This window comes from Ambystoma mexicanum, chromosome 2q, assembly GCF_040938575.1.
Source record: "Ambystoma mexicanum isolate Mex_15411 chromosome 2q, UKY_AmexF1_1, whole genome shotgun sequence".
Taxonomy (NCBI): Eukaryota; Metazoa; Chordata; class Amphibia; order Caudata; family Ambystomatidae; genus Ambystoma; species Ambystoma mexicanum.
The window spans coordinates 392,856,056-393,144,413 of NC_090924.1; the positions used below are offsets into that span (position 1 = coordinate 392,856,056).

General features: G+C 45.6%; 1 long non-coding RNA gene across 1 annotated transcript; it reads left to right on the forward strand.

The window, feature by feature from the left end:
* Window positions 1-25,709: 25,709 nt before the first annotated feature.
* Window positions 25,710-220,230, forward strand: LOC138568952 (uncharacterized). Its single transcript, XR_011303022.1, has 2 exons — window positions 25,710-25,893; window positions 217,272-220,230. It is a non-coding gene; the product is annotated as an uncharacterized lncRNA (long non-coding RNA).
* Window positions 220,231-288,358: the final 68,128 nt, after the last annotated feature.

Below are 288,358 nucleotides of genomic sequence, written 5' to 3' on the forward strand. Positions count from 1 at the left end.
TGGTGTGATTGGCCCAAGTGGTGAGCCTCCCCGCTCACCACTTAGCGTGTGTTGATTGACAGCTAGGCTGAATGAATGGGGGTTTTCTGCATAAAAGCAGGGCTTTTGGGACTGGATCTTCAGAAGTCGCCACAGGACCTAAGAATCCGACGGGGGTAAAGCTGAGCCGACCTGCAACGACGACACCTCCGGTGGAGCCCTGCTGAACCGACTCACCACTTCCCGACGACAGAGGAGATCTCCCTGCCGGAGAGTCTCTTCCCCTGACTGGTGGGAACAACCAGTCCCCTTTGCTTTTTCTTTGCCTCAGGACGCAGTGGTCGAATTGCCCGTGCAGAGCACCTCGGCAACCGGATAGCCACTACCCCTGTACCGTGACCAAAAGGTGGTGCCTTGTGACGGAGCACTCCGCGGCTGGTCTCTCCCTGGTGCAACGATCTTCAACTTTCCTTCGACGACGAGATCCTCTCTTTCCTTGGCAAAGACCGGACGTGCACCCACCACCAGGAACAACTGCCCCCGCCGGAGCTGCCTCTCCACAATCAAGGTACTGTGTCCGCCTGGCTTCCCTTGTTGCCGGATAGAGTGAGGTGTCTTAATCCTCGCCTCTCCATAGGGTCGCCTCCAAGCTTTCTCTAGCGTGTTGTTCTGAACTGGTCCAATCTGCCGATAACAATTTGCTACAAAGACTCGAACACATTTCCACTAAGATACTTTTTGGGACATATTGCCTCGCCTCTCTCCGAGTGGGCCTAGCCTCTGAACTTTATGATCTACCGTGGTTTTTTGTCTTCTCGCCTTGCATTTGTCCGTTAAGTATTTGAACCGTGTTGATTTCGTAACCTGCTTATTTTTCTCCCCCTTCCTAACGAATACTAGAGTGCCATCTAGGTTGAAGCATACACCTCTGTCTGCAAATAAGTGATGCTGGTAAAACCTAGACTTGTCGAACTATTGTTAGGGGGATTGATCTTTTTCTTCGTAGAGTAATTGTAATTGAAGCGTTTGCCGTAATAGTGCCAGAGTGTTTTCTATAGATGTGTCGTTATAAATAAATACCTTTATATCTTTACACTGAAGCCTTGTTGCGTGTTTGCTTGTCTTACTGTGAAGAATTGCCCTATGTTGTATAATCCACATACTGTCTAACTCTTCTTGAGGGAAGTCTGACTGCTCAGCCACAGCTATCAAGTGAATCTGTGTGGTACAGACTGCTACCAAGTGGGTTTACTGCCAAACATCTGTAGTCCTAATTCTTTTGCAGTGGTCCCAGAGGGAACTGCACAGGTTTCCGCCTAACACTGGTGTACAGCGGTGGGATTTGTATCGACTATTCTGTTTAGAGTGCTTTTCGACACTTTAGGATAACTAACCACAAAGCTTAGCACTAAAAAGCAACTTTCAAAAACATGTCTACTATGGAAACTTACAGTCAAGAGTCCTTGTCAGGTGAAAATACTGAGAGTTTGCGAGCTCTCTGTAGGCAAGAGAATCTTTCTGTAAGAGGCAAGAAGTTAGAACTAATAGAGAGATTGCTGGCGAACCAAAGTCTGGGTACTGGTTCAGAGGAACCAATTTCTCCAGCAAATGTAGATAACAGTGATGGTGTTGATCTAAGTCGTAATTCTGATGATAGCGATGAAGAGGCTGAAGAGGAAGGAGAGGCTAACGAAAATGTCTCCCCTGCTCCTCTACCTGCCTTACCAGCTGTACCTACGGGGCCCATACCTGGTCCCACATGTAACCCCGCTTATTTTGAACTCGGAAAAATGAAGCTCGAATTAGAATACAAACGGTTCTTGGCTCAATCTGAACGAAACCAAGAGCTCAAGTTCAGACGGATGAATGCCCAGGCTGAGCAGAAGCAAGCTGAGTTAAGACTCAGGGAAATAGAACTTAATCACGAGTTAGAGATGAAAAAGTTGTCTATGGAAAATGCTTCTCTCTCCTCTGGTTCCTCTAGGAGCTCCAGTCCCAAAAGACCCCGGATGCCGAAGGAATTAGTGGGTATGTATGAACCGAGATTGGATGTGTTGGATTGGTGAAAACTGTTTAAATACAATCATGGGCTCCAGGACATCACCGGGAACGATTTACTTCCCTGGTTGTTCTCTAGGCTCCCTCCTGTTGCGACTGATGTGGTAATGGAATTGGGGGAGGCGGATAAAACGGATTACGAAAGTGTGAAACTAGCTTTAATAGCTAGATTTGGGAAGACCCCTTCCCAGTATCTTAAGAGGTTTAGAACCCTCAAAAAGCATGATGGTACCCCTTGGGCTACCTGGGTGAGTGAAGGGTTGAAAAACCTAGAGGGATGGATTAAGGGTTACAAAGTGAACACTTATGAGGGTATGAAGAATCTTTTTATTTTGGAGTCTATTTATGATGCCTGTTCTCCTGAGCTCAGAAAGCACTTGGCGATTCGAAGGAATTAGATTCCCGGAAGCTGGCGAAGGCTGCTGACTTGTGGGTTGCCAACAGGGCTACTCACAAGGATTCTGGGGCAACTCAGAAAAAGGATGAGGGAAAACAGCCTAAAAAGACTCAAAAGAGAATTCGAATAACTCAAATTCCAAAGAGGGCCCCAAACAAAACCAGAAGGGTAAGCCACAAGGAAAACCACGGCAGAATAGTGTGTCTTCTGGTGCCAAACCGGAAGGAGGCCAGAACAAGCCACCATTCCAGAAAGCATTCGGCAAATGCTTTGTTTGTGGCTCGACTGACCACGTTAAAGGAGATCCCAGGTGTAAGCTAAGGGTAAACCTTCAGGGGTCCAGCTTGTCTCCTTAGCCTTCGCTCCAGAGGAGGAAGTCCAAATGGCAAGTGGAAACATTCTACTGCTAGCTGACAAACCCATGGGAGTCTCAGCCAGCGTTTCTTTAGTATCTCTAGGGTTGTGGGAACAGCAGAATTTAGATGTCTATAATTCTATCCCCGATAATACTAAAGAGTATTATAAGGACAGTGTCCAAGTGAATGGTCAGGAGACCCCTGCCATCAGGGACACTGTGGCCAGCATAACTGTGGTGGATAAATCGTTTTTTCAGGCTGAGGATGTTGCTTAGGCACCCAAACGCCTCACCAAGTTAGCTGGAGGGCCTGTGCAGATGCTTCCCCAATTACCAGTTCTCTTCCAGTGTAACGACATGACTGTGAAGATACCTGTCAGCATACAGAGTGAGGTACCAGGACGGGTACTGTTGGGTAACGATTTGAAAACTCTCGGAGTTGTATTGCATACTCTCAGACCTCCTAGTAGACGGTTACAGGAGCTAACCAGACCCGCAAGAGAGAGGACCATGCGCGGTACTCTCCAGGAGATGATGAAGAAAGAAATCACTCCTGCTCCACTGGAATTATCGGCCGCTGTCTCGAAGAAAACAGAAGCGAAAGGGAAACCTAAGACTTCTGCCCCGAAACCAGCATCCGGCATTACAGTGCAGCCAACACGGACTCCCCCGCGGTTGTCCAAAGTTACACCCGTAACTCCACCTCCGGCTGAGGCTGAGAGGGAGGTACAACCCTGTGTGGTAGAATTAGACTCTGAGGAAGAGCTAATGGAAGGCCAGGAACTCATTGGAGATCTGGATCCTGTTGACCATCCTGAGCTGCAGTCTTTACTGGCAGAAGGTGGACCCAGCAGGGCAGACTTCAGTAAGGGACAGAGAGAATGTCCAACTCTGGAAGGTCTTCGCCACCAGGCAGAAGCTCAGGCTGAAGGGCAAGAGCCTGGGAAATACAGGTTGCACTGGGAAGATGGCCTCTTCTACAGTGAACCGACCGAGTCTGCACCTGGAGACTACAAACGACTTGTAGTACCCCAAGAGAACAGACCACAGTTCTTGCAGTTAGCCCACGAGATTCCTTTGGCTGGTCACTTGAGTTTCAAGAAGACTAAGGAAAGGCTCTCTCTCTACTTCTATTGGCCGAAGATGGGGGCCGAAGTAGAAAAACACTGCAGGAGCTGCCACACCTGCCAGACCTCTGGTAAGGTTGGCTCCAAGAATGTGGCACCTTTAGTGCCTCTCCCAGTTGTGGGAGTCCCATTTGAGAGAGTAGGGATTGACATTGTTGGTCCCCTTGATCCTCCAACCTCCTCAGGCAACAGGTTTATACTTGTTGTAGTAGACCATGCTACTAGGTATCCTGAGGCAATTCCTATGAGGACTGTTACAGCTCCGGCTGTGGCTAAGTCCCTCCTTGGTATTTTTACTAGGGTCGGGTTTCCTAAGGAAGTAATCTCTGACAGGGGGTCAAACTTTATGTCCCACTACATGAAAGCCATGTGGAAAACCTGCGGAGTTACTTACAAGTTCTCAACAGCTTACCATCCACAAACCAATGGGTTGGTAGAACGGTTCAACCGAACCATGAAGAGCATGATAGGTGCTTTAGAAGAACCCCTTAAGCGTAAGTGGGACCTTCTACTGCCATGCCTCCTCTTTGCTTATAGAGAAGTCCCTCAGGAGGGAGTAGGTTACTCTCCCTTTGAGCTTCTCTATGGTCATCCCGTCAGAGGTCCATTGGCCCTGATTAAGGAGGGGTTGGAGAGTGCTCCTTCCCCCAAGCCAGTCAGAGTGACTGACTACGTGATAGGTCTCCGGAGGAGAATGTCACACATGATGACGGAAGCAAGCGATAACTTGAAAGCTGGACAAGCATTGGTCAAGCACTGGCACGATCAAAAGGCTAACATGGTTGAGTTTGCTCAAGACCACCTCGTTCTCGTTATGATCCCAACAAGGCAGAGGGCCTTGCAAAACAAGTGGATGGGACCCTTCAGAGTTGTGGGTAAACTTAGAGAGGTCAACTATCTGGTGGACTTGGGCAATCCCAAGGAGGCTCCGACAGTCTTTCACACCAACCGACTTAAAGCCTATGTCTCAAGACCCAATGTAGGAGCGTTGCTTCTAGCATCATCTGAGGAAGAAGAAGAGAGTGAAGCTCTTCCGGATCTCCTCAGAGGCTTACCTTTAGACGAACAAATTGAAGGAGTAAATCTCTCCTCCAATCTGACACCCGAGCAACAAGAAGAGTGCAAATCTATGTTGAATCAGTTTGCCTCTCTGTTCTCGCTTTCACCAGGCTTGACCCCTTGGGGCCAGCACAACCTACTCACTGGTGACTGTCTGCCGGTCAAAAGCGGAGGATACAGAATGTCAGAAAACGTACGAACCCACATCAAAGGGGAGGTCAGCAAGATGCTCGATCTCGGGGTAATAGAGCCCTCTACTAGTCCATGGTCTAGCCCAGTTGTGTTAGTACCAAAGGCTGGATCTAAAGTGCTTAGATTCTGCGTGGATTATAGAGCTCTTAATGCAGTCACCAAGACTGTAGCCCACCCTTTGCCAAGAACAGATGAGTTGGTGGATAAACTTGGCGCCGCCAAGTTCCTCAGCACATTTGACTTGACATCAGGCTATTGGCAAATAGCCCTGACAGACCATGCCAAGGCGAAAACTGCATTTTCTACCCCCGTCGGCTTATACCAGTTTAAGGTAATGCCTTTCGGATTGAAGAATGCACCTGCTACGTTTCAACGGATGGTAAACCAGGTTCTGAATGGGATGGAGGACTTCTGCATGGCATACTTGGATGACATCGCAGTGTTCAGCAATTCCTGGGAAGAACATGTAACCCACCTGAGAGATGTTTTGCAGGCTCTTGGACGAGCCAATCTGACCATAAAGGCGAGTAAATGCCAAATTGGACAGAGTAAGGTAGTCTATCTTGGACATGAGGTAGGAGGTGGAGAAATAAGGCCTTTGCTCAGTAAGATTGAAGCTGTGCAAAATTGGACAACACCTACTACTCAAACCCAAGTGAGAGCCTTCCTAGGCCTCACTGGGTACTACAGGAATTTCATAGAGAACTATGGGACCATAGCTTCTCCACTGAATGTCATCTCCTCGCCCAAATTCCCTAAAAAGGTTAGATGGAACGAGGAGTGCAATCAGGCTTTTGAAAACCTGAAAAAGGCTCTTTGCCAAGCCCCAGTACTCAGAGCTCCTGATTACCGCCAACACTTCATTGTGCAGACAGATGCTTCAAATGTAGGAATAGGTACCGTACTCAGTCAACTGGATGGGAAAGGTAATGAGCACCGCGTTTGCTTCATCAGCCGCAAGCTGAAGGATCCTGAAACAAGGTGGGCAACAATCGAAAGAGAGTGCTTTGCTATCGTGTGGGCTCTGAAGAAGTTTGGGCCATACTTGTATGGTTCTACTTTTGTCATTCAGACTGACCACCAACCCTTGAGATGGTTAATGCAAATGAAAGGGGAAAACCCAAAACTATTGAGATGGTCGATCTGCCTGCAAGGGTTTGATTTCACCATTGAGCACAGGTCAGGGTGTCACCACCAAAATGCTGATGGTCTCTCTAGGATGTATGTCATCGACTAGAGGTATGAGATTCATCCAAGAGTGGATTAAATCCTCCTGTCCCTTAGTCTGGGGGGGGCGAGTGTTAGGGAAAATTCTCTGTTTAGGCTGAATTTCCTAACCTAATGAGTCCCCCAGCAGCTTTGCTGGATTTCTGGAGTTTGTTTTTTTCCATCCTGCCAAGAGTGAGACTCTTTTTCTCCCACTCTTGGACATGTATGTGTGTAATTCCTTTTAATGTCAATGTGTTCTATGGGCTATGGGGTCTTTTACTCCATAGGGTCTCATATGTTTTTCCATGTGTGTTACACCGCACCCTACGTGCCGTAACACTGGGGCGTCCTAGCGGACCTCCATCATAGACTCCATACCCGGGGACTGACTACTGTCTCCCCGGGCATGTAAAGTCACCATTGGCTTTACTAGACCTAAATTTACTAACAGAACTAGTACAAACCATCCTATTGTGGACGTACTAGCAGGGGTAATTCGATTACTCCTGGGTCTGTTATTCGAGGGGGCACTGTCCCGTCCCCCCTCGTCGAGTTTTGGCTGGTGGCAGTGGAAACTACTTGTTATGTTCGACCCCGAATATAACCCTATGGGATTCTTCCGATTGTTAGAGATTGATACTTTTTCTCGTTAGTCTCTAACATACCACCGGTCTACTTATCTTAAATAATTCTATCGGATGGTATTTTCTGCCAGAACTCGGTTTTTAAAATGGCGTCTGTGTTCGTCTCTGTGACTCCTAAACCAAAGGTCGAGCCCTTTGTTCCACTTTTGGCGGGCTTCTGTACAGAGACCCTCCAAAGTGGTGCCATTCTGTCTGGGTTACCACAGGGGTGTGGGAGGGGGTTTAGGCACCCTGGACCGAGTTGCCTTGCCAACTCCGGTCGCACTCTGGTCTGATTGGCCCAAGTGGTGAGCCTCCCCGCTCACCACTTAGCGTGTGTTGATTGACAGCTAGGCTGAATGAATGGGGGTTTTCTGCATAAAAGCAGGGCTTTTGGGACTGGATCTTCAGAAGTCGCCACAGGACCTAAGAATCCGACGAGGGTAAAGCTGAGCCGACCTGCAACGACGACACCTCCGGTGGAGCACTGCTGAACCGACTCACCACTTCCCGACGACAGAGGAGATCTCCCTGCCGGAGAGTCTCTTCCCCTGACTGGTGGGAACAACCAGTCCCCTTTGCTTTTTCTTTGCCTCAGGACGCAGTGGTCGAATTGCCCGTGCAGAGCACCTCGGCAACCGGATAGCCACTACCCCTGTACCGCGACCAAAAGGTGGTGCCTTGTGACGGAGCACTCCGCGGCTAGTCTCTTCCCTGGTGGTGCAACGATCTTCAACTTTCCTTCGACGACGAGATCCTCTCTTCCCTTGGCAAAGACCGGACGTGCACCCACCACCAGGAACAACTGCCCCCGCCGGAGCTGCCTCTCCACAATCAAGGTACTGTGTCCGCCTGGCTTCCCTTGTTGCCGGATAGAGTGAGGTGTCTTAATCCTTGCCTCTCCATAGGGTCGCCTCCAAGCTTTCTCTAGCGTGTTGTTCTGAACTGGTCCAATCTGCCGATAACAATTTGCTACAAAGACTCGAACGCATTTCCACTAAGATACTTTTTGGGACATATCGCCTCGCCTCTCTCCGAGTGGGCCTGGCCTCTGAACTTTATGATCTACCGTGGTTTTTTGTCTTCTCGCCTTGCATTTGTCCGTTAAGTATTGGAACCGTGTTGATTTCGTAACCTGCTTATTTTTCTCCCCCGTCCTAACGAATACTAGAGTGCCATCTAGGTTGAAGCATACACCTCTGTCTGCAAATAAGTGATGCTGGTAAAACCTAGACTTGTCGAACTATTGTTAGGGGGATTGATCTTTTTCTTCGTAGAGTAATTGTAATTGAAGCGTTTGCCGTAATAGTGCCAGAGTGTTTTCTATAGATGTGTCGTTATAAATAAATACCTTTATATCTTTACACTGAAGCCTTGTTGCGTGTTTGCTTGTCTTACTGTGAAGAATTGCCCTATGTTGTATACTCCACATACTGTCTAACTCTTCTTGAGGGAAGTCTGACTGCTCAGCCACAGCTATCAAGTGAATCTGTGTGGTACAGACTGCTACCAAGTGGGTTTACTGCCAAACATCTGTAGTCCTAATTCTTTTGCAGTGGTCCCAGAGGGAACTGCACAGGTTTCCGCCTAACACTGGTGTACAGCGGTGGGATTTGTATCGACTATTCAGTTTAGAGTGCTTTTCGACACTTTAGGATAACTAACCACAAAGCTTAGCACTAAAAAGCAACTTTCAAAAACATGTCTACTATGGAAACTTACAGTCAAGAGTCCTTGTCAGGTGAAAATACTGAGAGTTTGCGAGCTCTCTGTAGGCAAGAGAATCTTTCTGTAAGAGGCAAGAAGTTAGAACTAATAGAGAGATTGCTGGCGAACCAAAGTCTGGGTACTGGTTCAGAGGAACCAATTTCTCCAGCAAATGTAGATAACAGTGATGGTGTTGATCTAAGTCGTAATTCTGATGATAGCGATGAAGAGGCTGAAGAGGAAGGAGAGGCTAACGAAAATGTCTCCCCTGCTCCTCTACCTGCCTTACCAGCTGTACCTACGGGGCCCATACCTGGTCCCACATGTAACCCCGCTTATTTTGAACTCGGAAAAATGAAGCTCGAATTAGAATACAAACGGTTCTTGGCTCAATCTGAACGAAACCAAGAGCTCAAGTTCAGACGGATGAATGCCCAGGCTGAGCAGAAGCAAGCTGAGTTAAGACTCAGGGAAATAGAACTTAATCACGAGTTAGAGATGAAAAAGTTGTCTATGGAAAATGCTTCTCTCTCCTCTGGTTCCTCTAGGAGCTCCAGTCCCAAAAGACCCCGGATGCCGAAGGAATTAGTGGGTATGTATGAACCGAGATTGGATGTGTTGGATTGGTGAAAACTGTTTAAATACAATCATGGGCTCCAGGACATCACCGGGAACGATTTACTTCCCTGGTTGTTCTCTAGGCTCCCTCCTGTTGCGACTGATGTGGTAATGGAATTGGGGGAGGCGGATAAAACGGATTACGAAAGTGTGAAACTAGCTTTAATAGCTAGATTTAGGAAGACCCCTTCCCAGTATCTTAAGAGGTTTAGAACCCTCAAAAAGCATGATGGTGCCCCTTGGGCTACCTGGGTGAGTGAAGGGTTGAAAAACCTAGAGGGATGGATTAAGGGTTACAAAGTGAACACTTATGAGGGTATGAAGAATCTTTTTATTTTGGGGTCTATTTATGATGCCTGTTCTCCTGAGCTCAGACAGCACTTGGCTGATTCGAAGGAATTAGATTCCCGGAAGCTGGCGAAGGCTGCTGACTTGTGGGTTGCCAACAGGGCTACTCACAAGGATTCTGGGGCAACTCAGAAAAAGGATGAGGGAAAACAGCCTAAAAAAGACTCAAAAGAGAATTCGAATAACTCAAATTCCAAAGAGGGCCCCAAACAAAACCAGAAGGGTAAACCACAAGGAAAACCACAGCAGAATAGTGTGTCTTCTGGTGCCAAACCGGAAGGAGGCCAGAACAAGCCACCATTCCAGAAAGCATTCGGCAAATGCTTTGTTTGTGGCTCGACTGACCACGTTAAAGGAGATCCCAGGTGTAAGCTAAGGGTAAACCTTCAGGGGTCCAGCTTGTCTCCTTAGCCTTCGCTCCAGAGGAGGAAGTCCAAATGGCAAGTGGAAACATTCTACTGCTAGCTGACAAACCCATTGGAGTCTCAGCCAGCGTTTCTTTAGTATCTCTAGGGTTGTGGGAACAGCAGAATTTAGATGTCTATAATTCTATCCCCGATAATACTAAAGAGTATTATAAGGACAGTGTCCAAGTGAATGGTCAGGAGACCCCTGCCATCAGGGACACTGTGGCCAGCATAACTGTGGTGGATAAATCGTTTTTTCAGGCTGAGGATGTTGCTTAGGCACCCAAACGCCTCACCAAGTTAGCTGGAGGGCCTGTGCAGATGCTTCCCCAATTACCAGTTCTCTTCCAGTGTAACGACATGACTGTGAAGATACCTGTCAGCATACAGAGTGAGGTACCAGGACGGGTACTGTTGGGTAACGATTTGAAAACTCTCAGAGTTGTATCGCATACTCTCAGACCTCCTAGTAGACGGTTACAGGAGCTAACCAGACCCGCAAGAGAGAGGACCATGCGCGGTACTCTCCAGGAGATGATGAAGAAAGAAATCACTCCTTCTCCACTGGAATTATCGGCCGCTGTCTCGAAGAAAACAGAAGCGAAAGGGAAACCTAAGACTTCTGCCCCGAAACCAGCATCCGGCATTACAGTGCAGCCAACACGGACTCCCCCGCGGTTGTCCAAAGTTACACCCGTAACTCCACCTCCGGCTGAGGCTGAGAGGGAGGTACAACCCTGTGTGGTAGAATTAGACTCTGAGGAAGAGCTAATGGAAGGCCAGGAACTCATTGGAGATCTGGATCCTGTTGACCATCCTGAGCTGCAGTCTTTACTGGCAGAAGGTGGACCCAGCAGGGCAGACTTCAGTAAGGGACAGAGAGAATGTCCAACTCTGGAAGGTCTTCGCCACCAGGCAGAAGCTCAGGCTGAAGGGCAAGAGCCTGGGAAATACAGGTTGCACTGGGAAGATGGCCTCTTCTACAGTGAACCGACCGAGTCTGCACCTGGAGACTACAAACGACTTGTAGTACCCCAAGAGAACAGACCACAGTTCTTGCAGTTAGCCCACGAGATTCCTTTGGCTGGTCACTTGAGTTTCAAGAAGACTAAGGAAAGGCTCTCTCTCTACTTCTATTGGCCGAAGATGGGGGCCGAAGTAGAAAAACACTGCAGGAGCTGCCACACCTGCCAGACCTCTGGTAAGGTTGGCTCCAAGAATGTGGCACCTTTAGTGCCTCTCCCAGTTGTGGGAGTCCCATTTGAGAGAGTAGGGATTGACATTGTTGGTCCCCTTGATCCTCCAACCTCCTCAGGCAACAGGTTTATACTTGATGTAGTAGACCATGCTACTAGGTATCCTGAGGCAATTCCTATGAGGACTGTTACAGCTCCGGCTGTGGCTAAGTCCCTCCTTGGTATTTTTACTAGGGTCGGGTTTCCTAAGGAAGTAATCTCTGACAGGGGGTCAAACCTTATGTCCCACTACATGAAAGCCATGTGGAAAACCTGCGGAGTTACTTACAAGTTCTCAACAGCTTACCATCCACAAACCAATGGGTTGGTAGAACGGTTCAACCGAACCATGAAGAGCATGATAGGTGCTTTAGAAGAACCCCTTAAGCGTAAGTGGGACCTTCTACCGCCATGCCTCCTCTTTGCTTATAGAGAAGTCCCTCAGGAGGGAGTAGGTTACTCTCCCTTTGAGCTTCTCTATGGTCATCCCATCAGAGGTCCATTGGCCCTGATTAAGGAGGGGTTGGAGAGTGCTCCTTCCCCCAAGCCAGTCAGAGTGACTGACTACGTGATAGGTCTCCGGAGGAGAATGTCACACATGATGACGGAAGCAAGCGATAACTTGAAAGCTGGACAAGCATTGGTCAAGCACTGGCACGATCAAAAGGCTAACATGGTTGAGTTCGCTCAAGACCAGCTCGTTCTCGTTATGATCCCAACAAGGCAGAGGGCCTTGCAAGACAAGTGGATGGGACCCTTCAGAGTTGTGGGTAAACTTAGAGAGGTCAACTATCTGGTGGACTTGGGCAATCCCAAGGAGGCTCCGACAGTCTTTCACACCAACCGACTCAAAGCCTATGTCTCAAGACCCAATGTAGGAGCGTTGCTTCTAGCATCATCTGAGGAAGAAGAAGAGAGTGAAGCTCTTCCGGATCTCCTCAGAGGCTTACCTTTAGATGAACAAATTGAAGGAGTAAATCTCTCCTCCAATCTGACACCCGAGCAACAAGAAGAGTGCAAATCTATGTTGAATCAGTTTGCCTCTCTGTTCTCGCTTTCACCAGGCTTGACCCCTTGGGGCCAGCACAACCTACTCACTGGTGACTGTCTGCCGGTCAAAAGCGGAGGATACAGAATGTCAGAAAACGTACGAACCCACATCAAAGGGGAGGTCAGCAAGATGCTCGATCTTGGGGTAATAGAGCCCTCTACTAGTCCATGGTCTAGCCCAGTTGTGTTAGTACCAAAGGCTGGGTCTAAAGTGCTTAGATTCTGCGTGGATTATAGAGCTCTTAATGCAGTCACCAAGACTGTAGCCCACCCTTTGCCAAGAACAGATGAGTTGGTGGATAAACTTGGCGCCGCCAAGTTCCTCAGCACATTTGACTTGACATCAGGCTATTGGCAAATAGCCCTGACAGACCATGCCAAGGAGAAAACTGCATTTTCTACCCCTGTCGGCTTATACCAGTTTAAGGTAATGCCTTTCGGATTGAAGAATGCACCTGCTACGTTTCAACGGAGGGTAAACCAGGTTCTGAATGGGATGGAGGACTTCTGCATGGCATACTTGGATGACATCGCAGTGTTCAGCAATTCCTGGGAAGAACATGTAACCCACCTGAGAGATGTTTTGCAGGCTCTTGGACGAGCCAATCTGACCATAAAGGCGAGTAAATGCCAAATTGGACAGAGTAAGGTAGTCTATCTTGGACATGAGGTAGGAGGTGGAGAAATAAGGCCTTTGCTCAGTAAGATTGAAGCTGTGCAAAATTGGACAACACCTACTACTCAAACCCAAGTGAGAGCCTTCCTAGGCCTCACTGGGTACTACAGGAATTTCATAGAGAACTATGGGACCATAGCTTCTCCACTGAATGTCATCTCCTCGCCCAAATTCCCTAAAAAGGTTAGATGGAACGAGGAGTGCAATCAGGCTTTTGAAAACCTGAAAAAGGCTCTTTGCCAAGCCCCAGTACTCAGAGCTCCTGATTACCGCCAACACTTCATTGTGCAGACAGATGCTTCAAATGTAGGAATAGGTACCGTACTCAGTCAACTGGATGGGAAAGGTAGGGAGCACCGCGTTTGCTTCATCAGCCGCAAGCTGAAGGATCCTGAAACAAGGTGGGCAACAATCGAAAGAGAGTGCTTTGCTATCGTGTGGGCTCTGAAGAAGTTTAGGCCATACTTGTATGGTTCTACTTTTGTCATTCAGACTGACCACCAACCCTTGAGATGGTTAATGCAAATGAAAGGGGAAAACCCAAAACTATTGAGATGGTCGATCTGCCTGCAAGGGTTTGATTTCACCATTGAGCACAGGTCAGGGTGTCACCACCAAAATGCTGATGGTCTCTCTAGGATGTATGTCATCGACTAGAGGTATGAGATTCATCCAAGAGTGGATTAAATCCTCCTGTCCCTTAGTCTGGGGGGGGCGAGTGTTAGGGAAAATTCTCTGTTTAGGCTGAATTTCCTAACCTAATGAGTCCCCCAGCAGCTTTGCTGGATTTCTGGAGTTTGTTTTTTTCCATCCTGCCAAGAGTGAGACTCTTTTTCTCCCACTCTTGGACATGTATGTGTGTAATTCCTTTTAATGTCAATGTGTTCTATGGGCTATGGGGTCTTTTACTCCATAGGGTCTCATATGTTTTTCCATGTGTGTTACACCGCACCCTACGTGCCGTAACACTGGGGCGTCCTAGCGGACCTCCATCATAGACTCCATACCCGGGGACTGACTACTGTCTCCCCGGGCATGTAAAGTCACCATTGGCTTTACTAGACCTAAATTTACTAACAGAACTAGTACAAACCATCCTATTGTGGACGTACTAGCAGGGGTAATTCGATTACTCCTGGGTCTGTTATTCGAGGGGGCACTGTCCCGTCCCCCCTCGTCGAGTTTTGGCTGGTGGCAGTGGAAACTACTTGTTATGTTCGACCCCGAATATAACCCTATGGGATTCTTCCCATTGTTAGAGATTGATACTTTTTCTCGTTAGTCTCTAACATACCACCGGTCTACTTATCTTAAATAAGTCTATCGGATGGTATTTTCTGCCAGAACTCGGTTTTTAAAATGGCGTCTGTGTTCGTCTCTGTGACTCCTAAACCAAAGGTCGAGCCCTTTGTTCCACTTTTGGCGGGCTTCTGTACAGAGACCCTCCAAAGTGGTGCCATTCTGTCTGGGTTACCACAGGGGTGTGGGAGGGGGTTTAGGCACCCTGGACCGAGTTGCCTTGCCAACTCCGGTCACACTCTGGTGTGATTGGCCCAAGTGGTGAGCCTCCCCGCTCACCACTTAGCGTGTGTTGATTGACAGCTAGGCTGAATGAATGGGGGTTTTCTGCATAAAAGCAGGGCTTTTGGGACTGGATCTTCAGAAGTCGCCACAGGACCTAAGAATCCGACGAGGGTAAAGCTGAGCCGACCTGCAACGACGACACCTCCGGTGGAGCACTGCTGAACCGACTCACCACTTCCCGACGACAGAGGAGATCTCCCTGCCGGAGAGTCTCTTCCCCTGACTGGTGGGAACAACCAGTCCCCTTTGCTTTTTCTTTGCCTCAGGACGCAGCTGTCGAATTGCCCGTGCAGAGCACCTCGGCAACCGGATAGCCACTACCCCTGTACCGCGACCAAAAGGTGGTGCCTTGTGACGGAGCACTCCGCGGCTGGTCTCTTCCCTGGTGGTGCAACGATCTTCAACTTTCCTTCGACGACGAGATCCTCTCTTCCCTTGGCAAAGACCGGACGTGCACCCACCACCAGGAACAACTGCCCCCGCCGGAGCTGCCTCTCCACAATCAAGGTACTGTGTCCGCCTGGCTTCCCTTGTTGCCGGATAGAGTGAGGTGTCTTAATCCTCGCCTCTCCATAGGGTCGCCTCCAAGCTTTCTCTAGCGTGTTGTTCTGAACTGGTCCAATCTGCCGATAACAATTTGCTACAAAGACTCGAACGCATTTCCACTAAGATACTTTTTGGGACATATCGCCTCGCCTCTCTTGGAGTGGGCCTGGCCTCTGAACTTTATGATCTACCGTGGTTTTTTGTCTTCTCGCCTTGCATTTGTCCGTTAAGTATTGGAACCGTGTTGATTTCGTAACCTGCTTATTTTTCTCTCCCGTCCTAACGAATACTAGAGTGCCATCTAGGTTGAAGCATACACCCCTGTCTGCAAATAAGTGATGCTGGTAAAACCTAGACTTGTCGAACTATTGTTAGGGGGATTGATCTTTTCTTCGTAGAGTAATTGTAATTGAAGCGCTTGCCGTAATAGTGCCAGAGTGTTTTCTATAGATGTGTCGTTATAAATAAATACCTTTATATCTTTACACTGAAGCCTTGTTGCGTGTTTGCTTGTCTTACTGTGAAGAATTGCCCTATGTTGTATACTCCACATACTGTCTAACTCTTCTTGAGGGAAGTCTGACTGCTCAGCCACAGCTACCAAGTGAATCTGTGTGGTACAGACTGCTACCAAGTGGGTTTACTGCCAAACACCTGTAGTCCTAAATCTTTTGCAGTGGTCCCAGAGGGAACTGCACAGGCTTCGGCCTAACACTGTGTACCCCCCCCCCCCGCAGGGTCCATTGCGGGGAGTGGGAGCAATGGACGGGTGAAGGTGGTGACGGGGCTCCACCAGAATATAAGAAGAAAGGCTTGTGAGAGCTGTGATTCTAGAAAATAAATTATTCTCTCTCCCTTTCTGTTTCCCTCCTCCATTTACCTTCTTTCCCGTGCTCTCCCCCACTTTCTCTCTCTCCTGTCCGCTCTTTCTCTCACTCTCTGTCTGTCTCTCTTCTCTCTCCCTCTCCTCTCTATCTCTCTCTCTCTCACACACACACACTACACGTACATACCGACCAACCACTTTTTCTTTTTTCTCCCCGAGCATTGTTCACTGGGAGAGAGCAGTGGCTATGGCAGGGCTAGGGGTGGTGTTGAGTCCTGCAAATATTTCATAAAAGATATGCCAGAGCTTCACATCTGGAAAAGATACGTATGTTCCCACTCTTATCCCCCCGCACACTCCGCGCTCTCTCTCGCTCTCTCTTCATTCTCCCTCCCTCTTTCTCGTTTCGCTCTATCTCTCTCTCTGCCTCTCTATCTATCTATCTCCCACCCAGACTAACATAGCAGAGTCCAGTTTCTGGATTGTAGATTTTGCAGAAGAGTAGAATGTAAATTGTTCAGAATTATGACAATTAGAAAGATATCACCGTTGTAATCATCACTGCCATTGCTGCTGACATCTCCATCTTGAAAGGGGGTTAGTGGAATGCAAGGGGTTTTGGGGTATCATTTCTGGTTCATTATCTGTACACTAGCTGTCAACAAGAATGTCCCCTTGTCTATCACTCCCCCCTCTCCCCAGGAGAACTGAAAACACACTCTGATTTGACATTTGCTGGCCAGATTCTAAACATTTAAGCAGCAACGTGGGCTAGTTTGCGGCAGACATCCTTCCTTCCTAGTTCATCTTGTGCATGCATATATGTATCCTGTACATGTGGCGCTAAAGTCTCTAAAGCCCTAATTCCAGGGCTGTCCCAAATGATGAGAGAAAAAACCCCAAAGAGTTCAATACCTGAAAGGTGGCAACAGTGCAACATGTTTCTGCAATGACCCCTGCATAGAGACCTTCCATCCACACCCCCCAATGCCAATGTGGGAGTGGGACCACTACCGGTTTTGGTGAAGTCTTTGTGTAATTTGATTTCCAGTATTTCTTGGACCTGGCAAATATTGAAGCAGGCTTCTGATCTTAGAAAATCAGAGACACATGCTGCTGACAAAGTGGCAAGGAGGTAAAAGTCACTATTTTTTATTGCACAGATCAGTGACTCTGCCCACGAGTACATGAGCTTTTTAGGCATAACCCCAGTCTTTCAACCACTGCATCGTCTTCCACTGTGCCTGCATGACACATGTGCTACATGCACCTCTCCAGAAAAGCAATACGTGGCAGGATTGTGTGCAGCCCTGCATCCTCATGACTCACCATCATAGTTGAATACCTCAAATCACAGTACTTTGCAGACAAGGTAACAAAGGTGCAGCTGGCTTCATGACAGAGCAATGCAGCCTAATGCCTTTATTTGCCATCAGAGGTGGACTGGCCTATAGGGGACTCTGGAGATTTCCTGGTAGTCCTCTGCACCCTGGGCCTCTTTTGTGTTGTATTTCCAAATGTTCTCATCGGAGAAGCATTGGACTTGCTGAAAATGTGTCATGTGGGGCCACTTTGAAAATTATTTCTAGGGCCTCTTTTGGTCCCCAATAATTATTTCCAGAGTCTCTTTTAGTTCCCAGTCCACCCCTGTTTGCCATGGTGTCATACAATAGTTAACTATGGCAATGCATTGTTCCAGCAGGCATTCTAGCGTTCCAGTGAGTGACAAGCTACAGGTGAATCTGTCTGTGTGGCAGATGGCATGTGTCCTGAAAGTGGGCCAATGGACTGTGAGTAGTATAGATGCAGGTGAAGTATGTGCGTACCTTGTGAGAATACTGCAGCATTTCAGCAAGGGGTTGGGGGGGTTTAGGAACCATGTTACAATAAGGTTGATCACATACATAAAACATCCAATCTGGGTTATCACAGACCAGTTCAGGGCTGACACAATATGCTGCCATTGTTCACAGTGACAGAACCAAATTTAAGAGAGAATGAACCAAGCCACTCTGTGATGACCACTTCAAGCTTTGCGCACATGTCTGATGCCTTGTAAGGCAACTGCTCAAGGCTCTGCAAGCAGAGGATTTCCTATCAGCGCTGGTTGTTTCAAGAATTGAGTGTGTGGTATGCTTGGGGCCCCATCATTGCAGTTTGTTGGCAGCGCAAAGCGTGCTTTTGCAGTGGAGTCCCAGTGCACCGTTACAGTTAGGAAGTCACTGGAGGTGCTCTGCGCACTTGTCTGCATGACAATGATGAGGTGTCCCTTCTCTACCTCTGACTCTTGTGAGTCCTTGTTGAGCTCTTCCACCGCCATTTTAAAAAGGGCTGGAACTGCGACCCTTGAAAAATAAGGACGACTTAGAATCCTCCACCTTTGTATGGCTCATGCCATCAGTTCTCAGAAGCCCTGGTTCTCAACAAAGGAGAAGGACAGCAGATCAGTAGCATGCACCTTTGCTGTCAGAGCCTTGATTTTCTGGCCAATGGGATGTTTGTAATCTAAAGGTGTTTGTTTCTCCAAAGCCCCAGTAATCATGTTGCCTGTACCATACATTTTAGTTGGCATTGCACTTTCGCTCCGTATAGTTTGATTCTGCGCTAAACTACCACGTGTAGTGGTTTTTCATGTGGACTATTTAGCCTGATGTACCCAGATGTGACCCCCAACTTGCCCCTACATGCCTCCTTCTTGACAAAGGAATGAACTACAATGTTGTTCCTTGCTTTGTCAGCAGTGACATTTTTCCACACTGCTAACTTTCAATAGAATGGGGGCCACCACTCTACACACATTTCAACAGAAGGAGGTAGGAAAGGCAATGTGGAAGCAAGCCACATCAGGAACACAAGACAATCAATCCTAAAAAAATAAGGACTTATATACTGAGCAAATACTAAGTCGGCTGCCACAGCCCCCAGACAAATTGGTAAAAAGTAGAACAAGAACACCACACAGCCAGAGCAGAGACAAGAAAATCACCCATATTTAACAATCGAGTGAGGTGCTGCAGTAGAAGTAGCAGTGTAGCAAAGCAGTACAAGTGCAGCTCAGGGTAGTACTGTAACCAGTAGATCTAGTAGTAGCAGTTATAGTAGGTGCCGTAGTCCAGTAGCCAAGCCAGCTAGTAGAAGTCAGTGACAGAGGCAGCCAACTCTGACTTAACACCAGATAAAACACACATATTTAAGCTACCCTGGGTCAATCAACAGTTCTGTGCCCCTCAAATGATTGGTCCAGTGTTAAGAGGTCAAATGAGAAATGCAAAGGTTTGGCCATTCCCCAATGGCTCTAATGGTTGTCATTAAGAAGCATGGCCCGAGAAGGAAATCATGCAAAGTCCTGCATTACGTACAAACCAAAAGACTGGGTGCGTGAAAATGGAGGAAAGAGGCAAGAACAATTTTGGGAAGGCAAAATCATGCCAGGTGGACAAAGCAAATGAAATGGCTATACAAATTCCAGGAAGGAGGTGATGTTTCGCCATTGTGGGCTAAGCGATAATGGAGGTGAATTTCACCTATTTTGTTTTGCTGTTGGAATTTTCACTCACCACTAGTAGGGGCATGAGGGCCCTCACCAGGATAGCTATCCCAGGGCACGAAATAAGCGCTGGATGTTCCTGCCTATTGCACTCTGGCTCAACTCCACACCTAAAAGGTCCATGTTGTTAGCCTATCTGCAGTCGAAAGATTTATGGGGATCACTAATAAATGCACTCAGATGATACTTGAAATTGTAATTATACATTTCAGGACGACAGCCTGCCTATTGCGGTGAGAAAATGCACTGGGCCAGCATGTTTTGTTGAACTTGGAGATAATACAGCCATTTACAGATGAATATAGCACTCCTACTTTGAAGACAAGACTCCGTCCGAGCCTCAAGGTATGTATGCACACACCTCTTCAGTGACCTTCGGCCGCAGGCATGGCTAGCCACCCACCTGCATTAGAATACAGAGACAACCTAAAACAATAATTCAGGTCTAGCTGGACACATAACACCCCTATAGGCTTAAACACAGTGCACAACACCTCTTCCATCAGAATGCAGTGACAGCCTGTGACAAAATTAAGTCTAGATGGACACTTAATGAATCGTGATTGGTACCACACATATTTCTCTCAACCCAGCACCCATCCATGTCCCTGACTTCATGGGTAGCTTTAGGGAGCCTGGCCAGCCCTCCTCGCTCCTTATCTTGGCCAAATATTTGACACTACTTCCCACACCTTGGACTTTGGTCCACTGAGGGCGTTCCCACCACAAACACATTGAGGCAATAGTAAAGGGATAAATGCTCTATCCAAATGACTGCTGCTACCTGCCATCTGAAGTCATTATGCCTCTTCTCAGTGTAATCCACTGTCCATGATGAGAGGAGCCAGAATCAATCTTGACAGCAATCCTCTGCCAGAACTGGTGATTCTTCCCTGCACTAGTCTGGTTGAAGATGATGCCATAGAGGTGGGAACCTCCTTGATCATTTATGTTATGAGAATGGAAACTGCCTGCTCACTAAACATGATGTTATGGAGCCCTCTATCGCCTCCTGCACTTCTTGCACTACCTTACTCAGCCATATTTAGTGGATAGGAAAGGAAATGTATGATTTATCATGGATTGTAATGTCCAAAATTGCTACCAAATTGAGCTTGCCCATGTGGCATTGTAATGGTCTCTCTCAGAGGTCTGCCAGCAGTAACAGATTTTTTTCAACAGTCTACCATTGGTGAGCTGCCGGGATCTCATCAGATCAAGAAACAGCTGTCTCTGTGCTAAACGACAAGGTAGACAAATGTTTGGGTGAAATGGCAGGCAGGACACTGCATGCTGCTTATCAGATGCACTATGGTATACCCTCAAGTCAGTGCCCTTCCCCAAAGGCGGTAGTCTACCTGTGGTTTGGCTATCTGGTAACACCTAGGGAAACACGCTTGCCACCTTTGTGGATAGTCATAGTCCAGAAAACCTCTTGCCAACACAGTGCCATCGGAGAGCAGGTGTTAGGGTTAGTAGCCGTTTATGTGGACTAGACCCAAATGGCAGGAGGACGCAAAGATAAGGGAATATAATTCAGTCGAGAAACAGAAAGGTCCTCTTCAGCCATGGTGGTGGATGCCTTTTGTTGATGCAAGAGATGGTCTCCAGAACTCCCCAAGAGTAGTTCAAGGCCATAAAAAGCTACAGGTTTTAGAGGAGTAGCTAGTTCCATAGACTCAGGGAGTGCAGAGTGTAAAGAGACAAATGTACAATGATCCAGGTGCAAGTGAGGTCAGAAGGCTGGGTGGGGTGGCAAAGTTCATGTCCAAAACAAAAAGCAGCATTCCGATCCAGGGACAGGTCAAGTCAAAAAATCAATATGTGCCAGTAAATTGTATCAAACATAAAGAAGAGTCAAGGTCCAAGAATAAGGCAGAGTCATGCACCAGGAGGTCAAGCAAAGAGACGCTGAACACCAAAACAGGGGGCTGAAGCTTAGATTATCTCCAAGAGTCAGGAAGGACCAAGTAAACAAGGTCAAACAGGGCAGACCCAGGAAAGCAGCATCACTGGCCAGGAGCCAAGAGTTGGTACACCAGTCAACAGAAAACAAGACTTTCACATGAACAATGATCACAAAACGTACTTTATTTGAGAAGAGCTGGTTGGCGTCTCGCTGCAGTAGATATTGATCCTCTTGCAGCATCCAATAAGAAAGAACATGATGATGTCACACGCCACGTCCCCTGCGTGAGATGTTGACGACCTTCAGCCGATATCGGGCGTGCAACAGCTATGAGAGCGACACTGTTTTAGTCCTCATGGCAACCGCCAGCCTGTTTACCCGTGACATAAACTTGCTATTGATCTCCAGTGATAACAGTAATTTTACTATTTACCACCATTAATATGATCCTTTGTGTAATGGCACAGATGCTGTAACATGGTCAGGCTGCTCAGATTTCCATTGGTTGTAATGAAAAATGCTGCCAGCAGTCCTTCTTGGGCAAAAATAACCAACGTTGTAATGAGGGCCACAACATAACTGGTATTATGGGCTATATAACAACCAACTAATGTTATCATTAGCTATCTATCTAGTAAAGAAAAGGGAATCCGGAGAAATTACAGAATAAAAAAAAAAAAAAACGAATGGGATATTTCTTAGAATTTCGACTGCACGAAAATTATGAACAGCTAAACTTTTTGGATAAATACACCATTCAGTGCCATTATAGTGAACAAGGGGAGCGGTGGTTGAGGGGTTGTCCCCCGCACTGTTGTTCACTACAATTGCATCAGGGGATGTGGGGGGTGTCTCCCATGACCTAAACACTAAAGTTTAAATAATATATAAAATAGGACCCTGCGGTCCTGGTTCCCATGCACATAAGTGAAGGGAACCGGCGTTGCAGAGGAATGGAGGAGTCGGTGGGACGCAGTGAAGTGTGCCGCCAAAAGGTAAGTAAGGGCGTCAGGGGGTGCAGGTTTGCAGAAATGTCTGTGGGAGAAAAAAACGAAAGTCATTTTCGTTAAAATGACTTTCGTTGTTTTCTCTCTCTGATGTTTCTCATTCGATCAAATCATGGACAACCAAAGAAAAGTACTGATATCTCAGATTTAATTTAGTCGCAGATAGTGCTTTTATCACTGAATGGTGGAGCATGTATTCCTTTTGCCCAGTGTGATGAATTGAAGGAATTCGTTCCTCCTCTCCATAGGGGAGCCCCCCCTGTGAGGGTAGGGAGGTAAGCCCACTCTTCAATACCCTCCATAGGGTAGAGTCAAGAGGGACCTCTCCCCGAGATGATCCCCCTTTGGGGACAATTAATCCCTTTCCGAGGAGGAACTCCCTAGAGAACCTGGGAAAATAATACCTGTAAGAATCTCTGAGAATGATATCTGTGAAGAGAAGGTAAACATGTGTTATTGCTATCACGAAATAGAAGATCCCCTTTCCAACTCTGGGACAGGAGGAGAATGTATGGAGGAAGAGAGAGTCTATTACAAAATAGAAGTCATGGGGTAGTCAAGCATTGTCCCTTAACCAATCAATTATAACACAAAAAGAGACAAAACATGTATGATTAAAAAGTTATTCCTCAGGCTTGGTTACCTTACCTCTAAATACACATCCCTGTAAAGATTCTGATAATCCCTTACGCAGTTCTTCCTGTCCCTAGATAGCGCTGTGTGTAACGTCTATCAAGGGTGAGGGATAGCCAGAGGACTCGCCCTAACTCTCTCACTACTTTCACCATGCTAAAAGTTGCGCACCTGCTGGTAGTCAATTACATATAACTTTATTTGTGTCGCTACCAGTAGGTGTATCTTTATTCGTAAAAATATTCATGTTTATTCAATTATTATTACTGAATCACAAACAAGTATGAATCAAGTGTAATTCACTTGGTTTTTTAATGAGCTTGTATTACTTGTATTTCACCGAGATCACACTCAGTGTTACTATAGTTCTCACGGCTGGGACCAGCCTGCCCGTGCCTATTTTTCTGTCTGTCAACCGGTTTCAGCGGTTCTCGTAACCTTTCCGCTTTCTTAAGGACAAATAGTGTGCAAACTCTATTGGTTTTTTAAAAAGACATGGTACAAATCAGTTGTCTGTTCAAAATTTCTTTGGGGAGAGCGTCTCAGCGTATCTATGTCACTTGTGGGTGCATCTACTAGCATCCATATTTGTTGCCTAAAACACACCTACTGGTAGAGACACAAATAAAGTTATATGCAATCGACTACCAGCAGCTGCGCAACTTTTAGCATAGTGAAAGTAGTTAGAGAGTTAGGGCGAGTCCTCTTGCTATCCCTCACCCTTGATATGCTTTACACACAGCGCTATCTAGGGACAGGAAGAACTGTGTAAGGGATTATCAGAATCTTTACAGGCACGTGTATTTGGAGGAAGAGAGAACCAATCACAGAAAGAGAAAAAGGAACAAACCTATGTGAAGGAAAAGCCCTACGGCTACATCAGTCAAGAAGGAGGAGGAGCCTGGGGATATGAAGGAAGAGCCTACAAACTTCAAAAGGGCAAACACTTGGGCTGGCAAACTAAGCCAAGGCGAGACATGTAGCATCCTACAGATACGGGAGACCGAGAGAGAACAGACGTGTTACTGTCGGACACTAGGAAAGTCACAGCAGCACTGTTGGACATGTGGTGTCTGGAAGCAAAGACAGAGAGAGGAAAAGAGAACATTAGCATGACCACGAGAAGGCTGTGGTGGACCAGCGGTCCAAATGCCAACACTGACCTAAAACCCAAGACACCGGATACCTGTTCCAGACTAACAGAGAAGGAAGAGGTTGGTGAAAGAGCAAGAGATGCCAGATTAAGAAGAGGATATATAGATCCTCAGCCAACATAAACCCTGATGACATTAACCCTAAGAAGAATGGAAGGTAATAGGGATAACGGAAGAGCCAGGGGAGTGAATGATAAGCATTATCATTGGGAAATCATACTTTTTACAGTCACGAGAGAGAGAACATAAAAAGCTTAAATGGGAATCATTCTGGGAATGTTCACACCCATCACAGTCACAAGAAAGAGAATATAACAAGAGTAAATGAGAATCATTCTGGGAATGTTCACACTTGTCATGGTTATGAGAGAAAACATATAACCAGGGTAACAAAGAATCATTATGGCAATGGTCGTACTCGTTACAGTCAAAAGAGAGGAAGCCTAACAGAAGTGAATGAGAATCATTATTCGAATTCTCCTATTTGTCAGAGTATAAAAGAAAGTGTTTTGTTTAGTCAATAACAAGAGAGGTGAAAGAGAAATATATTGGAAGTGACTCCATCCATAATAATTCATGCCTGCAAATCTCAAGTAAAGTGAAAGAACGGGTTATTAACAGTAAACCTGAAAACAGACTGGAACTTGTACAAAGACATCCAGATAAAGAGCAAAAGAAAGAATCTGAAATATTTAAGAAAACAGGAAATAGCTAGGTGGAGGAGATAATCCTGGGATAAGTTTGCCAAGTGAGGAGAAATGAATCAATTCATATAGGAAAAGATCAGAGAAGAAACAAAAGTCTAAGTCAATAATCAATGAAAAGTAATCTGGCAGTGCTTAATTTGTGCCGGTGTTTGCCGGTGGGCAACACAGGCACTGTTTTTTGGGCACCGGCACTGATGCGGGCTAGCACGACATGGGGGTGTGTCTATGTTAAAAAGTAAAAAATAAATAGTTTCTCTCTGGCACTGGGTGCCGTGATGGTGTGTGACTGACTGCCTCCCTGCTGACTGGTGCCTGACTGGCCTGCAGGTTGTGTGCCGATGTGCAAAGTCTTCAGGGTGTCAGCAGGTCACGTCACAGCATTCTTCACACGTGAGCGACTCGTGAATGCAGTCTGTTGTGCATGGTGCATGCCAGCCAGTCATTGCCCAGCGGCTGGCTGGTTGGTGGTCAGAGGCGTAGAAAGGGTAGGGCCTGAGCGGGAAAGGCCCATCCAAAAATTCAAAATGCCTGCGTTGCTCTGAGCTGGAGTGGCGCTGACATTTTTTCTTTTTTGTTGCACCCCTCCTCTCTCCGCTCCACATTGCTTTGCAGTGGAGCAGGCCAGTGCAAACGTTTTTTTTTTTTTTAAGTTGTTGGCGTGCACGCCTGACGCGCTCAGTGCTGGTTGCTATGCAACCACTTTATCCATGCAAAGGTCGGCCCCCGGGCCAACCATGCCTGCACAGAAGCGCCGGGCGACCCCTTCCGCAGTGCACCGGCTCCTTGGTTTTTAAAGGCGGACAAGTCTCCAAATTGTAAAACCGTGTCCGCCTGCCGTCTCTTTCTATGCCAGCTGCTCTCCATGTGCTGAGCAGCTCCATTTCCAGGCTACTACTGCCACTGTGCCGACCGACAGAAGAAGACGACTCTTCTTCAGAAGGTAAGCACTGCAGCATCAGCAGCGAGCCAAGCATTATTTTAATGTTATGTTAATGTTATGTGTATATGCCTGAGTGTCATGAATGTTGGTGCGTGCGTGTTTGTTTGTTATGTGTGTAATGTCTGAAATGTCTACGCAAACATTAAGTGAGTGACTTGTGACTGAGGGACTGTGGTGTTCTTGTGTGTGTATGTTGTGTGTCTGAATGAATGTATGCTCATGGGTTGACTGAATAAAGTAGACATCTATGCAATATCTATCGTTACTACTGCTGTAAGGATAGATACTGCATCGATTCCAACCAACCAGGTGTGCAGTAAGTGCCCAAGCATTTCAGGGGGTGAGGAGGGCTCAGAGGCCTCACGGCGCATCATTCTGCAAGCACCTTCATGCCTGCCCATTGCCCTCCTTCAATCACAGCCCCGGGTGCAGGGAAGTAGCCAGCATTGCAAGAGTGAGGGGAGGGAAGGAGGGCGAGCCATGAAAAAAGTCCTGCTACAGTGCTACTTTTCCCCACAAATGAAGTGCACGCAATTGCATACGGTCTCATTCACACGCCCTAGACCGACCACCTGTGCCCCAATCTACTTTTGTTTTAACATTAGTGGCAGATGGCATTTTAACACATAACAAAAAATGTTACTGCAGAATCATAGCTGCTGCAGAAACTCACCTACTAGACCACTTCCAGGCTCTCTGGAGCAAAACAAAGGCAAACCTCCTAATTTGCATATGGATTGCACCAACAGATGTGACTTCATAGAAAAGGACATCACAATAAGCATAACCAGTCTTTGATACTTGGCGCACCATGGAAGCGAGCTCAATTGGCTAAGTGACAAGAAACCTTTTGGTGCAAAATACCTTAATTGTGCTTTTATTATATATGGAGCAACTCTGTAGGCATTCGTTTTAATTTTTATAATAGCAAGTTTTGAAGTGAATCAGAATCACTTACAGGGCTGCAGATAAGACACAGTGGGCCTCATTACGGCTTTGGCGATAGCCATGCCCTTAATAAGGGCATGGCTGCCACCAAAACTGAGTCCGGGTTCCCTGAATGGGGAATTACCGGGCCATTCCGAGTTTGCAGGGCCCGGTAATTCCCCCTACAGGTAACCAGGGCCTGGACCTTCCGCCTTCCAATTTCTGCCCCCATAGGGCTCAATGGGAATAGGTGCAGGGAGCGAACAACGGGCCAATTACGACCGGGCCGTTTTTAGCTCCCTGGTCCCCTCGCGGGACCCGGTTAGGACGTCTGGTAAAACCAGACGTCCACCTCGGGTCCCGCGAGGGAACCTCGTAATGAGGCGGAATGGGTTTAACGGGTCCGCCACCATAAGCGGCACCCGTTAACCGATTCCACCAGGGTCATAATGAGGCCCAGTGTGATTAAATGATTTGGCCAGGATCACACACTTTGGGGAAATGGTAAAAATGGGGTGCGGACAATCTAAGCAACTGAGCACATCTTCCCTGGCATAGTTGATAAAAATGTTTATTTAAGTTTTGCTTTGCATTTCATGTGCTTAAATAATTATTTATTTATTGCAATGCCTTGGAAGCAAACCACGTTACATAATAAACTAGCCTTTCACAGTAAACTAACTATGCACTGTATACATTGTTATAGAAATCTATTGTGCAATAAAAGTATGGCTTAAGTTTTATTCACCCCATCTTGCATGCAAAGGCACAATAGCATAATGCAGATTTATGTGAGCCTAACAAACCACCATTGGGTTTTACAGCCATCGTCATTATTCCATAAACCATGCAACGTTATCCACCCTTCTCACTTTTAATGATTCCCTCCCATTCCCATTTCTAAAAGGACAAAAGTCCTCGCTAATAGTCCCAACATGTTTTGTGGGGGCTAAACCCCGCCCAGTCTGCTTAATGGCCATTGCAGTAGCGTCGGCTGGGAACATGTTGTCAGTGGTGTGGGTGGTAATGAGGGGTGGAGGTAGGTGTTGAATGTGAGTGCTATTATTAGCAGATGCTGGCTGCCCTGCATAAAAGGAATGTGCATTTTGGAAACATAACAATGGCCGCCAATTTACCAAACATGTCTGATATTTATTGAAACATGCATTCCTTCTGAGCAGGCAATGCACACTTTGTACAATAGTTATTTGTTCTGTCAAAATATTGAACATGAAAGTAAAATGTGTGCAAAGCGCGAGACATGTATACATCTTTTCGACCATTTCATTGATTCAGTGTGGACTGTTCTGGTAAGTAATGGACAACTTTCAGATGCAGCCTGTTAATGCATTGCATATCGTCGCTCGCTGCACACATTGAGACTTCAAAAGCACAGCATTCATGAGACTTGGGGAGTCGGGGCAGAGAGCTTCCTCAAGTTTGGGAAGACATGGGCCACAGGTCTCCAAGGAACAGTGTCTGGCAACAGAATATTTGCTGGAGCACAGCTCTGCCTTGTTCCAGCCCAATTTCTTTCCTGCTTTGATAGGTATTCAAAAGTGATGGTATTGATTGCACTGAAGTGTCTTGTTATATTTGGCAAAAATGTTCTGGGTATGTGTGTTCACTAGTAGTGACTTTGTAGATACTATTCAAACATCAGTGATATATTTAGTGATGGGGCACATAATTAACCCAGTTGTGAACATGTGTATATCATTGTATGTTTTATTTACAGAAATTAGCATGTTTTCATCCCAGCCCCACCAATAACTTATATGCCTGACCCCAAAGCATTTAAATCAGGGCACAAGTCGAGGGACCACGTGGGTGGAAGCATCCACCCATTTTTTTGAAAGGGCGGATGCTATCCCTTTTGGGTATACTTAGAAAAAATCCTGCACTTGCTGCAAGCAGGATTTGAACTCCGGTCATACATCTGGATAAATCATGTTTATCTAATCATTTTTAAACTATGAATTTCATGTTTTATGAAAAGCGTACTATTTGTTATCTCATTAGATCTATAAAACTAATCCAATTTTTGATCCTTTATCTTAGCTAAAATGTGCAGGTAAAATGCATGCTTTTTCCTAAAAAATCTGCAGGGCGGGGGGAGGGCCAAATCCCGCCTTCCATCTGTGGGGGAGATTTCCTTGGGGTGTGCCAAACTACATTGGCTTCAGGCCCCACTTGTTGAACAATCCTGGCTACGCCTCTGCTGGTGGTGCGCATTGGCAGGTAGTGAGCGGTTCGGCACGGCAAGCGGCAAGTGAGTGACAATGAAGACAAATATTAAAATGTGTCTCCACAGAAACCTAATGGGGATTGCATAAATGATTTGGTCTCTTTTTGTGTCCGTCTTTTATTCGTGCTCCGGGACGCAGCAGTGCTTTTTAAATACAGAGGGCTAGAGGCTGTACAAGGCCCTACTCTCGGTGCACAGTTGAAATTAAGTGGCGTGAAGGGCCTTTTGTGGCTGTTGGAGCAGCTGTGGCGCAGGAGCATTGTTCTGGATAGGCTGCATCAAGCCACTTATTCTTAAAAAAACAGCTGATGTCAAACTTGCACAGGCCAACGATGACCGTTGTCTTTTATGTGCTACATTAATTCAATATTTGAATGTCTGCATTGGATAGAACTAAATTAAAGTGAATTTGTGCGCCCTGTAAAGTTGTCAGCCTAATTTGCTCTCAGTGAAGTTGTGCACCTGCGGGTCGCTGATCACCGGTGCAGGGGTTTATTTTTTTGGTACTGAAAACATTGCGAAAGTGTATTGGAGCGGCAGATTTCAAACGATTTACACAGATATATGTAGAGACTAATGCAACCAAAGTTACAGTAATACCCTGGTGGTCGTGTAAACTTGAAATTGATCCCCAATTTATTTTGATGGGAATCTGAGTGGGTGATAAGCAGCACAAGTAAAGAACGACAGCATGGCCATAAGTTAAAATGCACCAAGCGGCTATCCCTCGCCTGGTTAGTGTATTTTCTCCAAGTGTCATGGAGACGGTGAGCTGGTGACAGGAATGAACTGATTCTGATGATAAAGGTTCTCACCCCTACAACAAGACTGTCAGCGCTAGGCTGCCTTGCGCAAAGACTGCTTCTGTGAAACTTGAAACGCTAAAGATCCAATGCAAACATGTAAACATCAGGATGGTCCTTTGTTTTGGGCTACATACTGTCTCTCTCTCTCTCCAGCCGGGTCCGTGGCCTTAGTGTCAGCTTCTTGATGAGCCCCTTGGCAACCAGCAGGCCACCGTGAGTCACCATGAGTCATGGTGACCTGCTGTTGACCAAGACCCTGACCCCACTGCATTGCCGCTGTGCCGCACAAATGAAAAAACATTATTCTCAGTGTTCTCCTAACAATGCACGGGAGCAGCGCTGCAGCAAATCACTATCCAAATGGCACTCACGTTAGAAGATACTGCTAGGCACCACATAACACATTTTGTGGCATGTCACTCTCCTCGTTCACAGGGGTAGTCATAGTATATAATCTGGATAGGTTTGAATTTATGCTTATGTGTTCTCTCTAGTGCACGCTACTTGTTGTAACACGAGTGGTGGATGTTTGTGCAGAAGACTTCCATTGGAACAAAAAATTACAAATTAAGTGCAGTACTGCACATTGGGACACAATGTGCTCTAAAAATGTTGCACCAGTTCAGAATTCATCTATTAGTGTGATGGGCTGGTAGTGGGCCGATATTGGTCTAGGACTGACTCGGGCAGGGGCGCCCGCACTGCAGGCGGTGCCCAACGGCCCCAGGGCTGGCAATAGGGGCAACGTTTTTTTGGGCCCTGGCACTTCTTTTATTTACAAATTAAGCACTGCCAGGGAGAGTGTATATTAAGAGCTGACTGAACAAGAAGAAGTTCACAAACTTCAGGAGAAGGGAGTCATTCTCCTGAGTTTGAGTTTTTAATAATAGTTGTAGAGTCAGATATGTTAGGGTCGGACAGTGGATGATTTCATTTATGGACATTAACTGACGACTGACGAGCTCCTTAGCTAGTTAGGTGAGGTAGAGAAGCCTTGTAGAATAAGGAAAAATAGGCATCACTAATTTTTCCTTTAATAAAACACAAAGTGAAATGTCTAATAAGAGTCTGTGTCCTTCTTCTGATCTATCACACTGGCTATCTATGTCATAGTTCTTCAAGGTTGTATAATTATTAAAACCAATAAAACATTGGTAGGTTGTGTGGATTCCTTTGTTTTGGTGATACTTTAATGGATAAACTCCTTCCCAGGGAAGCCCTTGATTGCTCACTCTCCCTATCTCAGATAGACTATTGTACTACTGTTTAGTATTCTTCATGAATCATATTGCAGATAATAATTTCTCTTTGCATCGTTGACAGAATCTCTTATCATGGAATATGAAGATCGGATCATTCTTGGATATCTAAATGTCTGGATTGACAAAAGTAGCATGATAAAACAGGCTCTGCATACAAGATCTAATGTTCTGTAAAACAAAGGGAGGTCTGGAAATCTCTCTACCAGCACGAACACAGCCCAATGACCTGTTCTTGGGTGAATAACCCCTGGGAGAGACTCTACCAAGTCTTTAGCTCACTGTCCCTTTCACAGAGAAGAAATGTCCCTGCATATCAGCCTTTGTCCTGTCCAGGGGCAGTCCAGCGCTGAAATGCTAGGCAATTCTCCTCTGAACAAGATTGCCAACAGTAACCCCAAACACGTGTTTCAGCCTTGTTGGGCATCATCAGTGAGGTGAAACTGTGCCTCTCTAAGAACAGTGATCAAGGGGTCCACATCTGGATCGCCCTGGTAACTTAGGGTGAGACCCAAAGTTAATTTATGCAAAACAAATGGTGGGTCTGGGAATTTCTTTACCAGCACAAACACAGCCCAATGACCTGTTCTTGGGTGAATAACCCCTCGGAAAGACTCTACCAAGTATTTAGCTCACTGTACCTTTCACAGAGAAGAAATGTCCCTGCATATCAGCCTTTGTCCTGCCCAGGGGCAGTCCAGCGCCGAAATGCTAGGCAATTCTCCTCTGAACAAGAGTACCAACAGTAACCCCATACACGTGTTTCAGCCTTGTTGGGCATCATCAGTGAGGTGAAACTGTGCCTCTCTAAGGCAATTCTCCTCTGAACAAGAGTACCAACAGTAACCCCATACACGTGTTTCAGCCTTGTTGGGCATCATCAGTGAGGTGAAACTGTGCCTCTCTAAGAACAGTGAGCAAGGGGTCCACGTCTGGATCGCCCTGGTAATTTAGGGTGAGACCCAAAGTTAATTTATGCAAAACAAAGGGGGGTCTGGGAATCTCTCTACCAGCACGAACACAGCCCAATGACCTGTTCTTGGGTGAATAACGCCTGGGAGAGACTCTACCAAGTCTTTAGCTCACTGTCCCTTTCACAGAGAAGAAATTCCCCTGCATATCAGCTTAATTTTCTGTACCTCTGATGCTTTAATTATCACAGTTCTTCTGATCAATGTGTGATTATTTTTGAATGACTGCATTGATCTTGCATACCCAATGAATTATTTCCAGCTGGATCATTGTTAGGGTTGGCCATATTTACAGTTTCTTAGAGAGCCTTTCTTCATGACTTGGATTCCCCACAGACCCTGTTTGGGGCTAAATGCCTAATTGTGTAAACTAATGGAGTGGATTAGCTCTGGATTTAACCATCAGATTGCTATTTTCAACAAGAAAGTCTCCAGAAGTAGATATGCACAAAAACGTTTTACTACGTAAATAATCGAATCAAAGATGCTTTAACACATATTGGAATGCAAATGGGAAGCCACATGTTTCCCAAAAGACAAGAGTTGTTTTAAGCCATTCTTAAGGTAATAGAACATATCCAAAGCATCAGAGACAAGAGGCTGAAACATGTCTGGGGTTTCTTGCGGTCTCGTGCACAAGTGATGTGACCCAGCATTTGAGCTGTGCTGCCCTCTTGCGGTGCGACCATGCCTGATTTGCATATGGTCATTCATCTTCAATAATGACATGAAAGGCTGCAAAACAATGGTCTGGGCCCTTCCAAAGCAATGCCAGTGGTTATGATTGATTCAAAACATCCAGCCATCAACCTTCAGCAGTTGCAAATGTCACCCGAAGTGATACGGGTGTGCCTAAATGTGGGTACTGAGCCTTCTGTTTCCAGATACTAAAGCTACGTGTCACTGTTAATACTCAACGAGACTGAAACATGTGTTGGGTTTCTTGTGATCTTTTGTCTTGATTCTTGTGCATAGGTTATGTGACCTAGCAGTTCACGTGGACTGCACCTTTGGGGTGGGACCAAACCTCATTTGCATATGGTATTTCACCCTCTATCATGACAGGTAGGCTGAAACAGTATGGCTAGTAGTTGCCCAGAGCAATGACAGCCATTATGATTGATTCAAAACCTTCCAGTTATAACCTTCAGCTGTTGCAAATATCACCCCATGTGCAACTGGTATGTGCAGACATGGGTTATGAACCTGCTTTAACTAGAACCCCAAACTACACCTCAATGATGACACCCAATGAAGATGCTACGTGTGAAGGGCTGCTTGAGGCCTCAGCAGTTTAGACTGGATCGCCACTTTTTGGATTGGACAAAGATTGATTAGCATATTGTCTTTCCCCTTCTGTTATAGGATTTCAGGCTGAAAACAATAGTCCGAAGAAGTGCCCAGAGCAAATCCAGTGGTCGTGCTGGATTCAAAACATTCCAGTTATCAACCTTCAGTTTTGCATAGGTGCGTTGCTTCATCCTTCCTCAGTGCAGTGGTTGCTAATTTTAATGAATGTTAATTGTTCAACATAGGGCACTGCAAAGCTTATCCTGTGGTAAAAGGCATAGTTCCAGGTAGCACTAAACCCATGTTCATTTTGTACATTGGCAAGGGGTTTGCTTAAGGATTCTGTGGTAATTCTCACATGTGCTGCCGGCCAGTTAGACCACTTACTGAATCAGTACTGTACTAGATCAACATTCCTCCCCTTGCTAAATGTGTGAGGTAAATAAGCATCTCCCATGTGTGCTGCTTGAGCTGCTTCAGATCTTCTGTATGTTCGTGGAGACTCATCCATATTGAAGATTCCTGATAGAATGAAGAAGGTATGTCGCCGGTTCTCTGTCTCCTGCCTATCACTATCATCTGTAGTACTTCTGAAGACTGGTCATGTGATGTAGTTGACAGTTCTAAGAATTGTCTTACCATCTACTATTTTGTTTTCACAAATACATGCTACACTCAAGTTATAGCCACTGCAACTACTATTTTGACTTGTCACATATCTTTGCAATTCATATTTTCTCTCATCCATCAGAAATTTTAGTACAAACACTGAACCTACTCTCCTGCATCCAAATATCTGTAAGAAGGTATTCTTTGCAGCTATTGTTTTGTCTCCTCACGAAGGGATGGCACAATACAACCACTGAACGTGCACTCTTCCCTTCAAACAATTCTAAGAATATTTCTTTACAACTTCTCTTTTTTGTCTCATCACAAAAAAATTGCACACTCAACAAAACCCCTCTAAACAATTCTGGGAGTTTCCCCTCTCTTCTTAGTCATTGACAACAAATGTCACGTGAGTGTATGTCATGAAAAGTGGTCATTGGGATTCTCTCCTCTCTAATAGTCATGGATGGATGGCTGGTCATATTTCAGTTTTCTACCTCTCCCTTAATATAAGCTTAATTTAATTTTCTAACTCTCTCACAGCTGATATCTATTTTATATTTCTAGCTCGCTCCAGCAAAAGCCTATTTTAATGATCAACTTTTCCTTTAAATGTTCTTACAACCATCTGCAAGACGCATCCTGAATTTGAACTGTGCATGTGCATAGATTTAGGCTTTTAGGGTGAATTTGCATGAAACCTTTTGAATGAATCCCAAAAGAAAGTGTGGAAAGCTCATTCAGAACACGGCTGACAGCATGCGGCCAATTCATAAAGTGCCCATATCTAAACCAAGTTTTGTTTAAAACAGACTTTTTTTTTTCTTTTTTTATTATTATTTGTGATCCTCGTTGTTCTAAGACAACCTTACACAGCATTAAATATGCTTCCATTATAAAAATAAAACATTTGAAAACATTGCATAAGCATAGAAAACAGAATATGTATTTTATGTCTTTCAACAAGAAAAGGAGTATTTCTAGCACTTTCTGTCGCATACCGGCCTTAATTAGAGCATAATAATCTCTTTCCATGAGGGAGTGAAAATTGGAGCTGACTGCAGAGGTCAGCGGAGGAGTGTGGCGAGGAGGTAGAGTGTCTGTTTATTCCTTTTCAAGGATTGTTATGCTCTGTTGTTCATCTCCTGCCCTTTTACGCCTTACCAGGCTGTGGTATACCTTGTAACTCCATGCAGTGCCTTTCTGGGCTATATTATGCAGTGTTATGTTATGCCATGTGAGATAACACTATGCCAGGGACTACACTTGATATTTAATTTGCAAAGGCCTTCCATCTGACTGCCCAATGGCACCTCACAGATACTTCACAGATACTTCACCTCTCGCTCTTACACCGGGTGTTAACACAACTTAATGAACAAAAGACAGAATCATGTATTTGTAATCCAAATAAGACTATTCTATCCGCTCAAGAATTGTTGGGAAAGTTGGATTTCTGTCTGCCTGCACGTGGATTCGGTCCCCAACCTTCTTATTCAGTATGTAAACCTGGAGTCTGGGTAGACCCTAAACTGTCCCTTTAGGGATACATTAAGAAAGTGCTGAGTAGCTGTTTCATCCAACTAAAAACTCTGAAGGGCTTCTTCAGCTATTTTTCATTTTCTGAGAAAGTGCATCTTATGCTTAAGAAATCCTTCAATCACGTGACCCCTTGAATTATTAACTAAGGTCACAACTCACTCTGGAGGGCACTGTTTGGATCCAGTGATGTTTAGAGGTACATATCTTTCTAATCAGGACACTATTCCTGTGTCGTGGTCACTTTTTCCATGCACTAGCCACACCACCAACTGGTAACGATGTGAGCATTAATCCTCAACCATCACGTCCAGGAAAATACTGGATCTTATTACCAGTAATCAGCTGTTAGGTGATTTAACTCTATACAATCTGAACTTAATTGTGCAGAGTAATACCAAACTTATATGTCTGGTTCAGAAAAGAATTGTGACGCTTTTGCCCCCATCCACTACTCGAAAATGGTTAGGAAAAGACACAATCATTGGTATAATGAATTTTAGAAAACATCCAAGAGGCTCAAAATTAGAGATCCCAAGGACAACCAGGAAGAAAAAACGTGCTTTAAAAACACATAAAAAAGAAATAGTCTTAGCCAAGTCTGCTAATATACAAAAACAGATCCCTATGGCCGAGAACAGGTCAAAGACCTTGTTCGCAACTATTACAAATGTTGTATAGAGGAGCAGTTACATGCCTGTGCAGGAAATCCTGCCCCCCGCCTCCTGTATGTTAGAAGCCTGAGATTGTGCCATGCTTAACACCAGCGGTTGGGGCCAAACCACAGCAAATATTCGAAAGAAGATGCCCATTGGGAAAACCCTATCAAATGTATCCCTGACAAGATGGCAATCTGAGGGAGGAACGCCTTGAAGGAATATGAAAACAAGTGAAAGAGAAGCCGGTGACGCCACAAGAGACGAGTGTGACGCACTGAGAATACTGCCTGAAGAGAATGTATGGATCTTACGGAATATGATGACAAAGTTAAGAATCGAGTAAACTTTCATATGCAAAAAGAAGATTGCACGTGTGTGAAGCACTGCAGAAAATACAAGCTGTTCAATAACTGTAGAGATGCTTTAAAGCAAGTAGAATAAGTGATCATAGAAGCTGGCTATATGTAGGGAATAGACTGCAGGCGAAGCCATCATTGTATAGAAACTGGAAATCAGTGTCAGGAATTTCGTAAGCCCGGGCCCATGGAGAGGAAAGGCCGAGAACTGTGTCGTAGCAAGAATAAGCTGAGATCGTAGAAATGAATGGTGAAGCTGTCTGGCCTGGTGTCAAAGCTGAAGCAGCCAAGGTCAGTTATCTATTTCTTGAAGGCAGGAAACATGTGAAGCTGAATCATCCCTTGTTAAGGTGCAAAGAAAGAACACCAAGTGTGCCAAGTTTTATTCATTTAAGACATTTAAATGGTGCAAAATGGACCAAATCTTAGTCTCCTGTCACATGAGCCAAGGATGGAAATAGAGTTGAGCTTGGACTCCTAGAACACCAATAGTGCATGCTCGCACTCCCATATATTCCTAGAGACAAGAATACTTTGCAAGGCCAAGTTCAAAGACATTCTGCATGGCAGAAGGCATAGGTGAGGAGAGATGTTGGGCTAATTGGGTGGGAAGGTAATGTCAAGTCCACCTCCTGGCACCTGGGTCTCAGCTTACGTGCAGCTAAGTGAACCGAATGTTCCAGACATGGCACGAGCGTGCCAACCAATTATAGAGGGCTGTATAAATAAGGGCCTTATAGTTTGAAGACCAATGATATAACGTGTACTTAATAGTGTTGATGATGACATGTTTTAGAGGTAGGTATAAGTTGTCCACTTGACACTAGATAAACAATCACAATCCCACCCCTTATAGAAAGTATACTGAGACGTTCCCCTTGAACCTATCACAAACCCTCGCAGGTTTTTTTTATTTGCCACGTAGCATTTTTGTATATAAGGTTGTTTGTATGAGGAAATCACTGAGAGCTCGAGTGAACGTCCGTTGTAACTCCCTGTTTTAGATAATTGTTAATAAAACAGCACCTTTGCCATCTTCCTGAGTTTGTTCGATTATTTGGTGTCAGAGTTATTCTGCATCACAATCCTTTGCATGCACGATACCCAAAGGGCCATATGCTCAGTTGTCTCCCCTTATGTGCTTCTAAAGTCTCCCTAAATTGTTTCATCATCTCCCACGCTTGCTTTTTCCCCTGTTAGTTTGCATACAGTATCCTCACTTGTGGGTAAGCTTAAGCCCACTAATCTTACCGACGATCCTATTCCAGCTTACTTGGTCAAACAGCATGATTCAGCTATGAGGGAGATCGTTCACTCATTTGTCAATGCCTTACTGAGTCAAGGGTGTGTTCCAGCTGAACTAAAAAAGTCATATCTTACCCCACTTTTAAACAAAACATCCTTGGACCATTAGACTCTATCGAATTATTGTCCAATTGCAGGTTTTCTTTGGCCTGCAAACATTTTGGAGAAAGTAGTGTCTCGGGAAGATAGCTCAGGGGCAACATGCTCACCTTGGAAGCAAGACGACATGGAGCAACACAAGTTCGATTTCCGGGTCTGCGCTTAGAATCCTCTGGGTATTAAGCTGGTTATAAATAACCTATCATATCATATTGTATACAGCTCCAGGGTTTATTTGAAGAGATTGGCATCCTGGACGCATAACAGTCAGGGTTTAGACCAGGGCAAGGGACAGAGACAGCTCTTGTCATGGTGTGGGGGTGACATCATCATTCTGGTCATGGTGGACCTATCGGCAGCCTTTGATACTGTTGATTTGAACATCCTCATCTCCAGACTATCTACAGTTGCTCGGGTATCTGAAGGTGCTTTAAATTCGTTCTCCACCTTCTTGACAGACCAGCATCAACAGGTCAAATTGGGTTCTTTTGTGTCCGATTCATTATCAGTAGATTGGAGTTCCTCAGGGATCCTCTTTGTCCCCCATAATTATTTAATGTGTACATTCACCAAATTATTAATATATTTTCTCATTTTGGATTACAGTATCATTCATATGTGGATGACACTCTAATATATGTGCGGCTTAAGAGCTCCATGAACTCAACAGCCCGTGTTTTATCATGTGTTGAGAAAATTAAAACCTGGATGTTTGAGAACATCTTCAACTGAACCCGTCCAAAACAGAAATTATTGTGTTTGGTTCCAAGAATAGATTACAACATAGCATGTCTGTTCCCTGTACATCTCTGTTTGATACTCTGACAAAGTTCTCAGAGAAAGTAAAGAACCTTGGCTGCATTTGGCAGTCAAATATGAATTGCAATGGCCAGGTGAATCAAGTCATCAAAGCAGTTTATTACCAACTTAAACTGTTGAAACCTTTAATGCCTCTCATTATGGATAATGATCGTTGTTCAGTGGTTTGAGTGCTTATAAACTCAAGGCTCAACTATTGTAACTCTCATCTGCTGGCCATTCCAAAATACCAAATGCAGCATCTGCAGATTACCCAAAACTCTGCTGTGAGACTTATTTTCTCTCTGCCTAAGAAAGCACCTGTATGCCATTTCCGTAGGCTTATGCATTGGCTCCCGGTGCAACGACGAGTCTTGTTTAAGTCGCTGTGCCTGGTCTTCAAATGTATTCACGGCCTAGCTCCAGCCTATCTTTCAGAAAAAACTGTCCCTGGGTGTCTTCTGGTGATTCCATTCTCCAGATTAGGTTCCTATGGGAACAGGTGCTTTTCATGTATGACTCCACACATCTGGAATGATCTACCAATTGGTTAGGGGAAATGGAATCTCTTGAGATCTTTAACAGAACGTTAAAAACTCATCTGTTTCAGTAATGTATGCTCCCGCTGCTAACTGTATCTTTTTCTTTTATCAACTGTGCCCAGATGCATTTTTGCTTGGTTCTTCGGATATGCTTTTATTTCCTGCTGTCTTGATTATTCTAATGCTGTTTATCTGGGTCTCCCAAAGAAGTCTATATCTAAATTACAACGTTTCAAAATGCCCTGTAAGGCTGATTTTCCACCTTAGGAAATATGATCATGTTTCCTCCTCTATTGCCTCCTTGCATTGGATTCCGGTGGCTTCCTGTGGCCAAAAGAGTGGACTTCAGTATGTTCCTGGACAACATCTTTGCTCCGCCTCTGCTAAACTCTTCCCAAATTCAAGAGACATAGATGGGGCGGCTGCACCATTGCTGTCCAGGCTTCGACTCTTGGGGACTCTGTGCCCTTTACAATTGGGAATGAGTCTGACTGTTCCATTTCAGGAGGCACTTGAAGACCTGGCTGTTCCCTAGAGTTTGACTCTTTAGTGGAAGCCCGTAATTGACATCTATTTCCAGCGCCTTGATGCCTCACCTGAGGCAATCTGTTACGCTCGACAAGATTTCTAGCTACCGACCACATGTGCATAACATGGCACCTGACATAGCCAGCCAAATACACCATCACAACCACAGCATTACCATGCTGCACTTACTGGAATGAGATGCCCTGTGCTATTCTGCTGATTGCTTGTGACGTTCTGCATACAGTGTTCATGCGAATGCCTAACTGCAAAGGGCACTCTTACACATGCGGTGCTGCCACTGTATTACTCCGTGTCATTTATTAGTGTGCACTGGTGGACCAGCTAGATGGAAGTCACCATTAGCAGTGCACTGGGCCATCACCTGGTCCAAAGCTAAGACTAACTTCCAGCTGTATTTTCAGCCTGCGACCCTGACTGACACAACGTCCATTCAAACTACGGAAGCACGGCATGCTAAATACATTTGTTGACAACCTTAGAGCACATGCCACGTATTCACGGTTCTAGCTGGTTCACCGTACAAGCTCACGATTGATACCAATCATACCCACCCAACGGTATGCCTATGGCAGGCCTCAGCATTTTGCCTCCGAAAAAAACGAAAGGCGTGCCTGCACACAGAGCCCAGCTTCTGCTTCGGGTTCTTTATGCTGGCATTGTAACCGTTGTAACACTCTCCACAGGGTGATGCGAGCGCCTGGAATCAGCTCAATTTATAAGAGACGCTATATAAAAAACATATAATACAAGCATGTAAATACATCTCTATTTATAAATGAATGGTAAGAGATGTTTCTGATACCATGGGTAATGGCGGAAGTTCATGGCATGCATACCTCAGAGGGATACAGAAATACCTCCAGCCCAAACATGTGTGACATAAAGATTGGTCAAACACTGTGTGAGATGTGCCACCATCTACAGAACTTGTGCCAATTAAACAAAATGTTATGGGGTGACTCAGACATTCCTCATTACAGATGGCTATTTATTTGCATCGTTGAACAGCAATTAATTACTTGTGAAATATAACGCTGGGGCCGGCTATCGGAGTTCAAAAGCCACATGACTTTTTTAATGAAGTGTAAACATGATATGTTGATGCAAAATCCTCCAAAGTTTGGAATAATTGCGTATTGAAAGCTGTTCTTCTGACAAGTAGCTTCGGACCAACATTTCTCCATCGTGTGATCACCCTGCAGGTGACTCATTAGTGTAGAACGATGGTGGTGAGTAAAAATCAGCTATGACCAAAGAGGGCCACTATTCCCTTAACGCTCTCGGAAACCCATTGGCTATATGAAGAACATCCACATACACGCCAACATGCCCCTTAAGAGTCAGCAGGTTATTGGCCAGTCCTCGATAAGGTCTGGTTAGCGAGAGATTTAGCTCTCTCACATAGCTCTCTATAAGATACATAACAGACAGGGGACCTAATGCCTGTCATCTGCTGTGTGAATCAGAACAGGTGTTCCCTACTGAAAACTGCGTTATAGGAACATGCACGTGGAGATTTCTTAGTTGGGGGCGTTGTTTGTGCCTGATGCCTTTAAAATTATGCTTTCTGTTCCCGCTGCTTGCCGTTGTGTTTTGCATGTTTGCATTACTGTACATGTGTCTTTTTTTCCAGCTGCACTGTGAGACAGAACAAGTACCCCACGATGAAAGCTCTGAACATCGGAAAAGAAGTGAAAAAAACAAGACTACAGCATTGCGGTGTGTCCAATGCTAGTATCCTCCTTTGGCTCAACTACTTTCCCCCAGATGAGAATGTAGGGCAAACACAAGTAGAACTACAGCAAGCTTTTGTTTTCACTACTTTTCTCTAGACACTTAGGGCCCGATTAAGTACGCATTTATCCTGCAGTGCCTGCTTGCTGAAAACGACACTGCGTGAGCACGCATAATAAAAAAGGCGCTCCCTCCGTATTCATGCAATAGTTCACGCAAAGTAGGCCTGTATGCAAGCCATGGTCAGAACGCCCCCCGACACTCCCCCACGCAAAGCCAAAACAGTCACATTCACTTATACTTGTGGGCTCCCAGGGCTCGAACACAAGCATTGCGTCAACAGTGCGTGGGGTCCTCCCAAAAAAAGCCTGCATCTCAGCACCTCGGCACCACTGCATGGGGCCCCCCTAACTGTAACCGCATCCCAAGGACATGCGTACAGTTTCCCAGAAAGCATTTATTTTTCCAGTCAAACTGCGTGCAAACCCCTGTAAAAAGTCCCTGCACCCCGCTATGCTACGTACACGCACCCCTAAGTACGATCAGAACCCTGTCTGCTTGCACGCAACCCTAAATCTGACATGCAAACTCACCTCCCGATTTAGTTGCAATTCTTCCACACAAGTCGGTACGCCTGCTTCCGGGTGGTGGATATTTCGAGGGCACTGAGTGGGTATTTCACAGGCGAGAGATTGCGCAGTCACATCCATGAATCCGCTTTGTCGTGCACATTTGATGGTGTGCTATGGACTGCCTGCTGTTCGTCCCTGTTAAACGCCCACTTTTTGGTTTGTTCATCCCCATATTTATCGTGTTCTGACCCCTATTCCGGCCACTATGCAGGCCATGCCAACCCCCTGCGTGGAGTCTCGCAGAAGGCAATCGGCTACTCGCATAGACGTGCTGTGCCTATGTGAACGCCACGCAAGTCCCGGGAAAAATTCTTGTGCAGTTGGTTCCCGATTTTACGTGCAAATAATTTCATGAATTGGGGCCTTAGGGACTAATTCAAGGGTTTTATAATGGAAAAACCCGATTGGAAAACGCTCTGTCAATCAGGTCCTTAATGGTTTGTGTTCTGCAAGCTTTCCCTAAGCTGATTTGGTGGCTTTGAAATCCCTCCCTTTAAGCAAGCAGGATGTGGAACTGAACCCAATGCTTCGAATCGTGGTGGGAATGATGTACATGGAACAGATGCAGGCATTTAGTGGTATTCCACTGTCCAAGCTCACTTTATTATTTTAGGCAACATCTGTGCCTTACTTGTTACATCTTCATGTATTCAAGTATACATCCCTTTAGCAAATGAATGTTGACATGTCATGTCGACATATCCACTTCTTAGGTAAGCGTGGTGCTCTCTGAGATATTGCGTCCTTTCATCGACACCCGTTTTCACGACAGGTGTTTTGCCGCGGTTTTTTTTCCAAAAAACGTCCTCGATATTTTTTTTGGGGTGGGGGGTGGGAAAGAGCAAATAAAGTGTTGGGGGGGACAGGAATAAAAAAAAATTGTAAAAAGAAGGGGGAGATGAGGGAATCCCCCAAAACCCCAAAACTAATGTAAACAAATGTGAATTAAGATTTTCGAAAGAAAACCTGCAGCAAAACACCCGTCGTAAAAACGGGTGTCGATGAAAGGACATAGAACCCTCTCTGATGACTCCTCCCAGGGCAGCATAAGAAATATGCTAGCATAGTCAGTCAGAAAGGCACATAGAAACAGAGAGAGATAAAAGAGGGGCTGTTCAATGGATACTATTCATGCCCACCCACATCTAACCTCTGTGCAGTCTAATTCAATACAAAAATGAATGCATGCCATTGGAAAGCCAGCAATGGAAGCAAGGTTGAATAAAGAGGACGCATAAAAGGCCTTATAATAGTCAGTAGTCACACATAAATGCATACACAATCTCACCCATCCATCCACTCATACTGCACACTCAGCAAAGGTCATCAATCCAGTCACATATCCGTTGGCCCAACCAAACACTGAAACTCACAAATCATTAGCAAACACTTTCACTGAATACCAAACAAGCTTGACCTATTGGATTTGAAAATGCTTGTTTTAGCTGCATTCTTGGGAGTTCTAATCCTGTATTTCCCAGAATGCAAATAGAAAACTAAGCCTGGATAAGCATCACTCGAATGGAATGTAGGATTGTATGAATGTTATATAGCCTAATGGGCTTGCATATAAAACACAGCAACATGGAATTTCAAGAAGTGGGTTCATTTTGTTTAATAATAATATCAAACGTGCATGTAGTGGTTGGATAATTCAGCTAATGCATCTTCAGCACGTATAGATTTGTGATCTAGATTGTACAGGTTTGAATTGCAGTCGGTCCCTTCAATTGATAAAAATGGCCACCAATGATTTAATAGCAGCGCTTGTGATCACTACTTAGTCACGTGTCAGTTTGAACTCTGTGCTATGCAGTTTTACTTCCTAGTGTTGCATATCCTTCCCACAAAATGATTTACGCACGGACGGCAAACTGAATTAACAATTGATGACAGAGAGTAGATTGTATTACTAGCCTGGCCAGTGGCACTCTTTGTATCCGCCTTTGGAGGTTGAAAGGCCGGGCACCCTTCACAGGATTCAAATCGGGGATCCACAGGTTGCGCAAAGATTCTTCCTGTTTATGATCAACTCACGTATTAGCAAATTGAAATCCGATTCTTAATACAATGTGTCAGTACAAACTATACTGGGGTTTAATGTATTTAGTTTCCAGTTCAATTTGGCGTGGGTTTGAACGTATTCGGTGCCTTAAAGCTCTATAGGCCGGTACAGGGAACAATGAGAGATAAACAATGGCACGAGGACGGGGCAATGAGAAGATGGATGGTGTTGGTGGAGGCTGAAAAGGCTGTGCAGGTTCAGGGCTTCCCTTGGCTGAGTGCATGACTAGCCATGATCGGTGTCATATCGGAGTTAAAGTCTATCCTGTTGGAACCGGTGGGGTCACTAATGCACAATAATATGCAGGAGTATGTGACCTTATTAACAGGAAGCTGAACACTTATTCGGAGGGAAAAGAAAGGGTCTCAGCAGTTAAATGTCAGCGGCTATATTTTAGGTGTGTCACACTCTGTAATCACTTGACATTTTCAACCCAGGGTAGATTTGCTGAGCTGCCTTGAGGTTTGAGCAAGGATAATACCTGCACAGACCTTCACAGACTGCCAAAAAGGATATATATAGTAGCCGGATATCGCTCTCAGTCACCACAAGACCTCTGGAAACACAGTGATTTCTCTCTGCTAACTTTTCAAGGCTGCCAAACTGTTAGTGTTGCTTTAGCATCTGTTATGCTGTTTCTGAAGTGTGATACATGAAGTGTGATACAAGATATCGAGTACTGTATGGATCATTGGATTATCATTGGGCTTTCCTTTTCTATACTGAACTATCACAGATCAATGTATTCAAACCTCTGTGAACACAAGTGGAGGTAGGTTTTTTGACAAACCAAATAGTAAAATCCAGGTTTTCTGCACTAAAGATGTATGGACAACCTTTACCTATTACAAAGTTCAGTGTAGATTATTTGGGCATGTGTTAGTCATTCTGAAAAGCGGAGTATATTTCAGTGTCAGCAGTGGGGTAAACATGTGTTCAAGTAACAAAATGCGTGCGCTTTTTATATTTGGGCCAGTTTGAGTAATGTGTAGGTCACTATATTCTCAAAGAAGAACTGTACATTTCAGAGGGGCTGGGCAGCAGTGCAAATGATGTGCTGGTCAACAACATTGCATACATCACTGTCAGGAGCATGTGCCTGACACTTGCCTGTATGACTATCTCCCATCATGCAAGCGAGTATTGGGAGTACATTTCTCAGTTACTGAACTGTCACAGTGAAATGTACAGGCAAAAAAGGTCTATCTCTTTTTGAGGAATAAAAATGCAAGATGGGCAGCAGCAGTGAATAATGCTGCAGAAAATGCATGGCAGGGCCATTGCATGTCCCTCTGCTCCTAAACAGGCACGGAGGGATGTCTTTGCTTTATGCACGTTTTAAAGTGAATCCCATTTGTCAGTCTCTCTCTCTCTCTCTCTCTCTCTCTCCCTCCCCCCCCCCTCTCTCTCTCTCTCTCTCTCTCTCTCTCTCTCTCTCTCTCTCTCTTTTTCTCTTTCTCTCCCTCTCCCTTTAAGCTGAAACTATTGCATTAAGGTACAGATAGGGAGAAATGGCATATGAGGAGGGACACATAACTTGTCGAAGCAGAGGTTCAGTAGGAGTTAGGATTTAAAATTGCAGATTAAGGTGTAGCTGGTGATAGAGATAGCCAGGAAAAGTGGTCCATGGATAGATTTAAAGACCAGAAGAAGGAATTTGGAAAGGAAGCAATTGTGCATGGAGCCATTCCTCTCTGCCTGTAAGCAGTGAGCATTGGTGGGTGAGTATCAAGAGAAATCTAAAATAGTGTGAGTGACTAAGTTAAGAATTTTGGTTTTTTGCCCACCCATCCACTGCCAGTGGTCATGCTAATCCCTACTGCTATTCCCTCCGACTTCCTGTCCCTCCCCCAAAACACATCCTCCTAGGATCTCTTTCAGTTAACTTTAACAAGCCTTGCCATCAAACGTTGTGCTTGAAGTGTCTGCCAGTGTTTTTTCAAAGCAGTCTTCTGATAGTTAATTACTTAATTGGAGCTCTAAACCCACTACTGGTGTAATGAAATGTCAACCAGGTCTGCAACCTTCCTCATTAACTGACAAAGGCTCCATGGATCCGCCCTATCCCTTGTCCACCCTACTGGTGTCAGTGCATACTGAAGAGAAGTTAATTGAAGTAGGCCTGCAAGAGTCCTGACCACAGGAATGACAAAGAATAGGATACTCAACACCCTTCTGATATGCATCTGTGTCAACCTAAAGTCAGCTCCCACTTCTTAGTTTCAAGGGCAATGAAATGTCATGTCTGGTACAACTGTTTAAGTGGTCTTCCCTGCAGGGGGACCCCATTCAAGAAGGTACGAGTTTGTGGTTTGGCAGCGACCATAAGTCTGGTCTGATCGCTGCTTCAAGGGAGACCTGCTGCTTTTAATCAGGAACCACAGAGAGCTTAATGAACCAGAGAGACACTTTGTTCCGCAATAGACAGGAAGATGGGTGGGACTTAGTAGTACATGTTGTCAACCCTTTACCTTTCCTGTTGAAAAGCACTCTGGTTATAACCTCATGCATAACAGAAGGTTGTTGGTGGGGACCCATGATTGGTTAATTAAGCTAGGCTTAGCTTGCACCAATCACCGGGGCCCATTTGGCTTTAAAAGAGGGTTGAGCCCCTCTTTTGGCAGATCATCCGATGACTTCAAAAGGAGTAAGAAGAAGGACTCATTTGGACCCTGGCTGAATATACAGTCTACCTTACAGCTTCTACCAGTGAAGGAAGGCCAGGATTTCCATGAGGGAAGCAAGATCCTTCCCTAAACATCTCCCAGGGAACAGAGGGAGATACCAAACTCAGAGGACCCATCCAGCAGCTCCAGAACCGGTACCCAGCCAGCACAAAGCGTACCCTGCTAGGTTCTGCTAGCGAGCTTCCTAGGTGAAAAGTGCCAGAGAGACTCTGAACAAAGGACAAGGCTGTTGCCTGCAAACACTCTCCTCAGCTTAGGGCCATCCACCTTAAAGGACAACATGATCCCAGCAAAGAAGCTAGGAGGAGTGCCACGACAAGCATCACCCAGCGTTCATCTTTTAAGGACATTTTTGAAGTAGTCGAACCCTCCAACCGCGACCGGCTGCACCACTGACTGTTGTCTTGCTGTAGTCATTAAAGCCATCTGAGACGCATCGACGAGCATTCCAGATCCACCAACGAGCACAGAGACCATGATTCTTGACTCCGAGCCACCGTGTAGGCCAGCCTGCAGCCATCCGTCCAGCCTCGCTTGCCAAACTGCCTACCGCCTGATACCCACAGCTGTCTCCCATGTTGAACTTTTCGCAGGAGCTGCAATGCGTCCTGGAACCGACTCGACCGTGTCTAGCATCAACAACATCACAAGCACCAGGTACATTGTGGTTCTGTCCCCCTGGTCCTTCTGTGAAGGCCCCTAGTGACATTTACAACACCTTGCTCCCTTGGTGCTGAAACCAAATAACCTTGAACAGTTATGACTGATTGCTTTACCAACTACTCTCATGTCAGTATCCAGAGCAATGTTCCCTCTAAGCTGTGCGCATGTGCGCTTACCCAACTTCCTTCTGGGTGCCGCTCAGAAGATTTTTAGCAGCGCACACAGACAATTCTGAGCTATTCAAAAAAGTTTAAATAAGGCACAAGCCACAGCAATTACCTGCAATTATTTTTCTTTTGAATTAACCAACTAATCTTGATATCCTGCTCATTTGCATTACACAACTATGCAAGGGTGACAGTAAACACCTAAAATCCCTAACAGCAAAATACACACACAAGAGGTTAAAAACGAATATGAAAAACTGGCTCCATGAACAGAAGAACCTAACCAAGATGTGCCTGCACACATTAACCAAATAATGTTCCCTCCCCACCCATGACTCCTAAACCTGACTCTACCACACTTTTACCTTATGACTCTAACTTTGGCCCCAGAACACATTAAGATACTACCAGACAACGTTGACTCTTTCTCTCTTTGCTCTGCGAAAGGTTAGCAGACTTGAACCTATGTTTGTTGTAACATGAATAATGTTCACGCGCCACCATTTGTTACTCATTGCGCCTTACCAAAAGCGTCACCCACACTATATAATTGAACTATCAGCTCAAATAACAGATACTGACTGTAAGTAAGCAGGCTGCTTGGATGTGTAACCTTATCCCATACTTCCTCTTTTATTTTTTACATATGTCACGCAAATGCTTTGAAGTGGCCCCCTTGCAAGTTAACGCTTCCTAACATTCTAAAAATCAAATAATAATTTGCCCTGTTTTAGCATTACTAACATTACCCTATAAGTGGAGAGCAACATTGCAATTTAATTTACTTATCGTACAAGGGATAATGGGTATGGACTGTGCCTGGGACTACTCACCAATAGTATCCGGGCACCATATATTCAGAGAGGAGAATGCTTTTCACACAATCTGCATCGTTTCCAAGTGTCCAGAGTTCCGTTGGGCATAGACCTTCACACATTATATGGTAACTCGCTTCTATACAAAAACCGTTTCACTGAGCACTTATGCAATCATACACAATTATATAAGGGTGGGGTATGTTAACAACAATCTTGTATGCACTGCAAAAGGATTGTGTACATGCATGACATTCTTAAAATGCACATAATGTGCTGAGGCATTATATATGCCTTGCTTGCAAGTATTGTGGGTCTGAAAATATCCCAGTGAGGGTTTACTGCTAAAATCCATCACTTTTCACAGTGCTCTATCAACTAGTATTGGAGGCTAGCACAAGGGCCATGGAAGGGTATGGGTGGAAGAGCACAGACCATCACTTTTTTATAGGGGAACTCCCCTATAAAAAAAAACACAAAAGAAATGCTACTTTTTTCCACATTATTCATTCGACATTAAGGCATTCAAAATTATTACATTTGAAAATGTCACTATAAACCAAATTAATGCTATTGCCTTAAAAGGCATATATATGTGATGTTCTTCAGTAAGGCACTTGTTTGATTGTATCGAGACTGTGGTGAAGAAAGGTGGGCAAAACTATACACTTTATTATGTGCCCTGTCATTTCACTTCCTATGTAGGGGCACAAGCAGGGCTCTAATCAGATTCTACTCCCTTCTTGGAGTCAAATGATTTTTCAGGGAGTAAAAAAGTTATAAGCTTTGCCAATAGGGATACTTTCTGCTCATTAAAAGATGCTCTGTCCCCTTAAAATTCCTCTTGAGATGGGCATTAATATTATTAGAGTTCCTTTCTATGCCACTGCTCTACTGGTCACTAATTGGCAAAAATATCAGTGGAGCTTTGTGGGTTTAAGCAATGCTATGTTCATTGTTTCTCATTTTTGTTAAGCACATTTTCCTTTTTTAGGGAGTAAAAATGTATGGTGCATATGTCTCTTAGCTATAAGGCTGGTGTTACCACTACACACAGGACAACGTAATGTGGATAGTAAGCAGAGGCACAGGAATTTTTGATCCTCATATTCTGAGGGGCAGTTATTTTGATGCAATTATCATCCTTACACAAATTATTTAAAGCATTTTTCTCCTGGCCCCTGAATTACTTCATTAAAGTAGCACTTGAACTCCTATCAACATGTGTTTTTTACACATTGCTTTTAATTGCCATTAATCCATCAGAAAATGTTGTATTCTGTCTGAATTTCTTGACAACCACATCAGTTATGCCAACAGATATGTGTGTTTTGTAATAGACATGAGTGATTTTCTGATGACATAAAACATACATTTTTCTCTGCACAGAAGTATGTTTGCAAGGTACTGTGGCAGATGTTGAAGTCGTGGACTGGTTGATAGGTTTTCTCTATAATCACATATGACATTTTATTTTAGCTTATCTGTGTGAGAAAAGTGTTGTAAGATTTGTAAAGAATTGCAGTGGCTGGGAAGAGGAAATTCCTTTCTAGACTCGCTTCTGCAACGGTAGCTCACAAAGCTTCTTACCTCATTAGTCAGTTGCGCACATGGAAAATAATGTGCGCACAACAGCCAACCAGTTCTGCACATAGAGAAAAATAATTAGAGGGAACATTGATCCAGAGTACTTCCCTTTCCTTCGTGAAACTGTGTTTGTCCTTTGTGTTCTGTTGGTGAGGTCTGGTATGCCAGAGGTCTGGGGATTACTATGGGCTCACCCGTTCAGCTCCCAAGGGCCCAAAAACCCTGCCCCAGAACAAACAGAGGGCTCAACCAAGGGCAAGTTAGAACTGTTGTTTACTACAAAGCTGACAGGGATCATACAGGACATTCAAAGATCTCCAGAACCACCATTGCAAAAACACACGTCAACCCTTTTTGATACAGAATGGCATCACACACTGTGCCCTCCCCCAAAAAAACAATCACACATACTCATTGGGTGCTCGGAGTGGTGTGCACTATAGATTGCCCTTATAGATCTAACTCAATTGGTCCTTCCATGTCAGGTGTCTGGCCTGCCCCTTCCTCACCTGGACATCTTTCAAGATACTAACTATGAAAGACATCACTGCCACTTTAACATCCCTCAAGTCTGCATCGTAAGCAGACGACATCCTTCCTGCCTCTGTACTCAAGACCGTTCTGACTAAAGCACTCCACGCTTACCTGAAAATCATCAACAGCTCCCAAACTCAAGGCACAGCACCTTACCCTCGACCATCAAGACCGGACAAATCCTCCCGCTTCTTAAGAAACCAACCCTAGATTCTGATGATGTCAGCAACTACCACCTCCTCATCCACCTTCCCTTCCTATGGAAGAACATTCAGAAAGCAGTATCCACAAAACACCTCCAACACATTGAAGCCAATAACCTCCTTCAGTCCTACCATTCTGGCTTCAGACTCAGATGCAGCACAGAAACAGCTATCATCAAGGTTATCAACGATTCCCTTAAACTCCTCAATGATGGCCATATTTGCCTCATTGTTCTCCTTGACCTCTCAACAACATTTGAAATGGTAGACCACCAGACATTCACCGGCAATCTACATCGCCGAATGTAGATCAGCAAGATTGTCCTCAGCTGGTTCTGCTAATTGGCAACAGTTCGGAAAAAATGATTCTGCCAGATCACCAACTTTACCCATGATCTGTAAAATCCTGCAAGGATCCATCCTGTCCCTGTGATCTTTAATCTTTACAGGGAACCATTCTGAACCCTCCTCGCTCCATACAACATCCACATCCACCAATACGCAGGTGACACAGAGATCTACCTCAAGATATTCTCCATCGAAGACATCTGCAGTCTCATGCCCTGCCCCATATTGATCCAGTTCTGGATGTCTGGTGCTTATCTGAAGCTCAACCCCTCCTAGACTGAATTCCTACTGAACCGGGACAGCTGACGCAGCCCTTTAAGACGAGATAGCGATACTTTGAGATGCATGGGGATGCAGAAGTTACTCAAAAATCAATAATCAAAATGACTCAGGAAGTTGCTAAAGTTGACTGTTTTATTATCAATTATCTAAAACAGGGAGTACAACGGACATCAACGGACGTCTCATAGCATGGTCACTCAATGCATTTAACAAAAAACATCATACTTATAGTAAAAACTCGTCATTTATGATGTTAACCTACGTACTTACTAACGTCATCCTACGCGACAAACTACAAAAACCTAGTGTCAAATTTGATAGGCTTAGAGGGAACATATAGGTATACATTCCATACTAGTCTAGAAAGTGATAGGTTCTTCAACATCAGGTGGGACTACTAAGCCCATCCTTCAAACAAGTCACTATGAACGTCACTAAATAAACAAAGGGCCTCATTACGAGCATGGCGGTAGCCGTGCCTGTATGGCAGGCACGGCTACCGCCATGCTCACTACCGACACCGCCTTCCACAATTGGCCAATAACCAGCCAATTACGAGATGAAGGGGCCAGTAATTGCCCATTCGCGGGAGGTGGTAATGCCAGGCTCTCAATCCCCATTCTGCCCCATAGGGCACAATGTGGTTGGGGAGCATGGTTGCACCGGCACCGTTGATAATGGTGCCGGTGCAATCTCGAGTTTTGCTCGCGGGTGCCGCACAGCCCACCAGGTAAGATCTGGCGGGCTGTCAGGAACCCGCAAACAGAACTCGTAATGTGGCGGCCCGGTATGAACGGTGCCGGTGCCTTACCGGCAGCGTTCATACCGTGGCTGCCCCTATTGTAATGAGGCCCAATGTCCTATTGGTTATGCAAATGATAAGGCTCTTAATCATGCAGCCCCCTACATTTGGTTGGCACTCTTACATTCATCAGTACTTTTCCACCCACGTTAGCAGCAGGCAGGCTGGACTTCTAGGTGCTGGTGAGCTGGTCATAACCATAGGTTCCCACCAAATAGCATATCATCTATAATCACCTAAATGGTCTGCACGTCAATTAAGGCTTTTAACTTGGCCTTGGAAATGTTCTTTGCTCTGGAGAATACAGGGCAGTAGAGGCACGCTCTGCCTCTCTGCGTAGGTGTGGTTCATCATGTTTGTCCAAGTTCATCCCTTCACGTGACTGAAGACCACCAATTTGAGCTCTGGTGCATTTAAAATACTACTATTTAATGAAACTCTGACATCTTCCTTGTTTTCGTCCTTTCCTCCTGAACAGGAGTTTCATTCTTTCACATGATTGTAACTAATGTCTGGTCATCCCAGTCCTATAAGACCTTAGCGTCTTGGGGCTAATCCAGCACCGCCTTTCTGAGATTCAATTCTGTAATGTTGTTGTTTTTCAACTCCGACACACTGGAAAAGGCCTTCCTTCTCTGATCCAGCTCTGCTATTACACGTCTTGGAAACATCCATTCTTTACTTACTCCTATATATGTATACATCAGTGCATGCCACAATCTAGTCACTATATAGCTAGCCTCAAGAATACTTCATATACTTGCATTTCTTTGCATCTGTACTGGTGTAAAATGACGTAATATCTTCATTCTTTCTGTAGCATGTTTCTTCATCTCGAGCCCTAGATGTCACTTATCTTTGATACTTTCTTGATGTCTTATATAATATCTTCACTTTCTTGTCTCTGCATCTCTTCCATGTACCTGGGTCTGGCTTCATGTGACGTACCCAATCTGCTCTTTCATTTATTGATCCTGCTTCTTCTGGGATTTCATTGAAATGTCCATCATACTGTCTCGTATTCAAGTATGGCTTTCTCAATTGGAACCATGCCTCCAGGATTCTCCTTGGTATCAGTATTTTCAATGGTACTGGTTCCCAACATATATGCAATATGAGTGAGATGGTTGAGGTGGCGGCACTTGGCTCCTTCTCTACACTACTGCTGACCAACAACACTAAACACCCTGACATCCAGACCTGGCTCTCTGCTATGAACCCGATGGGCTTCACACTTCAGCTGACCACCTGTGACAAGTCCTTGGGTTCAACACCGACAGACACCTCACGTTCAAACAACACATTGCAAGGAAGACACACATGGCTTGGCACCAAAGTTCTCTCCTACAGAAAATCAAGCCCTTAATTCCAGAAAACAACTTCAGATCTGTTGTCTGTGCTGTCTCGTTTTCTTCCATTTGCCCTTTGACAGGTGAAATGGAAAGGGAAAGAATGTTTATGCACAATGCCACGCAGTGGCAATGAAGACCAGGAGCCTCTGTAATAGTGAACTGCACTGTTGTCCCGCTGCAGCTTTCGCCCTTTCTTTTCCTCTTTGCATGCAAATAAGGATGTCCTGCGCATACGCAATCCTACCCATGCTAATGGGCCTGTCTGTTCTGTGACGGAGCTGCTTAGCTCCGTTAACTATGTCCTTGCCAGGACATGACATCTCCCCCCTTCGAACAAAACAAAAGTTACTCACGGTGTGTGCCTCTATATTTCCTCAATTGGGCGTACGGGTCTTCTGAAGCATCTCGTCAGCTTTGCGGGGCGTTCTCCAGATGTTTCCTCTACCTCTTCTCTAGAAGACCCTTCCTGTGATAGATTTGTGTTGTCTTCCCCACAACTTTCTTGATCTTCTTCTTTGTAAAGCTTGAAGTGAGACACATTTGTATTTTGTATTTGTTTTATTTGTAATGCGCACCATCAGGCCCGGAGGCATCAGGGCACATTCGGAGTAATTAATCGACCTGGGGAGCAAGTGGTTATCATTGTCACTTTCATGTGAGGAACAGGGTTAAATCTTGAATCTGACTTTTTGTCCTGCCTTCTGCTTACTAGAACTTTGTCCCCCACTTGTAGGTTGAAACTCTTGGCATGTCTTCCATTGTCCACATACTTCTTCATTTCCTGTTTCTTACAGGCGTCTACTTCCTGAAGCTGTGTCATATCCTCAATTGGGGGACTTGACAGGTGGAGAAGCCTTGTCCTTATCTTTCTACTGAACATTAGTTCTGAGGGACATCTACCAGTTGTGCCTTGTGGAGAGTTTCTGATGTCTATGAGCATGTTGCATACCGCTTGGTTACGTGACATGGATGCCCATGTATTGCATGCATTTTGCAAATTCTAGGCTGCTGAAAGGTGGACAATTGTCCGACTTCGGGACCTTTGGAATGCCCCAAGCTGAGAAAATGCTGTCCAGCACTGGTTTGATGGTGCTAGCTGAGGTGGAGGATATCAGATGTACCAGAGGGAACTGAGAGTATTCATCCATGATGACCAACCAATATTTGCTGTCTCTAAGTGACCCAAATAAATCAATTGCCAGATGGGTCCATGAGAGCTCATGCATATCTGACATCTGTAGGGATTCTAGATGGCTGGGTCTGGAGGGGTTTGGCACAAGTGACATGCATGGATTGTGAGTTCCACCATTTTGTCTATTCCTGGGAACCACATGGTGTCCCTGATCTGTCGCTTTGTAGCAACCATCCCCCTGTGACCTTCATGTGCCAGGTTCACAACCTGTTGTCGCAAGTCCGTGGGAATTAGCATTTGATGTCCTCACATGACGAGACCTTCCGCAGATATTGACAGTTCCAAACAGACATTTCTGAATGGACTTAATTCTGCAGTGGGACTCTCTCCCTGTTGTGACATTTGTGTCACTCCGTCTTGTGGGTTTGATCAGGACCTGCACCTTTCGTAGTGTGACATTTAGCCTCATATGATCCAGTATGATCTTTGGCATGATTTCCCTGGGAGAACCATGATGAGTGAGGAAGTTCACATACTCCTCTGCCATCGAGACATTGGAGGACAGATCCGGCAATGGGTGTTGAGACATGAAGTCAGCTGGATTTTACTCCTTCCCAGGCTTGTGGATGATGGTGAAATTAAAGTCCTTTATGTGTAGGCCCCACTGTTCTATCCATGGGTGCATCTTGCACTGAGAGGTATCATAAATGGTCACCAGGGCTTGATGATCTTTCACGAATGTGAATGGCTTCCCCGGGAGGAACATTTGGAGGTGCTCACACACCCAGATGACTGAAAGTCCTTCTTTTTTTGTGTTGTGAGTATCTTGTCTCTACGTCTTGCTAGAATACGTGATAACTGTCCTGGGGGTTTCTAGCCCTGGTTGATGTTGTGCTAGGATTGCCCCAAATTCAACAGAACTGGTATCAACAGTCACTTGTGTGCACATGTTTGGATCAAAGTATGCCATGTCGTCGGCCGAGGCAATGTTGCTATTAATTTGTGTTAACGCTTACTCGCATTGTTGTGGCCAATGAATGGTTCGACCTTGCTTGGTGAGTTTTCTGAGAGGAGCACTGGTGCACGCAAAGTCTCGAAGATATCGGCTGCAATAGCTTGCCATTCCCAGAAAGACTGCACTTCGCTAACTTATTTGGGAGACAAGATCTCTGAGATGGCGCCCACCTTGCTGGGGTCAGGACTCATACCCCTGTGTGAGAAAATGTGGTCATAGAATTTGAGGTAAGGTGCACCTTTCACAGTTCAGTGTTAACCCAGCCTCGACCAGAGCTGTGCACATTTGATGAAGGGCCTTGTCATGCTGTGCAGTGGTGCCTCTGAAAACCAGGATATCATCACTGTAGTTGAAACAATTATTCTCATGGCAGATTACTTTTTGCATGCTTTCCTGGAAGATCTTGGCTGCCGAGGAGATACTGAAACTGAGTCTCTATAGCGGAACAGTCGGCTGTGTGTAGCAAAAGTGGTGATATACTGGGACTGCTCATCTATTCTGATATCCCTTGATTAGATCAAGTTTCGAAACTACCTGCGCTCCATTCAACTGGCTCATCTTGGAGTCTAAATGCATTCCTGGGTGCCTCTCATGGCCAATGGGCTTGTTTCCCTGCCTCATGTCCACACATATGCGTATTTTGTCTGGTGATCCCGTTTCGGGGACATCCACTATGTGGGATACCCATGGAGTCAGACAACTGGCTGGTTCTATGATGTCTTTGCTCCATAAACATTGAATATCCTTTTCCACGAGTGGTTGTAGGTGAATTGGTATTCTCCTCGGGTGCTGAGCTATGGCGGGTTATGGATTCATGTGAAGTGTCACAGGATCCCCCTTAAGGCACTTTATGCCTGCGAATAGAGTTGGAAAGGCTGGCATGATGGAGGAGTTGTTTCGCATGGTGTAGGTCACTGCCACAATTTCCATCTTAAGGGCAGTGGGGCAACCAAGTTGATTACTCCCAGAAACTTCCCCTTGTAGCATGTGGACTTCAGTATATGTGCACTTTGCTTTTTTTTGTAGTGTTGTGGAGAATTTCCCATGATTTCGCACTAGGCCCTTCGCACCCCATTGGAAAGCCTTTAGGGCAGATGATATTAACTGTGGAGGAGGTGTCATTTTGCGGTACTCTCATATGCACATAATATTTAGGGTTGCACCAGTGTCGATGAGTAATTTGTCCTGGTGATCCCCTACTAGTATGTTGACATCACTCTCAGGTGAGGTCTCCAGCTCATTCATCATGTAGGCATAATCAAAATGGTTTTCCTCTCTGGACGGTGAGGATTATGGAGACCTTCCTGTAACTTGTCTAATGTTTCTCACAAGGTCTCGCCGTGCACTAACATCTCTTCTCGACACAGTGCTTTGCATATTGTACTTTTGTTTGGCGGATGCAAAGTTGTATCCTTGTTGCCGTTGTGCACACAACCGCTATGTGATTCTCTCTGCCGCACTTGGTACAGATGTGTCCAAAAGTGGTGCACTTTACACCTTCTCGATGAGAGAATGGGAGGCTGCATCAATAGACTCTCCCAGGCGAAACAGGACCCAGTGTTGTGTTAATACTTGCACAATTGCTCCGAGTTGCTTGCGCGACTTGGTGTATCAGTTTTCTCCATGAGGTCTTGGTGGTTTCAATTTGCAAGGCTTGTGTGTCTGCTCTGGATTTTGTCTTAGCCATTTGCAATTTGGTGCCAGGGGGGAGCGGCTCTCAGAGTAACGTCTTTCTAAATGATGATGACAAACATCCTCCAATGACCCATAGTTTGATCGCCTCTTCATTTCGTGAATTTGTGAAATTCAAAGTCAGCCATTCGTTTACGGAGATGAATTGCAAACATATCCATGGATTCGCCCACTATTTGACCTGCTGCATTGAATTTATGTCTTGCATGGTCAACATGATGTTGTGGGTCGAACTATATGTGCTCAGCGCCTCTTTGCGACCTGCGTATGTTTTAACATCTTTTGGTGGGAAGGTAGGTATTAGGTCTTGCTCTCCCACTAGGTTTATTAGCAGTCTCCTGGCAAACTTGTCAGGTGCATGTTCATTGTGAGCGTGCAAGTAGTTTTCAAACCTCCTTATCCATTTCTCCCAGCACGGCCCCCATGTCAAATGGCCAGGGCTGCTGCGCTGCGCACCTTGTCTTCAGTTGGATCACCTTCTGACATCTCTGAAGCAAGGGGATCTTTCTTGCAACTTGAATGTCAATTTGTCAGTAGAAATGTTGGAAATGGGGCTGAGAAGTGCTTTTAGTGAAAGAGAAATCCCACCTTCGTCACCATTGTCTTGTTTTCTTTCATATGCCCCTTGACAGGTGAAATGGAGAGGGAAAGAATGCCATGCATAATGCCACACAGTGGCAATGAAGACCAGGAGCCTCAGTAATAGTGAACTGCAATGTATTCTCGTGCCGGCTTTCTGCCTTCCTTTTCCTCTTTGTGCGCAAATAACAATGTCATGTACATCCGCGATCCAACGCATGCTGATTTTCCTCTGTGTTCTGTGACAGAGCTCCTTAGCTGCGCTATCTATGTCCCTGCCAGGACATGACACATGCCTTGGTCCTCTACCATCTGGGTGGTGGCAATGCCCTTTTGGAAGGCCTTAAAGTGACTACCATAGCACCCCTGAGATTTATCCTGCTTGCTGCAGCAAGTCTCATTAACGGCCACTAAAAGCTCAGTCACATCACCCCGGCCCTCATCGAACTGCAATGGTTCCTGCTGCAAGTCTGTATTATATTCAAATCATGTTGTGTCATCTACAAGTCTATCACCCTGAAATCCCCAAGCTACCTCACTGAGAAACTCTGCATCTCCGGAGGCCTGAAATCCACCAGAAGTAAGGAAATGTTGAAACCTGAGTTTCAACAGTGCAGGAAGGAAAGAACCAGAAGACATCCTTTCTTTGTTTACTCGCCAAGACTGTTAAACCTCCTCACTGTCAACATCAGACTTGCCCCATCGCTTCTACAGTCAGGTAAAAGTTCAAGACCTTCTTCATCAAGAAAGGACTCCTCCCAAACACCTAGGTCTACACACCCTGCACGCCCCGCCCTCCCTGACACTCTGTGATCAGCTCCCCACTGTCTACTACCCTGGTTGATTGTTGATCCACCATTGCTGCCAATTGTCCACCCTCGCCATCCCCTGTTAGCTCCCTGCTTTCTTTTACTATGATTCTCTCACTCTGTTCCAACCCTTATGATAGTAAAGTGCTCCGTGGCTTCCCAAAGCTAGGTTGCTCTCAATAAATACCCTAATAATAATTAGCCCTGTATAGTGGCTGTTTCTTGGTGTCTGGTTCCTTGGTGCCATCTCTGCCAGTCAATGGTTTTGTTTTGGAGCCAGTTGAACTTTCTCCACTATTGGACACAGTTGTCTTTTGATTGTGTCTTTTGTGTATGAATTTGAGTTTGAGTGTGTTTTTAGCAGCTGATATTCTTTTTTGAGCAGCTATCGGTGTTGTGAAATTCTCAACATTGCTTGTCCTGGTGATTTGCTTCTCCTCTTCTTTTTTGTTTGTTTAGGGCTGAGTGCATGTGGGGATAACCATTTAATTTTGAGGGAGTTACGTTTCTTGCTCTTTACAGGTTTGTGTCCTTAACAGGTTGTACACTTTGGTCAAAGATTGACAGCATATTAGGTCACCTACTCCTCTGTGGCTTTGCTTCGAAATGGAGCCCTACTAGTAACCGTTGGGTTCTGCAGTGCTTTGCCCGCAAAGGGGAGACTCATTTTTGGCCCTCTTAGAGTCCCTCCTTTCAATCCGCCCAAGGTTTAGGCTCCCTATACTCTGCACTAACTGAAATCGATAGCATACGCATCCATCTTGTCCCTTGGGTGGGGGTTATGGCACTATTTTATTCCCTACAGTGCACCCAGACCTGGACCCAAACCCTTGATGAACATGTAAGAATGCTCTCAGGTTACTCGCCTTTGATTGTTCTTCCCTATTTTAGCTGCTGGGAATCAGATTGGCAATTTCATATGAGGGATCAGCCTGATGTGTCCTCCTCCACTGTGAGCTCCCGAAAGACCATATATTTCTTTTCACATTATAAAAGGGGTGCATGCACCAACATGCAATCCAATAATGAAGAATGGGCAGACTCCTGATACCCAACCTGATATTCTTGTATGATCAGTATGCAACACAGCTCATGACCATTGCTATTTAATGACTTGTTCCCATCATACCTAGTGGATTATAAACGGTAGAGCCCATCCCCTTTCCTGCAAATTCTTGAAATATGGTGGATTTGATCTTTAAACATTTTTCTCTGCAATAAGACATTTTTATAATTAAGATCTTTCAAACTTCTCTCTATACACAAATAAAAATTGCGATGGTCTTTTATGTGAGCACATGCAAGATATTTTAACCTGACTCAAGTGGCCGAAAGGGGCATGTTTGCAGTTCTGGAGAACTCTTCTGCCTCTGTGTCCCTTTCAAAATTATGAATCACATTCTTGAACTCACTGTGTGCGTTCTCGGTGCTCGCTCAGTTGGGTCTTTGCTTTAAAGATTCTTTTGACTTTTGTCTTCAGTCTGCAGACATACTTTCATGAAAATGAAATAAGGGAAAAAGGTAAAGTACTTCTCTGTTCTGCCTCTCTCTCTCTCTCTACCTTTCTGTATCTGTCTCATCGCTCTACAGTTCTCTTCCTCTCTCTAACACACATGACTAAAGGTGACAGAGTCTGGGGAGCTCTTTGGAATATACCTTTCATGACAGAGAATTGTGGCATGGCAGCATGCTGGCATCAGGTTTTTTTTTTTTAATTTTTATTCTTGCTTGCATTTATTAGGGAGAACGAGGTTCTTCAAACAGAAGCACTGTACACTAGGTCATATTGGCAGCATTAGCAATCCTGTTACTGTGTCCCTCACAAAAGCGACAAAAGTGTAATGGATAATACAAAAAGGTTGATGGAGTGCAAGGGCTATGGACATTGAGAGAGTACAGCATAGACAGACTGACAGTCTCATGAATCCAATATGAGACTTACAACATTAACAAGATTTAACATTTGACACAATTACAATTGGGTAGTGAATCATGGGAGATGATAATGATGTTGCAGGAGTGGTTGCTTAAAGAGTGAGAACTTGCCTCTTCCAAACAGTTTTGAAGCCTTCCATTTTGATCTCTGGGAGGTGAGAGTTCTAGACATCACAAGAGGTGATGGCAGGGGAGGCTGAGAAGGAGTTAGGATCTAACATTTCTTAGTACGGTGTTGCTAGTGATAGAGATATCCAGGGAACGTGCTCCATGGATAGATATAAAGTCCAGAAAAAGGAATTTGGAAAGGAAGCGGTTGTGTATAGAGCCATGTCTCGCTGTATGGAAGCAGCAAACATTGGTGATGAGTATCAAGGAAGATTCGAAAGAATTCGAGTGGCTAAGTTAAGAACGTTGTTGAGAGACAAATTGAATGGAGCAGAAGTCCAAAGAAGAGGATGGGTCAGCAGTGCAGTGCGCTGGTGACAAGGGTGGAGACCAGAGGTTTAGTAGGGTGGAAGGAGAGATAGGAACACATTGTCCTACTGTCGGGAAGGTTGAACCAGGTTGATGTTGCAGGAAAGGAAACCATTGATGAAATTCTAGTTTGCTGTCAAAGAGGACCCATCCCTTGTGAGCCCTGTGAAATAGGATAAAGGACATGCTACATAGCCACAATTTCCTCCTGAACCTAGATGCATCTCTCTTGGTCCCCTTCCTCGCACTGATCTTCATTGAAGCAAGATTGAGACTAGCCTTGGGATAACATTTTCTGCCACATGTGAGAGATTGTGACATACCAGCAAAGATATGGAGTGGTGTCTGCATCCAAGACATTAAGCACGGCATATCCCCCTGTCTTTCCTTCCCCCCTCAGGGTTGGTTTCACAGTTGATACAAGCACTCTAGGTGGGCAGCCATCTTAACCTTTCACTTGATGAAGGTTTGCTGGCCATGAAAGTCAAAGATTCTCTCTCTCAATTAGAAGGAGCCAGCAGATGTGCTGTAGGCCCTCACAGACTTGTCCACTGAAAACCCTGGACTTAGTGGTGCAAAAAACCATCATGGAAACATAATAAAGCTGACTAGGACTCTCACAAGTACCCCTGGAAACCTAAACGGCCAGCTGGGACTGTGGTGGGGTCAAAACATCTTCTCTTTTTCTCTCTCATTCATGTCAGGGATGTGGACAACTAAGAGGTGTCAGACTAAGTAGGGTGTTCCCTTCTTTCCAGTCCTATTGTCTGTACTTATTTTTGCATTATTATAATCAAGCTATTGCCAAGATGTGGAGGACGTGGTACAATTTTAGCAGAGAATGCCCTGTTACCTGATTTGCACACTAATAGCAGTGTATCCAATATGGGTCTTCCACTGTCCATAGGTTCCCTTCTATATCCCTCCTTGATGATCCAGCCATGCCATTGGCTTCATCCATGGGCATAAAGGAGGATGGTGTAAGTATTGAGGTCCAAAGTCTCTCAAGGGATATAGGTAGTGGAGGTAACAATAATGGTATTGGCAAGTCACACTTTGCCTCAATAATAGTTTATTGTTCAAAGTCAATGTTTAAGGAAATGAAAAGTCTTGACAAATCTTCATCCGTTAGTATTTTATTCTCAAAACAAGTTAGCCGACATGTGTTTCAACCTTAGTCGTCCTCAAGGCCTAAATCTGGATTTCTAGGTAAATGAGTCCTATAACTATGGTGTGCCGTTAATGTAAAGATGAGATCTACCTTCTTTGGAAAAGGTTAAATCCCAGCAGCATGTGCCATCTTTGGTCAATAATACCTTATACTCTTGATCTGGTGCTCCAAATCGATGGGTTACCATCCCGATAAATGCGTGGTAGTTGGTGTAGGCCAATTATCGCTACTCAGCCTTAAAGTCATATGTCCATGATCAGGTCTCCTTTCAGAGTCATTGCATCATAAAAATAATAGTTTCATACTTTAAATAGAGCTTCATGATAGATTCCTCCCACTTCTAAGTTCTAAATAACAGGTATTATTGTCGAGAATGAATAGCGGAGTTGGTCCTGCAGGGATTTCAAACTGTGCCCTGCAGGCTGAACAAAGATATCTAGGATGAGCACATAACTCACTGTACTAGCTTGACTGCATAAAGGAGCAGTGAATCATTGCAACTTTCTCCTGCAGGACTTGTGTATAGGGCTCTTTCCTGCAATTCCCAATATAATGGCTGGCAACTGAGGCCTAGTGTCTGTCTTTGGAGGAAATGGCTCACAAGTGCTGAAGTGGCTAGTAAGGAGCCTTGTTCACATTGCCTCCTCATGGCTAGTTTGCCTGTTCCACAAGGAAAACCGCTTGAAACCTTTATTGATTCGGACCTAAAGTTACTAACAATAAATGTGTTTTTCCCTTCTGGCCGCTACCTTGGCTTGTTGTATGGAGTGTGTCTTTGATGGCAAGTCTGCCACGCCTTAGGTTCTTCCTGGATAAGTCCATCATTCACCTTAAACATGAGATAGGGCTGCCTTTTATTTTCACAGAACAACCTCTGCTGACAAACTGATTAGTATTTGAGGCACTTTTTGGGGATCGGTGGAAAACATTGGGGGGTTTGACAATCAAATGGAATGCTTCCACATGTACATGAATTTCTATGCATGCTTATGACCATAGGATTGTCAAAGTGAAACAACAAAAAATACAACAATTGGGGGCCCTAGGGAAGGAATATCAACCCAGAATCGTATCAGAGGGCACTGTTATAAGAACTATCTTAAAACCATAAAACTAAGCAGGCTGAATAATGACAACTGGGGATTGGGGGTGCTCAGGTCATGTAATTCTGTAGACTTCGGGACCATAATCAACAAAAAACAGCCATTCACAAGCCAGAATTAGTTTGTCTGATTTCGGAAAACACGTGGGTTGAGCACTTTACTGGCAAATATGCTCATCCAACCATGAACCAAGCATGGGAGCTTCAAATCCCGGTTGATGAATTCTTCATACCCTGCTCGTGGACAGAGGAGGGTGTAGTATGGGCCATTAACAAGGCCAAGGTATCTCGGGCACCGGGTTCAGAAGGCCTAGCACCTGTGGTGCTCAAATCCGATCACTCTTATGGGTGGGGGTGTTATGTCCCTTGTTTAAATTCATCTGGGAGAGTCATTGGGTGCCCACCTCTTGGGTGAAGTCCCTGATCATTCCTATAAATAAGAAGGGGGTTGCTAGTGACACAAAAATCTTCAGACCCATAGCACTACTCGACACCTCAAGTAAAAGTATTGCAACACTCTTACTGAGAGAAGTTAATGCTGCGTTTGTGAGGCTGGAGGTAATTTCCCACTATCAAGCGGGATTTAGAGTGGGAATGCGTACACCACTCAATGCTACCATCATGGCTCACCTGAGGGCCCTCATGAGGGAGGGGTGGAGATGATCTGGTCTTCTTTGATTGGACACCTGTTGGTCTGCAAAGACAATTAGATATCTTCTCCTTCTATGCAGTTAAAAACAATTTATTGGTAAACTGATCCAAGTCTAAGGTGGTAATATTCTCCAACATGTCCAAACCAAAGACCTGGACCTCTGGAGATCAAAGACTTGAGAGAGTCTTGACAACCCGTTACTTGGGCTATAATTTGACAAACACCTATTCTATGTTGGAAACTAGGGAATGGCTGAAGGCTAAGATGAAACCGCTCGTCTCTTAATTAAAGAGAGTCTACAGTTTACTCTGCAGAGTCTGCCCTGCAGCTGAGTGACTGGATGATATTAGGGAACGTTGGGCTCCCTAAGGTATTTATAGCTCAGCTATAACATTCATCAATTGCTCGTGGGCCTGTAATACCCTTGGGTCATACACATCAGCATGTGCAGCCTGGGCTCACTGGTGTTTGGGCGGGGATTTGGATCCCCATCAGGCCGCTGTAGTTCCATTTTTGGCAGAGGGGGCATGTTGTGCTTCCTAACACATTGTGAATTTGTGCAGCTTGGCGATCTCGACTTAGCACAAGTTAGTGGACGGCTTCCCAGTGGGAGAACATCCATTGCTATGTCAGATGTTGAAGGGGATTCGAATCAAGATGCCACCAAAGCCACAATACTTTCACCTTTCCACGGTTTCTGCTCCTACCCTAGCTAGGTGGGTTGAAGGTGTGATGAAGAAAGATGGAGGGTATACAGAACTTTTTGGAGCTCATTCTGGAAGTGGTAGCATGGGGTCCAAAGCTTTTTGGTCAGGGGCCCATTAAGAGGATAGTCTGAGTCCATCCACCTTTTACACATTTTAATGTAAACCTATTCGGCACACTTCAGCTACAGTAATGTTTCTGCTTTGAAATGTGCAAAATAGGAGCAAACGTGCTACTCCACGTCTTCTATCTATTCCTTTTTTCTGGTAGATTCCGGTGAGCCTGAAGGACAGACTTTTTTCTAAATCTATTGGAGTACCGATGACAGTTGTCTGATATTGGTGTCATCTTTCAGTGTCCAGTCTTATGTGGACTACTTCAATGGTGGAGAGGTCGCGGCCAGAAAAGTGGAGCATATATGAGCCACAGGAAGTCCTTAGGGAACATACTGAGCTATGATTGGAGGATAGGGAAGGAGCACAGATTAGGAATTGTGGGAACAGTAGATTTCCATGTATCAATGTTGTCTTTTACTTGCTGCTATTGAATAAACAAGAAAAGCGAAGTGCATAATGCTTGCCACCGTGCCATTAAAAGAATCACAAATGTGTGTTGGTTATTAGGACTAATCGGAATTAAGTTTGGGTTACATTGGATCACCATATGTCACTTTTGATGTCTCTTCTCCATGTTTACAACACTGTACAATAGGATTGTCATGCTTAGTTCTCTTCACATTCATCTTGACCTATCTGCAGCCTTTGACATTATAGATGATCTCACTCTTCGTTTCTCTCTTGGTTCTCTAATTTTTAATGGGTCCACACATAAATGGTACAGTTCTGTTCAGTTCTGATCTATCCAACCATACATTCCCTACCACCTGGTCTGGTCAAACCTCCTCTCCTCGTTCCCTTAAATATGGTGTTCCCCAATGCTCTTTTCTTGGTCCCCTTCTCTTCTCCCTCTATACCATTCCTCTTTCTGTTTCATATCCTCTTTCAACCTCTCCTCCCACTCTTATGCATTTGACTCGCAGATCTTCTTTTCTTTTTCATTATCTGAATCCCTTCACTCTAATGTCTCTGCTTGTCTTACCACAGAACAAACCGGGGGGCATTCCTATTTTCTGCCCCACATCCCTGCCAATACGGAAGTTTTTCTTTTTTCCAGTACCTTCTATTTCTCCCCCTCTAGCTACTCTTGGCTTATCCTTCCCTCTCTCACTCCTTTCCTTTTCTATATCCACCCACAATCTTGGCATTGTTTTTAATTCTACTCTTTCCTTCTCCACCCACATCTCTAACACTGTCCACATCGGTCATTTTCATCTCTACAATATTAATTTTGATTGACCCGTTCTTTCTTTTCACACCGATAAATTATTGATTTGCACTCTAATATTGTCATGTCTTGACTATTACTCCTCTTTTTTGGTGCACAATTTGGCTACTCGTCTTCTGTTTTCTTTGTTCCCAGATTCATCTATCACTTCCTCTCCTCTCTCTGTTTCACTTCTGCTCTTCAACTCACATTTTCGCTTGCACTTTCTTTATATTGTTTACAAGTGTACTCACAGCCTCACCCCTTCTTACCTCTCTGTGCTGGTTAATGTTTATTCCCCGTCTCATTCTCTTCCCTTTTATCTCTAATCTGGCCCTAAACCTCCTTATACCCCTTCTCGCGTTTGTTTGTTCGTTCATTCGTTCGTTCGTTCGTTCGTTCGTTCGTTCGTTCGTTCGTTCATTTGTTTGTTCGTTTATTCGTTTGTTTGTTTGTTTGTTTGTTTGTTCGTTCGTTCGTTCGTTCGTTTGTTCATTCGTTCGTTCGTCGTTTGTTCGTTTGTTCGTTCGTTTGTTCGTTCGTTCGTTCGTTCGTTCATTCTCACTTCTCACCCCTGAACACTGGAACTCTCTCCAACTATACATTTGTTCCTCTCCTTCTGTTTACATTTATTGGACTCAGTTAAAAACCAATGTCTTTCTCTTATTTCCACAAATTGATTGAGTGCTTGTTCTCTTCTTCGGATTTCATTATATCCATTGATATAGCATAATTTCTAGTACCGTCGTGTCCAACCCCTTCCTTCCTTCTTTTTTTTACACTACGAAATTACTTATTTCCTCTCTGATCTTTTCTTATCTTAAATACTGCTGTGCTCTTCTGGTTGGTCTCCTGCATTACATCTTACCCCTCTTAATTTGGTCTACAACTCAGCCATTTGTCTTCTGTTTTCTTTGCCTCCACATTCATCAATTACTTCCTCCTTCCTTCTGTTTCCTTCCTTCCCTTCAACTCATGTCTCTTCTTCAGGTTCTTTGTATTGTTTACAAATGTACTCAGGGTCTTGCCCCTTCTTAGCTGTCGGTGCTGATTACTCTTTATTCTCTGTCTCATTCTCTTGCCTAACAATTTTAACATCGCTTATCTGTCTTCAAACCACCTTGTATCGTTTCTCGCAATCGATCATTCTCACGTTCGCTCCAAAGCACTGGAATTTCCTTCCACAATGCATTTGCTCCTCTTCATCCCTCCACATTTTGCAGACTTACTTAGAAACACATTTTCTTTTGCTTATTTCCAACAATTTAAAAGGCTTTGTTCCCTTCTTCTGTTTTTTTTAAAAAAATGTTTACTGCATTATTGTTAGTACCATATCTTGACCCTGCCTTTCTTTTCATGCTATGATATTATTGATTGTGATGAATTATGATTTGGCAAGGGTGCAGAAGTTCTGGCTTTTTTTATTTTGATTAATTTAATAAACTGATGCAGGTAATTTCATGTCTGAAAGGGTAATAATATCAAATTCCCCTTTTATAAGCTCCATGTCAAAAACATAGTGTACACCTATGCATTGCTGCATCAGCAGCCTGATTGCAGCACCTACCCTACAGTGGCACAGAGCAGGTCCACTTCACAGGTGCTCTCTTGACAGCTGAAGTGCAGCCAAAGTCACTGCAGCACCGAGATGGCATTTAAGATTTTCACCCCTGTTCCAAAATATCATGATCCTGAGTAGCCCATGCTGGTGGACATGGTGCATGGCACTGCTCCTAATCATTGCAGCCACATCCAATTTGATATCACACGTGTCAGCCCCTGGGAGTATAGCCATGCCTGTTCTTTGATCTCTTTGTTGGCATAGATGACACACTCCTCCAGAGACAGTCACTCAAAAGGAAGCTATCCTGGACCCATGAATCAAAGGAGCACACCCATTGAAAAGGAATAACCTCACACCAGGGTGCTGCATACTAAAGGGGCATTTGATCCTACTGTGATCGGAAAGGGCTGGGGTTAGTGTAGCTAGGGAGAGCTCTGTACAACTGTCCACCATCCTGTTTCTCTCTGCCTCGTTATCCTGTCCGCTCCACTTCTAGTACAAAGCACTGTAGGTGTGATGTCAGAAGTCAAAGTCCACTTCTTTCTCAAGCAGACTAGCTTTAGTCCAATCACCAGTGGGCTTTTGCCTTTAAAAGAAGGGGTCTCACACCACTTTTTTTAATCATCTTTTGGACTCCAACCCTTGAAGCAGATTTCATTTGGACCCTGCTGGGAAAGCAGTCCTTTCCAGAGTCCTCCAGTTGTGAGGTTCAGACAGGTGTTCCAAGGCAGAGGTGAAATGTATTCCCTAACCATCTCTGGGGACCATTCGGTGTGACTTGCTGGAAAATGACCTGACTCTCTGGCAGCCACAGCCATACCCAGGACCTCATCATGTTAGAGAACCGCTCCAGTTGTATGGCAGCGTGTCCCAGGTTTGGGAGCAGGAGAACCCATCTTGTTCCTGAGACCCTGCATTGGGCCTCACCACACCAGGCAACCAGAACAGCAAGGATTCCTGTGTTTTAACTGTTGAAATATTTAAAGCTGTGTTAGGAACACTTTGAACCAACACAACACCCCAAGGCTTCCTTTGGTAATCGTTCTTCGAACAGCATTTCGCCCGTTTGATCCCTCGGCTCGAATCAATAAGTATCACTGACTTCACATTGCTCTAGCTCCCATTTTAAAAGGCTAACTTCTTGATCTGCTTTGTCAGCTTACAGCAGAATCACTTCAGCTGCTGCATCCTTGAACTGAATCGAACCATTGAGCCACACCAAGACACCTGCAAAAGCATTATTGACTTATATCTGCCACTCTGGTCCATCATTGGGCTGTAGAGACTGGCTCGGTCATCTTAATCCCTTGTGCAACCTATTGTGGTCTTTAATTGGCTTTTAGAACTATTTCTCATTACCCAGAGTGCTGAATCTGCTATCTTTGCATATTCTGGTTTCTTTCTAAAAGGGTGGGTTTTGTAGTGTTTTCCAGTTAGTTTACATAGTAGATGGTGTGTTGGCTTAAGTATATATTTTTTATAGATCCTCCATTGGACATTCCTTTATTTTGGACTGTTATTCTGTGCTGGTTGGATTGCTACTGAGCAACATTAACCCCCCTCTTAAGAGCATTGCCTTCCCTCGGCCCATCTTGCCCGAAAAGGCAAAGGAGGTATATCTCTGAACTGTGCCTGTTTTATCTTTATGATTGTGTTGTCTCTTGGTTTGTAGCAGTGTGAGAGCTGAGTGGGAATGTTAATTTATACTCAGCCCTGTACTTCTGCAGGGAAGAATCCAAATCGTCACATTGATTTCCTCTCTAATCTGTTCCTTTCTTGACGATTGCTTCACCCTTCTGGTTGGTCTCCCTGCTTCACATCATACCCCTCTGTGTTCAGTCTACAGTGCAGCAGTTTATCTTGTTTTCCTTGTCCTCACATTCGTCTATCACTTCCTCACCTCGCTATTTCCCTCCTCCCCTTCAACTCATGTCTTCTCTTACATTTTCTTTGAAATTATTACAGATATAATCACTGCCTTGTCCCTTGTTACCTCTACTCACTGGTTACTCGTTATTGTTTGTCTCATTATCTTTGCTCACAAACCTTGCATCTCTTATATGTTCCTAAAACTCCTTGTGCTGGAACTCTCTTTCATTATCCATTTGTTCCTCTCCTTCCCTCTATTTTTTCAGGACTAGTCAAAAACCTAGTTTCATTTGCTTCTTTGCAACAATTGATAAAGTGCTTGTTCTCTTATTCCAATTTATATTTATCAATTGTTCCTGCATAGATTTTAGTTCCACCACACTCGACCCCTTCTTTCGTTTGACACTACTGAATTACTGATTTAATCTCTATCTTTTGCCATCTTGATTACTGCTCTGCTCTTCTGGTTGGTCTCCCTTCATTACATTGTACCCCTCTTCATTTGCTCTAACACTCAGACATTTGTCCCCTGTTTCTTTATCCCCACATTCGTCTATCACTTCCTCTCTTCCTTCTATTTCCCTCCTGCCCTTCAACCCACGCTCCTCTTCCACTTTCTTCATGCCGTTTACCAATGTTTTCACTCCCTCATACCTTCTAGCCTTTCCTTGCTCGTCACTCTTCATTCTCCGTCTTGTTTCTTCGCTTGCAATCTTTGCATCTAGTATCTGTTCCTAAACCTCCTTGTTTACCTTCTCGCTTTTGCTCATTCTCACTTCTCTCCCTTAAGCACTGGAACACTCTTCGACTATACAACACTTCCACTATTCTCCTTCCCTCAACATTTTTTCCGACTTGAATAAAGGCCCATTTTCTTTCCCTTATTTCCAACAATGTATTAAGTGCGCGTTCCCTTCTTCTGATTTCATTTGTATCCATTTTACTGTTGTTTCAGTGCTTTCGCGAACGCGCTCTATAAATATCCATAAATAACAAATAAAAAAATACCAAATAACCTTACATTACCTAAAATCCATTTTAGATTACTCACAAATGCCTTCACTTGAATCAGATTAGCCACGAATTGCATTTTTATATGGCTATAGTCATTTTATGCATTCATCTTCGCATAACCTCCTCACTTTGTCCTTCTCTTGTTCTGCCCCCTTTTCTTCTTTGCTACTCCCTTTCAGCTCTTCTCATCCCAGTTTGACACTATATTGGTATACGCATTAAGCTCCCAGTATGGCATTGGGAGTAACACGTTTAACAGTCTTACTAGGCCCACGGGAAGCTCCACGATTCACATTGCCAGCAAGCTTAAAATTCCCAGTAAGATCACAGAAAGCTTGTCATTCTCAGAGAGCTCCCAGTTACACATTTCCAGTGGTCTCCCAGTATGACATTCGCAGTAAGAATGACTTTCCCATAAATATTCCGATTTAACATTCCCAGTAAGCTCATAGTTTGACATATCAAGCAAGCTTTTAGTTTGACATTACCAATATTCACAATCCTTGTACACTGAAATAAAAAAAATGAACCACAAATGTCAAGGCACTGATTGAGAAACCCTGCTTCTTCGCTCAAACTCTACAGATATGATATGATATTGTATTTATATCACACCCATACACAAGTGTTTCAAGTCGCGAAACATCATATGTCCCTACTCCGCATACAGCATAATGGAAAGAATTGTGCTGAGGCTCACAATCCTTCATTCTGTTGTAGGCAGAGTGCAAGCAGAAATGAATACGATTCACTGCATCATATGCTGATGAGTAGGTTCCACTGCAGAACAGTTGGACTTTATGAAACATCATGTGGCCATGTGGTTAAAAAAAGCATGGCTCCTTCCTTCTCCGGTGCTTCATGGATTTGGAATGTTCCAAATGGTTTTGCACCATTTTTAGTAGGTATCTGCATATTCAGTAATTTACAAACATGGTGCTGACAGCATCATAAAAGATATGTTGTGCCTGATCCATGCAATTCTTTACACTGTGCAAAGTGACTTTTCACTGCCAACAAACACTCTGATTTATGGAGCAGTGCAAAGTGTATTTTTGCAGTAAAAGTGACTTTGCATGGCAAAAAAGACGCTTTGCACTGTTCCATGAATCAGGGTGTTTGTTGACAGTGCAAAGTCACTTTTCACTAGTGAAAAGTGACTTTGCACCGAGCAAAAAAAGCCATTACTCTTTTGCACGGCTGAAAAGTGACTCTGCACTGCCGACACAAACCCTGATTCAGGGAACTGTGCAAAGTGTATTTTTACAGAGCAAAGGCAGTGCAAATTAATTTGTGCAGTACACAATGAGCTTGGCACTGACCATGAATCAGGGATTGTGTCGCCAGTGCAAAGTCACTTTTCAGCAGTGCAAAATCACTTGGAACTGTATAAAAAAATCCATGAATCGGGCCCACAGTTGTCTGTCATCTTTCACATGAATCATTAATTTAATAGCCAGGTCTTGGCTCACTTTGTTATTAAACTAGCGAAATGACTTTCGTTTTCAGTTCTATGCGCCATTTTGCATCAAAGTGTGTGCACTTCCTTCATCTGCACGATAGGAAAAATAATTTGAAAGAGAATCTTTTTCCTTTAGTCTCCCATATACAGGTCCTAGCAGGTCAGAGCAAGCTAATGACAATTGTGGCAGCCCCTGGCCCATGAATGCTGCGCCTCTTCTTGAAAATAGATTTTGCTGATTAGTTGCCATCACTTGACATATTAACGAATGTGATGCAGGAAGCCCTGCTATTAGTTAGGCCCTTGCCCACTGACTGGTCAATCATCACTAAGCCAGGGTGCACTGCAACCACCCTGCAATCCCCAGCCCAGCTGTAACGAAAGCAATACAGTTGAACAGGAGATGGGCTGTCCTGAATTGCTCTGACTTTGCAATCCTTGATGTAACCATTACTTATAATAAATCAGACCGGACACCAAAAATAAATAAATAATTGGAATACCAACATCGAGCTGTATTTGTTAGAACAAAAACATCACAGCGCAGAACTTTAAATATACCTGCGTTTACACCTCTACTAGGCTGTAGAAACCCTCATATGGGATTATTCTGCTCAGCCTATATGCCCACTTCAAAAGGGTGAAAGGAAGATCCCCTGGGGAAAGCAGACAGAGGAGTCCCCCGTGTTATTCCCCTTCCAGCATCACCCATCTACGTGTAAGGTTAGGAGGGAGTCCCTTGGGCGTCCCTTCTAGCAGATTGGTTTTGGTAGACCACCTGACATTCTACACCCCCTCTGCCCTTTGGAGTATCTCCCCAACTTTAACAGCCTATCCCAGGTCCTCCGTCACTTCATCCCTATACATCCCCACTAAAGCACAACTATAAATGAATATATATGAATGTATATAAACAGTGTTGATTCCCAAAAAAGACAGCAGGGGGATGATGACTTAGTTAGGCTAACAAAGTAATTAATGTGCAAGCATCAGTGACCTACAGATTACTTCATCAGGCTCAAGATGAACGAAGCCCTTGGAATTGAAATATCTTTGTACCCGCCCCACCCACCACCACATCATAACACGTCTACAGGGTTACACACACTAGCGAATGTGACGGTTTTCATGACGGTTTCCCTGCCGTAACGGTAACTGTCATTACGTATCCGAAAGTGGTGCATGATTTAAATGTAACCCACTTTTGTAAATCACAAGAATAGTTATAAAAGGCCAAAAGTGTTAAATTGACTCCTAATATCATCATCAGTGTTATAGAAGAGCATGTACGCATGCACATGCCTCATTTGGGCTCACGCATGCACGTGTTAAATAAATACGCCTCGCACGGCAGTTGCCGCCAGGACTTTGCACCAGCCAGACATGTCTCTGAGTCCATCATTGAATGCGTGTGTGTGAGTGTTGTGTGGCGGCCCGAGGCACCAGGGAAGGCCAACATTGGCGACGAGGACATCGGCTCATGCTGGGAGGTGAATGCAATGCAGTTACGGCCCGCAAGGCGTGGCAGTACACTCTCCTATGCAGCCGGAATCCGACGCTGATACGGTCGGCCATCTTAAATTCGCTCGTGGAGCAGTGGCGGCCCGCAAGGGTGCTTGTGTGCTGCCCACATGGTAGAAATTGACAATTTCTTCCATCACTGCCTGAAGGCCCAATCCAGGAGGTGGCACTGGGACATGGCACCTGCGGGCTACAACTATAAGACAGGTCAGTGGTCACCAGTGCTGGACTGAAACTCACTGCTGCTAACAGTCTTCCAGCAGTAAAACACTGCCCTGGGGAGAAAGGTTTGCAGCCTCGTACTTGTGGATGAGGTGACTGTGCGACCTGTGGGAATGAGTGACCAAGAAGGGGAAGCAGCGGCACCTGCGCAAGCCCCACGCCGGCAGCATGGCACTCTGGCACTGATGCCAGAATTTGACACTTCAGGTCCGCCCTCCAAGTTGGGAACCAAGTGGCTCATATGGATCAAGAAGCTGGACATGTTCTTCAGAGCGACTGGGGAAGATGACGACAATGCAAAGGTTGCAACACTGCTATACTCGGTGGGAACTGAGGTGCTACGCATCTATGAGTCATTGAACATTCAGGTGGTGACATATGCCGCCATCAAGACTGCTCTCCAGAATCATTTCATACCGCTGTCGAATGTAGACTTTGACAGGTTTGTGATGTGTGGCGAAAAGCAACATGACGATGAGTCCCTAGACCAGTTCTGTGCACGACTGCGCCAACTGTCAAGCACGTGCAGATGGGACAATGAGGAAGTGATGATAAGAAACCAGTTAATACAAGGGTGCAGTTCAAGTAAGTTGCGAAGACAAATCCTGCGGGAACCTGGAATGACATCAGTCCAAATCCTAGACAATGGCAGGGTATATGAACTAGCGGAAAGCAGGGGGGCGAAAATGGACGCGGCCATATGGCCAAGCAAAGGCGAGGAGGCGTTTGCCATTGGAAAGTCCGCCCCATCGAAGTCTCGGTGGAGCCAGAAGTGTCAAGATACATCCCCCGCCCAGGGCACCCCGGCAGTGTGTCAATACTGCAGATACGATCTACCACACGCAGAGGACTGCCCAGCAAAGTCGAGGGTATGTGGTAGGTGCAACACACCGGGCCACTACGTAAGAATGAGCAGAACGGCAGCGCCCGTGACGACACACAGGGGCCCTGCGAGGGCGAGCAGTGAAAACTTCAGGAGGCCTAGGAGCACAGCCACGCTAGAACAAGACACACAGAGACTCAACCTGGTTGAAGAGGAAGAGGAGAACGAAGAAATATTCTTCATATCTAATATAGCCTTGGGAGCCAAGAAAAGAAGGCAACCCACCTGCGTAGTGGACATTAAGGGCACCCCCACACCGGTCCTCATAGACACAGGTGCATCCGTGTACGTTCACGCCACAGAGCATTACAAGGCCCTCCCTGGCCCACCGAAGCTGGGAAATTCGAAAGCCAGGATCTACACATTCGAAGGCGGCACGCCCCTGCTGATCCAAGCAGTCTTTGTTGCACCAGTTACCCACAGCCCCAATGCGATCAAAGCTTGTTTCTATGTGACAAACGTCAGCCCACACTCTCTCCTAAGCTGCGCAGCATTAGAGGCTCTCAACATCGTCCATTTCACACTAGCAGTGTACCAGGCAGACATTGAACAGGTCCTGAGCAGGTTTGAAAACATTTTCCAAGGGGCGGGCAAGCTAAAAGCAGCACCGATTCGCCTACACATTGACGAGACTGTAAGGCCCACCGCTCTCAAGCTTAGGAGGATACCCTTCCATTTGAGAACGCAAGTGGAGAAAGAACTGCAGACTCTAATTGAGATGGATATCATCGAGAAAGTTGAAGGTCCCACGCCGTGGGTATCGCCAATCATAGTAGCACCCAATCCCAAACAACCGGCTGCTGTCCGTATCTGTGTTGACATGCGGTTGCCCAATGCGGCAATAAAAAGGGGATGCTGCATTACCCCAACGCTGGACGATGTTGTCAGTGAGCTGCAAGGGGCCAAAGTCTTTTCTAAATTGGACCTAGGTTCTGGGTACCATCAGCTTGAGCTTCACCCGGAATCAAGGTACATAACGACCTTCACAAGCCATGAGGGCCTATATCAATTTAAGCGATTGAGCTTTGTCGTATCCTCCGCCGCCGAAGTGTTTCAAAACACGATCAGGGGTGCACTGGCTGGCCTACGTGGGGTCCTCAACATGAGCAACGATATTTTAGTGTTTGCGTCATCGGAAATGGAACACATAAAGCGGCTAGAACTGACCCTGCAGAGATTGAGCGAACTGGGTTTGACGCTGCACCGAAGTAAGTGCACATTTTTCAGAGACCGCATAGAGTTTTTCGGATTCGTTTTTCATGCTGGGGGGATCTCTCCCAACCCGGAAAAGGTTTGCGACATTCGCGAGGCCGCAGCACCGGTATCGCCCACAGGCGTGCGCAGTTTCCTCAGAATGGTGAATTACAGCAGCCGATTCATCAAGGGACTTGCTTCGCTCTCGGAAACTCTCCGAGCTCTGACGAAGAATGACGTGCCTTGGAAGTGGGGCAAAAGGGAACAAAAAGTGTTCCAGGACATTAAGCTGGCACTGTCTGATCAGGACACAATGGCCTACTTTGATCCAGCAGTCAAATCGGAGATCGTGGTGGATGCCAGCCCCGTGGGTTTGGGGGCTGTACTGCTGCAGGCAGACGCACAAGGAAGTATGCGTCCTATCGCGTACGCAAGCAAGGAGCTGTCAGAGAGAGAAAAAATATATTGTCAAATCGAGAGAGAATCGCTCACAATTTTGTGGGGCTGCCGACATTTCCGCCTTTAAATCCTTGGGAAGCCGGTGGTCGTGGTCACCGATCACAAACCTCTTATCCCCATCATGGCAGGGGCATCCTCGAAACCTCCACCTCGCATTGAACGCTGGATGCTGTCACTCATAGAATATGGGGTGAAACTTCAGTACAGGCCTGGGACAAACAACCCTGCTGACTACCTGTCTCGCCACCCAAACAGTAAACGGAAGCAAGGCCAAGGAGAGATTGTGGCGTGTCAAGAAATAATACACAATGTCGTGGCGTTAGCTATGCCAGTGGCGCTATCGAGAGAGGTCATCGGCAGAGCGTCCAACGAAGACGAAATATTCAAAGTCATCCAGAGTGTAAAGAGGTCCTGAACAACAATGCAAGGCGGGAAGTGAGAGCACGACGGGATCTACAAGCGCTGTGGAAGGTGACACACGAATTATCAATCTCGGAGGAAGGCCTGCTCCTACAGGGCCGTCAGATAGTGATCCCATGTGCTCTTGTGCCAAGAGTGCTTGAACTTGCGCATACAGGACACCAAGGGTTCCTCCAAAACCAAGGCGAGGCTGAGGCCAAAAGTGTGGTTTCCCGACCTGGAAGACAGGGTGGATGAGCATGTGCGGAGATGCTTGCCATGTCAGGCCGCAAGTCCAGCAGAAAGGGCACCCCCCATCAAGTCTATGGACAGGAGAGAACACCCATGGGGAACGGTACACGCAGATTTCGGTTCAACTGGCAGAGGGATGTACTTTTTAGCTGTCATGGACCAGTGGTCGAGGTACCCCGAAGTAGAGCTGGTAGAATCCACGGCGTGTGACCACACAATACTAGCCCTAGAGAAAATGTCTGCGACCCACGGATTCCCGACCGTCCTATGCTCGGACAATGGGCCTCCGTTCATGGGGAGTCAGTTCACAAAGTATATAGAGGAGAGGGGGATACAACACAGGAAGGTGACACCTCTATGGCCCAGGGCGAATGGAGAAGCGAAGGGATTTATGAGAACTTTAAACAAAATATTTCAGATCTTTGCGAATGGAGGGGGAGAACTAAGGAGGAACCTGTTCAAGTTCTTGTGGGAGTACAGAACAACCCCCCACCAATCCACGGGGGTCTCCCCTGCGGAGGCCCTGTTCAGACGCTGCCCAAGAGGGCTTCTCTGGAGCTGGAAGGGAGGGCGCCAGGAGTGATGGACGATGCCCGGGTCAGACAGGAAAGAGTGGTCAGGAACGAGAAGGAGAGCAAGAGAAGACATCTGCCAGAGAATGATGTGACAGTGGGTGATAATGTGCTGGTCAATAATCGCCTCCCGGAGGGTAAACTGTCGCTCACGTACGAGCCCCAACCCTGGGAAGTGACACATGTGAAAGGGTCGATGATAAACACGGCCAACGCAAGAGGAACAGTGACCAGGAACAAGTCGTTCTTCAAGAAAGTGGACTTGAGTCTCGCAGAAGGATCGCAGGAAGAGGCCTCGGAGCCAGGAGCAGGAGAATGTTCCCCGGAAGCGGATAGAGCAGAGGAACCCGTGCCCAACGAGGACGCACCACTGCCGACCTTTGGGAGCAGCAGTCGGTACCCGACCCGGCAAGGTCAACAACCCCCTGCGCGATTCAGAGACTACATAATGGACTCAGGGGACTGAGCTGGCAGTGGCCAAGGTTGAGCGACTCACGTTGAGTCACTGTTATGTTACACATTGTTGATGTTTTCTGTTTTAAAGAAAAGGAGGGATGTTATAGAGTGAAGAGTGTGGACGCATGGGCGAGCCTTGTTTGGGCTCACGCATGCGCGTGTTAAATAAATACTACCCGCACGGCAGTTGCCGCCAGGACTTCGCACCAGCCAGACTTGTCTCTGAGCCCATCATTGAATGTGTGTGTGTCAGTGTTGCGAGGCGGCCCGAGGCACCAGGGAAGCCCACCAATCAGGATCAGCACAGGTGGTCGAAGTGGACGGGGGCGGTTGTGAGCGGTGCTCCGCTACTTTTTAAAATTAAGTTGTACTGTTCATATACTTTTATTTTTAAAAGAAACCTTTGCGTAATAAGTGTAAGAAAAAGTTGAAACCTACATTAAACAGCAGGCACATGTGTTTGGGGGGGGTGTATTGTGCGTGGGAAGGGATGTGGCGTGGTGATGGCATTTGTGGGGGGCGGGGGCAGTCCAGTGGGAACGTTGTTGCACTACTTCTTTTGGCACACTTCCACCACTAGCACCAGAGGTAATGCTTTCCAATTACTCAGGAAAAAACAAATACATACGACCGCATACGAGGACAACAGTTTTGCTATTGCAGACTGAAAATTCATGTAAAACTGTGAATGAAGATCACTATGGGCCCGATTCATGGAATATGTGCCCGGTTCAAAGTGACTTTGCACTGCTGAAAAGTGACACAAACCCTGATTCATGGAAATGTGGAAAGTGTATCTTTGCCGTGCAAAGTCAGTGCATAGTCATTTTTTCAGTTCAAAATGACTTTGCCCGGACTTTGCATGGCAAAAATACAATTTGCACAGTTACATGAATCAGGGTTTGTGTCAGCAGTGCAAAGTCACTTTTCAGCAGTGCAAAGTCACTTTGAACCGGGCAAAAAGTCCATGAATCGGGCCCTATGCCTATTGTATGAAGACCACATTAAAATGTTGGAATATCATCCCTTAAACAGCAAAGACAGAATGTTGAACTAAAGAGTTGTTTGTTCAAATCAATCTGCATGAAAGGGCACGGAGCGAGGGCGATGAGGTAGGGCCCGACCCTAGATGCCTAGCTCTATGCACACCCTAGATGCCTGGCTCTATGCACACCCTAGATGCCTGGCTCTATGCACACCCTCGGTGCCTGGCTCTATGCACACCCTAGATGCCTAGCTCTATGCACACCCTACATGCCTGGCTCTATGCACACCCTAGATGCCTAGCTCTATGCACACCCTAGATGCCTAGCTCTATGCACACCCTAGATGCCTGGCTCTATGCACACACGATTTACCGAGCCAGAGCCGGACATTTTGCTGGAGTCCTGCTTGTGCCTTACCTATCTTGACCATCTCTGATTGGTTGCTAAAGGTGTTTTTAAATGTATTTGCAGGCATAGAGGTGACCATGCAAAGATTAGGCCTCATTACAAGTTAGGCACTATTGGTAAACTATTCAGTATTTGAAAGTTGCACCTGTTTCACAGCTCTGCCTAATTATGGTTTGTGAAACCCAAAACCGCCTGTTTTTTGCTGGAGATATTACCTCTACAAAAAGTGGTGAGAGTGTGACATGCGGAATTACTGCATACAATACTACCAATGCTCCCCGATTATGTCCTGTGGGACACCAGATTGGGGATTAACTATAAACCTACATCAACTGGTAAATTACCATTATTGCATGCAATAACTGAGTTTGAGCGATATTACTAGGGGTAATACCGCCAAACTTGTATTGACATTTCCCTAAGGATCATCCGCAGAGCTGTATCTCTTTTCACAAGCCCCAGACTTAAGGGAAGGGTAGTTGGAACCCAAACAGCAATGCAGCCCATTGGTTTTTCTTATCAGTGAGAGGCATGACATCTATTGCACATGTAAATGAAGTCTAGCGGGTGTTACTGGGCGGAGACCGACACCTCACACAGCCAGTCAAGTTACAGATATAATTTCTTGCAGCCCAGAAATAAGTCTATACTGGCGATAGTTCCTATCCTCTTAAAACTGCGATGCCGGCTTCTTAAGCATCGCCTGCACGGTGATGCTGCTGTGCCAGCAAACAGAGCAGACATGCTTTAGATCACATTCGCTGATGTGGGTGGTTTTCCAGATATGCGTCTGCAGTCAGACATCTTTCCACATGAGATACTTCCTGAATATTGGACAGAGGAAGCTGATGGATGAAGGGAGGGGACGCGCTCAACACAAAGCCAGACCTCATCATCTTCTGTGTTCAGTTGACTGCCTCGAAAAACCATGGGCTCAGCATTTAGGTACATTCCATCAGTGTTCATCTCAGAACAAGAAAGGCATCTCTGCAAGAACACCAGGAGTGCACACATGTGTCCACATCCAGGAGGTGCTTTAGAGATAACGAGTGGAGCCCCCACCTCAGTGTGGTGCATGCCTTTCCCAGCACTGCTGGCGCTTGTTTGAAGGCGACTGTGAAGGTGGTCTCTAGAACTCCCATGTGGGCAGAACAGAGCCAGGGCAAGTCAGGAGAGCAATGGCAGTACCACCTAGGGCAGGAGTCCGCCTAGGGCAGGAGGAAGTGCTTTGAACTGAAGCAGTAGACCTATAGACCCCAAGTAATCATTTGGTTTCGTACGCAAAGTCGGCAAAATCAGATTCATTTTTACTTGTTGCAAATGCATGGATTTCTGGTAAATTTTGCAGATTTCTAGCTCACTGTTTAATATTTTTGTCTTGTCGTTTTTAGCAAAGACTCCATAATACGATATTAGCTTTCATCCCAAAATGTAAGAACATTGGGTACATTTTCAGCCGTTTGAAAATCTATTACAAGAAAAAGTGTCAGGAAGTAAATAAGAAGTTGTTAGAGGAAATCTTAGATTGTTTTGAGCAGAACGTAACGGGAACAGTTTTCCTTTATTAAAGTAGCTTTGGTCGCACGGATAGTAGGTGCTACATGCTTGTTCCCTAAGGGAACATCTAGAAATAAAGACAGAGACACCATGGTAATAAAAGCCGTTTATTAAATGTGCAAGGTGTTTATTTATGTTTGTCCTGCGAGTATGTGTTGCGGTTTGGAAGTGTCCATCCAGCCCACCGTGGGACTCGATGGAATGTCTAAATGAAAGAAAAGTAAAATAACAATAGAACAGAACTCCCTTGCCCAAGAATGAGCTAGGCAAGGGAGCAAAGAATCCTGAGAGGATTTGAAATGAAAAGATAGTTAAAAGAGGCTGTTAGAAAAAGGAGAAAGGGAGACAAGCTAGAGGAGAAAGAAAGACAAGAAAAAAGACTTACCTGGGGAGTCGCTGCCTCGAGTGGCCCTCGAGGGCCTAAATCCCTAAATGGCACCGGGCAGCACCTGGGGGAGGTCCCCCAGAGAGTAAACCGGGGGACCAAACTACTTATGCCAGGGCAGCTTGGCTGCGCCATGGTTGCAACGTGCGTTGGCCCACCCGTGGGCCAGACTGGACATGCCCAACATTATCAAGGGCCTGGACAGTGTGCAGGGTGATGCCCAGGCCAAAAAGAAGAGTGGAGCCCGGACGGCATGGGTGCAGGCCAGACCCGACCTGCCAGCCATGCCCCCTGTCGGCCCGCCTCATGACCAGCAAGGCATTACAGTTCTCCCTGGCCACGTATGTCGGCGCAGCTTGGGAGCAGAAGAGTGGGAAAGCCTTGCCGACCAACCAGGGTGAAGAAGAGGAGAGTAGGAAGTGTCCATTGGTGGTGTCCAATGTTGCCAACGCACAGGGAACACCAGCTGAAGAGCCTGCAGTTGCTTAAGTGTCGGTCCCATGCTAGCAGTGTTCCTTCGAAGATCTTAACTGAGCTGTGAGTGTGGGTGGGCCCTTGCCGCCAATGGGCTATTCTCAGAAGACTGACAAGTGCAGCGAGCATGGCAGTGATCGCATATGACCTCACAGCAATGCGGCCAGCCTGAAGCAATTAGAGGCTGCAGGGAGCGGCAGTGATGATAGGCGACCCCCACTCACACAGTGGGCTGCCCAGAAGGTTCAAGAAAGCATAGGGTTGCACCGTGAGTGTGGGCAGCCTTATGTGATTGACAGGGCAGAAAGAAGAGGGTCCAGGTCTCCATCTGTCATCAGGGTGACAGGCCCCCAGCCTGCCATACAGGCAGTGAGCCAGCCACCAGAACAGACCCTGAAGTTGCTGTGAAGTGAGTGACTGGCTGGTGCAGTCACCCTTTTGTGCCATGGTGTTTTATTTTTGTTATATGTTGTATGTAAATATATATGTATGTATATTTGTGTGTATATATGTCATTACTGTTAAGTAGATTCATTGTTAAGTAGAGAGAAGTGTCGAGTTTTGGGTGAGTTTTAAGAATAATTTTATGTAGCTTTAAAAGTAAAGTAGGGGTAGGACATTAAATATATATAAGGACATCCAGTAGAAAAAGGGGGCAGAGCGGAGGTACCCTCATGTGAGGTAGTGGGGACAGTGTGGTGGCCTGCCTGAGGCCGGCACCAACATGGGACCACCCACAGAGGCCATCCTCTGGTTCGCACTCCATGTAGGTGGTACCTGAGTTAGGTAAGGCATCTGTTTATGTCAGACTCACCCTAAGTGTCCCAGGATCCCTTGAGCGAAGAGTGAGCTGATGTAACAGGGCCCCATTTGTGCTCATGCCAGGGGAATCATAAGGTACAAGAGTTAAAAGAATAAGTGTTCATTATAAATAAAGAGGGTTCCCCACTGGGATCCCTATACAATGAATGCTGGTGTTCATTGGTAATCTAAGAGCCTGTTAACAGCAATTTTATTTTGCAGTTGCAGTACCCCTCCTTGTCCAGGTGTACTGGTGGGTGGGGGTGGTGGTTCTTGTTTGGATTGTCCCTTCTCCGGGAAAGGGAAGACCGTGCCCTTGCATGATTCAGGGTAGGAAACAGGGGCAACAAAAACTGCAGTCATTTCTGCAAAAATGTCTCTTCCTAGATGCTGCAGTGTGAAGTACCTAGGATCACTAATGTCACTGACAAGAGCCACTCTGTAAACATTTTAAGTAGGAAAGCAAACACTCTGCAAGAAAACATATGTGCACCTGGGGATGCAGAGTTCTTGTTTCCCCTGTGGTAGAATTGATGCTCTTTTTGAATCTGTATGGCAGATACATTTTGTATTAATACAAATTAATTCAAAGACCAAAAAATGTTATGCACAAGATATGAGAAAAACAAAAATGTATTGCAACTGCCAGGGCAGGGAAATATCTAACAGACATCCAAATTCTATTGGCGAACATGACTGTTTATATAGTCATTACAGAATGGAAAAGACAACAGTTGATGCAAACTTCATCACTGTTCATTGGCTGGTGTTATCAAAAATATAGGTACTTCTATACATTTTATAAATTCATTGGCCTATTTTAAACATGTTGTAAGGTTATGTGCTTGCTGGTTAGCACATGTACAGTGAAATCACTTCCCTTCTCACGCACCACAATAAGTCGAAGCATCAGACACATGTACCCGTCTAAGCTACTTTTACTGTTGGTTGCTCCAGGAGGAGTAGATGTGGGGTGAATGATTACAGAAATCCTGACCAATCCAGATTGTAAGACGTGACCGTGTGACACATAACATTTTACTTTTGAGATAACTTCCTATTAACCTTAGCGGTTGGCACCATCATACTGTCCTCATTATTGCAAACTGCTTACCATCAGTTCATGTTGCAACTCCATTGTTGGAAAAATTACTTGCGTGTCCGTCCTGTTCTCGTGAGTTCATTTGTTCTGCTGTGACCTTACGTGCTGGGGCTTAGCTGCTGTTAAGCATTTCTCTTTTGCAATGGCGCAAATGTGTACATGCATTTATATGCCTAGAAGTGTTTGTGCAATGCACATTGACATAAACCTGTTGTGTTCAATATGAAATTCATGTGGGGCGAATTAGGTGTTAACTGTTATACTGATTACTGCATCTCATATGGTTCTAGTGCACGGGCAGTGGTGCTTGTGTAAGGTATGGCTTTGTGAATGGTCCCTATCATCTCTGCATTCAAGCGGTGTGAGCAGATGCAAGTATCTGTATTGTTTACTAATTCCCAATTAGGGCTACTCTGTGGATTATAGCGCTTTGCATAACTGTTTTGTTGCCACAGAGAACTCTGAAAGTGCAAGTTATTCTACGGGGGCACTGTTGTGTTGTGATTTTGCGAGCTCTTCTACCATGCTTCTTCATATTTTAATGCTGAACTCTAGCCAATTTATGACCTTCATTAAGTCATGTTTCATTGTTCTGCTGAGGGACATAAATTGTTATAACTCTGTGGATCATGGCTGTGGGAACTCTACATACCTCAGTGTACAGTGTCCTGTCCTTAAACTCTGGGGTCTAGTATCTTGTTTTTCTCTTGTATGACTTCCCTACTGCCAACTAAATTCTGGAAAATCATTCGCCACCCTTGCATTAACCAATCGTTGCATGGTATTCAACCTTTGGCTGTGTGAATTGTTGCAACTTAGAATATGTGTGTGCCTTGCTACGAGAATTTGTCTAATATTCTCTGCTGTGGGGTTATGGGGAATTTTCATGCTTCAAGAAAAGCTAACTGCATCTTTCGTCCTACATACATTGTGCACTCAGCAAATGCATAACAGCGACAATCATTTATTTGTCATTGTAAACACTTTTGTAATTAGTGTCAGATGCTGCTGAGTCTTGTAAAGGGTGCATATTTTATGTTAATCTACAAACTGTGTTTTATAATCTACTCAAAGCATGTTTTTTGGGGCCTTGTTGGGCATATGTAGGAAATCCTTCATTACACAGGGATGTTCACTCCTTTGGTACATGCTTTTTAATAGGAAAATGTGCAGTTTGTAATTACGTGGACGCTTAGGGCACTGAATATATTTGCCCATATTTACTTATTTCACTTCACACATTGCCAATTTGCAGTTTGTGGTGAACTTACTGTGGCTGTTCTTCTCACCCTTCATCCTCACAGTCTATGACATTGATGAAGCCTGTCTACTTTGCTCTCTCACAATGATCATCATCTCTCTGTGAAGCAAAACATCCTCTGAATTGGGTTGAAAGATAGATCTAATGTGCCAAAGGAAGGCAACATGGAAATTCAGTTTCCTGCTCTCAGAGGAAGGAGGGTTGACAGCCCAATGGGTTAATGCACCTACCACAGCCTCCTATGTGTTGCCTGCAGGCGACACATTCAGTTGCTGGTGAGATGCTGATACAGGTTTGCTTGCTATGCAGGGGCCGGTGGTCACCTCACAGCACCTCGAGAAGGTGTCCTGTTTGAGTCCCAGGGCAATTATTGTATCAACCATGACCCGTAGATTACACCTTTTCCCCTCGTTTTTTTCCAGTCAATTGGGGCCAGAGAGACAAACTTTTGTATGGGCGTTACCTAGGCCAGAGTGCCCTGTGCGATCAGCCAACAGCTAATGCCCCTTCAATACCTGCATTCCTACTAACAATTGTGCCTTTGTTTTCTGCACTCTGGCCTTGGTAACGCCCATATAAAAGCTTGTCTTTCTGGCCCCAACTGACTGGAAAAAACGAGGGGAAAAGTGTAACCTACGGGTCATTGTTGAGAAGATATTTGCTCAGGGACTCAAACAGGACACCTTCTTGAGGCACTGTGAGGTGACCCCCCGCCTCTGCATAGCAAGCAAACCGGATCAGCATCTCACCAGCAACTGAATGTGTCGCCTACAGGCTACACATAGGAGGCTGCAGTAGGTGCATTAATCCTTTGGGCTGTCGACCCTCCTTCCTCTGAGGGCAGAACACTGAATTTCCATGTTGCCTTCCTTTGGCACATTAGATCTATCTCTCACCCCAATTCAGAGGATGTTTTGCTTCACGGAGAGATGATACTCATTGTGAGGTGTCAGCCACTAATAGCTAAGCAGGTCAGTTAAATCTTTGCCTTTGTCATTGGGGTGTACTGATATGTGCAGTGCAGTCTTCTGTCCTCTACTACTGTATGCTTTGGTATTGCTGCTTGTTCAAGATTTTTAAATGTAAACACTCTGCTCTCAAAAGTGAAAGATTTGAAAGACTCTTGCTGTAGCAAGCCTTTCCCACTCATTGACCTGGGGGAGAGAGCAGAGGCGTAGGCAGGGTAGGGCCTGAGGGGCAAGGCCCACCCAAAATCTGTAAATGCCACTCAGCAGCGCTGTGTGGGTATTTACAGATATTTTTGTCAGTGCTGTGGGCCCAACTACATTAGCATCAGGCCCCATTTGCTAGACAATCCTGGCTACGCCTCTGCCTGTGGATGTACATAGGATGAAAAGACATTAAAAAAAGACCATGCCCTATCTACTCTATATGGTTTACAAAGGTCTGCCAGCGACACAGAGACAACTCACGTACGCGCACATCAAATTGCTCAAGCAACCTAGGTCTATGCCTACATGTTCCTGAATAGTCATTTCATAGCATCAATGTATCACACAGAGGCAAGTGATATTCCGTTACACAGCCAGACACTATTATTATTATTATTATTATTATTATTATTATTATTATTATTATTATTATTATTGTATTTATTGGGCGCAGACCTAGCCTCGAGAAGCAATGTAGCACTTTACAGAGGCATACAACAATACAGATACATAACAGAGCACATTACAGAGGTATACAACAGTACAGTTATACAGCATGGGGTGGGATACCGAGGGGCACAGAGGAGGAGTACAACTGTGTCAGGTGGAGGGGTGTAGATGGGCGAGAGGTTTCTAGCGAGTTAGGTTGCACGAGGGGTGATGTGATGGCTTAGGTGTTGAGACAAAGAGATTCCTTCAAGAGGTGGATCTTGAGTTCTTTTCTGAATTGTAATACCGTGTTGGCGAGTCTGATGCTGACGGGGAGGAGGTTCCATATTTTTGGGGCGTAGGCAGGGAAGGCTTGTTTTCTGGTCCTTTCCTTTTTGCAGAGGCAGATTTCAAGTCTGCACAAGTCCTCGATTCTAGTGGTATGCTGTCTGCCAGAGTTGCTTTGTTTCTGCGCAAGGTAGCTGGGTGACTTGAGGGTGACTGCCTTATAGATGATTCAGCAAGACTTGAAGGTGATTCATGTGTGCAGTGGGAGCCAGGAAAGGTCGATGAGACCCGGGTTTATGTGATCATATCTGTTTAGACCCTTGATGAGGCATGCAGCTGCATGTAGGACACTTCTCAGGGGCACAAGTGAGGATGACGAGAGGCCTTCGAGGAGTGCATGGCCCATCCAGGTGGGATAGGACTAGTGCTTGAACAGTGAATCTAAAGCTGTCCGGAGGGAGAAAGGGCTTGACTTTCTGCAGGAGGGAGAACTGATACCAAGCTGTGTGAGTTTTCTTAGCTATGCGTGTCTTGAAGGGGATGTGCTTAATGTGGAATCCGAGGTACTTGGCGCAGAAGGTGAGCTCAGGTGTGAAGCACTCAAAGCTCATAGTTGATAGACATATCTGTATGTCTAGGTTTTCAGTGTTGTTGGTGAGGAGTAGGAATTTGGTCCTGAAGGGGTTGAGTTTCAAGTTTGCGCTGGACATCCAAGACTGGATCAGCGAGAGGCAAGTTTTGAGCCTATAGCTGTCCTTGATGGAGTCGATCTTGAGTGTATAGCTGTGTGTCATATTGGTGGATGGGGATGTTGTGTGTGGCTAGAAGGGCTCCCAGTGGCTCTAAGTATAGATTGAAGATCACTGGGGAGAGGATGGAACCCTGCGGGACTCCAAAGGTGACGGGTAGCATTGGTGATCTAGAGAAGTCCATCTGAACAAACTGCTGGCAGTTGTCGAGGTAGGACTTGAACCAGCTTAGGATAAGGTTGCTTATCCCCATGCGCCAATGTAGGGTGTCTGTAAGAGCCTGGTGGTTTACTGTGTTGAAAGCGGCTGAGAGGTCGAGTAGAACCAAGAGGCAGTTGTGGCCATCATCAAGGATGTTGAGGGCATTGTCAAACACCTGTATGGTTGCTGTCTCAGTGCTGCTTCTGGGTCTGAACCCGGATTGGTAGGTTTGGAGGAGATTGTTGGTGTCAATGTGTTGCTGCAGTTGTGCAGCTTCCGCCTTCTCGATGATCTAACCTAGGAAGGGAAGATGAATGATGGGGCGATAGTTCCCTAGTTTGTCAGGATCCAGAGTTGGTTTCTTTAGTAGAAGAAGGATTTGTCCTGTTTTTATGGTTGATGGGAAGGTGCCTCGAATTAGGGAGCTGTTGATGATCTCCAGGTAGGGAAGGAGAGCTTCTGCAGGAAGGGTCTTGAGGATGGATGCTGGGAGGATGTCGTCTGTATACTTTGTGGCTTTGAGGGCTGCCAGGGTTTCTACCAGGTCCTCTGTCGAGAGTGTCTTCAATGTTTTCCAGGGTGTGGATATTTTGCTGGGAGTGACGTGAGGTGGGTCTGTGGATGCACAGCTGGTGTCTATGTGCTGGTGAATCTTGCTGATTTTGTCGATGAAGAAGGTGTTGATGGCGGTGGATTTTTCAATGGAGTGTGGCATGGCAGGGGTGGATAGCAGGTTGATGCATTGCTTGACCACTTCAATGAGGGCTCTGCTTTTATTGTGGGCTTCTGCTAGATAGTTGGAGACCTTGGCTGTGTTAATGAGTTGTCGGCGGGTTGCTCTGAGTTCCTTGAGGAGCGCCAGGGGTGATGCTGTTCTGGAGTAGTGCCAGGTTGGCTGCTGTTCTGGAGCAGCGCCAGGTTTTCTCTTGTTTCCTGATGACTTTATAGCTGGGGTTGAGTTCTTGTATGTTCTAGGGTGCTGATGGTTTTGGTTTGCAAATGCGTTGTCTCAGAGTTGCATCTTGGTCGATGGAGGCTGAAAGGGTGGTGTTGAGTGTTTCCAGTAGAGAATCGCAGTTTGGTTGGGGGTGTTCAGTCCATGTAAGGTGGAGGTTGGCTTGAAGGACCTGAAGGTTAGTCTGATGGGTTTCTGCTGGGAGTTCTTGATCAGGTGGGGTGCAGGATGTTGAAAGGCACGGCTAGGTGGTCAGACCAGCAAGCGGGAGAGGGGAGCTGTAGTGGAGAGAAGGCAGTGCAGTGATGATTAGGTTGAGGACGTTACCTTTCTCGTGTGTTGGATCTTTTTTGTGCTATCTGAGGCTGTGGATGTCGCAAAAACCGATGAGAGCTTCCTTCATTGGTTTTGTGGCTTTGTTGCCTGGGAGGTTGAAGTCGCCTAGAGAGATGTTGTTGGTGTCCATGAGGGACATGATAGTGACCAGGTCGGTGAAGTCTCTGATGAAGGCGATGATGGGGTTGGGTCGTCTGTAGATGAGATGGAAGGTGACTGCATCCATTGGGGAGAGCAGAAAGTGGCAGGAGAGGACTTCAAAGGAGCCAATGTTGTCGACATCAAGTCTGGTGCAGGGCCATTAGGTCTTGAGGACAACTGCAAGGCCTCTGCCTGACTTGTTCAGTCGGTCTCTGTGTTGGATGCTCTAGCCATCGAGGACAACAGCATCTTTGATGTGGGTGGTGTCAGCCAGGTCTCAGTGATGAAGATGGCGTCAAGGTTGTGTGTGGTGATTTGGTCGGCGATGTATGTTGCATGGGTAATAGCTGAGCGGGTGTTGGCGCGCATCAACTTCCCTGTTGTGAACGGTGAGGGTGTGCTGATGGACTTTAGTATCATATGAGGTAAATTGGTACCTAGTTCTAAAAAGGAGCTACTGGTCCTTTGCTACATAATTTTAATGACATCTCAATGTGTATCCATAGTTCGGTAAGGTGAAAAATAAGATTAAAATCATTACCCATCATAAACCTTTCCCACAGCTCATCACTACCTGAGAGCATTGAGATTACCTTTCCATAAGATGTGATCAATGTTCTCCTTATATCTATAAAGACAACACATTCCAGTAACAGGTGCTTAGCATTTTCTAAATCCATATTTGCACAAAACCTGCATCTCATAGCTATTCGGCAGATATTTACTGTAGCTCCTATATTTTCCCAAGCTTCAGTAATGTTAAATTTGATCTTCATACATTCCCATATGATTTTATTTTCTGGATAGGAGATGCTATAAGTAGGCAGTTCTGTCCGCCCGAGTAGATATTGGGTCTCATTATAATGTTTGCGGATATGGTATGAAAGGTGCTGGTAAGGCACCGGCATCGTTCATACCGTACCGCCGAATTAAGAGTTAATCTCACGGGTGCCTGACAGCCCGCCAGGTCTGACCTGTCAGTCTGTGCGGCACCCGCGAGCATAACTCGTAATTGCACAAGCATTGTTATCAATGGTGCTGGTGCAACCATGCTCCCCACCCCCATTCTGCCCTAAAGGCAGAATGGGGATCGGGAGCCCCGCAATACCGCCACACGCGAATGGGCAATTACCGGCCCATTCAACTCGTAATGGGCCGGTTATTGCCCAATCGTGGGTGGCGGTGCCGGTAGCGAGTTTGGCGGTAGCCGTGCCTGTAAAACAGGCACGGCTACCGCCAAACTCGTAATGCGCCTGATTGTATGAATAGGGCACTGTTGCTTTTAGTTGACAGATCTATGACTGCTTGTTCTTTGGGATATTCCTGCATCATCATTCTAGTGTGTTTTCTTTTATAATTATTATGATTTATTTCAGCCCTATTGTGTGAAACTCTGTCACCCCATTTTTTTCAGCCTTATATATATGATCAGTTACAGTGCCTTTCATTAAAGCCAGCCTCGTTCAGTGATAGTAAGTAGTGACCTACTGTTAAAGTTTACACATTTTCAACAAAAGTTTAATCTGCGTGCAATAATTGACACTGCATATATTACATTCTGTATATATATATTCTATTGGTGTGCTACTGGGAAGCCTGACCACAGCTTTGAGGCGTTTACGCTCAATCTTATCTAGCTCATTATTTAGATTGGGTGCCCATATTCTTGCTGCATATGTGATAGTAAATATAGTCTTGGCTTTGTATATTTTCAATATGAAATTAACAGAGTATCTGCCATGTTTATGTGCAAATACTCTGAGAGCACCTACCTGCTGTGTTGCTTTAATCTGTACTTTTGCTAATTGTCAATGCCATTTACACTATAATTAATGGTAATACCAAGGTAGTTCAGTTTAGGTACTATCTTCATTTATAGTCCAAACAGTTCTCACTTTCTTATTACTACAACCGGGGCAAAATATCATGATCTTAGTTTTCTCTGTATTAATCCTGAGTCCATTGGTTTTAGTATAGATACTGAGCAGACTGAGTTGCCACTATACACCCCTTGGGGTATACTCGATCAAAGCAAGATTATCTGCATATCCCAGCCAGAGAAGCAGAAAATCTCCAGGTTTTGATGGCACGATGTTTGTGGAGATATAGTGTGAGATAAATCAGCTAAGTATAAGTTGAATATAGTGGGCGTGATTATGCATCCTTTGTTTGAGACCGGTATGCGCTGGGATTCATGCTGTCTGGGCAACCATTTTATTAAGTCGGACTCTGACCCGCATGGAAGTGTGCAATGCTATGAAAATGCTCAGGAGCCCTTTCGGTATGTTCCATTATTTAAGTTTGTGCCACAGACGTTCTCGCTGAACCGTATAAAATGTGACACTAAAGTGCACACATTATATGTAAATGGTTTTCTTCCGAATAAGTCATGCCTGCTGAGCCATGTACAAGTACATTGTCAGTAGTATTGTTTTTTTTAGATTTTTTTTTTGTGAAAGCCAGTTTGATTTATGGGGATGTTATTATAGACAATCCACTTGTTCAGCCCCTGCAACAGTGCTCAAGCTAGGACTTTTGTTGGTGCATCCAGCCTTGCAAATATTCCATAATTAACTGGGTCTGTCCTCTCACCTTACCTGCACTATAATGCAGTCCATCCATGTTTTAGGCAATATCATACTCCTATTAAAAGTATGGAAAACCTAGTGTAAGATCTTAGCCCACCATTCTGGATTAGTCTTAAGCAGAGCATTACAGAGCCCATCTAGCCTACGGACCCGCGTGGGATTGATGAATTTAATAATTTTGGCTATCTGTGAGATCTGGGGTGAATAAGTTCCCTTTCACATGACCTAGTTCTGATTCTGTTTCTTCAGTCTGTATTGATCTGATGGTCTTGTTGATATGCCCCTCCCAATCCTTCTGTAATATCCCACTGATGAGTGATTTGTGTATTTTAGTTCCATTCACCACATTCCGAAACGTTTTATAATCGTTTTGATTATAACATATTGCCAATGTCTGCCATTTGTCTTTGTCTATTTTACAGAAATGTACCCTTAACCATTTTTCTTAATGCCATTAGCCCCCGGAGTTAGCAAAATCGTATCATGTGGTGCTAAAAAAAGGATTTTTAGTCATTGAAAGGGATGCCTCATGTGTCCCGTTCATTGACTGAAAATACTGTTCTGAGATTGCCACAATGGAAAGTGTAAGTGATTTCAATCAGGCACACATCCAAGTCTCGCCCAGCATGTAGTGCGCAAATGAAACCCTTATTTATTTTTATCTATAAGTTCAATATTCTGAATGATATACCACTCATATCACGCCCTTCTTACAATACCCCCCGGTTACACTGAACCAGGAATCAGGCTAGTTGTAAAGGTAATTATTTGTTTATTTACTTAGAATTTAAAAGCACAATATATTTTTAGTAGGTAACAACAATCACTAATGGGGTGACAGGAACAATGAATAATATTTTTAATGGACTAGGAATCAAGTAATGAACATAAAAAGAGTGTAGCAAAGAAATGAATACTTTTGGGTTCGTTTAGAACAGATAGCACTATGGTTAGGGGTTCCCCCTGCAACACCTCTCAACCTGCCAATAGGCAATATAGATGTGAGGAGAGAGTAGATATTCAGGAATAATGCAGACCAAATAGAATATCACTCCCACCTTCCCTCTTTAAACACAAGAGAAAAACGGATTTGACTTTTCAACTGTCAGCATGGCTTTGAAATTGGCTGAGTAAAAACACAAAATATGTTCAAAAATGCTTAAATTATTATAAATTCCTACGGAAGCCACTTTGAACAGATGCAAGCAAACACAAGCAATGATTTAATCAAAAGGAAACAATAGGAATCTCATAATCAAAGTGGGAAATCATTTTAAACTATTCACAAGTGTAAAACTTTTTGAAATGTAAATTGGAGGCAAACTTTTACTTATGCGATTGTTTATATAACGGGTCAACTGCACTGTTTTACACTGTGGTTCTGAATTGTGAATGTAGCCGAGGATGTTAGGTACAAGTGGGAGTTGAAATTTTGCTTCAAACTTAACAACTGGGGGAGTTATGGAGATTTTAGTGAGAGGTGTTTTTCGAAAATAAAGACACGAATTTGGACAAGGACTTCAGTTTAGGATCAGAAAATATGGCTTATGCTTTTACTCAAGACTAGAGCGTTCAGGCTAGACAATCAAGTCGGGACAAAGTAAACGCTGAGATTGATTCATGACTTCAGTAACAGATCCCCATCACCTTCCCCGGCGGCACCAGTAGAAAAAACTCAAAGTGGGATTTATGGATCAGAGTTACACAAATAAAGATGACTAAAAATGGCGCTTTAGCAACTAGACAGAATAAGATAACACAAAGGATTTTGACACTGTTACTGGTTAGGAAAGTAGGGATAGTTCAGAGATCAGAATGGAACAAGATAATGCAAGGAATACAATAGTTCTCTAGTATCCTATTAATACTCACAATCCACTGGGATTTAAGATTTTGGACAGTCACGGTTCTGGTCAATTGATTGGGTCTATCAAGTAAAGACAGCACATCAGGGGCGGGACTGGATCAGCTAGGCCGGTCACTGGAACTGCACCGGAACTGCTCTTCTTGTTTCTGGATATTTCAATTCAGTGGGATTGCGACTTCATCAGGCAAGCATTTATGGTAGCAAGCCAGATAGTTTCAGGATGCTAGTTTCAGGATGCTTTCTCACACCACAGCACTTGACTGGGTTGTAAGAATTAGTTTAAGGATTGAGGCCTTGCTGAAAATGGTTCAGCTACTGCTTGGCCTGATCCTTGGCATCTGGATCTGGAAGGATGTTGAATGTTGGATGTTGAATGCTGGATCAGAGTGCTTTGCTGGAATCAGAAGAGTGAGTTCCTATACGTTGTCAGCTGTCTCTATTTATCCTTTTAAATGACATCACAAAAATGGGTGTATGGGCCGGCTTAACTAAGCTGCCCCTGTTAACTGGGATTGGATCAGAGCCTCATCTCCGCCTTGCATCTGAGTGATTGGCTCAAGGACAGATGATATCACATTTATGGTTTGGCTTTTACAATCCTTAGAAACCTTCCCTAGCCACTAGTATCAAAATCGAATTTTGTCCTAAATACATATTTATACATTTGTAACCTCTATGAAAATTACATACAAAGATTCCATATTTGATGTAGTATCTGTTCACCAAAATCCCACAGCTCTGAGATCTTGTTTCGCCTTTTTGCAGTATTTTGTCCATTTCACCATGAACACATTTTTATAACTTTCTCCACATTTCCACAATTATGTGTGTTTACCATAGGAATGTGTTTTTGCAAAGTTTAACAATTGTACCATAAATACAGTTCCCATAAAACCACATATATTGCCATTCCTGTTCCGAATATGTTACATAGTTCCATCACATCTTGAAACGTAGTGCCAAAAAATAGACTTACACATCTGCCCTTGTCATAGTTTTCAGCATTTCTGATAACAAGTTATGAGCCTCTAAAAAGTGTTAATTATATGTTCTTAGCAGCAAATGGTCCGCCTTTTGTCTCTTCCTGGAGCTCAAGGAGTAGCCCGCACCTTTGGGAACCTTCTGCAAGCCAAGTTTAAGACCTCTTCACGCGTCCATTTCCTGGCCTGGCCTGGAGAATCTGCCATTGTTCAGTCTCTGGCTGCAGACAAAAGTCTGTCCTACCCCGCGATCATCATATGTCAGTGAGTATCTGCTGAGAGGAAGGCCCTCCTCAGGCCCATCCAGGCTAATGTATTTATTCTTAGTTTCTTGACTCAAAATCCAGCAGAAAACAAACTTGTTGCATCAGATGACCTAGATAAATTACTTTCTTAAATTTAAACCTGTGGAATTAAAAATAACTGAGATCTGTATTTCTTTCATCAACAATCCTTTTATATTTGCTAATCCTGCAGGCTTTTAGTTTAGATCACTTTAAAGTATAATCAGGAGAGCCCAGTGTGCTGCACTCAGATTTTTGACAGGAACTGTCATTCACAGGTAGCCCAGGGTAATGCACACAGATTTTTGCAGGAACTGTCATTCACAATTCACAGGCAATCAAGTTTTGCTGGAACATGTTTTGCTTTTAACCTTTCAGGACTTTGTATATTCACAATGCTTCCTTAGGTTAAATGAATTTTAGCACCAAGCCAGATTTTGAATGTTGAGAAGTGTTATGTACAGGCATTTTGGATTTTTAGCAGCAAAGTAAATGTTATTATAGGCAAATTTTGGAGTTTCACTTGCAAAGTGCTGCTGCTCCGCCTGCACTCTATGTTTGCTTGTCATGGAGCACACTGGTACTTTTTCTGCAGTGTGTGCTCTATTCCACCACTCATGCACCATGGGTGGCAGGTTGTGCAGCCATCTTTTTGTGTGTTGAAAAATCCGGTTTTGGAGGTTTTGGCACGCACAAGAGTTTTGCCGCCATTTTTGCTGTTTCTTGCACCATAGATATCAGAGTGATGCCGCATAGTATAGCAGAGTGGGTAAATACCACCCAAAAAGAGAAGGCAGGACTTCAAACAGAGCCACTCTTCCCTTTCCATAGTGGCCAGAGAAGTTGGGAAGCTGCAGCAGCGACCTGCAATGCCACAACAAACAGGTAAGTGGGATCATGTAGGGGGGTGGGAAATGGAGAGGAATACAAAAAAAGGTGAACAGAGGGTGGGGAGAAGATGGCTGCTGGGAGAACCATCAATACAATACAGGTAACCACAAAGACATTCCCTGAGAATGGTCTATTGCAAGACCCTACTGACTCCACTGTCCAAGGAAGAGACAATATACAGTACTTATAATTAAGGAGACCAACACTCACATATTTTTTCTTTGAAAAATGGTGACAAAATGTTCTTTCTCACAAACAATATACAAAAGACATTGTATTCTGTATAAAATATACACTTTGTATGTATTCATTCATTTAGTGTACAGTAGAAAATGTAATGCAATATCATATAAAACAGTTTTTGTATTTATTTCTTTGTGATAATTTGAACCCTATACTCAGGTAAGAGAAAAAGGACACTCTCTAATCACAATTACACAGTTAACAAACACCATTAAAAATGACTTTACACACAACAAGTCCAACATTTAATATTCAACAACCAGGTCCATTTGTTGTGTTTGCGTTAAACCCAACATGCTTCTGTCCAAAAGACCCATTGCGTCAGACATTCATCAGGGGATATTTTCACTTGTATTTCAGTGTCCACGACTTGAAGCCTGGTAGGGGTTCTTCCTTTTGAAACATTATAGTTAAAAACATAAAAACATTTTCAGTCACCACACGCCAATTGTTTCAATGGAATTAATCCATACATCAAAAGTCAGAGTTTGCCTTAATTAATTAAGCACCCTAAATATGCATTGATAAGCATATTTACAAGTCAAATGTGCTCTCAATACCTGCTGTAAGTTGCAATTTGAGATTCCACTCAATGGTTGATAAACTTTTCCATAGATTCCTTCTCAGTAGGACTCAAAACTTTCTTCAACCCTTAAAATGGGTACAAGATAGATACACTGCACAGAAAACAGAAATATATATCATTATTACCACTAGGATGAGATGCACCACAATTATAGATATTTCACACTATTCAGAAAAACTCAATTTCATACCTTCATACGTGTAATGTTCCATTTACTATAAACTGCTAGCACAGGTCAACGGGAGCCTACATCTCCACATAACGAAGGCTTCCTTTTTGATTCTGTTTTCTTTAGCCTTAATATCTCTGAGGCCTGTAAACAACATGGTCTCAAATATGTTCATTTTTCTCTATATTGCAACCATCACATGTAAATATGGGCACCATCACTTGAACTCACTGCGTACTTGTACCTATTTTGAAACTAAATAGTACCTTCACATGCTAGGCTCTGAAGACCCTCCGCCTATGGAGACAAGGCACAATCACCATACACTTAATGATATGACAGACACAAGGTTCGATTTTCTGACTACTATTGTTTATTGCAAAAATATGCTCAGTCGGCCGACTGGGTCTAACGTCTCGCAACGTGTGTCACCCAGACCTTGTGAGATGGAAGAGAGGGAACATTGTACAAACAGTCACATATATACAAAACAACAGCCTTCCAGGGAGCATCAGAACTGCCCATAATGTATCTTTCTGAGGCTAGGGTTCGGTGATTGACAATTGCGACAAATATGACACATTATGACAAGTTTCTTATACTTTAGCAACAGTTGCAGACATAGTTCTTTGTTATTTGGAACACAGAGCACTTGTTCATCAAGGATATCCCGTTCTAGAGGGAGACACATTCCACAGCACCTTATCTAGTAGTTTCTATTCTTGAACCAGGGGTCAGCCTGTTCTAAGGAAGATCGGTGAAGGAGGACCACTGGAAACGTATAATTCATGCTTTTAACTGCCTATTTCTACAGCTGCAGCGAGACTGGCTGGCACCTGGTCTGTTGATTAAATGTCATAATTTCTGCTTGCCCGCTCTCAAGGACTTAGTGAGGGAGGAAAATAATGTATTTCTGCAGTGCTCAGCATTCGTGTCTGGATTGATCTATCAACATGTAAGCCATTGGCCTTGTACTATTCATGAGCTTAAAGAGCATTTGTTTTTTTACTTTTTCTTTTGCAAAAGCGTTTGAAAGGAAAGAAGCAAAATAGCGAAGGTTACACAAGATGGACGCCTACGGTTATATTGGAGAATCTGTGTTCGTGGTGTTGGTTATGTGATGCTATTGATTTACGGCCATCTAAAATACACCAGCTATACTTGGTTAGGGTCGTATTACAGATTTACAGATTTACACACACACGTCAGCACATAACTCACATGTATTTACCACAGAGTACAAGTCAGACAAACCAGCCATCAGGCAGCTTGGAACATGGTCTGGGATTGAAGGTTTCATCCCTTGTTTCTAGCCACCTGATTGGCTGGTTCCCCATGTCGGCTGCTAATGTGTCATGATGGCTTTTTCTCTATGTATGCCTTGCCTAGCTATAGCTATGCAAGTACCCTCATTATTCTTTTTTGCGTTGGATGTTATCACGTAAAATGTATTAGCAATTTACAGTCATTGGCCAGACTGGGGATAGGTAAATCAGTGCCAAACCACAATGTTTCTTTTCTAAATTCACAGTCATCATGGCACTGTGAAACCTTTTCTATAGTGCAATCATATCGAAGTTTGCCTAATTCAACATCGTATGTCATGACAAAGTTAAGAACAGAGAAAGAGGAAACATTTGCAATTGTAGTCGCATATGTAATGTACTCTAAAATGTCAACTACAACAATGTCCTGAGATATAATAGAGCAAAGTGGAATGATGTTATAATAGCGATAATAGTACCAACAATATTGGAGAGTTATTTAAATAACGTTCAGTACTCAAGCAAAACAAGCTCTGCACCTTGAGTGCCTTGGCCACAGGACCATTGTTGCTCTGCTACTAATATTCCTTGCATAGCCCTTACTTAGATGTAACTTTATTCTTCACCAATCTATCAGTGATGGTATACAGAATTGTGATGTGGTGTATTGATGCACATTGTAATTCCTCACATAATTTAATTAAAGTAGTTAAGAGGCATTCCAGTGCCTCAAATTGTGTAGTGGTCGAATTTGGGTTGTGTGTTGTTGCATGTGGCCTTGGCATTTAGGATTGTGAGATTGTTGTGGAGTACTTCTAACGAAGTCGCTATCCAAAATGGTGACATTATCGATAGGTAAGTGTGGAGTGCAAAGAAGGCTTCTCTCTAGTAGGTCTCTGTTCTCGTAATGCATCTCAATCTCTTCTCTATTGATGATATGAAGTTGATTATGACTCAGCCAGTTGTTGTTAATTGTGTCATCGGATTTCAGCAGCGAATTAGACACATGTATTGCCTGTTTCGTGGTCGAGTGCCTAATATTGCATATTGTTTGCATGATCCCCTTGGCCATTTTAGTGTCCTGGCAGACTAAGGAGGATGCATATGAAAGGTGCATATCAAGCAAGTTCATTATCAGGGTCGCTTCTTCTCATGATGAGAAGAAATTAGTGAATTTAGTTAGATGAGTATGCATAGTAGTATGGGGCGCTGCTGACTGCAATACCTTTGATGGGCATGTTCTTGTCTGTCTCAAATCATATTTACATAGTTTGTAGTATTATTCAGTATATCTCTTACCACTGAGCTGTTGTCCTGACGAGTCTCTAGGTCACTGCTGGTCAGCACCGGTGCTATTATTTCTGCCACAACCTTATCCACCTCAGCTGCTCGGCCGGTTGATGGCATTAAGGTGCAACGCTTTGCACACTTCGCTGTTGCACCACTTAAGTGCCATATAAGTGTGATGCACTATCAATATAGTACAGCTGGAGGGAGTAGGCAACAAGAGTGTGGCTGAAAAGGTTCTGGTACCTGCAGTCCCAGACTCGTTTAGAAGTAAAACAACAGCTCCAAGCTCCACACAGGTAAAAAGGTAAAACACTGCTTCAGTGTGATGCACTGTTCATATAGTGCAGCTGGAGGGAAGGGTCAGCACAAAGGGTTAAGGCCCCTCCAGTCACCAGTCACCAGACTAGTTTATAAGTTAAAAAGCATCTTCAAGCTCTAAACAGGTAACGATGTATAGCACTGCTTCAGAGTGATGCACTCTTCATATATATAGTGCCGCTGTAAGGAAGGGTCAACAACAATGTGGCTCAAAGAGTTCCGAGCCCTGCAGTCACTGGACTCATTTAGAAGTAAAACAGCAGCTCCAATCTCCAAACAGGTAAAGATTTAAAGCCTGATGTTTAGTAATATAATGGTGAGTCCTGCTAATCAGACCCCCTTTCATAATGCTCCATGCCCAAATCATACTGTACACAAATATATCCTTTTGCTCTAATCAGTCTCCTGACATCTACCGAAACTGCTCAAAGGTCATACGTGCATTCCTGACTACTGCTGGAAGAGAAAGTTCCAATAGGCAGAGGTGTCTTTTTAATCATCTGCATCTCTGATCAAAACATAATACGTGTGTACCTAGTCCACTTGGTGGCACTTACAACTGTAAATAGAAGCCATATGTGGTTGTGACATGATGGCTACTGAGGTTTTTCTATTATACAGCCACAGCATTTGTACATCACACTAGTGTCCGCTTGGAAGCAATTCTCCAGTTCTGATTGGGCTGCCATGTATTAGCCATCAGCCCTGTCTGCCTCCACAACTACCATGTGGGACATTGCCCATGAAGACACCTTTTTGATTTCCTTGAGGAAGGCTAACACCTTTCTCCTGTGGCACAGGAACCCTCTCAAAGGGAATCCTAACATAACAAAGCCACACTCACACTAGGGTGCTGATGTCTGGCGTACCTTTGAAGTCTTCAGAAATGGGAAGGTGGTAGAATTAAAGTAGTCAGAGGACGGAGGTGGGCTGAGAGAGGAATTCTAACATCTTGGTTTATGCTAGGGATCTCTACAACTTTCTGTCCCCCCTAATCTCCTGCAGACAAAAAAATCTGGCAGAGATGTCAGAAGGCAAAGGTCACTTCTACAACAGCCTGGACCCCTGACAACAGTCTTGCTTTGTGTGGATGAGGGAGCATGCCTTTAATTCATCTTTGGACTCTTACAAGAAGAAGAAGGAGAAGGATTTACTGAAACTCTGTTGGGAATACAGTCTAATCCAAAATCCCCCGGTAAAAAGGTGACGACAGAGATCCCATGGCAGAGGAAGATTCTGTCGCCTAATAATTCCCAGAAAACAGAGGGGCTGGCACTGCTCTGGACCCAGGCCTCTCTACTTCCTGTGCACCAAAATCAGGACCCTGCTCACTGGAAATGAAAGAACCCCTGCAGGTGCCAGACAAATATCCTGGGAATGAAGTGCAGAACTAAGGACTTACTGTGTCCCTCGAAATCTGCATTAGCCATCATGTCTATGATATGATATGACATACGATATGATATTTATAACGTGCTTATTACCCAGTGGTTTCTTAGCGCGGACCTGGGGATCGAACCTGTGGTGTTCCGTGTCGTCTTACTTCCAAGGCGAGCACGTTGCCCCTGAGCTATCCTCCTGGGACAAAGCGAGCTGACAAACTGTCTAGCTGTCTCCACAACTTCCCAGCCCTGGATTGGAACTCCCAGCAACCTAGAAGTACAAAAGCAGCTGTAACCCTTTTTTACCACCTTGAGACATCTTTGAGCAATCATGTCTGTGCTCCACTCACTTTGAGCTGGTAAATTACCCATGTTGCTGCTTTTGCAACTCTACGGTGGGAACAACTGACTCAAATGCTTGCTCGACCTGCTGGAACCCATCAACTCACCATCTTGAACGCCAACTCTTCAGAAGCATTGTTTTGCCTCCGACACAACCGCTGGCATGAATAGTTGGAAGCTATCGATTCAACCATCGCAAACGCAGATTCCGTCCAATGGGAGGCTGCACCTTGCATCGACTCAACACTGACTAGTCATTTGGAATGCAGGTATCAATCATCTCAGCACCAGCTTGGTTGCAACATGTTGTCTCGAATCCCAGCTCGATGCTAGTAAGACCCAATGACAATATACAAAAGGTATACGAAAAGGCCCTGTTCCCCTGGTCTACTTTTAAAGGACCATAGTAACTTTTAAGATGCCCTTCTTTACTTGTAAAGAGATATTTTGTAATAAGGACATTGCAGCTGAAGTCCTTTTTCCTGAAAACCCATGCTTATCACCCCAGAGTGACTTTTCTTATAAACAATCTGCATTCTCTGTGTTTCCCTTACAGGCATGGTTCACTAGTATCTTTAATTAGTTATATTCATTGGTTAATTGTATTAAAGTCCCAATTTTTTATAAAACCTAGGTTGGCCATTATTTGATTTTGGTACCTCCATACTATTTGTTTTGTGTTGCAACTGTATCAGCTCACAGGCATCCTGAAGATATGGCCTTCACTTGGCCCACTTTACCAGAGTAAGCAAAGTAGGTATACCTTTGAGATGTGTCATGTTTCTACTTTGTCTTTCGGAACATTGCTGGTTTAGTCGTAGTGTGGGGCTGAGAAGGCAGTCAAGCCAATACTCACCTGTGTGCTCCCACAGAGCAGTAGAAATGTAATTACAAGTAGTCCATTCAATAGTGTCCCGCTGATGTTTCTGCACATGTGGCTGGATGTCATGGCCATCAGGGCTCTTCTCAGAGTCCGCTTTCCGGCTCATGAATCATGGACATATTGTGCCACCTGACTCCGTTTTGCAACATACATCACATGGCCACTATTACTCCATGTGGCAGTACCTTTCTAGTCAGTACATTATGGCACCCCGTGTCTTGTAAAGGTAGCTGAATTGATTATTCAGAACACCAAATGCCTGTTCAATGGGTTGCATCTGTGGACATGGGGAGTGTTGTAGCATTTCTACCTGAGGGTTGTTACTGCCAGCAGTGGTGTCCTGATCAAGGGATCAAAGGCATATGTGATATCCATTGTCACCTGGTGGGTATGACCATAGTAGTGATGGTATCCCTTGTAATTCACAGTGTGATTCTCAACAAACTCTTGTGGACACATAACATATGACATGTCTTCATGTTCCAAGAAAACTGACAGTACCCCTCTTCCACGTCAATCTCTGTGTATCACAGATGTGAACCATTTAGTTTTTCTGGCGCAAGCAAGGGAGGAATATGACACACAGTGCTCTTGAAGTGCCATCTCGGCTCATGCTCCTGAATTACACAACCTACTCACCATGAACGATCTTGACACCCTTACCATATATGAACCTGGCGTTATGCCGCAGCTGGGGCCCTGCTTTGACTATCGCCCCCCCCCCCGCCAAGATATACTATCCTCTGCAGTGACAGAACTACTAACAGAGGCAGCAGGGTAGCACTGACCCATAAAGAGACCCTCCCCGTTAGGGCATTAAACACCAGCCCCCCACCTAATTGTGACCTCCTGTCAGATAAATTCTCTCTATCCCCAACTGCCACTGTCATTTTATACCTCACTTTACACCTTATCTGTTACATATTTGCTGATCTTGTACATTCACTGTATCTGTTGTATATTTGCTTCCACTGTAACTAAGTCGAAAGTATTCTTGTAACCTCTGTGTGAACGGTGCCCAGATACCTCCGGGTTAGATTCGCCATACAAATAAATAAACAAACAAACAAACATCTGTCGGCCCCCAGGTCCTACCCTCTCCTTCAAAGAGGACCTCCTATGACTCCTTACTGCTGACTGGAAGCCTAACTCTATATTCTTACTTCTAGGTGACCTCAACCTAGGCTTCAATGATACTGCAGATAACGATGTTATCTCCCTAGCAAATGCTCTAAACAACCTCAGTTTCTCTCAGTGCATTCTAACATCCTTTTACATCCTAGGACAGATGCTAGACTGGCTCTCAGACCTAAACTGTGGCACCTCAGTCCTATCCAACACACCCTGCCCCTGGTTAGACCAACATATCATTTATTTCTCCCTCCCTACCACTAAACACCCCACTAAACACCCCACTGTAGTTTTACCCCTCACCTCATCATGCTCCTCTCGCAATCTCATGAATGACCTCCTGCTCCCTCTGCTCGCAGACTACTGTCCTGCCTTAGATTTCATGCCCAACCCCACCATTCTTGTGGACCACTATAATAATATTGTTTCCCAAGCCGTACAACCACTTGCCCCTCTGAAACAGCATAAGGCTGAAACCCACTATACAAAAATGTGTGGTGTACCCCAGACCTTCAAGCCATTCGAACTAGAAAACGAGCCACCGAGGCAGAATGGCAGTAAGTGCCCTCAGACATCAACAAATCACACTTCACCACCATTGCTCAGGAGTGCAAGCAGACCAACCATAATGTGAAAGCCTCTATCTACAGCACCAGAATTGCTAACGCAGATTCTGACACACGTGAGCTCTTTGCTATCCTGCGCGAGCTAGAGACTCCAGCCACAACACCTGGCAACTTCACCAAAGAGGAGTCCTGGTTGAAAATGACCTTTTGGGTAAAATTAATTCACTACAGGATAAAACCCTTACAAAACAAGCTGCCATCCATAACAAGACCCAGCACACCGCCCCCTTCAGGAACACCCCCCATCAACCTCCTTCCCTCCATTCAACTCCCACACCTTGTCGAATCGGAAGTAGCCTGCCTCATTAAAGGCCTCAAACCATCACACTGTAAAGGCGACGTCTGCCCGGTACCACTAATCAAGGACTGTGCAGAGGCCCTTACTTCCCTCATCACTGCCATCATCAATGCCTCTTCGCCTCCTGCTCCATCCCAGGTAGCCTCAAAGAAGCTTGGGTCACACCCCTACTCAAGAAGCCTTCTCTTGATCCAATTATCCCCACCAACTACTATCCCATCACCACTGTCCTCTTCATACTAAAAATTGTGGACGCGATGCCTATCTCCAAATCCATGACTAACTGGAACAAAATCACATCCTTGCACTCTACCAGTCATACTTCCACCCAGGACATGGCTATGAATCCACCTTGCTGCACCTAAAAAAAACTACTCAATGATATCACTGCCCATTTACTTTTACTAGACGTCTCCACTGCCTTTGACCCTGTCGACCACCAAACACTGCCACAATCTTACCACTGTTGCCAACTTCGCCCCAGAGGCAAATAAATTGATTGCCTCATTCCTCGCAGACAGGACCGTGCTATTCTTCACTGGTGAATCTGCATCCCCTTCAACCTCAGTCTCCTGCAGTGTCCCACAAGGTTCCTGCATCTCCCCCACACTTTACATCTACACGAGCCATCTCATTGATAACCTGGATGCCCTTGGTATTACATTCACAAACTATGCTGACGACACACAAATCCTCTTCCGCCTCATGGACGACCACCTCTAAGACACGACCACTCTCAACTCCATCTACATTATTGTCCAGGCTTCGATGCCATCCCATCTGCTCTGTCTAAATGAAGAAAAAACAGAAGTCCTACTCGCTGGCACCCAAGCCCTACTTAACAAATGCGACTCATCCTACTGATCCTTTGTGATATAAGGCATTACAATTCCAGTCTCACCGGCAGTAACAACACTGGGAATTTACCTTGACTCCACTCTTGACATGACACGACAAATAAGCACCATTGTCTCCTCCGCCGCCTACACTATGAAGCTCACAAACGCTAGCAGTCCCTTTTTCTACATCAACAACCACCTCACTATTGCTTGAGCTATCATAGGATCCAAGATAGACTACTACAACACAGAAAGAAACATCTGCAAGCTGCAAGTTATCCAGAATAATGCCCTCCATGTTGCCTTCACTATTTTCTAAACGTTGCCATATCACAGTAGCCAGAAGAAAGGCTCACTTGCTCCCGATTCATGTATGCTTCAAATTCAAAATTCTTTCCATCACTCACCGCTGCCTTGCCAATATAGTCCTGGCATACCCACCTTTGTTTTGATGAGCCTTCATAGCCAATGTACCAGTGATTGCACATTGTCAGAAGCATACACGTCTAGTGCCATCTTCACTGTTCAAGGTCCTTTTGATGCAGGCTGGGCATATTCATTTCCACGATGCAGTATTCTACAGCATGAACGTGACCTCCATCTGCAGGCCCACATCCAGTGGATCCACCTGATATTGGCATAATGCATTGTTGGGGCAAAAGGTTCACTATTTCATTTGTTCTTTTAGAAGTCCCTTATATTTTGTATTTTTTAGTCCTTATTCCCTCGCCAATCAAAACAGGTTTCAAGGACTCCAAGCATATTTGGCGAAAGGGACGTGGGTGGGTAAAATGTTGTCAAAATCACGCGCAAAGAAGGGTTACAAAAACCCATTTCTCAGCAACAATTAGTGAACATCCAGGGTGAGTATGCATTTCACTAAAGTTCATAGTCCCGGTTTATAGTAAATTTAGTGGGATTCTTTGTTGATGGGACACATCCGCACATCGTTCAGCTATTGAAGGCATATTTAAGTAGTTAAAACTTTAGAGCCTTGTGAATCAAGGTGTACTTCTTACCTTTGAAGTGCCAGCAGATGTACGTTCTTTAACTTCGGTCCTTCATGAGTCAACATCACTCTCCCCATTACATGTGCATGGTGTAGGGCAGGGGTTATTTTTGAAGCAAAACTTGGGCAAGTTATTGATTGCCTGTGAAAGAATCTATTGTCGAGGGGGACGATGTTGCACAGGATCTTGGATATTATTCTTTGTTCAATAAAGGCCTTAATGCCTCAGGTGCCAGGACGATGTGGTCTCTACACTTGAGGGCCATTGTTATTACTGCTGTCCTGTTTTAGATTCATTGAAGTTGAGAAATCATCTACTTAATCAGTCTTGAGGTTTAGGCGATTGCCACAGCCAATGCCTGCCTGCAGGAGGGTTCTTATCTCTTCCACTTTATGGTGCATATCTACCATTCGTTTTAGAAAGTGCATGTGGTAGCAGTTCCTTCAGGATAAGGCTTTTATATGTGCTGTTCGATGTGGCAACACTGCCATTGGAGTTCCAGAGATACATATTCTTGTGGCAGCATTCCCTTTAACGAAATTTGGCATGGTCATATTGTGAAGGCTACACGATGCTAGCGAGGTACACGCGGTCTGCCTCCCGCTCCATGATGTTGCATCCAGAGGATGTATATGGTGGATCTCCAAGGTCCCTCCTGGTGTCCCTGGACTCATTTGTAGAAGTTCTAGTACCACGTCAAGAACCCTGTTGTGGCCCACGAAGTGTGCGATAGATTCTGGAAGGTGATGTTGGAAGAGTGAGGAATTTATTTCTCTCTGACCCTCAACCATGCGACTTAACGAGTTAGTGTTAAAAGATTATCTGTCAGAGAAACACAAGCTTGCAAGCACGTTACCTTTGGCCCGGTTCAACTCAGATCATGGAGATCATGGTTGTTTTGAAAAAAAGAAACGCCATAACATAGAAACAATTCTTGCACAAAATCCAATTGTCGCATTGGGCACCGGATGAACAGAATATACAGGCTGACTAATTTCAAGATTAAAGATAGCTGCTTTCCAAACACAGTGTGGACAGGCACAGGGTGGTCAGCAGTGCTAGTCAGTCCATGTGGAGAAATCATAGTTTGCGTAGGCTCTACTAAATCATGAAGCCCACTTTTGACTCACACGCAGGAAATACTGGTTTCATAATCACAAGGCCCTGCACCAGACCCACTGTGGTCTATAATAGGAGTGAAGCAGCAGGGAGGCAGGGGATTTCGGAGTCAGAGAGCAGAGAGGTAGTATAGATGGAGAGTGCAGCATAGAGCATGGTGGAGCGGCAAGGAGGAAGAGAAGGCTGAAGAGTGTAGAGGAGGAAGAGAAGAGAAGGAGAGAGAGCAGAGAGGTGTAGGAAGGCCGTAGGAGAGAGAGATAAAGAGAGATAGAAGAGATGAAGGTAGAAAAAAGAGTGACGAGTAGGAGGAAGAGGAAAGGAGAAGAAGAGTGAGTGCTAGAGGAAAAGAAGGAGAGGGAGTGACAGCCTTAGGAACCTGGGCCATATGGGGGGTCCTGAAATGTTGGAGGTGGGACCTAGATAAAACAAGAACTAAACAGCATAGCTCAGGCTGATGGGCTGGTTTGCCATAACCAACATGGGGGTGGGACTGAAAGTAACCTGGGGTGCAACTAACTGCGCCCTGTTGGATGGGAGAGTCGGGAGGACCAACCTGCGAACCATTCTTAGACAGAGACCAAGAAAGATCCACAGTCAAGAAAGAAGTGTTCAGGTGATAATAAGTCCTAGATTCTATGAGTGACTGTTTGCTCGGCAAAGGGGAGTTTCCTCAACTCAGCAAGAGAGGGAAGGACTGTGCACCACAGTCATAGTAAGAGTTTTCGGAGAACCAGAGTGCTGAATATTTTATACCAAACCCACTCCCGTGGGTTCAATCAAGCCTTTGTGTCATCAGACAAAATGAATAGTTAACATTTACTTGGTCTCAAGTTATCTGTGTATCCCTTGGGTGAGTCCCCTCTGTACAGGTAACAGGGGGTGATGATGGTGATGGAGGGAGCAGTACAAATGTTGCAGTGGGTCCATCCTCTGCGAAAATGTGAATGTCACCCTTTGTATTTTTACTGATCACATTTCATAGCAGACTTTTTCACAAATTAACTTCTGTTGAGAAAAGGTCTATTCATTGTCAAGTCTGACTTCCAGGTCAAGGAAGATTATCCAAAGGTGCTTGTAGTGCTTTGGTGATTGTGAATTGTGAATCTTAAAATCAGGATTTCAGATATGAATTCATTTAGGAAGAAGGCAGTATAAAGCAATCATTCCCTTTTTGGCGAGGCGGGAAGTTATGCCATGGTAGGTTATTTGGGTGTCTTCAGCATAGAGTTCAAAAGATTGCATGTATTTATTTATAATTGATGTGAGTGGCTGCACATATGCATGTCCTTTCATTTATTTTTCAGTCTTTGATGTACAGTACTCACTTGTCAAATGTTAGATATAATGTAGTTCTGTGTCATGTTCATCACGTTTTGAATGGGAGTTCAAGTTGTTAATGTGAGAACTTGTGTCAAGGCAGACCTGGTTTTGCCAAAGGTTAAATATGAAAATGCAAGGGACCCAGTCCTGTGCATGCAGTCCAACATTATTTAGATAGAATATCGTTACCCTAATCTGAGATAAACCCTACAAGATCAATACCTAACAATAATTACATGTGTGTATGTTTTCTATACTGTCCTGTGTCTGTCTTGTTTTCTGTCTTTTTCTCTCTTACCAATATGGGTAAAATGGATTTCTTATTAATGAAAAATGGTTAGAAATTGTCATTTTGGAAAAAAACGAAATTAATACGTAGTTATGTAAGAAACTCACCAATATGTGGAATAGTGTTAATCATTAATACTGTCCCACTGGTCATTGTTTGGAAAAGCACACATGTTCATAACTTGTACCCAGTGAAGTATAGGAACTAAAGATCGTCCTTAATGGTAGTTAAATACTACATAGAATGGTAAACTTAGAAAATAATAGTTTTCCTAAGTAAGGTACGGGTCGTTTTTTTAAATGTAAGAAAGAATGATTAGATACAATTCAAATTATCACATTTGTTGTGTTCAGTTATTGTTAAGGTTGATTTAGATATATAGTTGTTGTGCGTCATGTACATCAGGTTTTAAATGTGAGTTCAGCATCATAATGTGAGTACCTTTGTCACAGCAGATGTGGTGTTGCCAAAGATTAAACATGAGCATGCAATTCAGTCCAGGATTCAGTCCGGGGAATGCAATCCAACAGGAGACCTGAGTGTGCACCTACCCTACTGACCCCAGATACCCAGTGTGAGGATTTGTGAATTACTAGCGAGCATAGCAACCAACTCTGTGAGGCTCCGATGCTGGGGGCAAGGGTTCATTCCATCTGATTACATTGGAGCCAACAAAACAAATGGTATACTCCAAACAGCCTGCAAATACGTTCAGTCACGCCCCTTTTTTTTCATTTTGGGCATTCTTTTATTAAGGCCTGAGGAGACATTATAGGGCCTATCTGGATCATTACTACTTGGAAAGCACGTTAATATCGCGAATCAAAGCTCACGGAAACTATGACACACAGTTATGTTCCCAATCCAGGTTCTTCTGGGTTGCCATAAAATAGGAATTAGTCAAACACTTCTTATTTGTGCCTTATTTGCATTTATCTATTTGTTATATATTGATGTATTTGATTTAAAAGAGCAGAAACCATCCCCCAAAACGATTTGTTCTTCATATATGTGTACCTCTCCCTTTGCTCTTAGTGCCCTAGGGAGTTAACCGATCCGGAGGTCTGCCCTCTCTATTCAACTAACGGATATGACTGTCTCCAAAGCCTTCTAAGATTCTCTTCCCTCCTCCTTTCGATTTGGCAGCCCTACAAAGTGTGCTTGCATTGCGTTTGATATCTTATAAAACTCAAATAAACAAATGATAAAAACATGTTTTGATAGTGTTAATATAGCAAATAAAGCACAGAGTTCAGAAATGGGCCCTCAAAAGGAAGAGTTTGGCACGGTTAAAGCATAAAGCAGTGATTGACCTAAACATGGCAAAGGAAGTATGGTATACAAGACATCTACCCTTTTACTTAAGAGCACGCTCCTCAGAGGCACAAAGGGGCTTATGTTTGTGTTCCCTTTAATTCGGCAGCAGGGACCCATTCCGTTTTTCCTTTCAAGTACACAGGTCTCCGTTGCAAAATATTTCTCATTTGCATGGCAGAGTGCAAAAGGGGAGAAGAAAAAGGAGGTGTGCATGCTTGTAAGCCGCCCCTTTTGCACTCAACAGTGCAAATTGAGTAAAGGCTGCCTGCCATGTACAGGCAGTATTTATAATGGATCCATGTACTTAGTAAGAATCTTCACACATGTGTGAGGTAACCCGCATTCAATTATTAAATATGCAAAGACTCTGAAGTGGGATCTGAACCAAAACAAAGAAGGGGGGCACTTAATGTCACCAATCAGTGCACACATTTAAGTTATCATTCATTACAATGAAAGGATTCCTATCAAATACTTTTTTCAGAAATGTAATATCCATTTACACGTGATCGTAAACAGAAATACAAAGCCATGTCTAAGAACCTGGCAAAAAAGTGCCAGAAATCATCTGGAAATACGAACAACAATTACAAAATGAAGATAAAAACACAAAACAAGGTTGATTATTACATAAATGCTGTCTGTATGAACCACGGCATAGTAAAAGTCAAAGAAAAACACCCAAAGTGCCAATCTCCAAAAAAAACAATATCACCACTTGTGTATGACCCATAACCAATGTATAGCTAGCTACACATAAGATATAGCGACAAAAAATACAAACAAATCCTCCTTATCCTTACATACACCTTGAGCTGTACTGTTTATCAGCTCATGCACTTCACTAATTTAACATGTGCACAAACACAATCCGAAAAATTCCATAAATATGAGCAACCCAATGCTCAAATATTCCAGACTGAGGGCCTCATCACAACTATTGCGGAATGCGTTTAACGGCGCTGGTAATGGTGCCGGCGCTGATAAACGCATTCCGCAATATTACGAGGTTCCCTCGCGGGACCAGCTCTATGCGTCTTGTTTTACCAGACGTCCAGAGCGGGTCCCGCGAGGGGACCAGGGAGCTAACAACGGGCCAGTCATAAACGGCCCGTTGTTAGCTCCAGCACCCATTCCCATTGAGCCCTATGGGGGCTCAAATTGGAATGGGGAAGGTTCGTGCCCAGGTTCCCTGAAGGAGGAATTACCGGCCCTCCAAACTCGGAATGGCCCGGTAATTCCCCATTCAGGGGACCCAGACACGGTTTTGGACACACCTCCAAAGTCGTAATGAGGCCCTGAGTGTTGGAACAGCTGGAAGTTCTTGAAGGATTTCAAAATATGCCAATATATGCCCACTCCGGTTTCTGCTGCTGACAGGTGGCCCAAAAAAATGTTTTTAAATAATGGTCCAGTCTTCTTCAGGGCGTGGAGAGACATTTTCCCTTAGAGAGGGCCATTCTGAGGCCAACAATCTGTCAACAAATCAAAAACATATAAAACGGTAGATTTCATAGAATGTGTACACTTGTAAGAAAAAAGAGAAAAGAATGTGAAAAAAAACATTTCGAGAAACGTACCATCCATTACAGGTTGTAATGCAGAGGATATTCCATACTTGTAGCAGTGCATGGACAGTTTGAAACACAAGTATCTGTTTCAAACTAGGTGTCCCCTCGCATTAGAAGAGTCTTTAAAAGAGGACAGAACAAGTCCTCAGTATGAAGAAGGTATCATAATTACATATCTATGCCTATTGAAACAATTGAACCGACTTAAGCAGAGAACTCAACGAAGACTGAACTGACAAGGCTAGTCTGGATCACTAACAGGAATCCAACTGTACAATAGAACAGCAATGAATGCTGCATCTTACTCCCCACTATGGAAAATAGAAACGATTAAAAAAACACGCTAAAGAACCCCTCCCTAAAAGGGCAGACGTTCACAGAACTGATGCCTGGCACAGGTGTGGCAATCAAAGAAAGAAGTTCTTACCTTGCTTCCTGTCTTTAAACTTCTGCAGTTCCCAGACTAAAGGAAAATGGCCCTGCAGGTTCACAAACTTGCTGAATGGTGGCTATATTTAACACATGCCTGATTACCTGATAAGGTACTCATGTGGTGGTGACATGCCCTGCATGTCCGTTGGCGGCCATCCTGGAACAGGGCAGGGGACATTGATTGACAACATGATAAACAGGCAAATACGTACCACATATCAGAGAGAAAATCAGTGATAGAAAAAAACGTATGACCAACTTGCGTGGTATACCAACTACCTAGTTGGTAATATAGGAAGCTATCACATGAACCAAAATGCAGAATACATGTGCTGCGGGGTACGCTCAGAAGGTGAACCGTGCCACTAAGTACAAGCTTAGATTAGTAATTTGGAGAGCTGTCACATGAACCAGAACGTAAGAAAACGTATGGTGCATACACCACTCCAATATTGAACAGTGCACAGGGGCACAAGCTCACATCAAAAATGCCCCTGAATGTAATCATTTAAACCAATGAGATTTGTTTTAAGAGGAAAGATCCAAATGTGTTCAATCCTCAAAAGGCGATTCACTATACTGTTATCCCTGGGGTCTGGTTTAATGAAATCAATTAGCATCCACTAAATATCTCTATCAGTGTGATTACAAATAGGGTAATGCTGTACTAGAGATGCAGGCTTGTGCAATTTCGAATTCCAGATCGATGCTCGCAATACCTTATACTGACCTTCCTGGTAGTCATGCCAATGTACGCTTTTTAACATAGGTATTAAGATCATATATATCACATTTGTCGTATTGCAGTTGGTGTGATATTTTAATATCCAGTGTACATCATTGTGAATCGCTTTGGGCCCAGTGATGCAAAATTGGCAGGCACTACAAGATCCTCATGCAAAGTGTCCTACCAATGGCTGCATGGTACACTTCACTAGTTATCCAAATGTTTCTGCCTCGTTTGAGGGCAGATAATGGAGGTTGTGGGGTAAATCCAGTACGGACAACCTAACTCCAGTTTTTTTAAACTAACTTTTCACTTGCATTGAGTTCCGAGAAAATGTTGTGGCAAATACTAATCTTTTGTCTCCAACAAGGTCTCCCTGTTCCATAAGAATCTTCAGCATCTGTGCCGGCATGAAAATTCATGCCGGTGCAAAACAAAAATCTCAACAAACTCCAAACTATACAAAATAATGTGATCCAGGCTGCCTACAATCTAGGCAAATACGACCATGTCTTTAAAGCCAGACGTAAAACTCATTTGCTCCCTGTCAAAGAAAGAATCAACTTCAAAGTCCTCACCATCACACACAAGTGTCTCACAAACACTGCCCCTTCCTGCTTATCCAAAAAGAATTCAAAAAAGCCTGCTCTACCATACCGACACAGACCATCTACAGCCACTACCTGACTGTATCCAGGTTTAAGTGCACCGAAGCTGAGGCTCCAGCTTCTTTGTCGCTGCATATTTGCTCTGGAGCTCACTACCCCTGCCACTACATACAGTATATTCCCACACTGTCTTCAGGAAATACCTTAAAACCTAGCTCTTCAACTAAATATTCTTACTTCCCCTTTACCCCTTTGTTATTCTCCCGTGTAACCACAACTAGCACCGCCCATGGGTTAAGTGCCCTTCTCCAAATGTCAAAAATAAATTAAACAAATAAATCCCCCAAAAATTGACCCTTCAGAAGCATGAACCATTCTAGGGGTATTTAAACCACCGACAGTGGTTTTACTAAGGGAACCCGACAGGTTTTACTAAGGGTCATACTTCACCTCAGTCTCAAGGCAGGGTTTCAGTCTCCTCATCCAATCGTGCAGCTCAAGAATTGGGAGGATAATTGGATCTGGGTTATCTGCCCCTTGGATTGCGGGTGGACCATTCATTAAATATGGGGGCCCGAGCAAATTTATGTCCTCGTCGCCAATGTTAAGGATGCAGGGGACACCCCCACAATCCCCAAGGCTGAAGATACTAAACATGGGTAGAAGGGCATGGGTAGCAGGGAACACCCCCGCAACCCCTGCTCTTCATGTTCAGCATTTTCAGTTTCATATTGAATGCACAATTTCGAACTAATGGTAGTGACCAAATTCTGTCAAATCTACCATTCATTCAAATGTTTTTGATCAATCTGGTTAATACTGGATAATTCAAACAGCCAATCAAAGGTTTTGAAGCACTCTAAAACAGGCTCTTCCTGCTTCCTTTGTGGGTTTTGCTTGTCTGTAGAGAGAGTAGTAGACTTGATAGGCTCTCATTTTGGGTGTGATTGGAGGAGTTCTGGAGTGCATTTGGCGAGTTCAAGAGAATTTTGGAGAGTTTTAGAGGAGCTTGTTCGTTGTGTTTGCTAATCACTGTTGGAACACTGTGTATCTTTAGTTGTCTATGTTGTTTTAGGTGTTTGATGATCCGTGTTTTATCCCCATGTGTCTTTGTGTGTGAGTGTGTTTTACATCAACCCTTATCTTACATTTTTACCCATACTCCTTCGGAAATGAAAGTAGAAAATGTTCCCATTATACTTTCTCCTGCTCCGTTTCCACAATGTGTCTCCTAAAAACATTTTTAAAATAACATAAGAAGTTAAGACTATTTCGGCATATTCCCCGCCAACATAATTCAACTAGGACTAAAACTGCTTCAGCTTAATAATCTACCTACAAATGTCATATGTGTTTCAGACCACTTTGGTCTACCCCAATCTACACAATCCACATCTGCGTACGACTGCATTTGCATGCTTCCATGTGTACAAAGACTGCTTTGAATACTCTGTCACCTACAAATTAAACACATGGCAGAGACTGCTTTGCCCTACTAATATACCAACAACAATTTGGGTGCAACTAAGATTGCTTTGGCATACTCACCTGCCCAAAATATTGGCATTTGCCAAAGAATACTTTGGCATATTTCTTTGTCTAAGAAATTAACATCTGCCAGAGACTGTTTTGGCATACTCCACACCAAAAAATTGAAATGTGCTTAGAACTAGTTTAGCATTATCCCATTTACAAAATTACAAACTAGGTATGGTTTGGCCACACCTCTGGCTACAAAATTCAATTGTGTCTAAATTGACTTTAGCGAACTCCACGACCTACAAAATTCAAGGTTGCCTAAAACGAGTATTCTCCTGCCTACTTTGCCTAAAACTGCTTTGATGCACTTTCCTGTCTAATAAATCGATGGTATACTCCTCCAACTACAAAATTAATCTTTGCCTTTAACTGTAAGCATACTCCTCTGCATACAAAATATATGCCTGCCTTAGACACCTCTGCTGACAAAATTCACATGTGCTTAAAACTGTGTTAGCGTACTCCACTGCCTCTGACAGTGATATCTGCCTAGTACTGTTTTGCCATAAACTTCTGTACCTACAATATTCTCATCTTCCTAATAAGACATTGATGTATTATAACCCCTATACATTTCATGCATGCCTGTCTAAGACTGCTTGCATGGTTTTCCATATCTATACATTTCAGATGAACCTATGATTGCTTTGGCAAACTTTACCAACTACAACATTCACTTGTCATCAAATATGGGTTTGCGTGCTCCTCAACATGCAAAATTCCCATGTGTGCCTAAGACTGTTTTGGAATACTCCTCAGCCTACTAAATTCAAGTGTGTTGAAAACTGCTCTGGAGCACTATCACATCTGTGAATGTCAGGTATTCATAAACCTGCTTTTGCATATTCTCCACCTACACAATTCAATTTCTTTGAAATACTCTTCTGCCCTCTAGAATTCCATTTTGATGAAGGCTTCTTTGGACTCTCTCGATCATTGAAATTCACATTTGCCTAACCACGTCTTTGGATACTCCCACGCCGTAAAAATGTTCATCTGCTAAAACTGCTTTGGCACACTCCCACACCTAAAGATTGTGGCTGTGTCTTCTTTGGCGTACTTTAAAATTCATGCCTATTAAAGACTGCTTTGGAGTACACCTCTATCTACAATTTTTACATCAGCCCAAACGTTTTTTATCACATCCCCCTCCTATATGTTTTTAAGGATACTTTTGTGAACTACTCATTACTTTGCCCACTACAAAATGCATTTGTCGTAAAGTCATTTTAGCATACTCCACCACCTGCAAAATGCACATCTGTGACTAAGACTGCTTGAGTGCACTCTTCTACCTGCAAAATCTGAACTGAGGTACTTCCACGCTCATGAAATTTGTGTATTGATAACCCAGCTTTAGCGTAGTCCCAGCCTACTAAATTCACTTTTGTATAAGATTGCTCTTGTGTGCTCCCACACCAACAACATTAATATCTGCCTAGCATTGCTTTGGGTTTGCCTCCACCTACAAAATTTGAATGTGATTAAGACTGCTTTGGCATACTTCCTTGCCTATGAAACTCACAAACTGCTTTGGGTTGCACTCACACCTACACAATTAATGTATGCCTTATACTTTGTTTGCATACTCCATCATCTACAATATTCACATCTGTATAAGCTACTTTGGCATAATCACACCTCAACAAAGTTCATGTCTGCCTAAGTCTGCCTAAGTCATTTGCCTCATTTGCCTCAGACTGCTTTGGTGTAGTCCCTCACCTAAAAACCTCACCTGTGCCTAAGAATGTTTTGCTGTAGTTCACCACCTATAAATTTCACTTGCACCTAAGACTGCTTTGACATATACCTCCACCCACAAATTTCACTTTATTCCTAAGGTTTTTTTGGAGTCTCTTCCAAAAATAAAATTGCACTACATTATTTTATTTTGTATTTGCATTTTGGTGTACAATATAAACATTTTCCAAATGCATATGCATACACATAAAAAAACAAAAAAGTGTTATACATTGATACAATCATCCCATCAGCAGCAATTTTCATTAAAAACTATATATACATTTCTACAATTAATTGTGGAAATGCTTAGGGTCGGATATCTGCCACTAACAATAAGTCTCCAAATGGATTCCAACATTATATTTTTAAAAAATGCTGCAAATTTTGAGAAGTATAAACCACGTTTCAATTGGTTTGCTGGTTTCCATAAAAGAACCTTTGGAACAGAATCTTCAGAAGGCCTTATGTTGAACTCCCCTTACTTCTGATTGCAATGATTTCTTGGGTTGGGTGCAAATTAAACCAATTCAATCTCCATCTTCGATCAGGTGATTTAGCAAGATAAGCTGGAATATTACCCACATATTTTTCTTCCCAGTAAACATTTAACAGGTTATATCTTATATTAGAGGATTTGGTGAGAATCCAATCCAGTTGTTTCAGATTTCTTTTTACTTTAAGAGGAGTTTCATTCAGATCAATTTCTGTGAGTCCTATTTTAGCAAGTAGATTATGTGCCAAATTCTGTTCCTTCCTAAATTTGGTTAAAATAGTAAACCTCGAAGTAGGAGGATGCTTTAGTATTTTAACATAAAGGAGAAGAAATTTGCAATCCACGTTCAATTGGAGCTAATTTACTCCCAACTCAGCAGGAATAATAGAGATAAGAACGCTCCTATGTAAATTGAGAGATTTTCTTAAAAGATTACTTTCAATTGGATCCCACATTATTGAAAAAGAGCAGATTTCTGCTCCATAAATAAAGAAAGGAAGCATTTTTGCCTTATAAAATCTTACAAATAGTAAGATCGAGAAAAGTCCACATTTAAAATCAATGTTTCTCATTTGGGAAACCAAGGCCAGGGTTGTTTTCAAGTGGTCCATTTTTCTGGATGTTACTTTTGATTTGCCTTGTATCGTAACCCCAATTTATTCCCCTAAGTATTTCCAATTTGCCACGTCCTCCAGCAAAGAGTAATGCACAAGCGATTTCATATTTGGACTTGTTATTGATGGGTCTGTTGTAGATAAGGACATTGGTCTTGGCTGAATTCATTTCTAAATCCAGATTACTCATGTAGTGAGATAATGAATTCAATAATCTTTGGAGACCAACAGGAGTTGGGTAATTGATTACTATGTCATAGACATATACTAGGTGCTGAATTCTAAGCTGCCCCAATTTAGGTAAAGAATTACATTCTGCAAGTGCTGTGTCTAAAATATGTATATATATATAGGAAGAACACTTTTTGGGCAGCTTATAACTTCGCTCTCCTTGGACGAATCTTCACCAAACTTTGCAAAAAGAGTATATGGGCCACTCTGAATTTCTTTGCAAAGTTTGGTGATGTTTGGTCTAGGGATGGGGAAAGTTATAGGGGGGGTCCCAAAACGTCTTTTTTTCCCATAGACTGAATGGGGGAAAAACTTTGCGCACGCCTACAGCCGAAACCGCTGGACAGATTTTCACCAGATTTGCGGCAGGAGCAGCAGCTTGGTCCCAAAAGAGTGCTTTTGTAAATTCGGTGAAAATCCATCCAGTAGTTTTCTTTAAAAGGATCAAAAATCTATGTCCGCTCCGCAGTCAAACTTCCCTGTTCGCTCCGCGGACAAGAAATCGATTGGCTAATCTGTAGCGTCATGTCCGCGGACATGTAGCGCTTTCACTGATTGGTTGTGGAGCAGCGCGAAGTGCGTCAGATTTCTTTGTGGCCTCCGCCATCTTTTCTTCATGTTTTGGTGTACACGGACATCACCGGTAACACATAAAAAACAAGACACCAATGCACTTGTTATATATATGAAATACTGTTTCCGAAGGTGAGCTTTAATTAGGTTGGGATGCAATGTGGCAGCGCAAACTCAAAAAGTGGTATTTTCTTGCCACCGAATTCATACGGTAAAGTGGAAATTGGTGCTCAATGTAAGGCGACCAATGCCTGCGCCTGTGTTGTAATGTTTTCAGATTAATATTGAAGTCAGACTGGCGTCCTGCGTTTTCAAATCTGAGGCGGCCACCTAGAGTGTTTGATGGAAACAGTGGTTTTGGAGGTGTATGGGAGTAGTGGTTCTCATGATTGGATGCTCATATGTTGTTGCAAAGTGAGAATGTATTTGCCTTCTGAGTGAAGGTCAGTTGATTTGCTTTTTTGGTTGCGAGCTAAGTAGGACCACGCATCCAAGTCAATCCATAAGGGGCTATTGTTTTTTGACCTTGAGCAAAAGGGAAACTTCAAAAGGTATGCAAGGAATGAAAGCTTGGAAAAAAATACCATTTGATAAGGTTATGTTTTAAAAACATTTGTAATGAACATGAAATATCAGTTCACGAAGATTCTTTGATGCGAACACTTTGCTATCTAACTTTTCCAAAAACAATGGAGGCTGTCAAGATGATGTAAGTTTAGATTTGACGACTCTACACCGATCCGCGTTTTACAACGTTTTACAGTGAAAAGTAACTGAAGTATTATCTTTTTGCGCAGTTGTAATTTTCCTCCAATAACAGAGAGTGCACATTGTTCGCGTTTGCCTTCTATGACTACAGTCACCCTTGTTCACCGTTATTTATTTTTATTTCAAATTTTATGCTTCCCCAACATAGGTTTGTGAATCACTTTGCACTTTCATTTGGTCTTGTCTAACATCAAGACATGTCATTTTTTCTTGCTTGTCCATTCATGCTGCCTTCATAACTGAATTACCATCTCACTGTGTAGTTGCCCTTTTTTTAACCCTTACGGCGACAGCTGTTTCTCTGCGTTTGTAGGGTGTCACTATATGTACCCATGGTCAACGCTAATATTTCTTTAAAATGTCTTGTTTGTCCACTTCCATTTGTGTACTACTTTCCACAATCTTTGTGTCTGTTTTGGAATTTTTTCCTAAAGGTTGGGTATTGACACAGATTTTCTCTTACGTTTTCCGCCTAGCTACATCTTGCAGTACTGTGCGTGCCATGGTTTCCAGATGCTGAGTGACGGCTTCTTTCAATGCCAGATGCAACTGCTCCTGACCGGCTGTCTGCCCATTAAAATGTTATGGGATGACAGGCCATGCCCCCTCTGTCCCTATGCTGAACTAGCAATTAGGAGTGACATAACATCAATTATGGTGGTGTGAGTCAACGGTCATTGGCCGTCTTGGAAATACGTGTGCAAACAAAGCCGGTGCTTTAACAGCAACGCATACTTTGTGTATGCGAAAATAACTGTGTGTGTCTCACCATGAAAATTTTCAATATCGTCATTAGAACCATTGAAACAATTTAATTGGAAATGGGATTAGTCCGCTGCTCTCTGACAGTTGTTTGTTAAATAAAAGTACTTTACAAATTCTAAAATGTTGACGTTTTCTTTTAAAATCCTGTGTATCATTTTGAAATCTAAGGTACCACATTGTACGTCGCTGTATGTTTATTTACAGGTTCTGCATCACGGCACGTACTGTTGCTTTTTGGAGGCTGTCATGGAAAGCGAAGAGGGGCAATGTATGTAACAACTGCTTTCCCTTTCTATGGTGGCCATCTTGAAAAAGGATTTTGTTTTGTAATTGCTGTTTGTTTATGTACAGGTTCTGCGTCTCGGTACGTACTTTTGCTTTTTGCTTGCTGCCATGGGAAGCGAAGTGAGGCCATGTATGGAACAACCACCCTTCCTTTCAATGGTGGCCATCTTGAAAAAGGATTTTGTTTTGTAATACGGCTATAACCAGAAATCCTATTTTAACATAGCACACGTTAATGCTTTGCACATCTATACTATTACTGACAAATCTTATTGCGTCTATGTCCTTTACAGAGAAATATAAAGTACATGGAGTGTATGCAATTTTTTTTAAAATATATATTTACACTGTGAAAGGTGATTCTTAACGCAACATTTACTTTGTTAACGGATGGCTTTCTTTTTTGGTAGGACAGCTAATAAGGCCATTTGCGAACAGAAATGAGCAAAGACGCATTAAACAGTGATATGGGGGGTGGATGGCCGGTGCAAAAATATTGTGCGTTTGTTATTTCTAAGGTTGGGGCAGTGTTTCTCATGCTCCTTCATTACAGTAGTGCTGCTGTTTCTTGGGGAGGAGGGATGGCCTTAGCTGATGTCATTTTCAGATAACTAAAACTTTTGCTAAAAGTATGTAATGTGTACTACAATGTTAATGGCTGACTACCAATAGCTGTTGGCACTGTGCAAGGCAAATGTGGACGTTCCTACATCAATATAAAATCTGTTTCCACATTGTCCATGAGGCAAACATCTTACTGTTAAGTGTTTACGGATTCTGGAACACGTTACCGTGGTGTACACCAGCATAGTGTCAAGTGGTATTCTCCACAAGGTGTTTAAATAAGTCAGAAGTTGCTTTAAATTATGGTTATGTGGCACTACTATAAAACAATCATCTTTAGCAAAAAAACTTTGCAAAAGGCCACGTTATGGTAACGTTGCTTTACTGAAAACCTGTAAAATTGAGTAAAATAAACTTTGTTAAAGGGATGTTATGGTTAGGTTTGCCTACTAAAAACCGGTAAAATTCACACAAAAAAACTTTGTTAGAGGGACGTTATGGTTAAGTTGCAGTACTAAAAACCTTTGAAATTCACTAAAAAAATTTTATAAACGTGATATTATGGTTCAAAGTAAAATGGAAAAACCACTGAAATTCAACAGTTATGGTAGGCTAAGCAACCATAACTGCCCGCACCACTGTCTAGGGTAACCAAATCAGCATTTGGCGTAGTATTTCCCTTTGTTTTTGTATTTGCGACGACAATATTTGCCACATTTGTGTCTTTGAAATTGTAAAATTTGTGCATGAAGATCACTATTTTTGGATTCCGATGGAATTTCACAAGTGACATATTTTTCAATAAACTGTAAAACAGTGGCATCACTGTCTTGACCAAATTTAGGAGCATATTTAATCCATAAAAGCATGTGGATATGTGGTGCTCCTCTGGCTTGGTATTCTTTTCTCCAAAAGAAGTGTTGCACTTCTCCAAGTGGAGGAACAGTTTTATTACAAATAAAATGTAGCATAGCAATGAAGTGATGGTGAAAATATCTTGAAACATTAACAGGATCCAGAGAACAAAGTTCTCCGGGTGTTAGTATATCTATGTTTGTTTTGTTTTTGTTTGATATGCATAGGAAATCATGTAAATCTTCCCATGCATATTCTGCACAAATTAATGTAGCAAACCAAGTGGGTGGGCCAAGGTTTCTGATCATACAACGTACATCTCCATGACGTCGACACCAGTACTCTTTAGTACCACGCATATTTGCTAATAGATTTGCAATATTTGATTGTAAAACCTCATCTTTTTGTTGCACTTTTTGTAATAATTATGTAGCTGTCATATTTTGAAAGTCTGATCCTGATTTTAATATGTGTGCAACGCCGTAACATAAAGTTGCTAGTTCACTTTCAAAGAGTAGGTGGAATATGTATTCCACATTTTGTCTAAATCTGGGATCTTCAGAATACATCCGTAATGAGCGGTATTCTGATGCTGATATTTGAATAGGTCTATCATCGTACCTTCCTCCTTTGCCAGTAGGAAAGAGTAGAGGAAAATAACGTGCTTCTATACTTTTTTCCCATATGCTGATTGGTGATCCTTTTGTTTGACGCATTTGGTATGTTTCCAATGCATCTTCTATGGTGTCATTCGAGTGCAATGGATGAATTGTATGATGGTCTAAAGTGTTTGATATTGTAGCAGGATCTAGTAGCTCAAATTGACCAGCTTCTTGTCTCTCTTGAATTATTTCAATGGTATCCTTCAAATTTTCCTCAATATTAATTTCTTTGTAATATTCATTATTCTCTTTAAGATATTGCAAGGCTTCTCTAACTGTATGTAAATCTACCAGCTGTTGCCAATTTCTTTTGTAGGTACTCCATTTACCAAGATAATTAAAGATTGTTGCATTGGACGTTGCACTCCTAGAGTGTGCACATTTTCTTTTAGATCGATTGGTAAATACACTACTTTTCCACGAATACCTTTCACTAATTCAGAGGGAGGTCATTTTGCAGTTTTTGCGTATTATTGCTTGAAATGGGTGCACTGTTTGAATTATGATGCTCTCATATAAATTAAGTTGTTGAAGGGGTTTTGGTAGTGGATATAATTTCAAATTATTTGTGATAGCACGTGAAGGAGTTTGGTTGTTGCCAAGTTTTGTAGTGCAGTAACTACAAAGTATTACGGGGTGAGTTAGTTCGTATTTGTTTTCTGCTATAAGGTAGAGAGCAAATTAAAACCATTTAGAATCTTCATTGTCGTCTATTTTGTATGATAGGTCTACAGTTTTTCTTTAACTTTTATAAAAAGTTCTACGGCAACATACACACACATGGTTTGGTACTTCAGCTGATGTACTTTTAAATTTTGTATTTCTTTTTTGTATGTGTGTAGTAAAAGGTTGCCATATGTAGAATGGTTACTAATTTGGTTTACAGCTATTTCATTCTGTAAGTGGGTTTCACTTCCAAAATATTTTTTCTGAATATAGTCGATTTCTTCTAGTAGGTCTTTTGCTGTACCATGTAGAAGAATGTTATTTAAATTGGCTAGTGCTAAAGCAGGACTTTTAGCATAGTACAGTTTATAGACTAGATTTCTTATAGTTGAATGATGTGTTGATATCCTTTTGATATCATGGAAGGTGGTTTTGCAAGTAGGTCCTATAATGCAGGCCAATGAATGTCCTTGTAGTCCTGTGTACTTGCGTACTGGACAGGTATCCATATTTTGCAGTAGTTTAATTTTGATTTTGTCTTTGCTTTTCACATATTGATTAAGGAATTGGCGTAACGACTTGAACATTTTTTGGGGAATGTTACACATTGACATGCATGGCCATTTGTACACTAGACGTTCTGATTCCATTGAATGGAGGGGTAATTCTAAGTTTTTAGGGCATATTTTTGTAAGGAGTACTTCTTGTTCCATTATGGTATTATTAACTTTTTCATAACCTCGACCACTGCTATGTATGGCAATGGTATTTGTTTGCTTTTGTTTGTACGCTTCTTCATTAAAGTATGGTTCTGTGGTCGCAGTGTGACTCCATTCACCTCCGCAGATACTTAAGAAGTTCTTTCTGTTGACATTTCGTTTATTGAGAAGTTTTTTTGTAATTTAGTTATTAGTTTTGTTAGTGCTTTCATTTTGTTTAACACTAAAATAAATAGCTTTCTTTTGAGAAGAATTGCACTGTCTATCAACGCTTCTAAGATTAATCTCCTACGATAGGTTTTAAGCATTGAACCTGGTTTCTCTCCTGTTTTTATAAGATTTTGAAGGACTTTGTGGTGGAACATTTTGGGTAAAATACTTTTCTTGGTATGATTACTTTGAACTATATCAAGATTTAAAGAAGCAGTTTTATCTGTAGTGATAGCTGATTTTCTGTTAATTGTTTTTTGGTTTGGTTTACATTTTGATAGAGGAGGCAACGTTTTTGTACTTGAAACTTCTTTTGTTTCACTAAATGACTGCATTAGCTGTTTTGTTTCAACTTTTTTTTACAAATTGTGCTAGAGATAGATGCTTATGTTAGACACTTTTATTTTCATTTGCTCTACTTCTGCGTTGCTTTCTACGGACTTGATTTATGGTAGGCATTCTTTAGGTTCTGTTGAAAAAAATAAAGAAGGTATGGTTTGGGGTGTTCTGCAATGTATGTGTGCTGTGTGCATGAGTGTTTGAGTAAGATGATAAAGATGTATGTAATGGTGTGTGATTGTGGATTGGGAACTACATCTAGTAGGGATGGGTATTATTGAATTAATGTGTTACTAAACGGATTCAGGGGACAGAAAATAAAATGGTGTGGAGAAGTATAAATAGTGTACCTAATGCTATAAATTAAAACAGTTGTTTGTTCTATAACTTCTAAATTGTAGCGGTTGAGTTGGGTAATTTGTATGTCGAAAAATAGGAATTTGTGGGCCTTTCTTACTGTAAATCGCTGTTTAAAACATGGGGATTTGTGGACAGAATGGTGCAGAATCTCTATTTTTAGGCACAGAAATAGCATGAATTAACCTTACAGTCTGTTTGAGTAATAATACAAATATTATGGTGATATTCTACTTACTTTTTTTCTAAAATGAGCAGGTTACTTCTTAGTTCTTCTTTGTACTTCAAATTCGGCTGCTTCTTTTCAGGAGAATGGTCTTCACTGCAATTGTAAAAGAAACAAATTAGTAATTTTTTTTGTATATAGCACTGTTTTTTTTTAATTGGCATCCTCAGCGCCTCTCTCAAAACCATTAAAACTATCTTATTTACATAAGATACATCGCACCAGTTGAATACATATGATATGTTCTTAATGAACAAATTGTATTGCAATTACTAACTGTAGCAAACAAAATATCTTTACTATGTCTTGTGAAATTTATAATGTAGCACTGAATACCATTTTTCCTGTAATTAAGCTCTTCCAAGTAATAGTGCCTCAATGTAATGGGCTGCTTGTCCTATATAAATGTAAGTAATTAAATAAATAAAGAAATAAAAAAATATGTAATTGTACAAGTATTATTATTTGAGATTTGAATATAGAGTGTGCATGCAATTTTGTTTGACTATATGTAGTCTATATATTTCATTTCAAAAATGTTAGTTTAACATGATTTGAGTGTGTGTGTGTGTGTATAAAGAAATTAAACAGTATAAAGGTTTGTAAGTGACAGTTGATTTTAGGAGATTGAAAAAAAGAGAGTAGATTCATTTTACAGATTATACAAGCTAAAAGTCAGTTCGAAAATGTGTTCATGTACTGTACAGAAAATATGCATACCTGTAGTTTGTGTTCGTGCATATGTACAGTATTTCTTGTAGATGGTGCTTGCCAATGATATGACACTTGTACTCAGAGAGATTCACAGTACATTAGCAGTGCTGATCTATGATGATGCAGTTATATGTAGAGGTCTTGAATGTGATTGGTGAATGGTCATGTGACTTCTTAGCTACATCCAATGAGGGAATGGCATAGAGAGTGAAGTGGAAATGGTAGAAGGGCTGTTCATGTTACGATATGTCCGCGGACATGGCGGTAGTTCGCGGACATCGGGTGTTACATCTGGGGATTTTTGGGTTCAGAAGTCATGCAAATGAGAATGTACACCCTCATCTCCGACTGTCTGTCTGCTATCCAGGAATGGTGTGCCGCCAATGACCTCTGCCTTAATGCCAGTAAGACTGAGATTCTACTCATCGGCACACCCACTTCCTCCTTCCCTGCAGCGCTCTGGCCAGCCTCTCTTGGCCTGCTTCCTGCTCCTACTTGCAAGGCAAAGAACCTCGGGGTCATCTTCGACTCCACACTCTCCTCATATAACTGACGTCTCTAAGAAGTCTCACTACCAGCTGCACCTCCTCAAAGGTATTCTTCCCTTCCTCTCCTTCCCCCAGAAGCTCACGGTATCCAGAGCCCTGGTTCTCTCAAAGCTGGACTACTGTAACAGCCTCTATCTTAATCTGCCTGCTTCTACTCTCCGCCCTCTGCAACTCATCCAGAACAGGACTGCAAGACTTGTCCTTTTCCTCAAGCCCAGGGACCGTATCTCTCCAGGACTGAAATCTCTACACTGGCTCCCTGTGGCTGCGAGGATTAAGTTCAAAACCCTCTGCATTGTCCACAAGGCCTTCTGGGGCCTGGGGCCTAAATACCTTCAACTCTCTCTTCCTAAATATCTTCCTTCCCGAGCCCTTCGCTCATCTGTCTCCAACTCCCTCAGGGTCAGCCGCTTCTCGAAGCAACGAGCTGGGGGTAGATCTCTCTCTGCGGCAGGGGCCTCCCTCTGGAACAACCTTCCTGCCTCCCTGAAACTTGAGGAGAACCATCTTCGGTTCCGGAAGCACCTCAAAACCTTCCTCTTTGCTTCTGCTTTCTCTCTCCCTCTCCCCTGCTAATTCTTCACTGAAACTGCACTGAACCTGCACCTCGGCCATTCTCACCGACCTCGGTCCTTGGCCCAGCCACTCTCCACTTGCACTGCCTCCCTGGCAACCCCTGCACTGCGAGACTGTCTCTGCATCCCTTACAGCCCCCCCCTCCCAGCACTTGTCTGCACTTACCTTGCACTTGCCACCAGCTGGCCCTATTTATTATTTATTTTTTATTCTACTTACCCTGTTCAGCACTTCCCCCTCTCCCCTTCCCCTTGCACTTTTTCCCTTCCCCCTACCCCTGCACTTGCGCGATCTGAATGACACCTGGCCTAGTAGGATCGTTGTCTGTCTTTCCCCCCCTGTTCCCCCCTCCCTGCCTCGTCGTGCCTTGAAACACTTGTGTATAGGCGCGTTACAAATGCCATATCATATCATATCATAAGGGATTGGTCAGGAAAGTTTAGTGGGTGTGTTGTGCTAGGAGAGAGTTTCTCAGATACTCTTTTTGCTGAGAGAAGAACAGATAGCTATGGCTGAGTATTTCAGAAAACACATTGTTTGAATTTTGGAGGACTGGTGGATACATTGACTGAAGGTGCATGCAGAAACCTGTGGAGTAGCTGTAGATCTTGGATTCCCACATGTGGAAGTACACTGGCATGGAGTACGTGGAATGAAGTGGTTGGACTTGTTACCTCTCTGTGCTACTTTGGAGACAGAGCAACATCCAGATATAATTATAATTCATTGTGGAGGGAACAGTTTAGGACATGTGTCTGGAATTTCTTTGCAATTTGCAATGAAAGAAGGACTTGGGAAGGTCATGACATGTTTCTAAATTCTCAAATAATTTTTTCACGGATTGCGCAGAGACAAATGAGGCTTCGTTCTTCTTCATTTGGTCCACAAGTGGAGAAAGCATGGCGCAATGTCAATAAGGCTGTTTGTGCCTTTCTAAGAGATTTTGGTATGTCCTCTTTTCACAATGAAAATATTATGTTCGTAGTACATACATTTTTCGCAGAGATGGAGTACATCTAAATTATGCTGGCAATCAGATTTTTCTAAGAAACATACAACATGCATTGCAACCTTTTTTTAGAATTACAGCATCCATTTTGAAGTAGGTGTTGAGTATTTATAATTTTTGAAATGCAAACACCTCCCAAAGGCTCTTTTCAGAGCCGCCACTTCCTCCCAGAGAAAATTGCAATGCTTATGATAGGGTAACACCCCAAAATTTTAGATGTCCGCGGACTGTCCGCTGACTTCTAAAAAATACAAAGGGCCCTGCTTCATTTATTTTCACTTCTATTTTTTAACTGTGAAAGGCGGCTCTGAAAAGAGCCTTATTTTTTTTTTATTTTTGTTATTTTATATTTTTTTATTTTTTTATAACCGACACACTAAGGGCTTCATTACGACCCAGGCGGTAAGTTACCGCCTGGGCCGTGACTTTACCACCATGGCGTAAACTACATTTACGCCATGGTGGTTGGCGGACTTACCGCCCCATTCCGACCTTGGCGGGGCGGTAAGTCCCCAATCCCCATTTACCCTTCCCCATTCCCATTTTTGCCCCATAGGGCATAATGGGAGTGGGGAAGGCGCTAATTACGCCACCGTAAATTACGGTGGCATAATTAACTCCATGGTCCCTTAGCGCCATGGATTTTAACACCTGCTAAAAGCAGGTGTTAAATCCGCCATGGCGCTAAGGGACCTCGTACTCAGGCGGTAAGGGTCGGCGCTGTTTACGCCGTCGTAAACCCCTTACCGCCTGAGTCGTAATGAGGCCCAAGGAGAGGAGAAGAAAGGAGGGTAAAGGGGGGGACGCCAACCACGGGGATAAGAAAGAGCGAGCTGAGAGAGGAAAATGTAGAGTGGGTTTTATTTGGGATGTGAGCAGGTCTTCTCGTGCTCTGATACGATAGTCTCAAAAGCGCTACGAAGTCGCTCCCCCCTGCAGAGTACTGTGTCACAGTACATACACACAACTGTGACCCTCGAAAGGTATGGGTCATCAGCATTATGTATGGCCTGTGAGGCAGCTTGATGAAGACGCTGTCCCACAGAGGTGTCCCTTGTGGTGACAGGATCGGAAACGGAGGATGAAATGGAGGAAATCAACCTACTACTCTCCTCGCAAGGTACAACCCTGCGAATGGGCCCAGAGTGAAATGACCTGAGGTGTCGCTTCATGGTTGTGGTCCCAAAGCTGTATGAACCATGCCTCCCGCGACTCAGTACCATTTTGCACTCATTGCAGGTGACTCGGTTCACACGAGCCTTAGGACCATTCCCATGAATGGTAAATAACCGCGACACCCAAGATTCACGCCTAGTGCCGGTAGTAGGGATTTCCACTACCTCATTCTTGTCATCTTCTTCTTCCTCCTCTGCATCCTCACTACTGTTCCCCTCTTCAAGCCCTTGGGGAGGTGGTGGAGGGGGTGGGGGTGGTGCTGAAGCAGGTGCAGCACCAGGTGGCAGTAGTTCAGCCATGGATGCCATCTCGATGATGGTGTAATCTGCAGGTGGCAGCAAAAATCGCTGTGTTCTGAAGAATAGCCAGAAACACAATGAGAATAAGCTCTAGGGCGTGGTCTTTTATAGGGGTGCTTGTATGCGGTTTGCGGACATGCGCGCTGTCCGCGGACAGATCGAACACAATAAAAGGTTCAAAAGGTTTCAAAAAGTATATAGAAACTCAGGATTAGTATGTGGGACTTGTGCTATGGTGAGTTTTTATTGAGAAATATTGTGGATTACTTGAAAATGTACTTTTAAATTGTTCGGGGACACAAACAGTGTCCGCATTCAGAACACGCGATCAGCATGGGCGCGGTAACATGATCGCTCTGCGAACATGTTCGCGAAGGAAGCGGATGTCCGCAGGACACCAAATGCACAGACATTGGTTTGTGCATGTGTGTTGATGTCCTCCGGACACTGTTCGGGTCCTGAAGTAATTAAAAGTGCGTCAGACGTCAAACTAACAGTTACGGACAACCGTTTGTTCTTAGAACAGTTTAACTTCCTTGCGAACAATATGGACAGACATAGCGTCCTCAGGACACCTCCATTTTCGTTTATTTACAAACATTTCAGGATACCGCTTGTGTTCTTAGAACACTTTCAACTTGGTGGCGAACACTATGGACAGGTATAGTGTTCTTCAGGACACCTCCATTTTCGATTATTTACGAACATTTCAGGACACCACATGTGTTCTAGGAACAGTTTCAACTTGCTAGCGAACAATACGGACAGGTATAGTGTTCTTCAGGACACCCCATTTTGTTTAGTTACGAACATTTCAGGACATCGAGTGTGTTCTAAAACAGTTTCAACTTGCTAGCGAACATTACGGAAAGGTATAGTATTCTTCAGGACACCTCCATTTTCGTTTATTTACGAACATTTCAGGACACCACTTGTGTTCTTAGAACAGTTTTAACTTGCTAGCGAACACTACGGACAGGTATAGTGTTCTTCAGGACACCTCCATTTTCGTTTATTTACGAACATTTCAGGACACCGCGTGTGTTCTAGAATAGTTTCAACTTGCTAGCGAACAGTACGGACAGGTATAGTGTTCTTCAGGACACCTCCATTTTCATTTATTTACGAACATTTCAGAACAACCGCGCTGTCCGCGGACACATAAATTGTTTTTTTTTTTAAACTGAAACTAATTACAACACAATATAAAAATGTAAGTTTATTTAACATATATTAACAATTTATGACAGAGAATGTGAGGCAGAAACGGAAACAAAAACAGGAGAATTAGGGGTTTCAACATGATTGGTATCAGGTGAAGAAGGGATGGAAGTCTCATCAAAAAGTTTTGGGTTATGGAGAGGGTTTGGGGATAGTTGACTGGGATATGGTGAGGGGGGACAAGTACATGTGGGACAATGGTATGAGGTTTCTGTTTTAAAATGATCCTCCACAAAAGTTTTCAAATTATTAAAATTGGTCAACAATAAATCCATTTTTTCTTTTAAGTTTTCAAGAGTGTTATCCGTAACAGTTTCTTCAGAGGTATTTTCTATTTTGGTACGCTCTGTACAAAAAATAAATGTATGTTAAATATATATCAAATAATAATAATTAAATGGTTTATATTGTAAAGTGTGTACCATTAGCTTCACTATCTTCTGACATTTTGTCATGTGGGAAGTGCTCCTCTAGCCATTCCAGAGTACTATACATTTCTGTGAGAAAAAAAAAAGATAATATATTTTTTTTAATCTAATACAGAAAGTTTATAAATATATGAGTAAAATGAAGTACACTTACTATTTCAGGTAATATATGTCTGAATACTCTTTAGGTCTGGTCTTGCTCTTAGTTGTGGAGTGTCTATGAGGTAATTATGTTGGAAGCAAATTCATCTTCATTTGGTATATTCCATTTTAGAACATATTGTATTTAAATGAATGGTTAGTGTGTTGCATATATGGGTTACATTTCTTATGTATTACTACATATAATATGTATGTGTGCTGCTTTGTGAATTTTTCAAATGTTACTATGTTATAATATAACAATTAAACATACCCCCCAGACATGTTAGGTACTGTTGTCCGAACATGTACGCGGACATCAAAAAGGTTCGCGGACATCAAATTCAGTAGAAGGGGTTCAGTATGTTCTATATTACATGTATATAAAGTCAAAGTTATTATTGTTAAGCTTTGCTACTTAAAACCTATGAAATTCAGTGAACACACTTTGTTAAAGGGACGTTATGGTTAAGTTGCGCTACTAAAAACCTATGAAATTCAGTGAAAAAAACTTTGTTAAAGGGACGTTATGGTTAAGTTGCGCTACTAAAAAACTATGAAATTCCGTGAAAAAAACTTGTTAAAGGGACGTTATGGTTCCAAGTAAAACCGAAAAACCCCTGAAATTCACCAGTTATGGTAAGCATAGGTTTTTAGTAGCGCAACTTAACCATAACGTCCCTTTAACAAAGTTTTTTCACTGAATATATATATATGCAGCGCAAATGCAACATATAGTATCATAGTGGGATGGAGAAGTGTTTGATACTGAATATTCTATGGGAGGACAAACATGTGATCACTAAATTATTTGCACCAGTTCCCATAATCCATACAATTTGGTTCAGAAAGAGGGCACATGGGGAAGGATAAACCCCTCCAACTTCATTTAACACCTTATTATGATGTATTTAAAAGGCCAGATGGGTGACACTCACAAATGTAAAGGGCTTGGCGATTCATATGATGATGGAATGATATTACCTTTTCAGGATCTTTGTCTAAAATAAACATCCCCAGAAATCTTTTTTTAAACGTATGTCCCTAAAGTGCCGATACCAGCCCAGACTTCCCTAACCAACCTCCTAAACATGGCATAGTGAGGACGATAACATTTTTGACGGAATGGGTAAGGAGGATATCAGTATTATACAGATCATTTCTTAAGCACATCCCCAGCGGCCGGGGGCAGTGGGGCGTAAGTTAGAAGCCCAAGTGAAATGAGGGTTTTAATGTTAGCCGTGGGGGCTTTAAATGACCAGTATTGACCTCACCCCCAGCGAGGGCTGTATTACTATTAGTATGCCACCACGTTGTACTGGGATACTAATCATTTTTCTTTTCAAGTTTAGAAACGGAATGTTTGCGGTTTCATACCTTGAAAATAATTACAAAACAAGATGGCCACCATGGATCATGGAGAAGGGAAATACAGTTAGTCCCTTCTCGCTTTCCATGGCACCCATTACCGCAAAAGAGCTGTGCTGGGAACACTGGGTGTTCCTGACACCGGCGAGGGATGAAGGAGTGAAAGGTAAGTGGGGCGGGGCTGGCGAGGGATGAAGGAGTGAAAGGTAAGTGGGGCGGTGCTGGGGACGGGTTGGGGTGTGGGCTTTGGAGTTGGGTGGAGGGGGTAGGAGGGGAAGGGAACGCAGGGGGACACACTTGCCTAGGTACCGGCTGGAAGATGGTGGCCTCTCGCTTCCGAGGAGGCTTGGAGCAGTGTGTGTTCTGAGCCTTCTCATTGGTAGGCGTCCGCCACCAGGTCCCCGCCCCTGTTGGGTACGAATTATGTATAATGCCCCACCATCACTGAAGAGCAAGATTAGCTGGAAAGAGATCTCTGCACTGAATTGGAGAAGGATTGCTGGAAAAGTTATTGCCTGCATATCAAATAAGTGTCCATCAATGCAAGATTGAAACTCATACAATTCAAATTCTGACATGGACTATATTTCACTCCAACACATATACACTGCTTTGCCCCTGAAAGTCCATCTTTGTGCCCTAGATCTAAAACGTGCAATGCTCATTTCTTTCATATGGTATGAGAATGTGAAATGTACAAAAAGTATGGTAACAAATAGTGCAACTAGGATACCTTGGCTACTGGGATGGCTAGGGTCACACTTGCCTTATGCATGGGGTGTGCGGACCCTGATTAGGTGCTTTTCACCACCTCATTGCTTTAGTTGTAAGCCCCTCCATGTCAGTGGCCATGGGAGTGCTATTATTCAATTGGAAGCCAACTGTTTTTTGCACTTTTTGTCCTATGGTATTCACCTGCTGCAAGCATAGGAATCACAGATAAATGCGATTTGCCATCCGTAAATGGCCTGCAATATTTACACGTTTTGTAAAAAGAAGTAGAAAACAGAGTGCAACCGTGAATGTAGCTGTTTTCGCACCTTGGTTTACATTATGGCATGCAAAAGATGAATATTACAGAGGCACCTTTTGCATAGAAGTGCAAATGTCATTGGTCCCCTCAATGCAATGTGCTCATCGTTTTTAGTGTGAGCTATCAGGTGGCATTGCAAGCGTTGCCTATGAGCCGAAACTTTTGGCATGGGAAGTGGAGATAGGAAAGAGATGGGAAATGAGAAGGAACACACAGGCAATGGGTATTGTTTGTCTTTTTACCCACCCATTATGTGCCCATGGCCATGCTAATCCCTATGGGTATTTCCACCCACTACCGGCCTCTCCCCACCCAAATAAATCCCCGGTGGAACACTTTGAACTAGTCTGTGCTTTTAAGAGGATGATGGCATTTCTAAACAGTCTTCAGAAAGGTGATGACCTAATTGCAGCTGTAAACTAGCTCCTGGTCTTAACCAAGTGTGTCTTCAGCCACTTGGTTTATAAGCCACATGTGCCCTGGCATCTGCCCCTTTCACTGAATTCCTGCTAAAACGTGCACTGTCAAAACGAATAGTTTCGGTTCTTGTATAGGCTTTAGATCAGCAATTTTCAGGTATTGTTTAATATGCCCAGGGACTAAAATCATTGCCAGCTGTTGCCATCTTTTGGCCAAGTAGTAACATAGTAGCAGTGCCTGGAAACGATGTGTCCCATCCGTACCCATCAGCTAAAACTGTTAGATTTCGCAGTGCTTGTTAAATGAGGCCCTTTGAGTCTACATGGCCTTCAAGAAGATTTCATGGTTGCAGCCCACCTGGGAGAAGCTCTGAAGAAAACACTTCACGTGTTATGGAGTTGCTTATTTGAAGTGATGCCCTTCGTCATTTACCGCCTTATTTGTTACATCCTGTCATTAAGAGCATGCCAAATGCATCCGCTCACTACTACTACAAACACGCGGACAGTGCCATACGCTGCCCACGTAGCTGGCAGGTAACACCACTCTATCCCCAAATCCCAACAACAATAAACTTGGTCAAACAAACTAGAACATTGCAAGTGTCCACCTTCATGCTTTGGTTTTCTCAAGTATCCAACACATAGGGGGTCATTCATGGTTGGGCTTTAAAGGTCAAATTGGTGGTATTCTGCAAATGCCAGTTATTTTACTGTCGGCCCAAATTAAGGTTTGGGCAAATATGATTGGTGGTATGTTGTGGGAATACAGCCATGAGTATTTTTGGTGGACTTTCTGATGAAATGTGGGGTATATATTCCAAAATGGCTCCAATTTTAAAAAAAATAGAAATCTGTTTTTTTCTGCAAAGAAGTGAAGCCCAGGCTCTTTCCTTCAATACAGTGAAACCATTTTTAGAAATGAAAATGCAGGCATAGCGGATTGCCCTATGAATACCTTACCCGTGTAATGCATACAAGATCCAGAAATCACCCTTTTGTGTTTAAAATAAATTAGATTAGTGATTTGAACCACTACTATATATAATCCATTTCCACCGTCATATTGAAGGTGGCAATGGCTGATTTTGTGTTTAAAAGGCTCCTTTCTAGGTTACCACCAGCAGAGGTGGTATTTCTGAAAAACCACCTCTGCCGCTGGTAACCTTTGAACTGGGCAGATTTTCTGAAATACCACAGACAGCGGTGGCCTCTCCGACTGGTGGCAGTTCATAAAAAAAATCTGCCCCCTGTGAATGACCCTAGCAGTCTTGAAAATTGCATGGAAGCTTCCTGTCCACCCATGCTGGGAACAGTGGAGGTTCACGTTTTCTTTCTTATTCTGCCTTGACATGTCATTATCATCACAGATATTTCCTCTGTGGGGGGTTTCTAGGATGGTCAGATTGTTTGGTTGATTAAATATGAGTTCTGTTTGCCTTTTGGGTCATCAGCACTCAACTGATGATTATGGCTGTCCCCTCTCACCTGCATGAACCAATATAAGGCTCTGATGGCACTTTGCCAACCGTTGCTTGATGTGGTCATTGTGCATTTCTTGTCGATGACTGCCATGGGGTGTATCGGATATGGACAATATAGTTTGTGTGATTGACGCCTGTTCTATATCAATACTCTATCACCTCTGTCGACGTCAGTGTGTATCCGCTGATGCAAATTGCTTTATTTAAAATTGTGTTGCAGTTGTCATTCTCAAACCTGGGCTGATCCTGGAGGGCCAGCTTACACTTTTGACCGCATAATGCTTCTGTTGTAAAGAACGCTCTACTATTGCTCATATATGTCTTTATACGTGCTTTATTAAAGTTTCATAGATACATCGACAAGTCGTTAAGTTGTTAAGGGGAGGCCCCCCCTGTACCCAACACCCAGGTCACTTCTCTCCAGCTGAATGGCTGTGGAATAAAGGGGTAGGTACTCTACAGTTCATAACATACACATTCTACGTGTGACAACATATAGACCCTGACATCATACTTCCTCAAAATTCACCTACACAGACAGAAATAAAGAAGTCAAATACAACACTTCCACTGGTGCAACATTCATAGAGGTGTGTGGTGTGGTCGGACAGGCAATCGGAATTCACAGAGAGCCTCTGTTGTTCTAATTCAGAAGTCCTTGATGAGCGTCCTCAAGAATCTTTTCCTCTCTGTTAGTTCTCAGCCAGCAGAGCATAATGCATTGATGACATTATCTCCATTCCAATATACAATATAAGGGTACCTGTAATACCAAAGGTCCTCCAGGTAAGTGATACAGTAATAAACACAATGGACCTCGGTGGTGAGGTTGGGTAGATACTGATACTACTAACAAAATATTATCATACAAAACATATTTTTTCCCAAAATACACAAATGTATCAACACTGTTTGCTCATAAAATACATTAATTTACATACATTTGACATTATCAGATTCATTCCACCATACATGCTTACTAACACACATCCAATGTCAACTTAACAATACATAGGTTTACCCATAACATGGGACCCTTCTTAAAAATCACATACATGTATCATTTCTTCACACCCATATAGACTACGAGTGTGTATTTCTGTTCAATAGCAACCCAGGCTTATTAACATAATCTACAAGTGTTTCGGTTACAAAAGGGCTTTCCAAAATTAGCCTTCCATTTTTCTACCTTCTTCTGGATATGGGCAGGGTGTCGATGTTGCCTTACCCTAGTAACGTGATCCAGTGGAAGATGTCTTCCAACAAATACTCTCCACTCTCAATTTATGGGGGTAGTGTGAACTGTGGAACTAATCCTCAGTGGTCCAAAGGTACAAGTTCAAAGAAGATTATAGTCATGCAACATGAATTGCTGACGTCTCTCTTGGTCGTCGACATCCAGGTTCACCAATTTGCTGATTTCACAGTAGTGCATAAAATGCTGACCCTGGAATCAAAGATTCTCCGGTTACCTACAAAATGTTGTGACCTTTATCCAGGCTGCCAATATATCTTGCTCTATCAAATGGCTAATGCCGCCTGATGCTGAAGGTTCCTATACACAGCGTCGTTGTGAACTAAACCCTGTGTGCTCTTCTCTACTGCGGTCTCTCTCATTGTTACACTCGCGGTCAAGCACCAATGTTGCTTAACTGCTTAAGCGCTGTGCTGCATAATGGTTGGCTGTTGTCCGATTTCAGAGTGTCAGGCAACAGAGATCTTCTTTAGAATAGGGATCAACATCTGTGCAAATGTAGTTGGGAGTAATTCCACTTCTGCATAGCAGTTATAATCATCAATGACTCTCAGAAAGTGTTGATCAAACACTATCGTACTGAAATCTATGCATATTTCCTGGCACAGTGCCATGCTCTTGTGTGGAGATGCAATGTGCAGTTGCTGTTTGTTCACCACTGTTGCTTTGCTCCAGGAACAAATTCTGTTAGGTTGTACACCTTTATCGAGCCTGGGAACCAGACTATTTCCTCTAGTCAGGTTTCTGTCTTCTCTGCACCTTGGTGGCCTACATAAGACAGATGTATATCCATGGACACAAGCAAAACAAGAATGGCGGTTCAGGATCCTCATAGGAGGATGCTGCTATGGGTTGCAGAATGTTCTGAGCACACTTTCCACAGGCTGTGCATTATTTCTTAGGCTGTCTTAATACATCTCATGGGACAATTTAGGAAATCATTTTAGGGACTGCTACAAACATCCATCTGTAAGAGTTCCAACTACAATCTCCTTCTGTCCTAGGGCCTCGGGCAAGAATTCCCAATGGACCATCTGTTTGTGCTCCTCCACCCAAGGAACAGTTCAAGTGCCTGAACAAGTAATGGTCAGGGTTGTCAGCCCTAGCCAAGAATGCCAGGGACAGCCCATAGTCATGCAATTGTAATAGCTCTCTTTCCATCCCTGCAAGAGGATGCGTAGCAGTCCCATTCATTATAGGTATCAACAGTTTGTGGTCTGTGGCCACTACAGCAGGGCGTCCCTAAATGTATGCGTTGAAATGTTTGCAACTCCAGAGGACAGTTAGGGCCTCACAATCAATTTGGGAGTAACTCTGCATAGGGTTTACTGCCCTGCTTGCGAATGCCACAGGGAGATGATCTCCTTTCTCGGTCAATTGAATGAAGATGGCCCCAAGGCCAAACTGGTTGGCATCTACTACTACTTCGGATTCCAAAGTCGCATTTACAAATGCCATCCTAGAGCCTGCTGTTAGGGCCTCTTGTATCTTCTCAAATGCTGATTGCTCCTTGTTAGACAATTCCCAGGCTGTCTCTTCGCAGGTGAGGACTTGCAGTGATTTGATAGCTTAGACAGGTCTGGAATGAACTGTGCACAAAGTTTTATCCTGGTGAGGTAACTCCTCACTTCGGATGGGGACACAGGCGGAGGAGCTTTGTGGATGTCCTCCACTCTTTTGGGATTGGCTGAGAGGTGGAGCTCTTGAAAATGTAATCACAAATGTGTATTTCTGGGTCTATGAACTTACACTTGCCTCTGCTGAGTGTCAAAGCATGTCCTTGGAGATGGTTGAATACTGCATATAGTTTTCATGAGGAGCAGAGGCATATGTCAAGATGTCATCATGCAACATGATAACCCCATGTATTGTTTGGAGAAACACCCCAGCAGCACATGACATTCTGAAACGTAATCTATGTGTCTTGTATAAAACACTTAATACCAGAGACCAGTCTCTAAGCATGTGACTGGGATTTGAACTTGTGGTGCTCTGTTTTGTATTGCTTCCAAGGCAAATGCTTTGCCCCTGAGCTACTCTCCTCAATCACTAGCAGCTTAGATGTTTATATTGGAAAAAGAGTGATGTGCAATGCAAATATTGTTATATAGTGGAAGTCTTTGAGTATTGAAACTTGCTGATAATCAACCTTCCAGTAAACATTTGAAAAGATAACTGCCCCCTGTTGATTAAGCATAATATCATCAATCAATTCCTCTTTTGTGAAAGGTACAGAGAGCAAAAAGCAATGACTGTGGACTCTCAAAGTGGGTAAAAACCAATGAACAGGTTATCATGCCATGTTCTTTCTAGAGAGAGGCGCCTGCTGCCTTTTTTTGTATTTTTGAAAGGAACTTGGGGTTGGTCACCCAGGTTACCTGGGGGAACCGAGACGTGGACCCCTTGCTCACTGTGCTCAGAGAGGCACAGCTTCACCTCACTGATGAGGCCCAACAAGGCTGAAACACATGTATGAGGTTGTTGTTGGTACTCTTGTACAAAGGATGTTTGCCTGGCATTTCAGTGCCGGACTGCCCTTGTGGGCGGGACTAAGACTGATTTGCAAGTTAATATTCCTCCTTTTTGAAAAGCACAGTGAACTAAAAGCGATAGCTGTGGACTCTCAAAGTTGGTAAAAAACACTGAACAGGTTATCATGCCATGTTCTTTCTGGAGAAGGGTGCCTGCTACCTTTTGTGTATTTAGGCAATCGGGTATCTGACATTCATTTTGGGTAGACGCATGTATACGCATATTTTCACTGCATTTGGTTGTTTGGGCTCAACCATGGAGTTGGTTCTTGAGCTCTTTCAGTGATCTGGTCACTTTTAAATTTCACCAGCTCAGCCTCAACTTTCTTTCGGAGGTGGAATTGTACGCAACAATGACAAAGCATCACTGGCTACACGTAATGATGCACAAGTAGCTGAACTTCCCGGGTTCGAAGGCAAGTTATTCTTCAAACATACTTTGAGTATTTCTCCAGCAAGTGTTGTACATCCGCTTTGTATGCAGCAAAAGCAAAGAGGGGCAGATTCAACTCCTCCCTGTCACAAATTGAATCTTTCTTTACACCACACTTTCGATTAACCCAGGCTTGGTCATGACAAACTTCTGCTGTCATGCACCATCGAAAGGCAGTGTGACAGAGATAACATACATATAGATCTTCACTCAGGGCTCCAGAAGTATATGGCAGGTCTTTAGAATCTCGAGCTGTGTTCTGGCTATAGCATGACGTGCCTTTGTCAATGACAATCCGAACCTCTAAAATTCGCCTTTGGCAACATAGTTTATGACTCGTCCCTGTACTGGAGCAGGATCCTGCTGAGACCAAGAAGACTTCTACGTCACCATCACACTCTCTGGTGTGTTTGATTTCAGACACTGTACACATTATGCAGTTGCTTACTGCAGTGGTGCCTCTCGGATATCACTATCTTACTTATTACGTCCTGATACAAGGGGTTGCCTAATGCATCCCCTTCTTTCTACAAACTACGGACCGTACACTCGGCCTGTCCACGTGGCTGACATATAGATATGGGCCCTCTGGAATGGAAGGCCCAGGGGCATAAGCTGGGAGGTGGGGTTGTTGTGGGTCCGGCCGCGGCAGCACCTTCCAGGTGCTTGCCCCATTAGGATGCCGGTGACCGGGCGGGCTTCCAAGACCCAGCTACAATGGGGACCCAGACCTCTGGGCGCCTGAGACGGTAGAGAGGTGGCAGGGGCAGGTGACAACAGGTAGTCCCTGCTCCTGACACCTCACATCAAAGGCCCCCCTCCCATCTGGACAGAAGTGTAGACAAGGGGCCTTTGATGTTCAAAGAGGGGCTACCTTGCCCCGAGACCATTTTTGGCCTGTAAGTAGGGCGGACAAGGTAGCCCCAGCAATCTGTTTCTCCCCACTGCACAGGCACCAGCGTTGGGCACCGGAGACCAGCCGTGCTAAAAAACCTCCCTCCCACCCACTAAAATCAGCAAGCACTAATAATAAGGGGCCAAGTAGAAACACCATAATAAACAAAGCTTTATAAATAGAACAGGCATCAACTAAAGATTTAGTGAATATCCGAAAGGCAAATGCCTACTAATATGGACAAGTAAATAGTAATGACCAAAGACAAGTTGACAAAATGGAACTAAGCACATTCACAGGAACAGGAATCGAGTTACTGAAAAGCCCAAGCTCAAGAATCAACCTCTGAGGAGAAAAAATCAATAACGCCTCACAAGGGGCACAATCCCAAGTGGATCATAGAGCAAAGGGAATGCCGACACATGCCTTAAAAGTGAAGGAAGGGCACTTGGCAGTGGGGGAAAGGCAGAATGCCTCCCCGGAGGACATGGGAAGGGCAATGCCCAAAAATGGTTCATGTTGGATGCAAGTGGATGCTCGAGAACCCACCTCTGAGGATGAAAATGAATAGCGCCTCACAAGGGGCCATATCACAAGTGGATCAGTGAGCAAAAAGGATGCTTACACACAGTGGGAAAAGGCAAAACGCCTCCCCACAAAGGGTAAAAGGAAAAGACAATACCCAAAAACTGAAAACAGGTGGAAGGCAAGCCAAAGCTCCAGAATCCACCTGTGAGGATAAAAAATTAATAGCGCCTCACAAGGGGCCACCTCACAAGTGGGTCATAAGAGCTTAAGCAAGGTCTACACATGCCTCAAAGCGCGGAAAGGTGCACAACAGTGGATAAAAGGCATATGCCTCTCCAGTTTGCATTGAAAGAACAGGAAGAATACAGTATGAAGGTCAATTGTAAAGTCAAGGAAGATGAACCGGGCACAGCTCACACACTGGGTCCATCCAGCGGCACAAGCTTTTTGTATGAAGGGTGGCAGGGATCAGCCTCGAGTTGGCCCTGCGTGGGAGTAGGGCCCCCGCTCACCTGATATTCTGTTCCCCAAAATATTTGTGTTATTTTCTTATGATGTTTTATGGTTGGTTTTCTTTTGCACCATAGCTATTGTTACAATAAAGCTTGCGGCCAAAGTGTTTCCACTTCACATCTCGTTTGGCTTCCTCCTTTGCGACATTGTCATTACTGTCATCACTGTCACTTGTATCACCCTGCATGCCTCCCCCGCACTAAAACACTTCCAGGCTTATAACATCCAGCTCCCATGACCCCCTCACCATTGACTATGCTATCTAAGGCTAATGTGAGCTGTACCCGAAAGCACCTAGAGGGCCAAAGCCTGAAGACCTCTGGTCTAGAGTGATACTAGCATAGTCCTACCTCGTGGTCACAAGCGTGAGAAGGGACGGCCCTCGCTGAGGGTTTGTTTTAGAGGAGAGATGGCAGTTACAGAGTGCCTGCAACTGAGAAGAGATGGCCGCAACCGAGGCTCTACAACCGAGGAGGCAGAACGGTTCCTGAGACTTTCAGACTGAGCTGCTTTATTATGTCGTAAAAGACTTCGCTAATTGGCTTGCATTTTCTATTTCGAAACCTGCTCTCTTCTTTGTTTTGAAATAATACATTGCATTCAGGTTTTTATTGAATTTATTTCAGCCTTTTAATCTCTGTGGGCTGCCTCTGATTAACCACCACAGCACTGTTCAATTATATGCATTAAAATCTGCCACAGCGGAAGCGCGCGGCAGGGGCCTGGTAACTGCCGCTGCCTACAAGGCTCCCTGACTGGCCTTTGTCCTCTGGCCTGGATTTATTGTTCGCTATTTACAGCGTGCGGTTGTTTGATGTAAGTTCGAAACAAAGCTCTTCAAAATTACAGTGTGCCATGCGAACACGTTTCTGCCAAGGGGAAGGGCCGGCCTGCTTTCAAGCTTACTGTGCGCCTTTATTTCCCTTTCAAACGAAGAGCAAGTACACACATCACCTCAAGCATCACATCTCTGTCTGGTCACAAAAGATCTAACTTAATCAAAGAGCCTTTGTCGTCAGTCACATTGGCGACCGACCCAGTTCGTAAATGACAAACAAAACCGAACTGTTAGAGGAAACAGGAGGTCTGGGGCAATTATGTGCATTTGGAGCCCAGATAGCCGTTGTCCGTTTACCTATATTTAATAATATCCTTTGCCAAGTCAAAATTGCATTTCTTAAATGTAAATGTTGCCATCTTGTTTTCCTCACGGCACCATCATTGCCCAATTCATCTTATTCTGCCAAGTGTGTGTTTGCTTATTTGTTTTGGTGTTTTTACAGAGTGCAAACATACCGGCTAACTCCACATGCTTTAAGAGACAGCTGTGATGAAAAGAAAAAAGATGAGGTTTGTGCAGTTGCGGTATAAAGGGTGAGCATTAAGGCACCAAAGTGTCTCCCCATCACAGCGAAGAGCCTGTGAAACCAGCCCTACTGTGACATGTCCACACAGACCAAGAAGAATCCTAACCCACGACTATACACTCAACCCGAGAAGATGGAGAAATGAGACTCAAGCCTCAGTATCCAAAAATCACAGCTGATCGATAAAATCTATCAGCAAGAAGAAGAAGAAGTGCCACCAAAGGGTCTGTGCTCGAGTCCCGGGAAGGTCCGAAGCTCCCAACTGCCTTTGGAGAACTGTAGAGCAGGATGGGCACACGTGTGGCCCCGCGAGAACACTCTCAAGCCAGGACGCCGTACAGGGCTTTGATTGGCTGGGGGTCGAGACGTCAAGCGCTGACAATCTCTAACAAGCATTGGCCAATAGTTTGGGCTTTTACATTCTCCTCGGCCTGTGCGGGTGGGAGTCCCCGGGAGGCTCATCAATTAGTTGGGACTTTGCCACTCGTTAGGCTGTGCCTAGAAACAGGCGGGGACTGAGGGGGGTTGAGGGGGTTCATATTAGGCACGGTGACCCAGCAGCGTTAGATGGCACCCATTTGCGGTCGCCTTGTTAAACGTGAAATCATATTGTGCCTCCTTTCTTATATATATATATATATATATATTGGCCTAAACCCAGTCGCTCTGCGAAGAAAACAGCGTTGCAAAGTTCCGATTTTGAATCGACTTCGCCGCCATTTTAGGATCATCTGCCATTTTGATTTCTGTTCAAATGTAACTCTGTGTTCTAAAATGGTGGACTGTGTTTCCAACTTATAACCGAACCTTCCCGACCCTTGCACCTTAGTTAATGTTTAGACTGGATAAAGAGACCTTTTCCCATGCCTGACTTGTGGTCTTAGGGTTTTCTGCACCAACAAGCCTCATCCACAGACATACATCGAATAGAATGTAAAGCAAATATCGAACGTGGACACGAATTGCATTGTGAAGGGACATGTGCTAAGGCTTACTGCTAAATATGGGAATACACTGTTGCCATTGTAACTTGTTTGTATGTAAACCAAATGTAATCCGTGTGCATATTGTCGTAAAAGCCATAAGTGAACTCGGCACAAACTCTAGACCATGAATTATTAACTTGCAGAGGGGCTGGACATTATTACTGAAATTGTATAAATACTTGAATGTCCAGATGTCCAGTACCTCTCACTTCTCACACTGAAGGGCTGGTATTCACTGTGATGTACTGAGGGCCAGATAGCTATCTGATTTTGTTTTTTTGTAAACTGCGCAGTATTAAAGATTTGTAAATCTTTATAAGCCCGTCTTTGGTGTATTTCCTTTTGTGGTACTCAGCCTCGATATTTCCATTTGCTTTTACAGCCAGACCCGGCTAAAGATGTGTGAGGGCCCATTTCAACATGATGGTTGGGACCTCCTGCTTAGAACGAAAACAGTCAGAACACCCCCTGAGGAGCATACATTACAATGGCGACAAAGATAAGCTGACGATAGACACCAGACGGCCAGCCAGCCAGCAGGGATCTCCAACATTAAAACTCACTAAAGAACTATAAACCCTTCTTTGTCAGCAAGTGGCTGATGTCGTGGAACCAGTGTTACAAGGCAATGAGGTGGTAACACTTCTGTGTATCCCGTGGGCAGTGAGGGTGGAAGGGTTTTAGGAAACGGTGCTCGTAATGCGAGCGCTTCAAAGTGTACACTTTAAGCCCCAGAATGAAAATAGAGAAAGGAATATATTTCTGGTTTACAAGACTGCTGACTGGCAACATGGTGGCTGTTGCTGGGGGTCCTGATGAGGCTCAGGGCCCATTTCATTTGAAAAGGTTGAAAGGCCTTGCTGCCGTTCCTGATGGTTGCTCTGTCAAGACAAGATCCTTCATGAGTGCTGAGAGGCTAGTCTCTGCAACAGCACCTTCTCATCCACTTTGTAGTCGATCAACAGGAACCTGATCATGCTTTAAAAGCACCAGAGGCCCAATTGTGCAGGCGCTAACTGAATGCCCCAGAACATATCGATTTTTAACTAGCACAGGGATATATTTCTGTCCATGCTATAGTCATGTACTCCACTGACAGTGTTGTGACGAATTGAACACGTCCTTGAATCAGTATATGCTGAATTAGTATGCCTGTGACTGACGGCCCCCGCTGAGAGTCTGTCGCAAAATCATTCTGCGTGTGGCCCGCTCGGCTGTACTCATTGCGCCCAGTGAAATAGCATAACGGAAACTACAGACGGTCCCAATGTCTAGGAACTGTCACTGATATCTTGCTCTCGCTCGCACACATGCCTCAAAGCCCCACTCCTGTCCATAGTCAAATAGTTTACCGACGGTCCCTAACCGGTTTACTGACTGCCACGCACCATGGGAAGCATGCTTACTTTTCAAGGCGGCGAGTTCACCCGACGCAGCCTCCCCTACCAAGGCGCGACGGCACAATGACACCCTCACTGCTTTAGGACCCACTAGCCCCGAGGACACGCCGACAAGGCTGGACTGGGAACCAAAAGTGGCCCTGGAAAACGTTTTCAAAGTGGCCCCATATTTCACTGAACGAGCGAGCAAAGCACGTGAGCCCAACCCTTCTATGAGAGTGGTGGGGTATCCCCCCAAGAAAATGTTGAATAGAATGATTCAAATGAGTGCATTTGAAGCATGTTAAACATATATGGATTAAAAAGTCATGTTTTAAATAAGTTAATGCCCTCTCAAAGTAGAACTTCAATGTTAGAGGGACCTGGGCCTTACACATTTTGCAGATTAAAAAAAACAAATTAATCTGGTATTAAAGGTGCCAAGACAACATGCATCCCTAATCCTTTTCATCCTATTTCTGTGCTGGGAAAGGCACACATATAAAAGGCATTATTCAATAAGCATTGGCAATGCCAACAGTTTGGGCTTTTGTGTAGGCATGGGAAAAGGCATTTGCCAGACACTGTCATAGTAGTATTAACTGTCCATTGATGGTAGCAGCTGCACAGGGGTGAGAGTACCTGGGCATATAATAGCACTGCCTGGTGAATGACTAATATTGATACACAAGTCAATGTTTGTTTTAACTGGACTACAGCGCTTATAAATCAAGTGGCTGAAGGCAGATCTGCTTAAGACATTTTTATTACACCAGTAGCGCATTTACAATTCCAATTAAGTCATTAACTCTCAGAAGACTGCTTTGAGAAAACACTGGAAGGCGCTTTAAGCACAAAGTTTGATGGTAAGGTTTGATAAAACTAGCTCAAACACATGCCAGGGGGGCGTGTTTTTGGGTGGAGGGGGGCTTAAAGCGGGTGGAAATGGCCATAGGGATTAGCATGGCCCTGGACAGTCAATGGGTGGGTAAATAACCAAACAACATTTATAAGCTTTGTGTCCCAAAAGGCACCATAGGGCTGAAAGTGGACAGTAGGTTTCAGGGAGTTGATGTTGGGAGGGAGAGAAGATCGGCCAGACAGGATCTGTGAATACAATTTAGAGGAGGCAGGATGTGTGTGTGTTTGATGTGTCACCACATTGTCATTGGGTATAGCTTTCCAGCAAGATGGCCCACATAATTGCCTGCGTGCGTGTTAGTATACGGGGCATTGTTATGTGGTAGAACTCAGTGGCATATATTTAAAGTGTAATGTGTGATGCATGTCGCCTGAATAGGAGAATGCAGCGAATTTGCGCTAGTGTAGGGTTGTGCGGATGTAGGGCAGGATGTAGTGGAGGGTATGAGGTTAAGAATTAGATGTTTTTCCAAGAATAGAGTTTACCTTATATAATGCACCAGAGGCGTCAAACATCACTAATATCTATTTTTATAAATAAACATTCTGCAACTCAGAGAACCCTTCCCATGACTCATATTAAAGATAATTGTATGTGCTTTCGAGACCGCATAGGATGCTTCCTCCCTAAATATTTTTAGAAACGTTCTTCATGGGCTGAGTGCACTCTTCTCAGATACATATCATAGTTTTTCATAAGCTTTCAAGACCTCGCTCAGCCGCAGTGTGTTGTGCGCTGTAGCCACAGCTTAATTCTGAGGGAATGGCCCAAGCTAATAACAGGAGCCCCTGCAGGCACTTGCAGTGGAACGGCTGCAGACTTCCAAAGAGGAATTACTAGGTCTGTTTCTCATTTAGGCATGCACGTCCACACACCGTGTGAGCACGGGCCTGGGGGCCATGATGCCGTGGGACCCTCGAGCCAGCAAGGTGGCAAGATGCACATGGTCATGTGTATGGCCTGCCCTACCCCCACTAAAGACTGGGTGTCCCCCGGTATCCCCTCCAGAGGCACTGGGCCTCTAGGTTGCAGATGACCCTTAGCACCCATGGGGTCCTTCTGGATGCCCATAGCAGGCCCCCACAACAATGGTGAGGTGGATGGGTGTGACCCTCCCAAGTGTGTTGCCCCTTTAAGGGAATGTGTCCCTCCCATGTGTAGTGCCCTTTTAACGTGGGCCATGAAGCTAATAACAGGAGCCCCTGCAGGCACTTGCAGTAGAACAGCTGCAGACTCCCAAAGAGGAATGACTGGATCCGTCTCTCATTAAGGCCTGCAGGCCCACACCGTGTGAGCACGGGCCTGCAGGCCATGATGCTTTTGGACCCTCGAGGCAGCAAAGTGGCAAGGGTCTGCATAGTCTTGGCTATGGCCCACCCTTCCACCACTAAAGACCGGGTGTCCCGCGCGCAATACCCCACACTGAGGCTCTAGGCCTCTAGTATGCTGATGACCCATAGAACCCATGGGGTCCTGCTGGATGCCCATAGCGGCCTTCCACAACATGCGGGGCCATGACGGCACCTCCATATTACTGTAGGTGATAAACACACACAGACCCGTTTGTGAGTGATTACGGAAACGGGGCCTGATAACGACTTAATGCGGACCCATTCCTTATTCCCTATTTTGGATTTCAACAGGATAACATTACGGTCATACAGCTCGTGGGTAATACCAAATGCGGTAACGCTTTTGTGTGTACGAAATATCCTTCACACAAAAGGATTTTTTTTTATGGGTTTCTCAACGCATACTTTTGCACAATGGTAAAATATGATATACTGCATGTGTTATCGTTACTACCAATCTCGTAATCAGGTCTATGTAGCGTAGACAGACATGGAGAGGGGCAGACGAGCACATATCAATGCTGTGCTGAATTTTTCCAGTATTCACCTTTTCTCTCTGCAGAGACAGCATCAGAGTGATTTTGTTGCCTTCTCGAATTTTCTACGCAAAGATATTGGTCTGGTGCGAGCAAAACATTGGTGGATTGAATAATAAACACTCGAGCTAACAGCTTAACACATGATACCTCAATCAGTTTAAACCCCGCACTTCAGAGACGTATCAGAATGGAATCTGTTGACGGAGTTCAGACGCAGCACAGTCCTCTTTCCCTGACAGCTTATTTCATGGATCACAGCGAGCAAAGTACAGCTGCTTATTCAACGGAGGACAGGGGGAATCCATTTTCATTGCTTAATAGATTGTGTGACCTATTCTCGATTGCTCCATCTTTCCCATCTGTGCCAGGCTTATAATGGCCTTCACTTCTGGCACATAGAGACAATTTAAACTAATGACAAAATGCCTAGCCGTAGGAATGTCCCGGGCTACAAGGCTGCTCCGCGGATAATAAGTCCAAATGAGGGATATTATGTCGCGCGGCTGGAATTAAATTCGCTTCTTATATCATTTCAAATGAACGGGTTTCTTGGGCCACTTCCAAGTTCCCAGCCGCAAGTTTTTTTTTTTTTTTCAAGAAATGCAGAATCTATCTTTTCTTATATCCTGCTATCCCAGCTACTTTTGACATTTAGTGCATGCAAATGAGGCCCACGACGGAAAGGTTCAGGTGACCTCCTACTCTGAGCTTTGAAAGCTGAGTTTTTTAAAAATGTTTTATAAGGAGATATGGATAGAAAAAAAAAATACAATGCTGGCAAAACACTTTCGATGTTTTGCTTTTGAAATTCTTTGGTGTCATTGCGCATTCATCCATCATGCCATGCTCACTCGGTTTGAGGCGCAGGCCTTCGATCGTGCTTTCCATGCCATAGTAGCAGCCTGATATCAGCCCAGCTGATGTGGGTGCCAGTAGAAAATAGAGGGGGGAGGCTTTTGTACCGACCTATCCTCCCAGCCAGCTGGGCCCAAATGCAGTGTTCCCCAAGCCTGGCATTGTTATGGGACCGCAAGATTCAGATCCTGGCAATATGCTGCCAGCAGAAACATCTCGATGTTGCCATTTTTCCATAGACATTTCGCACCACTCTATGCCTAGCACAGCCCCACGAGAAAGTCATTTGGAAGACCATGCTTGCCTCACAACTGTATTTCCTGGGAGATCAGTGGGTTGGGGTGGTGCGGTTGTACCGCAGCAGAAGAAAATTGCACTTTCATTTGTTTTCTCTCTCCGGTGGAGTCATTTTGAAGGGTAGAGAAAAACATGATTCTCTGCACTAGGGTTCCACAATATGCAACTCTCCAGATCTTGTTGACTATGTCTCCCATTAACCCCCACCATTGACTGTGCTGGTTAGTCCTGCTGGAAGCGGTAGTCCAAAATATCTCGTGAGCCAAATGGTGTAGACCTCTCCTCTACACGCATGCAGTGATCCTTGGGAAGGAGCGTGCTGCACAGAGTGGATGCCGAGGAAAATCCCTTAAACCAGACACATGTAATGAAAAACAATGAGAGAGAAATGGATTCCTAGGGTGTTAGAATGATTTCCTATGTAATTCAGGGTGAAAATATATGTCCTATACTAATTAGAGTGCTACAAAATCAGGGCATAGAACACACTAATTAAGATATATAGGTTGTTATGTAGGCGAGATTGCTAATGTTCAGTAAAACAATGTATGTGTGTTTTCTGAGGGTTGTAGATGCAGTATATTTCCTGGCAAACCTCCTTAGCCCATAAAGAGGTAACCTTCATACATTGCATGTGGATTTATCATGGGTATTTGGTGTTGCTGGATATTCACATTAGCATCAGCATTTCCACATGTATACAGAAACACCTAACAGGTCGGCAACACACGACATATGTTCTGTGGGGTAAAATATAGTCCCTGAATGTCAGAAATAAAGAGGCGACCAGGCCAGTATTTAAGAGTGAATCTGGCTGGTGATGTGCATTGGAAAACGCAGGGCAGCCCAAAACACATCTTTTTCCGACTTAAGGCCACGTGACATGGACAGAGATGGGCCTAGTTACATTCTACTAAAATGTACAAGTGTGCAAGTGGAGAAATACACTTTTCACAAAAGAACTAATATCTAAATGCAAAGGCCTACTTGGAGTAGTAAAGGGGACATCAGTGTCCTATGGTAAACAATGCCCCATATATGGACAATATCAATGGGATACTCTTGTAATTTCAACTGTTATATTAAAGAAATACATTACACATGGACAGATTTAAAAACTTCAGCAGTGCACAAGGGATGAAAAGAAATAGTTGCATATTTGGGAGCTAAAAAGGAGGACTAATGCCTTTTCAATTCAGAGATAAAGTTGAATGCAGACTGTTTTTATCCATTAGTAAGAGACTTGATTTCCACCCAGCAAAATGACATTTGTATGAGAGAGGCCTATTTTGTTTGGTGAATTGCTTCCTGGTGTTACTATGGCCTATCTGTGTGTATAGAGTGAACTTATTTCTGTTTATACAGTATGTAAAGATTGTATTTATGGACAACAATCCCTGGTGCAGCATTGAAAGTTACAGATATACAGTGGGTAAATGTAATATGGGAGCTTTTTCAGAATGGTAAATTGCAACTTGTTCTCTTTAAGCTGAAATCCCCCACTGAACTGTGAACTGAATAGTGTTTCTCGATCCTGACCTCACAGCCATTTGGTTTGATGCATACCAGGGATGCAAGGCTGCGTTCAAGTAAATGCTTAAATATACAGAGAAAGGGATCAGAAGTGTGGTGAATTGCTGATAACATGACCATCAGAAATTACCTTTAAGGTCAGGTCTCACATAAAAAGTGCATTAGCTCTGAACAAAGACCCTTTGAAAATATGAACTCAAGACCTTTGGCTGGGCCCACCAAGGAAACACATCTGCCTTTCAAGTTAAATGCTAATATATTCAAAGAAGTAGATATTCTGGGATGTACAGATAACATTACCAACAGAAATGACCTTTCAGGTCAGGCTCCACATAAAAAGTGCATTAAGCTCCAAGAAGGGAAAAGTTAAGATAAACATGGATAAACCAGATGGCTGGTCACATGTTATAAGAGAAATGGAACATTTTTGGTCTGATTTGAATGTCAAACTGGGGGCCATTGTATGCCCTGCCATTGATTAAACATTGAACACATTCTTCCTAAATAAAAGTAGCATTGTGTGTCCTATCAAGCCCACCCCGGGTTGAATTTAAAGGGGACGGAAAGCCCATTGGGACCCTGTAAAAATGAAATGTGTGTGATGCACACAAACTCAGTTATGGGAAAAGTATGATTCTGCCACTTTCATACACCTAAAAAATGGGAAAGTTGGCAAAGGGATAGATCATGAAGGCAAGGTTTACATTGGAAATGGTCAATTTTTTTGCTATTTTGGTGCAGCAGAAAACTGCGTAAAATTGTAGTTCTGCCCAGGAAGGGCATGCCCAAATAAAATGAACATTGTCTGGCTTGCCATAAAATGTAGAGGTCAAAAACACCTATATTCATGTGATTATCTGAAAGACCAAGGGAGTTGTCACATTATGAGATTTTTCAGAACACAAAATGTGAAACTCCCTGTCATTTTGAAATTTTGTATCTTTTCTCCTCCCTCAATCTACATCATATACTCTCCCAATTCCTGGTCCTATCAGCAGGCAGGGAGTGTGGTGGTGGGAGGTAAAGGAAGCAAGCTAGCCAATCCTGACCATGGGAATTATGACAAGGTTGTAGTGTCATCCCTGCTGTAGGAGAGTAGGTTTGCATCAGAACAAGGCTTTTGACTTTAATCCAGGAGATAGCATGCTGCTCGACATTTGCTAGGAACAACTAGCAGAGAGGCAAGGAGAGCTATCAAGGCCATAAGGATAATCATTGCCTGGAAACCTGTGAGCCTTATATGAGAGAGGCCTGTCTGGAGGGACCTTGCTGTGGGAGAGCCCTGGTGTGAACTGCTTAGCAAAAGAGGGTCCTATAAATCTGGCGGACGTCCTATGCATAAAGCAGAGAGCTATGATATGATATGATATGATATTATATTTTATTTATATTGCGCTCATACACAAGTGTTTCAGAGCACGACTAGGCAAAGGGGTGGGGGCAAGGGAGAACAAAAATAAAAACAACAATCTTACTAGGCCCAGTGACATTAAGAGCATGCAAGTGCATGGGAAAGGGAAAAGGGGAAAGTGCATGGAGGGGAGGAGACATGGAAAGTGTGGAACAGAGAAGAGAACAGAATAAATAATAAGTACAATAAATAAATAAATAAAGTTGATACGCAGTGGTAGTGCAGCCAGCAAGTGGCAATGTGCTAGGTTAGTCAGATAGGGTGTATCGGATAAGTGCAGAAGAAAAGTGCGTGGGGGACTGTATGGGTACAGATACAGACCCCTGTGCAAGGGGTGGCCCAGAGGCAGTGCAGGAGGGTGGCAGGGTGAGCAGATAACTGGGTCCGAAGGACAATGGGTGGCCAAGCTGCCATATTAAATTGATATCCCAAAACCATCGATTTGTGTGGGGAGCCATTTGCCTCTATCCCTTTCCATTAGTGGGTAAAAGGAGGGAGGGGTGAAACTGGGTTGGCCTTTGCACAATTTATTAAATCAATTTATTAAATCTCATTCCAATTATTTCCCCATAGAAAACCACCCTCTCTGTTGAAATTGAATTGTGTTGGGAACCGTCTGCCTTAATCCTTTCCATTAAATTGTGGGGAAGAGGGAGACATGGTGTAGACCCTTTGCACATTTGATTAAAGTAAATCAATGAATTCCCATGTAGAAAATCACAGGATGAGTGTTGTTATAATTCGAAACTAACAAAGCTCATGCCTAGTGTCTTAGATCTGGTATAGCCCTTAAAGACTTGGTTGACTGTTTTCTGAAATCCTTGACTTCCATACAAAAAGGGGACAGAGGGGTGCTGAACCCCAAAAGAAGTAATCCACAAAAACCACCTTTCAAGTCAGTGTGGAGGGTGCAAAACAAAATTTCCCATTCATTTTAAACCAGAAATACAAAGTATTGTGTCTCATCTCTATGCGTGTTACAAAACGAAATTTCCCATTTGTTCTCATTTTCTCTTACCATACTCATTGCTTCTTATTTCAATGTGTGTTGAAAAAACGGTTTCCCCATTTCAATCCCTTTTCCCAACTGTGCCTTTCAAATGTAAGCTCAAAACGAAATCCACATTGATTTCATTGCCTCCAAAACCTGAATCCAAAGCATTTCCCGTCTTTTGAATGTGTGTTGCAAAACTATTTTACCATTGTATTGTGCATGCTTTCTATTGGTTACATTGAAATTAAATGTGTCGTAATTTGTGACTATATGTTTCAAAATCGTACTTGTGTTGTTTTAATAACCGAGTTATTATTGCGATTTGGGTGTTGCCGCATTATTGGTGGCTGATATTGGATGCTAGTTCTTTGTCAAACCTTAAATAAATAAATAAATAAATACATTTTCCTACTATACACCGGCCTGGTTCCTAGTCCATTGGTGACACAGGGTATTTGTTGTGGTGGATGCGAGACGGGTTGGAGGCCTCACCAAAGTGAATCTGAATAAAAAACACTTTATTTTGCACCACTTTGCTTGGGGGGAAAGGAACTCCCTGAGTTGAGTGTGACCACCTAATAAACTGCAAAGTTCAGTAACACATTTCACAATATCGTCCATAAAGTGATATCGGTTCATTATGAACTTCAAGGAGAGATTAAAGCTCTAGAAAATTAGCTCTGAAATATTGCTACTCCTAAATCCCAAAAAGGGGAACATTGATAAAAAAAAGAGTTCTGGCAGCACCATAGAGGAAGTGGGAGAGCATTGCATTGTCCTCAGTCCCATCTTGAAACGTATTGCAGCAGTGGAGGAGCCACAGGAGCAACATAATGTGACAAGACGGTCCCGGCAGCAGAGATTGGACCGAAGGCAAGGGCATGGGCGTAGGACATGGAGGGGATAGGGGGGACAAATCCTCCCACAATTTTAAGTGGGGGGATATAGTAGCTTTTATCCCCCCAGATTATGTGTGTCACTGCCGTAAAATATGACTGCAGCCTGCACTGCAGACTGCAGTTGTCGTGTAAGCACGGTAAGCACTGGTGTAACAGGGGCCCTGCACCCCCTGCAGGGCACAGGGCCCCGTCCATGTCCTGCTAGGGGCCCCAATAGATATATTTTTAGTTAAATATTTTTTTACCAAAAAAATGTAAAAACTGAAAAAATTAAGTTTTTTTAGCAGTCACTCTGCCTTCATAAAGTGTTTTTTTTTTTACAGAAATCATTTCTTTATGAAGGCAGAGTGACTAGAAAAAAAGATTCTATTTCTTTATGAAGTACGAGGGCTCCCCCACCTCATGACGTGGAAGCCTAAAGGCTAGTGGCCTCCAAGGCATGGGGCAGGGAGCCCTATGACTTCAAAAAGAAATAGAGCCTCATTACGAGGTCGGCGGTAAACTGCCAGTGTGACCGGCGGGTTACCGCCGACCTCATAATACCATTTCCGACACCTAGCTTCCCGGTGCTACTGGGACATTACAAGTCCTGGCAGACTGGGAAGTTAGGTGCCAGAAATGTGTTAGTCCCCATGGGCTCATGGAAGCACCGGCATTGCCACCTATGGTGCCTGTGCTTCTAGTTCAAACCCAGCAGCAGGTCCACTTAACCTTTCATAAATTCAGTGTTGTTCAAATGAAGGTAATAATACCTGTTATTACATTGCCTAGAAGCTGAAAGCATCTAGCATGAAGCGTAGACCTGAAGTCTGTCCCTGTCCAAAATAAACCATTTGTTGGAGCCTATCCTACGCATCTCTTAAAAGGATCTAAGCGCTAATCTTCTGTAGGTCTTGGCTAAGCTTCACCCTGTTTATTCAGCCTGGCTGTTTCTGTCAGCGTACTTGAGTGGTTGCAGTGCGTTTAGATTTTGGGGGTAGTGCCTCGGCAGTACGTGGATTTAGTGACTTCTGTGTCTGTCCCCCTTCTAAATATCCATGCTCCGGACTATTTCTTAAGAGTTAATGCTTGCAGGTATCAATAGGCCATTTTAAGGTCATGGATCTGGCATGCCTGTTTCAGCTTATTCGGAGCAGCTATATGGAGTGGTTGGTCATGCAAGGCGTGCAAGAGAAAACCTGTGAAATGTAAGCAAGGATATCGAGGGTGCTCTGAAGACTGAGGAGAAAGTGCTGAGTAAGTGTAGATGTTGTGGTGTGCTGGTCATGGGCGAATGGGAAACGAGGGACTGGGGTGCAGTAGAGTGTGGGACTGCAATGTGAAAAAGGGTAGAAAGCATGCAGAGGACAGAAAAAGAGAGGAGCAAGGGAGGGGAGATATGGGAACAAGAACGGAGTGCAGGTGAAAGATAGGGATGGTTTGCAGCACAGGGTGCCCAGTGTGTGTAGGAGATAGAGGGGTGCAGGAAAGACCAGAACACAGGTAGAGTGGTGTAGGGCAGAAATGGCATTAGAGGTGCTTCGGGTTTTGCAAATGAGAGAGAAGTACAGACAAGTCAGAAAGTGAAGAGGGCAGTGTGTCAGAGGAGTGACTTGGTGTGGGGTGCAGGGAAGGGACTTGGGAGAAAAGGGTGTAGAGCAGATGAGAATGTGGAGTAGAGAAGGGTACAGAGGGGAAATTTGTACAAGGAAGAATGGTGCCTCGCCTCATGTTCCCAGATAAAGGGTGCAGTCACAAATGTGTCTTCTTCTAACCCTTAATCCATGCTCACGAGGCCTGCACTAGGACGATTAGAAGTTGTTTGTTGAAATAATTGCAGATATATACACTACAACATATCAGTCTGCACATTGATTGGGCCTGATAATACAAAAAGTGGCCCCCCTCTCCCAGGTGCAGGCCGGCATGGGGAGGATTTATTAGAGGGAATGTGGGGCTTGGGGCTCTCCCACTACCCCAGCGTCATCTGCGCTTCTGTCTGGTTCCTCTCCAGGAAGAGACAGTCACAGCAGGCTGTTCCTGCATCAACTCCCTTTTCACTCAATCCTACCTGCAGCCTAGGTCTGAAGTCAGGACTAACCTTAAATGAGGTATATATTCACCTGTGACCTATCCTGTAGTCGGAGCTGGTGCCAGGGTGCGTGGCATCTTGCCTTGTGACACAGGTTCATGTTATTTGGGCTATTTTAGCAACCGCCATGGGTTTTTGGTGGATGGATGCCACGAAGGCCACATTTTACGCCACAACCTATTCCTTTAAAAAACACTAGAATGATCTATAAAGGGCATGTAAAGTGCCAGTTCTGGTTTAGATAAAGCCACTGACTTAGGGAGGTTTACTACAAAGCCCGGTGTAGTTAATAACTTAATTGGAGCTGGGAACATACTACTGGTGTAAAACAAATGTCTTATCCAGGGATGCCTTCATCCACTCCTTTTCTCCTTAATTGTTCATTGCACTTGCACTATCTGCACTTGCACTATCTGAAATGTCATCAGGCTGATTATGATAGTTATTCTTCACATTCTTAATTGTTTCAAAAACCTGTAGGAATGTAACTGTATTTCTCCCATGCTCCCTCCCCCCTTGAAGCACTTTGAAACACATTGTGCATAGGCGCTACACAAATAAACAATCCATCAATCAATCAAAAATCAATCAATCACTCTATTAGCACTATGCATTTCCTTCACTGAAGTCCTGCTAAAAACTAGCAATGGCAAGTGTTTGCTTGTCTATACGTATTGGGCACTTGCCAGGCACTGCTATTAAATGTTCAGGTACTTGCACCATTTTGCAGCTGCTACCATCAGTGGGTACCTAATACCACTATGGTGGTGCCAGGTAAGGGCCTTTCCATGCCTACATTAAAGCTCAAATGGTTGGTGTTGCCAACACTGGTTTTACAATAGGGATGCAAATGCATTTTTGGTGCCCACCACCAGCTGAATAATGAGTTGTAGACACATTTTAAGAGGCCACCATAAGCCATCTGGGTGACCCAGAAAGAAATAGAGCCTTGAGATTCAAAACAGTACTTGTTCCGCTACCCTTGTAAATCCAGTGAATACCCTGGTGCCGAGGTATGATTGCAGCCCATACACTGATGTAAAGGGGCACACTCATGTTCCATCATTGAGGGTTCAAGTGGAATAGGATAGGAAGGGTTGGTGAAACTCCATAAAGCATCTGCACTTAAAGCGCAGGTGAGAGTATTATAAAAGATCTCTCTAAAGGTCCATCGCCATCGCTGGGAGGATTTTACACTCTGAACTGCTTTTCTTTTTCTTATTTTTCTTTCCTTCTTTTCTCTTGTTTTATACAGTGATGATATATGTTTTTGAATTCATACTGCTGTTTTAATTTTGTGAAAAGTCGAGTTCTTTGACTAAAACACAACAAATAAACTAAAAAAAACAAAGTCCCCAAGCTGTCCCCTGTCCCCCACCCCAGGTTTTATGTGTCTCCTATGCCCCTGGGCAATGGGGACCCCAGGGGTACAAGTACACATTTTCTCTAGGGTTATTTGGGTGCTGCACCACCAGTGAGCGCAGCTGGTATGGCAAAGTGTTCCTCTGCCAGTATTTCACGGGGCAGAAAAGATTTGGGAGCAAGCAGCAGTTGGGATGGGAGTTGTGTTTACTGCTGCTCCCAGTCCTTCCCTGTTTCCTTGGGGGGTGTAGGCCTGGTCGGGCAGTGCGGTTGGCGGGTGAGATTTGTCAGGTTTGGAAGGCTGGGGCGGGGGGCGGCAGAATAAATGGAAAAATATATATACATGTATAATTATAGGGTTAGGAAAATAAATAACCATACTTCTACAGGTGGGCTAATATTGAATAATTTAACACTTTGGCTCCTTTTGAGCGGCTAGTCTGTCAGGCGACACTTAATTTGTTAGTCCTACTGGTTTTGAGTTGTTATTAATCCATTAATTCTGTCGCGTCTTATCTGAGTTGGGTGGTAAAACAGTCTGCTCAACCACCTCACAAATAATAATTTATCCACATACTCAGAATGCAAGAAATGTGCCAGACTATGTTATTGTGTCAAGTTTTAATTTATGCCCATAGTCGCTATTACTATGGGCATAAATTAAAACTTGAGTAACACAATAACATAGTCTGGTGCATTTCTTGCATTCTGAGTATGTGGATAAATTAATATTGAATAAATGTTTCAATTTTTCTCCAGTGTACGTAGTGAGTGGCCCAGCAGCAGGCTTACCTCTTTCATTGTTTTCCCCTCTGAGTTGCTTGGGGTTTCCGGCATGCTGTGGGCACGCACAGCACAGCCGATGCGGTTTTGGTGTTTGCACAGCCTTTGTAATGGGCAGCAGGGGGTTGGGGCAAGCACTGTTTCCTGTCTGGGGCCCGCAGTGGCTGTGGTGTGAGGTAGGGACCAGGGGGGTTAGTGGAGCTGTGTTAGGCCTATCTTGCCCTCCGCTCTGACTCTGTGAGCTCTGTGGCAGGGAGAGAGTGCAGTGAAGCCAGGGAGCCACCAGGGTGTGGTGTGGTGTGCCACTTGCAGAGGTTCGTCTGCTGTGTAAGGGGCAGCCAGGCCCCTGTATTGGGAGAGGGTGTGTTTGGGTGGGATGGGGGACTGGGTGAGAGTTGGGGGGGCAGGTAGGGGCATTAAAAAAAGGGGATGATAATAATAGCAAGAGTTAAAAGAAAAGGAAGAGGAATTTAGTAAGTTTTATATCACAAAGGGGTGTTAACCATAGTAAGGTGCCTGGGGCACAGAACCCCTGCAGGGGGGGGGGGTAGTAAATAAAGCAAAAATAATATAAAAGAAATAATACTACTAGTGAATAAACAAATTAATTATAAAAGAACAAGGGGAATTATTGTACTTCAGGGAGGACATGAGAGGGGGGTCTTTTGGCATGGCTGGGGTGCTGGTGGATGCTCAGGCCCTGTGGGAGGCCCTGAGTACTATCAGTAGGGTGTCCAAAGCCCAACTGGAGGGCGTGGCTCAGGAAGTCACTGGAGAGAAAGGGTCCAAAGATGGTAAGCCCCAGCCCAAAGTGGCCTCGGACTGGACCCTCGTGGCAGCGGTATCGTGCAGCCCAACAGCAGGGACAGATGAGGGCAGGGCTAAAGACAAAGGAAAAGGGGCCAGGAAGAGCAGGGTAGACATGCTTAAGAGGGTGAGTAGATGGGCATAGTTTGCAGGAGCTTCGGGCACACAGAGGGAAGATAGGCATGGTGGGGTGGGGAGAGTATGCAGGCCTGAAGGACAATATATGAAGAGAGCAGAGGAGTGTAGAGAGGGGCAGAGCAGAGGAGCAAGAAGTGGTGTGGGTAAAGAGGGGGCAAGGGAGGAAATGCCTGCAGAAATGTGCAGGGGGAGGAGGAGGATGCTCTCCCTGGTAGTTGTCGGAACAGGGGGTAGGTCCAGGACAGTCTCCCTGGACAGCGATGAGGAGTGTAGAGGGCGCAGCATGGCCCCTTCAGGAACGGAAAAGGGGGAAGGTTTCAGGATGATCCCTCCTGCAAGAGGTGCTGAGCGGGTGAGAAGGTGCAGTACAGCCCCTAACACAGAGGAACAGAGGGCAGAGTATAGGACGCCTCGGCCAAGAAGAGCAGAGCAGGAGCGGGCTGGTGCGGCGCCTCCAAGAAGAAGGCACAGGAGCTGTCGAGAGGATGATCTTCCCACCCCAACTGGGATTATGGACCAAGAGTGGTATATGGCAGGGGAAGTGGGGAGAGGAAGTGAACAGGGAGGGGGTGATAGGGTGGTGCGGGAGGACAGGGCGGATGCAGCAGGGATATGGAAGGAGTAAAGTAAAGATGGTTGAGAGGTGGGGCTCGGGGCAGGCTAACACACAGAGGGGATCTGCTGATGTGTTTTGTCCCCACAGTAGGAGCGGGAAGGAGAGGATAAGTGGTGGTGATGCTGCCAGGATGGCGTGATGGGGCAGCATAGACAGACTTCCAAGAGATGAGCAAGGAAGGGAATGGTCCACTGCAGGCTCTGGGCAAGGTGGCGATCCCAAAGGGGGGAAAAAGGCGGTGGCCAGACCACAATGCGGTAAGATAGGGATGCAAATGCAGGTACCTTTGTGAGAGCAGAGACAAGGAGTGCAAGCATGGTGGAGGTGCAGACAGATAAGGTACCAGAGAAAGTGGTGCTGGCGATGGTGGAGGTTAGCATTGTGTGGGCTAAGGAAGGTACAGATAAGTTGAAGAAGTTACCCTATATGGGTATTACAAAGCCAATGGAGGCACACTTGATGGCTTCTACCAAGGACAAAATCTGGCCGGGAGGATTTGGAGATGTATTTAAGCTCCTACACAGGGAAGTAAGAGGGAAAGAGGGATCAAAAGAGGAGGAGCAGGAGCTGGCGGCGAGGCCAAAGGTGCTTCTTATGATTGACAATTGAATATTGGCATTCTTGATATATGCTAGTGTGTACTGTGAAAAGTGCCTGGAGAGGAGTATGGCATTGTTGAAATATATGGGTCTGATCAGGAAGGCTTTTGTTAGTTTTGATGGTTTTGCGAGGGTGAGGTACAATGAAGAGTTCAGCGTCGTGGGTGGCATAGGACCAGGTGGTGGTGTGGGTGTAGATTGACATAGATCTATGGTTACAGTGGATGACGCCAATGTGCCCGGCACCCACATTACCTGCAGCAAACAGGGTTACCTCTGCCTTACCGGTACTTTCATGGTCGCCCGCCTTGGATGGGGTGGGGGGAGGAGGCAGAGGACAGCCATCAATGGCATACTCAGCTTTCAACATGAAGGGTCCTCCAGAGGCGGTGTGCAAGTTTCAGCACAAGTGCAGTATTTGCGCCTGATGGCACCCTGTCATGCAATGTTTTCCAGCAGGAGACAGAGGGAGGGGTAGGCATGCAGGGCGAGGGGTTGTTGGGAAGACCTATACTCCAGTTAAGGTGGATATTTTTGAGGATTGGCTGTGTTTTTACCAGGACAAGGAGGCATCAAAGATTTTGGGGTATGGTTTTTGAGAGGGTTTTAGGTTGTCATGTCAGGGTTCTGGGGTGGGGAGGTGGGCAGAAAACTTGAAGTCTGCATCGGAGACACCAGACGTTTTAAGATTGAAGCTGGAGAAGGAGATTTCAGAAAGGAGGGTGGTTGGTCCTTTCCTGGATTTTCCAGGTGACTTCTTGGTGTCACGATAGGGGGTGGTGTCAAAGAAGAAGGACAGGAAGTTCAGAGTGATCCATCATTTGGCCAGAAGGCATGTCAGTGAACGGTTCCATGTCATTTCACCGACACCCGTTTTTTACGACAGGTGTTTTTGCCACAGGAGTTTGCCCTAAAAGTACAGCGACACATTTTTTAATATTATTTTTGTGGGGGTTTCCCCTCCAAGACCCCCTTTTTTAACATTGTTTTGTATTTCCCTTCCCCCCAGCCATTTATTGGCCCTCCCCTACCACCCCCCACAAACATTTCGGTTGAGTTTTTCAACAAAACTCATGTGGCAAAACATCTGTCGTAAAAACGGGTGGCGCCAAAAGAACGCTATACCCAGTGAACGATTTCATCAACCCCAGAACACTTTGCAGTGTCCTATGCGAGCAAGGATCTGGCGGTGGGGCTCGTGAGAGAGAAAGGGCAGAGAGCGTTTATGGCCAAGTGTGACATCAAGTCTGCTTTCCGGGTTGTTGCCGGGGCAACAAGAGGAATTTTGGCTCTTGGGGATGCAGTTTGAGGATCATATTTGTGAGGATAAAGCATTGCCTATGGGATGTGCAGTGTTTTGTTCATTGTTTGAGCATTTTAGCTCTTTCCTACTGTAGGTTTATACATACAGAACAGGTTTTGATGGGGTGATGCACTACTTGGACGATTTTTTGTTTATCAGTGGGGTGGGGTGGGGGTAAAGGAGGAGTGACAACAGATGCTAGAGGTTTTTCAAGAATTGATGATTGAGTTGTGAGTGCATTTGGCAGTGCACAAAACAGAGGGGCGGCTGGGGTTTTGACTTTTCTCGGAATTGAATTGGATTCAATGGCAATGACCTCACGCTTGCCGGACGACAAGGTGAGAAACTTGGCACAGTTGCTGGAGAGTGTGGTTGAGGTGCAGAAAATGATGCTGTGGACATGCAGAGTTTGTCGGGGAGCCTACATTTTGCATGTCTGGTGGTGGCGCCGGGACGTACATTCTTTAGAAAACATGGCATGGTCTATGGCTGAGGCGAAACAGCCCCATCACAGAATAAGTGAGAGCTTGGTTGGAGTTTCAAAAAAGAGCTGCACGGACGTGGACAGGGAGAGGTGATGCAGAAGACAGGAGGAAGGACGATGTGCTAAACTGCATAATGGATTACATCGGGAAAGGGTGGTCTAGGGCGAGGATAGCAGGGAAGATGGCTGGTATTGCATTCTATGGTGTTCTATGACAAGTTCTTCTGGGGTTTTCAGCCTAGTGGTGGGGAGATGGCAAATAGGCAAATAGGATGCTGGAAGGCTGGACAAGGGAGAATGGGATGGTAAAGGGCAGATGAAGGGCAGTGACAGCAGAATTGTTGGGTAGATTGTGAGCAGTGGTTGGGGGATTATGCTAGTCCCTGTGGGAGAGGACATGTTTACCGCATGCTTTAACTGGCTGTTTTTTGGGGTTTTCCCGGTGTCAGAGTTAGTGTTGAGGGTGGGGGGGAGGGGCACTGAGATGGGGGACATCTTTCTGTCGGAGGACAGCGTGGACATTGAAGGATCAGTTGGGAATGGTCTCTGGGTTCATTTGAATAAGGGAGGTAAGGACGTTTGTCCAGTGAAGGCAGGGTTGTTATGGCAGATGAGATATCTTGGGAGAGAACATTTTGGTTTCCAACATGAGAATGGGGAAGGGGTGATGGCAGGGCAGGTTGTGGCCATAATGAGGAAGGGTTTTGCAGCATTAGGGGAGCGGGCTGAAGAGTTTGATACTCATTCTTTTAGGATTGGGGCGGCATCACAGGGGAGTACCTTGGGTTTGACTGAAAGAGGTCTGGAGAGTTTAAGGCATTGGAAAGCAAGTATAAGGTGTACATCACAGGGTTAGGTGAGGGGAAAAGTTAGGTGAGGGGGGTTTCAGCAAGGAAGCTAATTTTCTTTTTTTTGGGCAGATGCGTTTCGAAATAGCGGTGTGGTTCCTCAGATATGGACTTGTTGCCACTCCATGCTGAAATGGGTGGGGAAAGCTGCAGCGAAGAGAATTTTTGGTACTCAGTTGGGGTGTAGTTATGAGGTGGCTTTGTTGAGACGCTCAGGAAGGACTTGGGGGGACCAGTTACTTCCCATGTTGTCAGGGTTGAGGGAGCATAATGGGGTGCCGGCTGTGCTGTTTTTGCACGTGGGGGAGAATGATTTGGTGAGGGAACCAGGGATTGCTCTAATAAAGAAAGTGAAGAGGGATTTGAGGTGATTGAGGGAGGATGGTTGGGAGAAGCTAAAAGGGGTATTAGCGGGGTAAAAGATGGGGGTAGCGCTGTTTGCACAGACAGGCTAGCAAAGGGGTACAAGAATGGTGAAGAGGTGTGGAAGAAAGATTGGTGTGACTTCAGGGAGAAGATGGGGGTGAAAGGGGAAGAAGGGTGAGATAAATTGAGCGAGAGGGGATGGAACAAGGGCTATACAGTGATATTATCAAATAGATAACAATGAATGGATTTTTGAATGAACCCAAAACATCTATAAAAATGTATGATTTTTTAAAAAATATACATATGTGCTTCGGAATGGGAATAGTAGTTTTTGGGGTGTGGGAAAAGTATTAAAAAAGGGCGGGTTTGGCGTTGGGTACCCCCCAAAAACAACAAACAAAATATAGTTATTTTTTTATAGATGTTTTGGGTTTGTTCAAAAGTCATCCTTTGTTTTCTAATTCGATATAATCACATGTAACCGGAACAAGGGACAGGAATTAATGAAGGTTCTAATCAATTGTTTTGGTTAATTGTTAATTAGTAGTCTGTAAAGTAAGGAGTCAGGTTAGCGTTTTATTTGTAAGCTGTAGCCTGTCACATTAAAGCGACCTTTTCCACTATAATTGAGTCTGTTTTTTTGTGCAGTTTAGCCCAAAGCAGGCTAACGTTGTACCTTGCGAACACGTCAGAGCAACAAACTATATGACAGATTCCTGTCAGAAAATACTTACATCAAAATAATTGACTAAATCAGATCAATACCAATTAGATTAAATTTAAGTCAGTGATGGTTGTTCTAAGCTTAGATCATGAAATGGCTACATAGGCGTATAGTAAAGAATCGAATATTCCAAAGACATTGTAAGATACTTTGATGAGGTGACGCATAATCCTGACAAAATTCAGAGAGAAATCTAAATTACAGTTTTGTGAAAAAAGTAACAGTTTATGTGAATTTCTTCCCCCAAGTCGATAGCACACTGTGTACGTGTGTCAGCACTGATGTATCCTTTGCAGCTATCACAATGAACTCTGGGTGTTTGCAGCACCCTTGGTTGCTTACTCCACAGTGGAAAGCCGAAAGGGTCGCTAAGCAAAGCTATAATGCGGCACATACTAAGACCCACCAAACACTTCAAATGACTCCTGAAGAACAGGTTTTGCTGCCTCCACAAATTGTGGTGTGCATTGAAGTACAACCCTACCAACCTCTGCTGGGCCATTAGGACAACATGAAGAACAGGGCCACTGAGAAGTTAAAGCTTAGAGCTGCTACCACATTAGAGTGCAAAGCCATTAGGCAAACAGAAGAGGTGTGAAACGCCAATGTGATCAAACACTTGCAGAAAAAGCCACCTACCAGTATTATAGTGGGAAAATGCAGTTTTCAAAGTAAGACTACAGTATGCTGTGCATATTCATCCAAGGGACTAGCAATAAGACTAGCAGACAGAGATGGTCAAACCCCCGCCACGATCATTGGATAGATCATCCCCGGGGCAGCAGATCATGCAATGTTCATTCGACTGACCTTTTAACTATGTGGCAAGGTCGTAGGGCAAAATCAAACAGGTGCAGCATGCGCTTTTCAGTAAAGGTGATATTTTAACGTGTGGTATGACAATAATTTGGGAGCATTGCAAGAGTACACACTAAATGGCAAAGGTGATTGTTGTATAGCCCTTCGTTTCGCAATGTCAAGCACTCTCTAATGTGCTGAGTAAGACTGCTGCACCTTTCATGTGATCCCTCATCATAATCCATGGTAGTCTCAGACCACATAAAGAATTATCTTATTACCATGCCTTATCTCGGTCTGGGTGGATGCATCACTTGAAACTCCTCAGACTGAACTTGTTATTTTTGTGCTTCAAATGTGACCCAGTGGAAGAAGAGGGAATTGTCTACATTAATATTCCCCTTCAATATCTTGATAAGTTACAAGGGAAATCCAGACGTGGAACCCTTGCTCAACGCTCTTAGAGAGGCACAGCTCCACCTCACTGACGAGGCCCAACCAGGCCGAAACACGTGTCTGGAGTTGCTGATGGTACTCTTGTTCAGAAGAAAATTGCCAGGCAATTCGGTGTTGGACGGCCCTTGGGCAGGACCAAGAATGATATCTGGTGGGAATTTCTCTTCTGTGTCAGGATGGTGAGCTAAAGACTCTGGTTGAGACTCTAACCCGGGATATAGGGAGGTAGTAGAGAAACTCCCCAAACCCTCCTTGTTTGTGTATATTAAGTAGCTTTGGGTTTTCACCCTAAGTTACAAGGGTCATCCAGACGTGGAACCCTTGCTCACTGTTCTTAGAAAGGCACAGCTCCACCTCACTAATGAGGCCCAACCAGGCTGAAACACGTGTCTGGGGTTGTTTTTATTACTCTTGTTCAGAAGAGAATTGCCAGGCATTTTGGTGCAGGACTGCCCTTGGTCAGGACAAAGACTGATATGTAGTGGACATTTCTCTTCTGTGAAAGGAGCTAAAGACTCTGGTTGAGACTCTAACCTGGGATATAGGCCGGTAGTAGAAAAACTCTCAGAACCCCCTTGTTTTTGCATATTAAGTAGCTTTAGGTTTTCACCCTAAGTTACAAGGGTAATCCAGACGTGAAACCCTTACTCACTGTTCTTAGAGAGGCACAGCTCCACCTCACTGACGAGGCCCAACCAGGCCGAAACACGTGTCTGGGGTTGCTGTTGGTACTCTTGTTCAGAAGAGAATTACCAGGCATTTCGGTGCTGGACTGCCCTTGGGCAGGACAAAGACTAATATGTAGTGGACATTTCTCTTCTGTGAAAGGATGGTGAGCTAAAGACTCTGGTTGAGACTCTAACCCTGGATATAGGCCGGTAGTAGAGAAACTCCCAGAACCCCCCTTGTTTGTGCATAAAATAACTCAAGCCACAGTTGCAGTTGCAGGCTACAGCCCTCTTCCTCAGTTTCATGAATTAAAGAACAACAAACCAGCGACTTGGCATCCAGCAACCTTCAGGCCGCAAAGTCGCAGTGTCATTTCAGCAATTAGGCACACATTGAGTCTCAGTCACAGTGAAAAGAAAAATGAAAGCAGATTCCGTTCATGACAATGGAACTTCCGGGAAAGCACCTGCATGCATTTAGTACTGTGCTGTCCTCTTGAAGACCACTACTAGGGCAACAGTCCTGCTCTCAAAAAGCTATGTGTCGACACCCGTTCACTTCCGGGATGTCCGGGATCTACAACAGCTAGGAAGTGGAGAAATAAGAAGGGTGGTCATATAAGAATGGAAGAACTAGGAAGTGAAAAGGTCAAACACTCTCAGACGCCACTTGTTTTCATTATTTTTGCATCACCCCATAATCCAAAATTGCCAGCTTCCTTGGATTGGGTTTGTGATGGCAAAAGCACCCCTATGTTTGTATTGGCATCTGGCAGACGTATTGCAGAAGATCGGGTGGGGCACGAGCCAAGGTCCAGTAGTTTGGTCTATCATGTGACTTTAATTCGGGATAGACATAAAAGAGGAAGATTGCATGAAAAGTCTGGTGGTTACAGGCAGCAGGATGAATTCACGGAAAGGAGCGTGAGCGCCTTGAAACTTCCTCTAATGGCGTGCTTTGCATTTTACAAATAATAAAAACATAGCCCGCCAGTGTCGTTTGTTTCTGCCTATTGCATATTTATTTTATTGTGCTTGTTTTAAAGAAGATAAAAAATAGAAACTTTATTATTTTAGTGTTTGCAGTTAATTTATGTTAGTGCTGTTGGGTGGCAATAGAGAATTATTAGCACTTAATTTGCATTTCTCTGTCATTAACAAAATTACGACTTTCCTTCAAGTGCCTCTCAGAAGATCTTCATTAAACATTTCTGCTGATTCAGGGCTAACAGGATTTCATCTTTTTCCAATTACATGTCCAGCCTCTCTTTCTATGCCTCTCCTTCCGTATGTGCAGGCTTCCACATTAACCAATCAACATAGGCTTTTGTTTAAACTGAATGATTGTGTATCTCACACAAAGTCTGTGTACCTCACACAAAGTTTATAGAGTTCGCCTTCCCATTACATTTTTCCTGAACCGAGTGAGACCAACAGCTTAATTAATTTCAGGTCTGGCTGTTCACGTGCACACACCTGAAAAGCGAGTGTGAAGCTGACCGGACACCAGAGACAAGGGGCCTCATTACAACTATTGCGGAATGGGTTTAACGGCGCTGGTAAAGGTGCCGACGCCATTAAACCCATTCTGCAATATTACGAGGTCCCCTCGCGGGACCCGCTCTGGACGTCTGGTTTTACCAGACGTCCAGAGCGTGTCCCGCGAGGGGACCAGGGAGCTAACAACGGGCCGGTCGTAATCAGCTAACAACGGGCTAACAACGGGCCGGTCGTAATCAGCTAACAACGGGCCGGTCGTAATCAGCCCTTTGTTAGCTCCCGCACCCATTCCCATTGTAACCCTATGGGGGCACAAATGGGAATGGGGAAGGACCGGGTCCGGGTTCCCTGAAGGAGGAATTACCGGGCCCTCCAAACTCAGAATGGCCCGGTAATTCCCCATTCGGGGAACCCGGACCCGATTTTGGAGGCAGCCATGGCGCCAATAGCGCCTTGGCTACCTCCAAAGTCGTAATGAGGCCCAAGGTGTGCTGCTCACAGTCACTTCACTGGCCTAATGTTAGTAGACCATACCCCAACATATGAACAAAAGACCTTTTCTCTGATAAGTTTTTGCAAATGTCATGTTTGCACCTGTGCAAATGCGCGTGTGTAATTGCCGGGCACCGGTGCAGAAATGGACCAGCACAGGTGCAACTTATTTGCTCTTGCCCCTTCATTTTACAGTCAGTGGGAGTTGTGTGTTCTGGTTAATTAGGGGTGAACATTTCAGTAAATTATCACCTGCTCATTTGGTTCAGAGTTGCTGAACGTGCAATGTCAGTTCCTGTGCAGTAAAGCGAACACCCAGTTCAGAGGAGATGCAGGCCAGCCATGTTTACTCAGCGGAGTCATTGTGCGACTATTGTATGGAAATGTTTAAAGATGGGTCGGGTAAGTTTTGAGGTTCTCGCCGATCGGTACTGCTCCATAGGACTTTCCACAATTTGTCAGGCTGAGTTGGGGAGCAGCGGGGACTTCACACGTCTGTCTGCTCTCCTGCTCTGCCAGCCAAATGTGTCTCCATTACAGGCCAGCATTTATTTTCATGATGACTATGAAGAGAGGCAGCAAGGACTAGAGGACGGGCTGTATAGTTAATGGGAAATGAACTCCAAGAAACAGCGTTCCCAAGAAGGAAGGGCGCAGTTTACTGTAAGCAGAGGAGCCGCGTGGAATCATTTGCCATCTTTGATATCAGGATATTATATTTACAATCTTAAATAAAGTTTAGGCACCAGTTGGGAACGATGGATGGAAGGGGAAGGAAACATCACTTTGCAATGTTTCAAATGGGAAAGTAATTAAAATGTTCAAGTTGAGGAGAGTAGCTTGGAGTATGGGAACATTTGAAATGTTTCTTTTGTATAGGGAGTGGAAGTTGAAGCTTTTGTCTAGCATTTACTTAAGAGAGTGGGTTTTGTTGGGATTTTCTTTTTTTTTTACTGTTGGGGCTGGTACATTTCCATGAGTGTGAGATATTGAGGTGGAAGATGGTGACAAAAGCTGGGAGAGAGGTTTCTGCTCTGAGGGGAGTGTATTCCATAGCTTGGGGGCTATGTAGGGGAAACCTATCGCTCCAGCTTTGGCTATGTTAATGCGCGGTACAGTTAGTAGGTTAGTGTAGCTTGCTCTGGTAGGCCTGCTTGAGATGGGTCTAGATAGAGTGTCTGAGAGATAGGGTGGTGCTGTGTAGTTGATGCACTTATGAGTGGTTGTGAGGATTTTGAATGTGCCTTAAAAAAGAACGGGTTGGAAATGTGTATGATTCCTCATTTAACTCGAGGTCAAGGGGAGTTGCTGTTTTGATACACAAGAATGCCCCAATCCATACATTGAAAGAATATTCAGATAAAGAGGGTGGAATAGTTGCTCTGCTAGTGAGTGTTCATGCGGAAATATTGACACTGTGCAACATTTATGCGCCTACAGTGGACGATGGATAATTTTATAGGTGTGTGGTACAAACAAGACAAGACACGAAAACACCTTATATTTTATTGGATGGGGATTTCAATGGAATTCTGGATCCACTACTGGATAAAAGCAAATAAAGAGTAAAGACAAATCAAAATAACCATTACTTGTTGCTCCAAGCTTTGATGGAGAAGCATAATCTGAAAGATACATGGAGATCAGAACATCCCGCATTAAGGGAATACAGTTTTTACTCTAATGCTCATGACACATATTCAAGATTAGACATGCTGCTGACAGCAGGAAAGGTTACTGAGAATTATAGAACAGGAAGGGTCGGAAACATACTTTTAATGGTTCACCGCCAGTAGAAATGTACATGAACTTGCATTTCGAACTTAAAAAGACATTTACGTGGAGGATGAATACTTCAATATTGAGTGAAAAGGTGTTAATGGAAAAGATAATTTCGGAAACTGAACATTTCGTGGAGGAAAACCATACCAGAGAACTAGACGCTAAAACAATGTCGGAAACATATAAATGTATGATGTCGGGCCTGTTGCTAAGTTTATCAAGCAGTAGGAGGAAAAGACTAGAAAAAGAAAAACTAGATATGGATATGAAGATCAAAATATTATCACAAGAAGTGACGGGGGATCGAAAACTAGAGAAAATCAAAGAGATGCAGAAACTAAAAACTAAACTGAACAAGATATTGACAGAAAGAGTGGAATGTAGTTTATACTGGTTCAAATGCACCTACTTCGAGAAAGGTGAGAAGTGTGACCACTGGCTAGCACACCGTCTGAGGAAGTTAGAGACAGACAGAGCGATAACATCAATAAGGGGTCCTGAGGGTTCAGTCACGTTCAATCCCACAGAGATCAACGAGGTTATCAATAAGTACTATGAGCATTTGTACTGCGATGAACAGTCAGTGACAGGAGTCCTGGAAAATGTTGTGTCAAACTTGAAGATTCTGAAAAATACTAGAAGATGAGAAAACAACACTAGAAGAAGAGTTGATGATTGAGGAAATAAGTAAATCAATTGCAGAATTGAATACAGAGGAAATCACCTGGCCCGATGGTCTGCCGGCTGAGTTTTATAAGAGCTTGCCAATCTCCGCCCTTAACCCAATGAAAGACATGTTTATCTTATAACTAAAGGAGGGCATCCTACCCCAAACAACTAGACATGTCATTATTACGTGAATTAAGAAGAAAGAATGGGATGAAATTTTACTATCGAGTTATCGTCCAATCAGCCTAATGAATACGGACAACAAGGTATTATCTAAGATCTTTGCCATAAGGTTAGGTGCACTGTTACCAAATTTAATTCACGAAAACCAATCAGGTTTAACAAGGAAAAGAAATGCTGCTCGTACACATGCGAATGCTTCTACAAACAATGTCACAAGCCTCAGATGCTTGTGAGGATATAGCCGTGCTATCTTTAGACACTGAGAAAGCGTTTGATCGAGTACATTGGACTTATTTAAATGCTGTGTTGGATAAAAAGGGTCTAGGTGTAGGATTTACATTGTGGATTAAGTTATTGTACTCCAGACCTACTGCTGATATAGCCACAAATGGCTTGAGATCTGGCAAGTTTGAGTTAGAGAGGGGAACTAGACAGGGGTGACCCTTATCCCCACTTCTTTTTGTTATTGCGATTTAACCACTAGCTGTTGCCATTAGACATGAGAGGGTCATAAATGGGTGACTATTTGGGGAGTAGAACAACAATTATGACGTTATGCCGATGACTTGTTGTTGGTCATGAAAGATTTGGAGAAGTCATTTCCAGCCTTGATGAGGATTCTTTCTAATTTTAATACATGTTCAAGATACAAAGTTAATTGGGCAAAATCAGAGTTTCTAATAAAATAAACAATGGGTTACTTTGCTTGGTTTTAGATGGTGCTCGTATAGATTGAGATATTTAGGAGTCTGGTTAACCCCAAAGATTGAGGAAATGGTTCACGAAAATATGAAAGAATTAAGTGGTGGATTAAGACAGGATTTGGAAAGATGGAAAGTACTGAACCTCTCCTTATGAGGGAACGTGAATGCATTAAAAACAAACTCCACGCCAATGCTCAGTATGTTACCATTAAAAATAGGCAAAAGATATTGGAAGGAATTTGATGGGCTTCTGAAGAATTTTCTTTGGAATAACAAACCACTGAGGCTAAAATTGTGGAAATTACAGTTATCCATTGAAAAAGGTGGTCTTGGAGTCCCGAATTTCTACACTTATCATCTAGCTTTCATGGCCCAATTTCATATATCATTCTTAGATAAAGAACCAAATGATTGGGCGACAGCAGAAGCTTGTTTTGTAGTGCCTTTGAAGACAAGAGCAAATTCTGCCAACTACATCAAGACCAGGACGCAAGATGAATCCCACTACTGAGTTTTCAAGGAGCTCATGGAATGAGCTGTTGAGTTTGTTGGGTGAGAGTGCATTTAAGAATCTGGATGTTTCAATTTGGTATAACACAAATATTAAAAAAAAATGGGAAAACGTTATTTTTGGCAGAATCGGTTTTGGGTGGGGTTACATTGATTGAGGATTTGCAAAAAGATGTGAATGAAGTAAGGAACACGTTGGAAATACATAATTTCTCACCTATTGAGTATAGATGATTTAAAAAAGCAGTTGGTGTGGTGGATTCTGAGAGAAAGATAGATTTTGAGGCCATATCATTTAGCAACAAAAAAGGAGAAGAGGGTTTGGCAAGTCGATAGTACAAACTAATTGTTTCAAGATTCAAAGAGAATGAATCATTAATGGTGGCTTGGAGTAGAAGACTACAATGTGAAATCTCTTCAGAGCGTTGGTTGACCATGTGTAATAATGACAGCTTGTGTTCAATCAGTTTAGCTGAACGGTCACGTCAAATCAACATTTTAAACAGAGTTTACTGGACCCCAGAGCGTTTGCACAAAAGAGGTCTGTTTGACTCAAATGACTGCTGGGGATGTATGCATAGGATTGGAACATTAGAGCATATGTTGTGGGAGTGTGTGAGAGTGAATGATTTTTGGAAAAAGATATGTGAAATAATTGATGATGTGCTAGGTGAGACCTTAAATTATGATTTTAAATCCCTGATTCTTGGAGATGATGAATTCCTGGAAGACTTGAATACCTGCCAAAACAAATGGTTATTTAGAGGGTTTCAGTTGCAAAGAAATTAATATTAAGAGGATGGAAGACGAGGGTGGAACCAGAAGTGAAGTATTTGACAGATGAAATGTTCAAATTAGCAGAGATGAAGAGAACGATCTATGGTCTCCACAGACATTATCCAAGATGATTTGGGGGATATTCATGGAATTGTATTAGTCTTAAGTTGTAATGTATAAATGGGTGGGGTAGGAGAGGGAGAGAGGGGGGTGAAATTAATTATTTAATTTGGTTTGTAATGTTTCTAATGTCTATGGTGAGGTAGTAGAAGGTTATTTTATAGTTTAGATATTGTATAATATTTCATGGTTTGGAATGTGATTTTAAGACTTCAGTTGATTAAACATGAATTACTTGAATTGTTTTATAAATTCTGCGAAAATGAAAATAAAGAATTTTTAAAAAAAGAACGTAATAGCACGTTCAATGGAGAATCTTCCATCTCCTCCATACGCTCCAATTGCGTAGGCTGGTGACAGCTTCCTGGACAAAGCTGGGCATCATGCGCCTCTGGATCTTTGCCAAGACCCCAGTGACTCCTGAGGTTATTAGTTGCAACCTTGTTGGTTCTGGTAGCAGACACTGCTGCAGCTTCTACTAGCACTTAGGTCTCAGCCACTCTGCTAGATTGTTGATCCTTGACTTGGGCACTTTCTCCTCCATAGCTACCTCTTCTTTCTAACCTCTAGTTTCCCCATTCCTCTCCTTCTGGGTCTCTTTCCTCCTATCTTCCTTGATGCCCAACAACACTTCTCCTCACATTCCTTTCTGGCTTTGCTCTTCTCCACCTCTTCTCAACTATGCTTCTTTCCACTACTAGTTCTCCTCTCTTCATCTTTAGTTTTCTTATCCCAACCTTCTTAATGTTCTCCTCCTTATAGCTCCTCTCTCCTTTCTCTATCACTTTATCTTCCGCTGTTCTCGCCTTCTCCACATGGCAACCCCTCTACCTCTCCTTCATCTCACAACCACTCCTCTTATTCTCCACCTCTGCCTCGACTGTTCTTGTTCTCTCCTCCACCATCTTCCTATCACACCCCCTTCACCTCCTTTCCACTTCTCTTACTCGCCACCTCCTCTCCCAGGTTATTGTTCTATCCTAGTTTTTATGACTCCACTCACCCTCCTTCACCATATCCCACACCTCTTAATCTCCATGGCCTCATTTCCTGTTGTTGTCTCTCCTCCCGCACCTTTCTATAAATCCTCCAACCCTCCTTCACCTCTGCCCCCTTCTCCTCTCTGCCTCCTCCACCGCCTTCTCCGCCATCTTCACTCGTCCACTATCCTCCTTGCTGCACAGCCATGCACTCTCCAGCTCATTAGGCTTCCAACTCCTAACTCACACAAAGTCCCAAGAATCCTGGTCCTTTTCATAACCCAGTGTGTCTGCCCGCTAACATGATGACTGTTTAAGTACTTTCAGCTGGGGGTTCATTTGAAGCAAGCCTGGATATTGCAAGATTTTCTCTCAGCCTAATATACCCCCTGATGATTCTAATGTTCGTGCCTGCTTCAGCACAGCCCCCCTATCCAAGGTTTCAGTTTCTGGAGCCACCCTCTTTGATTCACTTGTTCACTGATTGCGGATCACGTGGCTCTACGGTTAGTAGCATTCTTGTTTCCCTATCCTGTCTAAGTGTTCATACTCTATTGTCGGGCTGTCATCCAATGATATCCAATGAGATGAGCTTTCAAGCCGCCAGAATGAAAAAGATGCACCTCTTAGGAAGGCGTAATGGGTGAAGAGGAGGTTTTTGTGGATGTAATTTTCCTTTTCCTACTATGCATTGGTCCTTCCATTGCCTTTAATGGCCCTTCCCTCTAACTCCCAGTGACCAAATAATAGGTGGTGTTCTAAGCACAATCAAGGCATGCTGATTGGTGTGCCAAAAGGGATGGGCTGGGCTTATCTGGCAAGTCAACACTAAATGTTGCTTTGATGACTACCTGTGACCAATTGTATATCTCACGGTTGATGTAAGATAACCAGTATGTGACATTGTGGCATGCAGGAGGCATGTAGAGTACCAAATCTCTGTGCAAAATGCTCAGTCTAAGTCTGATTTACTATGTGTAAATTTTAATTTTGGGGGTTCTGTGTGGACACCCAATTCATTTTCCACCCTTGATTCTAACCTGTATACTCTGTTGTGTCGCATAGCACTTACTATGTGGTCTAGAGCCGCTTAGTGCCTTCCATCCGACTGGGGAAAGGAAGAGATAGTGACTGCTTTATCATGGGTTGGTTGCAAGCAGAATGAAAGATAATCTTTGTGTAGCTGCTGTAGCAAATAAAAGGTGACATAATAGTAATGACCTGGAATGTGAATGGATTAAGTAGCGCTGTATAGAGAAAAGTGTTAATGGCCTTGACACTGGCTTAGGACAGATATCCCTCTGCTACAAGAGACACACCTGTTGGACGATTCTCAAAATTATATCTTTTTATGATGTTCAGATTCTTATCGCTTTACTAGAAAATCAAGGAGAACGTGTATACTATTTCATTATTTTAATTAATTAAATACATATAGCTATGTCAAGCCTTTTGCACTTCACATATTTTTTTAAACACAAATGTACAACAAAAACTACTTACAAACAAATCACTCCATCATATTAGAACACATTTAAATAAAATACAATAATCCATTTGCGGTTTAAAATTCAATCCCAATCTAAAACTTTCTTAATATACAGTACTTTATCAAATCACTGTCGGGGCTATAGTGAAACTATACAGGGACCAATTTTCCATACGTAGTAAGCTGCTACTGTAATCCCAATTGAATCAGACGAATATGAAGTAGACCAAAATTGGTCAGAACTAACATTTTCCAAATTGACAACAAAAAGGTCCCTGCTCTTGTATATTTTGATTGCTGAGTTTAGGACAGTTTGTTAGTATGTGTCAAATAGATTCAATACATATATTAGATAAACAGCACTTTCTTTCAGCCAGTTGTATATTAAGCCAGGCTCCCGTGTATTCATATACAGGTAGGATGTTTAATAGCAAATACAGTATGAAACGAGTAATAGATTGATTGTCAGACAGCTGGTCAGATAGCACAGCGTAGAGCGCTCGATCGTGCAGAGCCTGCTGACGCAGGTTCGAATCTCAGCAGTGCCAAACTCAGCCTTTCATCCTTCCGAGGTCGATAAATGAGCACCACACACTGTGGGAAATAAGCAGAGCTCAGATACCTGCGGGTTCCCTATATAAATACCCAAACAAAACAAAACATTGCTGAGTTTCAGTAAATATGTCCGAGCTGATTAAGTAAATGGCCCTGTGTCGAACAAAGTGTATACGTTTTCTTATCAGCAAGTACGTCAATAGATTGAATACAATCACAGTTCATGTTTTTGTTTTGTTTTAGATCTTTAAGGAATCTATCTAGCTATTGTTCAGTGGGAATTGTTAAATGTACCTCCCTTAAATGGGGTTCCTCCATGCTAACTAGTTCCCTGTGCGCTAGGTTACTATGTCTAAAAATGGTGTGTTTCCCAAAGAGAGCCAATAAAGAGTCTTGCTTATTTTGCACTAGTTTTTTCTTAATAAGAAAATGCCATTGTGCAATCTTCCAAAGAGAATGAAGTGATAGAAGGCTGTGATCTAGCTGCAAAGCCTCGGCAGGTACCAATGTTGGAAGTCCTAATAAGGAACACAATAGCTTGGCCTCCATTTTACTGAAGCAGGTTACATGTCTTGCTGATAATGTTTCTAATCCGTACATAATACTAGGGACTACTCCCTTTTTCTACGGTTGATAAAATGATTTACCAGTTACCATTTCGCAAGTACTTTGCCAGTAAAATACTCTTTATAGGAGTCCAAAGTAGGGCAGGCTTTAAAGGGTAGTCCAAGATATATGCACAAGTCACTTAGGTCAAGCGTTCCTTCATCTATTTGTCACAGGATTTATTATTACCAATGATCATAACTTTGGTTTTTGCTTGGTTCAATTTTAGGCATTAATGGGCATATTGTTGTAGCACACAGATGGACCACTGCAGTCCTATAGGTGTTGTGTCCATTAATATTGTTTCATCTGCATAGCAGATGCACGAGATAGGCACACCAGCAAGTTTTGGTGGAAAATAGTTACATTTCTGTAAATAGATGTCTAGGTCTGCCACGTAAAGATTGTAGTGAAGTGTGGCAAGCAATCAGCCTTGTTCCAAGCTTTTATTTGTGCCGATGGGCTTTGTGAAGGTGCCAGATTTTGATGTTCTTAGGTGAACCTTAGTGTCCAAATTTAACCATTTAATGCAATATAAGAGTGTTGGATCAATCCCCCAGTTTCCCAGTTTGCTCCATAGTCCAGATTGTATAACCCGATCAAAAGCAGCAGCATAGTCTATGAAGCAAAGGTAGAGGAATGAATCGTGAAGGCCTCTCATGTCGGCAGTTACTAAGTGAAGTGCCCACCTGCCATATGTCATATTGCAACCTTTGCAAAATCCAATCTTTTGCTACTAAATTAGGTCCTAAGACTCTGCCCATGTAGATAATCGTAACAATATGGAAGCAAAGATCTTACTGATTTTGTCGTACAAGCCCAGGGGGTGGACATTTGATGGTACTGCATAGTTGCTCTTCTTATGAATAGGTATCAAAATGGAGATAAGTCAACTTTTGAGTATTTTGGCAATATTCATGATCCTTTTATATAATGCATATAGAAGCTCATCCCATAGTTCTGGATTTTCCTTATAGACTGCATTTGCCAGACCATTGGGCCCCAGAGCACTTTATGATTTTAGTTTACGAATCAAGGTTAATATTACTTCAAAATCAAAATCAATGACCTCTTGGACAGAGATCATTCTGGGGGTAGTAGAAACCTGTTTAACGATAGGAGGGGACCAAAAAAGTCCACTAATAAACTCACGCCATAAGCTCAGAAATGCAGCAGATTTCTTTGGGTTTTTGGTCATAAATTACATTCGGTATAGAAACCAACATTTTTTGGAGTCATGTGTTTTTAGGATTGTAAAGATAACTTTCCAATTTGCTGTATGTAATTTACATTTATATTCTCGCAGCCAGTGTTTATACCGATTGCGGAGCAATCATACATTAAAGTGTTTTTCCACGGCCAATAGAGATTTATCTTTTAAGATTAGCTGTGAGTGTTTGCGTAAGCTTTTCTTCTCCACATGAATGTTGCTATCTAATATAGACCTATTTTCGTGAGCAGAGTTGTGGGCACACAATGTATGGGGAAAATCATTTATAAGGCATTGAAAGAGCAGGCCCATATCTCAATCACTTTTCTGAAACAAGACCAAAGGAGGATCCATGCTCTCTGTCAATAAAACATTTATTTTTTTCAATATTCGTCAGTGACCATATGATCCAATTTCCCTGGTCATTGCATGTTGCTTCTTTCGATCTTCCGTCGGTAACAAACTATTTATATGAACGAAAGGCCACTTTTAATACCACATGATCACTCAATTCAAGGAATTTGATATTATATTCCCCATCAAACTTGCAATTCATAAGAGGCAAAAATACAATCTAGACAAGAAGAGCTATTCCCATTTCTCCAAGTCTTTACCATTTTGTCTCTCGGTATTAGCGGCAAAAAAACGAAGTTTAACAACATTTCAATCCATACCTGTCCCTTGCATTGTAGTTTTTGTTGATATATCTCCTGGGGCATGGGAATAACAGTCCCGTCCCCCTATTAATTGCCACTCTTCTACGAGCCATAAGCAATGAGCAATACAATTTCCTGCAAGTAAACAAGGCTATCTAGGGAGATATCTTTCCAGCTTTGTAAGATGCTACTAATCTGCCTGAGAAGGTCACGGGTACGGTAGCCATCTGGGTGATCTTATAGTGTGATCGCTAGAGTATTAATATTTTTCAAAGGGAGTGTTTATTTATTTATTTATTGTTTGCTTGTTAGGTACTTATAGAATAAGTAAATACTGTTTCAAAGTGACCACAGGGCAATGAGGGAGCGAGGGTGGGAAATAAATGACAACACAATATTTAAGAGCAGATGGTCAAGAGGGAGAGGGATGAACCTACTATGCTTTTTGAGTATTCAGAATGTGCAAGTGCAGAAAGGAGAGGGAATAGGGGGTAAGTGCTGGGGAGTCCGAGCTCATGGGTGAGCCATAGACAAAGAGCTAGGACTGTTGAGTGCTACATGGCCTTGGCTGTGGGAGGTGTAAGTACGAGCCTCCAGAGTGGAGGTTGTGTAGATGCAAAGTGCTGTGGATAGACAGGAGCTGGGAAGAATTGGTGTGGGAGGTCAAGGCCCTGAGGATACATAAGGGCCAAGGACACCGATTCAGCAACTGTATGATTAGCAGAGGGGAGAAGGAGGGAAGGAGGAGGAAAAGAGGAAAGTTTTAAGGAGCTTCTGGAATTTGAGAAGATCCTACTCAATGCGCGAAGGGGGGCTATTCCAAAGGATCGAGCCCGCAGGGGAAAGTGGGCGACTCCCTGCCCTCTGTTTAGCAAAATGCTTCACACACAAAGAGTTGGTGCCGGAGGAGCAAAGTGGTTTAGACAGAGAGTATTTAGTGAGATAAAGTTGAAGATATTGTAGTCCCCGGCAGAGACAGCCTTGTGGATGATACAGAGGGATTTGAATTTCATCTGTGCAGCGACCGGGAGCCAGTCAATACTTTTTATTGCAGGAGAGATGCGGTCCCTGGGCTTAAGGCCAAGGATAAGTCTTGCTGCCCTATTCTGGATAAGCTGGAGGGGTGGCAGAGTGGAAGAAGGAAGATTCAGGAGGAGTCTGTTACAGTAGTCAAGACTAGAGAGAACCAGGGCTTGAGTCACATTGAGCCTCTGAGGAAAAGTGAGAAAAGGTAAAATTCCTTTGAGAAGAAAGAGCTGATAGTTGGATTTCTTGGCAATGTCCTGAGTGTGAGGGAGGAAGGAGAGAGAGGAGTTGAAGATGATTCCAAGGTTTCTGGCTTCAGTTGTTGAAAGCGCAGGAGTAGAGCCCAAGCAGGAAGGCCAGAGTGAGGGGAAGAAGGAGGGAACAGAGGTTCTATTGGGAAGGATCTCAGTTTTACAGTCGTTGAGGCAGAGATCATTGGAGGTGCACCAGAACTGGATGGCAGATAGGCAGTCAGGGATGGTGGGGTGCAAGAGGGTCAGCAGGGAGTCTGAAGAAGAGCTGTGTGTCATCTGCATGACACTGGAAGTTGAAGGAGAAAGAGGAGATGAGGCATGCAAGGAGAGCAAGGCAAATGTTAAAGAGCCAGAGGGAGAGTATAGAGGCCTGGGGGACACCACAGGTGGAGATGGAAGTAAGAGAGGAGAAGGGGCCCAGGATGACTTTGGAAGAGCAGTTAGTGAGGAAAGAGGACAGCCAATCCAGTGCCCATTCTGAGATTCCAAGTGTATCGTGGAGCCTTTGTATGAGGATGGAAGGGTTAACTGAGTCAAATTCAGAGGAGAGATTGAGAAGGATAAGGACAGCTGGGAAGTTGGAGTCCAGAGATGCGAGCAGTTATTCACAGGTGTTCAGAATTGCAGTTTCCATGCTTCTGGATGCTCCGAATCCCGATTGATGGTCGTGGAGGCCACCAACAAGTTTGGTGTGAGAGTTGAGTTGGGGCAACGCCAGCTTCTCAAGCAGCTTCCCCAGGAAATGATGGAGATAGGGCGATAGCTGGCAGGGCAGGTAGGGTTAAAGGATGTTTTTTTTCAGGAGTGGACGCACAAGAGAGTGCTTAAGGGGGAGGGGAAAGATCCAGTGACAAAAGAGTGATTGCAAAAATCTGCGAGAGCAGGGGTAAGAGAGCCAATGTTATCCTTGATGGTCCAGGATGAGCAAGGGGAGACCTGTTTAGAAGAGAACTTCATAGAGCGCACAACTCTGGTAACTTCTTCAGGTGTGACAGGGGAGAGGAATGAGAAGGAGGAAGGAGGATGGTGAGGGTCCGAGGGAGGCAAGGGGGTGTGGGATGGACTGGGAGGGTGGGTAACAAGGTTGTTCAGGATGTCCTGAGTTTTGGTGGCGAAGTGAGTGGCCAGTGCATTGCAGAGGGCCTGGGAATGAGAAGGGAAAGAGACTGCGGAAGAGTTGGCTAGTTCCTTGCAGATCTTAATATGTTCAGCTGTGTTGTTGGATGCACCGGAAACCTGTGCCTATATGTGGGCTCTTTCCTTGGCACAGATGGAGAGTCTGCATTGACTTTGGAGCAGGTGGGAGGCCAGTTTGTCAGAGGATGAGCCTGATGTTTGACACTTCCTTTCTGCCGCCATGCACTTTCGTTTCAGGGCTGCAAGTCATGCCAGGTGTTGTACTTAGAGGCAGGTTTCAAGCAGATCCTCATGACTGGGTCAACAATGTCAAGAGTATTGGTGATGGACAAGTGGAGGCTGCTGAGAGCAGAGTCAGCGGTAGACAGTGAGGTTGGGGGCGAGGCACCTGGTCCCAACATGATACGAAATAAACCAAATAAAAGGCTGCAACCCAGTAGGAAATGAGACCAGGAGATAAATTGCAAGTTGAACAAAGTTTTATATCAATAAAGATGTGCAGGCAGAGAACTCTGCTGCCCTGAGAGCGCACTGCCCAATAATACACAGGCAGCACATTATGAACCAAAGAATCGTCATGAGTGACGTAATGGCATATAGTACAATATAATCGATTCAGTTGGTCGGCCCACATTGTCCAGTATGAAGTGTATGCGATGTCAGGCTCCAATTGGTTGCTGTGGCTGGGGCGGTTCAGTTGGCCCGTGGGTCAGCTGGGCTAATGTTCACAGGGTGAAGGTCAGGCTTAGTTCACAAGATGTCACACTTCTAACTCATCTAAACTACACAATAACCATTGACATGCAAATAATAATGTTAGACATGAAACCATTACTTAGATGGAGGAGGCTATAAAATGTGGACCGATATATGCACATTCCAACCCATGCTTTTATGGGGGCCAGGGTTCCTTTGGCCCTTCTCCCAGGTGTCTTATCTACAGGGTCTTATCTGTGATTAATTCTCCCTGGTGCCTCACGATTCAAACGAATGGATGGATGGATGTTAGTTTCAGAGCAGGATGTATGATAACATAGGATTAGGTATATGGTGGGCAATTTAGGGTGGTCCATGGGGAAGGGTCTTCCAGCAGTTACGTTCAAAGAGAGTGGAGGGGCAAAGAGTCTATAAACTGTAACTTCTAAAAGTGGAGGATGAGGTGGCACAGGCAGGTTTGTGGAGACGAATGAGCATGCAGGCCAGGGTATTCTCCGGTCACACGCAGGGCAATGAGCTCAGAGGAAGAGAGAAGGGTACTGGATATTTGCAACAATACATGGTCATGCGCTTCCATGAGCAATGGTTCTGTGCAGAGCTGCCAGGAGGTGGCGGGGGAGGCTGGGATTTCTGTGCGCAGCACTGGACAGAGGGAGAGATGGCTTTTTAGAAATCATGATGTGGCCTAGAAAAAGATGGTGTTTTAGGGTGGCACAAAATCGAGTCCGTACGTCTCCCAAGATGGCTTTGTTTACTGCCTTTTTTGTGATTACACTGAGGCCAAATTATTAGGACAGACAAACAAACGTGGGGACGTCTCCCACCGTTTGGGTAAACACAAAATCCATTTCACGTGGGAATGTCAGGCGGGTCTGAAAATACCTTTCCTTCCTGACATTTCCTCGCTTTTGTTGCCACTAAAGTAACGAATACCTTTGACCCGTACATCTGCATTCTTCTGCTTTCTTTACCGCTGCATCCCGTGCTGGAGTGCCTTTTATTGGCATTCATGCACAGCATACATTTCTCAGACTTTCGCCCCTTCAAGCATATTCTTAAGGGGTGCCTGTTATATAGATACAAGCCCCATCCCCAGCTAGATCCACTCATACCTCCTGATGGTTCTCTAAATCTTGGGGTTTGTCAATGTTTGTGTGCCACAGGTTATCTCCTACATCTCCTGTGTCGTATACAGCATTCATGAAGTATTTGGGCTTGTTATTTTCACCTGTTTGTACTTGCGCTTCCCTAGTATTGCAAGGCAACTTATTTGGGTTACCCACTGTCACCATCATCATAGCACTACTAGGGATTGCTTTAGCACAGCATCGAACCCCTACCTGGCACACACAGAAAATGAGCAGCAGGAAAACGATGATGGGAACCAGCAGCTTCATTGCAGTCCCGAACCATGATTGTACCTAGTCGAATACTGTGTCAAACCAATCACTGGGCTGGACCCCACCCTCCTTCCTCATTCTTGCTCCGAGGTTGTGCACAGCAGCAATCATATGTGACAGTGTCCAGTTGTCGGGATCTGAAGAAGGTATAAAAGTGCAACATGCGCTCCCGATTTTTTGGCAAACACTACCTTCCATTGCTCTGAGGAGGTCCAAGACATAGCGATTCTGCATCATCATTAACTGCAGGGCTCTAAGTTCCACCTTGATGACGTTGAACCCTTCCTCAGTGTTGTTAGCCAGTTGGATCAGCTCCCATCTTACTATTTACAACCATTTGGCATTTGCTTGAGCTTGAATGCTTGGTATGAGTGATGCAAAGAATGTCTCTGCTGAGTGAAACAACTTTTATTGATCAGGTATCTGAGCGAGGAGGTCGGAAGAGTCTCGAGAGAGGTAGTTGGGTGCTCTTTTTATGCGCGATACCTGATCTTGCAGCTGGTTCTCTGTAAATAGATTATGTACGGGTTTTTTTTCCTTTGTTGACTGGGGTGCCGATGACAGTCTGGTGTGCTCCCTCTTCCCCTGGACATGACTCTCTGGAATCACCATCAGGGCAGAATGCAGCGATGCCAGAGCACAATCGCCTTCCCATGATTGTGGGAGATGCAAGTATGCCTGGTTGCCGCAGACCCAATAATTGTCCATCAAAGCAGCAGTACCTTTTCGCATATCAGGGATGACAAGTGTTCTATTGCAATGTTTGATTGATCCCAGGGCCACTTTTCCTTCTACACGAAAGCAAAGCTCGAATGTGTCTTCATGCTCTATTTTTTTTTTTTTAAACTTGTATTTTTTTTTTTTACATAAATACAATCAAAGAAATAACATTAAACATTATTAACATTCCCTTCGACCTCCCCCCTCCCTCCCCTTTGGTCGGATGAGCTCATATTGTCTCTAGTTTCAATTATGCGTTGAAGATGTCCGAAACTTTGATATTATGTATTATGGGGGCACCACTGTTCCATAAAGTCTGACTGGAGGTATTGCAAGGTCCCTTCCCATTCCTTTCCGAATTTGTCTCTGTTCCCTTGGATTTTGTGGGTGATTTTCTCCATTGTTATGTGGGCCCATACTTTTTGCAGCCATGTGTATTTCAGTGGGGTATCCTTGTAATTCCACATCTGTGCTATAGTGGTCCATGCCGCAATGAGAAGTCCCATGAAGGCTCTCCATTGTGATTTACTGTATAGCCTTGCTGTATCATCTCTGATTCCACAGAGCCAGACTTCCTCCCCAAGCAACCCCACATCTGGAAAAACTTTGCCCAAATCGTTTCTAATTTCTTCCCAAAAGGGTTTAATACCCTCACAGTCCCACCAAATATGTCTCCATGATCCCACTTCATCACATCCTCTCCAGCATTGATTTGACGTGTTTGGGTACATGGAGTGGAGCCTCTCTGGAGTATAGTGCCACTGTGTCATAATTTTGACCCACATCTCCCTGGTTTGTGCCGAGCGGGTCATCTTGGGGATCAGCTTCCATAGGTCCTGCCATTGTCTATCTGTTGGTTCCCTCCCCAGCGTTCTGCCCCACTTTATTCTATATGACCATTTAATGTCCTCCCCTTGTGTTTTTATATATTTATACAGAGTTGACACCCACTTTTTCTCCCCCGTGTTGGAAATGATGTATGTCTCGAAAGCAGTGAGATTTCTGGTTGCTGCCTCAGTGATATTCGGGGAGTTTAGCCAGTGTTTCAGCTGCTCATATCTATATCTCTCACCTTTGGGGAGAGTTAAGCCTGTAAAGCAGGATTCTAGTGAAATAATTTCCTTGCCTGCGAACATTTCGCCAATTTTAGTTATGCCCTCCTCTTCCCAGCGGTCATACGCCCCTAGTTCCGTCCCCGGGGGAAATTGTGGATTTCTACAAATGGGTGTAAAGGGTCCCAGCTCTGTGGTGATAATACCTATTCGTGTTTGGCAGTCCCATGCTTTCAGCGTGGTCCTCATTATTTCGCTAATTCTTAAGTTTTCATGTCTGTGCTGCCTCTGTTTCCAAAGAAGTTCTACCAGTGGGGTCCTTGCTACCGCTCTATCTTGTTTGGCCCATATCTGTTGCGGGTTCTCCCTTACCCATTCCCTCAAGACTTTGAGCTGTGCCGCCTGATAACATTTTTTAAAATGTGGGAGCACCATCCCCCCATCTCTGGTTGGGGCCGTGAGGACCATCTTTGCTATCCTGGGCGTTTTCCCTTTCCATACAAAGGATGATACCAATTTGGTTAGGGTCTTGAAAAAAGTGTCGGGGACCCCCACCGGGATAGCCTGGAAATAGTAGAGGACCCTTGGGAGGGCTGTCATCTTGATTGATTGCATTCTGCCCCACCACGAAATCTGTAGTGGGTTCCATCTGCCTAGTTCCCTTCGAATGTTTGTGATTAGCGGCGGGTAGTTTTCCCCTTAGAATTGCTCAATTTTTTGTGGTACTATAATTCCCAGATATTTTATACCTTTTTCTACGATCTTAAGGTCCTGCATCTTCGCTTCCCTTTCTATGTTTGCTCTGTCGCCTGCCAGGATTAGGATCTCTGATTTTTTCCTATTAATTTTTAGACCTGAGATGGCCCCATAGTTTTCTAATTCCCTCACCGCTGCTGATAGAGTGGATTCGGGGTCTTCTAGGGTTATTAGCATGTCATCCGCGTAGGCGATCACTTTATGTTGCTGTCCAGCCATATCTATCCCTTTAATGTGAGTTGACTCCCGTATTTTTATTAGGAGGGGTTCTAAGAACAGAGCGTACAGTAAAGGTGAAAGGGGGCATCCCTGTTTCGTTCCTCTTGATATAATTACCTTATCCGTAACCTCGCCGTTAATGACTATTCTACTGGATGGGGAGTTATAGTTTGCTCTGATGCTCGCAATGTACTGTTCCCCAAACCCCATGCACTTCAAGATTTTGAATAGGAGAGACCATTCCACTCGGTCAAAGGCCTTCTCGGCTTCATGCTCTATTTTGATTGGTTTCTCAAGAGCTGTGACCCAAACAAGTTTTGTTATGTGTTTAGACCACATTCCTGCGCATGCATCTTCCATCCACTTCAGTCTCTCGTCTGTCTGCTCGCGTAGTGCTTCAGCCTTGCACATCACTGTTGCATCATGCCATTTGCTTTCAGTAAACATAGTTCCTTTTATTTCAAAGAACTGCTCCTTGAAACATCTAGCACCTTCTGGCTTCTTTTTGCATAACTTTTCGTCAGGAGGGAGTAATTGTGGTTTAACTGTGTGTGCCTGGAAGGTACTTCGAATTCTACACAGTGCAAGATGAAGGAGACACTGGGCTTCCACTATGGGAGTTTCTTGCGGCACTAAAACCTTAGGTGTTCCTGGTGCATGGGGGATCAGCGAACACACATACGAGCTTTCATTAGTGGCTTGCTTGCCAGTGGTGCTTATATCTGAGTGCCATTTGTTGGATTGTTCTGGGTGACAGGGGTCTTCAATTGCATCTAATCCCAGGCCATGATAAGTGTCATATTTATGCTGTTGTATTCCCCTTTTCCTCCTCCCTTATGAGCAGACACAGCATTCTGGAAATAGATAGAAAAAATACCAGTGTTCAACATTTCCTCATCATTATTATTATACGGCTCATACTGTGTATCTGGAGGAGTAGCCAGTGTGGTAGCTTGGGACATGGTGTACATGAATTCAACATTTCAAGTAGGATCAGAGGTTGTCTGTAAATGAGTGTGTGGTGCTATGAATGCTTCTGCAGTTAGTCGATCATCATCATATACATATATTACATTTTCACTGGTATTCATTATAGGCAATCCATGCTTGAAAAGGTCAATTGTACGGTTCCTATGCAACATGGTGAGAATTGCAGGAGTATCATGGTCCCTTATCAATTTTACCCTATCCCATATTAGCTTAGTACCTTCTTGTATCAGTTTTCCCTCTTCCCCCCTTCTTTTATATTATCAATGATAAAAGACAAACCCCAGTATAAACCCAAACACAATCATAATATTGAAAAGACAATTGCAACAAAGTAAAGACCACAATCATACGAGTAAGCTCTATTGGCACTAACAGTATCTCTACTGCTATCTAACTCTCTTCTGTCTGTATTCAGGTATTCAGAGGTCTTGTGTCGGTCATTGTTGCTCCTATAGAGTGGAATAAAGTGGGTTAAGTGCATTTATAGCGGTAAAACATGTTCACATTTGTTGATAATACTTTATACTTAGGATAGAGAGGGAGAGAGAGAGAGAGAGAGAGAGAGAGAGAGAGAGAGAGAGAGGGGGGAGTTGTCATTTATACAGTATATTCATTAGTCTCTTCTTAAACCCATTATTTTAGTCGTTTTAGTAGCTTAGCAGTTACTTTTTCCCTACTCAATATTTTCATTAAGGCACTGCTACTTCATGTTCCTCTGGTGTCACTGTCTGTGGTGCTACGCTGTCATGTGATTTCCTGACACCTGTTAGATGGATCCAATATTTCAGGCCCTTTACCTTTACTGCTGAAGCAGTGCAATATACTACTTCATAAGGGACATGAAATCTTGGAGAATTCCATCTTCTCACAAAGCTACAGATGTATACTAATTCTCCAGGAATTTGTTGTTTTGAGGGTCTATCAGTATCTGCTGTTCTTGTGTCTGTCTGATTATCTTGTGTGAAGGGTGGTGTTATATGCTTGGAAATGCTTCTCAACGCTCATGTCAGTTGTGTTAAGTATTCTTCGAACTTTTCCCCTAATATTGTTGCTGTTTTGTGGGCATCTGACATTCATGTTACTGGGGATAGTGGTGTCTGCATGTGTCTCCCTGTTACTATCTCGTGGGGGGACAAGTGGTGGTCTTTGCTAGGCTGTGTGCAGAGTTGGAAGAGGGCCAAAGGCAAGCAGTAGACCCATTTTTTCTTGAGAGTGTGACATCATTTTGATAATCTACTCTTAAGGAGTCTGTTGATCTTCTCGACACTTCTGTTTGCTTGTGGATGATAAATTGAGCACATTTTATGTTTTATCCCCAATAGTACAGTTACTTCCTTGAATAAATCATTAACAAAATGTGTTCCGTTGTTGGAGCGAAAGACATCACATATTCCCCAACGTGGGAAAACCTCTCTTACCAAAGATTTCGCTGTGCATTTCGCGTCTGGGTGGGCACAAGGACCTGCTTCCACCCAACGTGAAAAGGGGAAGACCACCACTATTAAGTATCTAGCTCTATTGCACCTTTCTCCCATGTCTGCGTAGTCAATGTGCAGCTCACGGAAAGGTACAATGGGGCGGGGCATTGTTCCTCGTAGTGTTCAGAGGGTCATTCCTGTGCTGTATGTCTGACTCGTAATACATTTCATAGACATTTTAGACATTTTAGTGAGGTATTCTTGGAGGTTTGGAACAAACCAGTCTTTCTGAATGTCTGCAGCTATCTGTTGTTTTGTTGTGTGGGCAGGGAAATGCAATTGTTGGAATGCTACTTGTAATAACTCTATGGGCATTACCACCTTTCTCGTTGCATTCTGTCTCCAAAGGAGGTCAGTTGGTGACTGTGTACTGCCCCTTTTTAACCATAGGTCCTGCTCTGTGGGGGGAGCTCTCTTTTGTAATTCAATTATTTGGGATATTGGTAGGGCATTATACCCATCTTCCCTTTGTTCTTCTGTTTTACTTTTCTGCACACATTCTGCAGGCAGCGGTTTTGAGGTTGTGCCGTTTTGAGGTTTTCTGTGAGTGCTTTTCTCAGTTCATCCAAAAGCATGTTGTACTGGCTACCCGTCTGCTCTCTTGAATCCCCTTCTTCTCCACCTAAACAACCCAGCATGTGCCGCAGTGGTTACGTATGCAGAGTCTGAATAAATCGTCACTGCACAACCCTTAGCTGCATGGAGTGTGTCTATTAGTGCTACCAATTCGGCAGCTTGTGCTGAGTAGTGCATGGGCAAACATTTTTGTACCAGTATTTCATTTTCTCCTTCTTCCAATCTTACTACTGCTGCTCCCACGTTTTTCACCTGTTTCCGGGCAAATTGAAGCTGACTCATCTACAAAATACACATCTCCTTCACTTAGTGCATTTTCACTTGCTTTGGGAATGTCGTCTCCTTCCCCTTCATATGTGGTGCAATCGTGATTTTCCATGTCTTCTACTGTACTTGGTTTTGTGAGAAAGGTGGCTGGATTTACTGTTTTACAACGTACTACATGAATGTTTGGGCTTGATATGATAATTTCATATGCTGTTGCTCTCTGGGTGGTCAAGGTAGATTTGCACCGTTCAAGTATTGCGAATAGGGAGTGTTCCACAAACAGGGTCTGAGAACATCCCATAACAATGGTAGAGCTTTTTTCAATGGCAAAGGCACCTGTGGCAAGAGCCTGTTTGCAAGCAAAGTGACCATGCATCATGGAATCAAGAGTGCTGCTGTAGTATGCAAGTGGCTTGTGGCCTAATGAGGTTTTTGGTGTCAGTACTGCAGTCATTAATGTTCCATTTGAGTGGGAAAATAAGAAGAATTCCTGTTCAAAATCTGGTGTAGCAAGTACGGGTGCTGTACAAATCAGGTCCTTTAGTGTGATAAAGGCAGTGCACATTTCAGGTGTCCATGTTATTGGTTTGTTATATTTCTTTGCTTCTTTTAGCCCTTGTAGAAATGGTCTTGTGTAGGCGGCATAGTCTAATATCCATGCTCGGCAATAATTACATATGCCAAGGAATTTTTGCATGTCTTTTACTGTGTGAGGCCTTGTTGTTGCTCTTACTGTTGCAGCCCTATCTCAAATTATTCTCTTTCCAACCTTTCGAGATCAGCTTTCCCAGATACAATACTTCTGCAAGACAATATTGGAGTTTGCTTTTGTCCACCTTGTACCCCTTGTGGGCAAATAAGGTAAGTAATTGGACGGAATCCTTCCTGCACATGTCTTCTCCCTCACTACATATTAGCAGGTCATCCACATACTGAATAATTGTATTTTGGACAGCAATGTTGCCAAGGTCTTCGTGCAATATAATGTTGAAAATGCTAGGGCTTTCACAGTACCCCTGGGGCAATCTACAATGTTCTTATGTTCTCCCCCCTAGTGTGAATGCTGTCAGGTATTGTTAGTCTGGGTCAAGGGGTAGAGAGAAGAAGGCGATTTTCAAATCCACTACAGTAAAATGGGTTTCCTTCTTAGGGATTCTGCACAAGATGGACGCTGGGTTTGGAACAAGAGGGAATTCTTTTTGGACAATATCATTACCATGCTCCACGACCCCCCTTTGCTTTTTTAATCGGATACATTGCAGTATTGCATGGAGAGCTGGAGGGGAAAATGATACCTTGTTTAAGTAATGCATGTATTGTTTCTCGTATTCCTTCCTCTGTTTCTCTAGATACAGGGTATTGTTTTACCCTGGGCAGCACTGCCCTGACTTTATTTGTATCCTTATTGGGCTCACTTCTTTTAATAACCCTACATCAATAACTCTACATCATGGGGATTGGTGGTCCATAAATTCGGTGGTACCTGCTGCAAGTCTGTATTGAAAAATTACATTGGTGCACTGACGATAGCCATGAGGGGGTACGTGACCCATCTGTTCTGTACCATTATGTCACAGGGCATGCATCATTTCCATTATTATTTCTCCGTCATGGTCATCGTCAGTGAACAATTCCTCATCTGTCAATTTGCCCAAAGCTTTGTTTGGATATATACATAACACTGCTCGCCATTCAGACCCGTGCGCGTCCAGTCCAATTGCCACTATACGCTCTACTGACACCTGCACTCCCTGCAAGTCTAATGAGAGCACTGTTCCAGGTAGTATTTCGGTTGTTGCTACTGGGCAGAAAACAAAATCAGAAGGTACTCGCCACTCTTTCCGTGTTATTTCTGGCACTACTCTTGCCAATACATGTATGCCATATATTAACATATTTGCATTGGTGGGAATCCCTCGCACTTCTGTTTTGTTTGCTATTGTTTGTATTATTAGCATTGGCCATAGAGGGCACATGCCGGGTGTAGAGAATACCACACCTCTTTCTGTGAATGCAATTGTCATATTTAAATTGCTGAGAAGGTCCCTTCCCAATAAATGTACAGGTGACTCCTCATGGTACAATAGGGGTGTTCTCACTGTCCTTCCCCTATCTTTACATCCAAATCTTTAGAGTACGGAACCGTGACCACAGCCCCAGAGAATTCCTGCATCTCGGGATTTTTACCAGATAGAGGAAACCTGCCTTCACATAGACATGAATTCTCCGCCCCCAAGTCCAGCATAAAGATGTACTGCTTGTTTCCTATCTCTGCCCCCACCAGTGGTTCCTCGTCTGGGTGTAAGGTAGTGGATAGGACTGGACACGCAAAGGCTCTCTGTGGGCTGTCCTAGTCTGGGTGAGTGTCTGTTCCGTGCACCATATGCAGTTGTAACAAAGGGGTTGACATAAGTGTGTGTCATTTGGTTTTGACGCGTAAAACGTGTCTGCATGTTTTGTGGTGGTTGTCTGGGCGCACTAGGCCCTGTTGCGTATCTGTTATCGCTTTGCTCATCCTGCGCATATCCTCCCATGGGCAATCCATATGGGCTACCTGGATGCGGGTGTCCATACTGGTATCCCTGATTATTCTGATAGTTGGCCATAGGACGGATACAACATTCCCTCGCAAAGTGACCCCACCTTCCATATGACCAACATGCACCTTGTCCTCCTCCCCTGGGTCCTTGCCCTACATATCCTCCTCCACGCTGCCCTCTGTACCCACCTCTTCCTCTTGCAGGTCTTCCTGTCCACTGTGGTCCTGTGTACTGCTCTTCTCCGCCCCATTGCTCTCGACCATTGTCTGCCCATGTAGCTGCCATTCTGGCTTGTAATGCTATAATTCCCCCCTCTTCTCCTTGCCGATCTTGGGGCGGTGTCGCCGTTTATGCTGCAACCTTCACTAACTTGCTCTGAACTAGCTTTCTTCATCTGCTAATACCCTTTTTTTCCCCTTTCTTTGATCCTTCTACAGTGATGTACTATAATGCTCTGGATTTCTGGCCATCCTTTGGCTTCTATCCCAGCAATTTTATCAAGGGACTTCTGTACCTCCTTTGGGAAGCCTTTCTTGATAATGAAATATAATAGGGAGGTGGATTGGTCCCATGCTGTACCCGTCTCCGACAACCACATATCCTGCATTTGAAGAATGAACTGTGGAGCCTCCTCCTCGTCCCCCATAGTACATTGCATAACATAGTGTAGATCTGGGGTATCGGGGAAGGTTCTCTGCAAGGCATCCCATACTTGTGCCCTTATGTTGTTAAAAGATGCCCAGTCATGTCTATCATTGCCCATCGTCACAGCCAGGAACCCAGCCTTCACCCACACCACGTCTGCTTGGTCACCCACTGCCTATACCCCCAGAGGCTTTTGAAATCCCCAATTGCTAGGGGGACCCCCGCTGTGTTTTTCTCAAATGCGTATATCCATTTTCCCACCCCCGTTGAGAGTGGAGGGAGTGCTTTTAGTAAGTTAGTTTTGTCCATTAGCACCCAAGGGACGTAATGGGGACGCCCTGCACCTTGTGAATGAGAGGCATTTGCAATGTTGACCTTACCTTTCCTTTACTTACCTTCACTCTTTTCTTTTTTGCTATTGCCATTCGCCCTAGTCGAAGCCTTGCCTCCCATCCCTCTTCTGCTGATTCTGTCCCCTGTGGAGTTGCTCACTGTATCTGTTGTGTTCCTCCAACTGCCCCCTCCTCTAGCTCATCAAAGTTGCTCCAACATTCCTCTTCCCCATCTGATGCTACCGTGTCATTTCCTACGCTAATTGTTTCTCCTTCTCGTTCTACCCGGACCTTTCTGATTGGTGTACTGTCTATTCGGAACAGGAAATCTCCAGATTTCCACTCATCTTCTGGTAGTGCAGTGGATTTTTGTAATGGGGGCTGCAACTGTGACTGCCCTCCCCCCCGGAGTTGGCAATGCTGTTTCGCATAATTTCCACAATCGTGCTAACTCAGCCTGTGTATTCGTCATTAATACTTCCAAATCTGGGGCACCTGTGGGGTAATCTTGGACATATGGGGGAGGTGGTGCAGCTGCTCAGGTGTTCGGTGCACTTGGTTGTGGCAAATACAGTGGGCACAATACCCTTCAGCAGGTCTTGTGAGTAGTGGGTATGATTTCTTGGGTTCTGCCCCTTCCTTGTCTTTTTCCCCTGCCTCACCCTTTGGTAGGCCTGGGGCCTCTGGTTCTTTTCCCTTGCCATTCGTAGAGGGTGTTTCTTCAAACATCCTCCACAAATCCATCACTTTTCTCCTATTTTGAAGCTTCTTCCCTTTGTACTTAGCCATAAGGTATGTCTCTACATGGTCCAATACTACTTTACCAAAAGACCCCTCTTGTGGGCAGACCTGGTGTGGTCCCTCCCCTTTTACTTCCATCAACCATTGCCCATGATATTTCTTTATTTTGTTGTTATCGAGAGGGAGGTGCTTACAAATATGCGAGAGTGGTGTATCTAAACCCATGGTATTAATTGTGTTTCTTTTCACCTTAAAGTGTGTGTATTTACGCACTTATGCCACTACCCTTCAACCTTCGATATTTCTATTATACCTTTGATTCCTTAAATATATCAATTACTTATGCATTGCAACGATAAACAAATAGAAGCACATAAACATTTAACCAATTAACATTTAGATATAACGGACGGCCAAATTTTACTAACAACTTTGAACATAAAACATGAAACCTTCAAATCTATCCTTTGTACCCCAGCCCTTTGTCAATTAAGGATCTGTTTCCCTGCTCACATTCAACATTCACATCACCTCCACCCCTCCTGGGCCTTCCTCCAAGAGATTATAGATGCTAAAAGAAGAACTACTACTATTTTCCCGAGCGCTCTAAATATGCGAGGCTACTATTTTTTCCTCATCTCCACTTATATTTCTGAACTGGTCGGGACACTGCTATGTGGCGCCGCCTTCCTTCCCCTTTCAGAGCTAGGTTCACGTATCTCCTCTTATTTCATCACCTTATTTGTATAAAAACCTAATGGCCATAGAAGAAAGAACAATCTCTTTAAATTCAACAATCACTCTATTCACTCGTATGCGTTCCTACCCATAAATCTATACCCTTAATTAAATCTGCTCCATGCCCTTCATAAATCCCCCCTTTAATTCTTCTTGCAAACAACACTAACGTGTCTGTGGTATTCTGGGAGCCTCCGTTCGCGGTCTATCCAGAAGGGGGACTCCCTGTGGTGGACCCAGCCTGACTCCAGCAAGCAGTTGGGTATTCGCAAAGCCGGGACCCACAGAACCTGCTTAGGAGCGTATGCTTTTTGTAGATGTCTGCCAGCCGTAGGTGGCCTTTGACCCTCCTAGGTTAGCCCCGGATCACTCTGCAGTACGGGGGCCTCAAGAAATATCACGTCAGACAGGTCAACATTATGAAGGTGCCTGGTCCCAACATGATACAAAATAAACCAAATAAAAGGTTGCACCCCGGTAGGGAATGAGACCAGGAGATAGATTGCAAGTTGAACAAAGTTTTATATCAATAATGATGTGCACGCAGAGAACTCTGCTGCCCTGAGAGAGCTCTGCCCAATGATACACAGGCAGCACATTATAAACCAAAAATTCGTCATGAGTGACGTAATGACATATAATAAAATATAATAGTTTCAGTTGGTTGGCCCGCATGGTCCAGTATGGAGTGTAGGCGATGCCGGGCTCCAATTGCTTGCTGTGGCTGGGGTGGTTCAGTTGGCATGTGGGTCAGCTGGGCTCATCTTCAGAGGGTGAAGGTCAGGCTTAGTTCACAAGATGTCACACTTCTAACTAATCTGAACAACACAATAACCATTGACATGCAAAGAATAATGTTAGACATGAAACCATTACTTAGATGGAGAAGGCTATAAAATGTGGACCGATATATGCACATTCCAACCCATGCTTTTATGGGGGCAAAGGTGCCATTGGCCCTTCTCCAAGGTGCTTTATCTACAGGGACTTATCTGTGATTTATTCTCCCTGATGCCCCACAATTCAAACAAATGGATTGATGGATGTTACAAATGGATTGATGGATGTTAATCTTCGAGGGGGATATATGATCACACAGGATTAGGTATATGGTGGGCAATTTAGGGTGGTCCGTGGGGAAGGGTCTACCAGCAGTTATGTTCAAAGAGAGTGGAGGGGCAAAGGGTCTATAAACTGTAACTTCTAAAGGTGGGGGTCGAGGTGGACAGGCAGGTTTGTGGAGACGGATGAGCATGCAGGCCAGGGTATTCTCCGGTCACACGCAGGACAATTAGCTCAGAAGAAGAGAGAAGGATACTGGATATTTGCAACAATAAATGGTCAGGGGCTTCCGTGAGAAATGGGTCTGTGCAGAGCTGCCAGGAGGTGGAGGGGGAGGCTGGGCTTTCTGTGCGCGGCACTGGACAGAGGGGGAGATGGCTTTTTAGAAATCACGATGGGGGCTACAGAAAGATGGTGTTTTAGGGTGGCACAAAAGGGAGTCCGTATGTCTCCCCAGATGGCTTTGTTTACCGTCTTCTTTATGATTACACTGAGTCCAAATTATTAGGACAGACAAACAAACGTGGGGACGTCTCCTGCTATTTGGGTAAACACAAAATCCATTTCACGTGGGAGAGTCCGGGGGGTCTGAAAATACCTTTCCTTCCTTACAGGGAGATGAAGGTGGAAGTGAAGGCAATAGCTGACACTTGTTTCATCAGGCATATGTTAGTGAATGAGGTTGGCAGGGCTTTTGAAGGTGCAGTCAGACGTCCAAAGGGACCCAGGTGGGAGGAGAGGAGAGAATAATTGTCTGACCAGGAGAGAGGGGTGACTAGTGGGAGAGAGAGAGAGAGAGAGAGGTCAGAGTGTATGAGGGAGTTCGGAGTGTGGATAATAAAGAAACAGGGTGCGGGGTCACTACTAAGTTAAGCCAAGTTACAAGATAAAAGGTCTGTGTAGTTCCAATGTAGATTCTGTAAACGTCAATTATGTCAGAAGGGAGAATGCAAAGGGAAAGAGAGGTGCATAGGTCAGTGAAGAGAGTGGATGCTGAGCCAGGGGAGTGCAGTTGGTTGTTGAAATCACCCAGGAGGAGGTAGGAGGTGGATGAAGGTAAGGAAGAACATGTGGGCGGGACAAAGACTGATATGCAAATGCATATTTCCCATCTGTGAAAGGTATAGTGAGCTAAAGTGTGGCTGCAGACTCTCGAGTGGGTACCCTCCCAAAGAACAGGTCATTTAGCCATATTTGTTCTTGCAGAAGGGCGCCCATGACTATTTTTTTAGCAAGGTGAAGTGTTTGGCATGGCTCAGCTGATCACGCTCTCCTGCCCTATATCCAGATGATTATTTACGTTAGATTGATCTGAGGTTTGGAGAGCGACCTGGAGCGGTAGCTCCTTTTTCCATCTGAGTTATAGAGTAGTCCAGTATTGCCACTTCACTGCAAGATTCACATAGACTGATGGGTATGGAGCTGTTTGTAAGAATAATATCCACTACCCAGGAGAGAGTATTCTTCATCTCTTGTTGACCATGCACCAAGGTAGATACCATACCAAAAATCACGTTGGCTGTAGCAGCCAGTGCATTTATGCAAGCCATGTAGGTGAGGGTCTCTCGGTCCGATTTTGTATAACTGACCGAGAAGAGAAAGGATCCACTACTCTCTTCAACTTCCTCTGGTGATCGAGTGGCAATGCGCATCAGGTCAGACCTAGCTGATAGGTTTGTGCTCGGGATCGCTTCATTCATCGCATTTGTGGCAGCGACAATTGCAAGTGATTCCCTCTGCAATCCCAGGCACATGTTGAGTAGAGAATATTATTATCAAATCCATCAGTTATTGATGGAGAGCTGGCAAGTGGTAATATGTTTGGAGAGTTCATATCATTTATTGTACTTTGCCTAGGTCCATTTACCACTGGAGTGAATAAAACTGTAATTTTTGAACGATTAGCACAAGGGAGTTCCGTTTAACTTTTCACGGTTAGTTATATTTGAGGCAGGGTCAGTTTGTATAGAAATGCTTGCGATGGGCCGATTTATGCCACTGCTAGATGTGTCCTTCTGACGCACCGCTCTCAGTCCCCTTGCCTTGCAGTTACGTGTAATCGCTGTGTTATGGCCCAGCCAGCTACCAAGAGCATGATGTTGTGACCGCAAAAATGTTGCTGTCTTTCCCTTATGCTTCATATTAACCACTGCAGTCATACTGTGTGCGGACAATTAGCCTCGACACTCTTTAGGTTTTCGATGTAATCGAGTGAATGCTTAAGTTGGAAGCAGTTAACAACTCGGTGAAGCTCAAAAAAAGTCAAGACTTCTCAACTCATCCTGTGTCTCTCAAGGACTGCAAAGACTGCTTCGACTATGTCACCACTTTTCAGGGGTGGTGGGGTATATCCTCCGCCGGGACGGATTCCAGCAGCTCAAACTGCTCTCAGCTATGATTGCCTGAGAAAGTCACAGGTGGATTTAAGTTCCGTTATAGAACCATAGTATCTGGTCTTTCCATCGAAAGCCATACCATCGAATACCATACCATTGAAAATTATTCATTGAATTGCCTTTCCACTGAAAAGCATATTCATTTAATAATTTCTGATGGCTAATATCGATGTATAGGGTTAGGGGAAGGGTTATGGGTTAGGGTTGGGGCTAGGGTTAGATTAAGGGTTAGATTAGGGTTACTATTAGGGTTAGGGTTAGGGGTTAGGGGCTAGGGTTGGGGCTAGGGTTAGGGGGGGTGGGTGTGGGTGTTGAGGGTCTGGGGAGGGACCCCCCAATATATATTTAAAAAAAACCTTACAAGGACCTGGCCAGTGCCGAAATTTCAGCACTGGACAGCTCCATGTAACGTTTCAATGTAGAAAATAAAAGCATCGAAATGCTCTTTTTTACATTTAAAAGTACATATCCATTCGATGGAAAAGTTTCGATGGATATGTACTTTTAATGTAAAATATAGAATGTCGATGCTTCTATTTTCGATGCATCTTTTTCGATGCATCATTTTCGATGCAATGACTATAAACGTAGAATCACTTGTGCTCGCAGTTTACTGTTAATTACTCCTAACACTGCAAAGACTGCTACCACTTTGCCACTATTTCACAAAAGGATGTCATATGAAATTGGGGTATGTAATAAATAACCATGTAGACAGATTTGTTCTCGCGGAGATTATAGTAAAAAACACACTGTTGAACCTGGCAGCATACACGGCCCTAACGCGCCCTCCCAAGAATATTCCAGGAGAACATTACACTGACATCTCACTCAGGCTGAATGGAATGAAGCGTGATGACATTATAATAGTGCTATTTCAATCTTGCACACCACACAAACATTGATATTTTACCTGTGGCTGGGGAGGCCCTAGACTACGTTACTCAGGTAAGTGAAATGATGAGGGTGTATGACCTTGACGTAATATAGGACACCCAGTGGCGCAATGGAGTTCACCTTCCACTCGTGCTCCCACATGGACCTCTTCTACCCCTCACCCCCAACAAAAAATAGAATGTTAAGATACAAAACAGCGCAAATGGAAATTGCAGACCTTGCTCCAGTGGTCCAGTTAAGGGAAAGAGTCAATTTCCCAGCCTGGTGGGGACCTCATTTCTTACTGTTAAAATATCTTAAAAAGTGGTTGGAAAAGAGTTGCAGGACTACTTTAAGGACAATATGGAAATTGACCCTTTGAGTATAGTATTTGATACAATCAAAGCAACATTACCGCAGGCACTTTATCAGTCAGTGAATCGTCTGGCACAAAGAGAGGTAAAGAGGTAGCCCTCCTGGAGGTGAAAGTTAGGGGTGCGGAGAACAACTTAATTTCATCCGGTTGAAAGATGAATAAAGGTATCTTCCAATCATTTGAACAAGGACAGCAGGGACGCCATTTCACCAAAATGCCAGGGGTAGCGGACGTGACATCACACAAACTTTGACCTTTAACAACATCACAGGAAGTGATGTAATTTGACCCCCAGCCTGGAGTGACATCACGGGAAGCGGTGGAACACGACCTTTCACCCCTTGACAAAACAGGAAGTGGCCTCACAGAGGACTGCGAAAAATATGGTTACGATATCACTATAATGTGATATACATTTCATACAAGAATGGATCACCATATGTATCGTTAATATCAGTGTGAATAGGCCCATATTACCAAATTACTGTGAATGCAAGCAGACGTCCAGGGGCAAATGATAATGATGTGTTATTATACAGCACTTACGCTAAAGCGCTTTATATAGAAAAAATATACATACAATATCACCCAACCTGTGTTGGTATTCATTTATCGACCTCAGAAGGATGAAAGGCTGAGTTGAGGTATTTAAGAACAGCCTAAATCAGTGACTCACCCACTGAAGTGTGCCTGAAATAAACCTTTAATAAGTCTATCAATTATTGTATAGAATTCCAGAAAGACAAATTATTTGTTATTCCCATTCTTTCTTATTTAGGGTCACTGCTCATAGTGTTAAACGTGTTGAACCCTCTGTTTTTTTAAGAGACCTGAACAAGAAAGGCAGCCACTTCAAAAAATAAAGAGCCATATGGTGCTGGCCACAGCCCAGGAGCTTACATTTAAAAAAAAATCTTTTTTTTTTTACATTTTCTTTCAGGGGTAGCAAGGGAGAGTTGCGACCCCCAAATGACGTCCCTGAGGGACAGGATTTGCCGTTTGATAGAAGAGTAGTGGGGGCTGTGTTGTATGGTAAACGGACCTCCAGGGAACAGAGAGACAGAGTGGGAAAAAAAATACTGGCATGGAAACTTACAGATACAGAAAAAAGAGAATGATTGCACCTGTGATAGATGTTTGCCACGCAAACTCCAATGAGGGAAGCATTTACTGTTTCTTTTAATTCAATCTCTAATCCAATTATTTAAAGCTCTCAAAGAAGAACATTTGTGATTGTTTTTAAAAAAAAAAATATTACCCTTCCACAGTTGGATGGATTAAATGCAGAAAGATTGGAACGGTGAGTGAGGTGTTTTCCTCTGGGGGTTGTATGCATTTGGGAAATCACCAGGACTTGATGGGTTCCCAGTGGAATTCTATGCCCGCCACATGGCATCTATATTGTCTGTACTGTTTAATGACTTGATAGGTTTGCCTCTCCTGTCTGTAACAATATGCAAAGCCCCTATTACTGTTGTTCCTAAGCCCAATGATAATCACACCAATTTCTCAATGGAATGTGGACGCAAATACTTTGTCCAAGATATTTGTACTGAGATTTGAGAATGTCATGTGTAAAATAATGTACAGTTCCCAGTTAGGATGTATGAGAGGCAGTCCTGGGATGGGTAACGTTAGGCAATTTATTGTCATTCCAAGTATGTGTCGGGATATGACAGGCATGTTAATTGGCGATCTCCTCGATAGTGTACATTTGGATAAGCTAGAAAGATCTGGATTTAGGTATGATAATGATAAGTGCTTCAGACTTTGTATAACAGTGCTAATGCCAAGATATTTTCAGATGGCATAGATTTCATACCCTTTATGTGAAAGAGGGAACACGACAGGGATATCCTCTAGTTTTTTAAAATTTCATATGGTTATTGAGCCGTTGGTGGGACTGGTAAGCCGAGATGAATATAAAATGAGGGTTTTTAGGCAAGATTTTCTTTTTACAACTTCCCCTCCATAGTTTCCTATGGTACTCCATTCTTTGTGTGCTGTTTTTGATGCTGTCCTAAGTTTTCAAAGGGAAGTAAAGCCTCACAAGATTTTCGATTGTTCTTTTGCCATTTTGTAGTTTAGCCTTTTTCCTGCCCTCTCAGGTCAGGAAAGTCCTCATAAGGTAATGCACTTGCCCATGAAAGCTGCTGCTTTCACAAGCTAGTGAGCCTTTGTGTGTGGCCTAGAAAGGAGGTTGGGACCATCTATTTCAAGACCAAATCCTTGGCGCAAGAAAGTCTGCTTCTGGGGTGGATGCGAAACCAGTAGTTGTCAATGGCTGGACAACTACTGGCTGTTTGAATGGTGCAGATCCTTGCCATTGGTGGGTTTGGACTTGTTTGCAGCTTGAATTTTGTACAAAAGGAGGATCTCTGCAGCTATTTTTCAGATCTATGTAGGAGGCAAGAATCCCTAGAAGAGCACACCGCTGAAGATCTAAACATGACTCTTGAAGTGGCCCAGCATCCCTTTCACTGTCCAGCCCTGTGAAGTCCTGATCCTCTGCCTGATCCCCAAAGACCCTGAGCAGTGCTTGAGCCCTTGGACTATCGGTTCCAACTAGCCTCAAAGCCTTCTCAATGAACCAGCCCTTCAGAGAGTTTGAAAGTGACCCTGGACTGCCCAGTCCATAGAACAGCTCTCTCGTGGGCTATGTCATGAGAAGTGTTGCCATTCCATGATCAAGCCCAGAACTTTGGTCATCTCCAGCTTGTGTCACAAGTTTCTTTCTCCCCAAAATCCAACTTCTTATCTTCAAGGGAACCTGTCTTGGACTAGCTCTTGTGACCATGACTGGAATTACACCTGTCGTCACCTGCAAATGGTGATCGTCACTTGAACCTGCCTCCCTCCACCCACTGAAGTGTCCTAAGGAGTCCTGCATCATTGGATTCTGTACTTCTTCACTGACAAGGGTTGCATCTTGAATTTCCATCTGACCGGAGAAATCCTCGAACCTGTAACTCCTGGGCACCTCGCACCAGAAAAAAGGGCAGAAAATTGAGCCACCAGCACCTCTCAGATGATCCACAAAGACCTGTGGGAAAATCAAAGTCAGGGGGATAAGCAAGCCTCTGTGTGCCTGTTTGTCCTGTCCTCCATAGGATAACATTGGGAACACGTCCTTTTGTCTCCTGTCTACCCTTCACTCACCTCTGGTCGTCGAACCCAGAATGAGTATCCTGCCCCTGGGTTAGCCCTGGGTCTGAAAGAAAAGAGAGATCTTACCTGTCCTCTGGTAAATTGTTGTAGAACTCTTTAAGAGTTTAGAACTAACCACCACAAGCCCATTGTATCTTTTATACAAGAAGAACTCTTACCTGTGATTTTTGGGCACAAGGCACCATTAATTTTAGGGTTTGGACTTCTAAAGTTAGGATATTGAAATTATAACTGATTCCCATCATGTTATTGCATCTACACTACATACCTGTGTGGAGAAACCCCTCAACGCTCACACCAGAAAAAAATTCAACTCACTAGGGAAAAAGGCCCAGCACACCTCTTGCAAGGATAACAAAGTTTTATTTCTACAATAATAGAAATATGCTAGAAAAGTACTCTGCTGCCGAGGAACGCTCTGGCAAAATCAGTATAAGCAACACTTTATGAAGGCACACAGCGGCATCAGTGACATAAATTACATAATGTACACATCGAAATGGCTGGTTGGTGTGACCCTATACGCAGGCTACCTGCTCCATAGTGGATGCCGGGCCAGTGGTCCCAGCACCTTCTGGTTGTCTTCTTAGACGTGGGCTCCTCTTGTGCGTCATCAGACACAAGGCTACACTTAATTGGTTATTAGGTGAAGAAAAACAATGCAGGCTCTATCTTTAACCTGATGTGCACCTGGTACTGCAGACATGGGCTAAGGTGATACTTCGAAACCATTGCATCGCACGCACTAACTCGATTCCAGACATGTCAGGGCCCATCCAAAGCTCCCCACCCTCATTTTAGCTATGTTGTTTACCCCGCCCGGCACCTCGAAGCACATATCACTTGATCTATGGTGAAGGCAACTGGTCCCTGCTTTCTGATCTCCCGTGATCAATTAGGGGTCCAACAGTTTTATGGTCTGTGGTCTGGGACTGACTGATACCTTGGAAAGCTGGGGGTCTTGGGATGGGAATCTGGGTGCTATTACTTATAGCTGGGACAGGGAAAGTCGTAGGCTCGTGCCCTCCTTCTCGTGGGATCGCTTTTCGCAGAGAGCTCTCAACCCCCTCGTGGCCTTCCAGGGCACATTCCTTCTGGGATACGAAATGTTGGCAAAACAAAACAATGAAAGGTCTCTGAATCTCTCCAGCTCTGGCCTTCTTCACCGGTGCCCATGTTAGAATCTATTCCCTATTCCCACATCCATACACTTATTTCCATGTGTCTGGCTCAGGCTACGATTCTGGCTGCAGTGCGAAGCTAGGCCTCAATTTCAATATGGCTGCTACTATGTAAGATGGCATCTAAGTCCCATCGTATTTTAAAGCTAAAGTATACACCACTCTCCCCGCACTATAACCCCTGGCGATACCTCCTGTAGTATAATGTATTGTATTTTGGAGTACAGCGCTCCACTGAATGTGATAACATTATTGCCAGCAATAATGTGGCACATATAGCCAGCCCTATGTTGCTAGCATAACATATGGGTATGCAAATGGAGACAGGCTGCAGGTTTAAAAGTACACCAGAATATATATTTGTTTTCTTTTTTATCTTACTTGAAATGCCTCATTCACAGGAGACTACATTAACTATCTAATTGACTGATTTAATTAACAAATACTGATCACTAGTACTAACTGAATAACATTATAATATAATCTCTATGTGGAAAAGAGGCAGAAATACATGTTCTGAGATTCATTTTTAAACGTGCATTTGGATTTCTTTTTCTTCTCTCTTTGTTCACTGTGTTTGCAGAAAGGAGAATCTGCATGCCAGGAAATTATTTTAGCTACAGTTTCTTACTGTAATAATTGAGCTATTGTGGAAGGAAGGGTAGGGTGACATTGGGCCTCATTACGACCCAGGCGGTAAGGGGTTAACGGCAGCGTTAACAGCGCCGACCCTTACCGCCTGAGTACGAGGTCCCTTAGCGCCATGGCGCTTTTAACAACTGCTTTTAGCAGGTGTTAAAATCCATGGCGCTAAGGGACCATGGAGTTAATTACGCCACCGTAATTTACGGTGGCGTAATTAACGCCTTCCCCACTCCCATTATACCCTATGGGGCAAAAATGGGAATGGGGAAGGGTAAATGGGGATTGGGGACTTACCGCCCCGCCAAGGTCGGAATGGGGCGGTAAGTCCACCAACCACCATGGCGTAAACGTAGTTTACGCCATGGTGGTAAAGTCACGGCCCAGGCGGTAACTTACCGCCTGGGTCGTAATGAGGCCCATAGTCTTTTAATTTGATTGGTGCAAAGTATCTACAGTGGTTCCACGTAAGCAACAGAGGTTTTCTGGAAAAGTCAGACAGAAAAAAGTTGAAATGGCTTTTTGCTGAGCTGCTGACATGGACCATCTGGGACTGGGCTGTGAGGAGGCAATCCCAGTCTCACTTAGCACCGGCTTGAGAACTGCAGATGTCTGTATGTTTTCGCTGTGCACTTCAGGCTTTCAAGATTACGAAGACAAACCTGGGCCCATTCCTCGGAGACGAGCAAAGGGAGGTCGCGAGGGGGACAGACAATTGGTAATTATCCAAGTGAATTGAGGTTTTGTGTGTGGTACGGATGACCTTCTATAAATATCAAGCAGGGAGAGTAGCCAAGGGGATCCCCTGTGTTCAATTGACAAAGTGAAGTTTGTTCTGTCGCTGTAATTTTCTTTTCCTTCTTCTTGTTACAAATAATGTGGAGTGAAGTTCATTTTGTTGCTGTATTTTTGTTCTCTTCCGTTTGTTACAGATAACATGACAGCAAAAAGGGTAAGGTGGTATTTTGAAATGCAACTATTCATAATACAAATGTTATGCACACGAATCGTGTAGAGTGTTTTTGCTTTTGTCTTTTCTTGGTGCATTTAGAATAATATTTTGGGCGAGGGGGAAGCTTTTTAGGTAATGCATGTGTCATGTTTCCCATGCAGATAGAATAATAGCACTAGCAGTGATAAATAGCTATGTGCCTGTTTCACTCAGTGCATGGTGTCTGAGTTGGATTTAATACAATCGACATTGCTGGGCGTACATGAACCAGCAAAGAGGCCATGGAAACATACTTCACTAATGTATATATATTAATGATAATAGCACAGGTTGTTGAGAATGCTATATGTGAAACTGTGGTGTTTCTGAATGTAGGTCCGAGGCCTTTATAGAACACAAGAACAGTCTAAGAATAGGAAGGGTTTTGTGTATATTGGGGCCACAAATAAAACAGAAAAATTATGCTCACTACTAAACCACTAACAATAATGTATACCACTAAATGATCCTATATAATGTAATAAGGAATGGTCACTGAAAGGAAATAAGGCCAAACCCAATCTAAATGCAAGGAGTAGTCATCACCAAATTACCATTATTTTTGGCGGTAAGAAAATACTGCCAGACCCCAAATCTACACAAAATATCCAACATATTTATGGTGCGTTGGAGGCCGGGAAAGTGATCATAGAGCACCTACTGGGCGTGGCAAGTGTGTCTCACACTACCATCTGTACATTAGAGGGAACCCATTTCATAATAGCAGTGTTTCAATAAAAACGAATTTCAGAATGTCTCAAATAGAAGCCATATTCTCAGAACTAGTGCAATATTTAGATGCAAAGTTATATGCACATGGCACATGGTCATCGAATAATGCCACAGAATGGCACGACCGCATTTATGGTGAAGTGCAGAAAGAACCACTAGACAACATTTTTGCAGAAGGCAGCATAATTTAGGTCTGCCTTCTGAGATTATTAAATGCAGCTGATAAACATGCAGAGAAAGATTGTCTGATACGGCTAAGCGCCAAGACCTGGTTTATTTTGAATAGGTCCCTGCGAATGCAAGAAAATGATAATAAGCTGATTAACAGGTTAAAGGATGGGGCAAGTAAAAAGGAGGAAATGTTAAGAGCAGAATTAGAAGGATGTCAAAAAGACATGCGGTTAAAATGTACAGATCTTGATATTCAATTGTCCAAAAGCAAGAAACAGTTTGAGGACAGTGAACAAGAATTGGTACACTTTAAAGCGTTGGTAGACCACATTAGACAAGATAAAGATGAGATTGTTTCCGAAATGCAGACTTACAAAAAGAACATTATGAAAAAGAAAGTGATCTCCAAAATGCAGAACAGGAAATGGTTAAAATGTTTCAAGAAAGAGACAAGAGAAACAAAGAATTCAATGAATGCCAAATGCAAATGTGCGACATGCAGGAGTTAATTAATAAAATGAGTGGTGAAAAAAACTATTTGCAAAATGAGGCAGACAGGCTCCTTAAGAAGTGTAAGGATTTGGAACAGCAAATATGCATCTTCAGGTCCCAGGATAGACGGCAGGGCACCACATTCAATGGAGTTGAGGTGAATTCTATTTCTACCCAAAGAGCTAGTGCTTCAGTGATTGGGCCGGTGACTGAACTTGGTTGCAGCGCCCTTGGGGGATTTGATACACCCATTGGGAGCCACCACCAATCCCATACACCTGGAACCAGGGTTGAATTACCAAGTAGTGCATTTCCATGCATTGCAACAAGTAGCCCCATGAAGATAATGAAATCCATCAAATCCCTGATCAAACCGTTTAAAAATGGAGGGGAATGCTGCATAGAGGATCACTTAGAGGCAGTCCACGACATATTTAAAGCCCTCCAGATACCTAAGGAACAATACAGACAGTATTTTCATTTAACTCTAGATGCTCCCACAGCCAGTATCATAAGGGGATTGAATGAACAGCAGAATACGACATGGGCAGAGTTTGAAAAAGAGATTAGGCATCATTTTTCTCCTTTCCAGTCATTGCAGGAGGCAAAGAAAGTTGCTTACACAATCACTGCTGGGCCTAATACATCCCCTCGCCAGTTTTTACAAGACTTAAAAAGAGCATTTTCTCGCTTTGATGTATCTTTTGACCCCTTTTCTAATGAATTTAAAACTGCCTGCTTCTATGGGCTACAGAAAGACATCATATCACAGATGGTCCATGAATTTGATTGTGACAAGTCCCTTGAGTGGATTGTACACCAAAGCACAAAACTGTATGAAGTACTCTATTGTCAGGGTAGAGAAAGTGATAAAATGAAAGACACTAGGCCAAAAGCTAAAGAACCCTCAGCAACAGTGATGGAAATCAGGTAAGCCAAAATGTCCCTTGAGTCTGCTCAAAGTCCAGGTAAAAATAATTTGACACCTGAACAAAGGGGTAATCAACAAAGGTTGTCACTTCCTGCACCAATGTTTCAATCACATGATCCTAGTAATAGGGAGAGCTACATCCGCCCTAGGTACTTCGGAGATAGGCCCCGGGCAGGCTATCGGCCTGATATGTCAGGTATGAACAATAACCAGAGACACAATCAGGATCAAAGAAATAATGTTCCCTACCAGACAATGTGGACACAGAGCAGATTTGATCCCAATACAATGATATATGGTAATCAGGATAGACCCCGATATGTGGATCGATTTACTGATAATGGGAATCAACATAGGGGTCAGTACCCACAACATGAGAGACAGGACATGAGGCAGAGTATGAATTACGCTCCACGTCAGTAAAATGATTCCCCACCAGGGGACTACAACCAAAGGATGGGTGCACCCCGCTCCCCTCCACATATGAATCAAGAGTTCAGGAACAATCCCAATAGAAATCATTCCCCTGAGAGGTAGCAGAATAGATCCAATCAGGGGGAAAACAACCAATATCGATCTAGGCCACAGAGAGAGGATTCTAGAGAGATGGAAAGATTCCAGTGTCTCGAGGCACAAGTGAAAATGTTAGCCGAGCAAATAGGAAAGCTCTCTACAGCACAAAAACAGTCCTCAAAGGAGGGGGCAGAAGACCATAGCAATGACCGAGTGGTTTCTGAAAAGTGACTGAGTAATTATAATACCTGCAGTGACAAGAAAACAGATTGTTCTGATGTGATTTTCCATAATGACTCTGAGATGTCTAAAGATTCAAAAATAAAGATAGCGGTAAATGAACATGTGACAGAAAGTACAAATACCCTTATGAAAGAAGTTCGGTTTGACCTAGAGCTAAATCAAACATTGGAGATTTGTACAAATAAAAAAGGAAAACCTGAAATTCCAAAGGAACAAAAAGACAGATTTAAGAAAAATGACTCATGAATGGGGAATACCAGTGAACAGGGAGTAAGTGGGGATGCTATAACTCCTTCCCTGGGCAATAAGAACAATAACCAAACACAGGCAAAAAAAAGAAATACTCAAAAGGAGGGCACAGGTCAATCACCTAAAGAATTCTTTGAGCCACATATTTTTGAAGAAGTTAAAAGGACTGGTACCATACTAAATAATCACAAATGCACAGAGTTAGACAATGACAAATTGCCAAGTGATGTTGTTACACATGTTCATTTGGAGGATTGTAATGTGACCTCTGATGATACCTGGATGGATGGGCGAACGGTGGCCACACTCCAAAAAGCCTCTGAACATGGAGAAATGAATAAAGTCTCTCACACAGAAATGGGCAAAAAGGAGGGAAAAATGTCTTTCCATTTAGCAATGTGCTTAGCCAAAAGTGAAAAAGGCCTGAGAAAGGTGAGCCCTGAAATCAGTAAGAATTTGCACTTCTTATGTGTGTTAGAGAAGGTTGAAGACAGGTATTATGCTCCCATCACTGTAGAAGAAAAATGCAATACATTTGCAATGATTGACACTGGCGCACAGGCCACAATTATGTCTAAAGAATTGGTAAAGAGTATTAATGAAGGGAGATCCCCACAGAATCAGATCACAGTGAAGGAAAATGAAGGTCCAGTACATAATTTTAACGGGGAGGAGGTGCCCATTATAGGTGTTACTGAGGTTGACATAAAGATAGGAAAACACAGAATGAAACAGGAGGTATTGATCACATCTATTTGTGAAATTCCATTTCTGATGGGAACAGATTGCCTAAAAAGATTGCCTCCTCTCATAGATTGGGTGAATGGAGTACTGTGGTCCTTGAACAAAAAACCATTGAGACCTAAGAAACTAAAATCACAAAACAGCAATATAAATGAATGTCACACCGTTGCCAAAACAAATGATGCAGTAGAGGTATATCTCCAGAATAGCTGTATACCTAGCGTCACTGTTATCTTGATGTGTCAAGATAAAATGCAGAGTGAAGATGAGAAACAATCTATACAAATATATTTAGACCCAAGGAAAAAATGGCAAACTGCCATAGATGAGCACACATTATGTTTTTATTTAAAAGAAAAGACATGCAAACAGAATACTGCTCCTAAAACAGATACAGAAAAACACATCACCACTCTTGCTGAAATACACATGGAAGATGAGCAACCATGGGTTCACATTGGTATAAATGACTATTCTAAAATAATAAAAGCCACTTTAGCGCTTGAACAGGAAAGAAGCTTTATTAATGAGAAATTGCTGCAAAAATAATGGAGAGGGAGGAGATCCCGAAATTTAGAATTAAAAACCAATATGTCTCTGGTTTGGACAATCCAGACTTTGAAAACCGAATTGCAGGCAGATGCATGCTCAAGATTAGTAGTGGACAAAAGACAATTCACCATAATGTTTGCATAGTGAGTGGGGCACAAAATGACTTTTACATGGGCAATGATATCATGCACAGAATGTGTATGGTGTTAGATTTCCTTAATCAAAAATATATGGTCACGCCTAGGTGGGCCGGCACCTGAATTTGAAGACAAAAGAAGGGCTTATCTTTGCGCACAACTGGTCCCATATGCAATTGAATTACAGCTGAGGAAGGATACTATTATCCCTGCATTCACCAAACAGTTTGCAATAACGCTGAAGTGCAAAAATGGACAGCAGATGAAAGATTCTGATGCATTTGTGTGTTTGAATGAATCCATAAAACAGCAAGCACTGGATTATGAATACATGCCATTGATAGATGTTGATGAAGGGTCTATAAAGATTATGGTGAATAATAAAGGCTGTCAAGATATTAATTTAGAGGAAAATTCTTCATTAGGAATGGCCATACAAAAATCACATTATACTGCAGATCTAAATAATATGGTGATTGGAAATATCCCTGAAAAGTATGTGAATGCCAAGGGTGAGTTGCCAGAATACCTGGATTCGCAGCCCAAAGGAATCTTTAAAATTCATTCTGTGTACCCTTATGATTCAAATGAGACAGTGTGCTGTCATCAAGAGGATTATATAACATTTGACTTAAATGAAAATGAAATAGATAATCTGCCCATTGAAGTGGAAGCTGATATACCAAAATATTTAAAAGTGGCAGCATTACAGAGAGACACAGCCACACATTTCGAAGAAAGCACAGAGATTCCTCCACTGGAAGATTTCCCAGAATTTTCAAAAATGGCAGTGGAGCAAATTTTAGCAGCAGATGCATGCAACAGCGATGAAGATAGACTGAATTGAGGAGAATATTTATGGAGTTTAAAGACGTCTTTGCTAAAGATGCTTATGATTGCGGCCTAACTGATTTACATGTGGCCACGCTACCGGAAGGATGTAGTAGAAGCCCAGTATTTGTGCGCCAGTATAGGTTACCACTGGCATGTTTAGAGTCATTGGCAGAGATAATTAAAAATTTGGAGTCTCGGGGAATCATCAGGCCTATTCATATGATATGATCGTTTATTTATATAGCGCCTATACACAATGTGTTTCAAAGCGCTTCAAGGCAAGGGAGGGAACAAGGGAAAATACAACATTCTTACAGGCCATGAACAGTAAGGATGTGAAATTAACTATCGTACTCGGCCTGACGACATTTCAGATAGTGCAAGAGCTAAGACATAGATAAGGAAGGGAGGGGGAGAGTGGGAAGGAAATGGAAACAGACAGGCGACTACCATACTAGGCCTGACGACATTTCTGGTAGAGCCAGAGAAAAACAAAAGGTGAGGGAGAGGGGTAAAGAAAGGGAGGGGAGGAACAAAACAAGCGACTATCATACTAGGCCTGACGACATTTCAGATAGTGCTGGAGGCGTGGTGGGGAGGAAAAAAACAGTAATGGGAGGGTGGAGGAAACAGACGAGGTTGCTATCATATTAGGTCCAGGGACAATTCTGATAGAGTAAGTGCATAGAAGAAAGTAAGGGGAGGAGATAGGAAAAGGGAGAAAGGAAAGGAGGAGAGAAAAAAGAGTAAGCAGTCAAAAAGAGTGGAGAAGCAAGAGTGGAGAGCGAATACAATTGCAGAAGTCATTAGTAACACATAATGTTGCAAGCCAGGATACAAGATGAAGATGGGAACAGCATCATTCAGGGCCACCATGAGTACAAGATGCAAAGGAAGTCCAGCATGAGAGTTGAGAAAGAGTGAGGCACCGTGAATGAATGAAGTCCATAAAAGTCAAATCCAGCATTGGCCACAAGACAGTGATGGTGAAGGAAGGCACCAGGTGGGCGGGGCTTGCTAAGTGGTGAAAAAGAGCAGCAGGCAGGAAGGTACCAGGTGGGCGAGCTTAGGCCAGGTGACCTAGATCCACTTGCACCTGCTCCCCATCTGCAAAGGAAAAGAAGCTGGAGGGCTCCTTAAGTAGGGAAACAGAGCGGCAAGCAGAAAGGCACCAGGTGGGCGTGGCTTGCTAAGTGGTGAAAAAGAGCGGGAAGCAGGAATGCACCACGTGGGTGGGGCTTGCTAAGTGGTGAAAAAGAGCGGCAAGCAGGAAGGCACCAATTGGGCGAGGCTTCCTAAGTGGTGAAAAAGAGCGGCAGGCAGGAAGGCACCAGGTGGGCGGGGCTTAGGCCAGGTGACCTAGATCCACTTGCACCTGCTCACCATCTGCAAAGGAAAATAGGCTGGAGGGCTCCTTAAGTAGGGAAACAGAGCGGCAAGCAGGAAGGAACCATGTGGGCATGGCTTGCTAAGTGGTGAAAAAGAGCGGGAAGCAGGAAAGCAACAGGTGGGTGGGGCTTGCTAAGTGGTGAAAAAGAGCAGGAAGCAGGAAGGCACCAGGTGGGCGGGGTTTGCTAAGTGGTGAAAAAGAGCAGCAAGCAGGAAGGCACCAGGTGGGCGGGGCTTGCTAAGTGGTGAAAAAGAGCAGCAGACAGGAAGGCACCAGGTGGGCGGGGTTTAGGCCAGGGGACCTAGATCCACTTGCACCTGCTCCCCATCTGCAAAGGAAAAGAAACTGGAGGGCTCCTTAAGTAGGAAAACAGAGCGGCAAGCAGGAAGGCACCAGGTGGGCATGGCTTGCTAAGTGGTGAAAAAGAGCGGCAAGCAGGAAGGCACCAGGTGGGCGGGGCTTGCTAATTGGTGAAAAAGAGCGGCAGGCAGGAAGACACCAGGTGGGCGGGGTTTAGGCCAGGTGACCTAGATCCACCTGCTCCCCATCTGCCGCTAGCACATCCAACACACCTATTTTAGGTGTGTTAAAAGCCAAATGGTCAATGGCGGCTATGTGCAGATTTGAGGGAATTAAATAAAAGAGTGCCAGTATCCAGATGGCCACTGCCATTCATTGATCAAGGCCTGGCTCAGGTGCATGGCTCAAAAGTGTTTACCACGCTAGATCTCACCTCTCAATATTGGCGCGTGCCATTGGCAGAGGATATCCAGAATTTATTTTAATTTTCATTTGATAAGACCCAATATGCATGGGTTAGAGTTCCATTTGGGTATGTCAATAGTGGAAGTGAATTTGGAATATTTTTGAGAAAGGCCATGCCTGATGCAGCAGAAAGGGGAACCATAGTTTATGTGGATGATGTCCTGATAAAAAATGAAAGCTTGAAAAGCCATTTTGATGAATTAAGACATGTTCTTGGTCAATTGCATAAAGCAGACGCCAAAGTATCTTTACAAAAAGCACACTGGTGCAAGAAAAAAGCGAATTTTCTAGGTCATGAAGTGACTGAACATGGACTAAACCCACAAAAGAAGAGAGTAGAGGCCATACAAAAACTAAAAGACCCTAAAAGTGTGAAAAGGGTAAACATTTTAATAGGAATGACGTGCTATAACAGGAAGTTCATTGAAAATTATGCTGAAATTACTCAACCATTGACTAAACTGCTAAAGTTGAATACACCCTGGAAATGGGAAAAAGAGCAGTCTGAGGCAGTGGCTAAATTAAAGTAATGTCTTGTAAAGGCACCATGTTTAGCATACCCCATAAAGGATAGAAATTTCTTTATAGAAATAGGTTTCTCTGAAGATTGTATGTCAGCAGTATTATCACAAAAACATGATTTGAATCACAAAACCATTGCAAGTAAGGCGTTTTCCCAAGTTGAAATTAAATTCAATGAATATGAAAAGGCCCCTTTGACCACTGTGTGGGCGCTACAACATTTCCGCCCCATTGTTCAGGGAGAAAAGGTGATTATTGAGACAAATCATCAACCTTTGCATGTCTCTGTATCTGTCTAGCTCTGTTTGCACTTTCCTGAGCAGGACACTGATTGATTTTCTAGACGTAAGAGTCTACATAAAAAATGGGAATCTACTCACAACGATTTTTTCAAAAGAAACAGACAGAAACAGCCTCTTACACGCGAGAAGTTTCCACCCAAGGAATACAATCTCTAGTATTCCATTAAGTCAATTCCTAAGATACTGCAGAATCATCTCAGAAGAAACTGATTACAGGGATAAGTCCCATGATCTGGCTATCAAATTTGAACAAAGAGGATATGATCCATCGAAAATAGAGGAAAGTGCAAACAGAGTTAGACAGATACAGAGACAGGAGGCTCTCAAACCGAAACAACAGAAGGAATCCGAAAGTCTGGTTTTTGTAACTACTTATTCGAATCAGAGTGCTAAAATCAAGAACATCGTGAAAAAACATTGGAAAATTCTATCATTAGATCCAACATTGGCAGAACTGTTTCCAACGCCACCTCTGTTCGCATATAGCAAAAGCAGATCCATAAAGGACAATCTGACTAAAGCGGATTTCTCAGCCAAAAGAACAATTAAACAGAATTTCAAAGGGACCTTACCATGCAACAATTGCAATAATTGTAATAATTTGATAAAGGGTGAATTCTTGAATCATCCCCACAAAGGATACAAAATTCGGCTACGGCACACAACCACATGCGATTCAAAAAATATCATTTACGGCATCAAATGCCCCTGCGGAATATTTTATGTAGGGATGACAACAAGAAAAGCAAAAACCTGTTGGTCTGAGCATAAGTCTAACATCAGACTTAAAAATGAACGCTCACCGGTAGCACAACACTTCTTGAAAGAGTCCCATTCAATTGCCCAAATCAAATTTATTATCTTGTAACAGGTAATTGTATCAAGGAGAGGCGGTAATCTGGCAAAAACTCTTTTACGACGCGAACTGTATTGGATTGACAAATTGGAATCGATGTACCCGAAAGGTATGAACGTTGATTGGGATATGAGCTGTCATCTGTAAACCAATTGAAATAATACACTTTCAAATGGCATAATTACTATGCCTGACAATTTACAAATATGGATTACCATGTTACAGAAATGCACATTCTGGAATACAGTGCGCCCGTGTTTAACAACTTTCTCTCACCACAATAGAATTAATACAAAACAACGAAACTCGAGATGCGGCAAGACACTACAAAATGGCGCTCTGCAATTGCAAACACTTTGGACCAGACTCAAATTACCCAATGTCCCTAGCGGTCACTAAGTTAACATCATCGTTTTAGTAGAAAGTGAAAAACGCTCACGCGTCCTCATCCGTGACGAAGAAATCAATGAGAAAGTCTCCGACAGGAACAAACAGCGAACCTTGTTTCTCCAGGCTGGAGTTGACATTGGAATGTCTACATCACGATTGCAGCACGAAGGCGAGCACAACAAGCAGCAGTCCGTTCAAGGAAAACAAGTAAGCCGGCAGTACCATACATAGTGCTAATTACACGGCCAGTTATCCTTAAACAGTCTAGTCCAAGAGTTTTGAGATTATTACAATCCGCACTTTCTGTTACTATTTACAGAACGGCGAGGTGGATTATATTTAAAGACAAGTGTGGACAATACTATCATTATCATGTAGATGAAAACGGTAAAGGATTCTCCGTGTCACATGAAAATCTCCACTCTCAATCCACCATCATATGCGAACATGGTGAGCATATTGTGATGCTTTTTAAAAAAAAACAGATGAAATTACCGTGGAGTGGGACCCAGCGCTTTTGTAGAGCGACTTGGTCCCACTCGCGGTTCTTGTACACATAAAACACAAGATTAGTTTTTGAAAAATTCTTTTGCATTTCTCTATTAGGCATCAGTGTCTAACACCTAGAAGATTCCACCAGCCTAGCTGGTCCTATATATCTTGGTTCAGTTACCATTGGCACTGTAAGAACACAGGTCAGTTGTGTTTTCGTTTGATTATTTCACAACCTTTTACAAAACTTAAATAGACACGCTTTAATTAAATTAAATATAAGTCCTATATTTTTATCTTTATTTCAAGTTACAGGAAAAGTAAAGCTTGAAAATTGTACCTGAAGAAGGGCTAGTCCCGAAACGCGTCGTACACTCTGTTTTGTGAAAACTGTAATCTCATGTGTTGTGATTAAGGGAAAACCAATGTTATAAATGTGTTTGTCTATAATGACTGCATATTGCTGAAACCATTGTCTTGTGGAACGCACAAGTTATTTATTTATTTGTTGGAATTTGTACCTGTGATACAAACCATCTTGAAAAAATAGTTGTCTTGAAGTAAAGCAACTTAAATCAAATTAAACAGTATATTTTCTTTAAACATTTATACAATATTTACTGATGTTCATCAGATAAAAGTGTGCCCTGTGTTTGCCCACCAAGTTAATGGTGGACCTTATCTCTAGTTCTCCTGTAAAGAGGTCGAGCAGGGGGAACCGGTATATTTTGAGTGTGCTCTGTTTAATGTCAAAATGGATAGAGTGTATTCCTGCACCAGACTGTAGTGCGCAAACAGCAGCTACATTACTGGTGAATCATATATTTTCAAGATTTGGGTTACCAGAAAGAATAGAATCAGACAGAGGATGTCATTTCACAAGCGCTCTAATGAGTAAGATATGGCAAATACTGGGAGTAAAAAGAAAATTACACATTGCATATAGACCCGCTTATTCTGGGGAAGTTAAACGCTGTAATAGGTCTGTTGTGGATATATTAAAGAAGTTTATAGCAGAGGCAGGTTCCAACTGGGATTTACGTTTACTTTTGATTTTGATGGCAATCAGATCAACTCCTGCCAAGGCAACAGGTATTAGCCCTCATGAAGTTTTGACAGGTAGGAAAATGGTGTTGCTGCAACACCTACTATACAGAACACATGCGCAGACACTTGTAAGCGAATCTACAGTTCATGAATACATGGATGAGCTGAGGAAGCATTTACAACATGCATTTGCTTTTGTGCAGCGGAATCTAGAAAGGGCTGCTCACAGTGCAAAGTCATATTATGATAAAAAGACATCAGTGAAAGAATATTGTGTGGGGGATCAGGTGTATACATTTCATTTTGGAAAAGGTAAACAGAAAAATTCTAAATTTCTGGCATCCCGGCAGGGGCCATTTCGAATTATAGATAAGATATCTCCCGTGGTGTACAAAATTTTGAAAACTGAAGGTGAAACAGTAACAGAACAGTTTGTTCACCTAAATCAAATTAACCCCTGGCACCCAAACATGAGGTAAAGAGGCTTGAGCGTTTAGAAACAGATAACGCCCCTTAAATACATGAAAGAGGATACATGAGTCTATTCATAGAACAACGACAGAGAAATAAAAATAGAAGTGATTGTTGTAATAGAATGGATGTGAACAAAAAGACTATATGTGATCATTAAAAGAGGGTTGAAGCTAGTTATATTTTTACAAAGTTGAAATATGTTGAATGATCAATGATGCTTTATGTATGTTTGTTTTCTCTATAACATGTGCTTGATTTCAGAAGGCGAAAAGGAAAAGGGCGAAATGTTTTACAAAGCACATGGATATATTTTTTTTTTTATAAAAGGGTGAAATTAGTATTGTGCTATATACTTAATTTGTTTCTTTTCTATTTGATTTAGAATACTAACAAATCTTTGGTCGGAGGTCACGGGACTGGAGGACGGGAGGATGAAGTCCTGGAATCCACGAGGATGAATTCCGGAAAAGCCCCAGGGAGGGGCGAAGACCAAATCTACAAAACAAGTAGCATTAATGATGACGCCAACGATATTGTTGTTGATCATGATAATCAGAGGGAATTTCAAAACATTGGAAGCGCAAGTTGTCATTGAGCCCGGACCAGCATCTGGCATTGCGGTAGAAGAAGCGCCAGGATTCATTATGAGTGATAGAAGGATGATTTTCCAGAACATTTATATACCCTTGAATTCTAATGTTTTGATGGAAAAACATTTTAATAATACTGGAATTAATGCTGAGCAGACTAAAGAGTGGCTAGAACTAAGGAAAGAGGACGCCAAGCAGTCGATAAGAGATATGTTGATGCAATTAGAGAAAACATTTGTGAATTCAGCAGACATAAAGAAAAGAAGAGGAAAAAGAGGAGCAGTAATGCTTGCGGTCTCATTGGTGATGTCTATAGTTGGAGCCATAATAGGTACCACGATGTCAACAGCCAATGCCATTTAAGTAGGGACGATGAGTACTAAAGCACAACAACTGAGTATCGACTTAGAAATGATACAAAAAACTTTAGATGGAATTAGGGGGGATTGGATGAACAAGTAAGGTTTATAAATGAAACTGCGATCGTATTGAATGAACGAGCAGATGTTATTCAACTGACAGCTAAGTTAATTATTAAGCATGACCGAACATTAAATGAGATCCTGAATATAATGAATCCTGTTGATAGACTGTTGATGAATTACATGAGGGAAGTTCAAACTGCAATTTCACAATTGGTTCGAGGACATATACCATTGTATTTTGTTTCACAAGATATTATTCAACAAATGATAGAAAGGTTGACCAGGCTGGAGATTGATGTGGTACAAGTGAAAATTGCATTTGAAATGGGCAATGCAATGCCCTTATATGTGGATTTGGAAAGGATGGAAATAGGGTTTTTATTATGCATCCCATACATAGCTCCTGAACTCATTTATCAAACTAAGTGGGTGCACAATGTGGGATTTTGGCAAGAAGACAAGTTTATCAAGATCAAGACTCCAGAAGTGGTGGCATTTCAGTCATGGGAGCCTGAGGTTTACTTGATCCCAAATTTGGAAACCGTGTAAAATTTAAAGAACAAAATTACACGTGTCCGGGTAAACTATTTATTCCTGATGCTACAGATGCTATTTGTGGTTTGATATCTGACCCAAATATATCAGAAGGATGTGAAGTAGTTATTAGCAATATGGGGGGTGAAGAGTTGGCACAAGCTAAAATGGTCAAAGGTAAATGGTTGGTCAGAACCTGTATGAAGAATCTGACAATAGTACATTTAAATCATGGAACATTTGTTGTCAAACAGGTGAAATATAATGTGTTTTACTTACAGGTTCCAAAGGACACAATTGTTTCAATTGGAGGTTTAACATTGTTTCATATTACAAATGATAGTTGGGAATGCCAAGTAGAAAATATTGATTTTTTTCAAAGGGATGCATTTCCAATAGACCCGGATGTGGAATTCTTATGGAATCATGAAGAAAAATATGTTGTGAAAATGAATTTGAGAAAAAACAATATCACAGTTAGTAACCTGGGTATAATAGAAGTGGAAAAGTTTAATTGGGGAACCTGGGGGGAACAGCTGTTCTGGTGCTAATAATGGAAGGATGATTAATTGTTTTGTCCGTAAAGGTGAAGATGTTGCTCATGATATTAGCTACAACAGGGAATGAAAGATACCCCAATACGCATATATTTTAAAAGAAGAAAAGGAGCGTGTTTTGAGTTTCTTCCAATTGTGGCTTGGAGCACTGCCAAATTCTCAGAAAAGGAGGGATAATGTAGTATAATTTATTGTATTTTGGAGTACAGCGCTCCTCTGAATGTGATAACATTATTGACAGCAATAAGGTGGCACATATAGCCAGCCCTATGTTTCTAGCGTAACATATGGGTATGCAAATGGAGACAGGAAGGTTTAAAAGTACACCAGAATATATATTTCTTTTCTTTTTTTCTCTTACTTGAAATGCCTCATTCACAGGAGACTACATAAACTATCTAATTGACTGACTTAATTAACAAATACTGATCAATAGTACTAACTCAATAACATTATAATGTAATCTCTATGTGGAAAAGAGGCAGAAATACATGTTCTGACATTCATTTTTAAATGTGCATTTGGATTTTTTTTTTCTTCTCTCTTTGTTCACTGTGTTTGCAGAAAGAAGAATCTGCATACCAGGAAATGATTTTAGCTACAGTTTCTTACTGTAAGAATTGAGCTATTGTGAAAGGAAGGGTAGGGTGGACGGTCTTTAATTTGATTGGTGCAAAGTATCTACAGTGGTTCCACGTAAGCAACAGAAATTTACTGGAAAAGTCTGACAGAAAAAAGCTGAGATGGCTTTTTGCTGAGCTGCTGATACGGACCATCTGGGACTGGGCTGTGAGGAGGCATTCCCAGTCTCACTTAGCACCGGCTTGAGAATTGCAGATGTCTGCATGTTTTCGCTGTGCACTTCAGGCTTTCAAGATTACGAAGACAACCCTGGGCTCATTCCTCGGAGGCGAGCAAAGGGAGGTCGCGTGGGGGACAGAAAATGGTTAATTATCCAAGTGAATTGAGGTTTTTTGTGCTTTACGGATGACCTTCTATAAATATCAGGCAGGGAGAGTAGCCAAGGGAATCCCCTGTGTTCAATTGACAAAGTGAAGTTTGTACTGTCGCTGTACATTTTTTTCCTTCTTCTTGTTACAAATAATGTGGAGCGAAGTTTGTTTTGTTGCTGTATTTTTTTTCTCTTCTGTTTGTTACAGATAACATGACAGCAAAAAGGGTAAGGTGGTATTTTGAAATGCAACTGTTTATAATACAAATGTATTGCACACGAATCATGTAGAGTGTTTTTGCTTTTGTCTTTTCTTGGTGCATTTAGAATAATATTTCGGGAGAGGGGGAAGATTTTTAGGTAATGCATGTGTCATGTTTCCATGCAGATAGAATAATAGCACTAGCAATGATAAATAGCTGTGTGCGTGTTTCCACTCAGTACTTGGTGTCTGAGTTGGATTTAATACAATAGACATTGCTGGGCGTACATGAACCAGTGAAGAGGCCATGGAAACATAGTTCACTAATGTATATAAATTAATGATAATAGCACAGGTTGTTGAGAATGCTATATGTGAAACTGTGGTGTTTCTGAATGTAGGTCCGAGGCCTCTATAGATCACAAGACCAGTCTAAGAATAAGAAGGGTTTTGTGTATATTGGGGCCACAAATATAACAGAAAAATTATGCTCACTACTAAACTACCAACAATAATGTATACCACTAAATGATCCTATATAATGTAATAAGGAATGGTCACTGAAAGGAAATAAGGCCAAACCCAATCTAAATGCAAGGAGTAGTCATCACCAAATTACCATTATTTTTGGCGGTGAGAAAATACCGCCAGACCCCAAATCTACACAAAATATCCAACACTCCCTCCCCCTTGTAACCTCCCAGAGCCCCTACTGCACACTTCTAGCCCTCTGCCGCATCCAAAAGTGCTGGGGGCCTGGGATGATTATCCCTGTTCCCAACATTTGCTTAGCCTGATAGGTTATTTGCTCATGTCTATTAAGTGAATCCAATGGTGATTGTATATATTTGTATTATGAGTATTGTGTGAAAGTACTACCTGCTAATTTAATTTTTCAGTATGCTCTACAGGACTTAAATAAATGACTGTATGTTTATATCGGACTGTCTAAATTGAATTGGTGTGTGCTATTCTGTGTGAACTTATTGAGGGCCCCTGAACCCACTCACACACTCCTGAGACTAAGCCTTAACTCCTCTCTACTGCTACCTTGATTGGGGTTTGGCTAAACTCTCAGAGCTCCCTGTTTACCATAACTGGGGCGGCCTCCTAAAATCTGTCCATCTGGCCAGATTCTAGAAATCCATCTTAACAGGGCTTACCTGCAGATATAAACAACATAAGGTAATTATATATGCTGACAATATGATAATATTTGTGGAAAGACTTGACACTCAATGGTCTTAAAAGTGGAAATAATGCTAAAATTGTGTAGGTTACAAGGATGTTTGATACATTGAGTCAAGGCTAAGGTATTCCTTCTCACCCATGTTTGATTCAGGGAACACAGTGGACTATTAAATGGGCTAAGAATGGAATTAAATATATGCCTATACCCCCAGTGAGGAGATGGAAAATATTGTTCAGATAAACATCATAGAGGCCCTGATTAATACCAAATGTGTTTGTTGAACAAGAGAAATATTGAAGTGCTTTATATGGCCAAATTAACACAATTAAAATGTGATTATTACCAAAGGTTGCCTATATCCCAAAAAATGTACTAGTGTCAATAACTGAAAGGGAATATATAAAAATAAATAGAATTTCTGGTTCCTTCCAATTGAGAGACAGGAAAAGGATGTTAGTACCAAAACACTGACTTGCAAGAGATGTAAAGAAGGGGGTTGATTTCCCAAGGATTTGGCAGTACCATCAGGCATTCAATGTACACACTTCACACTTTCTGCACAAAGGGAAAAGACTGTGAGTAGCAAAGTATAGACTTACAAAAAAAGTAAGGAAGGGGGTTGATTTCCCAAGGATTTGGCAGTACCATCAGGCATTCAATGTAAACAACTCACTCTTTCTACACAAAGCCAGTAGAAGAACCCTAGCGGTGGACTTAGAAACAGAAATGGTAAAACCACATAACCTGTATGATCTTGTTTCGATGGAGGGTAAAGAGAAAGGGGGAATGATGCTCCTGACCCAGTGGCTGAAGTATAGGGGAGAAATATGGTAACTCCATGAGAAGGCAAGTCTTTGGGGAACCCCGCGATAGAGATGAACAAAAAAACAATATCTTGGATAACATGGGCTTTGTTGAATATCGAAAAAAATTGAAGATATGTGAGTATCTGAGGGAGTAGTTCCGTCCCTTCAATGTTCTCAGGAAGACTTATGGTCTCCCAAGGGGGACAAGGAAAGGTACAAGACAACAAAGGTGCCCTCAAAAGGATAATGACCTTGAAAACTAACAATAGAATAAACCTATAAAGTATTAGCACCCGGGGTTGGGGGGCAGCCAATCAGGTTCCTCGGATGGTGGGCTAATACGTTAGTTCTCAGCTCACGTTCCATGGAACCCTATAGCTGCTTTCCCTGCCCCACACAGATATCTTCTCCCTACCCTTCCTGTTGTTTTTTAACTAATCCCAACCTCACCCCCGAGCCCCACTTACCTGATTGTGGCGGCAGCACTGCACGCCATAGCTCCCCTCCATCTCGCTTTGCTGGCCACCATGGAAATGGAGGTGGGGCTCTGTATCCATGTGGCCATCTTGTCACAGTATTTTCATTCATTGAGTTGGACGCTGTGTGCATCCAGTTCTTTGAATTAAAATACTTATTTTTTTAACATCCGGGGTTACTGCTTTGGTAACCTGGGGTGTTAATAGTGTTAAGTACCCACTACATGTGCTATACCAGGGGTAACGTCATGGTGCCCTCGTTAAATGCCCTCGCTTCGCACAGACCTTTAACTTGGCCTGCCGAGCTGTTACCCCTGGTATAGCTTGTGGAACGTGTAGTTAACACTATAATAGAACCTAATCCAACTGACTTCCTTCCTCTCCGAATGACCTTCCCAGGTTCAACTGGGCCCTTTTCTCTCCTCCATCTCACTCTCCACATGTGATTTTCTTCAGGGCTCTATTGTCTCGCCTTGGTTTTTTAACATCAACTTTCCCCCAGTAGCCCATTTGATCTATGTCTTCTCTCTTAACTTCCAGTCTTATGTGGATGACACACAACTCTCCTTCAAGCTTCCCTCCCTCCTTCCCTCCTCTGCCGCCTCGTCGTCCCATCTCATTCCTGACTGTATGTCTGCTATTCAGGCATGGCACACTGCTACCGATCTCTGCCTTAATGTCACTAAGACTGAGCTCCTGCTGATTGAGGCTTCAGCTTACACTCTGGCCTCCCTATATGGACCCCTCCCCGCACCCTCCTGTGAGACAAAAAACTTGGTATCATCTTCGACTCCTCTCTCACCTTCTCTCCTCAGATCACGGACCTTGCCAAAAAGGCCCACTTTCAGCTGCACCTCCTCAGAGACATTCTTCCTTTCCTCACCTTCCCCCAGAAACTCAATGTCTCGAGAGCTCTGGTCCTCTCCAGGCAGGAAGACGCTGTTGCAGTACCTCACTACCTAACTACCCCATTCACCCCCTTCAACTAATCCAGAATAGAACTGCAAGACCTATCCTTGGCCTCAAGCCCAGGGACCGCATCTCTCCAGACCTAAAATCTCTCCACTGGCTCCTGCTATCTGAGAGGATCAAGTTCAAAACCCTCTGCATAATCCACACGGCTTTCGGAAACCTGGGACCCAACTACATCGAACTTTCTCTCCCTAAATACCTCCCTGCTAGAGCCCTCTGGTCTTCTAGCTCCAACTCTCTGCATATCAGACACTTCTCCAAGCAGAGAGTGGGGGTAGATCTCTCTCCTCTGCAGGTGCCTCCCTCTGGAATGGCCTCCCTGCCCCTCTCAGACTTGAGCCGGATCGCCTTAAGTTCCGGAAGCTTCTGAAGACCCTCATTTTCTTTTCCTTCTTCCCACTCCCCTGTCCCTCCCCTGCTAATATCCCCCCTCTGCCTCTTGACTGACTGCTGGTTCCTTTTCAGTAGTACAGGGCACCAGGCCCTCCCCAACCAGTCTAACATTGCACTTGGTCTCCTTTGACCCCCCCCCCCCCCACCTGCAATTGCCCTTTGGGCTCCCTTCCCCTTCACTAGCCTGGCTGGGCCTGCACCCCTGAGCCTTACCACTCTGGTTCCACGCACTTATCACGTGGACCTTCTGCCCCTGCACTCTATTCTCCCTGGGCTCTGTCCACCTGGCCTCCGCTGGCACTCACTTAACCCTCTCACACTCCCCCCTTCTCCCCTCAAACGTACACTTCTGTTTACTGCACATGGGCGATCCGAATGTTTCAAAGCCTAGTAAGACCGTTTTGCCCCCCCCCACCTCTTGCCTTGGTGAGCCTTGAAACGGTTTATAGTCAAAAAGTCGAATTACATATTTTCGAAAGTCATAATCTCGAAAACAAAAAGTTGAAAAAAATAAATTTGAATGTATATTTTTCTATGTTTTTTGTTCGAAATGGAGGGGGTCCCCCCAAACCCCTTTTTTTTATTTCACCCCTTTTTTTACCTACGAAACACAAAAAAAATAAATACAAAAATAAAACATTCAAATGTTTTTTTTTACATTTTGTTTTCGACATTTTTGTTATTTGTCTTTATTTTTTCGACTTTTTGACTGCACACCCCTTGAAACACTTGTGTATAGGCACATTGTGAAAAACGCAGTAAATACATAAATACATAAATAGTAGAAACCAAGGTAAGCAACATTCTTTGGATGATTCTTTCATAAGTGGCGACTCTGTTGAAGAGTTGCACAGAAGAAAAGATTTTATGTGAAAGGGGGCACATAAAGGGAGATTGGAAATTGAAGTAAGGAGAGTCTATTACAGAAGACAAGTTGGTTAGATTGTGCAGTGCTATAAATGTTAGCAAACTGGACCTAAACCAAGACTGACTCTTTAGAAGATTACATTTAGGTTTTATGGGATACCCCCGAAAGTGAGTCTTGTTGGGGATGTAGTCAAACCACAGGTACACTTATGATATGATGTGATTGGTTATTTATAACGAGCTTAATACCCAGAGGTTTCTAAGCGCGGACCTGGGCTCTGTGTTGTCTTGCTTCCAAGGCGAGCACGTTGCCCCTGAGCTCTCCTCCCAAGACTTTTAGACATGATGTGGGAATGCAGCAGAAAAGCACAGTTTTTGGAAGAGTAGCTCTGTAGGATAGACATGTTTCCTAATGCTAGCATCGCGAAAAACCACACGCCCCAACATGTGTGTCCTATTGCCCTCATGTTAATTCACTGTAACTTTAGAACTTGCCAACTTTTCGCAAAGTGCCTTATGTGAATGATATGGGAGCAGTGATACTTTGTTGGGTATGGTCTCTTGTACTATTGATTGCATGTTTAGTACTTAAACCCAATAAAACTGTTAAATAAAAACTTTATCTAAAAGTAGTGAAATAGGCTTACTTATTACGATCCAGTGGGAGATATATCTTAACACGCCTCCTAGCCTTGCTACTCCCTGCAACCTGCAGATGAGGAGGATGAACCAAGATATTGGCCCTGAATGTTGAGCAAGTTGAACACTTACAAACCAAAAGTACTATAAAAATGGTAATTCATTAGCACAGCAACTCCAAAGCAGACATAGATAACAGGATGATACTTCAGGTATATATGCATGGCTCTGGTCTGGCATGCTCCATTAGAAACTTACAACTTGTCCAGGGAGAGAAGGAACAGCTAGAATGGATGTTCTGGATTCAAGTACAAGTAGGCTTTTACTATGTGATACTTGACAGGCAAAAGTCCAAGCAGATGAGCAAGTCAAAGTGAGGTCTGAGTCATCCCTGAACCTGCTAATCAACATACTAATGAAGGTGACATTATTATTATTATTATTATTATTATTATTATTATTATTAATATTACTATTTAATTCTTTAACGTAACGTGCCACACACCCATAGGACTCTGGGCACACAGACAACACAACATACAAACTACTTAAAAGAGAATACTACGCTAAACAAAGGTAATAGACCAGAGGACTCAAAACCAGAAGAACAAAGTCAAGCTATAAATCAACAGTTGGGTGACTATTGGGAGAGTAAAGAAGAGGGGCCCCTAGTCAAAGAATTGAGTCAATTTGAGATGAAACCACATAGAACCCAGAGAGTTGCCTAGGTAATGTGTTGTAGGAGATTTTTCCAATCCAGGACGAATTAGCCATCCATTGGGCTATGTGTAACCTAATGGTGGCCTCCCGAAATGGAGATGAACTGTTAAAACAGTTGTATCCAACTAAATGCAAGAGTGTATTCGGTGCCATCACCAAAATGTGGATGTCTCAAAAGAGCTAATTTCTGATGAGATAGATGGAATGGACGGAATAGATGGAATGGATGAGATAGATGGAATAGACGAGATAGATAGACGGTGTGATGCTGGAAATGCATCAGAGGGACAGGGCCTCTGAATCCTTGTCCTTTACTGTTTTTTATCGTGTGTTCTGTCGTGTTTTCTGCCCAGGAGTCCATGTGGGACTCCTGGCAGTGCAGCTCTCTTTTGGTTTGGTGAACAGACCCATGGGATACCCTTATGGCACCCATGGGTAGGGGTACAACCCTGTGCCCCTAGTGTATGTTTTTGGGCACCTGTGGGTAGCCCACAGAGCAGGGTATGGGCTGGTGGCAGCTCCATGCTGAAATTGACAGGTGCTCTGGGTGTCCTCCATTTTGGGATACCCAGGCCCTGCCATTGGAATCAGTTGATTCCTGATGGAAAACAAGATGGCCCCTGTGGCCTCTTGCTTTCTATTGCCTCTTACCTTGTTTTCCCAAAGTCCTGGGAAGCCCTGACTCTGTCCCTTCCCCCTGACTGGCTGTTGGGTGGAAGTTCCATATATGGTGTTGTTGTGAAGGCCCAGCTAGACTGACTGGAGCCTTCCCATTCACTGTATGTTGTGGGTACCTCCTGTGGGTGGGACCTGGGTGAAGGGAGTGGGTGACCAATATACACTCCTTGTTGTGGTTGTCTGGTTTCTGGCATGTGAGACAAAGACTGAGACAGCCCTGCCCGAAACTGGCCTGAATGCAGTGTGTAGTGTTGAATGGCTGGGTACTTGTCCCAATCCACATTACTTGTTGTGAGTGTCTGAAAGGGAGGAGTGTGGCCTGAATGCACTGTGTGCCTGATTGGCTGACTGACTGCATGAATGCCCTTCTGTGTGATTGGCTGCTGTGTGTGTGCCAGCAGTGTGGATGAGAGACAGAATAGTATATCTGGGGACCTCTCACCACTCGAAATTGTTCAGAAGCGTTCAGAAGCTGAGTCTCCACTCAAGAGTAACTGGAACTGCTGACCCTCGACGCCCAGCTGGAAGAAGAAGACTTGCTGCTGCATTTGCTTCGACCGATCCGAAGGCTGCCGTGTTCGTCGAGGACTGACCCGAGAGAGGACCTGGTAAGGCGCCCTCTTCCCGTGCTCCGAGGGACCATCGAGCACCGCTGAATCTTCGCCGAAGCTCCCTGGACGCCAGACCATCGAAAGGTTGCCGACCGGAGAAGGGGACTGCCGAGGAGACCGAAGTAAAGCACCCGGACCTCGACGCTGTCGAAGTCCATTGCCGTCGACCAGGGTTCGCAGGTCTGTGTAACCGCTGGAGGCCCGTCGAAGTTGTGTTGCCCAGCCGTGGGAACCACTTGACGCCGTGCCGCCGACGACCGGAGCCGTCCGCTCCTTGCCTAAGAACATTCGAATCGAAGGACTCCCGCGTCCGCACCGTCGACCGCTTTATCCTGCCAGAGAAAGTCGAGGACGACCAACGCGCCGAGGAGAATCCGCCGGTGGGTTTCCCGCCACCTCACGACCCCAAAGACTCGAGCGACTCGACGCCCTTGCTGGGCCACCGTCATTCACAATCTTTGCGGTCCAGAACTAGTGTCGCCGAGGTGCCCCGCACGCCTCTTCCTCGCAGGACACCGACGTCTCGACGCCGACGAGCACCGCTCGGATCGAAGCCTGCCACCTCATCGACGCCGTTCTACCCTGTTTGTTGTCGGACGTTCGACGCCCCGTGTCTCCCGCTTGAAAGGGAAGGCATTCAAGAAGGGCCGTCGATTCCCCGACACCGAACACCGAGTTCCTCGACGCTTCTCGACGCCTCTCGACGATCCGTGACTCCTGCTTTAAAGGGGGTCATTCAAGAAGGATCTGTCGACGCCTCTTCGAAGAACTCGACTCCACCAGGTACATTGGGGGGGTAAAAACATTGTAGGAGAGAATAAGACTATTGAACAATATATGGACTGGGCTTGTGTTATATCTCTTTATTTTACAGGTTGCCCAAGTGGGGGGATCTCCACACAGAACTGTGTCCAGTAGCAAGGGCCAGTCTTCTGCCTATTGTTTCAACCCTCTGGTATCTCTCCTCTCTCTATTGCTGGTTTCCTTCTTATTGATCTGCGTGCCATTTCTAGAGTATTGTGAATGCACTGTTATGAGGTCTAATATTAGTGGTACCACTTTAGAATTGTAGATATTTACCATTATTGGTTTTCCTGAGCACAAAGTGCGTTGTTGTGATAAGTGTACATAACCCTTGAATATTAATTATATAAAGACTGTGTTTTCAGTAATACAGTGTGTGGACATTCCTTTGTGGGGGCTTGGGGATACACTGTACTTAAGAACCAGCCTGCATCACCTCCTGAGAAGCTAGGCCTTGATTGCTCGTCCATCGCTACCGTAATAGAGAATCTTGGCTGGGGTCCTCTGTGCCTCTCCTCTACCATATAGAGAGCGGAAGTACAGACCCCCCCACCGGTCCTTACAAGCTGGTGGCAGCGGTGGGATGCTTATGGTTTTAAGACTCAGTGTATAACCGTGCCACTTACAAAATATCCGCACTTTATTAGATTAAGGTTTGGGTGTGTTCCAAATAACTGCATTACAAGCAATGGAGACCATTGCGAATGGTAAATTGACTAGGATGAGCTTAGAGGCTCTCCAGAGTGCTTGTGAAGCCAGGGAGTTAGACTTTGTGGATAGGTCTAGGGCTGAGCTGATAGCTGCCCTGGTGGACTACCAGACTGATGGTGAAACACTTGATGAAGGGGGAGATGCAACCAGTGAGGACTCTGCCCCTGGGGTTGTCGCTGAATCTGTTTCTGGGAATGCCACCATTCCTGCTGCCTCTGTTCCAAACCCCAGCAATTCCATGGAACTTGAGTTATTAAGGATGAAATTGGCCTTTGAATATCGCAAGTTGGAAATAGAAGCTGAGCTTAAGAAAGAGGAGCTGGCACAGCAAGTGGAACTCAAGAATAGGGATCTTGCGCTCAAAGACAAGGACACTGAATGTCAGAGAATCCAGCTAGAGAAAGCTAGAGTGGAGACTTCAGCTAAAACCAGTGAGAGTGTCAGGTCCCCAGCCACCAAGTTTATGAAAGACTTGGTTGGTGTGTTTTTGGAGGGTTCAGATATCCTCCAATGGATTGAAGCGTTTGAAATGGCTTGTGCAATTCATGATGTGGATAAAAGAGATTGGGCTAAGTGTTTGTTAAGCAGAGTGCCTCAAACTGGATATGACTGTATTCTGAAGCTGAGTGTGGAAGAAAGGGGTCAGTATGAGTGTATGAAGTCTGCTTTAATTGCCAAGTTTGGCAAGACACCCAATATCTTAAAAGGTTCAGGGATTTTAAGAAAAGAGAGAATATGTCTTGGGTTGACTGGGTGAGTGCTGCACACATGAACATGATGGGGTGGATTGATGGTTACAAGGTGAAAACTTTTGCTGAATTATCCCACCTGTTGTTTTTTGAGCATTTTTCTGAAGCCTGTTCACCAGAGCTGCGTCAGTATGTGGCTGACCAGAACATTTTGGACCCCTTTAAGCTGGCTAGGTTGGCTGACAAGTGGGTCTCCCACCGGGTGTCCCCTAAGGACTCCAGTGGGAAGGACAAGGACAAAGAAAAGGGGACCTCTCAGAAAGCTGAGGAGTCCCAAAAGCAATCACAGTCGGGTAAACCAAAACCTTCCTCTCCTAAGACCCAAAAACCTAGTGGGGATAAGTCATCTGTGGGTGGGAATAAGAGTAGTGGTCCACCTGCTGCAAAGCAGGCTCCCAGTGGTTCCAGTACCGTACCCCGCACTCCTGGCACTTGTTGGGACTGTGGGGCCCTGGATCACAAAAGGGGTGACTCCAAGTGTAAAGGTAAGGCACTTGGAGTACAGGCTGTCAGCCTGAGCTACCCTTACCCCATGCCTGAGGTGGAGGCCACTGTCCTCCCCTCCTCTACAGGAATCACCTTTGGTGCTCCTGTAGAGATTTCCTTAGTGTCGCTTGGGGCCTGGGACCAGTACGCAGAAGTACTGGCGACTATCCCGCAGAACACCCGTAGGTTTTTGAGAAGTGTCCTCTTGAATGGCCAGCCTTCTACTGGCTTGAGAGACACTGGGGCAAGCATGACAGTGGTGGACAGGACCCTGCTCAAGCCAGAGGACTATGCAAGTGCTCCTCTGAGAACCACCAGGTTAGCTGGTGGGCCTCCCAAATTATCACCTGTAGCCTTAGTCACACTCATGATTGGAGACAAGACAGCAAAGCTTCCTGTCCTGGTTCAGGACAATGTCCCTGCTAACATTCTGTTAGGAAATGATCTAGTAGAGTTGGGGTTGATCTCGGATGGTCTTCCCATGACTGCGGCTGCGGTCACTAGGTCACAGGTGACACCGGGTCTGGCTGTGAGTCCGGTACCCGAGCCAAAGGCGAGGCCTAAGGCAAGACGAAGGAAGACCAAGAAGGCCACCTCTGTGGGGGGAACACCTTCTCTTCCTGCTGTTCCGACAGCACCCATTGGGATCCATGCTCCGGACGGGATGGGTCCAGTGAAAAACCCAAACTCAACTCCTGAGGGAGACGAGACAGAAGACTCTCCTATGGGAGAGGTTCTCAACCCGGAGGATCATCCCGACCTTCAATGCTTGTTAGCTAAAGGGGGACCCTCCCGGGCAGACTTCTGTAAAGGACAGAGAGAGTGCCACTCTCTCGAGGGTCTGAGGAAACAGGCCCTGTCCCAGGCACAAGGTGAAGTGCCTAGGACATTCAAGATTTATTGGGAGAGTGAGCTCCTTTTTAGTGAGCCCACTAAGCCTGAACCTGGTGCCCTCAAGAGGTTGGTGGTACCCCAGGTTTACCGGCCCTTCCTGCTGCAGTTGGCGCATGAGGTGCCCTTGGCTGGTCATCTTGGTACCAAGAAGACTAAGCAGCGGCTCTCTGCCCACTTCTACTGGCCTCGGATGGGAGTAGAAGTGGAGTCCCACTGCAGGACCTGCCCAACTTGTCAGTTGTCTGGCAAGACTGGAGGCAGGGTCATTGCCCCACTGCAGCCATTGCCAGTGGTTGGCACACCGTTCGAGAGGGTGGGCATCGACATTGTCGGTCCCCTGGACCCTCCCACTTCCGGTGGACATCGGTTCATCCTGGTCTTGGTTGATCATGCCACCAGGTACCCTGAGGCTATACCCCTTCGGACTATTACTGCCAAGGTGGTTGCCAGGGCTCTCCTGGGCATTTTTACCCGTGTTGGATTCCCCAAGGAGGTTGTCTCTGACAGAGGATCCAACTTCATGTCTAGTTACATGAAGACCATGTGGAAAGAGTGCGGGGTAACCTACAAGTTCTCCACCTCTTAACACCCCCAGACCAATGGTCTGGTTGAGAGATTTAACAAAACTCTCAAGGGCATGCTAGGTGCTTTGGAAGAGCCCCTAAGGAGGAAATGGGATCTCCTCCTGCCATGCCTGCTGTTTTCTTACAGAGAGGTACCTCAAGAGGGTGTTGGTTTCAGCCCCTTTGAGTTACTCTTTGGACATCCCGTGAGGGGGCCCCTCGCCTTGATCAGAGAAGGCTTGGAAGCCACCCCTCCCGGTCCCGCCAAGCAAGTGGGGGACTATGTGTTAGGCCTCAGGTGGAGGATGACACAAATGATGGGTCAGGCAACAGCAAATCTCAAGGCCAGCCAGGAATTGAATAAGTACTGGCATGACCTTAAAGCTTCGCAAGTGGATTGGACTCCGGGGCAGGAAATCCTTGTGATGGAGCCTACAAAGCCTAGAGCTTTGGCCGATAAATGGACTGGACCCTTCCGGATAATCTCCAAGATGGGCGAAGTCAATTATCTGGTTGACATGGGTGCCTCTGGGGTAGCCCCTCAGGTATTCCATGTCAACAGGCTCAAGCCTTTCCACAGGCGAGCAGAGGTCTCATGTCTCTTGCTAGCTTCAGGGCAAGAAGAGGATGAGAGTGAACCCCTTCCTGATTTGCTGCATAGCAACCCTCAGGATGGCTCAGTGGAGGGAGTGCGTCTCTCTCCAGATTTGACAACAGAGCAGCAGAGGGCCTGCAGGGCTTTGCTCCAGAAGTATGCCTCTCTGTTTTCACTGACACCGGGCCTTACACCGTGGTGTAAGCACGAAATCGACACTGGTGACAGTGTGCCTGTCAAAAGCAGGTGCTACCGTATGTCAGATACTGTCAAGAACCACATCCAGGCTGAGGTCGCCAAGATGTTGGATCTGGGTGTTATTGAACCCTCAACCAGTCCCTGGTCCAGTCCAGTGGTCCTTGTCCCCAAGGCAAGTTCCCAGGCGGGTACCAAGGATTGGAGGTTCTGTGTGGACTACCGAGGAGTCAATGCCGTCACCAAAACTGACGCGCACCCATTGCCCAGGGCTGATGAGCTCGTGGACACCATAGGTGCTGCCAAATTTGTGAGCACCTTTGACCTTACCTCAGGCTATTGGCAAATAGCTCTGACGGACCATGCCAAGGAAAAGACGGCTTTCTCAACACCTGAGGGACTCTACCAGTTTAGGGTCATGCCTTTTGGGTTGAAGAATGCCCCTGCCACCTTCCAGAGATTGGTCAACCATGCGCTCAGTGGGCTGGAAGCCTTTTGTGTGGCTTACTTAGACGACACTGCCGTCTACAGTTCCACCTGGGAAGAGCATTTGACACATCTGGATAAGGTGTTGCAGGCCTTGAAAAGGGCTAACCTCACTATCAAGGCCACCAAGTGCCAGATAGCTCAGGGGAAAGTTACCTATCTTGGTCATGAGGTAGGATGGGGTCAAATCCAACCTCTCTCCAGTAAGGTACAGGACGTACAGAACTGGGAGACTCCCACTACTCAAACCCAGGTGAGAGCCTTTTTGGGCCTCACTGGGTACTATCGCAATTTCATGGCAGACTATGGAACCATAGCTGCACCCCTGACAGCTCTAACTTCGCCCAAACAGCCTAGGAAGGTTAATTGGACCGAAGACTGTCAGAGGGCCTTTGAGGGCTTGAAAGAAAGTCTGTGTAGGGCACCTGTGTTGTGTGCGCCTGACTACAGCCGACCCTTTATCGTCCAGACGGATGCCTGCGACACCGGAATTGGAGCTGTCTTGTCCCAGTTAGATGACAAAGGGAGAGAACATCCTATCATATTCATCAGTAGACAACTCAAGGGTAGAGAACTTAAGTGGGCTACTGTTGAAAAGGAGTGTTTTAGCATAGTTTGGAGCCTTAGGCGTTTTAGGCCCTACCTTACGGGGTCCACCTTCAAGGTCCAAACAGATCATAAGCCCCTGAAGTGGCTTATGCAGATGAAGGGTGAGAATCCGAAATTGCTCAGGTGGTCCATTAGCCTGCAAGGGCTAGACTTCACCATAGAGCACAGACCAGGGAAGAGTCACGATAATGCAGATGGCCTTTCCAGAAGGTATGTTGACCGTCTGGATGAGGGTGTCTATCCCGTGGGAGATTAGGCACCCTCCACCTCAGTCTGGGGGGGGGCGACTGTGATGCTGGAAATGCATCAGAGGGACAGGGCCTCTGAATCCTTGTCCTTTACTGTTTTTTATCGTGTGTTCTGTCGTGTTTTCTGCCCAGGAGTCCATGTGGGACTCCTGGCAGTGCAGCTCTCTTTTGGTTTGGTGAACAGACCCATGGGATACCCTTATGGCACCCATGGGTAGGGGTACAACCCTGTGCCCCTAGTGTATGTTTTTGGGCACCTGTGGGTAGCCCACAGAGCAGGGTATGGGCTGGTGGCAGCTCCATGCTGAAATTGACAGGTGCTCTGGGTGTCCTCCATTTTGGGATACCCAGGCCCTGCCAGTGGAATCAGTTGATTCCTGATGGAAAACAAGATGGCCCCTGTGGCCTCTTGCTTTCTATTGCCTCTTACCTTGTTTTCCCAAAGTCCTGGGAAGCCCTGACTCTGTCCCTTCCCCCTGACTGGCTGTTGGGTGGAAGTTCCATATATGGTGTTGTTGTGAAGGCCCAGCTAGACTGACTGGAGCCTTCCCATTCACTGTATGTTGTGGGTACCTCCTGTGGGTGGGACCTGGGTGAAGGGAGTGGGTGACCAATATACACTCCTTGTTGTGGTTGTCTGGTTTCTGGCATGTGAGACAAAGACTGAGACAGCCCTGCCCGAAACTGGCCTGAATGCAGTGTGTAGTGTTGAATGGCTGGGTACTTGTCCCAATCCACATTCCTTGTTGTGAGTGTCTGAAAGGGAGGAGTGTGGCCTGAATGCACTGTGTGCCTGATTGGCTGACTGACTGCATGAATGCCCTTCTGTGTGATTGGCTGCTGTGTGTGTGCCAGCAGTGTGGATGAGAGACAGAATAGTATATCTGGGGACCTCTCACCACTCGAAATTGTTCAGAAGCGTTCAGAAGCTGAGTCTCCACTCAAGAGTAACTGGAACTGCTGACCCTCGACGCCCAGCTGGAAGAAGAAGACTTGCTGCTGCATTTGCTTCGACCGATCCGAAGGCTGCCGTGTTCGTCGAGGACTGACCCGAGAGAGGACCTGGTAAGGCGCCCTCTTCCCGTGCTCCGAGGGACCATCGAGCACCGCTGAATCTTCGCCGAAGCTCCCTGGACGCCAGACCATCGAAAGGTTGCCGACCGGAGAAGGGGACTGCCAAGGAGACCGAAGTAAAGCACCCGGACCTCGACGCTGTCGAAGTCCATTGCCGTCGACCAGGGTTCGCAGGTCTGTGTAACCGCTGGAGGCCTGTCGAAGTTGTGTTGCCCAGCCGTGGGAACCACTTGACACCGTGCCACCGACGACCGGAGCCGTCCGCTCCTTGCCCAAGAACATTCGAATCGAAGGACTCCCGCGTCCGCACCGTCGACCGCTTTATCCTGCCGGAGAAAGTCGAGGACGACCAACGCACCGAGGAGAATCCGCCGGTGGGTTTCCCGCCACCTCACGACCCCAAAGACTCGAGCGACTCGACGCCCTTGCTGGGCCACCGTCATTCACAATCTTTGTGTTCCAGAACTAGTGTCGCCGAGGTGCCCTGCACGCCTCTTCCTCGCAGGACGCCGACGTCTCGACGCCGACGAGCACCGCTCGGATCGAAGCCTGCCGCCTCATCGACGCCGTTCTACCCTGTTTGTTGTCGGACGTTCGACGCCCCGTGTCTCCCGCTTGAAAGGGAAGGCATTCAAGAAGGGCCGTCGATTCCCCGACACCGAACACCGAGTTCCTCGACGCTTCTTGACGCCTCTCGACGATCCGTGACTCCTGCTTTAAAGGGGGTCATTCAAGAAGGATCTGTCGACGCCTCTTCGAAGAACTCGACTCCACCAGGTACATTGGGGGGGTAAAAAAATTGTAGGAGAGAATAAGACTATTGAACAATATATGGACTGGGCTTGTGTTATATCTCTTTATTTTACAGGTTGCCCAAGTGGGGGGATCTCCACACAGAACTGTGTCCAGTAGCAAGGGCCAGTCTTCTGCCTATTGTTTCAACCCTCTGGTATCTCTCCTCTCTCTATTGCTGGTTTCCTTCTTATTGATCTGCGTGCCATTTCTACAGTATTGTGAATGCACTGTTATGAGGTCTAATATTAGTGGTACCACTTTAGAATTGTAGATATTTACCATTATTGGTTTTCCTGAGCACAAAGTGCGTTGTTGTGATAAGTGTACATAACCCTTGAATATTAATTATATAAAGACTGTGTTTTCAGTAATACAGTGTGTGGACATTCCTTTGTGGGGGCTTGGGGATACACTGTACTTAAGAACCAGCCTGCATCACCTCCTGAGAAGCTAGGCCTTGATTGCTCGTCCATCGCTACCGTAATAGAGAATCTTGGCTGGGGTCCTCTGTGCCTCTCCTCTACCATATAGAGAGCGGAAGTACAGACCCCCCCCACCGGTCCTTACAGACGGAATGGACGGAATGGATGGAATGGATGAGATACATGGAATGGACGAGATAGATAGATGGAATGGATGGAATGGATGGAATGGATGAGATAGATGAGTGGATGAAGTGGGTGGAATGGATGGAATGGAAGAAAAGGATTGAGTGGATGAAATGGATGTAAATGGATGGAATGAATAGAGTACTTGGTTAGAACAGTGAACATTAGCCTGCGCTAGACCCTGACAGGATTGTGAACGTTAGCCTGAGTCGCTTATAGATAGAAATGCAAATGTTGGCATGTCCCACACTTGGGTGGGGCTGTGAACAGTAGTCTTCGCATCTGGATAGAAATAAGAATGTAAATGTTAACATGGCCCACACATGTATCACTGTGTACCCTGCCTTCCTGTTCCCCATGCTGTTGCTATATATCCATACCCCCATGTCACTGTAAACCCAGCGACCTGTCTCTTTGTGTCCGTGTGTAGCTGTGTTCCCTGCCATCTTGTCCACATGCCGGGTCTCGGGCGCCCCAAAGATAACCATCATATCACATCATTACTCTCACTCTCTACTATGCACCATCATTCAACTAGAACACAGCTACACCCCTGATTAATGTGACCGAGCTGTTCACATATGAATACGACCCCATGAACACCTCATCACTCTCATAAAACGCAACCAGCTGAGCAATTTCCGGCCTAGTTGCTCACATATGCGTCCTTCAAGCTTAACTCAGCCAGAAGACCAGTCTGGATGTCCACCCACCAGACTGCACACATCCAACTGATATCTCCAGCACCACACCTACCGCTAGGATGCAGCTACCACCTGGCAATTACGTCATCTGCACACATATCTGGTGCACCACGCATCCTAGACACTATATTTCTCTACTGACCAGAACTATGGTTCCCAAAGGTGTTCAACCTACCAGCGATTTTAGGTCATACCAATGATATATAGAGCTCTATATAAATGCCAAGTAACATAACATAACAAAACTGTGGCTCTCAAATTACAGGCAGCTCTTCCTCTTAACCAAAGGTTCTTGCCTTCCATGACCATCGTTCATGGTAATTTCTTAAGAGCCTCTTTTCCTCCTCTGCCAACACGCAGATGTTTGTTTTTGTTTCCAATGGAATATAATGCATATGAGACAGAAACACAGAACGCAGGAATAGGGCCAAGAGGATAGGTCAACAGCAACTCTTTTGTCTTGGGAGCAAAACAACGCATAGCAAAACAATTTTGCATCCCGGGCTTAGAAACTCGTCCCCGGTTTATATTTATAATGGGAGGGAATTGTGAGCTAAAGAAATGAGACCTGTCTCTAAATGGCCAGGGCATACTTTAAGGCTTACTTCCCCCTTCTGCCAACTAACTGACTCGCCACAAAGATTTAACCAAACTCCTCACAGTCGGCCACCATAGGCTGAGCCATTAGAACATCAACACTAATCTGAATCATGACTAAGCTCCCCAATGTAGCTCTATCACACTCTCCCACATCAGTTGCTAACCAGACCCAAAGTGCTCTAGTCCATTAGATCCTGTGTTTTTCCCCATAGATAACATACTCCAAAGTTGCTCTGCCAAACCCATAGAAATCAAATCGGCACACAGGAATCATGTACTTCCGATCCTGCATCCTTCAGCACCACAGGTTTATCAGCCCATTGTCCCACTAATGATCCCGAGCACCCCTCCTTTTTCTTATACAGGGCCACACACAGCAAGCCCACCAATAGTGGCAGAAGAGCTCTATACAAGACTACTCACATTGCATTGCATTGGTCCAGCTTGGTTAGTAGTTGGTACCTGATGTTGCCCAAATGTGGAAGAGACAAAACAATCTGTAGTAGTGTAGTGGGACTAGGCTAGGTAAGCTCTGGAATTCAAAACAGCTGCCCTAAGGAAGTTCAGAAGAAGGGTAACAATAAATATTTGCACTCGGGGAAGGGCACTCAATCAGGTGGCTGGAACAGCAGGTGAGAATCACATTATCCACCCGCTTTTTCCAGCCACCCGATGTACTTTCCCGGGTGGTGCCATTTTCTTTTGTTTTGGAATGTGGGGAGGCAACTGGGAGTCTTTCCCTGTTGCCTCACCAACCCCAAGCCCCAAAAGAAACCACGCCCCTTCCCAACCCCTCCCTTGCTCCCCTCTTAACTGTTGGAAGGGAGCTTTGTGCTTCGGTCCAGTCCACCTCCTGCTTCCGGCCACCATAGAATTTAAAAAGGGTGGCGGCCAACTGGTTTTTTGTTTCCTCGGTAGATGAGCGATTAGCGTTGCTTGCACAGCCAATCTCCTGAGAAAACAAAACAAAACCGTTTGCACACCAGTTAAACCCTGGGGTGCAAATGGCTTCCATCCCTGCTGTGGGGGACCGACATGGCTCGTAACAACCAGAAGAGGCTGCTTCTTGTATTTAAATGTCAAAATACCTCCAAACATTGTATTAAGCAATGCATGATACGAAGATGGAGTCACAGGTCTCTCATTTCGGACATGTCAGATACAAAAGGTTTCTTCCAATGTTGCTAGATTTGATGGATTGCAATGTATACTGGAATCAAAAACTGCAGGGAGGTTTCCAGAAGAGCTGGCTTTTTGTGGAGAATGCCTAATAGGTATTGTTGGGCACAGCTAAAGAGGGTGGAGTCTTCTAAGAAAGTGTCTGAACCTAGCTCAGATCTTCTCTTACAATGTCAGACCTTAGCTCATTCCACATGCTGACAAACAGCATTATCAGCAATGTTCTACTCTGTATCCATCCAAACAGTTTTTACTTAGGTTTCAACCCTGGATTTAAATTTCCGAGACACTGCATATTCAATGTAGTTTAGTTGAATCAAACATCCTACAGAAGACTGCCACCAATCAAAGATAGTAGGTCGTTTTGGCAGTCTGGGAAATTTCAAAGAGAGTAGAAGGATCACACATACGCCAGATGTGATATATATTTACCAACAACTTTACAGGGTTTTTTCAACAATTGAGAACATCCCTCAGGGTAAAATGTGCACAACTAATATGGTCTGGGGGCTGTGCACCAAACTATATGTAAGAGTCTCTCTGGAAGGCTCAAAAGTAAACCTTTCAGTTTTTGTTAGGTCAGGGGACCTTCCCAACAACTTTAAAAAAGGGAACCCTATCTGGGGGTAGATACTCAGTGTCCAAATAAAGAATTCCAAGATAATTGTGTCTTATTCTCTTGTTCTTTCAGACCACAAACACAGCCTCGGGTGTAGGTAGCCTTTTTAGCAATGTTCTTGTGTAGCTAGAGGATGGTGTTGTGGCCTCCTCCTCCCTTGTCTTGAATCGGAACTCAAGCCAGATGATTGTTCTGCAGTTGCTGTCCTGTTGGATCTGTCCTTAAACAAAAGCCAGTACGGATCCCTAGGAAGACATGAGGCCATGCCAGGCTATCTATGGTGTTTCCTCTGGATAACTCTTTGCTTCCCACTCTCAGGATCCTAGGTTTAAACTCTCCAACCCAAATGGTCTCTCCTCCTTGCAGTCTTGACTCAAGATTGAAGACAGGGGTCTCTTTCTTAGCATCTCTTCATTTTTCTTAAGCAGATCTGACTCCTGGCATCAACCCTTGCAGACCTACAATGTGCATGTTCCTCCAGCCATCTTACACACCATGCAAGCGTGGGGCATGTGTTTCTCTCACTCTCCTTCTGCCCACTTATTCTTGCTACCTCCTCCTGTACACCTGTTCCCTTCACCGCTTCCTCCTCACCTCTCCTTCACCTTTCTAAGGCACTTCAAGTGCCTGATTCTTAGCCACCACCTCATTGGCGTTGCTTACCACCCCCTGCTAAACTCCTGTGGCCTCCTTCACTTGTGGTATCACTACATCCAGTGCCACCTTTACTTCTTAAACTCCTGAATCTTTCTCTCCTCAACTTTGAGACCTCTTGTTATTCAATCTTCTGTGTCTTTTTCATCACCTGTCGCCTGGGACAATTTCCAGACTCTTTGGCCTTAGTCTCAACAGCTTCCTGGGTCTCTCTCTTCCCAACAACCTTGATCTCTCCCCAACCTCTGGGGCTCTTCTTTACTCAGTACTCTATGCAGGAAATGTACCAAAATATTGCCACGATTGTGGCGACATTACAAACACTGTGCCCTTGCGCAGAACAAAAATCCCAACCCTCAAATAACTGGGAGTCGGGAGTTGCAGGGGTGTCCTCAGGTTCCATTAGATGGTAGCGGGGGACAATAAAGAAAGAAACGGGTTTTAAAACAAAGAAAACAAAACCTGCGGTGCCAGTTCTGACAGATAGAGGAGAGACGGTGGCATACACAGAATTGTGCCACTGAAAAAGGTAAGTGGGTAGGGGGAGGCGGGTAAGGGGATGCAGGACACAGTGATCTATGTGACCACCACACTGTGCCCTAATGGAGGTCAGCATTTTGAAAGTTGATATTATGGTTGGCGCAGTGATCTCATAGATCCCTCTCTATATGTCTCTTCCCGGAAACCTGGGTCTTTCTCGCCCTAACTTCTTGGGCTTTTCTTTTGCTGGCAACCTGACTGTTTCTCTCCCCAGCCTCTGGGTCCTTTCATTCACCAGTAACCAGGGTCTTTCTCTTCTCAGCACACTAGGACTCTCTATCTCCACAACATCTTTGGCCTTCCTTTCCCCAGTAACCTGTATCATTCTCTCCTCCACAACCGGCATCCCTCTCTCTCCAACCTATTTCTTTCTCTTCACCCAACCTCTGGGTCTCTACGCCAACCTCATATGTCTTCTTACAAAGCTCAGCTTTCCCAGATTCCTTTAATAGCGATTTAGGGAGGTGTTCTGCCTATTATATTGAGGTGTGCTGGTTTGGTTTGGGAAACCTGGGACTGGTACTTGTCTGTGACTGGGCCAGTCTTGCTCTGATTGTCACACCAGGACAACACCCCCACAAAGCGTTTTTCCCTTGTTGCGCCCAGTGTGTGTAATTCTTGACCTGAACTATGGATTGCCACGCCTTGGCCTCAGCAGTTTTCGTGCCCCTGGTTGGTCATGACCCTGCTGCTTCCCCAGCTGCAGATCGAGGCATCCTAGTGCCAGACCATCCTCTTGGATTGTGACTCCAAAAAGTACTTTAGAGAGGTTGGTTTGAAAACTCTCCCGCCAATACTAAGAAGACTTGTAATAGGATTAGCTATCATTGTTTTGTGATTGTATTAATTTAAGGGGTTTTATCTATACATTTGTAGTGGCTGTACTTTTAAATGTATGTTGTGTTTAGTTTAGTTTATGTAAAATTTTATATAAGACATGACTTATGTGAGCGGAATCGTTTTAAAGCGTGTTTTATTGGAGTTCTATTGATCTTACCTCTGAAATAGACGTCTTTTGCTTTGATTGTTTGATTGATTGTGACTCCGGAAGTAAGCAAGTGAGCGAGAGGTGCCCTGCACATGGTGAGTGCTGTGCAATTCATAGCTGGTTTCAGGTGACAGCCTCAGACCAAAGCGAACTCGTGTTTCTCTCCAAGCATGGACTCACTGATGCTTACTCAGGGATTAGGCCTGATGTGAGTCAGCATCTCTCAGTGAAGGGGAGTTCGTGGACGCATGCTCTGGGATTGTGTCTGATATCTACTGTGCAATTTTTGCATGGAGTCAGGGCTCACACACGCTCACCCTGATGTTTTCAGGTTCCGCTAATCAGGAAGTCCCTTAAAGGGACAGTAGTCATCCTTGTCCAGTGTGGCAAGCCTCTGTCTGCTGTTGGTGGCCTGGTGGGGTAGCCAGAGGATCATATCCATGCCAGTAAGGTCAGCCAGGGGACTTTGTTTCAGAAGATGAGATGCGACACTTGGTGACTCATAGTGCATAAAGGTTGAAAGAACTGCCAGGAGATGCACGTTTCAGTACACAATAAATCAAGTGAAGAACGTCAGTCACATGACAAGCTAATGAAAAATACAGGGAACCTGCAGCACGAGCCCCCGCCCCCCACCCCCCATTCAAAGAACCAATTTGAAATGAAACAGACGTCACTGGCATGCAGATAGGCAGGACAAGCAAGTGCTAGTAAAAAACAATTGAGCGCAAAATACCAAATGAAAGCAGCCATTTGTCAATTAGGGATGCTACATAGTGTTGTGTGCAGCCATGACACGAGAGAGAGAGAGAGAGAGAGTGAGAATTTGCAAAACCAACATACTCAGTTTATATAGGCATAAACGATTGGAGAAAGACACATTTGGAACACCACACAGAAGAAAACAGAGATTTGCCAGATAGGAAAGCCTGGAGTGTACAAGGAAAGAAAGTCTGAGAGAGGCCCCTTAGGAACCCGAGTTGGGATGATAAGTGTTTCCAGACAGACAGTGAATTAAATGCCACATATTTAAGCATTCTGCAAGAGGCATTTTGCCATTATACCATCATTACAAGTCCTCCACTGCCAGAACATTCTGGCAGATAGGGTGAAGTGGTCGAGGTGGTGGGGTGATTGCTGTGGAAATAGCTGTTATTGTGTATTGTTTAGGTTCCCTCACTTCCTGTGAGACTGCACAGACAACCGCATGTCCATGGGCACCACCATGGCTACCGGTACACTATGGCCACATTGACTAGTGAATCACAACTAATGGTGGCACCAGCTATGGCATTAACACTGCAACTGCGCCAGATTCAGAGTTAATAATGCAGCCATTTCAAAGTCCACCTGCCAGGAGATCAGCATAGTATTGCTTAAATATCCACATGAGTGAAGCATGTTGAGAGTGCATGGGAAATGTTCATGTCTGCTGCGGCAATGGTGCCTTCCACAGGTTCCATCGCTTCTGAGAAAGTCCTGGAGGCTGAGATATCAGAAGGCCTCGCACACTTGCCATCTGGTCAGACTAACCACACTTTCAATGCCTATTAGATTTTGATGATGGCAATGACCAAGGTGAAGCAGATGTTCCTTCGCCTATGGCAGGGATGGAAGATATTCTTGATAACTTTAATGTTGAGTCTAATCAAAGAGATAAAAGGCAGGCACGGTGGAATGAACAAAGGTCAGAATCAGCAACAACCACACTGCAATTGAGATGCCAGCCTCACTATTCATTTGGCAGTCTCCTTTTGAAGCTGAAATCAAAAACATATTTCTGCAATAAATCGTGTTGACCCCTTTACTTGCAGGAGTACAACAGTATGCTCTGATGTCGAGTGGGTCCTTATCTTACTCCTACCCATAACACGATTGAATACATATCTCTAACACAAACTCTTTCTGTATGGAACATATGAATGCAGGTGACGCAGCAGAAGCAATGTGTCATCTGCAACAACAACGCGTGCCTTGAAGAAACTTTGTGTCTCAGGAAGATAGCTCAGGGGAAATGTGCTCCTCGTCTTCGAAGCAAGATGATGCAGAGCAATACAGGTTCTATCCCAGGTCCTGCTTAGAAACCTCTGGGTATTAAGCACGCTATAAATAACCAATTATAATTGCGAGCAATATGTATCCCTTCCCTCTTCCCGGTCATATGAGGTGCCACCCTCAGGAGGTTTGGGATTGATATGATGAAAGGCACCACGAAAGGCAACTGCCAACGAGATGCAGGCCCCTATCATCATCCCACAAAAATTTGGGGGAAGCCCAGGTTTACTAAAGGCAGGAAAAAACAATCCAATAAAGAAGCACAGTGAGGTTTTTGTAATTATGCTTTACATATGCTCCACTCCACACAATATGCCAGTGTGCATGGGCAGTTTCTGAAATATTCCATTAAGTGAGAAATGTCCCAATAAAAAGTATGAATTGTGTCTGCTCAATGTTTAGCCATTGTAGGGGAGGATTGGTCCAAAGGACCCCCCCTTGCCTACATCCCTTCCCCAGGTGAGGGCCATAGCTCATCGGGCGTCCCCTCATACCACCAGGGCCCAGGTGGTGGAGGGCTCACCTGCTGAAGACATTGCCCACACGTATTGAATTTAGCTAGGCCTCAGAAACCATTTTGTCTAATAAAGATGGTGTGAGCTCAGCGCACTGTAGCGCGGCCCCCACCCTCGGAGAGTTTCAATTATTCCTGTGGCCGCAGCTCCCTGGCAGATCCGCTGTGAGCCCGTTCCCACGAACAAGACGGACATGAGCTAGTGTAAGATACTAACACTGTAACATTTCACCTTCCGCAGTGTATCACTGCTCCCAGCATGACCCGGCCAGCGAGGCCTGGGTGAAGAAGAGAACTGTAAAATGATCATCGGATGAAAGCAAAAAGTCCCCAAATACTAATGCCAAAACTACTTGCAATACGCACATTCTCTTCACAAAATTTCTTCTATTAAGGAAACCTGTAAAATGTATAATTATGGTAGAATGTATGTTTACATGACATTAGCAATGAAGAACCCACACCACTGCAGTTGTATGCAAATAATAAAAAGCGTTCCCGGGGACTATTCGTTATGTGTATCATTGAAAAGCTCACACTCCACGGTCCCGCGCCATAACCAAACTAATGCTGCTAGAGTACAAGGAAAGACAAGTGTAACCATACAGAGGGCTCATGTGAAGGACGCGCGAGAATGCACCCGTCATATGTGTATGTCTAAGCCCTTATGTGCCACTACCGCCACGCACGGTGGCGAGTCACTTTCTTTGTGCTCCACCAACCACACTACTACCTCGCTTACTGCAAATGTACAGGCATATAACTAAATGTTGTAGTTGTTAAAACATAGTGTACAAATAATGTGCTCAGACTGACTATATTTGAGAGACATTTAGCAAAATTAAAATGTATGTCTTTGTATGATTCAAATGAGTATTGTACAGTATTCGAATGTTTATGATGTTTTCACCTAAAATCGACAACACACGAGGAAGATACCTTTATGAATATGCACAAGGCCATTCCCCCTCCCTCCCTGCGAAGACTGCCAAACAAGAGAGCAGAGGCCCGCGCCACGCTGCTCCACCTCCCTCAACTAGGCTGGAGCCGCTTCAAAGATTTGTAGTCCCCTCTGCAGCACCCAAGGCCACGGCCCGCCACCTGCATTATTTACAGCACAGCAGTAAATCTCCGCCTGAATACACAAATCCAAAGGCGCCCTCTTTTAAACCCCACAACCCACCGGATCACCTTAGGCTTATGGCCACTGTACAAATTAAGACACCCAATACTATGGCAACATACAGCAGAACATTCATCACGACTTCTAACAAGACAGAAAGACATGTACTGCCTGTCCCATGCCCCGAGACCTAGCCCCTCGACCTATGGCACCCAGTCAACAGGACACTGGTAACCATGCACTGATGAATAACCATCAAACCCCTCTCAAGGTGCATTCCTCCTGTGTTGCATTAACCTGTAGAATAACCTATTGAAAGATTTACTAAAGAAGATAATATTGCAATAATCGAATGACTGCGGTGTGCATGACCTAGGACAGATAAATCCGGAAAAGACATTCATCTCTGACACTGGCCACAATGGCACAAAAACACCGTCCGGATGAACCCAGCAGACCTGCCAGGCCCGGCCCAACCCACGAGGCTGACCAGTGACGTCCTCCAGCCAAGACCAACCACATCGCAGCAGCACCTATAGCTAGTCGTCGCCACCCAATCCCATTGGACTTGTGCCCCCTATAGTGTGTAGGTTCTGATGACGTTTTTTGTAAATATATACGCCTGTCTTTGCTATTGTCAGACAGAGCGCTCTCGGAGTTTGCAGAGTTCTTTGCATGCCCTATTCTGATTGATAAAATCCCATTTACGCTCACCCGCACTCTGTCTTGGCCTTATTCCCATCCTGGGAGAGTCCTTCATTGTCTCTCATTGCGGGGAGGATCATGCTGGTTGGGGACGCTTGCCTTCAGTGGTGACCCCGAAAGCGTGATTATTACTTCTCCCAACCTATCACTACCGTCCCCTTTTGGCACGAAAATCTCCAGTCGAAAAGGGATACGCACGGTGCGCCGGCTCCGGGAGGCTGCCCGCCAACGGCGACCGGTACGCTCAGAAGTGCGCACTCAACAGAGAGAGGGTACGGGATCCCGGTTGAAAAATCCCCATTGAGTACCGCTCGCCGGAGCCGGGGCTGACTGTTGAGCGGACGGCAGCACTGCCTGGACGGACCCAGTTTCGGAGACTATCGGTTCAAGACGGGCACATGAGTATTGAGTGCGAGCGACCATAAAGGGAGTAGAGGAGGAAATTTAGGACAGGGAACGAGGCGGGTTAAAAAAGGGGGCACGTAGGTCTACTAAGGACCATCTTAAACTTTCTTTGCTTTTTCTTTGCATATGGCCATTAGGATCAAGAGGTGAATAAGAGATAAAAGTGACGGGAACCTAGCTCCGAGAGGGGGTGGAAGGCGGCGCCGCATAGTGCTATCTTGACTAGTACTGGGAATATATGAAGAAGTGGAAAATAAGATAAAGGTGTCTGGCAAAGGGAGACACAGAGAATATATTAGTGACTGCTGCTCTTTCTATTCTTTTCTTTAGGGTCGTGGGAGAAATAAAAGTGAGATTAGTACAAAACGATAGAGATAAAGTGAAAGACAGAGAGTTTTTCTGTAAGAGTGAAGATCAAACATATATATTACATGGCCACGGTAGTGGCCATGTAGTTATGGTTAAGTTGCTGTTTCCATAGGAAGAGCACTTTTTGGGTGGCTTATAACTTCGCTCTCCCTGGACGGATCCTCACCAAACTTTGCAAAAAAAGTAGTTGGGTCACTCTGAATATTTTTGCAAAGTTTGGTGAGGATTCGTCCAGGGGGGCAAAGTTATAGGAGGGGTCCCAAAACTTTTTTTTTCCCATAGACATAATGGGAAAAAACTTTGCTCACGCCTACAGCCCAAACCGCTGGACGGATTTACACCAAATTAGCGGCAGGAGCAGCGGCTTGGACCCAAAAGCGTGCTTTGCTTTATTTGGTGTAAATCCGTCCGGTAGTTTTTAAAAAAATGACAAAAATGTAAGTGAAAAAAATTAGTGATATCTGTGTTCGCTTCGCGGACAGGACGGTGATTGGGCCAGCAGCTTGCGTGATGTCCGCGGACATCTGACGTGCTCTCTCATTGGATGCGTGGAAGCGTGCAGTGCGTCTGGCTTCAGAGACGCCCGCCATCTTTGTTCCTCGCATGAGAGGCTTTGTATCCCGCCTGCACAGTAAGTCCCCCACCCCCGCTCATGCCCGTGTCTGTCTCCTGTTCCTCCCACCCCCCGCTCATGTCCGTGTGTCTTTCTCCCTTACGCCCACCCCCCGCTCATGCCCCGCTCGTGCCCCGCTCGTCTCTCCCAATAGCCCAACCCCCCCGCTCTTGCCCCGTGTGTCTCTCCCCACCCGCCGCCCGCTCATGTCCGTGTGTCTCTCCCCACCCAATGCCCGCTCATGTCCGTATGTCTCTCCCCACCCGCCGCCCACCCCCCGCTCATGTCTGTGTGTCTCTCCCCACCCGCCGCCCGCTCATGTCCGTATGTCTCTCCCCACCCGCCGCCCACCCCCGTTCATGTCCGTATGTCTCTCACCACCTGCCGCCCACCCCCCGCTCATGTCCGTGTGTCTCTCCCCACCCGCCGCCCGCTCATGTCCGTATGTCTCTCCCCACCCGGCGCCCACCCCCCGCTCATGTCCGTATGTCTCTCACCACCTGCCGCCCACCCCCCGCTCATGTCCGTGTGTCTCTCCCCCTCCCGCCCACCCCCCGCTCATGCCCCATGTGTCTCTCTCCCTCCCACCCCCCGCTCACCCCCCACCCATGCCCCGTGTGTCTCTCCCACCCCCCGCTCATGCCTCGCGTGTCTCTCCCCTTCCCCCACCCCCTGCTCATGCCTCGTGTTTCTGTCTCCCTACCCCCCACCCCCGCTCTTGCCCCGTGTGTCTGTCCCCCTCCCCCCCACCCCCGCTCTTGCCCCGTGTGTCTTTCCCCCTCCCGCCCACCCCCGCTCTTGCCCCGTGTGTCTTTCCCCCTCCCGCCCACCCCCGCTCTTGCCCCGTGTGTCTTTCCCCCTCCCGCCCACCCCTGCTCTTGCCCCGTGTGTCTTTCCCCCTCCCGCCCACCCCCGCTCTTGCCCCGTGTGTCTTTCCCCCTTCCGCCCACCCCCGCTCTTGCCCCGTGTGTCTTTCCCCCTCCCGCCCACCCCCGCTCTTGCCCCGTGTGTCTTCCCCCCTCCCGCCCACCCCCGCTCTTGCCCCGTGTGTCTTTCCCCCTCCCGCCCACCCACGCTCTTGCCCCGTGTGTCTTTCCCCCTCCCGCCCACCCCCGCTCTTGCCCCGTGTGTCTTTCCCCCTCCCGCCCACCCCCGCTCTTGCCCCGTGTCTTTTTCCCCCTCCCGCCCACCCCCGCTCTTGCCCCGTGTCTTTTTCCCCCTCCCACCCACCCCCGCTCTTGCCCCGTGTCTTTCTCCCTCTCCCGCCCACCCCCGCTCTTGCCCTGTGTCTTTCACCCTCCCGCTCACGCTCTTGCCCCTTGTGTCTTTCACCCTCCCGCCCACCCCTGCTCTTGCCCCTTGTGTCTTTCACCCTCCCGCCCACCCCCGCTCTTGCCCCTTGTGTCTTTCCCCCCTCTCATGCCCCGTGTTTCTCTCCCTCCCGCCCATCCCCCGCTCATGCCCCGTGTGTCTCTCCCTCCCGCTCACCCCCCGCTCATGCCCCGTGTCTCTACTGTTGCCCCTTCCCCCCGCTCATGCTCCGTGTCTGTCTCCTGTTGCCCCTCACCCCCCGCTCATGCCCCATGTCTGTCTCCTGTTGCCCCCCACTGCCCCGCTCATGCCGTGTGTTGTTCCCCCCACCCCGCGCTCATGCCCCGCGTCTGTCTCCTGTTCCCCCACCCCTCGCTCATGCCCCGTGTCTGTCTCCTGTTGCCCCCACTCCTCGCTCATGCCCCGTGTCTGTGACCTGTTGCCCCCACCCCCCGCTCATGCCCCGTGTCTGTCTCCTGTTGCCCCTCACCCCCCGCTCATGCCCCGTGTCTCTCCTGTTGCCCCCCACTCATGCCCCATGTCTGTCTCCTGTTGCCCCCCACCCCCGGCTCATGCCCCGTGTCTGTCTCCTGTTGCCCCTCACCCCCCGCTCATGCCCCGTGTCTGTCTCCTGTTGCCCCCCAGCCCCCGCTCATGCCCCATGTCTGTCTCCTGTTGCCCTCCACCCCCTGCTCCTGCCCCGTTTCTGTCTCTGTTGTTCCCCCCCACCCCCGCTCAAGCCCCGTGTCTGTCTCCTGTTCCCCCCACCCCCCGCTCATGCCCCGTGTCTCTCTCCTGTTGCCCCCCACCCCCCGCTCATGCCCCATGTCTGTCTCCTGTACCCGCCACCGCCCGCTCATGCCCTGTGTCTGTCTCCTGTTGCACCCCCCGCTCATGCCCCGTGTCTGTCTCCGGTTCTCCCCACCCGCTCATGCCCCGTGTCTGTCTCCTGTTGCCCCCCACTCCCCACTCATGCCCCGCGTCTGTCTCCTGTTCTCCCCACCCCCCGCTCATGCTCCGTGTCTGTCTCCTGTTCCCCCCCACCCACTGCTCATGCCCCGTGTCTGTCTCCTGTTGCCCTCACCGCCCGCTCATGCCTCGTGTCTGTCTCCTGTTGCCCCCCACCCCCCGCTCATGCCCCGTGTCTGTCTCTTTTGTTCCCCCCCACCCCCTGCTCATGCCCCGTGTCCCTCTCCTGTTGCCCCCCACCCCCTGCTCATGCCCCGTGTCTGTCTCCTGTACCCCCCCACTCATGCTCGTGTCTGTCTCCTGTAACCCCCCACCCCCTGCTCATGCCCCGTGTCTGTCTCCTGTTGCCCTCACCCGCCGCTCATGCCTCGTGTCTGTCTCCTGTTGCCCCCCACCCCCCGCTCCTGCCCTGTGTCTCTCTCCTGTTGCCCCCCACCCCCCGCTCATGCCCCGTGTCTGTCTCTTTTGTTCCCCCCACCCCCTGCTCATGCCCCGTGTCTCTCTCCTGTTGCCCCCCACCCCCTGCTCATGCCCCGTGTCTGTCTCCTGTACCCCCCCACTCATGCTCGTGTCTGTCTCCTGTAACCCCCCACCCCCCGCTCATGCCCCGTGTCTGTCTCCTGTACACCCCCCACCCCCCTGCTCATGCCCCATGTCTGTCTCCTGTTGCCCCCACCTGCTCATGCCCCGTGTCTGTCTACTGTTCCCCCCACCTGCTCATGTCCCGTGTCTCTCTCCTGTTGCCCCCACCCCACGCTCATGCCCCGTATCTGTCTCCTGTACCTCCCCACCCCCCCGCTCATGCCCTGTGTCTCTCTTATGTTGCCCCCCACCCCCTGCTCATGCCCCGTGTCTGTCTCCTGTACCCCCTCCCACCCCCCGCTCATGCCCCATGTCTCTCTCCTGTTGCCCCCCACTACCCCGCTCATGCCCCGTGTCTGTCTTCTGTACCCCCCACCCCCCGCTCATGCCCCGTGTCTGTCTCCTGTTCCCCCCACCCCCCGCTCATGCCCCATGTCTGTCTCCTCTTGCTCCCACCCATGCCCCGTGTCTGTCTCCTGTACCCCCCCACTCCGCGCTCATGCCCGTGTCTCTCTCCTGTTGCCCCCCCACAACCCCGCTCATGCCCCATGTCTGTCTCCTGTTGCCCCCCACCCCCTTGCTCATGCCCCGTGTCTGTCTCCTGTTCTCCCCACCCCCCGCTCATGCCCCGTGTCTGTCTCCTGTTCCTCCCACCCCCGCTCATGCCCCGTGTCTGTCTCCTGTTCTCCCCACCCCCGCTCATGCTCCGTGTCTGTCTCCTGTTCCCTCCCACCCCCCGCTCATGCCCTGTGTCTGTCTCCTGTTGCCCCCCACCCCCCGCTCATGCCCCGTGTCTGTCTCCTGTTGCCCCCCACCCCCCGCTCATGCCCCGTGTCTGTCTCCTGTTGCCCCCACCCCCCGCTCATGCCCTGTGTCTGTCTCCTGTTGCCCCCCACCCCCTGCTCATGCCCCGTGTCTGTCTCTGTTGTTCCTCCCACCCCCGCTCATGCCCCGTGTCTCTCTCCTGTTGCCCCCCACCCCCCGCTCATGCCCCGTTTCTGTCTCCTGTTTCCCCCACCCCCCGCTCATGCCCCATGTCTGTCTCCTGTACCCCCCCACCCCCGCTCTTGCCCCGTGTGTCTGTCTCCCTCCCGCCCACCCCCGCTCTTGCCCCGTGTGTCTGTCTCCCTCCCGCCCACCCCCGCTCTTGCCCCGTGTTTCTTTCCCCCTCCCGCCCACCCCCGCTCTTGCCCCGTGTGTCTTTCCCCCGCCCGCCCACCCCCGCTCTTGCCCCGTGTCTTTCCCCCTCCCGCCCACCCCCGCTCTTGCCCCGTGTGTCTTTCCCCCTCCCGCCCACCCCCGCTCTTGCCCCGTGTGTCTTTCCCCCTCCCGCCCACCCCTGCTCTTGCCCCGTGTGTCTTTCCCCCTCTCGCCCACATCCGCTCTTGCCCCGTGTGTCTTTCCCCCTCCCGCCCACCCCCGCTCTTGCCCCGTGTGTCTTCCCCCTCCCGCCCACCCCCGCTCTTGCCCCGTGTGTCTTTCCCCCTCCCGCCCACCCCCGCTCTTGCCCCGTGTGTCTTCCCCCCTCCCGCCCACCCCCGCTCTTGCCCCGTGTGTCTTTCCCCCTCCCGCCCACCCCCGCTCTTGCCCCGTGTGTCTTTCCCCCTCCCGCCCCGTGTCTCTTTCCCCCTCCCGCCCACCCCCCCGTGTCTCTCCCCCTCCCACCCCGTGTCTCTTTCCCCCTCCCGCCCACCCCCGCTCTTGGCCCGTGTCTCTTTACTCCGCCCGCCCACCCCCGCTCTTGGCCCGTGTCTCTTTCCCCCTCCCGCCCACCCCCGCTCTTGCCCCGTGTCTCTTTCCCCCTCCCGCCCACCCCCGCTCTTGGCCCATGTCTCTTACCCCCTCCCGCCCACCCCCGCTCTTGGCCCGTTCTCTTGCCCCCTCCCGCCCACCCCCGCTCTTGGCCCATGTCTCTTGCCCCCTTCCGCCCACCCCCGCTCTTGGCCCATGTCTCTTTCCCCTTCCTGCCCACCCCCGCTCTTGCCCCGTGTCTTTTGCCCCTTCCCGCCCACCCCCGCTCTTGCCCCGTTTCTTCCCCCCTCCCGCCCACCCCCGCTCTTGCCCCATGTCTTCCCCCCTCCCACCCCCGCTCTTGCCCCTTGTATCTTCCCCCCTCCTGCCCACCCCCGCTCTTGCCCCTTGTGTCTTCCCCCCTCGCGCCCACCCCCGCTCTTCCCCCTTGTTTCTCTCCCCTTCCCGCCCACCCCCGCTCTTGCCCCTTGTGTCTCTCCCCTCCCGCCCACCGCTCATGCCCCGTGTGTCTCTCTCCCTCCCACCCACCCCCCGTGTGTCTCTCTCCCTCCCCCCACCCCCGCTCATGCCCCGTGTGTCTCTCCCCTTCCCCCACCCCCCGCTCATGCCCCATGTCTGTCTTCTGTTCCCCCGCTCATGCCCCGTGTCTGTCTCCTGTTCTCTCCACACCCCGCTCATGCCCCATGTCTGTGTCCTGCTCCCCCCCACCCCCCGCTCATGCCCCGTGTCTCTCTCTTGTTGCCCCCCACCCCCCCGCTCATGCCCTGTGTCTGTCTCCTGTTGCCCCCCACCGCCTCGCTGTGTCTATTCTCCCCACCCCCCGCTCATGCCCCGTGTCTGTCTCCTGTTCCCCCACCCCTTGCTCATGCCCCGTGTCTGTCTCCTGTTCCCCCCACCCCCTGCTCATGCCCCGTGTCTGTCTTCTGTTGCCCCTCACCCCCTGCTCATGCCCCGTGTCTCTCCTGTTGCCCCCACCCCCGCTCATGCCCCGTGTCTGTCTCCTGTTGCCCCTCACCCCCCGCTCATGCCCCGTGTCTGTCTCCTGTTGCCCCCCACCCCCCGCTCATGCCCCGTGTCCGTCTCCTGTTGCCCTCCACCCCCCCGCTCCTGCCCCGTGTCTGTCTCTGTTGTTCCCCCCACCCCCCGCTCATGCCCTGTGTCTGTCTCCTGTTCCCCCCACCCCCCGCTCATGCCCCGTGTCTCTCTCCTGTTGCCCCCCACCCCCCGCTCATGCCCCATGTATGTCTCCTGTACCCCCCACCGCCTGCTCATGCCCTGTGTCTGTCTCCTGTTGCCCCCCCCGGTCATGCCCCGTGTCTGTCTCCGGTTCCCCCCACCCGCTCATGTCCCGTGTCTCTCTCCTGTTGCCCCCCACCCCCCACTCATGCCCCGTGTCTGTCTCCTGTTTCCCCCCACCCCCCTCTCATGCCCCGTGTCTGTCTCCTGTTCTCCCCACCCCCGCTCATGCTCCATGCCTGTCTCCTGTTCCCCCCACCCCCTGCTCATGCCCCGTGCCTGTCTCCTGTTGCCCTCACCCCCCGCTCATGCCCCATGTCTGTCTTCTGTTGCCCCCCTGCTCATGCCCCGTGTCTGTCTCCTGTTCCCCCCACCCGCTCATGTCCCGTGTCTCTCTCCTGTTGGCCCCCACCCCCTGCTCATGCCCCGTGTCTGTCTCTTGTACCCCCCCACACCCCAGCTCATGCCCTGTGTCTCTCTTCTGTTGCCCCCCACCCCCTGCTCATGCTCCATGTCTGTCTCCTGTATCCCCCCACCCCCCGCTCATGCCCCATGTCTCTCTCCTGTTGCCCCCCACTACCCCGCTCATGCCCAGTTTCTGTCTTCTGTACCCCACACCCCCCGCTCATGCCCCGTGTCTGTCTCCTGTTCCCCCCACCCCCCGCTCATGCCCCGTGTCTGTCTCCTCTTGCTCCCACCCATGCCCCGTGTCTGTCTCCTGTTGCTCCCCACCCCCCGCTCCTGCCCTGTGTCTCTCTCCTGTTGCCCCCCAGCCCCCGCTCATGCCCCGTGTCTGTCTCTTTTGTTCCCCCCACCCCCCGCTCATGCCCTGTGTCTGTCTCCTGTTTCCCCCACCCCCGCTCATGCCCCGTGTCTCTCTCCTGTTGCCCCCCACCCCCTGCTCATGCCCCGTGTCTGTCTCCTGTACCCCCCCACCCCCGCTCATGCTCGTGTCTGTCTCCTGTACCCCCCCACCTACCCGCTCATGCCCCATGTCTGTCTCCTGTTGCCCCCCCTGCTCATGCCCCGTGTCTGTCTCCTGTTCCCCCCACCCGCTCATGTCCCGTTTCTCTCTCCTGTTGCCCCCCACCCCCCGCTCATGCCCCGTGTCTGTCTCCTGTACCCCCCCACCCCCCCCCATGCCCTGTGTTTCTTTTCTGTTGCCCCCCACCCCCTGCTCATGCCCCGTGTCTGTCTCCTGTACCCCCCCACCCCCCGCTCATGCCCCATGTCTCTCTCCTGTTGCCCCCCACTACCCCGCTCATGCCCCGTGTCTGTCTTCTGTACCCCCACCCCCCGCTCATGCCCCGTGTCTGTCTCCTGTTCCCCCCACCCCCCGCTCATGCCCCGTGTCTGTCTCCTCTTGCTCCCACCCATGCCCCGTGTCTGTCTCCTGTTGCCCCCCACCCCATGCTCATGCCCCGTGTCTGTCTCCTGTTCCCCCCACCCCCCGCTCATGCCCCATGTCTGTCTCCTCTTGCTCCCACCCATGCCCCGTGTCTGTCTCCTGTACCCCCCCCACTCCGCGCTCATGCCCGTGTCTCTCTCCTGTTGCCCCCCCACACCCCCGCTCATGCCCCGTGTCTGTCTCCTGTTGCCCCCCACCCCCTCGCTCATGCCCCGTGTCTGTCTCCTGTTCTCCCCACCCCCCGCTCATGCCCCTTGTCTGTCTCCTGTTCCTCCCACCCCCACTCATGCCCTGTGTCTGTCTCTTGTTGCCCCCCACCCCCCGCTTATGCCCCGTGTCTGTCTCCTGTTCTCCCCACCCCCGCTCATGCTCCGTGTCTGTCTCCTGTTCCCTCCCACCCCCCGCTCATGCCCTGTGTCTGTCTCCTGTTGCCCCCCACCCCCCGCTCATGCCCCGTGTCTGTCTCCTGTTTCCCCCCACCCCCCTCTCATGCCCCGTGTCTGTCTCCTGTTCTCCCCACCCCCGCTCATGCTCCATGCCTGTCTCCTGTTCCCACCACCCCCTGCTCATGCCCCGTGTCTGTCTCCTGTTGCCCTCACCCCCCGCTCATGCCCCATGTCTGTCTTCTGTTGCCCCCCTGCTCATGCCCCGTGTCTGTCTCCTGTTCCCCCCACCCGCTCATGTCCCGTGTCTCTCTCCTGTTGGCCCCCACCCCCTGCTCATGCCCCGTGTCTGTCTCTTGTACCCCCCCACACCCCAGCTCATGCCCTGTGTCTCTCTTCTGTTGCCCCCACCCCCTGCTCATGCCCCATGTCTGTCTCCTGTATCCCCCCACCCCCCGCTCATGCCCCATGTCTCTCTCCTGTTGCCCCCCACTACCCCGCTCATGCCCAGTTTCTGTCTTCTGTACCCCACACCCCCCGCTCATGCCCCGTGTCTGTCTCCTGTTCCCCCCACCCCCCGCTCATGCCCCGTGTCTGTCTCCTCTTGCTCCCACCCATGCCCCGTGTCTGTCTCCTGTTGCTCCCCACCCCCCGCTCCTGCCCTGTGTCTCTCTCCTGTTGCCCCCCAGCCCCCGCTCATGCCCCGTGTCTGTCTCTTTTGTTCCCCCCACCCCCCGCTCATGCCCTGTGTCTGTCTCCTGTTTCCCCCACCCCCGCTCATGCCCCGTGTCTCTCTCCTGTTGCCCCCCACCCCCTGCTCATGCCCCGTGTCTGTCTCCTGTACCCCCCCACCCCCGCTCATGCTCGTGTCTGTCTCCTGTACCCCCCCACCCACCCGCTCATGCCCCATGTCTGTCTCCTGTTGCCCCCCCTGCTCATGCCCCGTGTCTGTCTCCTGTTCCCCCCACCCGCTCATGTCCCGTTTCTCTCTCCTGTTGCCCCCCACCCCCCGCTCATGCCCTGTGTCTGTCTCCTGTACCCCCCCACCCCCCCCATGCCCTGTGTTTCTTTTCTGTTGCCCCCCCCCCGCTCATGCCCCGTGTCTGTCTCCTGTACCCCCCCACCCCCCGCTCATGCCCCATGTCTCTCTCCTGTTGCCCCCCACTACCCCGCTCATGCCCCGTGTCTGTCTTCTGTACCCCTACCCCCCGCTCATTCCCCGTGTCTGTCTCCTGTTCCCCCCACCCCCCGCTCATGCCCCGTGTCTGTCTCCTCTTGCTCCCACCCATGCCCCGTGTCTGTCTCCTGTTGCCCCCCACCCCCTGCTCATGCCCCGTGTCTGTCTCCTGTTCCCCCCACCCCCCGCTCATGCCCCATGTCTGTCTCCTCTTGCTCCCACCCATGCCCCGTGTCTGTCTCCTGTACCCCCCCACTCCGCGCTCATGCCCGTGTCTCTCTCCTGTTGCCCCCCCACACCCCCGCTCATGCCCCGTGTCTGTCTCCTGTTGCCCCCCACCCCCTCGCTCATGCCCCGTGTCTGTCTCCTGTTCCTCCCACCACCACTCATGCCCTGTGTCTGTCTCTTGTTGCCCCCCACCCCCCGCTTATGCCCCGTGTCTGTCTCCTGTTCTCCCCACCCCCGCTCATGTTCCGTGTCTGTCTCCTGTTCCCTCCCACCCCCCGCTCATGCCCTGTGTCTGTCTCCTGTTGCCCCCCACCCCCCGCTCATGCCCCCCGTGTCTGTCTCCTGTTGCCCCCCGCTCATGCCCCGTGTCTGTCTCTGTTGTTCCCCCCACCCCCGCTCATGCCCCGTGTCTCTCTCCTGTTTCCCCCGCTCATGCCCCGTGTCTGTCTCCTGTTGCCCCCCACCCCCCGCTCATGCCCCGTGACTGTCTCCTGTTTCCCCCCACCCCCCGCTCATGCCCCGTGTCTGTCTCCTGTACCCCCCACCCCCGCTCTTGCCCCGTGTGTCTGTCTCCCGCCCACCCCCGCTCTTGCCCCGTGTGTCTTTCCCCCTCCCGCCCACCCCCGCTCTTGCCCCGTGTGTCTTTCCCCCGCCCACCCACCCCCGCTCTTGCCCCGTGTCTTTCCCCCTCCCGCCCACCCCCGCTCTTGCCCTGTGTGTCTTTGCCCCTCCCGCCCACCCCCGCTCTTGCCCCGTGTGTCTTTCCCCCTCCCACCCACCCCTGCTCTTGCCCCGTGTGTCTTTCCCCCTCTCGCCCACCCCCGCTCTTGCCCCGTGTGTCTTTCCCCCTCCCGCCCACCCCCGCTCTTGCCCCGTGTGTCTTCCCCCTCCCGCCCACCCCCGCTCTTGCCCTGTGTGTCTTTCCCCCTCCCGCCCACCCCCGCTCTTGCCCCGTGTGTCTTTCCCCCTCCCGCCCACCCCCGCTCTTGCCCCGTGTCTCTTTCCCCCTCCCGCCCACCCCCGCTCTTGGCCCGTGTCTCTTTACTCCGCCCGCCCACCCCCGCTCTTGGCCCGTGTCTCTTTCCCCCTCCCGCCCACCCCCGCTCTTGCCCCGTGTCTCTTTCCCCCTCCCGCCCACCCCCGCTCTTGGCCCATGTCTCTTGCCCCCTCCCGCCCACCCCCGCTCTTGGCCCGTTCTCTTGCCCCCTCCCGCCCACCCCCGCTCTTGGCCCATGTCTCTTGCCCCCTCCCGCCCACTCCCGCTCTTGGCCCATGTCTCTTTCCCCTTCCTGCCCACCCCCGCTCTTGCCCCGTGTCTTTTGCCCCTTCCCGCCCACCCCCGCTCTTGCCCCGTGTCTTCCCCCCTCCCGCCCACCCCCGCTCTTGCCCCATGTCTTCCCCCCTCCCACCCCCGCTCTTGCCCCTTGTATCTTCCCCCCTCCTGCCCACCCCCGCTCTTGCCCCTTGTGTCTTCCCCCCTCGCGCCCACCCCCGCTCTTGCCCCTTGTGTCTCTCCCCTTCCCGCCCACCCCCGCTCTTGCCCCTTGTGTCTCTCCCCCTCCCGCCCACCGCTCATGCCCCGTGTGTCTCTCTCCCTCCCACCCACCCCCCGTGTGTCTCTCTCCCTCCCCCCACCCCCGCTCATGCCCCGTGTGTCTCTCCCCTTCCCCCACCCCCCGCTCATGCCCCATGTCTGTCTTCTGTTCCCCCGCTCATGCCCCGTGTCTGTCTCCTGTTCTCTCCACACCCCGCTCATGCCCCATGTCTGTGTCCTGCTCCCCCCCACCCCCCGCTCATGCCCCGTGTCTCTCTCTTGTTGCCCTCCACCCCCCCCGCTCATGCCCTGTGTCTGTCTCCTGTTGCCCCCCACCGCCTCGCTGTGTCTATTCTCCCCACCCCCCGCTCATGCCCCGTGTATGTCTCCTGTTCCCCCACCCCTCGCTCATGCCCCGTGTCTGTCTCCTGTTCCCCCCACCCCCTGCTCATGCCCCGTGTCTGTCTTCTGTTGCCCCTCACCCCCTGCTCATGCCCCGTGTCTCTCCTGTTGCCCCCACCCCCGCTCATGCCCCGTGTCTGTCTCCTGTTGCCCCTCACCCCCCGCTCATGCCCGTGTCTGTCTCCTGTTGCCCCCCACCCCCACTCATGCCCCGTGTCCATCTCCTGTTGCCCTCCACCCCCCGCTCCTGCCCCGTGTCTGTCTCTGTTGTTCCCCCCACCCCCCGCTCATGCCCTGTGTCTGTCTCCTGTTCCCCCCACCCCCCGCTCATGCCCCGTGTCTCTCTCCTGTTGCCCCCCACCCCCTGCTCATGCCCCATGTATGTCTCCTGTACCCCCCACCGCCTGCTCATGCCCCGTGTCTGTCTCCTGTTGCCCCCCCGCTCATGCCCCGTGTCTGTCTCCGGTTCCCCCCACCGCTCATGTCCCGTGTCTCTCTCCTGTTGCCCCCCACCCCCCGCTCATGCCCCGTGTCTGTCTCCTGTTTCCCCCCACCCCCCTCTCATGCCCCGTGTCTGTCTCCTGTTTTCCCCACCCCTGCTCATGCTCCATGCCTGTCTCCTGTTCCCCCCCACCCCCTGCTCATGCCCCGTGTCTGTCTCCTGTTGCCCTCACCCCCCGCTCATGCCCCATGTTTGTCTTCTGTTGCTCCCCTGCTCATGCCCCGTGTCTGTCTCCTGTTCCCCCCACCCGCTCATGTCCCGTGTCTCTCTCCTGTTGGCCCCCACCCCCCGCTCATGCCCCGTGTCTGTCTCTTGTACTCCCCCACACCCCCGCTCATGCCCTGTGTCTCTCTTCTGTTGCCCCCCACCCCCTGCTCATGCCCCATGTCTGTCTCCTGTATCCCCCACCCCCCGCTCATGCCCCATGTCTTTCTCCTGTTGCCCCCCACTACCCCGCTCATGCCCCGTTTCTGTCTTCTGTACCCCACCCCCCCCGCTCATGCCCCGTGTCTGTCTCCTGTTCCCCCCACCCCCCGCTCATGCCCCGTGTCTGTCTCCTCTTGCTCCCACCCATGCCCCGTGTCTGTCTCCTGTTGCCCCCCACCCCCCGCTCCTGCCCTGTGTCTCTCTCCTGTTGCCCCCCAGCCCCCGCTCATGCCCCGTGTCTGTCTCTTTTGTTCCCCCCACCCCCCGCTCATGCCCTGTGTCTGTCTCCTGTTCCCCCCACCCCCGCTCATGCCCCGTGTCTCTCTCCTGTTGCCCCCCACCCCCTGCTCATGCCCCGTGTCTGTCTCCTGTACCCCCCACCCCCGCTCATGCTCGTGTCTGTCTCCTGTACCCCCCCACCCCCCCGCTCATGCACCATGTCTGTCTCCTGTTGCCCCCCCTGCTCATGCCCCGTGTCTGTCTCCTGTTCCCCCCACCCGCTCATGTCCCGTTTCTCTCTCCTGTTGCCCCCACCCCCCGCTCATGCCCCGTGTCTGTCTCCTGTACCCCCCCACCCCCCCGCTCATGCCCTGTGTCTCTCTTCTGTTGCCCCCCACCCCCTGCTCATGCCCCGTGTCTGTCTCCTGTACCCCCCCACCCCCCGCTCATGCCCCATGTCTCTCTCCTGTTGCCCCCCACTACCCCGCTCATGCCCCGTGTCTGTCTTCTGTACCCCCCACCCCCCGCTCATGCCCCGTGTCGGTCTCCTGTTCCCCCCACCCCCCGCTCATGCCCCGTGTCTGTCTCCTCTTGCTCCCACCCATGCCCCGTGTCTGTCTCCTGTTGCCCCCCACCCCCTGCTCATGCCCTGTGTCTGTCTCCTGTTGCCCCCCACCCCCCGCTCATGCCCCGTGTCTCCCTCGTGTTCCCCCCACCCCCGCTCATGCCCCGTGTTTCCCTCGTGTTACCCCCCGCCCCCGCTCATGCTCCCTGTCTCCCTCATGTTCCCCCCACCCCCTCTCATGCCCCTTGTCTCTCTCCTTTCCTCCCCACCCCTGCTCATGTCCCGTATGTGCCCTGTACCCCCCGCTCATGCCCTGTGTCTCCCTCGTGTTCCTCCCCACCCCCTGCTCATACCCCGTGTCTCCCTCATGTTCCTCCCCACCCGCTGCTCATGCCCCGTGTCTCTCTCGTGTTCCCTCTCCACCGCTCATGCCCTGTGTTTCCTTCCTTTTCCCCCCCACCCCCTGCTCATGCCCCGTTTGTACCCTGTTCCCTCTCACCCCCCGCTCATGCCCATGTGTCTCCCCTGTGCCCCCCCAACCCCGCTCATGCGCCTTTGTGTTCTTTATACACCCCGCCTTCCCTTTCCATGGTGGCCATCTTGGTAAAAGATTTTCCTTCCTACACCGAGACGCCGCAGGTGTCCCGGCGTAGGAAGGAAAATGTTTTTGTTTTTTTTACCACCCGGCATTCCCACTTTGAGGACATAAGATGTTAGTGGTCTTCATCTATTGAAAAGGATGTTATGGTCACGTTGTACTAATAAAAACCTTTAAAATTTAGTAAAAAAAAAATGTTACAGGGACGTTATGGTTAAGTTGCACTAATAAAAACCTATGAAATTCAATGAAAAAACTTTGTTAAAGGGACGTTATGGTTAAGTTGCGCTAGTAAAAACCTATGAAATTCAGGGAAAAAACTTTGTTAAAGGGATGTCATGGTAAAGTTGCGCTACTAAAAACCTATGAAATTCAGTGAAAAAACTTTGTCAAAGGAACGTTATGGTTCCAAGTAAAACCGAAAAACCCTTGAAATTCGCCAGTTATGGTAAGCTAAGCAACCATAACTCGCGCCACCACCGTGCACTGCTAAGACTAACACCCAGGACATCAAAGATGACATCACAAATGTCATTGATGACATCACCATAACGTTCCTTTGACAAAGTTTTTTCACTGAATTTCATAGGTTTTTAGTAGCGCAACTTTACCATAACGTCCCTTTAACAAAGTTTTTTCCCTGAATATATGTGTATATATATCTGAATAAGACGGACAGGGACAGCCGGCCAGGGAGGAAAGGGAGGGCAAATTGGACTGTGAATAGAGTGTTACAAAGAGGTGTGTGTACATCGTCTGCGTCAGGAGATAATTTGGTGTGATGGGCGTGTAAGAATGGTCATAAATGCATAGCCATTGAGTGGTCATAGTAGGTGTGGTCAGACAAAGCTTTATAAAGACGAAAGTAATAAGATGAAGTGAGTGTGTAACCTTTTTTGATTTCTGGGTTAACCTTGTCGAGATTACTGATGGTTTGCTCTTGTACATGCCTCCCAAAGAGAATAGAATAGAGGCTGTGTACAGCCATTCTTATGGTGCGCAGGCAGGGGGAGGAACACGAAGGTCCCCACTATTGAGTAAGACATAAAATACGAGGACTCACATGGTGACACGTTTACATTGTGATATTGAGATACATAGAGACACATAAGTACCAGGAGGGCAAAAAGGATGGGGGCAGAAACACCCTTATCACATATTTGTAAGAACCTACCGGGGTACGCGGAACGGATTAAGAAATATCATGACCAATGGATCACGGAGTTGAAGGGAGAGGGGTTGCCCCAGATATGGCCCGAAGGGGGTTCATTTGACAAAAGTGTCCTAGATATGGTAGCTACATGCATTTGTTTGAAATACAAGGGGAAGCAGTTGCATAATAGGAGAGAAATATTAGATCTCTGGAGGTTGTTTGAAGAGATACCACTGCCTAAGCCACAAGAATTAAACCCTGATCTACCATCTACCACTGACAATCCACTAATGATACAGAAAGATGCTAAAGCATTGCCAGACGCAGAGCCACCAATAGAGGTAATAAGTTTATACCCAATACTAAACAAGCCAGTGCCCGCAGAGGGGTACAGTGACCCCACTTATGTGCCTCCCCCGACTACTACTACAACCCAGAGGCCAACGGCACCCCCGCCATACGAGAGTACTAGGGAGCGAGCCCAGGTGAGCACGCCAAGGGTGGACATAGGAAAGCTAACAGACGATCTGGAGTCAAGACTCTCGATAGCCAAGGATGAGCTCTCGAAGATAAAAAGCATATGTGAACGAACAGCACTTAACGCAGCGAGATCAGAGCACGCGTCTAGAGCGCAGAGCGAGGGTAGAACACTTGAAGAAGGGTGGAAAAAAGGCGAGATACTGTTCAGAATCCAAGAAGAACCAACCCGAATAATCGAACTAGAGACAAGAGAGGGATGTACTGACAATGAGGAAAGGCCTATAGGGGACAGGGAGGAGCTACTATGTGATATAAGGGATGATTTGGAGGAAAGCGACAGGTTGAGCAATGGGAGGGGGAAGCGAAGGGTTGGATGGTGGATGTTCAATGAGAACACTGGATGATGAGTGGACAGGGCGATTAAGAAACCGGGTGGGGAAAATGGCATCATTGGGAACATCAGGAGTGAAGACGGGTACAGATACCACAATGAAAGGGAAGTTGCAGCTCCCGCAAATACATAGGGGAGGAGGGAGGCCGAATTACATACCGTGAGCTCAGATGGATAAGGCGAACTTACTAAAGTTATTGCCCCCGTTATCGGGAGGGGCGAGCAAGTGGATATACGCCTTTGAAAAACACACTGCTGGGGTACCCCTAGCAATAGGAGATGTGAAGAGCTTGCTTGTATCAGCAGTGGGGGATCAGGCTGATAGAGTATGGGTCAAGGCTGGTTTCCCGGGAGTAACATTAGACTGTGACCGCCATGATGGGGCCTCCTTTAACACAGTGCGTGCAAGGGTGTGGGATGCTTTGCGGGAAACGTTCCCAGACACCCCAGACTTACAGTCAGTAATGCAGTGCACAATGAATGACGGGGAAGATGCTATGGGTTACATTTTTCGGGTCCAAGAGATGTAGAGAGCAGAAACGGGTACGCCATGGTATCAATCGACATCTTTATTTTACTTCTTTATAAAGAGGGGGTTGCCAAAGGAGGTGCAAAAGGCGCTTGACAAGATAGCAGGTATTGAAGCGAAAGGATGGCCAGAGATTCAGAGCATAATAGTGCACCATAAAAGAGAGGGAGAAGGAGGTGGCACAGAAAAGATTGGCAGATGAAGCGAAACTAGTGCAGACAAAGTTGGTGAAGGTCGCGGCAGCAGTAGCTGCGCTGCCACATAGCAGGGAGGGAGATGAGGAGGAGGAGGGGCTGGTAGCAATACAAGGAAGGATGGCAACTAATTGGGCGGGAGCAGGACAGCGGCAGTGGAACGAGCAGGAGCACAGCGGAGGTCCGCAGTGGCAAGAGTGGGCCCCTCGAGGGGGACGAGGTGGGTACCGGGGCCGAAGAGGAGGTGGACCGGGGTACGGGGGAATGGGAGGAAATGGATGGCAGGGTCCCAGAGGAGCGCAAGGGAGTTGTTGGAACTGCGGGAGATGGGGGCATTACTCTAGGGAGTGCAGAAGCAGGCCCAACAACGGGTTTCAAGAGGCAGAACAGTATGGCCATCCCCATCCGGGGAGCCCATATGGTCTCCCAATGGGACAACAACAAAGAAACCCAGGCCAGGGGTACAATGAGCAACAACAAGGGCATCAGTACAGAACACAGAATCACCCACAAAACAATGATACTATGCACTACACGCCAGACAACCCTTTTGCGACAACAGCAAACGGAGCCCCTGCACCCGCCCCATATCGTGGCGTGTCAGTGGTTTCAGGGAGCGTGTTCAACCAAGGGGGGGCAATGAGACACCCCGCATAGGACAGCCCACAGAGAACACTTGCGTGTCCAGTTCTATCTACCACCTACGATGCAGCAGAGGAACCATTGGTAGGGGAGCAGATAGGAAACAAGCAGTTCATATTCATGGTGGATTCGGGAGCGGAGAAATCATGTATTAGAGAGGGCCGGTTCCCGTTATCTAACAGGAAGTTAGAGACGCAGGGGTTCTCTGGGGCTGTAATTGAAGTTCCTTACACAGAAGCATTGGATGTAACAGTGGGGGCAAAACTGTAAAGACACCCTTACTGTATTATGAACACTCGCCAATAAATTTACTAGGGAGGGATCTTCTTAGCAAGCTCAACATGACGATATCCTTCACTGAGAGAGGTATAGTGTGTTCAACACCCGGAATATGCACATTACGTGTAATGTTGGTAGTGCAGGCTCACACAACCACACAAGAAATACGAGGAGTGCCAGTAAACGAGGAAATGTTTATTGAAGGACTAAAGACACTGGCCCTCATAATTCCTGAGCTAAGAAGAATGGATTGGAGGATTCCAGCGGAGTTCCTCTTCCGCCCAATAGTGTGCCCTGACACAGCACCAGGATCAGTGGTATCATTAGATTTGCACGCTGTACAAGTATCTGCGAAAAGGATTTCTGTGATTGGAATAGATATAGAAGGATGTGAGTGGCGTACAGTACTGTGTACGAATGCCAATATAGCCCTAAGAGACTTAACTGATGAGGATCTCTTCTCAGAATAAGAGGGGGATGGTGAAATAGTAATGGAAATAGCAATGCCCTGTGACATTTTGATTCAAGCTAGGGAAATCCCAGTTCAGCTGTAGGCAGTGGTGGGAGAACCACCGCCATTTTTCGATGATGACATGAGGTTCGTACCAAACAATTTGTGGACGACAGGCCCCCTTGATGTAGGGTTGTTGCATGGAGTACAACCTATGATAATAAAACTCAAACAAGGAGCAATTCTGCCCCGAGTGAGACAGTATCCATTGTCCCGTGAAGCTGAAGAAGGGATAAAAGAGACAATAAATGCACTACTAGCACAAGGGATAATAGTGCCTTCAAACTCCCCATGTAACACATGTATTTACCCAATAAAAAAAGCGAAGGGAGGGTCTTGGAGGATGATACAGGATTTACGCCCCTTAAATGATGTAATTCAGAAAGAGTTCCCTTTGGTCCCGAACCCTGCATCAATATTATGTAGCATTCCAGAAACGGCATCACATTTCACGGTGGTCGACTTGAAAAACGCATTTTTCTTAATCCCCCTGGCTGAAGAGAGCAGATACCTGACAGCATTTACACTAGGGGGGAGGAGATACGAACATTGCAGATTGCCGCAGGGATACTGTGAAAGCCCGAGCATATTCAACCGCATACTACATGAAGACTTAGGAAACTTATCAGTTGAGAGTACAATAATTCAATACGTAGATGATTTACTGTTCTGTGCACAGGACGAAGAAGCATGCAGAAAGGATTCAATAACACTCCTGACCCTGTTGGCCAATAAGGGGTACAAAGTAGACAAGGGAAAGCTACAGTACTGCCTGACAGAAGTTCTATACTTGAGACAGCTAATATCAAAAGATGGAAAAAGAATAATTCCTGAAAGGGTAGAAGCGATAAGATCAGTAGGAGAACCCACAGCAGTGAAAGACATGCAAACATTTCTGGGAATGTGCAACTATTGCCGAGCATGGATATTAGATTATGCAGCATACACTAGACCCTTATTGCAAGCACTGAAGGAGGCCCAGCAGGAGAACAAGAAAATAGAATGGTCAGAAGAGATGAGCGCCTCCTTCAAATCATTAAAAGAGTTGATTTCAAGCGCTCCAGTGCTCGCAAATCCTGATTATGGGCGCAAGTTTTACTTGTCCTCACACTGCAAGGGAACACTGATGACAGCTGTACTGACGCAAAAGACGCCCCTAGGACACAAACCTTTGGCATACTATAGTGGCACTTTGGATGCTGTGATGCAAGGACATTTCGCGTGCGAGCAATCGCTCGCTGCAGCCGCGTTCGCAATTGAGAAAAGTGCCACAATCGTAATGGGATGCCCTGTGACATTGTTTGTGGAACATTCATTATTTGCAATACTTGAGAGGTCAAAAAGCACACTGACAACACAGCGGGCAACCGCCTATGAAATAATATTGTCCAGCGCTAACATCTATGTGGTGCGATGCAAGACAGTGAATCCAGCAACATTCATTACAGAAGCATGCACACTAGAGGACATGCAGGAACACGATTGTGCCACTTACACAGGAGAAAGAGGGGAGGACACAGTGGTGTGTGAGAATGCTCTAAGCGAGGGGGAAGTGTACTTCGTAGACGGGTCAGCATCGATTGACGTGGACACAGGAGAGAAACATGTGGGTATGGCAGTGGTGAGATTAGAAGACGGTGAGTATGAGACACTAGTGCAGTACCGCCTCGCATCACATTACTCCGCACAAGCAGCAGAACTGATTGCCCTTATAGAAGCACTACATGCAGCTAAAGGTTGTGCAGTGACAATATACACAGACTCAGCTTACATGACGACAACAGTACATGGGGGTCTAGCAAGATGGGGGCGGAGGGGGTTTCGACGAGCAGATGGGACTGCAGCGCAGCATGCAGAATTGCTGAAGGAGTTGATTGAGGCCCTACAAGATCCCACAGCGGTAGCAATAGTGAAGTGCCAAGCACATACATCCAACACAGATGTTGTGACTTTGGGAAACGCGGCAGCGGATGCTGCCGCCAAGGAAGCATCCTACTTTCAGAAATATGACGCAGGTGAGTACATGCTGCAGCACAAGATAAACGAAGAGCTCCCAGAAGGGTACAATATGATGTCTATATCACAAATACTAGAATTACAGGAAGGAGCAAGTGCAGATGAAAAATTGATGTGAGCGAAGCGGGGGTGCAGCAAATCGGGGACAGACTTACTGTGGCGACAAAATAACTCAGGAAAAGCGGTAATGCTAGTAAAGTTATTGGAAATTGCGTTCCAACAACTACACTTCCCAGCACACAATATGAAACAACATATTGCAGCAGAGATACAGGAGGAGTGGTTCGTGCCCTGTCTCCAGGAGCACTTATCTCGATTAACGCTGGAATGCACAATATGTCAGATATACAATTCAGGAATGACATTACGTACGCTCCGGGGAACACTTCCAAAACCAATTGGGCCATTTAGAGAGCTACATATCGACTACGCGGACATGGGAGAAAGGTGTAACGGGGCACGTTACATGATTGTGGTTGTATGCCCATTTTCAAGGTGGGTAGAAGCAGGCCCATGTGCACGACCTGATGCTAAAAGCGCTGCAAAGTTCCTAGTGAGGGAAGTGTTTCCGCGCTGGGGAATTTGTGACGTGATTCGCTCAGACAACGGCACTCACTTTGTAAATGAGCTCTTCAAGGAAGTAACAACATTGGTGGGAATAAAGCATAAATTGTGCTTGATTTATCATCCTCAAAGTAATGGCGTAGTGGAAAAGATGAACGGACTGTTAAAAGGAAGGTTATCAAAACTTTGCTTTTCATTAAAAAAGAACTGGATTTACTGTTTGCCCCTTGCGCTGTTTGAGCTGAGAAATCAGCCAAGCAAGGACCACCATTTGTCCCCGCACGAGATCGTGACTGGGAGACGAATGCACACAGCACTCTCCCCACTGCGCGAACACTCAGATGCACACAGAAGCACTGCGATATTGGGAGACGAGTTCACAGACTATTTGAAGAAATTAACGAGGGCAGCGCGCGCAATATCAAAGCAGCTCTCTCCACCTTTCACGAGAGAGGAGGGAAACACCACAGGGTCTGTTACGGAGCCTGGAACACAGCTACAGCTGATGCCGGGTGAATTCATTTATGTCAGGAGTTTTGTGCGCCGGTGGAATGCACCAAGGTTCCATGGCCCATACGAGGTAGTGTTTTGCACGCCCACGGCAGTAAAAGTAAAGGGCCTAAAGTATTGGATACATTTGACAGATGTACGAAGGGCATATAATAATGTGCAGGAAGAGGTGGATGAGGGGGCACAGACAACAGCAAACAATGCAAATGAACAGAATGTCTGAATATGAACTTGTGTGTGTGACAGTAATGCACCTGAATGAAAAAAAATGGCTCACAAGTATATGTGCATTTAAGGTTATAAAAAAAAAAAATATATATTGTTGTGGATTTACATATATATATATATAAATAACGATGTGATACAAATATGCAGTATCTTCTCCCTTGTCTGTGCATCCCCAACCCTACAGCCCTACCCGTTCCCATTCCCTTTCAATATATACTGGCACTGGTAGTGCCAACAAAATGTTTACATTCATGCACTTAATGCACTTTTATATCTCAAACAGGAGCTACCATGGCATCTAACGGGCAGCCTGCAATGGATAGATTTATTAGATTTAGAGAGTTGTTAACTGAGAGATGCAGATATTGGTATTAGTGTGGATTATCTGTGTGCATTACATTGTTTTTTACAATAATGTTTGGCCTGGTTACATATTGGTTCATAGCGTTCATCTCTATCGAGATGAACGAGGGGGGAGGGATTAACAGCACTACTGTGACCAATACAACTGCAAGTGTAAATACTAAGGAAGGTGATTTTTTGGTATGGGACGGAACTAAACTTGTATGGGGTTATTATACCACACCATCCAATGCTGTCATCTCAAAAAATGAAGGGCTACAGGGTGAAATGCAAAACAACACAGTGTCTCCGCCAAAAATATCTAATTACAATGCCCGCAGTTTAAATGACCGAAATCCCTCCGCCATATCCTGGTTGTATAACACCCCCACCAGCCAGCCTGCCCCCGTGGCCATAGACACATTGTCAGATAACAGAAAGGAAGAAAATGAAAAAATGATAGCAACACATGAAATATTATATGATGATTGGGTAAAGGGGGGCGGGAAGGAGAAAGGGGGGCCCACTTTGTCTATCGCCCATGAAGCCGGGAAGTACATTAGGAAAAGGAATAACAGACGAAAAAGGGAAGCGGGGAGGAGGAAGTATGATGAGTACTATGGGTTAGGACTAGATAAAATGGAAGACCCACGACACCCCCACCAGACAAATAAATGGTACGCGGATATGAGTGCAACAGCTAAACAAACAACAAATGAGAGCTGTTATGTCTGCTCCCTCATTCCCCATGCTTCAGGAACACCCAAAGTATTATTACCTAAAGAGTTGCCTATTGTAGATGCCCAATGTCTCCTTCATCTCACGTTGTGCAGAATTAAGAACACCTTCCAGGCCATGAAGTTACATTTAGCATGCTGCAGAACGAGAAAACTTGCTACCCAAAGACAGTAGGAGTGATATGTCTAGAAGAACCATTTTTTATAATACAAGGGACACTTTTCTCGGACAACAAGTGGAAGGATGAAGAAGTAATGTGTAAGGCTGAAGCGCTGAGAGGTGTGGCACCAGAGAAATTGCGATGGATAGAAGAAACGTGCACACCAGTGTGGAAGGAACACATTACAAAACTAACTTGGGTAACAGCCATTGAAAAACCCTTCAAGCTGCAGAAGGAAATAGACTATGAACTGTGTTTTAAAGGAGAGGGAAAAGCCTCCATGGGGACAAACAAGAACTGTAACAAGACCCTCACCATCCCAGACTTAAGAAAGGGGACAGCGGCCCTGATGGACACGTATTGGGTATGTGGCAACCAGGCATACCTGCACCTCCCCCAATCATGGAGTGGCAGCTGCTCGATGGCCACTCTGCACTCAGCACTAATGGTAATTCCAGAAAGCCACATTGACGGGAGCAAGAGACGCGAGAAAACATCCAACAGAGTGCAGTCCAGCCCACTGCAGAGTCACAAATGTATGTCCTGTCTTCCGGGTGCAAGGAAGAGGTGCTGACCCGAAACAGACGAGCATCAAACTACATATCAAAAGCATCATCAGAATTGCTGGCACAGATCCCAGACAGATACAGATTATTCAGCTCAGCAGAAACATTCTTCGCCTCACTTATCCCAAGTATCCAGGCCAGAGCAAACGCAAAATGGCTCCAGATAACACGTTGGGAGCTGATCCAGCTGGCAAATGACACTGAAGAAGGGTTCAACGTGATAAAAGTGGAACTAAGAGCTTTACGGCTGATGACCATGCAAAACAGGTGTGTCTTGGACCTGTTGACGACAATGGATGGAGGTGTTTGCCAAAAAATCGGAAGTGCCTGCTGCACTTTCGTACCTTCTGAAGACGCGGACAACGGCTCCCTGTACCATGTGATCGAAGCAGTACATAACCTGGGAGAAAGAATGAAGATGGAAGGCGGAGCAGAAGAAAGCATGTGGTTCGACAATATCTTCTCCTGGGTTCCATCATGGCTGGGAATGACCGTGACATTTTTGATGCCGGCTGTGGTGTTCCTTCTTTTTATTTTTTGCCTGTGCCAGATGGGTCTTCGATGTTGTGCTAACGCAGTACCTAATGGTGCAATGATGATGGTGACAATGGGCAACACCCGTGGTACAATACAAACTATGCAGGAAGTGCAGGTACAAACAGGAACCGATGACACACCCAGGTATCAGCTAGTACCCAGGTATCATGACAAGGATATCGTAGACAAATTGTGGCATACCACCATCAGAGAGCCCCGTATACTAGAATGGTACCAGGAGGTGTGGGTAGACTTGGAAGGAGAGAGCGAATGTATATACCTGACCTGTACCCCAGATGAATATGCCAGGAGGGGTGAGAGCTTAAGGGGGGTGTGCAGAGCATGGATGCCCATAAAAGGCACACCAGCATGGGATGACGCAATCATTGACGAAGAGGAGTGTAGGAGATTGGAAGATTTAAAGAATTTGTTACTTAAGTAACGAAAGGGGGGAAATGTAGGGGAGGATTGGTCCAAAGGACCCCCCCTTGCCTACATCCCTTCCCCAGGTGAGGGCCATGGCTCATCGGGCGTCGCCTCATACCACCAGGGTCCAGGTGGTGGAGGGCTCACCTGCTGAAGACATTGCCCACACGTATTGAATGTAGCTAGGCCTCAGAAACCATTTTGTCTAATAAAGATGGTGTGAGCTCAGCGCACTGTAGCGCGGCCCCCACCCTCGGAGAGTTTCAATTATCCCTGTGGCCGCAGCTCCCTGGCAGATCCACTGTGAGCCCGTTCCCACGAACAAGACGGACATGAGCTAGTGTAAGATACTAACACTGTAACATTTCACCTTCCGCAGTGTATCACTGCTCTCAGCATGACCCGGCCAGCGAGGCCTGGGTGAAGAAGAGAACTGTAAAATGATCATCGGATGAAAGCAAAAAGTCCCCAAATACTAATGGCAAAACTACTTGCAATACGCGCATTCTCTTCACAAAACTTCTTCTATTAAGGAAACCTGTAAAATGTATAATTATGGTAGAATGTATGTTTACATGACATTAGCAATGAAGAACCCACACCACTGCAGTTGTATGCAAATAATAAAAAGCGTTCCCGGGGACTATTTGTTATGGTCCAACTGGGGTCCTTCCTCTCCGACATCTTTTTCTCCACCTGTGGTGTCCCCCAGGGATCTAATCTCTCTCCCTGGCTGTTCAACCAGTATCTGGCACTCCTTGCCCACCGCATCGCCGCTCTCTGCCCTAATTTCCAGTGCTATGCGGACGATACCCAGCTCATTTTCAGGCTACCCTCAGCCTCCCCCTCTCCTTCCCTTATCTCTGATTGTCTGTCTGCTATCCAGGAATGGTGTGCCGCCAATGACCTCTGCCTTAATGCCAGTAAGACTGAGATTCTACTCATCGGTACACCCACTCCCTCCTTCCCTGCAGCTCTCTGGCCTGCCTCCCTTGGCCCCCTCCCTGCTCCTACCTGCAATGCAAAAAACCTTGGGGTCATCTTCGACTCCACACTCTCCTTCTCTCCTCATATTTCTGACGTCGCTAAGAAGTCACACTACCAGCTGCACCTCCTCAGAGGTATTCTTCCCTTCCTCTCCTTCCCCCAGAAGCTCACTGTCTCCCGAGCCCTGGTTCTCTTGAAGCTGGATTACTGTAACAGCCTCTATCTTAAGCTGCCTGCCTCCACTCTCCGCCCTCTGCAACTCATCCAGAACAGAACTGCGAGACTTGTCCTTGGCCTCAAGCCCAGGGACCGTATCTCTCCAGGACTGAAATCTCTACACTGGCTCCCAGTGGCTGCGAGGATTAAGTTCAAAACCCTCTGCATTGTCCACAAGGCCTTCTGGGGCCTTGGTCCTAAATACCTTCAACTCTCTCTTCCCAAATATCTTCCTTCCCGAGCCCTTCGCTCATCCGCCTCCAACTCCCTCAGGGTCAGCTGCTTCTCGAAGCAACGAGCTGGGGGTAGATCTCTCTCCGCGGCAGGGGCCTCCCTCTGGAACAGCCTTCCTGCCTCCCTGAAACTTGAGGAGAACCATCTCCGGTTCCGGAAGCACCTCAAAACCTTCCTCTTTGCTTCTGCTTTCTCTCTCCCTCTCCCCTGCTGAACAGCTAATATTCTTCACTGAAACTGCACTGATTCTGCAACTGGACCACTCTTAACGGCCTCGGTCCTGGGCCCAGCCACTCTCCACTTGCACTGATGCCCTGTAACCCCTCTGCACTGCGGGACTGTCTCTGTATCCCTACAGCCCCCCCCCTTTTCCAGCACTTGTTCTGCACTTACCTTGCACTTGCCACCAGCTGGCCCTATTCATTTATTACTTTACGCCACTTACCTTGTATTGCACTTCCCCCCCTCCCCTTCCCCTTGCACTTTTCCCCCTCCCCCACCCCTGCACTTGCGCGATCTGAATGACACCTGGCCTAGTAGGATCGTTGTCTGTCTCCCCTTGTTCCTCCCCTCCCTGCCTCGTCGCGCCTTGAAACACCTGTGTATAGGCGCGTTACAAATGCCATATCATATCATATCATATCATGTGTATCATTGAAAAGCTCACACTCCACGGTCCCGCACCATAACCGAACTAATGTTGCTAGAGTACAAGGGAAGACAAGTGTAACCATACAGAGGGCTCATGTGAAGGACGCGCGAGAATGCACCCGTCATATGTGTATGTCTAAGCCCTTATGTGCCACTACCACCACGCACGGTGGCGAGTCACTTTCTTTGTGCTCCACCAACCACACTACTACCTCCCTTACTGCAAATATACAGGCATATAACTAAATGTTGTAGTTGTTAAAACATAGTGTACAAATAATGTGCTCAGACTGACTATATTTGAGAGACATTTAGCAAAATTAAAATGTATGTCTTTGGGCCTCATTATGACCCTGGCGGAAAGCAACCGACCGGACCGCCATAGCGTAAATAGCGTTTCCGCCATTGCACGACGGAGCAAAGTGCGGCTCATTCCGACCCATCGGGCACGAGCACCATGCCATGGCGGAAGTGCAAAGTCCGCGATGGCGGAAATGACCCCAAAACGGCCCACACCGCCGCCGTACGGTGCCCTAGGTGCAATTCCGCCACCCCTCTTAGCGGTCACCGCAATGAGCGGCAATCGGAAAGTACGGTGACCGTAAATATACGGAAACGGAAGCAAAAACATGGTCCCGGAACGGGAAACATCACGCCGTACACCTATAAAAACACTATTTCCACACAACCATTAAAAATACTACCCTGAGACACATCCCAACCCGACATCCACCCTAGTGAAACCAAGAAAAATGGGAAAAGTAGCGAAGAAAGCGTGCGACCGCAAGCGGCAGGTCCACTTCTCCCGTGAGGAACTCACCGTGCTCACAGAGACCCTCCAGGAGAATGCTGCCGTCGTCTTCTCCACGCAAATGACCAGGACGGCACTTGCGAACAAGAAGGCCATATGGGCCCTGGTGGCACAGCGGGTAAGTGCGGTGGGGACCGCACCCCGCAACCCACAGCAATGCAGAAAGCGATGGGACGACCTGCGGATCCGCGTCCGTAGCATACTTTCTGCCAACCGCAACATTGCCACAGCTACCGGGGGAGGATCGGAATCACCCATCAAGCTGACCCCCTGGGAAGAAATCTGTGCCTCCACCATTGGAATGGAGAGTATAGAGGGAGTCGGAGGGATGGAGAAAGGAGTGCAGACATCCGAAGAATCAGGTAGGTGTCCCAAATAAAACAATGCTAAAACCACAATGTCCAATCATGTGAAGTACCACGTGTCCACATAGTGCAACAGTAACACATGTCCAGGAGAACGTCCACATACATAGGCCCGATAGCACACTTTAAAACTCACATTAAATACATAAATAATTAAAAATCCTAAAAACACCCTCTACACGTGCAGCAGGCACACCCTAACTGCAGGCTGCAAAACAACTGCACCCTCACTCCACACAAAAAAGAAACCACCTCCAAGGCCCCAACCCAAATCACCCTCAGGTACCACCCCAATGCATGTGATACATTGCCATTCCAATTCCCACAGACCCATCAATAACGCTCGCCCTCTTTTACTCCACCACAGGGTCCGATTCAAACGACGAGCTCCAGGACACCCCTACCAGCACACCTGCAAAGAGGGCCAAGACCAACGGCCAAAGACCCTCCACCTCAGCTGCACGCATCAAGACACGGCAGCAGGACAAATCAAGTGGCAGCACACAGGAGGGAACTCCAACAGGCACCCCAGCACCCAGCATGCCCACAACAGCACCACCACACGTCCCCCCAATGGATGCCACAGTAGGCACTGCTTCTAGTGGCAGCAGCACCATAGGTGACACTGCATTAATGGCAGCATGCTCCGACACAGAAAACGGGGATGTCGAAGTCAGATCCATCCATGACCTGTCTCAATCCCCCTGTCTGTTCCATCCCGTACACCATGAGGATACCACGCAGGGGCACCCACAAGACGACGACTGGCCATCCCCCACAAGCCCTGTGGCAAGGCAACATGAGGTGACCAGCCCCTCTGTGACACCACCGCAAATGGCCATGGCACAGCAGAGGCAACAGTCCCTCGACCAGGTAATCGTGCAACAGCAGCAACTGGCCACGCTCCTCAAGGACCATGCCGATGAATGTGGGGGCACTAAGGCAGACATAGAAACATCAACTGAGACACTTAGGGCAGAAATGGAGAGAAGTACAGAGACACTAAGGGCACAAATGGAGAGTAGCACCGAGAGCCTGAGAGTAGAAATGGAGAGAAGCACAGAGAGCCTGAGAGTACAAATGGAGAGAAGCACCGAGAGCCTGAGGGGGGAACTGCATGCGACGTCCAAAGACGTATGTGCCGAACTTGCCGCTGTGCGCCGTGTGCTCACTGAGCTCTCACAAACCCTTAGGGACATGCATGGACGTGAGCAGGCAGAGACATCATCCGTTGCAAGTTCCGTCCAGGGCAGCCCCCAACGTAGATTAGGGAGGAACCTGCGCTCCACAGGCAGGGGTGCCCCTGATACCCGGAGAGGGGGCTTGCAATAGCGACTGCCCACTGACAATGAGCATCTCTGGACACTGGTGTTCGGGGGGGAGGTAGGAGGGTGGAGGGGGTGTGTTGGGCTCACTTGGGTGGCGGGTCGATGGGGTGTGTAACATGATTTCACATATGCCATAAACAATGCACGATTATCCAATGAGATGTGTGGACATTGATCTTTGTGTACGAGGCCATTATAGGCGTACAGTCCCTATTGTGCATGTTCCGGACACACACAGTGCCACAAGTTCTGTGTCCATGTATCAGCCACCAGGCGTGAGTGCTAGAAGCATGCATCTATGATATGCTGACGAATGTCACGGCCCTCCTGTGCCTCGCAGACTCCTTGAGGTGCTGCCACATCCCCACCCTCATCATGACCATCTTCAGGTGCTTGCAGTTCTGCGTCAGGGGGCATGGGCACATTTCTACGTACGCACATGTTGTGTAGCATGACACATGCCATGACCATCTTTGCAACCTTCTCATGGCGGTACAGGAGTGCCCCGCCAGACCTGCTGAGGCAGCGGAAACGAGTCTTCAGTAGGCCGAATGCCTGTTCTATGACTACACGGGTACGTGAGTGGGCATGGTTGTAGTCCTCCTCATGCTGGTCCCGTGGGTTCCGGAGTGGTGTAAGGAGCCATCTCTTCAGTGGATACCCGGCATCACCTGTATGTGGACAATAAAGGATGTTTGAGGAATGCCATTGCTACGTACGCACCCCCCCCCTTCCTGCTAGGTCATTGGCGCATCACATACCCCACATTATCATGCTTGAAATGAGACTCACCGAGTAGCCAGGATCTGTTCCCTGCGTGTCGCTCCATGTAGCGTGGTATTGTAGAGTTCCTCAAGACCATAGAATCATGGGTTGATCCAGGGAATCGGGCACAACAATGTGTAATGATCCTGTTGGAGTGACACACCATTTGTACATTCAGAGAATGAAATTGTTTTCGGTTGCGGTACTGGGCCTCCATGGCATGTGGGACGACCAATTCCACATGGGTGCAGTCGATGGCACCAATGCAACCCGGTATGCCGCCAAGTGCATGGAATCCCACTTTTGTGTTCGTAATTTCCTGCTCCGAGCGCGGTAGAGAGATGTAGTCGTCTGCGTGCCTCAGGAGGGCATCGAGCACTTGCAATAGTGTCCGTGAGAACAGTGGCTGTGAAATGCCATGCAACTGTCCGACTGTGTGCTGGTAGGTGCCTGTGGCCAGGAAGTGGAGTACAGACACCACCTTCAGTAGGGGTGGGATGGCGGTTGGGCTATCTATCATGCTGGCAAGGTCAGCCTGTGTCATGTCCACAATGGCGGTTATGGTGTCCCGGTCCAAACGGTAGAGGGTGTGGATCTGCTCATCAGTGAGGTCGAACGGATGTGCTCGGAGGCGTGGGATTGCGGGCTGCCTGTGTGGTGGTAGTGGCTGTGCTGGCGGCCCTTGCTGGCCCTGCCTTGCCCTCCTCCACCTCCTGCGTCTCCTCCGTGCGGCCGGTTGTTGTAGTAGTTGGGGTTCGTCTTCTTCTTGAAGTTGGAGTACTTGCAGTGCTATCAGGTCCCCCAGGGCCAACATCGCTAGTCCTGCCGGTAGCATTTCGGAGTGGGTGTGGTTGTGTGAGGGGGTTGGGTGTGCAATTTATGTGTTTTCAGGCTGTATAGCCTCCACCTGTGGTGATTCATTCCACCTGTGCAAGCTGCAATCCCCTTTGGGCGAGCACGTCCCGCACACAAAGCTGCAATTCGATGAATGGCATCTTGCTATTACAATCATGTATTTGTTCCCGATGGCAGTGTAATATTGGTTGATATGTTCATTCTGCTATGGTCCCATTGGTTCACATACTATCTTTGCAGTCGCGAACAGACTTGTGAAGGGTCAGTGGAACGTAGTACTCGAGTTACGGTGGACCCTCATGCAACACTGTACCGAGGTTCACCGACGGGCGGGGCGTCCCATTTGTGAGTGAAGGCAGTTGCCATTTTCACACACAGCCGCACTAGATGGATTAATTTGTGATTTCAAGCGGCCACAGATGCCTTTTCGACGTGATGTTGCAAATGAGGAATTCGAAGGACAGCGCTTTCGGTTTTCAGCTAGCGGCGAGGAGACGCCCACAGGTCTGACTGCAAATATAACGTTCTTTTGTTCAATGTCCTTGGGACAGGGGCCATGGCGAGAATGCAATGATTGATATGAATGGTATGGGATGCGCAATAGCGTAGTGGACGATGAGGCCGGACGTTCCCAAATACATGCTACTTCACAACACTGGAATTACGGGCTGGAGCACAGTGGATTTAGCAGGCTGCATAACGCACAGACTCAATGGAAATTTCACATGTTATGTGAGTATGAAATCAGGCGTTTTCATTACGGGATGAGGGAATGATGTATGGATGCATGGACAGATGATTTCATACAGAGTTTGCCATGTACGGGGCTTCTTGGAATCTATCCACCTCCCCTGCGCTATGTGATGCAGGGCTGCCATAGTGGGACCATCGTCTATCTGGCCTTGTTGAACCCTCCCTGTCTCGACGCGCCTTCAGACACTTGTGTCTATGCACGTTACTAATCCCATCTGATGGATTCTGTTTTGACAGACGCATGCACAGTAACACTCGTTTGTAATAGTGTTTTCACCTCGATATAGATAGTTATGATTCGCAAGTGGTTTTTGGGTGGTGATGATCCCTTGGAGTGGGCTAGCATGCATATGGCTGTGGATTTTGTGTGATCATTGAAGTGAGTAATTCAAATGCAGTTCTGATGCCCATACTATTCTTTTTCGTTTCATTTGGGTGACAGGTATCTCCTCCCCTTTTGCCACTGCCATCTGTATGCCACTCCTGCAGATGGATTTTACTCCCGACACCTGCTGCTTCGTGTTAATCAGTGGAGCACCATTACGATCTTATGGGACGATCGCCAATGGGCCACATGCCCTTACGCAGTACTAGTGGCTAGGAGCAACATTTCGGCCTTTCAGCTGGACTAGTGCCTCCCTAATGGGACGGCCCTGCGGTTCGAGGCGCTTCCATGTTGCCTTTTCGTACGAGAATGTAGGCCCTGTGTACCATGAGGGAACAGGGCATCACACAAGAAGTAGCTGGTCATTTATTGCGGATGCAGCCCACAATGGTGAATTATATTTTGGGGTTCATGGCCTAATGGCTGTATGGGCTTGGTGAATTTGTTGTGCATTAAATTTCTATTCTGATATGAACCGTGTAGCGTTCTTCTTTGCAAGTGATGTGGCATATTCCTATTTGGGGAGCGATGTATTGTGAGGAGATCTGCATTGGGTTCCAGCTTCGGAGTATAGTTGCGTGGTACTGTGCTGGGCGCGTTTGCCTACGGAGCCCAGTGAGATCAGGGATTAGGGCTGCCAATATGACTGTTTTCATGGTGTCATGCTCAGGGGCGGGGGATTAGCTTTTGTGTAACAGATGCTGGTCAGCCAGGTGGATTGGTGGAATGATGTGATTATCAGAATATGGCTGGTCACAGGTGCCTGTGTTTGCGTGCGTTTCTTGGAGGGAGACTGAGGTCATGTCCATTTGTGTAGCTTCTGTATTCGTGCCATCTGTGCCCTGCAGCTCCCATTGGCCCCTCTTGAGGTTCATTTGTTCGTTGGCAGGCATGGGTGACATGTACATTTCACTGGTTGCATTGTGTGACTTCATTGCACCTACGAGGAGTTGTGCAATGTGGCCAGGGAGTGGTGTGCAGGCACTCAGTAGGGCCGTTTACGGTTGGTTCGCGATGCCGTACTTCTCACCATGGCGGAATGGTACTTTCCGCCGTGCTTGGTGGCGTTAGGTGCATGTCCGCTAGGGTCAGAATTCGCGTACCGTTGCGCCATGGTGGTAATTGCGGTTTGGCATGGCGCGCGTGCGCGTACTTGGTGCAGTTAGCGTTGGCGTTCACTACGGTGTCGCTGATGGCATCGTACTTTGCGGTGACGGGTCATGATCGCACCGAGCGCTATTCGATGGCGGTATTGCATTTCTGCCATCGTTTTTCGATTTCCGCCAGGGTCGTAATGAGGGCCTTTGTATGATTCAAATGAGTATTGTACAGTATTCGAATGTTTATGATGTTTTCACCTAAAATCGACAACACACGAGGAAGATAACTTTATGAATATGCGCAAGGCCATTCCCCCTCCCTTCCAGCGAAGACTGCCAATCAAGAGAGCAGAGGCCCGCGCCGCACTGCTCCACCTCCCCCAACTAGGCTGGAGCCGCTTCAAAGATTTGTAGTCCCCTCTGCAGCACCCAAGGCCACGGCCCGCCACCTGCATTATTTACAGCACAGCAGTAAACCTCTGCCTGAATACACAAATCCAAAGGCGCCCTCTCTTAAACCCCACAACCCACCGGATCACCTTAGGCTTATGGCCACTGTACAAATTAAGACACCCAATACTATGGCAACATACAGCAGAACATTCATTACGACTTCTAACAAGACAGATAGACATGTACTGCCTGTCCCATGCCCCGAGACCTAGCCCCTCGACATATGGCACCCGGTCAACAGGACACTGGTAACCATGCACTGATGAATCGCCATCAAACCCCTCTCAAGGTGCATTCCTCCTGTGTTGCATTAACCTGTATAATAACCTATTGAAAGATTTACTAAAGAAGATAATATTGCAATAACCGAATGACTGCGGTGTGCATGACCTAGGACAGATAAGTCAGGAAAAGACATTCATCTCTGACACTGGCCACAATGGCACAACAACACCGTCCGGATGAACCCAGCAGACCTGCCAGGCCCGGCCCAACCCACGAGGCTGACCAGTGACGTCCTCCAGCCAAGACCAACCACATCGCAGCAGCACCTATAGCTAGTTGTCGCCATCCAATCCCATTGGACTTGTGCCCCCTATAGTGTGTAGGTTCTGATGACGTTTTTTGTAAATATATACGCCTGTCTTTGCTATTGTCAGACAGAGCGCTCTCGGAGTTTGCAGAGTTCTTTGCATGCCCTATTCTGATTGATAAAATCCCATTTACGCTCACCCGCACTCTGTCTTGGCCTTATTCCCATCCTGGGAGAGTCCTTCATTGTCTCTCATTGCGTGGAGGATCGTGCTGGTTGGGGACGCTTGCCTTCACCATCCAAAAAGTTGTCAATGATCCTTTTGCAGCAGCAAAGAGCCATGAGGACATATGTCACACGCAACCGTGTGCTCCTATGTCAACGACAACCCACATAATAATGCTCATGTGGCACCTAACCTTTGAGGATAGACTTATTTAAGACTTGTTTATTCACCGCCAGAGTCACCATAATTTGTATGATGCCCAAACTTAGTGGACAGTTCTTTTCCCAGTCTACATTATCATTCAAATAGGATAGAAAACATTTGAGAAAATGGTTGTTTGATGATAACAGTTTTCTTTCTTTCCTGAGGAGGCAGTCATGGTCACCAACTTTGCAGCTTTTTATGACCACCTGGTGACAGGCTTCTGAGCAGGTGGCTGCATGGTCTGGACCAAATTATTGTTATGTTTGAAAGGTTGTTTTATGATGGCCAAACATCAATGAACTTTTTTTTATCATCTTTGATAGTGGCGGGGGACATGTTAACAAATTCTCCATTGTTCTCTAATATCAACCTAAGTTTACTGCAAATACAGATAAGATTCATCTTATGGATGTCACTTTTTAGATGTCACAAACATTTTGTAGACTAACATCCAGCAACACCTCATTCATTAATCATTCTACGAGCTTGTGGTGAATATCTGCTCGTGTTACGACGGCTCAACAAGTGATACATATTGTAATTTGGCACAGACATTTATATATTGTGGTTATCCAATATGGCGGATCAGAAATGCCTTTCTGATAACACAAAATATATATTGGAATAATTTGTTGACCCCAAGATAACAGGTTAATGGTGGTGGGTGTGTGAATCTGCAGTTGAAATTGCCAAATATACTTATTGGAAGTTTTAATCACCAAGCCCTCCCCCCCCCCCCCGATGCACAACCTGTGAGCTGGTCACTGTTAGGAGGATTTCTTAGGCACAGTTTCTGGGGCCGAGGTACCCCACCTCACTTATCAAGTCCATTCTCAGTGTGCAGGTTGGGGTGAAACTAAGATTGCTCTGCTGGGCCTAGAGACCCAAGCTAGACCTCACTGATTACGCCTAACAAGGCAGAGACATGTCTGGGGATGCTTCTGGTCTCCTGACGTGCATGAAAAGAAGTAGTGGAACTATGTTCCCTGCTGGCCAGCCCCACTCCCCACAACCCCGTTCCCCACGCCCACAGGATGACCAATACAAATCCCCTAACAAATGAGCCTGCTTTTCAAGGGAACGTTCAGTGCAGCACACTGAAGTGCATGTTTCAACTGCTTCCTACACTTTTATTTTAAAAACAAAACCATTTCGGAATGGTTTCTTTTTAAAATAAAAATAAAGGAACAGTAAAACTTAAGTAAAAAAAGTAGAGAAGCGCTGCTCACAACCTCCCCAGTCCACTTCGACCACTGCCTGGGAGGATGGCTGACTGGCGAGTGGCGACCCTCCTCTAATTTAGCCCCAGGTTCATGGTAAGTAGGTGTTACGCCTGTGGAGTTGTGGTTCGAACTCACCACAGATGCTCAATGCAACAATGTCCACATGCTCGGGAGCATGACTCCAATGATGTGGTCAGCTTCAGGAGACTCCAGTGAAGTACTGTAAGTGATTGATTTTCAGGACCACACTGGAGAGGTACCAGCAATCCAGAATCCTTTGGGTTGCAGGTTTGGCCTCACAAGCCCCTGGAGCATCCCAGATCGGGGAGAGTGAACAGGGCACTTAACAATAATAATAATAATTCAGCATTTATATAGCACTAGGAACCCTCAGGTGTCTGAGCGCTGCTTATTACCCACGGTGTGTGATGTTCATTTATTGATTTCGGAAGGATGAATGGCTGAGTTTGGCCCTGCAGGGATTCAAGTAAAGCAGAAGACCAAGTGGAAAGCAAGGTCCCACAGCCGCTCACAAAAGCACCCCAGCAGGGTGTGTAGGTAGTTGAATCTATTCGAAGTTGCTTTCAGAAGTAAAAAGTAAAAATTATTTTTAATAGAAAATAATGATAGTCTTGAGATTCAATTGTTTTCCAAAATTGGTTTATCCACCGAGAATTTGAATAAGAAAATTATATACATATCATGTGGTGAAAAGTCACTAATATATCCTTAGTGAGGAGGAAACCGCCATATATGTTTTTTCAATCAGACCATGAAAATTGCCAATGCATTTCGGAATAATATTTCCTTCATCAGGGCAGGTCTATAAGCAATATACATACAATGAATCGATAGTACATAATCAAACCAAACAGTAGTGACATATAATATAATCAACATACCATATTGTTGTGATTGTAGAGGTACGTAGATGGTAAACAAGGGAAAAAAGAAAAAAGGGTAATGAGGCCCTGTTGGATGTACTACACGCAATCACATTAGGTCGTTATTACAAAAACCAACGCATCCCGAGAGGGCTCCGCATAAATCTCCGGCCAACATTGTGCAAGGAGAACAAAGAATTTGTTCGCGATTTTGAACAGGTGCTCTTTGGATCTTATCTTGTTAACCATCCAAGAACTCTCCAAAAACCTAACAACTCTGAAAACAGAAATTGAGGATATAGAAAAGGAGCTGGTCGGCTCACTAGGTAAAGAAGAATACGATGCCATCTTATCCGACATTAATACGAAGCTTGATGGTTTTAAAACAGAGCTTGAACAGAAGAAAGTTAAGAAATTCAGACGAGACACCTACGATTACATTAACGACGAAGTTTACACCTGGATGGACAAATACGGTCCTGTCGCACCAAAAAAGCTTTTCAAGTACACATCTGACAACACCAGTAGCTCTGATTCAGAGACTCAGAGAGACTCCGTAACAACAACAGAACCAACAACGGAGGGGTTGAACCTACCAACAAGTCCACGAGCCCAAACATCATCAACAACGGCTTTTTTAGGCGCCCGCCCAAGAGAACCCGTAGGGGGAGGAGGAAACCAAAGGAACAAACCTCAAACAAGACTTCAGCAGAAGAAAACTTAGTTATCAATATATCTAGCCGAATACTAAGCAAATCAGAGATTGACACGTTACAGAAAGGTTTAAAGTTTGTACCGACCTATGGGACTTCCCAGTTTGACACGAAGATTGAACTTTACAAGTTCATTAGAAAACTGAAATTGAAGGTCTTTTTTGAAGAACTAGAGGTCCGTGACAAACCAATTGAGGGTCCTGATTTCCAGGAATTCAGAGCAAAAAGTGGGTTTATACCACCAATTACGGTCCTGTCTATTGATATCTTTCAGAAACTGGTAACTCGAGACTTAGAAAAGATCATTTATAGGACTCCTGTACGTAAGAATTTGAAACCACATGAAATGAGACTAATCAAGGACTTATATAGTGACAAGGGGATAACGATTCGGCCAGCCGACAAAGGAGGTGCACTAGTGATACAGAAAATGGCTGATTATGAAACAGAGTGCACAAGACAACTCCAAGACAGAACGGTATATGCCATCTTGGACCATGACCCAACTACAACCATCAAGCAGAATCTGAAGACTCTATTGGATAAAGCTCTAGAACTGGAATGGATCAACGAACATACCCAAAAATTCCTGTTAAACAATCATCCTAGGATTCCAAATTTTTATACTCTACCCAAGATTCACAAAGACACAATGAAACCACCAGGTAGACCCATAGTCTCAGGTATGGAAAGCATCAATCAACCGCTGGGCATCTATATTGATTTCTTCTTACAGCCTCTCATCCAAAAAACCGCAACCTACACACGCGATACCACTCATTTCCTCCAAAAACTCAGTTCTACAGGTTTTCAACAAGAGGATTTAATGTTCACAATCGATGTCAGAAGCCTGTACACATCAATACCACACGACTTAGGGATGGAAGCAGTTGAGTGGCTATTACTACAAACATCCGACATCCGTGCACAAAAGGAGTTCATATTAGCACTTCTACAATTCATCTCCGAAAATTCATATTTTCAACATCGCAATCAGTTCTATCTGCAGACCTCAGGAACTTCAATGGGGGCCACTATGGCACCCACATACTCCAACTGTTTCATGTATAAATTTGAAATGGACAATGTACTGAACCAACAAGTATGGAAGAAAGACATCCACTTGTGGACGCGGTATATCGATGACATTTTTGGTGTGTGGAGGGGCACTAGGACCGCCTTCGACACGTTCTTTGAATATCTGAACAACATAGATCAGCCCATCCAGTTCACGAGAGAGATCTCTCATGACACAATTACCTTTTTGGACGTTCTCATCAAAAAGCAATCAACTGGCTACAGTACTTCGCTATTCAGGAAACCCACAGACCGCAATAATCTCCTGCATCGTCTAAGCTTCCATCAACCGAGTCTGCTTAGGAACCTCCCGTACAGTCAACTGCTTCGGGTGAAGAAAATAGTTAGCGACCCAGAAGATTGCTTAGCCCAACAGCTTGTGATGAAGGATAAGTTTCTAGCGAGAGGCTACAAACAGAATGAACTCGACACAGCATTCACCAGAGTGAGTAGCCTGGCACGAGACACCTCGATTACCACTCAGAATCCAAAGACCAAGAGAGAATTGAAGACACCTGTGTATGTTTCTAAATTCTCGGTCCAGAGCAACAGAATAAAGAAAACCATCAATAAACATTGGAGTATTTTGAGAAACGACACTAGAGTTCAAGGTTTGTTCAGTGAATTACCAGTGTTCGCCTATCAACGGAGTAGAAACCTTAGGGACGAATTGGTACACACAAGGCCGCCTCTCAAGGAGCCTATAACTCAAAGGACTGGAACATTCCCTTGTCTACATTGCATTAACTGCAACTCAATAATCTAGGGGAATGTCATCAACCATCCCAGAACAGGGAAAAAGATTCTATTCAAAACATACGGTACTTGTGACAGTGTAAATACCATCTATGGTATCAAATGTCCATGTGGCAAGTTCTACGTAGGTCAATCCACCAGAATGGCTAAAACTAGGTGGAATGAACATCGGTCATGCATCCGCAATGCAAACATGAACTCAGCTGTAGCCCGACATTGGGTTGACAATGGACACAATCTGACCCAGATGAGATTCGTGATTTTAGAGACACTTACGAAGAACAGTCCCCATGAAGACTTGAACCAACGTCTGAACCGTAGAGAGGCATTCTGGATCGACAAGCTAAGTAGCTTGACCCCCAATGGCATCAATGAAGAGATCAACTACCACTGTTTTTTATGATCCTAACATTTGTTCAATACGTTTTTGACTGCTGACACTATTTCCTGTATGTCATGCCTGAGTGTTAGTAACTGTACTGTACGATTATCCTTGTACCCGAAGAGTAATCCCCTTTATGAACCAGGATGACACTGCTCTTCACACTATATTTGTGAATGATTACTATGATGTGTAGCTGTATCCAAGCAATGGAACTTTGTTGTATCTCTTGGACATACGTCCTGACCCTAAGTATTACCATGAACATGACATTAATGTATACCTGCATTGCAGCAATGGAACCCTGATGGACATCCCGGACAGATTGTCTGGGACGTAAGGTGCCATCTTAGGATGTCACCACTACCAGCAGGGTTGATTACATGCAGATGCGTAGATTTCGCAATAATGATACATCAGTTTGAGTTTACTCGCAATGTAGCTATTTTAGGACCCTCACCGCTGGGAGAGGGAGACCACTTAAGAATACATCACCAGTCGATAGTGTTTGTACCGGCAGCTTCAGAACCACACATACCGATCCATATATTCTACATGGTTTGGATCTTGCACTAGATCCCTTTTTCCATATGATGCCGCTTAATCACAGTATTTTTTCTATTTTCATTACAGTACGACCTTTTTTTAGATTTCAGATTTTTTAGTGACCACAATTCCGCCTGGGTAGAGATGAGGTATGTTAAATATGTGGATCATTGCAATTCAAGCCCACTGGCCTGATTGCAGTGTCTTTACTTTGACCGCGCGCTCCTCGCGGAAGCTTCACAGTCACGTGTCTTTAAAAGGAAGCGTTGCCTTGGCGACGCTTTGACACGATAGCCTTAGATGTACGCGAGCCGGTCACAGGAGAACGCCTGTTCCTTGCGACTCGTAGGGTAAGTTTGCATTACTGCTAGAATTTTGTCTCTACATACGGATCAGACCCGTTTTTGCAACTATATACACCTTTTTGATTCCAGCCCATTTCCTGGAGGCTGCGCTTCAACGCTGACTCCTTGTAGACAGTATGAACACTCGAAGGCTTCTTTAAGCCACTCACGCCATACTGTGCTTACAACCCGCCTCAGGTAAAATGCTTTCCGTGAATACTCGCTGCATTCACTTTACATATTGTTTAATGGTCTTTATCTACATCCAACAGGGCCTCATTACCCTTTTTTCTTTTTTCTTTTTTCCCTTGTTTGCCATCTACGTACCTCTACAATCACAACAATATGGTATGTTGATTATATTATATGTCACTACTGTTTGGTTTGATTATGTACTATCGATTCATTGTATGTATATTGCTTATAGACCTGCCCTGATGAAGGAAATATTATTCCGAAATGCATTGGCAATTTTCATGGTCTGATTGAAAAAACATATATGGCGGTTTCCTCCTCACTAAGGATATATTAGTGACTTTTCACCACATGATATGTATATAATTTTCTCATTCAAATTCTCGGTGGATAAACCAATTTTGGAAAACAATTGAATCTCAAGACTATCATTATTTTCTATTAAAAATAATTTTTACTTTTTACTTCTGAAAGCAACTTCGAATAGATTCAACTACCTACACACCCTGCTGGGGTGCTTTTGTGAGCGGCTGTGTGACCTTGCTTTCCACTTGGTCTTCTGCTTTACATGTATTTTAGATTTGGGTGTCTCCAAATTTGTCACAGCCAGCTCCTTTTGAACATTTGAACACCGATTGTACAAATAAGCAAATCTATTGCTTACAACTATTTGAAAATTGGACGAATGCGGATTCAACAATTAAAGTGGTGCCCACACATCTTCCCTCCTGCAGGGATTCAAACCTGTGTCAGAAGGCTCTGCACAGATGTCAAAGCAAGCGCTTAACTCGCTGTGCTATCGGACCTGCGTGCCAGGTGCCCCAGTGAAAGGGGAGAACTGGATCTTCTGCAGCAGAGGAGCTCCCGCTACTTGAACAAATGATGAACGATTGGCCAGGAGATTCAGGGAGATGGTCCACTTGGGAAGATGAGGTGAGCCAGCTCTTCATGCCAGATAAGAGAGAAGGAGTGATGTAGTTGGTTCCTTTTGGTTCACTCGAGAGCTAGAGTTTCACTGCTGGATTCTTTGAAGCACTTATGGGCCTGGTGCAGAGCTTCAGCCCCCTTTCATCAAACAGCAGGCCATCGAGGTGTGCAGGCTTGGTTGCCAGTAGCAAGACATGGTGAGTGAGTAAGAGGTTTTCTTTTATATCCAAAAAGGGGACTTGGGTGACCCCCACTCACCTATCACACACTGAGTTACATTTAAATATTTGGTGACCCGTGAATGACTGGCCAACACGTACGATATCCTCAAACATTCAGGGAGGTGTTTCACTCACAAAGGGGCAAATCCACATGTTCCCCAGGCAGGTGTCTGCATATGTCTGTAAGAACTGGTTGAGGCTGCTACATCCCGCAGCTCAGAGATGCAGCCAAATATGACCACACTCTGTCGGGGGGGAAATTCTCCCGGGGTCTGCTGG